The 288,358-nt window shown below is 32.5% G+C and overlaps 2 protein-coding genes and 1 long non-coding RNA gene across 6 annotated transcripts; all 3 read right to left on the bottom strand.

Moving 5' to 3' along the window:
* Positions 1-29,870: 29,870 nt before the first annotated feature.
* On the bottom strand, positions 29,871-31,454 carry LOC126888659 (uncharacterized). The gene has a single exon (XM_050657021.1). It carries the CDS (start codon positions 31,452-31,454, stop codon positions 29,871-29,873), a length of 1,584 nt encoding a protein of 527 aa, XP_050512978.1.
* Positions 31,455-54,167: 22,713 nt separating this feature from the next.
* Positions 54,168-56,277, bottom strand: LOC126888858 (uncharacterized). The gene is made up of 3 exons (XR_007699682.1): positions 56,055-56,277; positions 55,703-55,955; positions 54,168-54,980 (listed from the first exon to the last, which is right to left on the bottom strand). It is a non-coding gene; the product is annotated as an uncharacterized LOC126888858 (long non-coding RNA).
* Positions 56,278-88,348: 32,071 nt separating this feature from the next.
* LOC114334708 (facilitated trehalose transporter Tret1) lies at positions 88,349-262,976 on the bottom strand. Of its 4 annotated transcripts, none has more exons than XM_028284807.2 (5): positions 262,775-262,976; positions 216,297-216,348; positions 110,802-110,937; positions 95,413-95,598; positions 88,349-89,625 (listed from the first exon to the last, which is right to left on the bottom strand). In XM_028284807.2, exons 2-5 carry the CDS (start codon positions 216,342-216,344, stop codon positions 88,511-88,513), a joined length of 1,485 nt encoding a protein of 494 aa, XP_028140608.1. In that variant the 5' UTR covers positions 216,345-216,348; positions 262,775-262,976; the 3' UTR covers positions 88,349-88,510. The 4 variants fall into 4 exon arrangements, with proteins under 4 accessions (XP_028140608.1, XP_050513228.1, XP_028140610.1 ...); XM_050657271.1 differs by lacking the exon at positions 262,775-262,976 and adding an exon at positions 223,825-223,979; XM_028284809.2 differs by lacking the exons at positions 216,297-216,348; positions 262,775-262,976 and adding an exon at positions 159,004-159,155.
* Positions 262,977-288,358: the final 25,382 nt, after the last annotated feature.

Raw genomic sequence — 288,358 nt, 5'->3', positions numbered from 1 at the left:
AATATAAAAAGTACTGTGCCAATTGTTTTGAAAATTGGCATAAGCATGTACTATAAAAAGAAGTAAAACAATTTTCATTAAAAAATATTAAAAATTAAACTATTTATGCGCCAGATACTGGCACCGTGAAAATAAAAAACGTAACTTATTTCCTATACTATGATTTTTGAAAACATCAACTCTATGATTTTGATTCCATCAACTATGATTTTTGAAAAATATTAAAATTTATGAAAATGACGAAGTGCTGAATTTTTTTTTTAAATTAGCTAAAACATTTGCAGTTTCAGAAACCGCCAAATTGACATTTTTTATCCGATCAAATACCCCTAGTTGATGGTATAGAAAATAACTTATATTTCAATAGTACCTTTGAAATGTCAGTAGTGAATAGTCCAAGGATCAAAATCTATATGACGCCGAAAGGCACTTTTACCATGGGGCTGGTTGCCACCCCATCCCGGGGGTGGAAATTTTTTATTATATATTACCGCAAAAGTTGATAAAAACATTAATTTTAATCAAAAAACGTTCTATACATTTTTTTGATAAAATTACTAATGTTCGATTTATTCGCTTTCGAAAGTGTTAGTTTTATATCGAAAAAAACAATGTTTTTAATCAGTTTTCTGCTAATATCTCAAAAAGTTTTCGTTTTATCAAAACAACTTTGCTTAACAAAAATGTACCTTCTAAAAAAATAAACAAAACCCTTTTTTTTAATTTTCTTTGACCAATAGTAGTCGAGCTATTCTTTATTATATGTCAGCTCTTCTTCGTCAAATGCTAAATATTGTAGTTTCAAAGTCAAAAGCCGGGAAACTATGCATTTTTTGAGAATAACTTGTTTAAACTAATTTAAAGTATTTGAAAATATCTATCTTCAGAAATAAAAAAATAGTCTCTAGCTCAAAAATTAAGTGACTTATAATAAAAAGAATGTCAGTCCCTATTTTTTTCAGCGAAAAAGTGATCAGAAACTTCCCCCGACTTACCACCCTAATGAAAATTAGTCATTAACCTTATTTTGTGTTCTTTACTTATGTATTATTAATAGGCTCTAGAGCTTTGACCGGCTTAGAATGATTAATTAAAAAAAAATGGAGTTAAAAGCGAATAACGATTTTTTGTAGTTTGGTAAAAAATGCCCTTTTCTTCAGAATATAAAGATTAGCATCAGAGATACGAAAAAATTATTCAATATAAAATTGTAGCTTAAATCATGCCTAAGAACTTAGTTTGCTAAAATATTTTCTACCGTAAAAAATTAAGTGAGCTATTGACAATTAAATCTTCTAATAACATGCAAAAACCACCTTTACCAACCCTTTCAAAGTCACCTCTTTTTGCAACTGAGGATTTTAAGAGGATTTAATATTAACAGCCTCATATATCTTGTAAAAATCTACAAAATTATTTTTTAATAAACTTTCTAGGATACAAAGTAAAAAAGTTACAGTTAAAAAATTAATATATTTTTTTGGGAAAAAAAGGAGAAAATTAATTGGAAGCATAATAAAGTAAGTTAGCGGTATTTTTAGTCATTGGCCTTATACATTCTTCTCTATTTATGTATTATTAATAGATTTCAGAAGTTTGCGTCGCTTAGAATGATTAGTTTTTCAAAAACTGGAGTTAAAAGCGAATAACCAATTTTTGTAGTTTGGTAAAAATGCCATTTTCTTCAGAATAGAAAGATTAGCATCAGAGATACGAAAAATTGTTTCCAGACGAAATTATAGGTTATTTAATTCCCAAGACGTTGGTTTAAAAAATTTTTTTCTACGGCAAAAATTGAGTGAATGGTAAGTGAGTATAATATCGAAAAACATTGATTATTTCGATATAAAACTAACACTTTCCCTAGCGAATAAATCGAAAACTATTAATTTTATCAAAAAAATGTATAAAACATTTTTTGCTTAAAATGAAAGTTTTTATCAACTTTTGTGATCAAAATATATAATAGAAAGTTTCCACCCCACGAGATGGGGCGGCAACCACCCCCAAGGTAAAAGCGCCTTTCGGCATTATATAGATTTTGATCCTTGGACTATCCACTACTTATTCTTAAATTTTCAAGCAAATCGATATATTCTGTAAAAATTGCGTGGTGAAAAGCTTCGGTTCCTGGACTATAGAGTTAAACCCAATGGAGGCAAAGAAACGAGAGATTGGCTAATATACGACGCAAGTGTTAAAGCTGTTTATTGTTACAGGTAAAAGGGGGAGAAGTGTACTTTTGAAGTGTGTAAAATAAATAATTCTTAGCTGAGCGCTTTCGGCTTATAAAGCCATCTTCCTAGCTATGGTCAAAAAGGTCAAAATACCACTATGAAGAGAGATGGGTACTTCTGTTTCTTATGTAGTTTTTTATTAGTTGGAAAAAACCTTGTCTGTCTGTTTAAAAAATTGCTCAATTTACTGTTGGTTTTTTTTTGTATCTAGAAAAGTTAAACATCAAGAACGAGCACAAAGGACTTTCACACGAAAAATTACATTACATATAAAACGAATATTTGATCATGGTAAGGTCAAAAAAAACCCTACCATTTGAATAGTACCGTGTTAGATAGCTAATGACATTCTGCATCTATTTCCACATTACTCTGTAATACGTAGGTATTACTTTTCACAATCATTTCACCATCCGCAGGTGTCATTTTATTTGTAGTAACTCAATCTTTAAATAAATAAAAAATACCAAGTTTTTTGTAAAAGGTATATATATTAAAATACCCTAAATAAGGGTCACAATACAAAACGTTTTCGGATTAAGGAATCCATCATCAGTATTTAAAAGCCAAAAATTGCATGCCTGAGCCACCAAAATGTATTGGGTAAAAACCCTTTAAATGTGAATGATATGGTTGTTTTACATATTAATATAAGGATCATCTCATGTTAAAGATATGCCTGGATAATACCCAGGGTAACACAGGTCTCTTCCCACGTGGTTGGAATTTTTTTGGAGAAAACCTCACATATTGGATTTCAATGACCAACTCTGAGCAGTTTTTTTGTGATTTATGGTATACAGCCAGCTACAGGAAGTGTATTTTCCTCGTGGATATTCTTTAAATAAATATTCCAATAAACTGTTTTTGTTCTAAATGAAGTAAAAGACAGATGTACTCTCAATCATTTATTGTAACTTCCGACAATTGTGTGTACGCCGACAGTAAAAACCGCTTTACTTCATTCAAAATCACATGCAACCCATTCAACATTTGTTTTTGTTCTATTAAGTTTTATATCTTATTCCTCAAGAGGTTCCACTCTTCAAGTTTTTGTTGTAAGTCGCTTCCACCATTTTCTACTATGGGTCATTCCACGAATATACGATTCTCTTGTATTATCGCGACAACGAATATTTTAGTGTACAACATAGGAAGTACGAAAGTAAATGTCTCTAATAATTATTTCAATAAACAGCAATGTAATTTTCAATTTACTTTCATTCTTCTTATTTTACACAGCAAAATATTCGTTGTCGAGATAATCCAAGAGGGTCGTATATTCGTGGAATAGGGTATAACACTACATAGTCCAGTCGGGTTATACGAATAACTGGCCTAATCTTGCATTAGGAGCTGCCCCAAATGTTATTTTTCTAATCTTTAGGGGGGGGGGGTCAATAGTAGTATAAATTTAAAATCTCGACTGAATTACGCGCCGTTTCGTTAGTCGACATCTTGATTTTAAACGAGAACCGTTTTTGCTCAATATAAATATGCGCCATTTTCAACTTTTCGATAAAAAATATAACAACCAAAATTGTTGAAAATGTGATTTTCTATCATTTCTACTCCAACAATTTTTTCGTGAAATCGATATTTTCCGAGTTATGGTGGAAAATAGTGACAGTTAGAGCATAATTATTAAATTATCTGGTTTACTATTAGTTCTACAACAAAAATGTCCCCATATAAATATAAGAGAATTAAATTTTACACAATTTTAATCTCTTTCATGATTTTTTGCTAAAGTTAATATTTAAGGTAGTACGTATGCGATAATGGCGCGAGCGTAAGACCTGCTTGATTTTGTAGTAATTGTTTTTGTTCAATATCATTGCCATTTTCAACTACTAAAATTGTTCCAAATATGATTTCCTACAATTTCTTTTTAACAATTATTTTCATGCGGTTGATATTTTCCGAGTGAAGTGGGAAAATTGTAAAAAGTGGTGGGGGGAGCATAATTACTGAATTGAATCTTGTTTCCGAGCTGCCCCAAATTTTCATAGAGAGGAGATCAATAGTAGTGCAAATTTTAAATCTCAACTGAATTCCGCGGTTGCATTAGCCGCCATATTGATTTTAAAGGAGAACCGTTGCTGCTTAATATCTCAGCCATTTTCAACTCCTCGACAAAAACGGTAGTAACTAAAATTGTGGCCAATTTCTTACAATTTCTTTTCCATAATTATTTTATGCGATCAACATTCTCCGAGTTAAGAGGGAAAATAGTGGAAGCGGAGGGGAAATATAATTATTGAATTGTCTCATTTATTATTAACTTTAAGACATAATTGTATATAAACAAAAATAAAGAGAATTATATATTATACAATTTGTAAAACTTCCAATGAAACACCAACCAAACTAAGTACATAAAAGACATAAATAATAACTTATGCATTAAGTTCACTTAATTTTATTAACTATCGGGTTTTATTGGTTGAATTTGTCTGTCGATAATTAAGTTGCATGTTAGTTAACATAAGTATTTTAATATTTCACATATTGAACCCTGTTGGGGGGGAATTATCCCATTCACCCCCCCCCCTAGACCCGCCACTGACTCTATCGAAAAATTGTAGTAAATCGTAATTGCAACAATTTCAGTCCTTACACTTTTTGTCGAAAAGTTGAAAATGGCGGAGATATTGAACAAAAACAATTGCTATAAAATCAATCAGTTCTTACGCTCGCGCCTTTACCGCATACGTACTACCTTAAATATTGATTTTATCAAACAAATTAAACAGATCAATATTGTACAAAATTTAATTCTCTTCATTTTTGTATGGGTTCAAATTTGTAGTAAAACTAATAATAAACGAGATAATTCAATACATCAATAATTATGCTCTAACTGTCACTATTTTTTCCCCATAACTCGGAAAATATCGACCGCACGAAAAAAATTATAAGAGACGAAATTATAGAAAATCGCATTTTCAACAATTACAGTTTTCACACTTTTTGTCGAAAAGTTGAAAATGGTTCTAGTTTAAAATCAAAATGGCGGCTAACGCAACGGTCAGATTTAGTCGAGATTGTAAATTTATATTACTATTGACCCCACCCCCTAATGATTAGAAAAATAAAATTTGGGCAGCTCGTAATGCAAGGTCAAATGCTTTCCCGCCTGGGCTAACATCATTAGCTTACATTAAGTACCAGGGTATGTGTACAGTTATTTAACAGGGTATATTAAGTACCATGTAGTTTATAAAATATGTGTATCATGCAAACGTGTAAAATGGTAGGTATATACTATTATTTTTATAGACATGTTAGAAATTAAAATTTTTAATATTTACTCATAAGAACCTTATAGACCAGGGCGGATCTGTAAAAATATTAGTACATTTGGACGTTGAGAGGTGACTCAAATTTTTTTGCAGAAATTGCTTGAAAATAAATCAAATAATAATATTTGAGTTATCCTCCCTCTCAAAAAGGTCCGGAACATTGTTTAAATAAACAAAATGTCAAAAAATTAAGGAAAAATTCGATTTTTTTCTTGGTTTTTTGATTACTTTAAAAGTATTCATTTCCGAGAAAAGTTGTACTGACATAAAAGTTGCGTAATTAAATTTCCTATAATATAGAATTAGTTAAAAATTTAAGAAATACTCACAATTGTTGCAAAATAGCAATAATTTTGAAAAAAACATACAAAAACAAGTATTTGCATTTTACGTTTTTCAACCATTTATGCTACACTTAGGACCTTCGTATTTCACCTTGAAAAATTTTATGATACAGTAAAACAATACTGTAAATTTCATTAAGATCGGTTCGATAGATTTTGCAAAATAAATTTTGCAATCCAGCTTTCGTAAAAAAAATTCATTTTTTCAAAATGTTACAGGACTGAAAATAAAGCAGATAGCAAGTTGAAAATTTTTTTGCACATAGAAGTGTACTGTACCATTCATTTGCAATTTTGCAAAATTAAAATCGCTTAACACCACGGCGTCAGGAATTTTTTTAAATAAGCATTAATTATTGGTGCTACGCGCAGGACAGCGGATAGGTTGCTCTGATTGGGCATTTCAATGACCTTTTATAATGACTGATACATTTTAATTTTTATGACATTTTGATATAAATAAATAAATTTGTTTATTGCAAAATAAAAACACATACTCTATCCTTTGAAATAACACTTTTATTAGCAAAAACTTTCTTTGTTCATATATTTTAACTTAAATAATAAAAGTTTATTATTTTTAAATATATTCAATTGTTTAAACAATATTTCACAAACAATAATAAAATTAGTTTGATTTTTGTGGAATTAAAATATTAAAATACAACAAAATATAGAGTAAGAAAGTAATATATTAGATAAAGATTAGAAGAAATTTTGGTGGAAATCAACCTGTGTGAATCGAACACAGCTGTCCTGCGCGTAGCACCAAAAATGATTGTTTATTTAAAAAATTTTCTGACGCCGTGGTAATTAATCGATTTTAATTTTGAAAATTGCAAATGAAAGGTAGAGTACATTTCTATAAACAAAAAAAAAATTCAACTTGCTATCTGCTTTACTTTCAGTCCTGTAACATTTTGAAAAAATGAATTTTTTTTGCGAAAGCTGTATTGCAAAATTTATTTTGCAAAATCTATTGAACCGATCTTAATGAAATTTACATTATTGTTTTACTGTATAATAAAGTTTTTCAGGGAGAAATATGAAGCCCCTAAGTGTAGCATACATGGTTGAAAAACGTAAAATGCGAATACTTGTTTTTGTATGGTTTTTTCGCAATTATTGCTATTTTGCAACTAGGGTTACTATTTTTTAAATTTTTAACCAATTTTATATTGTAGTAAATTGAATTACGCAACTTTTATGTCAGTACAACTTTTCTCGGAAATGAATACTTTTAAAGTTATAATCAAAAAACAAAGAAAAAAATCGAATTTTTCCTTCAATTTTTGACGTTTTGGTTATTTAAACAATGTTCCGGACGTTTTTGAGAGGGAGGATAACTCAAATATTATTATTTGATTTATTTTCAAGCAATTTATGCAAAAAAATTTGAGTCACCTCTCAACGTCCATCTCAAAACAGATCCGCCCTGGACTATTATAGGAACTTCATAGGCCTTCATACGAACTAACATCGATAAAAAGTTAATGTAAGTAAGGCGCGTCCAATTATGTGAAAAACCATTCACAATGTTTACTTCATTGGGTCCCTAAATATGTAATTTACAACAAACAGGTTGAAAAATCGGTATAAATTTTCATAAACTCACGTAATACTGTATGTTAGACGTAAACAAAGTCCAAAATGAAATCGTTTATAAATATCCAACTGCATAAGACCTTCAACAAATAAAAACAATATTTTCCTAGTCGACTAGTAAACAAAGCCGTCGCTGTCATAGTGTTTGTTTTCATCAATTTATAACAAACACATTGAAATTAGAGCCCCCATAACGGAATACAGATCATTTATCGATCATTATAGCCCAGTAAATGACAGTTTTGGAGTATAATTTTCCTCGAGGAATTTGCTTTAAAAATTTGGATTTAGGTGCCTCTAGCGAATTAAGCAAGTGCTTTATTATTTTATTAATTCATATTGAAATATTCGACTTGGAATTTGACGAAAAAGAGCCTATTTTTCATTAGCTGCATCTGCTTCGGCAAAGTCTAAAAACCTTACACATAATATACCATTTTCTCACGTTTTTGTTATATTTTTTTGCTAATAATTTATTGCTAATAAGTTTTCTTCGATAAAATACTTAATTTTTGAGTTATTTGCGAAAATCCGTCTTAAAACGTGTTTTCTTTTGGTTGAAAAATGAACATATTTATTTACTCGCAAATACCTCGAAAAGTCATCATCATCATCATTGGCTCGACAGCCCTTTCTGGGTCTTGGCCTGTTCCAGGATTCTTCTCCACTCTGATCTGTTTCGTGCTTTTTTTCTCCAGCTTTTTATTTTTAAGGTTTTTATATAATTTTCTATTTGTTCTAAATATCTCAGCTTCGGTCTTCCTCTTGTTCTTTTTCCTACTGGCATCTGTTTGAATATTGTGTTTGGTATTTCGCCTTCTTCCATTCTTTCTACATGTCCCATCCAACGCAGCCGTCCTATTTTAATGAATGTTATGATATCTGGATCCTGGTATATTTCGTATAGTTCAAAGTTGTACCTTCTTCGCCAAATTTAATTTTCTTTTGTGCCCTTATATATGTGTCGCAAGATTTTTCTTTCAAAGGTGGCAAGCAATGTTTCCTCTCTTTTAGTGAGTGTCCAGGTTTCTGAGCCGTATGTGAGTACCGGTCTTATTAGGGTTTTGTATATTTGGCATTTTGTTTTCCTTGCGACGTTGTCTGATCTTAGTTGCCGAATTAAGCCATGATAACTTTTATTGGCAATAAATATTCGCCTCTTCACTTCCTCTGCTACGTTATTATCAGTGACTAGGGATCCCAAGTATGTAAAGTTTTTTACCCCCTCAATGTTGTATTCTCCTATTGTTATATTTTGTGGCTGCCTTATTTCTGTGTTTTTACTTACCTGCATATATTTTGTTTTGTTCTGGTTGATTTTCAGGCCACTATTTTGTGCAGCTCGTTCTATTTGATTGAATGCCTCTATCATTTCTCTTCTTGATCTTGCGATTATTAAAAATAAATTAACATCAAAAACTATAGAAAAAAAAAAGTAAAATCTAATAAAAAATTTTCCTTTTGGTAAAAGGTATATTAGTTTAAAAAGCCCTAAAGGGCTACAAACATATAAATAAAACATTTTCGCTCTGTAACAAGAGCATCATCAGTGTTACAAGAACATGGTGTGCCAACCAAAAAATACAAAGGTCAAAGCCTTTCAAAAAACAGACAAAAGTCTTATATAAATGAACACATCTAAAAATTCAAAGGATGGATAAAATTCCTAAGGATACGGCCGTTAGGAATTTTACCCATCCTTTGGATTTTTCGCTGTCCATTTATATAAGACTTTTGTCTGTTTTTTAAAAGGCTTTGACCTTTTTATTTTTTGGTTGGCTCACCATGTTTTTGTAACACTGATGATGCTCTTGTTACAGAGCGAAAACGTTTTGTTTATATGTTTGTAGCCCTTTAGGGCTTTTTAAACTAATATACCTTTTACCAAGAGGAAAATTTTTTATTAAATTTCACTTGTAATTAATGGTATACAGCCAAGTACAGGAAGTTCTTCCTTGTGGATTTTTATAGAAAAAAAGTTGTTAACAATTATTAGTAAATAGTAAATAGTTATAGTCAGCTCCTCCACTTCCGTGACTTAATTTGAAGTTATATATTTTCACCCACAAAGGGGTGAAACTCACCTCCAGGTCAAAAGCACACATCGGCACAACATCACTTTTTTTTTCTTTTCTAGTAAATAAAATTTTCTATAGTAAATGAAATTAGTATTTTATATTAGTAAATAAAATTTCTAGTAAATAAAATCTTAAAATTTTCATTCTAGTAAATATTAAATAGTTATAGTCAGCTTCTCCACTTCCGTGACTTAATTTGAACTTATATAGTTTCAACCACAAAAAGGGGTGAAACTCACCCCCACGTCAAAAGCACACATCGGCACATCACTTTTTTTCTTTTCTAGTAAATAAAATTTTCTATAGTAAATAAAAGTAGTATTTTCTATTAGTAAATAAAATTTTAAAATGTTCATTCTAGTAAATAGTAAATAGTTATAATCAGCTTCTCCACTTCCGTGACTTAATTTGAACTTATATATTTTCACCCAAAAGATGGGGTGAAATTCACCCCCAGGTCAAAAGCACACATCGGCACAACATCACTTTTTTTCTTTGACTAATTAGCTATGTGTTGTGTATGCTAAATTTTATGTCAATCCAAGCGGTTTTTTTTTAAATGGAGCAAAATCCGTGATAGTGCGGAAGATTCGTGCACATATTATAAGAATTGCGCATTTAATGATAGAAGCATATAAATTCAACCGCATATACTACACATACAAAGGTTTAAAATTAGATATAAGACCATTTCAGATTTTTCCTTTTACAAAAATGGCGTGCATTCAAAATGGCGTGCATTCAAAATGGCGACTATACATATGTGACTAATAGAACGGTAACTTTTGAACGAAAAATCCGATTTCAACCAAATTTAAAATATAGGTTCTTTTTTTAATGTACAAGATTGAGCTCTTGAACTGGAAGAATCGGTTTACCAGAAGTTGTGTTTTTCCTGATTTTTTATGTAAAAATATATTGTTTATTTTTTCAATTGTTTCACCCTGTATTTATTTCTTTTTCAAAAAGGTAATACCGGCGTTGAAAAGAGCGTAAAAATATTTTTCAGGAAATATTTTGAACTTTTTAGTTATATTAATTACCATTTAATAAATGCATAACGTATATTCACATGTAGGTAGCTATGTACGGCAGATTCGTGTAAATTATAATATAAGAATTATTGTGCATTTTATGGTACAAGCATATAATTTGGACCACACAGACTACACATACAAAGATTCAAATTTAAATATGAGGCCATCTCAGATTTTGCCTTTTACAAAAATGGCGGGCATTAAAAATGAATCTGCTGCTCATAGGTACATGTGAACATACGTTAACCATTTATTAGATGGTAGTTAACATAACTAAAAAGTTCAAAGTATTTCCTAAAAATTATTTTTACGCTCTTTTCAATAGAGGTCTTAACTTTTTAAAAAATTAATACATACAGGGTGAAAGAATTAAAAAATAAACAACATATTTTTATATAAAAAAAAAACAGTAAAAACACAACTTCTGGTAAACCGATTCTTCCGGTTCAAGACCTCGATCTTATCTATCAAATAAAGAAACTTGATGCCAAATTTGGAAAAAAACGCAATGCAATATTTCCACCTTTTGAATGCAAAACAGTGACATCTTTGACTACGTATTTACCTTCTTTTCGTATAGGAAAAGAAACGAAAGACAGTTTCAGGTAATCAAATCTGAGTGAAGATGAAAATGATAAAGGCATTTTTTGTTTTTATATGATTCAGAGTCGTACCACCATCTCCATATAGCTATTTCAGCATCTATGCATCCTCAGTGAAGCTATGCAGTCACAACTCTGAAACGAATATCAACAATCCTGCCAATTTAAGGGAAAACCGTTTGAGACGCAAAACAGCGATATCTCTTGTAATACGAGGAAGATGAAAAGCCCTAGATACAAAGTTTGCTACTTTTTTACAATTAAAATAATTGAAATAAAAATAATACACAATATTTTAATCCAAGACTTTTCGTTAAGAAACTGCTTTCTGGCTGCATCCTGTATCTCCGGTTTTTACAATATATAAGCACAAGAGACGATGAATATAGAAGAAACCAAATAAAGGACACTTTGGCCACGTATTTACCTTCTTTTCGTCTAGGAAGAAGACCGAAGGACTGTTTCAGGTACTCAAATCTAAGTAAAGATGAAAAATATAAATTGTCCAGGGCGCATCTGTTTTGAGATGGACGTTGAGAGGTGACTCAAATTTTTTTGCAGAAATTGCTTGAAAATAACTCAAATAATATTATTTGACTTATCCTCCCACTCAAAATGGTCCGGAACATTGTTTAAATATTTAAAATGTCAAATAAGAACGAAACATTCGATTTCTTTATTGGTTTTTTGATTATAACTTTAAAACTATTCATTTCTGAGAAAAGTTGTAATAACATAAGAGTTGCGTAATTAAATTTCCTACAACAGAGAATTAGTTAAAAATTTAAAAAATAGTCACCCTTGTTACAAAATAGCAATAATTGCGAAAAAAACAATACAAAAACAAGTATTCGCATTTTACGTTTTTCTACCATTTATGCTTCATCTAGGACCTTCATATTTTACCCAGAAAAACTGTATGATACACTAAAATAACACTGTAAATTTCATTAAGACCGGTTTAATAGATTTTGCAAAATAAATTTTGCAATCCAGCTTTCGCAAAAAAAAATTCATTTCTTTTAAATGTTGCAGGACTGAAAATAAAGCAGATAGCAAGTTGAATTTTTTTTTGCTTATAGAAGTGTATTGTAGCTTTCACTTGCAATTTTCAAAATTAAAATCGATTAATTATCACGGCGTCAGGAAATATTTTAAATAAACATTAATTTTTGTTGCTACGCACAGGACAGCGGTGTTCGATTCACACAAGTTGATTTCCACCAAAATTTCTTCCAATCTTTACCTACTATATTATTTTCTTACTCTATATTTTGTTGTATTTTAATATTTTAATTCCACAAAAATCAAACTAATTTTATTACTGTTTCTGAAATATTGTTTAAACAATTGCATATGTTTAAAAATATTAAACTTTTATTCTCTAAGTTAAGATATATGAACAAAGAGTTTTTGCTAAAAAAAATGTTATTTCAAAGGATAGAGTATGTGTTTTTATTTTGCAATAAACAAATTTATTTATTTATATCAAAATGTAATAAAAATTAAAATGTATCAATCATTATCAAGGGTCATTGGAATGTCCAATCAGAGCAAAGTATCCGCTGTCCTGCGCGTAGCACCAATAATTATTGTTTATTTAAAAAAACTCCTGACGCCGTGGTAGTTAATCGATTGTAGTTTTGCAAATTGCAAATGAAAGGTACAGTACACTTCTATACAAAGAAAAAATTTCAACTGGCTATCTGCTTTATTTTCAGTCCTGTAACATTTTTAAAAAATGAATTTTTTTTGCGAAAGCTGGTTTGCAAAATCTATTGAACCGATCTTAGTAAAATTTACAGTACTGTTTTACTGTATCATAATGTTTTACTGGGTGAAATATGAAGGTCCTTAGTGTAGCATACATGGTTGAAAAAGGTTAAATGCAAATACATACTTGTTTTTGTATGGTTTTTTCGTAATTATTGCTATTTAATAACTCAAATAAGTCAAATATTATTATTTGAGTTATTTTCAAGCAATGTGTGCAAAAAAATTGAGTCACCTCTCAACGTCCAAATGTACTAATATTTTTACAGATGCGCCCTGGTCTAAAAGGCAGTTTTTGTTTTAATTTAATTCAGAGTTTGACCACCATCTCCATATTGCTATTTCAACATCTATGCATCTTCACTGAAGCTATGCAGTTACAACTCTGAAACGAATATCAACTATCCTGCCTATTTAAGGGAAAACATCGCGATGCAATGTTTCCACCTTTTGAGACGCAAAACAGCGACATCCCTCGTAATACGAGAAAGACGAAAAGCCCTAGATACAAAGTTTGCTACTTTTATACAATTAAAATAATTGAAATTAAAATAATAAACAATACTTTATATCCAAGACATTTCGTTAAGAAACTGCTTTCTGGCTGCATCCTGTATCTCCGGCTTTTACAATATATAAGCACAAGAGACGACGAATATAGAAGAAAACAAATAAAGGACACTTTCGCCACGTATATACCTTCCTTTCGTCTAGGAAAAGGACCGAAAGACATTTTCAGGTACTCAAATCTGAGTAAAGATGAAAAATATAAAAGAAATTTTTTTGCCGGGCGCGTTCTATTTCAAAAATCCCCAATTTTTCCCCGAAAAATATTTTCTTTAGATTCTTTGGAATATTCTAAACAAAATGTTTCTTGACATGTTTCTCCAAAGTTAACGGTTTTAAAGTTATTAGCAATTTAAAATCCAAAAATGCGTTTTTTGACATTTTTTGGATTTTAAATCGCTTATAACTTTAAAGCCATTAACCATTAACTTTTGAGAAAAAATGTCAAGTAACTTATTTTTTCTACGGCCGTGCTAAAAGAGCCACTTTCACGCACGCATTTCGTTTCCGAAAGTTGCACTTTCCCGCACGGCGTGCGTGAAAGTAAATTTTCCCGCACGCGGTAAAAAGTAAAATACTGAAATACTAAAATATTGTAATATGGCATTATAATATACTATAATAAATGCAATAAATAATATTTAGATATTATTTACTAATTTATTTCACATTTAATCTTATTGTGTTCATGTTTTAATGATATTAGCGCGATTATTAATTTCATTCATAGGAGATTCTGCCCAATAGAAAGCTACAGAAATAAAAATTAAACTGATAATTTTTGATGATATCCCGTAGTCAAGTATATTACGCCAGATTCCCTTCGTTGCTAAGAAAAAATACATTCAGTGACATAAATGACAATTAATATTTTGAAAATTATAAAAGTGATGACTTCCAACCGTCAAATATTTATAACTGTTTGTTTAATTGTACTAATTTGTACTTACATAAATAAATTAAAATAAAATTTTGGTTTTGAACAGTTTTATTCATGAAATAATCGCAACAAATTGCACTCGATCTCTAAAATTATTATCGCATTTTTGCCCTCGTGACACTTTGACATAATTTCACTCCCCTTAGTCCTCCAATCCTAAGTATATTACGTCAGATGCCCTTCGTTGCTACGAAAAAATACATTCAGTGACATTAATGACAATTAATGTTTTAAAAATTATAAAGTGATGACTTTCAATCGTAAAATATTTATAAAAACTGTGTGTTTAATGGTACTTACATAAATAAATTACAATAAAATTTTGGTTTTGAACAGTTTTGTTCATGAAATAATCGCAACAAATTGCACTCGACCTCTGAAATTAATATAGAGTTTTTGCTCTCGTCTCTCGTGACACTTTGACATAATTTTACTCGCCTTCGGCTCGTGAAATTAAAACTGTCAAAGTGTCACTCGGGAAAAATTCAATAATTTCAGAGCTCTTGTGCAATTACTACTAGACCAGTCTTTCACGGTTTTTGCTCTAAATTTTAAAGAACCGCTTGGATTGACATGAAATTTGGCATACGTATAGCTTATATGTCAAAGAAAATAAGTGATATTGTGCCGATGTGTGCTTTTGCCTTGGGGGTGACTTGCACCCCCTCTTGGGAGTGAAAAAATATATGTCCAAAGTAAGTCCGGAAGTGGGTAAACTGACTAATTTTAAGTAACTTTTGTTCTATAGAGCTTTTTCGCCAAGTCAACACTTTTCGAGTTATTTGTAAGTGAATATGTTCATTTTTCAACAAAATACCCGCATTTTTAGACGGTTTTTCGCAAATAACTCAAAAAGTAAGTATTTTGCCGAAAAAAACATTCTTAGCAAAAATATAGCTTAAAAAAAAGTAAAAAAAAAGGTGTACGCGTTAGGTCTCTGGATCTCGTAGAAGCAGAGTTATAGCCAATGAAAAATAGATTCATATTCACCAAATTTCAAATAGAATATTTCGACGTGAAGTATCCAAAAAATTAAGCACTTTTTGGGGAAAACCCATTATAACTTTTTGAAAGTGTTTAAAAAAAGCTTTATTTTTGTTTTTACAAAAAGTTTCTAGCATTAAATTTAAGCAAGTTACGCTCAAAATTAATTTGGCCCCTTTTGTTTTTGCAAAAAAAATCGGGAAGACCACCCCCTAATTAGCAACTTAAACGAAATTAAACGCTACCGCTCCACAAATTATTTTACTTATGTTGTCTTTATATGATCTGTAAGTTTTATCTATTCAAAGTGCTTATTTTTGAAAAAAATTGGTTTGAAAATAAAATTTTTAAAAATTTAAATTTTGAAAAATACGCTTTTTTTCAAAATAACTTACAATTGTTAGAGATACCAAAAATCTCGAAAAATAAAAAAAAAAAGTCAGATTTGCTTTTCTGAATATCATGTATTTTTTTTGTTTTTCTGTTAGACAAAAATTGATTAAGATTTGGTGTTTCTAAATTTGCATACATTCGTGATCAATGACTCGTTCAACCCCTTTTAACTACAGCCCTTTCATAATAATGACTTTGAACCGATGAAACTTACAGATTATATAAACAATATATATGTTACAGTTCAAGTTGATTCTCAGTTAGAGTTGACTCAAACTAGTTGGAGTCAACTCCAACTGAAACGAGCAGTAAAAGTTGATTTTAAAAATTTAAATCAACTTTTACTAGTTGGAGTTGACTCTTACTGGATCGATTCAGTAAATGTTGATTATACGAGAATCTCAAATGCATTTTTGATGAGTGTGGGTTTCTTTGTTTTGACCGTTTCAACTACTTATTAGTATAGTCTGTAACGTCGCCCCCGTTAGGTAAATTATTCTGATTCGATTTTTTGCACAAACTTACTCAAAGAAATATGTACATCCGTATAACAATCCTTATAACAAATACACAGGGTGTCACGCGGTACCGCGGTCGAAAAATTGTTTAACCAATTTTTCTTAACCAAATTCACAAAAATAATTTTTATCTACTCTATCTCATATTATGTAAAGCAGCGGTTCTCAATCTGTGATACATGTACCACTGGTGGTACATATAATTATTTACGGTGGTACACAAAACACACAAAAACTTAAAATAATAGTAAATAGTAAATCTTGATTATACAATCTAAAAATATAGAAATACAATAAAATAAACTTTAGATGGTACATGATTCATAAAGATTGCGAACCGCTGATGTAAAGGTTTTATTGTGTGAAAATTGTAAATATAGATGAAGGGTACATGAATGGTTTAAAGTGTGTCTGAAGTAACAATGTATTTTAAATGGGTTTTACTTTTTCGCACTGTTTTTTAGCACACTGTCATATAATTAAACATCCTTAACTTTCGCCTTCGGGAGGAAATCAGACACGCCCTTGCAACGGCAAATGAAATGCTCACAAAACAGCGACCACGGAAGTAAAGATGGATGACAGAGGAAATATTGGATTTAATAGATGAAAGAAGAAAATGAATATTACCATCCTTGGATTATAAGCTTTCATTTGACACATCATTTGTCATATCGAAAAAGAAATGAAAGGCAGAATTTACAAATCAGTCATCAGACCAATAATGACATACGCGGCAGAAACACAACCCGACACAGAGAGGACAAAAAGATTGCTCGAAACAGCCGAGATGAAAACCCTTCGAAAAATCGATAGTAAGACTCTCTGGGACAGAGCTATAAGTATAGATATCCGACGGAGATGCAAGGTGGATAACATTAATAACTGGGTAAGAAATAGAAGAATAGAATAGAATGTAGTCAGGACAGCGAGAGACGGTTCCCCAATAGGAGGACGTTCAGTGGGAAGACCACGAAAACGCTAGAACGACAACTTACTAGAGTCACATTGAAAAAACAGACAAAGTAATGTCTATACAAAAAGAAGAAGAAGAAGATTTGTCATTCTACCTGTTATAATGACGGAGGAGTTATATTCGCAAACGGACGGATAGACACCTAGGTTAAATTTGTCACCTTTAGTACCATCCTTGGATATTAATCTTTCCTTTGACACCTTATTTGTCATTCTACCTGTTATAATTAACGAGGAGTGAGGAGTTATACTCGCTGTCGGACAGATGGTACTAGGCAGTACCGTGGTCGAAAAATTGTTTAATAGTTATTTATGTACCAAATCAGTAAAGTGGCTCTTTATCGAACGAGTCTGATATTACGAGCAGAGGAAGCGAAGCGAGCAACAGACGCGTTCGATAAAGAGTATTGAGGTGGTGCGTACAAAATTGTATCGTCAATCATAAAAAAACATTAACACTTACAACTTTGAGAAATTTTTTTTAATTTTAGACGAAATAAAAAATTCGTATGACAGTAATGACAGTAATGACAGATGACTTTTGCACGATGGCCGGTTTTGATGTTTAATCGATAGTTATCAATATTGCATACCTACCTAATTACTAAATCTGTAAAGTTTTGATTTATTTTTTATGAATATAATTGCGAAACTCTACAGAATTTTACTTTTTTACATAAATTTTATTAATAATAAGATAAATTTTGTACAATATTTTTAATAATTAAAGTAAATAAATTTTAATTTCACTCAAATAAATAATCGATTGCTGCCATTGACCACTTACATTCAATCTCGGTTAATTTGATTAATAATCGCGGCAGGTAAAGTAACATTCTTCTTTCAATACAACAAAGTGATACTTTACTGCCGAAAATGAGGGCAAATGAGTACAATAATGAATGATTTTAGTGACGTTTGGCGATAAACAATGATTTTAAACAAATTCGCAAAAATAATTTTTTCACTTCGTACAATTTTTTTTAGATCCTTTGGGCCTTTTTTTCTCTAAAATTGACTGTTGTCGAGTTATTAGCGACTTAAAATTTGAAAATCGCCAAAATAACCATTTTCAATGTTTAATAACTCGGTTAAAGATAATTATTGTGAAAGTCGAGCGAGCGGCCGTGGAGTAACAGCATAATCGCTGGCCTCATACGCCAGTGCACGTGGGTTCGAGCCCTGCCAAAGACAAACCATTTTCATTTCCAATAATGACACGAGCCGTCTCACCGTGCCTCGGAGAGCACGTTAAGCCGTAGGTCCCCCTGGGCTAGTGTACATCGACACTAGTTACTTGAAATAGGGTTAAAGGTGTAATTGGCGCCGGAACTGTCCGAAAGGCAAAAATGCCATACGATATTATATATTATGAAAGTCAGAAACTAAAAAAAAAATCAAAGATTAAAGCTACCTCTATAAGATCCTGAAGAAATTTTTGTCATTATTTCATTAATAAGATATTATTTTTAATTATCAACAATGAGCGCTAACCGTGTATTGAGGCGGCCGTCAATGTGAGTGCGAGTGAGATGCACCATTGGACGGCTGGAATGGTGCATCTCTTTAGCACTCACCATTGACGGCCGCCTAATACGCACTTAGCGCTCATTGCTAATAAATAAAGATAAAGCTTAGTAATAAAATAGTGACAAAAATTTCTGCTGGATCTTGTAGAGGGGGCTATAAATTTGGCCACTTTCTGACTTTCATAATAATGGATTTTAACCGAGTTATTATACCTTGAAAATGGCTATTTTCGCATTTTTCAAATTTTAAATCGCGTATAACTCGACAACAATCAATTTTAGAGAAAAATCACAAAATACCTTTTTTCTACGAGCGTGCAAAAATGTCTACTTTCGCGAAGGCGTTTTAGTTTAGAAAGTTTTACTTTTCCGCACACGTGTTACTTTTCCGCACGCGTTTTACTTTTCCGCACGCGTTTTACTTTTCCGCACGCGTTTTACTTTTCCGCACGCGTGTTAATTTAGATATGTTAATATGGCCTTAAAGTAATTATAATACATACAATAAACTAATATTTAGATATTATTTACTAATTTATTTCAAATATATCTTATTGTGTTCATGTTTTAATGAAATTAACGCGAGAATTCGATGAAATAAAATAATTTTGACATAATATTCGAAAGTCAAATCAGTAGACAATAACAGTGGTTTTGAATCGTCGTCATGGAAACCAAGATCGTCGTCATGCTAACCAATTATGCTGAAAGTTTGGTTTTGACAACCTTGTCAAAGAATTAATTTGTGTATGTATTTTCATATTAATTAAATTAATTGACTAAGATTTGGTCATTTTTTAAAGACTCGTAGAAAAAATATTGTTCCTAACGCTTGCAGAAAGTCTCTTTTCCGCACTCGACTGCTTGCCGAACTCCGCGTCGTTCGACAAACTGCAGTCGCGTGCGGAAAAGTATGACTTTCTGCACTTGTTAGGAAAATTATTTTGTGAAGTGAAAAAATTATTTGTGTGAATTTGTCTAAAAAAAATTGTTTAAACAATTTATCGATCAAGGTACTGCCTGGCACCCAGTAGATTTGTTATAAGGACCTCTTTTTGAGTAAGTTTGTGCAAAAAATTCGAATCGGGAGTAATTTACCTAACGGGGGCGACGATACAGCCTTGACTAATTTGAACATATTCAGTAACATTTAATTTCTAGAATCGGCTGTTTGTGTGAATCAGAATCAACTTTTACTAAATGGCATTGGGAAGAGTATACTTTTCCTAGTTGGAGTCTACTTTTACTAGTAAATGTTGAATATAAATCTTCATTTTATATTTCTAATCAACTTTTACTGAAACCAGCCGTTAGAGTTGACTCCAACTAGTTGGAGTCAACTCCAACTGGATAATCAACTTGAACTGTAACATATACACGAGTCAAGAAACTTGTGAAGTCGTAACGATTAAGTTCATTTAAGATACTAATTAGGTGGTCATTTTCTCGATTTTTTTACCAAAACCAAAAGGGACTAACTTTATTTTGAGCGTAACTTGTTTAATTTTGATGCTAGAAATTTTTTTTATAAAACAAAAATGAAGCTTTTTTTAAACATTTTAAATAAGTTGTAATTAGTTTTCCCCGAAATGAGCTTCATTTTTGGTTATTTCACGTTAAAGTATTCCATTTGGAATTTGACAAATATGAACCTACTTTTCATTAGCTATAACTCTGCTTCTACTAGGTGTAGAGACGTGATATACACACCATTTTTTTAAATTTTTTACAGGCTATATTTTTGCTAAGAATATTTTTTCGACAAAATACTTATTATTTGAGTTATTTGCGAAAAACCGTCTTAACCCGCGAGTAGTCGCGCGGTGAGATAGAATCTCAATTTTTACCCTTTTTCGCGATAATTTGATGAAACATTTTGCAATTTTGAAAATATTTCGTAAGTGCCTCGAGGAAGGGTGTAGTAATTCGTAGGAATTTTTTTTTATTTTTTTTTCTTCTTCTTCTTCTTCTTTTTGTGGAATTTATGACTTTGGAGAGAGCCAATTAGCTTTAACCCGCGAGTAGTCGCGCCGTTAGATAGACTCTCACATTTCACCCTTTTTCGTAATACAGTAAAACCTGTCAGTAACGGCCACTAAAAATAAAAGAACTATTGGCCGATATAGAAAGGTGGCCGCTATTGCCAGCTTTTGTGGTCTACATATAATTCGTTTGGGAAATTTTTAAACTGGCCGTTAGGAAAGGTGGCCGATGTTGGCAGGTGGCCGTTATCACAGGTTTTACTGTACAGTAAAATTTGTCAGTAACGGCCACTAAAAATGAAAGAACTATTGGCCGATATAGAAACGTGGACGTGGTTTGGGAAATTTTTAAACTGGCTCTTAGGACAGGTGGCTGATGTTGGCAGGTGGCCGTTAACACAGGTTTTTTTAATAAAATTGTTACAAATATATATTTTCAATATAAAAAGTAGATAAAAATAGTACAAAATAAAAATTTGTTTTAAATTCGTATTTTGAGATAGAATCTCACACGCGACTATCGACGTTACAGAAGTGAGCGCGACTACTCCCGGGTTAAAGCGTGGTTATTTTGTTGAACAAATAAACATATTCACTGCCAAATAACTCGAAAAGTATTGACTTAGTGAAAAAACTCTACAGAACAAAAGTTACTTAAAATTAGCCAGTTTATCCATTTCCTGACATTCTTTGGACAAATATTTTTTCACCCCCAAGAGGGGGTGAAAACCACCCCCAGGGCAGAAGCACATATCGGCACAATATCACTTTTTTTCTTTGACTTGTAAGCTATGTGTATGCCAAATGTCATGTCAATCCAAGCGGTTCTTTAAAATTTAGAGATTTTGCAATATTTTACCGTTAAAGAACGGACTATACTGATAATTCGACGAAATAAAATTATTTTGACATAATATATTAAAGTCAGATCAGTAGACAATTACAATGGTTTTGAGTCGTCGTCCTGGTAACCCATTATATTGAAAGTTTGGTTTTGACAACTTTGTCAAAGAATTAATTTGTGTATTTTCACTTCTAAATAAAAATTGATATAACTCTATTTTTTGTGGCTTTTTTTTTCCAAACGTACGGCCCTAGAAAAAATATTGTTCCTAACTCATGCTCAATTTTTATTTAGAAGTGAAAATACACAAATTAATTCTTTGACAAGGTTGTCAAATCCAAACTTTCGATATAATGGGTTACCACGACGACGATATTGGTTTCCATGACGACCATTCAAAACCATTGTAATTGTCTACTCATCTGACTTTTAAATATTATGTCAAAATAATTTTATTTTATCGAATTATCAGCAGGGCCGCGTTAAGATCAATTGACGCCCTAGGCAATTCTCTAGTAGCCGCCCTTCAACCATGTACCATTTTTGCAAAAAAAAATTGCAGAAATTTACAAAAACACTAAAAATGGATTTAAACTACGATGTGTATATACCTATAACAGAAAAAAATTGTCACTCCAGTTCGATCACATCAGAGACTTCTTTTCAAAAAAAAATTTTTTCTTGACAAAATCTACAAATTGCACGTTCTTGCGTCATACTTGATGAGAAATTATTTTTAATTCTTGACATTTTCGAAAATGACCTTTCAGCAGACACGTTGGCACCTGGGATGCACAAGTAAATGTGAAAAGCAATGTCAAAATTAGGGAAAATTTTTTTCAATCCACGTGTAGTCACTGAAGGTTTTCACCTCCGATATCGTTGAACCTCCATCAATTTTCATGAAAATTAGTGAGTAGTTAGAGAATACCTCAAGGAATAAAGGTGACATGATGCCAACTTGCGCTTTTACCGTGGTGGTGAATGCCACCCCTTCTTGAGGATGAAAATTATATTTTTTAATAATTCCATAAATCGATAGAGACAAATTCTAAGCAAAATTGGTTATATAAAGTTATTAATATAAATCAATACTTTTTGAGTTATTAAAAATCAAAAATTTTATTCTTTCATAAAAACAAAACATATTTTAAAGCTGTTTTTCAGTAAAACTCAATAACTATAAGCGTTTACAAAAAAGTTATTATTATCAAAATTGAAGATAATAAAAAGCTGAATACACTCCTTGCTTAAAGAACTAAACTAATGTGAATTCAGAGTGAGTTATGGTTAATTGAATGTATATTTTTTTCGACGAGTACTCAAATCTAAGTATTCAAGCTTAAATAACGCGAAAAAGATGCATTTTATAAAATATACCTACTACACACTTGTCAAAGTACTTCGGAGTACCTATCAAATGAGCTCCAGTAGAAGTCAATATCATCACAATTAAGCAATTTATAATGAAAAAAAGAGAACCCTTTAGAACTTTTTAGGAAAAAGTGAAAAATAAAACATACGTTATTTTCACAAAAATTATTTATAGTAATCCTTAGAAGAATCTCTTTATATTAGCATAACTAATGATTTCAACAATTTTGACTGGTTTAGAATGCATATAAGAAAAAAGGTATGATTTAAAAAAATCGGAATTTTTAAAATTCTCGAAATTTTCATTTTTTTTTGATAATAATTCCAAAAATACTCAATATACGTAAAAAGTGATATATGTATGTATAACCAAAATTTTAGTTTCCTCTGTATCAAATATTTTAACTTTTTATAACTATATAAAATTATAGGGTGTGTAACTATAGGGTAAAAAATAACCGAGATGAAACGTTTAAAGCTTAAATTTTGCTGCGAGAACCATATAACCGGGGCAATTTAACCTTTTATTTTTAAAAAAGTATGGAGTTTAAAAGATTAAATTCAACGTGGTTTAATAGTCTATAAAATTAACTTTTAAATGGTGTTAAGGCAAACTTGATATCGTAAAAATTAACGGAGTTATTTGAAAAAAAAACAATAACTTTTTTGGAAAAATTCTTAACAGATAAATTTTGAAAAATATTTTGTGCATAAATTTTAACGTTATCAACTTGTTCGGGGGCTCATTTGATAGATATTTCTAAGTAATTTGATAAATTAATGTTTAATAAGCTTATGTTATAAAATGCATCATTTTCCCGTTATTTAAGCTTGAATACTAAACTCACTTTTAGTTAACATTAAAGGGTCTTTTAAGTAAGGAGTTTATTTCATTATTTATTAGATTCAATTTTGGTAGTAATAACCTTTTTGTAAAACCTTATAATTTTTAGTTATATATGAAAAATCGGTTGAAAACATGAATTTTTATTTATGTAACTTTATGTAACAAATTTTGCTTAGAATTTGCCCCTCTATCGAATTCTGGGGCTATTTTTAGTAAAATAATTTTCACTCCCGAGAAGGGGTGGCATCCACCCCAGGCTAAAAGCGCAAGTTGACACCATGTCACCTTTGTTCCTTGAGATATTCTCTAACCACTCACCAATTTTTATGCAAATCGATGGAGGTTCAACGAAATCGGAGGTAATAGCTCATATCCACCTTCAGCGACTGCACTAACTCTCTTTAAATATTAAGATATGTCAATTGGTGATTTTATTGTGGTATCAAAATGCATTCTGAATGCATTCATGCATGAATGATGTATCTTGGTCGTCTTTATTTTGTACCGGATTTTCAGCTTCTTTAATAATTTCTTCATTGTTTAATTTTGGCAAATCTGTTAATAACACGAAAACGTTGATAAGTAAGTCGACAAGATTCCAGACGTCTATTCAGGTCTCTTATCAGAGAGTCGATTATAATATAGAATGTGTGGATTTTCATCTCATCATTAGCTGAAAAGTTTAGTTCATCATCGGCCCCCTCGTCGAATTAAGTTTTTTCTCTTTCTCTTTCTTGTTTCTTTATATGTTTTATTTGGGCACAATTTTTTGGCTTCCTCGCGGTAAAGTAATTTGAAAGAGCTTCATACTCTTTAAAGACAGAACCCAGATCCATAATTTTTATATACAAATATTTTTTGTACAGTATTTGTGCCGCCCTCTCGTAATGTGCCGCCCTAGGCAACTGCCTATATTGTCTAATGGATAAAGCAGCCCTGATTATCAGTAGTAATTGCACAAGAGCTCTAAAATTCTATATTAATTTTAGAGTTCGAGTGCAATTTGTTGCGATTATTTCATGAATAAAACTGTTCAAAACCAAAATTTTATTGTAATTTATATATGTAAGTACCAATTAGTGAAATTAAACACACAGTTGTTATAAATATGTATTTGACGGTTGAAAGTCATCACTTTTATAATTTTTAAAACATTTGTCATTAATGTCACTGAATGTATTTTTTCGTAGCAACGAAGGGCATCTGACGTAATATGCTTAACGACGGGAGATTATCACAAATTATCACCTTAATTTGCATGTCTGTAGCTTTCTATTGGTCAGAACCTCCTATGAATGAAATAATCGCGCTAATTTCATTAAAACATGAACACAATAAGATAAATTTGAAATAAATTAGTGAATTATATCTAAATATTAGTTTATTGCATGTATTATAATATATTATAATGCTATATTAAAAGGTATTTTACTTTCCCGCACGCTCTGCCAGAAAATTTACTTTCACTCACGCCGTGCGGGAAAGTGCAACTTTCGGAAACGAAATGCGTGCGTGAAAGTGGCTCTTTTAGCACGGCCGTAGAAAAATAACTATTATTTAGAATATCCCAAAGAATCTAGAAAAAATATTTTTTGGAAGAAAATATGAGGTTTTTGGAACAGGCTCGTCGCACTGGCAAAAAAATAGGATAAACACGCATATTTAACAAGTAAAAAGCAACGGTATAAATTAAGGTTCAACACGATCACTCTTCAGAAGCTTGAAGCTGAATCTCTAATCTTCAATTTAAGTATCTGACAACCTTAAAAATACTAACCTAAATATGAGTTTTTCTATTCTAATACTATAATATATTGGTTGAGAAAGGGCGTAGTTAAGCATAGACTGAAGGACCACCAGCCATGGGCTGGAAAGAAAAGCGGTTTACACGTAACAAACTTTATTGAGTGAAGAATGGTGAATAAAAAGCTAAGATGGTAATGTCCGTATAACTATCGTATGACACTGAAGTACGGATAACACTGACGTTGGACTGTCACTTCACTTCACTGTATAACTACTTACAACGATAAGGTTTGCTGCGTACAAGAATGTTCTAGGCTACGAGTAACACTGGCAACATTGCTTTTGCGGGAGTTTTAGCGGCAAGAAAATTGCGATAGGCGACGGTTCTTTCTGAGGACTAATAGCGAACCTTTCTACTCAAGAGCTAGTTGCGAACTGAACTGTTTGGAACTGGAAAAAGCGCGGTAAACCTTTCGTTTTGGCGGCATTTGAAGGGACCGGTTAGGTTACTACTAAGATATAGCATTGGTTTGTGTAACGAACATTTCATATTTGTATACAGGGTGAAACGTTATTTCACCATTCTGGGGGGCGGCGGCGAACGAATACTAACAACTAGGCTTATCGTCCATAGGTAGAACGATGACCTTGGTGATGGAGCGTGTGTACTCTCCATCGGCCGTTTTTAATCTTAAAACTCTAACTTTACCGTCTTTACCGGGTATAGTGGCAATCACTCGTCCAAAAGGCCATCGCAATGGGATCGAGTCTTCGCTTTTCACTAAGACGAGATCGTTAACTTGAACATTAGGCAAGGGGCGTAGCCACTTAGGGCGATTTTGCAAATTATTTAGATAATCGACTGACCATCGCTTCCAAAAGGATTGTTGAAGTTGCTGGCATTGTTGCCAAGCGGATAGACGATTGGTATTTGTACATGTTAAATCGGAATCAGGGTATGCCGTCAAGGCACTACCTATTAGAAAATGTCCCGGAGTTAGCGGCTGCAGATCATTTGGATCGTTTGACAGCGGATAAAGGGGACGCGAATTCAATACAGCTTCTATCTGAGTTAATATAGTGTACATCTCTTCGAATGTGAATCGCGAGTTACCAACTAAGCGAACTAAATGATATTTCGCACTCTTAACTGCAGATTCCCACAGACCACCCCAGTGGGGAGAGCGGGGAGGAATAAACTTCCAACTTATTTCATTTTGGGTTAAATAGGAGCGAATGTTATCGAAATTTGCTTGAGACTTAAAAAAGTCATACAAGTCACGAAGCTGATTATTAGCGCCAACGAAATTGGTTCCGTTATCACTAAAAATTATTTGCGGATTTCCTCGTCGTGAAAGAAAGCGCTTTAGAGCTGCTAAAAATGAATTTGTGGACAAATCACTGACCAACTCGATATGTATAGCTTTAGTTGCCATACAGACAAATATGGCAATATAACATTTTATATTTGGAGCTTTGCGTAAGCGTGAAGCACGAATATACACGGGTCCAGCGAAGTCTACACCGGTTTTACTAAAAACACGAGCATTCTGTACCCTATCTGGAGGAAGCGGAGCCATAATTTGAGATGCGGTCTGGGCGTTAAACCGGTAGCAAGTTATACATCGCTTTATAATTCGTTTGACTTGTTTTAGGCCACTTAGAGGCCAGTATCGTAGTCTTAAATTTCCGAGAACATTTTGGGGACCTGTATGTCCCAGCCGGCAATGTTCTCTGTTTATTAAGAGAGAAACTACATGATTATTAGCGGGCAACAAAATAGGAAACTTTTGATTATCATCAATCTGTGCATTCTGAAGTCTACCTCCCACTCTTAAGATACCAGTTTGGTCGATAAAGGGGTTAAGCGAAAGCAAATGTTTGTTATCTATAAGTTTACTACTAGACAGAAGTAACATTTCTTTAGAAAAGTGCTCTGACTGAACTTGACGTACTTATAATAAACATGTGAGCATGCGAGAGTTCATCGACAGTTAAAGGACCAAACTTTCTTGTTTGTTTATCCCTTAAATTGGAAATAAATCGAAAAACATATGCTACTGCATTTTGTAGCTTGGAAAATTTCGAAAAGCGTGCGAACATTGTTGTCCACAAGTTCTCCACCTTATCTGAGATTACAAGAGAAATCTTTTTGGTTTCGGGCAAATTCTCAACTGGGGCAAACGTATTAAAGTTATCAAAATCAACATTATGCGTGCGCAGGAAATCAGGGCCGTGTAACCAAAAACCAAGCATCTTCTCTTCGAATTTACCGCGAGTTAGCATATCAGCAGGATCAGAAGATACGCGATTGGCTACAAATGTCATGTAACTGTTTGCGGGATTTTTTATCCAGCTAAGTGCAATCTGTGAGTCGGACCAATAATTTATCTTATCGATTATAAAGCGTTCGTTTAAAATAGATAACATTTGATGAACTAGTTTGGAAACGAGTTCCATTGCACATAATTCCAACTTTGGAATAGTAAGTGTATTTTTGAGCGGAGCAACGCGAGACTTAGCGGTAATTAAATTACTAGACAACGAGTTGTCACTATATTGGGCGACAATATAGATGCAAGCCCCAAAAGCGGTTAGGCTTGCATCACAAAAACCGTGCATATCAATTTTTGTGATTTTTCGATCTACAAAAATAAAACGAGGTATTTCAATATTATTTACTTTAGAGAGGATAGTTAAGAACGTTTTCCATTTTTTAAATATCACTGGATCGGTGATTGGTTCATCCCAACTCACCTTTAGTTTCCAAAGTTCTTGCATTAATAGTTTACCGTTAACAATTAAAGGATTTGCTATCCCGAGCGGATCATAACAGGAACTAACACAACTAAGGACTCGTCGCTTTGTGACTGGTTCCAGATCAATCGAAGTATTCGCGGATATTTTTATCGTGTCTACTGTGGAATTCCATTTCAATCCTAAAATTTTGTATGGAGCTTCCTCTAAACTTAAATCAAACTCTACTGTAGCTGATTGTGAAATTTCTTGCAAAAATGATGGTACGTTCGAGCACCACTTGTGAAGATAAAACCCATGTTTATTTAAAACAGTATTTAATTGTGAATAAAGCTGTTTAAGTTCATTGAATTTGTCGGTACCTCCTAGGATATCATCCATATATGTTTGCTTTAATAAAGCTTGCAATGCGAGTGGTGCATGTGAGTTACTAAGGGCTATGTCTTTAATTACTCTAGTAGCTAGAAATGGAGAGCAATTCTGACCAAAACTAACGCGAGATAGTTCAATACACTTGAAGTCTTCTGAGGGTGAGTCCCTCCACAGAATATTTTGTAAATATCGATGATGCGGAGACATTTCTATCATGCGATACATCTTATTGATGTCAGCGGTCAACACAAATTTATAAGTCCGAAATCGACATAATATATCAAAAAGGTTGTCTTGCACTTGAAACCCTTTGAGAGTTAAATCGTTAAGAGAGAATCCTGAGCTGGACTTTGCGGAGAAATCAAATACTACACGAAATTTGGTGGACGAAGCTCCCTCTTTAATAACAGCTCTATGAGGGATAAAATATTTATGTTGATTTAAATGATTAGTAAGTGTAAGCGGTATAACTTTTGCGTGTTCGAGGGATAAATATTCTTCTATGACCTTTTTGTACTCTGTGAAAAAACTAGGGTTATTGGCAAATTTTTTCTCTAGCGTGAGAAAGCGTCTTTTTGCGATGGTGAATGAATCACCCAATTCTTTTGTCCCTGAACAAATCAGAGGCATCTCAACTTGATACCGACCAGACTCTAAAATTTCCGTGGTAGATGCAAAGAGCGTTTCGGCCATTTCTTCTTCCTTAGAACGAGAACATCTCGAGGGAATTTCCTCCAATTCCCAGAAATTTTCCAAATTTGCACAGATATCTTTTTCTCCACCTTCGGAACCTACAGCTAGATTATTTGCGTCCTGAACCGACAAAAAAGAATGCGTGTTTGGGGCAATAGAACTGATCTTTTTATGACTCAAATTAGGAACCGGTCCTGCAACTACATAGCCAAACGCGGTTTCTAGAAGCGTGGGTTGATTATGGCCCAGTGAAATAAGGTCGCCTTTTAACAGGCTAAAATAGAGATCAGCACCTATTAAAATGTCAATATTGCTGGGTTCCCAGAAACGAGGATCGGCCAGCTCGTGTATTATATGATCGGGTATTTTTAAACCATGAACTTTTTAGAACTTTTTTTAAAACTTTGCTGACTTCCCGAATCTAAAAGTAATTTGACAGAGAAGGGTTTACCAGTTCTGGAATATACTTTTGCTTGGGCAGTAGGTAAAAGGATTTGACAATTATTTTTACTAAGGGCGGATAAGTTAGTAGTACTTGTAGAGGCACAAGCTTGACTGCTAGCGTTATTTGCGTCGGATACCGATAAATTTGCGGGCGAATTTTGCGTAAGAAACGTACTATTTTGCGTCAAAGATGGATTGGAGTCCCTATTAGAAACATTATTTCTGTTCCCATTATGTCTCGAATGTTGATTATTTTGTGCTACATTTTGACCCCTCTGCTGATCCCCGACTCGTTGAGAATTAGTTTCTAAATGAATAAGTGAATGATGGTCCCTACCACAGTGGTGACACCTAGACAAACTCTTACAACTCGACAAGATATGCATACTAGAAAGACAATTGAAGCAAAGCGATTTCGATTTTACAAATCGATGTCTCTCTTGCGGAGATAACTTCAAGAATTTCGTGCACACGTAAGTGGAATGCGACCGTTCATTGCAATAATTGCAATATTTGCCGGTGGAACTGATGTTCCTCGTATTTGGATCAGACACGTTTGCGTGAAGGTTTATCTTAGGGGAAGACTTATCTGAATTTTTTGTAAAGTTATTATCGTGCTTTGAATTACCGTCAAACATATTTAAATTTTCTAATATCGTATAGCGTTTTCTTAAAAATTCGAAAAATAAGTCTACCGAGGGGAGCGTGGTCAAATCTCGTTCACTTTCAAAAGCTCGCCGACTTTGAAAGTCCAATTTTTTCTCTAACAAAAATACAAGAAGCGTGTCAAGGGTATCGTGATCAGATAGTTTAAGATTTTTTACTAAATCCAGCGTTTTTTTACTCGTAACGTAGAAACTCCGTATCTCGCTAGCATTACATTTGTTGATCGGCTTTTGATCCAGTAGCGTCTGATAGAGAGAGTTCACTAACTTATTCTTATCTTCATAATTGTTTCTAAGGGTGGATATAGCGACTTCTAAATTTTGGTTTGTAACTGGTAAAGACTCTATTAAACTAAGCGGTTGACCTTTGAGCAAACTTTTCAAATAGTAGAATTTCTCACTTTGTGATTTTAATTTGGGGTTATTCAAAACAAGGGATAAAAAGAGATCGAAAAAGGGTAAAAATTCTTCCGGTTTCCCTGAAAATGGTTTTATTTGGATATCCGGTAATTTGACATTTGACACACTATCGATTACTTTGTTTGGTTTTGACAACTTTTCGATTAATTCTTGTAACTGAGCCAAGGCAATTTCAAATCTATCAGCCACGACCTCATTTTCCTCACTATCGGACGCCACTGAATCTGGTTCTTTTAACATATCAATATCGCTTTGGATTTGCTTATATTTGTTATAGTTTTCAGCCAAGTTATCAAATTTAACTCTAATTAAATGAAGGTTGTCAGAATCACCCTTTATAAACTTTTCTATACGTGTGAGTTGCGCTTTACAAGTGCTGCGCTGACTTTTTAACATCACTGTATTATTATTATTATTAGCCATTATTCCAAACTACGCAACTAATTTACAATACGACTCAAAACAAAATCCTTTACCAAAATATTAATTTGCGTGATTCAATTATAAAAACTATAATTATTAGCGTTGAAACAAAGCGATGTAAAAAACAAATATTAAATTTAACATGTATAATGAAAAGGTTGCGGAAACTTTATCAAAGATCCCAATATATTTTTGCGTGGTTCAACTATAAAAAATATAGCCATTAGCGTTAAAACAAAGCGATGCAAAGAACAAATATTAAATTTAACATGTATAATGAAACGGTTGCGAAAACTTTATCAAAGATACATATATATCAGCGCGAGCGTGATTCAACTATAAAAATATAATCATTAGCGGTAAAACAAAGCAATGCGAATACAAATATTATTGAATTTAAATCGTACAATGCGAATGATGCGAAAACTCTTGATCAAGGATACAAAATATATTAGCGTTAAAACAAAGTGATTCAAAGAACAAATATTGAATTTAAATCCTATAATGCGAAAACTCTTTATCAATATACAAATAATATTAGCGTTAAAACAAAGCGATTCAAATAACACATTATTGAATTTAAATCGTATAATGCGAAAACCGAAAAATCTTGTCAAAGACAGAAATATATTTTTATCGTTTCTTGAACAAACAACTATAAAAAAGGTTCTTTTGCACTTTGTTAGAATAAATACCGGTCTTAGCTAGGACAGGGCATCAGCTAAATCTCTCCCCTTACTCCTCTGTGTCTGGTTCAGCCACACTTCAGGTTCACAAAAACTTGTTTTTCATGTATCTATGCGGTTGGGTTTTCAACTTTGTTGATAAATTGTTGCATTTTCCGAAGTGAATTTCTGGCCCGGTGGTGCAATGTTGCCGTTGTGTACACTAATGTCCAGGTTTTAAGGAAACTTATTTGCGATTAAAGTTTTTTGAAAAAGTGTTTATGCGAGCTGGGTTACAATCCGTCTCGACATGGACCAAAAAAATGGTTGAGAAAGGGCGTAGTTAAGCATAGACTGAAGGACCACCAGCCATGGGCTGGAAAGAAAAGCGGTTTACACGTAACAAACTTTATTGAGTGAAGAATGGTGAATAAAAAGCTAAGATGGTAATGTCCGTATAACTATCGTATGACACTGAAGTACGGATAACACTGACGTTGGACTGTCACTTCACTTCACTGTATAACTACTTACAACGATAAGGTTTGCTGCGTACAAGAATGTTCTAGGCTACGAGTAACACTGGCAACATTGCTTTTGCGGGAGTTTTAGCGGCAAGAAAATTGCGATAGGCGACGGTTCTTTCTGAGGACTAATAGCGAACCTTTCTACTCAAGAGCTAGTTGCGAACTGAACTGTTTGGAACTGGAAAAAGCGCGGTAAACCTTTCGTTTTGGCGGCATTTGAAGGGACCGGTTAGGTCACTACTAAGATATAGCATTGGTTTGTGTAACGAACATTTCATATTTGTATACAGGGTGAAACGTTATTTCACCATATATCATGTATGATGTTACTACCTGTATCATAATGAACTTCATTATGATACAGATTTTCAATAAGATACAGATTTTTAACCAGTAGAATCGCGATATGGCATTCGCGATAAAGGTGGTGCACGCGCAGCGACAAATGGCGAGTCAAATACATACGCTTTGACAGTTGTCATTATGTTAACAAACTGTCAAACTGACAAACTACTGAATTTATCTGTGTTACAAAAATAATAAATAAGAATATATTTTTTGTTGTAAATGATCATAGAAAAAATAGTGTATACAAAACTTGCATTTAATTATCATTATGAAGCTCGTACTCTATACGAAACTCGCCGCATACGGCTCGTTTCGTAACCCTCATACTCGCTTCATAATGACCATCATTAAATGCTCGTTGCATAATATACTATTTTAGGCCTCGAAAATGCGTATTTTCGCATTTTTCAGATTTGAAATCGCCTATTACTCGAAAACTATCAATCTTTAAGAAAAATTACAAGATAACTTTCTTGTTTAGAATGACCCCAAAAACCTAAAACCATATGTTCCAGAGCAAAAGAACGTGATCTTTTGTATTTGTTTAAAAAAGTTGTTTAAACAACTTCTGCCCAAAAATTCCGCCCGGCACCCTTCAGAATTGTTTAAAGGGGATATTTTTAAATAGGAGTCCACAAAGAAACCGAATCAGAAATTTTTTCAGACGGGAACGGTCTCACCACATGGACTATCTGTTAGTCATTGATTCATAATATTTAACAAATATCAATTATAAATTTAAATCAGGTATATAGGTACATATTCTTTTTTTAGAATTTAGTATGCAGTTATTCATGATTGTGCATTTATGTGCGGACGATAGTGGCACCCATTGTCTCCAACAAACATTATAAAAACTTCTGTCCTCTAATCAACTCAGAGATGACAGATATCAAAGCAATACCAAATTTAAAATAGCTGAGTGACTAGGAAAAGAAAAGTATTTTTGAAGTGTATAAAATTTATTTCTATACTAAATTTACAACCAAGATGCAGTAGAAATAAACAAACCAAGACACATTAAATGATACTAGGAGCACTGCCGAATTATAATTTTCAATGTACATATATTGTATTTCCAAAGTTTATGCATGGTATATTATGAATCGGAAGTGCTCCTACCAGCATTTAACGTATCTTGGTTTGTTTATTTCTACAGCATTTTGAATGTAAATTTAGTACAACTGAGCGATTTTGGCTTACAAAACCATTTTCCGAGTTATGCTACAATAAAATATTACTAATTGGTAATAATTATTAATTAATCTTAGAATTCACGAAGTTTAACTTAAGTCAATAGTTTAAAATACAACTAAAAAAAAGAGACAGCTCATTTTGAATTGAAAAAAAAATTTCTTATGAAGTTTTTGAGAACTTTGTTCGAAGGTTGAATATTTATGTAATATTAATTGTAAAAAAAAATTAATAAAATTAAAAAAACTTCCAGAACAGTACAAGGGACTTTCATAAAAAAATACGTTAATTTTTTTTTTGATAGTACCATCTGAAGTGGACGTTGCCAGAATGCAGAATGGACTGACAGCCGACTGAAATAAACTGCTCGTGAAAAGTAAGGGATATAGAAAATTCTGCTGAATTTTTATAGTAGATTTTTTCGTGAACAGATTAACGGATTCCGCTAATTTTTTTATTATTTTAGACTTTTCTTTAGTATTTACACAGTTATGCGGAGGTTTACTCAAACTTTTTTTTTGTACTTATACCGGGTGGAAGTAAAGAAATGTTTTTCTTATGTTAAGTTTGAGACGCCCTGTAGGGAGGATGTGGTACAAATGGGAGTATATATCGAAAGCGTATTGTAGTCTTATGTTTTGTGAACATTTTGTTTTTTGAATGTCCCTGATATCTTTAGAAATAAAAAAATAGACGGTTTTGTAATTTAACATGTGTTTTAACCGAAACAAAAGTTTGAGACACCTTGTAGGGAGAAAAAGGCACAAAGGTGAGTATACCTCGGTATTTTGTTGTAGTGTAGTCTCATATTTTGTGAATATTTTATTTTTTTAAATTCTCTGATATCTTTAATCACAAAGAAACTAAACGATATTACTCTTTAATATGTGTTTTAACTGACGACATGCGTCACATCACACATGTGAAACATAGAAAAACATATTAACGAGTAATACCGTCTAGTTTCTTTGTTATTTAAGATATCAGAGAAATTAAAAAATGGAATATTCAAATAATATGAGACTACAACATAATATCGGGGTATACTCACCTTTGTGCCTTTTTCTCCCTACAAGGTGTCTCAAACTTTTGTTTAATAATAGCCTTTATAATAATAGCCTTTATTCCCCAACAGTTTCCCATTTACAGACGAATACAAAGAATAAGAAGTTATAACAGCACTGCATGCTTAATACAAATAATAGAACTTAAAATCTAAGGTTGCGCAACTTAAAGTAGAACAATAAAAGAAAAAGAAAAAGAATAAAATATAGGTAAATATTACAGAGATAAAAAAACAGAAAATTTATATGCTTATCTGTGGTAACTGATTAGAAATTACAAATAAGTATTGCATTTGTTTTTCAATTCCGAGACACTACAACAAAAAATGTCACAAACCGATGAAAGTTTGCTTGCATTAGCACACATCATATGAATCGGCGCTTTTAACATTAGATTTGTTTTAGCTCTTTTGCACAGAAACGTCTCATTTTGTCTTGATGCAAGCCTCGGAACAAAAAAATCTAATTGATTTAGTAACACTGCACAGTCTATCCCACCGTTTAATAACTTATGTAGAAAGTAATTTCGGTTAAAACACATGTTAAATTACAAAACCGTCTATTTTTTTTGTTTCTAAAGATATCGGGGACATTCAAACAACAGCATGTTCACAAAACATAAAGGCGGAAATACATATCCGCGCCGCGAACTCCGCGCCGTGTGTGCGCCGCGCGTTCGTGGCGCGGTTATTGTTCGTTAAAATTTTTCATTTTGACGATCCAGAGGAAACTTACGAACGTTTAGTAATTGTAGATAATCATGTCTCTGTCCTGTACTTCTACTACATCTTATTATGGTATTGTTCTGAAACTATTTTCTTGTGTCATCTTATGCAATTTACTATTTTATGTGGAATAAGCCACAGTTTGGGAACATTTCGGGAACTACCTTTTTCGCTTCCTGGCAACACAAATATAATGGTAGGGGAGCCCAAGCGGGGATTTTTGCAGTTACTCGAGCGCGTTAGATTATCATATGGGGAGAAACGTGGTACCCTGCAGATGTACCTCCACCATATATTGGCTCTTAACACAGGGGAGTTCGTTCAGGGGGGCCCGAAAAAAAATCTATCCTTAAAATATTCGAAATTGTCAGATTAAGATAAGGAAAGTTAAGTACATGCAAAAGAGTCTATATTTCAAAAATATGACGATTTGAGCGGGGCGTACGGAAATGGGTGAGTCAAAAAGTTTCACAAAAAAAAGCGAATATTTCGCGAAATGAACGTCAGATTGAAAAACTAAAAACTACGTGTTCAATATTTTTCAAAAATCTATCGAAAAATAACAAACTTGACCCCCCACGGAGAGGGGTGGGGGGTAAATTTAAAATTTTAAATACAAATCCCGCGATCTTTCGTAAAATAAACATCATATCGAAAAACTGCAAAATACAATTTATCAATGTTTTTGAAAAATCTATCGAATGGTTCCAAACACGACCCCCCACGGAGGTGAGGTGGGGGGATACTTTAAAATCTTAAATGGTAGACCCCGTTTCTTATTGCAGATTTGGATTGTTTGTATAAAAATAAACAACTTTTATTCGAAACATTTTTTTGAATTATGGATAGATGGCGCTATAATCGGAAAAAGGATTGTTGGAAATGGAAAATTAAATTAAAAAATGGGAAGTCCCCACTAAAATGGAAAATTTACCTTAACTTTTTTGGTTTTAGGACCTAATAATCACAACCCAATAGGTCGCCAAAGCGCTCGAGTGACTGCACATTTAGCATACTTTGCTCCCCTACCATAATATATCTGCTTGTTCCTACAACCAGAAACAAAATTAGAGAACTATAGGTTCTTCCAAGCCCTGTGTTAACTTTTTCGCTTTCCGGTGACCCAATAATAATATATCTGCTTGTTCCAACTCAGTTGCTTCACCAGAAGCGAAGTTAGGAAACTATAGGCTCTTCCAAGATGTGCGTTACCTTTTTCGCTTTCCGACGACACAATTATAACATATCTACTTGTTCCAACTCCGTTGGTTCACCAGAAGCGAAGTTAGGAAACTATAGGCTCTTCCAAGTTGTGCGTTACCTTTTTCGTTTTCCGGTGACCTAATTATAATATATATGCTTGTTCCAACTACGTTGCTTCACCAGAAGCGAAGTTAGAAAACTATTGGGTCTTCCAAGTTGTGCGTTACTTTTTTGGCTTTCCGGTGACCCAATTATAATATATCTGCTTGTTCCAACTCCGTTGCTTCACCAGAAGCGAAGTTAGAAAACGATTGGGTCTTCCAAGTTGTGCGTTAGCTTTTTGGCTTTCCGGTGACCCAATTATAATATATCTGCTTGTTCCAACTCAGTTGCTTCACCAGAAGCGAAGTTAGGAAACTATAAGCTCTTCCAAGATGTGCGTTACCTTTTTCGCTTTCCGACGACACAATTATGACATATCTACTTGTTCCAACTCCGTTGCTTCACCAGAAGCGAAGTTAGGAAACTATAGGCTCTTCCAGGTTGTGCGTTACCTTTTTCGTTTTCCGGTGACCCAATTATAATATATATGCTTGTTCCAACTACGTTGCTTCACCAGAAGCGAAGTTAGAAAACTATTGGGTCTTCCAAGTTGTGCGTTACCTTTTTGGCTTTCCGGTGACCCAATTATAATATATCTGCTTGTTCCAACTCCGTTGCTTCACCAGAAGCGAAGTTAGAAAACTACTGGGTCTTCCAAGTTGTGCGTTTCCTTTTTGGCTTTCCGGTGACCCAATTATAATATATCTGCTTGTTCCAACTCCGTTGCTTCACCAGAAGCGAAGTTAGAAAACTATTGGGTCTTCCAAGTTGTGCGTTACCTCTTTCGTTTTCCGGTGACCCAATTATAATATATCTGCTTGTTCCAACTCCGTTGCTTCACCAGAAGCGAAGTTAGAAAACTATTGGGTCTTCCAAGCTGTGCGTTACCTTTTTGGCTTTCCGGTGACCCAATTATAATATATCTGCTTGTTCCAACTCTGTTGCTTCACCAGGAGCGAAGTTAGAAAACTATTGGGTCTTCCAAGTTGTGCCTTACCTTTTTCGCTTTCCGGTGACACAATTATAATATATCCGCTTGTTTCAACTGCGTTGCTTCACCAGACACGAAGTTAGGAAACTATAGGTTCTCCAAGTCGTGCGTTACCTATTTCGCTTTCCGGTGACACATACCTAATATATCTGCTTATGAATGTTTTTTTGATATTGATAACTATTTCCGAAGCGAAAGTGGAAAGGTCAAGTAAACTTGATTTCAAACTCGAATTGTTGCTTATGCCCAAATAAAATAATAAATCTTATTTTTAATACATGTTATTTTTAGTACAACAATGAACTAACATTTTTTAAGAAGGTCCGCATGTACATTTTTTATTTCAGCTTCTATTTCCGTTCAGATCGGATTTAAGTTGTTTCTTTAAATTAAATGGTTCTTTATTGAGGATCCCACAATAATGATTTTCCACGGTAAACATCAATTTCCTTCCGACAGTTCCTACCATTCCATTACTAACAAATATTCAACTCGTGCGCGCCAAAACCAACAAACCACTCGCAAACCCGTCCAAATACGTATTGCGAACCATCAAAGCGTTTGTTGAAAAACCGACAGAATTTAGATCGTGGTGCGCCGTGTGCGTGCCGTTTGTGCGTCACTTGAAAACACGTACTAATCTGACGAATACGCTGCGCGCGAGCGGCTCGCACACCGAGCAGAGCGCATATGTATCTCCGCCTTTAGACTACAATATTATTCTGATGTATACTCACATTTGTGCCTCGTTCAAACTTAACACAAGAAAAACATATTTTTTTCTTTCACCCGGTATAAGTACAAAAAATAAGTTTGAGTAAACCTTTGCACAACTGTGTAAATACTAAAGAAAAGGCTGAAATAAAAAAAAAATAGCGGAATCCGTCTGTTCGCGAACAAATCAACTATGAAAATCAGCAGAATTTTCTATATCCCTAACTTTTGACGAGCAGTTTATAATGTGCTATTTAAGATGTGTTTCGTCTGTTTAGACCAGGGCAGATCTGTGAAAAAACGTATATTTTTAGATGTGCGAGGTGGCATTCGGATTTTTGCAGATAAAGTTAGGTGACAAGTTCAATAATTATAATTGACTTATGCTCCTTCTCAAATATGCCCGGAACATTAATAAAAAAATTCAAATATTTAAAAATTTCGAAAACATCGATTTTTTCTAATTTCTTTGCTTATAACTTTAAAACGATTCATTTTGGAACAAAGTCGTTGGGAAATAAAATAAAGATAATTGAATTTTGTGTGATAAACGACTGGTTAAAAATGTCTTAAATTATTACCATTTCTGCAAAATAGCAATAACAAAATAAGTGGGCAAAGTAAGCCTGACTTTATTCAATGTTTTTCAACCACTTTGGTTGCACTTAGAACTTTCGTAATTCGTTTAGAAAAAGTTCTTACAACATACTTAAATCGTTCACCAAATTTCATTAACATCGACCTGATAGATTTGGCAGAATAATTATGCAATCTAATTTTTTTTAAAGTTCAAAGTTTTTAAAAACTTTGTGTAGAAAAAGTAAACCATTTAGAAGTTTGCTAATTTTTGTTACACATAAAGAGGTTATGTACCTATCTAATACATTTTACAGAATTAAAATCGGATTATTTAAGCTCCTCAGCACAGTTCTAAAGTTGTAAACATTTTTTTGGCTTATAAACAAATACAGTGATGACGTTTGAGTTGGCATAAATTCATTTTCTCGAGAATAGGCGTCTCTGGAGATAAATCCCGAAACAGGTTGATTTTTATTTTTAAATTCTAATTTTTTGTTATATATATCCTACTAGTGACGTCATCCATCTGGGTGTGATGACGTACTCGATGATTATTTTAAATGAGGATAGGTGCCGTGTGAGAGCTCCATCGAAAGGCTATTCAATTTTGTTTTCACTAATATAAACCTCAACATAATTATTTATACAGGGTTTGAATTAAAAAAAATTTTTAATGACGACGGATGACGTCACTAGTATGATATTTCTGCCAAAAAATTATAATCTAAAAATAAAAATCAACCTGTTTCGGGATTTATCTTCAGAGACGCCTATCCTCGAGAAAATGGATGTATGCCAACTCAAACGTCATCACTGTATTTGTTTATAAGCCAAAAACATGTTTACAACTTTAGAACAGTGCTGAGGAGCTTAAATAATCCGATTTTAATTCTGTAAAGTTTACTAGATAGGTACAGAACCCCTTTATGTGTAACAAAAATTAGCAAACTTCTAAATGGTCTACTTTTTGTTCAGAAAGTTTTTTAAAAATTTGAACTTTAAAAAAAAAACTAGATTGCAAAATTATTATGCAAAATCTATTAGGTCGATTTTAATGAAATTTGGTGGACGATTTAAGTATGCTGTAAGAATTTTCTAAGCGAATTATGAGGGTTCTAAGGGCAACCAAAGTGTTTGAAAAATATTGAATAACAACAGTCTCTTTGCCGCCTTATTTTCTATTTATTGCTATTTTGCAGAAAAAGTAATAATTTAAGACATTTTAAACCAGTCGTATATTATACAAAAATTCAATTATCTTTATTTTTTTTCCTACGACTTTTTTGCAAAATGAATCGTTTTAAAGTTATAAGCAATGAAAGTAGAAAAGAATAGATATTTTTCGAAATTTTTAAACATTTAAATTTTTTATTAATGTTCCGGGCATATTTAAGAAGGGGCATAAGTCAATTATAATTATTGAAGTTGTCACCTAACTTTATCTGCACAAATCCGAATGCCACCTCTCACATCCAACTCACAACAGATCCGCCATAGTCTATTTCACAATAAGTGATGGTTGACATAATAATATATGCCATTATAGGAAATTAGAATAACGAAATATTGAGAATTTAAGAAAAATTGATATTCCAAGTTGAGAACTTCGTCAAAGTCTGTAAGTTCGAATTCGGTAAATTATGTGGTTTAATTTATTAAAACGGGATATAGTCCAGAAAGCCACTGCGCATCCGCTAGGAAAAATATTCTAATTCGGATTTTTTGCACAATCTTACTCAAAAAGGACTCCTTTTAACAAATTTGCATGTTGCCAGGGCCAAAAGGTGGTCAAAAATTTTTTAAACGTTTTTTTTTGTTTTTTTTTCTAAAATTATTTTTTTTGCATGGAAAAAGTTTTTTTAGGTTTTTTGGATCATGCCAAACAGAAAAGGTCTTTAGTGACTTTTCTCTAAAAATGATAGTTTTTGACATATAAGCGATTAAAAATTGAAAAATTGCGAAATCGGCCATTTTTAACCCTCAAAAACTATGTGAAAAACTGAAAATTTGAATGTTGCCAAGGTAGGTAGATATTCTTTAAACATCGATTGATGAAGTCCCGAAGAGTTTTTTGCAATAAAATATTCAAAACTCCTTTGTTTTTTAATTGCTAATCAAGCGTGCGCGACACTATTTTCCACCAACAGTATGGTGCAAATGAAACGAATAAATTCGTTATTTCGTAAACCGGCGACTTTAAGGAAAAATGCCGAAACAGGTCGATTTTTATTTTTAACTTATGATATTGTGGCATATATGGTATACTAGTGACGTCATCCGTCTGGGCGTGATGACGTAATCGATGATTTTTTTAAATAAGAATAGGGGTCGTGTGGCAGCTCATTTGAGAGGTTCTTTAATTCTCTATTCAGTAATGTAAACATTTACATAATTATTTATACAGGGTGTCTTTCTACCTCTTTTTTTGTCAAATAATTTAATTTAATAAAAATTGTTTGGACATCCTGTCTAAATAATTATGTAAATTTTTATATTACTGAATAGAGAATTGAAGAACCTTTCAAATGAGCTAGCACACGAACCATATTCTCATTAAAAAATTCATCGATTACGTCATCACGTCCAGATGGATGACGTCACTAGTATACCATATATGCCACAATATCATAACTTAAAAATAAAAATCGACCTGTTTCGGGATTTTTCCTTAAAGTCGCCGGTTTACGAAATAACGAATTTATTCCTTTCATTTGCACCATACTGTCGGTGGAAAATAGTGTCGCGCACGCTTGATTAGCAATTAAAAAACAAAAGAGTTTTGAATATTGTATTGCAAAAAACCCTTCGGGATTTCATCAATCGATGTTTAAAGAATATCTACCTACCTTGGCAATATTCAAATTTTTAGTTTTTCATATAGTTTTTGAGGGTTAAAAATGGCCGATTTCGCAATTTTTCAATTTTTAATCGCTTATATGTCAAAAACTATCATGTTTAGGGAAAAGTCACTAAAGACCTTTTCTGTTTGCAATGATCCAAAAAACCTAAAAAAAACTTTTTTCCATGCAAAAAGATTAATTTTAGGAAAAAAACAAAAAAAAAACGTTTAAAAAATGTTTGACCACCTTTTGGTCCTGGCAACATGCAAATTTGTTAGAAGGAGTTCTTTTTGAGTAAGATTGTGCAAAAAATCCTAATTAGAATATTTTTCCTAGCGAATGCGCAGTGGCTTTCTGGACTAATAGTTCCCGAGAATTGGCTATAAAGCCCAGTAAATGACCCTTTTATAGTGTTATTTTCAGGGGCAACTCCGAATTGCATAAAAATTTGGATTTAGGTTCTACTTACCCTCCACTTCAAAGTTGAATTTGTGCCGTTGATTGCTTTTACTTTGGGGGTGGCAGTTACCCCTTGTCGGGGGTGAAAAAGGCGTGTTTAATGGATAAATTGACTGTTTATAAACAACTTTCGTTCAATAGAGTGAGTTTTTTACAGAAGTCAATACTTTTCGAGTTATTTGCGATTGAAAATGTTTATGTTTCGAGAAAAAAACTACGGTTGCAGTCGGTTTTTCGCAAATAACTCAAAAAATAAATACTTATCAAAAAAAATATGCCTAGCAAAAGTGCTTATAGCATCTTAGCTTATAAAAAAAAACGAAAAAATGGTGTATCAGTAAAGTATATAAACCGAGTAAAAGAAAAGTTGTAGCTCATAAAAAATATGTTCTTATTAGTCTAATTCAAAATGAAATACTTCAACGTGAAATCACCGAAAATTAAGCCATTTTCGGGAAAAACTTAATAACATTTTTTAAAGTGCCAAAAAAAATCTTTATAATTATTTTTTACAAAAGACTCTATCAAAAATAAACGAGTAACGCTGAAAAAAAGTTGGCCCCTTTTTGGTAAAAAAAATCGTGAAAATCTCACTCTATTTAGCACCCTAAATAAAATTTTCTTTAAACGTATGTGTATTGTTTATTTAATCTATAAGTTTGACCGGTTTAAAGTGCTTATTTTTGAAAAAATTTGATTTTATAGTAAAAAAATTTTATAGAAATTTTGGAAAAATTTCCTTTTTTCAGAATATCTTAAAAGTATTAGTGATTGGTTAGGATATGGCTGTTCAAAGTTTGCATAAACTCGTGTTTAGTGACCCGTTCAAATCCTTTCAATTATGGCCTTTTTAAAATAAGCATTTTAAACCGGTGAAACTGACAGATCATATAAAAACAGATAACTGAAGTAAATTGTTTGTAAAGCGGCAAAGGTTAATCTCATTTGGGGAGTTAAATACGGGGAGATTTTCATGATTTTTTTTACCAAAAAAAGGGGGCAAATTATTTTGAGCGAAACTTGCTGAGTTTTATCTCTAGAAACTTTTATAAACAATTAAAATAAAGTTTTTTTATACATTCTAAAAAAGTCTAAATGAGGTTTTCCCCAAAAGAGCTTCATTTTTTGGTTATTTCAAGACGAAATATTCGATTTGGAATTAGACGAATAAAAACGTATTTTACATCATGAGCTACAAATTTTCTTTGGATGGATGTATAGACTTCACGAATACATAACTCTTTTCCTTTTTCTAAGCTATATTTTTGCTAAAAACATTTTTTTCAATAAAATATATACTTTTTGAGTTATCTGCGAAAAACCGTACATTTTCAACTGCATATAACTCAAAAAGGATTGACTTACGAAAAAAAACTATAGAACGAAAGTTACTTACAATCAGTCAACTTATCCATCTCCGGGCTCATCTTGAACGTATGTTTTTCACCCCCGAGAAGGGGTGACTGTTAAGTAAAAGCAACCAACGGCATAAATGCAACTTTGAAGTGAAGAATAAGTAGAACCTAAATCCAAATCTTCATGAAATTCGGAGTTGTCCCTAAAGATTACACGGTATCGCAGTATTACCCGTTCATTTACTGGGCTGATATACCATCTATGTATACCTTTTAATATGAAGTAAAAACTCTTTTGTGTTATTATGGGTATAAAATTTAATTTTCTGTTGGCAATAGTGTATTTTCTGTTAGCACAATTGTAATATATTATTTAATTTCTGACTATTTTGTCCTTTATCAGATGGTGACCTCTTTGTATATTTATTGTACCTTTAATAAGTTTGTTTAGTTTAATTTCTCTCCCGAGTCTCCATATAATTATCCCCTTCTTCTTGCCCTACTTGGTAGTTTATATAGGCTACAACAATTGGAGTTTGGAGAAAAATCCTGAAACAAAAAGTTTTATTTTTACATTTACACTTGTCAATGGGAGCAAAAATAGGATATTACCTCCGAATTCTATCCTACTGAATGGATTTTTAATGAAATTTTGGAAATAGCCTCTACTTATCTCCTAATTCAAAGTCTACTCTATGTCGATGTGTGCTTTTATCTTGGGGGTGGTTCCCACCCCTTCTCGGGGGTAGAAAAGGGGAAGAAACCCCTTCTCACGCAAGTGGCTAGAGTACTTAACTGTAAGCAAAAATTGTTCTATAATTTTTTTTTGAAAACTTCATTGAAACTAACACCTTTTCGAACGGTTTTTTGCAAATATCTTAAAAACTGTGCATCTAACTAAAAAACTATATTAAACATTTGTGTAGCTTATAAAAAACTACAGAGACTAGTTCCTTAGTTCCTTCATAAATCTTCTACTTATAATATAAAAAGAGATATGTTAGGTAAAAATAGTTTGTTTTTTTTGTGCATGCTCAAATAAAAAGAACTCAATTTGAAATAACATAAAAACGGTCGATTTTAGGTGTATAATGTTACCAACACCTTTTGTAGTGCTTAAAAAGATCTTTCAAATGAGCAATATTAAAGGTATATTGTATTCAAACTATGTGAGATATGCTGCAAAAAAATTGATAATTAATGTATGTTAAGAAAAAATGAGAAGTATATTTAACCTCTCATCCACCAGAATTTTAATGCATCATTTTACTTCTACATTACCTTTTATTATAATATTATGGACAGGTCTAAAAAGTTGGACGGGTTTATTATGAATGGTTTTAAAAAAAATAAGATCAATTTATAGAGCGCATTTTTAGATTTCCTTTAAAATCTCTTTTTCTACATATAACTTGAAAATGATAAGAGATACAATAATGAAACATAAAACAAATTTTTAACTTAACAAAATCCTACATTTTTGTGTGGTACTTTTTTATCATATCTCTTATCATTTTCGAGTTACATCGAGAAAAAAGAAGATTCTTAAAGAATTTAAAAAAGCGCTCTATAATTTGATCTTATTTTTTCAAAAACTATCCATTTTAAACCCGTCCAACTTTTTGAACATAGAAATAACACTATAATAAAAAGTATTGTAGAAGAAAACGATGCATTTAAATTCTGATGGATGAGGGATTAAATGTACACCTTTTTTATTAAATTCCATTAGTCATCAAATTTTGCAGCATATCTGGCTTACTTTGAATGTAATCGACATTTAATGTGGCTCATTCAAAAATCTTTCAATCACTACAAAAGGTATTGGTAGCATTATACAACTAAAATCGACCGTTTTTCTTTTAATTAAGTTGAATACACCGATTTCAGCATGCACCAAAAAAACAAACTTTTCTCATCTACCATATCTCTTTTTGTAATATAACTAGAAAATACATGAAGGAACGAATCTCTTTGTTTTTTTATAAACTACAAAAATGTTTTGTATACTTTTCTTCGTTTGATGCATAGATTTTAAGGTATTCGCAAAAAACCGCCCGAAAAGGTGTCATTTTTCATTGAAAACGACCAATTTTCAACCCCGAATAACTCAAAAATTATTGAGTTAAAAAAAATGATTAAACAGTTTTTGCTTAGAATTAGATTCTCTAGCCACTTCCGTGGTTATTTTAACAAAAAAATTTTACACTTCCGAGAAGGGGTGGTAACCACCCCTAAGATAAAAGCGCACATCAGCATAGGGTAGACTTTGTTTCTTGAGCTATTCTCTACTTATTGTGAAAATATCAAGTAAATCGCTGTAGTAGGATGTAATTCGGAGCCAAATAACCTCATTGATTGCACTAATTATGATATTTTGGGATATGCTGAGATTAGGGGTTATGTGATAGTTAATTTGAAAGGTTATTTCATTTTATTTTCAGGAATATAAACGTTACCATAAATAGGTGTATATACAGGGTGGCCAAAAAATAATTTTTGAATTAAATTAATTCACAAAAAAAGAAGAATATAGGTATGTAATTTATTTAATTCAAAATACATTTTTCTGCTGCCAGAAAACAGAGAAAAATATTTATATGACAAATGAAAGTTGTTTTTCGCTTATTAGATGTTCAAACTGCCAACAGGCAGGTGGGTGGCTCAACATTGAATTTAAGCGAAAAAAATGTTTATTTGTCAAACAAACATTTTTTTCTATTTTCTGACAGCAGTAAAATGTATTTTGAATTTAATAAGATACATACATTCTTCTTTTTGTGAGAATTAATTTAATTAAAACAGTAGGTATTCTTTGGCCGCCCTGTATAATAAAACATGGTAATCCTTATATTAATGAAAAGAGAATTTAATAAACTAACCATCACACGACCGCTATTCTCATTTAAAAAAATCATCGATTATGTTATCACTCTTAAATGGATGACGTCATTAGTATGGTGTGTATGCCAAAAATGATCATTTAAAAATAAAAATCGACCTATTTCGGGATTTCTCTCCAAAATCTCCCATTCCCGAAAAATTAAATTTATTCCATATTTATGTCCTGCTCTGTATGTCCACATTATCTCATAATTTTGTACCCATATAACTAGAAACGTAAGAAAAAATTAAATGGGAATAATAGGACTGAATCCCGCGTACCAACAAAAAGTTTATTAATACCAAACTGAAAATTTGTTAATATCTTAACGGTGTCTATTTGGACAAACTTTGATGTACGGGAACACTGGAACAGGGAAAGTTTTATTTGTGGAACATGTTACAGGTTTCGAACGTCAGACTACGAAAACATCCCATGTATTTTGTCGGACACAACTTCCAATTAATTTGCAGGGCCGGATTTAAGGGAGGGCAGGCTGGGCAGCTGCCCGGGGCCCCCACATTTCGGGGGCCCCCACAAAGTCCCAAACATAAGAGGTTCATTTAAACAGATATTTGCAGGAGATAGAGGAACAATGTATGACAAGTATAAAATGAAGGAGCGTAGGAGTGATAATATTGCATTGTTCATGGTTATGTTTTTGACCTTCCACCGGGTGAGTGTATTGCTTCGTTTGTAAATTCTTATGAAGTGATGAGAAGATAATTTTGTGATAGGAAACATGCAGATGCAGATAGTAGGCTTATGGATTACGAAATGTCTAAAGCACACGAAAGAATTGGGCGTATTGATACTGAAGTAGCAAAACAGGCCGACGAAATAAAGAACTAATTATTGTAAAATGGTAACTCAAAGACTAATTTTAGTGTTATAAAGTTTATTTGTGAACGAGATTTAGCATTTCGCAGCAAAAAGGAGTTGTCAAGTTCATCACAAAATGAAAATTATTTGAAAATATTCCAGTTATTAGCTGAATATGATCAATTTTTGAAGCACCATATTTTAATAAATATTCAAATCCTAGAAGCGGATATGTCAACTATCTTTCATCAACCATATGTGAGGAAGTTGTACATCTGATGGGTCAAAACGTATTAAATGAAGTAGTTTCAAAGATTAAAAAGTCAAAATATTATTCAGTTCATACAAATCAATTAACTGTGATATTTCGTTACATAGAAGGTTTCACTCCTGTTGAAAGGTTTACCATATTTTTGCCAAATCGCCGCCATAAAGCAGAATATAAGATTTACTTATCTAATGACATTTTTTCAAGAACATGATATCGATCTGAAAAACTGCATGAGACCATCCTACGTTAATGCCTCAGTTATCAGTGGAAAATACAATGGTCTTCAGGCTGAAATTATAGAACAAAAAGGTACATATCCATACGTGGGTGCTCCGTGCTCGGTGTAGCTGCTTAAATGGATACGGCATGCGCTCCCCTACATATAAACAGCAAACCGGTTAAATCACTGGTTGGCGATCACCAACGTATCCACTATGTGGAGCTGCTACACCGAGCACGAAGCACTTACGTATGGATACGTACCTTGATATCTTGGGGTTGTGGATTCCTTGTGTCGCCCACTCTCTAAATTTAGTTTCAAAAGCTGCAACTGAGTGTTGTCATGTATTAGCATGGCACCGCATTCTTTATTAGAAGAACTAGCGATATGTATTTTTCACTTTCTCTACATAATATAGATACAACTTAACAGAATGTTTAAAAGCTGCGTCTTGAAGCGACAGCAATACAGACCGTGCGAAAAATATTATTGTTCCTAAAAGAGCAAATACTACTAGATGGTCATGGAGGTAATGCCGCAAAAGAACTAGTTAAAGGTTATAATCAGATTAAAGGAGCATTATCCAAAATTTCGGAAGACTATGAGCAACAATCTAAAACTCATTGCAAATGGTTTGTTGTACCTATATAATCGAATGTGTTTACTAGAAACACAACCCAAGTCGTATTCTTCAAGATCCAAATATTTACCTTAATTAATTCAGAAGTGACAGCACTTAGATCACTTATACAAATTTTACAGTCAAGACGTGACAATTTCGAAAGATATGAAAACATCGGGGAAGTTTAGAACTCAAAATTTTTTCGCTATTATAGATTACGTCTAAGTCAGAGGCTTTCTGCATATGACACCATCCATTCCAATTTTGGATTTTTACATCATTTTGGAAAATTGGAAAATTTAACTCTGAATGAAATTGAAGCTCTCTCACTAAAGCTTACCAACATTTATAGCAATGATTTAGATGAAAACTTATGTGTCCATCTGGTACAGTTTGTAAGATTCTTCAATTCGTTTAAAGGGGAAATCAGCTCATCAAATATAAGCAAAGAATTTCAAATGTACCAACTGCTAAAAAAAAGAATAATAATGACGCTTTTCCAAATGTTGAGGTGACACTTTGTTAATATTTAGTTCTGATGCTAACTAACTGCAGTGGTTAGAGATCATTCTTAAAATTTAAGTTAATTAAAAATCGACTTCGGTCTATGATGGGCCAAGAGTGTTTGACTCATCTCTCTACAATGAGCATTGGCCACGATGTCTAAATGCAACTTTTGTTCCACATAATCAAGAAATTTTTAATTAAAATATCTCGAAGAAAAGTTCCCGGACTTACATACATACGAACCATACATCTTACCATTATTTTTAATATTTTACTGTAACAAGTTACAGCTTGTACTTTTTATTATTTAAAATTATATTTATAAAAGTAGATCAATATTTTTTTAACGGTAGGAGGTAGGGCCCCCACACCAATTCTGCCCAGGGGCCCCCACAGGCTTAAATCCGGCTCTGTTGATTTGTTACCCTTCCATTAAACTCTCATGCAAAAATCAGACTGCTATTTACCACCAATATATTTCCTGTCATTTGGTAAGTTCTACGTGTCGGACATATTAAAATGCCCAACATATTTGTCGAACAAACATTTTTACACATACTATATAAAGTTTGCTATTGAATAAACTTAAAAATAACCTGCTAGTTTTCACAATCATAAATTTGTCAGGATGACACGTTCCACAATAAAATCACTTTACACAATTAAAACTTCCCCTGTTCCAGTGTTTCCATATATCAAAGTTTGTCCGACTAGACACCGTTAAACTATTAACCAATTTTCAGCTTGCTATTAATAAATTTTTTTGGTACACGGGATCCAGTCCTATAATTAAACCATCTTTATTGGACCACTGAAATAAATATTAATAATATTAAATGTTTCATAGTTTTTTTATTTCTAGTTTATTTTCTTTAAAAAGAAACTGCATTATAACACATTAAACCACATGTTGTTCCGATTATAAATTGTCCATTCACAAGAAAACATATGTTATAATACCGTTGGTCCAAATTTGATCCACGTTCCCCTATTCACCTTGTTGTGACCTTAGCCTCCTGATTTTACCGAAATTTGGGTTTTAAATGTGATTTTATTTTCAGCCAGACGAATTTTTATTTGAATTTTTCGATAGGCATATTCAACATCTCCAACTTCCTTTCAAACGTCTGTATAATGTTTGATAAATTATTCTGAAGACAACCAAATCACTAAATTTTAAAACACATAATGCCTAATCAAGTGGCCTAGATAAATGAATTATATTTAATGTTGCACATAAATTATTTAGTCCAGAGAAATAAGATTTTTCTCGTGGCACGTCCCCTCCAGGCTGAAACCAAATTTTTTGAGTAGTATGAAAATCTATATTAATAACCTATATGTTTCCTGTAGCCGATTTTGATGATATACATAATTATAAACAAATGAAGATTAAAAAACGGTAAATTTTCGCTTTTTTCGTTTATTACTAAAAAGTGAAGCATTTTAAACAAATTTGAGAATAAGAAACTCATATAAAAAGATTCAATATAGCGTTCGCTGAATATATCTATCCTTATTTGTTGCTTAGAAAATTGCAAAATAAGTCATAAATTATGAGATTCTTTAAATGTTTATAACTTATGTAAAAATTAAGTTAGAACCTTATTATTACACGGAATGCTGAGACTTCTTGTGCTTAAATTACATTTTAAATTTCAAAGCAATTGGTCAAATAGTTTAAAATTTATTTAATTTGTTTATCCCAAATACATTTTTTTGCAACACTATAAGTCAGAAAATTATGAGGTAACAGTAGTACTTACGGACAGTTTATGAAAGAACATTTATGCTATTAACATAATTAAAAAAAATTACAAAAAGTAATTTAAAACAGTGTAAAATTATTTTGCAAAAACATGTCGATTTTTTGCTTACTTAAAAATCAATTAGAATAACTTTTTAACCGTTACCCGTAGAAAAATTATTTCTTCATATTTAGAAAGACTGAATTTTTATACACATTTATAAAGAAAAACAATAATTGTCCTAGGACAATTAGGGACGAAGTTAGCCCCCTCCCCTTTTTTTAATTCGCATGTACTTGCTAAATAATTTTGCAATATTTAGAATTATTTTTTGTCATTTTTTAAATTAAATTAATAGTATAAATCTTCTTTTTTCATAAACTATCCAAAGTTTTACTGTAACTTCATCATCTTCTGACTTATAGTATCGCAAAAAAAAATTAATTGGGGATAAACAAATTAAATAACTTTTAAACTATTTGACCAATTGCTTTGAAATTTAGGGTATGATTTAAGCAAAAAAAAATTCAGCATTACCTGTAATAATAAGGTTCTAAGTTTTTTTTTTTTTTATTTTTTTTTTTTTTTTATTTTGGCTTAGACTTACCGTCATACTGCCAGACACATAAGGAATACAAGTTATCAAGTTATACAAAACAGGTTTAAAACAAAGATAACAACTAAAAGGTATTAAGTAACACTAAGCTTAACAGCTAAAACTACTAACTACCAAAGGTATTAATTAAAAATATTTAAGGGAATTATAATGATAATTTGCTGTCTTTTAAAAAGTTAATTAAAGAGTTGTATACATCTACAGAACCAAGTGATAATAAATATAGTATATTCCAAGGAGTTGCTACTTTACATTTTAATAAATCATTTATTAATTTAGATGAGTAAATTGTATTTTTAGAACAACCAAAAAATATATGATCTAAATCACTTTCCTCTTCACAATGCTCACATTTATCATTATCCAAAACCTGTATTTTAAATAAATGCTTTGGATAACATGCGTGCCCGAATCGTACTCTAATAATAGAAGTTATGTACTTTCTAGAAGCTCTACAAGACTTGTACCAAGGAAATTTGGGAATATCGGGCTGAATTAACGAGTATCTATTTTGATTCACAAAAGAGTATTCCTTCCACTGGTAGCTCCATTCCCGATGCAGTGTTGACTTGAAAGAGATTATACTATCAGTCAGTGTTATTTTATGTAGAATACTGGTATCGGATGAAACGCTTTCTTTGGCTAATAAGTCGACATACTCATTATGTTCAAATCCTGCGTGTGCTTTAATCCAGATAAAATGTACATTGATTCCTTTGGTTAAAAGATTTTGTTTAATATGTTTAATTTTATAAATGTATGGGCAGTCTTGGATGTTTGGGGGTCCATATTTACCAAGAGATTTCAATACTGCTAAGGAGTCAGACAAAATTATAATATGGGCGAAATCAAATCCCAGGCAACCAAATAACGTTTATAAAACGTTGAAAAAACGTCATAATTATCACCAAACGACGTCAGTTTATCACGTTTTTTAGACGTCGAACATCACGTGAATATGTCCCACCATAAATCACGTCATTTTTATCACGTTTTAAATACGTGATATGAAAAACGTATTTTTTACGTCGATTTTGCGTCGTTTTTTTGATTTAATTTTCATTTTATGGTTTTAGAAATACACAATAATTGAATGGGTCCACCACATGGTTTGTTTTTGAGAAGTCAAAGAAAAAGTTTTATATTTTGATAATGGTGAGTTTATACATTTTAAAGGTGAGTAATACAGTTTGTATTTTGTATTTAAAAACTGTATTACTAACCCTTAAAATGTATAAACTCACCATCATCACAATATTAAAACTTTTTCTTTGACTTCTCAAAAACAAACCATGTGGCGCTTACAACGTTATTCGGCAGACCCATTCAATTATTCGTATGGGCATTGTTAGAATTGCAATTTTTCCATTTAAGTAAAACCAAATGGAAGGCTTGTTAAAATGCATAGAATTACAATATCCTCAATGCAACATATATAACATACATAGAATTTTCACTTTTTATATTATAAGTATTTACTGTGTCAAAAGTGAAACAACATATAAACTAATAGATCATTTATTAACAAATTAAACATTTAAGTCACAATGTAATAACAAACTTAAGTTTAAACCATTTAAGTTATATACTTACTTACTTTCTTACTTACTTAAGCCGTCCTCTTGTACCTTACGGTGTCGAGGTATGTCTTTAAGTTATATAATATATAGTATTTTTACTACAAAAACGTTATTACGTAGGTCAAAATTTTTGACGTAAGAGAACTGTCAAAACATTAGAATGTGACTTTTCATTATTGCCATATTTATAATAAACATGGCAGTAATGGAAAGTCACATTCTAATGTTTTGACAGTTCTCTTACGTCAAAAATTTTGACCTACGTAATAACGTTTTTGTAGTAAAAATACTATATATAATTATTATAATTATACCACACACTTTAAAGGTACGATTCCGACAACGACTGCAGATGGCAGTTACAGTTGTCACCGTGACAGACGTCATTATTTTGCACTAATAATTTGCATAATTATCTGCCGGACAGCAGTTGCAGTCAGATGTCGGAATCAGTCTCATACAGATAAATAGTGCAAAGTAGTAACGTCCATAACGCCGAGAACTGCAACTGATGTTTGCAGTTGCTGTCTGCAGTCGTTATCGGAATCGTACCTTTTGTCAAAAATGAATACATACAAATAAGACCCAATAGGTATATTGAATTTCAATGAAAACTATCTGCTTTATATTTATAAATTTTAAAGAAGACAATTGAATGATAAAAAATAGGACAAAACTATAATAGTCTGTGTTCTCACATATATTTCCATACTCTTATAATCCTCAAAACGATTTCAAATAATTATTACAAATTTTTGCATACAAAAAGATCCACAGACACCTGAAAAATATATTTTTTGATTAAGGGACTGTAATGACCAAATTATAATGATAAAAACAATTTACATGTATATCTGATAATACACACTTAAAAGACTAATAGGGCTTTTTATCGACTGTCATTTGTTTCGAGCATCTGTCATGTGTCACATAATATTAATATATCTACGCCATATGTCTTTGGTGTGTATGTAAATGTAAATGTGTCAGGTGCCATACGATAAATAAATAAATAAATTGGTATATACCAATAACGTATGACGTAGATATATTAATATTATGTGACACATGACAGAAGCTCGAAACAAATGACTGTGAATGAAAAGCCCTATACATAAATACTCATGATGAAGAAGTACATTATAATTAAAAATGACTAACCATTTTCATATCGCTGCAACATGAAGCCAAAGCCATCTTATCATTTCAGTTCGTTTAGAGAGCGCAACAAGCACTCTGAACGAACAGTTTGAAAACTAATTAGTTTTTCACCAGAGAATGTACATAGCTGTAACATCTGTACATGCATTGGGTTCTTCTTCTTCTGTCTTGCTGTGGGCATACTCAGCTGCAAATAAGATTGCTGCAATATGGCTGCAAACTTCACTATTACCGGCCATCCACATACAATGTGCATTTGCTATGCCATTGGAACTGGCTATCACCCAAGCATCTAGTGGTTTAGCTTTAGATTTTTGGGAATTCTTCACCTAAAAAAAATATTTTATCTTTGTGGGAATGCTTCAACTACAAAAATTTATTTTTATTAGAGTATTTGCGTTCTTTACAATGATTGAGTCATGACTGTTTATTATTCTCTTTTCTATCATAGCAATTACATGTCGTCGACCTAATCTGTAAACAGCGTAACTCCATTTATCCAAATTTTACAGAGGTACAAAAAATTATTTCTCTAAATATGACTAATGCGAATGCTACGTATCTCCCATTTTAAAAGATAGAATGCTAAAATGGAATATTTTATAGATAGGTACTAACGTTTGTACCTATATTGTTTAATGAGTGTATTAATATTATTTACCACCAACTCTTTCTTGAAAATATCACTTTCTAAACAGTGAGGTCAATCGTGTGGTATGACAAACTGGGGAGTTACATATTTTTTGTACTAAATTTGCTGCAAGGGAGATACGGTGTATACGAAGATGTCACTATTTACTCTTCTGGTAAAAATATGCATGTGCATACTTTTTTTAAACGAGTAGGGATTTTTTCAAATAAATGGCAGTAATAACTCATTTTCAGAGAAATATGGAGTTACACAGTTTACAAATTAGGACGACAATATGTCTGGTTTCATACAGATATATAAACGTAAATAAATCTAATATTTAAAACCCATTTATCCGAAAGACACTAATACTGTTATCCATATATTTCTTAATGGTGAATAAATAAAATAAAGACTTACCTTTTCAACAATAATATAGAAATCATCAAAACATCAAATGTTTCAAAACAAATCCAGTTGTGAATTGGTTGTGAAGACTTTTATGTGCCTGAAGGCTTTTGTATGCTTTCATCTGATGTGTGAGACTGTACCAGTCTATCTAGAATAGCATTATAACAGTAGGTAATTGATGGAATGCACTGTAAAATCCAATTCTGATGACTGAATTGTATATGGATCTAAATCTCTAATTATTTTCAGCTTCAATGAATATCTAAAACAATAAAAGAAATAATGTTATTGCTTGCAAAATTCATCATTATTGATAAATATCAGGGAAAAATGAATAGTAAATTAAAATTGTTTCGCCTACCTTTCTAAAACATCTGCGGTTTGCATTGTGGTAAATTTATAAAACTTACAAATGACAAACAAAAGTTTTAAAAAATACACACAAAACAGCCAACAAAATCCAAATGAATCCAAAACAAAATACTAGGACAAACAAACAATGAAATGAAATGAAACGACAACGACGATACAAATATACAAACATAACCTTAGTTTTGTAACTTTTAAGTTCCAAGCTCCTCCCAATTTCGTGACGTCAGACTTAGGCTGGCTGAAATGAAAACGTATTTTAAACGTTACTTTAACGTCATTAATCTTACGTATTTAAAATCACCTACAAAAGACGTCGATATGACGTAATGTTCAACCACGTGTATATATTCCACCAAATACTGACGTTTCCTCGACGTTGTTGACGTCACTTGGTTGTCTGGGATTCAGCTACATATAGTAAAGCTTCATATATTGCAATAGCCTCTGCTGTATAAATCGAAGTCTCCGGTTCCAGTTTGAATTTCTTTTCTATATGTCCCGATGGTATAAAAAAGGCGCATCCAGTTCCATCTGCAGATTTAGACGCATCTGTATATAGAGCTATTGACTCATTGTAACTATTCGTTATGGATAAAAGAATATTTTTATTTAAATGTATGTTTTCACTATAATTTGGTACAATAATATCTGTAGGAGAAAAGAAAGAAGAGTACGCGTAGTTTTTGAATAAGTCGTTTGTTTTATCTATATTTTTTAAGAGTACTATATTTTGATTATAAGCTTCACACAGTAAGGGAGATTTCTTTTTTTGCCAATATTTATTGGTTAGATCATGGCAACTTAAAGTCACTATTTTTTGGTATAGAAGAGGGTTAATTAAGTATACTTTCATTAAATATTTTTTGGACAAAAAACTTCGTCTTAGATTTAAAGGAGGTTCCAAGGCTTCCAAATATAAAGCTTGTACTGGAGTGGATCTCATAGCTCCTAGACATATTCGTAAGGCTGAATTCTGTAAAACGTTGATTTTGTTTAGTAGTGCATTACTTGCTGATCCATACAAAACACTGCCGTAATCGAAAATAGATCGTATGTAAGCTTTATAAAATAATAAACTTACTTCAACATCCGATCCCCACCAAGTTCTATTAATTGATTTAAGAAAGTTTATTCCCTTATTACACCTGTTCAACATGTCGTCAATATGTAACTTCCAGGTCAATTTTTGGTCGAGTATCATTCCAAGATATTTAATTTTATTTTTAAAAGAAAATTTATGCCCACCTAAGGTGATTGTGCTAATATTAGGAAAGTTATGTCTGGTAAATAAACAAACTTGTGATTTACTGCATGATAATTCAAAGCCATTTTCAATAAACCATTTTTTATGGAGACCATAGACACTATTCAAGTTTTCAATGGATTGCTGATATTTCTTGTGTTCTGTGTACAAACAGAAATCGTCAGCATATTGTACAACATTAAATGCAATATTGTTAATAGTGATGTTGTGTAGATCTGCTGTGTAAATGTTAAATAAAATAGGGCTCAAAACGGAGCCCTGAGGTAATCCTTTATTATTAAGTCTAGGGCCTATAAGAGTATGATTATTTTTTAAATAAATTATTCTATTTTTATACAGGTTTACAATGTTAGAAGCAAACTGTGATGGAATATTAAAAAATGTAATCATTTTTTCTTGGAGAATTGAAAGAGAGACAGAGTCATAAGCACCTTCGATGTCTAAAAATAAAGCCGGCACATAACTGTTCCTGGAAAAACTGTTCTGAATGTCTACAACAAGAGTTGTTAAGGAATCTAAAGTTCCATAACCTTTTTTAAAACCATGTTGGTTAGCGGGTAAAGGATTTTGATCCCTTAGCCACCAATCCAACCTAATCTTAACCATCCGTTCGAGAGTCTTCAATATACATGATAATAATGACATCGGTCGGTCTTCTTCTTCAGGTGCCATCTCCGCTACGGAGGTTGGCAATCATCATAGCTATTTTAATTTTTGAGGCAGTAGCTCTAAATAGTTGTTTCGAGCTGCATCCAAACCACTCTCTCAGGTTCTTCAACCATGAAATTCGTCTTCTTCCGATGCTTCTTCTGCCATCTATCTTTCCCTGCATTATGAGTCGTAGGATACCATACTTCTCGCCCCGCATCACATGTCCGAGATACTGTAGCTTCTTTTCTTTAATTGTAAGTTCAACTTCCTTTTCTTTACCTATTCTTCTCAGTACTTCATTGTTTGTAACTCTATCTACCCAGGAAACCCTCATAATTTTTCTATAGGTCCACATTTCAAAGGCGTTAAGTCGTCTCATTGTCTCTACATTTAACGTCCATGATTCCACTCCATAGTATAGAACACTGTAGACGTAACATTTTGTTAGGCGTACTTTAAGAGCTAATGTTAAATCTTTGCTACATAGGACCTTTTTCATTTTTATAAAATTAGAACGTGCTTTTTCGATTCTGACTTTTATTTCTGCAGTGTAGTGATTATTTTCTGTTATAAGTGTTCCTAGGTAAGTGTACTTTTTTACTCTTTCGATCTGCTGGCCCTCTACTATCAAGATTTCGTTAGTATTATGGTTGTTTTTACTAATTTTCATAAACTTCGTCTTTTTGATATTGAGAGAGAGTCCGTACTCCCTACTACACCTTACTATTTTACTCATGAGTCTTTGCAGGTCTTGTAAACTATCGGCTATTATTACTGTATCATCTGCATATCTGATGTTGTTAACTAAGACTCCATTTACTCTTATGCCGACTGTTTCATCTTCCAGAGTTTCTCGCATTACCTCTTCAGAATAAGCGTTAAATAATAGAGGTGATAGTATGCAGCCTTGCCTGACTCCTCTCTTTATTTCCATTTCTTCAGATGTTTCTTTTTCAATTCTTACTATTGCTCGCTGATTGTAATAGAGGTGTGTTATTAGTCTTAAATCTCTTTCATCTAGGTTTTTATTTTTTAGGATTTCCATGAGTCGATCATGTTTTACTTTATCAAACGCCTTATTGTAGTCTATAAAACAGACGTAAAGAGGATGGTTAACATCCAAACATCTCTGTGTCAGCACGTTGAAGGAGAATAATGCCTCTCTAGTACCCATACCATTGCGGAACCCATATTGAGTGTCACTAATATCCAGCTCAAGTTTAGAGTGTATTCTGGCGTGGATAATTTTCAATAGAATTTTCAAGGTATGTGACATTAAGCTTATGGTTCGGTAGTCACTGCATTCTTTTGCATTCACCTTCTTTGGCAAACACACAAAGGCTGATGTCAACATTTCTCTAGGGATGATTCCAGTAGTATAGATAGCGTTGAACAGTTCTACTATTATGTCCAGGTTTTTCTCGTTGACCAACTTTATCAGCTCGCTAGGCAATTCATCTGGACCAGCAGATTTATTGGTTTTCATAGAGTTTATTGCCTGACTAACCTCTGATTTGGTTATCTCTGGGCCTACATCTCCCGTTTGGCTATCTACGGATGTACTAGCTTCTCTCTGGTCATGAAATAGTTCCTCGATATACTCTTTCCATCGTCGTAGTTTTCGTTTTGTCTCCATTATAATATTTCCATTTTTGTCGAGCAATATATTTGAGGTTCTTCTATTTCCTATTCCGGCTAGTTCTTTGACTTTTTTATGTAGGTTGAAGTTGTCATATGTGTTTTGCAGTTCTTCTATTTCTTTACATTTTTCAGAGAAGTAGGTTTCTTTAGCCTCGCTAATTTTTCTTCTTATTTGGTTTTGAAGCTGTTTATAGCGAGTCTTATTAATGGTTTTGTTTTTTCTTCTTTCATTCATCAAGTCTAGAATTTCCTCCGTCATCCATTCTTCTTTCTTACATTTGGTTGTAGTAAGTACTTTCTTACTTGGTTCTAATATAGAGGTTTTGAAGAATTGCCACTGCTGTTCTACGTTGCAATTATTTCCTGGGTTTCTGTCTAGATTTGTGTTGATTTCGTGTTTCAGTTTTTCTTTTGTTTCTTCTGACTTTAGTTTCTGTATGTTAAGTTTATTGTTGTTGCGGCTTTTTTGGGTCTTTTTTAGTTGAAGTTGAAACCTAGCAATAAGAAGACTGTGATCAGAGGATACGTCTGCTCCTGGATATGCCTTTACTGCCTGAATTGAGTTTCGATATCTGTGCTTTATTAGGATGTAGTCAATTTGATTTCTGACAATTTTGTGCTCTTTGTCAGCTGGTGATTTCCATGTATACAGGCGTCGCTTAGGTAATTTAAAGAATGTATTTGCGGCTATAACATTATGCTCCTGGCAAAATTCTATTAGGCGATCTCCTCTGTCGTTTCGTTCGCCAAGCCCATATGATCCTACATTAGGGTAGCATTTTCCTTCGCCAATTTTTGCGTTGAAATCACCCATGATCACTGTTATGTCTCTAGATGCTGTGAGATGTAATGTTTTCTGGAGTTCGCTATAAAAGTTTTCTATTTCTTCTTCATTTTTGTCAGCAGTTGGCGCATAAATCTGGATTAGGTTCATTTTTCCATGGGTTGTCAATAACTGCAACATTATTATTCTTTCGGACATCGGAACGAAGCCTGTTACTGATCTCGTTACTTTTTCGCTGAGGATCATAGCAACTCCATATCTGTGTTGGGTGTCGCTGCTTCCAGAGTAATAGATTCGTCCATTGTCTGTATTGAGTTCGCCAGAGCTGACCCATCTTGTATCGCTTATTCCTAATATATCGATATCTAGTCGCATCATCTCTTGCTGTATATTCTTCAGTTTCCCAGGTTCATACATACTTCTTACATTCCATGTAGCGATTTTGTAGGTGGATTTGTATATATTTAGTGAACAGGGATTTCGCTGACTAACGGCCTGGGAAGCCCTGTCGTTACTGTTGTTTCTTCCCCTGCCGAATCTTGGCATCCGAGAACCATGATTAGTAGGTTGTTGGTTGTCATTTCTGTGAGCCATGACGATTTCTAGGGATACTCCATGAGTCTTTAATGCAGTGGTTTCCCGTTGCCTTCTGCATCCTTATACCGTTGACCATTCTGTAGGGTTCATCCGCCTTCGAGACCGATTTCTCAGTCTCAGGACAAAAGAGTGCCCTGCCACTTACCAACTCATCCGCCCGAAGCCGTTGGTCAGTAAGTGGGGGGATTGCTTATACCGGCAATCATTCGGTGAAGAGTAGGTATGTAGTAGAAAGAAATATAGTGACCCGTCTGCCCTCGGAAACCTAATAGCCATTCGGGGTCGGAAGAACAAGAGGTAGCCAAGAGAGGCCGATAGGAAAGATTAAAGACATTTTACTCAAGACTAGTTGAAAAAGAGTAAAATGTGAAGGCCCTTATGATCCGCCAGGTGCGTTTCATAAGCGTATGAGTATTAGTACACTTTGTATTCCCGCTCATACTTCGGGGTGTTGACTACAGGCTGTATGGCTCGTCCAGCATGCCATAGCATGGAGGATAGGGTGCACGCCATTTTACAATGTAAACACCCCAACTCCATGGCCTGACCGACTTCATGGCCTGATCGGTCGGTAAGCTTCAGCTAATTTAGGGTCTTTCCCCGGTTTGGGAATAGGAACGACTATAATACGCTTAAAATCTATTATGCTGTTGCCTTCAATAATTATCTGGTCAAATATATTTAAAAGTAATTGTTTTGCGTTATCTGGTAAATGTTGTATCATAGGATATTTGATTGCATCGTATCCTGGTGAGGTACTAACGCGATTATCAAGGGCAAATTCTAATTCAGTTCTCGAAAAAGGTGTAAGGAGAAAATGATTCTGATCAGATGGAAGCGTTTTAGAATTAATAACATTTAACTGGTTATTTACGTAAGGTGGAGCTATTTTATCGAAAAAATCGTCTACCCATGAATTACTTAGAGGTAATGAAAAATTAACTTTTTCCTATTCATTTTTCTTGCTTGATTCCAAATAAGACTAGATGGAGTTTGTTTATTTAATTTTGAACACCATGCAACCCAACTTTGTTTGGCCTTTAATTTCAGGAATTTTTTGACACGAGCATTTACTTCTTTGCATTTACAAAAATTTTCAGGAGAAGAATTGTTTTTATAGTTTATTAATGCCTTCTTTCTTTCTGCAACGGATTGATCACATTCCGAATCCCACCACGGAGGGGGAGTCCGTTTGCATTTAAATGGTTTATATTCAGAAATAGATTGTTTAGCAGCTTCATTAATACAGTCAATAAGGAAATTATATTTTTCTTGGGTATTTAAGGATGTGTGAGGTTTTTCGTTTAATAAGGTATCAACAAGCTGAGAGTATAATGACCAATTTGCTTTTTTAATGTTCCACTTAGTACTGGGATAAATGGTATTAGCATTAGTTCCCAAGACATCGATCACAACCTTTATAACGAAATGATTTGATCCCAAGGTATCAAGATCTACAGACCACGAAGTTTTATCAAAAAGGGATGGTGAGCAAAACGTGACATCAATCATGGAATCTGAGTTTCCTGGACTCGTTTGGCAAGTTGGTTGTCCATTATTCATTACTACATAATCTAAATTCTGAATTGTCTCCACAATTTGATGGCCTATATTATCATTTTTATATGAGCCCCACAAAGAATTATGTGCATTCATATCTCCTCCAATGATACAAGGGTGTTTTAGTTGAGAAAATAACTTATCCCAATCTTCGGTTTTGGTTTTAGTTTTTGGGCACCTATATACAGAGAGTAAACTTAAATAACTTTGTTTATAGTTGATTTTAATACCACAAGCAAGCAAGTCTTGAATATAATTTTTTTTAATTGTTATGCGCTCAAAAGGAATACCAGTTTTAATTAAAATAGCAACTCCAGAATAGCCGTCATCGCGATCTTCGCGTATCACATTATAACCTCTATAAATATATACAACATCCCGTTTAAACCAAGTTTCACTTATTAAAGCTATGTCAATATCTTCGGTTATTAAAAAGTTAATAAGGCTGTTTTTGTTAGCAACAGCTGATCGAGCATTCCATTGTATTATTTTGAGTTTAGATTTGTTCGTCATTAGATGAGTTATTTTTTAAAATATTATCTAGAACATTATTAATACCTTTGGCTAACAAATTCATGTCAAGTGATTTTGCCTCTTCTAAACAATTAATATTTTGAATAAAACTTGAGAAAAGAAGTACTAAGGAATCTACTAACTTATTTTTATCATTGTATGTATTAGGAAAACTTTCCTTATTTAAGGGAGGTAAAGGTTGAGACGGTCCAAATCTGAAAGGGGTGAGATATGGTGTAGGATCTTCGGAAGTTGGAGATGATACTTTTCTTTTTTTATTTGCACTATACTCAGTGCTTGATGTACTACAGCTTGGTTGGCTAAAACTTTTGGGTTTCTGTAGGTGAGGCCTCAATGGCTTGAGATAAGGAGATGTACTAACTTCAGAGGAGTTAGTTAATTTTGGAAATTCTTTGTCTGAATTTGACAATATTTCAAATCTGTTATTAGAAATAAGACCAGAAAATGATGAGTCACTCAAATTTTTTGCCTCCAAATATGAGATTTTATGTTCAATCATGATATTTTTTATTTTTTTTTTGATGTTCGAAAAAAGGACAGTTTTTAGAGATCGATATATGCTTATCAGTTTTACAGTGTATGCAATACATTTTTGTTTCATCACAAGTATGTATGTCATTTTTAATTTGTCCACATTGTATACAGTATTCCTGTGTACCTTTACACTGTCTAGAAATATGTCCATATTTGAGGCATTTATAACATTGCGTCACTTTACCCAACAATTTTTCCACTTGGAAAAATACATAATTTATCACAACATAGTTTGGCAAACAATTGCCTTCAAAAGTAATTATAACATTACGTCTAGGGACGTATTCTGTATTTCCATCCTTTTCTACTTTCCTGTGCATTCTTTTAATATCAATAATTGGTGAACTAGAGCTCATATATTTTTTCAAATAGTCAATATTATATTTGGTATCAACATCGCGTATCAGTCCTTTGATTTCCAAGAGGTGATTTGGAATGTACGCTTTTAAATTATCGTCCTTTAAGTGACTATTATTTACTAAATTGTTTGCATCTAAAATAGATTTGAGGATTACTTTAACACGGTTTCTTCCTATACTTTTAATTTGCTTAATATTATTAATCTTTAATTTTTGATGTAAAATATCTGCAACAACCATTGGATGCAAACGGGAAATATTCTGATCATTGGTCTTCTCAACATAAACACAACAATTTTGAAAGTCGTAACTATTACAATTAATATTAAAAAGTTTTACCTCCCTTGTAGCAGAAGAATTTGTGGTGATAGTTCCTGTATCCATGTCTTGATTACTATCACTAATAACTTCAGCAGTATTTAGTTCGCACACTGGCGTCTTTTTTATATTCTCCCCCATCTGGGGAGAATATTTTCACTTTTGTATCACTATTCTACAATATGTAAATGTTTTTACCCACGATGAAATTTAAATGTTTTAATTGTCACAAAAACTGCGAGCTGAATGTCAATATTTAGGTACGTTTAACCATGGCCAAATTTTAAACTGTTCACACAAAAGTTAAACACCGTGAAAAGAAGCCTAGGCTGTTTAACCCATAGGACTGAAACTTCTTATCAATGATAATTAAAACCACTATAAAATTAATTTAAGTTAAACTACTAAAAAATTAATTTTTTCTGGAGCTATTTTAGATGCAACCGTATTTGACGTTTATTAATGTCAAAAAGTGAAGGTTCTAAGTTAATTTTTACATAAGTTATCAATATTTATAAAAACTCAAAATTTATTATTTATTTTGCAATTTTCTAAGCAACCAATAAGGATAGACATATTCAGTGAACGCCATATTAAAGTTTTTATTCGATGTAGTAGTTTCTTACTCTCAAATTTGTTTAAAATGCTTAACTTTTTGGTAAGAGACGAAAAATGCGATAATTTCCCGTTTTTTATCTTATGTTTATAACTATGTAAATCATCAAAATCAGCTACAGGAAACATATAAGTTATTATTATAGATGTCCATACTACTCAAAAAATTTGGTTTAGGCCTGGAGGGGGTTGTGTCACCAACAGGATATTTTTTTCCTTATTTGTCTGAACTAATTGTTGAAAAACCCACAATGAATATGTACCAGAACAATTGAAAGCGTAAACAAAATAACGTTGAAAGACACAAAGAGGAAGGTTACTAAAGTAGTAATCAATGTTTGAAAATAATAATCAAAAAAATTTAGAGAGCTAGAGACAGAAAAGAGTTGCGTAAATTTGTAAAAAAAATTAAGAGAGCTTGTACACCTCGACACTCTCGGGTAAAAGAGGTTTTTGATTATGTTTGTATGTATGTATATTTCGGTGTGTTTTTCCTGTTAGGTTTTGTATGATGGTAGGTATATTTTTGTCGTAGGTCATTTTCTTTCGCTGCTTTCTTTGATATATTTACCATCTCATTTATATAGTTTCTTTTATCCTTCCTGGATTGTTTTCTTACTTCTGTGTTTTTCCTTGTATTTACTTTTAAGTACCCTCTCTTCTTCCGATCCTTTCTTTTGTAGAATCTCTTCTTTGACTTTTTTCTTTCTTCTGTGAATAGTAGAGTATCTTTAGTTGTACATTTTTTATGTTGTCTTCTTTTTAATCCAATTGTTTCTTTTGCTGTATTTATCATTACTTTTTTAAAATGTTCCATGTTACGTCGACTGACTTTCCAGTTTGTTGTAATCTTTTTCTTTAAGTGCCATCTCCGCGGCGGAGGTCGGCAATCATCATAGCTATTCGTGTTTTAGAGACGGCTGCTCTAAAAAGTTCATTTAATGTACATCCGTACCACTCTCTGATGTTGCGCAGCCACGATATTCTGCTTCTCCCTATGCTTCTCTTTCCTTGAATCTTTCCCTGCATAATCAATTGGAGCAAGCTGTATCTCTCTCTACGTGTAATATGTCCGAGATATTCCAATTTTCTTGTTTTGATGGTATTTAGGAATTCCATTTCTTTATTTATCTTTCTCAGAACCTCTTTGTTTGTCACGTGTTCTGTTCACGATATTTTCAGAATTCTTCTGTACACCCACAGCTCGAACGATTCTAGTTTTTTCATTGATGCAGCATTTAAGGTCAAAGCTTCCATTCCATAAAACAAAGTCAAGAAAACGTAGCACCTAGCCAACCTAACTCTTAGCTCCAACTTCAAATCCCTTGTGCAGGGCACTTTTCTCATTTTGTTAAAATTTGCTCTAGCCTTTTCTATTCTGATTTTAATTTCCTGTAAGTAATCTCCTGTGGAGTTGATCATTGTTCCAAGGTATGCATATTGGTCGACTCGTTCGATATTGGATCCGTTTATGAAGAGATTTTCGTAATTTTTTGAGTTTGCGATATTCTCATAAACTTTGTCTTCTTGACATTCATTGTTAGCCCGTATTCTTGTCCAAACTCTGCTATTCTGGTCACCAGCCTCTGAAGATCCCCAATATTTTCAGCTAAGATGACATTGTCATCCGCATACCTAATGTTGTTAATGGGAACTCTATTTACCTTTATTCCAGCTGTTTCACCCTCAAGAGCTTTTTTCAAGATCTCTTCCGAGTAGGCATTATAAAGAATTGGCGACAACACGCAACCCTGTCTCAGTCCACGTCTGATTTCAATTTCCTCTGACAGCTGGTCGTTAACACGTACTTTTGTTCGTTGTTTATAGTATAAATTCGATATAATCCTGAGGTCATTATAGTCCAACTTCTTTGATTCCAGGACATGCATTAATTGTTCATGTCGTACTTTGCCGAATGCTTTATTATAGTCAATACAAGACGCATATATATTTTGATTGACGTCCAGGTACCTTTGTATAAGTATTTTAAGTGAAAAAAGAGCTTAACGAGTTCCCAGATCTTTGAAAAATCCAAATACTGCGTATCATTAATGACTATGTCCAGTTTATGATATATTCGGTTATGGATGACATTCAGTAGCAACTTTAGCACATGGGACATCAAACTAATGGTGCGGTAGTGGCCGCATTCTCTTGCGTTTTTCTTTTTAGGAAGGCAAATAAATAATGTGAAGGAATAAGCATTCTTTGGGTAATGTACCTGAGCTATAAATTTTGTTCAAGAGTACCACTAAAACATCAATATGCTGCTCATCTATTATTTTTAAAAGGTCGATAGGAAGCATGTCAGGCCCTGGGCTTTTCCTGTTCTTCATTTTTTTAACGCATGTATTATTTCTTCTTTTGTAATATCTGGACCTGTTTCTCCTGAAGTAAGTTCTATGTGTTCCAGGTACCCTCTTTCATCATCGAACAGTTCATCGATATATTCTGCCCAACGTTGTACTTTCTCATCGGTCTCTGTTATAGCAACCCCGTGTCTATCCAGAAGTGCACCAGTGAGATTTTGCTTTCTTATTCCAGCCATTTCTTTGACTTTCTTATGTAGGTTAAATAGATCGTATCTTTTTTGGAGGTCCTCGATCTCTTTGCATTTCTTTTCAAAATGTTTTTCTTTTGCCTGCTTTATCATTTTCCTTACCTCGTAATTAATCTCCCTGTATTTATTGTCATCTTTGTTCTTATGTTATCTCCGTTGTTCCATCATATTCAGTATCTCGTCGTTCATCCATTCCTCTTTTCTTCTTGTGGAAGTCTTTAGTATATCTTTACAAGGTTCTAGTATGCAATGTTTTAGTTGCTCCCAGTTCTCGTCAATGTCATTGGTGTCTATGTTCAGGTCTCTACAGTTGGTATGCAGTTCGTGTTGAAGACATTCTTTTACGTTGGGTTCTTTAAGCTTGCTTATGTCTATTTTAGCAGTTCTCTGATGTCTTTTAATATTTTTAATAACCCAATAAATGACCGTTTCGGAGTGTAATTTCCAGGGGCAACTCCGAATTGCATGTAAATTTGGATTTAGGTTCTACTTACCCTCCACTTCAAAGTCGAATTTGTGCCGTTGGTTGCTTGTACTTGGGGGTGACATTTACCCCTTCTCGGGGGGTGAAAAACGCGTGTTTAAAATAAGACCGGAAATGAATAAATTGACTTATTTTAAGCACCTTTTATTCTATAAAGTTTTTTACGTAAGTCAATATTTTTCGAGTTATTCACGATTTAAAATGTTGATTTTTCGACAAAAAAAACTACGTTTTCAGACAGTTTTTCCCAAATAACTCAAAAAGTAAATATTTTATGGAAAAAAAATTTTGGGCAAAAGTGTAGCCTATAAAAAACGAAAAAAATTGTGTACCAGTAAAGTCTACAAATTGAGTAGTAGCAAAGTTGTAGCTCATGAAAAATACGTTCTTATTCGTCTAATTCCAAATCGAATAATTCAATGCGAAGTCACCGAAGAAAGAAGCGTTTTTCGGGAAAACCTTATTAATATTTTTAAAGTATCAAAAAAAGCTTACTATTTGTTTTTTACAAAAGTTTACTGCATCAAAAATAAACGAGTTACACTGAAAAAAAAAGTTGGCCCCTTTTTTTGGTAAAAAAAATCGTGAAAATCTCCCTCTATTTAGCACCCTAAATAAAATTAATCGTTTGGCTTTACCATCTATTTTAACTGTATGTGTATTGTTTATATGATCTATAAGTTTGAGTGGTTTGAAGTGCTTATTTTTAAAAACATTTGGTTTTATATTAAAAAAAAATTTTCTAAAACTTTTTGAAAAATATAATTTTTTCAATATAACTTAAAGAGTATTAGTGATAATAAAAATCTTAAAGAGTAAAAAAATGTAGATTTTGCTATTATAAATACGTTAGTTTATTTTGTTTCTCCGTAAGACAAAAATTGGTTAAGATATGGCTGTTCAAAATTTTCATACACTCGTGATTAGTGGCCCATTCAAGTTTTCTCAGTTATAACCCTTTCAAAAATAAACACTTTAAACCGTTGAGACTGAGAGATCATATAAAAAATAGGTAGGTAAGTAAATTGTTTGTAAAGCGGTAGCGATTAATTTCATTTGAGGAGCTAAACACGGCGAGATTTTCATGATTTTTTACAAAAAAAAAGAGGGCCAACTTTATTTTGAGCGTAACTCGTTTATTTTTAATGCTAAAACTTTTGTTAACAATTAAAACAAAGCTTTTTATAAACACTTTAAAAAAGTTTTAATGGGGATTTCCCGAAAAGTGCTTAATTTTTCGGTGATTTCACCTTGAAATCTTCAATTAGGAATTAGACGAATAAGAACGTATTTTTCATGAGCTACAACTTTGTTTTTATTTGATTGATAGACTTTACTGATATACAATTTTTTTGGGTTTTTTATAAGCTACACTTTTGCTAAGAATATTGTTTTCGATAAAATATTTACTTTTTGCGTTATTTGCGAAAAACTGTCTGAAAACGTAGTTTTTTTGTCGAAAAATCAACATTTTCAATGGCAAATAACTCGAAAAGTATTGACCTAAGTAAAAATCTCTATAGAACAAAAGTTGCTTAAAATCAGGCAATTTATCTATTTTCGGTCTTATCTTGAACGTATGTTTTTTCACCCCCGAGAAGGGGTGACTGTCACCCCCCAAGTAAAAGCAACCAACGCCACAATTTCAACTTTGAAGTGGACGGTAAGTAGAACCTAAATCCAAATTTTCATGCAATTCGGAGTTGCCCCTGAAAATTACACGGTATCGCCGAATTTCCTGTTCATTTACTAGGCGTGTGAGTGTAATTTTGGTGATAAGTGGGTTGTGATCTGAGGCCACGTCTGCTCCAATATAATATGCTTGTTGTAATACTGTTCTGTTAATTGCCAGTTTCTCACTGAACTTATTTCTTGTACATTCTTGTTTTAGGGCATCGACGTTGTATTATTTGTTTCTTCATGCGTCTAGCGGCGTCATGTAATTTGTTTGACTATTTCTGATCAATTATATAATCTCTCCTATACGTGTTGGTTTGTTCCGGAGAATAAGTAACCAGTCATGCTCTTTATTTGGTCCCACCATCATACTGGAGATCTTCCTTTGGATCTTTTACCCTCTCCGTGGCCTTCAGTTCGGTTTTCGAAATGCAGTGGGTACAAGAGAGGCTCGATTTAGTATACAAGTGCTACTTCAACAATTTAGAGACGTAAATTGCGATATTTATGCATGTTTCATTGATTACCATAAAGTATTCGATACAGTAAAGCACGACAAGCTGATGGAGATATTAACCAATATTGGAATTAACACCAGTGATTTAAGGTTCAAACATCCGTACTGGAATCAAACATCCTCTATCTGGACAGAGGCAGGAGAATCCGACGATATCAAAATCAAACGTGGGGTCCCTCAGGGATGTATACTATCCCCCCTGCTGTTTAACATCTACTCTGAGGAAATCTTTCAAGAAGCAGTGGATGATGTTGAAGCCGAAATTCGAATTAACGGAGAATGTATCAATAACATAAGATACGCAGACAACACTGCAGTATTCGCTGACAGTTCTGGAGCCCTACAGGAGTTAATGAACAGAACCGCAGAGGTCAGTCAGAGATACGGACTTTCACGAAACCACTAAACACTAAGAAAACAAAATGTATGATTATCTCTAAAAACAAACAGCAATTTGGACGAATCAGTGTGAATGGTCAACAAATAGAAAGAGTAAAAACATTGGTACGAAAGTCAATGAAAATTGGGACCATTCTATAGAAATCAAATGTAGGATAGAGAAAGCAAGATCTGCATTTCAAAAATGGCAAAGTTGTTCAAATGTCATGATTTGTCGATACCCATAAAAGTCAGATTACTACGATGTTATATCTTCCCTATACTGTTGTACGGAGTTGAGTCATGGACTCTCACAGACGCCACCTGCAAGAAAATTGAGGCTTTTGAGATGTGGCTTTATCGTCGAAACCTGAGGATATCTTATTCCGACCACATTACTAATGAGGGTGTTTTGCTGAGAATGCAAAAAGGAATAGAGCTGTTAATCAAAATAAAAACAGCCAAAATCGAATACCTCGGTCACATCATGAGGAACAGTGGAAGATATGGACTGCTGCAACTGGTCTTACAGGGAAAAGTAGAGGGAAAGCGAGAACCAGGAAGGCGAATTATTTCGTGGCTGAAAAATCTACGTACGTGGTTCAACACAACCACTACAAATCTTTTCAGAGCAGCAGTGTGCAAAGTACAGATTGCCATGAAGATCGCCAACATCCGACACGGATAGGCACTACAAGAAGAAAAAGTTGCCTTCAACTGTCATTCGGATTATGGAGTATGATACATCAAATTCTGATTATTCTGTGTATTTTGTGAATATTTCTGTGTAATATATGATTCTGCATTCGTAATAATTTCGAGATTTTGGGTGAAATTGTAGATTGTGTTATTATGTATTGCGTGTTGCCTACGTATAGTGTATGTTAGAGACATGTGTTTTGCATTTTTTTATCCTCTATTATTGGCATGTTCTTGTTTTTCACCTATTCTTTAAATATTGGCAACCAATGTCCGCTGCACTCTGATGAGTTTGATAGACATTTTTTTTCCAAAAATATAAATGTATACCATTTTTATTCAGTTGCAATGTGAAGGCAAGACAATCTTATTTTTCACTTAGAATATGGAGCGCAATCCGCACTCAGAATCGACGATTTTCGACTCTTATTTGAGTCTCATCGGAGAGAAGTAGGCCTGTTGCTCCATATTCTGAGTGACCAACAACGAGAGTTTATCCCCCACGCCGCAAGTAACATGAATGGATCAGGTGACTAGCGTCATCTGACAATTGAAAGGTAAGGTAAAGTTTTCAATCCTAATAGCGACATTAATAATATTGAAAAATATTAAAAATATTACTAGAAAATTTTAAAATTGAAAATTTATTGGTCCATTTCCCTGGTGACACCTCCAAGGCTTCTACAATATGCAAGCCAAATGGATGCTGCAGTGAAGACAAAAGGGAAGGAATTCTAAACTATGCAATTCACAACCCCCGTCTGCAGCTTGGTAAAGTTCCAACGGAAAATGGACCTAGTTACTCTATAGGAGTAATACTAATATAAAAAAATGTATACCATTTTTATTCGGTTGCAATGCGAAGACAAAACAATCTTATTTTTCACTTAGAATACGGAGCGCAGTCCAGCACTCTGAATCGACGATTTTCGACTTTTATTGGAGTCTCATCGGAGAGACGTAGGCCTGCTGCTCCATACTCTGAGTGACCAACTCAGATAAACTCTCGTTGTTGGTTACTCGGAGTATAATAGAGCAGCAGGCCTACGTCTCTCCGATGAGACTCCAATAAGAGTCGAAAATCGTCGATTTAGAGTGCTGGTATACATTTTTATTTTTGTATTAGTATTACTCCTATAGAGTAACTAGGGCCATTTTCCGTTAGAACTTTACCAAGGTGCAGACGGGGATTGTGAATTGCATAGTGTAGAAGTTCTTCCCGTTTGTCTTCACTGCTGCATCCCTTTGGCATGCATATTGTAGAAGCCTTGGAGGTGTCACCAGGGAAATGGACCAATAAGTTTTCGATTTAAAAATCTTCTAGTAGTATTTTTAATATTTTTCAATATTATTAATGTCGCTATTAGGACTGAAATCTTTACCTTACATTTTTCTTCATTTAGTAGAATAAGGGCTGCTGATTTTTTTTTAATTTCTTATGTCTGTTTTCTTCATGATTATTGATGCACCTTTTCACTATGGTCTGTGTTCATTCTCAGTTGTTCTACCTTCAAGTGGAACGCATTTTTTTACTATTTTTGTGTTACCAATACTGAAGTTTTTTTGTAATTTTTAGTTTATGAGTAAAGGATTTTGTATCAACCTCCACCATTTTTTTAATATTATGGATGCGTTCATAATTTTCTTAAAAAAATAAAATTTATTTTATTTTGGGAGGCATTTTATTCTACAGCGAGATGAATAATCATTCCGTAGTTAATGTAAAAAACAAATACAGTGATATAAGACAAATTCATACTGAAAACAAAGGAAAAAAAGCAACGGTATGACATACGTCATGTCAGAGCCTACATCCTGAAATATTCACGTCAGTAGTTAAGGGTTAAAAACTCACACTAATCCGCTATTAACTAACGATACGCACTAGGTTAACACCACCACGTGAATGGAATACTTTTATTTCTATTGAATATCGTTAAGTATTAATAAATTCTTGAAAGTACATACTCTGAAAAATTTACTGTTTTGTTTTAAAATCTAAAATTTATGAGTTTCGATATTTTTGATAATATGCGGTGAATTATGTATTCCCCATATTTCTAATGCTCTCTTTGTATCTTCTCTTTTTATTTTGTTATTAATTTATGGATCTAAACAAAAGGCTTCTTTGTTAATTACATTTCCTAAACCAGTTCACTTATTTTAAAAAATTTAAATCACCACAGTTTACTCTAATCGGAATCTGTATACAGTCAGTCCAATATACTTACAATTGCACGTAATTATCTACGTCATAGATCTAAGTTGACATTGTTGCCCAATTATAATATATGTTGAATTTAATCCAAATAATAATTTAGTAAGTTTTAACATAAACAGTTTATTTACAAATGTGCCATTAGATAAAACTTTAAACATAATCAAAACGAAATTAGAGAATGATAATACATTGACAACTAGGACAAGACTGGACAACATGTAATGGAGTTATTGACATTATGTACTAATAATACCTATTTTCAACTAAATAATGGATTCTATAAACAGAATTTTGGTTTAGCAATGGGCTCTTGGATTAGTAGCAATGGACTAATGGTCTAACAATGGACTAATATCATTTCTAAATAAAATTTAAAACCCACATTATGGTGGAGATATGTAGATGATGTGTTTTCATATGGCCTCATAGATCCGAATTATTGGATGCATTCCAAAATATTATAAACGATCAAGAAGAGACAATAAAATTTAAAATGGAAAAGGAATATAATAACACCCTACCTTGCCTCGATGTTTTAGTCTCAAAGAAGGACACTGGATATGAGAATCAAGTATATAGACAACCAACACATACCAACAGATATCTCAATTACAAATCAAATCACAACATCAACGTTAAAAATGGAATCATTAAATCATTATATGATAGAGCCAAAATTACTTGTTCTAACGAAAATTCATTCTTAGAAGAAAAACAATTGTTAACATCTGTTTTATTAAAAAATGATTATCCTTTATCGTTCATAAATAAGGAATTATCAAGATTGGATCGAATGAAACAGAACAACTTAGAACGGGATCCTATAGCATTCACAAGAAATAATACGAGCAAAATATCAATACCATATTATATAATAGGACTATCCGAGAAACTTAAAACAATAGGAAATAAATTCAAAATTTCAACAACATTCAAAACAACAAACACGTTGAGATCTATTCTATCTAAAACTAAACCTAACAGTGAACAAGAAAGAACAAAGAATTGTATTTATAAAATACCTTGTGAATGCGAACAATTTTATTTCAGTGAAACATCACCATATTCAGACCATTAAACGTTAGAATAAGTGAACATCAGTCTAATATTAAAAATAGAGAATTGATAGATCTCAAATATGTCAACACGCATGGGATACTGAACATAGAGTTCAGTGGAGATATTCAAGTATAGTCCTGAAAGAAACAGATAGTAAAAAGAGAAAAATCAAAGAAGCGGCTTTAGTTATGCTAAATGAAACCAATTGTTTCGCAAATTCCTCGGTAGAATGCAGTAGGATGTGGTTACCCATACCAAAAGAGGAAGTCAATAGAAAGAAAATACCAGGATTAGTAAGTCAATAACATATCAAGTTAGTACATATTTTATATTTTATTATTGTTAATATATTATATCCCCAGATAGCACATGACATCCCGAGGACGTCCGTTTCAGGTCCCAATTAAGTCCGAATGTACGGGGACCTCAATCGGACGTTCTCAGGAATTACAAATCCAGACGTCCCCAGGACGTCTGTTTCAGGTCCCGCTAAGTCAGAATGTAATGGGACCTTAATCGGACGTCCTCAGGAAGCACGATTACGGACGTCCCTAGGAATTACGAATCCAGGCCAGTTCAGGAATGGATTTAATAACCTTCAGTTATTTGGCATTTGCATTGTTGCCATACTTTATTTGAGTGATTCTTGTATAATTCCAATCAATGGTATAATATACAAGAATAGTAAGATTGTATAAGAACGTTTAAAATATAGAGATAGATTTATAGCCTAAACAAAATTTATACAGTTTAATCAGTTGATCTTCCTTTTTATAACAGTGTTAGTTAACTTTGAATTTAATCTACTAAATAATTTAAATTTCAATTAATGTTTTAATAGTAATTATTAATAAAAAGAATTTAAATTACCTTTTGATTTAAAAACATTTATACAATTGATCTTTATTTATCTTTTTTGTAACAATTTTAATTAACTTTGATTTAAAATGCCTCTTTTAAGTTTTTTCTATCCAGTATTTACACTGATATTGTACTATTTACTTTTCCAAACTTTATTTTTTTGTGCTTCAAAACTATTGAAGCAGCTATTTTTAAATGTAACTTTATGTGATGTGGTTATGTTTGTGAAAAAATTGAGGATACGGCAACGGTGTCATATTATGTCAAGCGTAGAACCCCGCCTGGCCAATCATAGGATAGGGTAACCGTTAGAAGGAAATGTTAGAACAAAAGATTAAACTTTCTATGCAAACAGAGGAAGATACAGCTAGATACAATACTTCAGCAAGAACCCGAGAAGCCATGGCATAAGTTCTTTTATATAAGGTAGGAACTTGGGTTTATTCTTTTATCTACGATTGTAGGTAAAAGAATTATCAAAATTTGGGGGAGCAAGCAAAGAAGAAAACAAAAAGTCTTATTGTTTGTTAAATTTAAAAAAAAAATTTGTTTGATATTATATAGGTAATATGTGTTTTTTCATTTTAAATGTAGATTTCATCTTTAAAAATTATGAGTAAATTTATATAAAATAATTTTAGACTTTTTCAACATTGTTTAATAGTAATTAAACGCCATGTTTAAAATTTCTGAAAACATTTTACAGAATGCCCTAAAAAGGTTTGGTCGGAGGTTCCAAGGAGGTTTTGGACGACCGTACCAACGAGGTTTTAGTCGGACGTCCCCAGGAGAGTTTGGTCGGACGTCCTGGGCACGGATAATTTTGTAACATCGGACGTCCTCGGTACGTCCCGAGGATGTCCCAGGACCTGAAACGTACGTCCTCAGGACGTACGAATGTCCTAGTGGTACATCCCGGGTTACTTCGCAGGGATGTACTTGTGCTGTTTGGGTCTATGTATTACTAATATTAATTATAATTTAAAATAACATATTTACATATTAAGGTCAGAATTTGGTATTAGTTTTGAGAGTAAACTAAAGTAAGGCCTAATACTTACGATGTCAGGATAGTATTACGACGGATATTCTTGAGTTGGGGTTGATTTCATGTAATCGAATAAACTATCTTTCAATAAAGTCGTCCCAGGAACGCAACTCATAAATATTGGCAATATCATTTTAAAGTCTTCTACTTTAAAATGTATAATATATGTCTGAATTTCCGATATAAATGAGTCAGATTAAATAAATTATTAGAAGAATTTTTTTTAATAAGCAACAACATTTTTGTTTAATTCATTAATATTTTTTTGTATTTTGACAACGACACCCGATCTGGGCGTCGAAACGTTAATAAAATCATTTTTTTAGTAAAATTGTGGCTTATTTCTCATCAAAGCTAGTTATATGCAACAATACCACAAGGAAATAGCTTCAGAGCAACATTAGGTACCTATTGGTAATAGGAATCACATATTTGGTTATAAAAGTAAAAAGTAATACCAATATTCGACAGTGCATAATGTCTGTCTGCCATAAATATTCATATTCATGCCATAGATATGCCAAAACATCTACAAAGGTTTGGTAGATATCTGTGTCGTGCTCCCAGTCTATAGATAATATTTGTTTTACGTTAAATAGCTGGTCAATAGTAGACCGTCTTGGTCTAAATCTGGCCTGGTATTAATTCTGCTATGATTTGTTCTGTGAAGTGACTTAATCTCTGGTTTGTGATCCAAGTAAACACCTAATAACCCACACAGAGTAAGGATACGCCTCTATAGTTACTACTATCCCTGACATTATGGGTCTGACTTTCAAGGGAAACATTTCTTGTACCATGAGCCATGGAACGGGAAGCTTGCCAATCATACTGAATGCTACGTTCAACATAACACCATTATTAGTGGCAAGTAGGTATAGTCGGTTCGCTAAACTCAGACTCAACTGGCTTGTGATTTTGGTAAGTAATTTTGTCAATTTAGTAAAATTGGCAAAAAAATAATTACCTACTAAATAGTTAATAATTACTAAATTGTTAGTAATTTTGCCAATTTTGGCAAAATTGGCCAAAAACAAAAAAATTACCAACTAAAATCACTAGCCAGTTGTGTCTGAGTTTAGCCAACAGACTTTTTCTTTGTCTAGTTATATTTCATAATATTTTAGGTATGTTGCAGCTACTGACATGGTAAGCGCCATAACAATATTTAACAGTGCGTAATGCCTGTCTGCCATAGATATTTGTAAGATAAGCTATGATAACAGACATAGAAAATCTTATTCGCTCCGTTGGCGCTATAGCTGAAGTCGGGTTCTGATCTCCCCCAGCATCCGCCTTCAAGTATTTCTGTTTCTGGCTGCTTTCCTCCCTCAATATCTTTCAGCGTCGGTTCTCACTTCGTCTATCCACCTCTTCTTTGCTCTTCCTTCTGACCGACATCCCAGCATAGTTCTGCTAAGCGTTCTACTAGGTGTTCTGTCATTATCCATTCTTATAAGGTGACCTGACTACCGCAACCTTTGAATTTTTGCTATAGATGGTTCTTTGAAATATTCGTATAACTCGTGGTTGAACATTATTCTCTATATACCATTGTCAAAAATGGGACCCAATATCCTCCATATCTTCTTTTAACAATATTAATAACGTTTATTTTCTTTTCTGTCATGATCCATGTTTCTACGCCATACATTGCTCTTGGTTTTTTCATGGTTTTATATATTTTAAATTTTACTTCCCTAAGGATGTCTTTTGATCCAAACAACTGTGACAGAGAGAAGTAACTAACAAAACAAGCTTGCTAACAAAACTAAACAATCATAAACCGGAGATTAAATCACTTCATAGAACAAATCAAAGGATAATACTAGGCCCGATTTAGACCAGGACGGTCTAGACGGTCTACTATTGACCAGCTATTTAACGTAGAGCCAATATTAGCTATAGGCTGGGAGTACGACACAAATATTTACTAAATTTTAGTAGATTTTAGACAAGCGTATGGTAACATAAATAGAGATAAAATTTGTAATTATGCAACAATTCGGTATACCAAGGAAATTAACAAAGTTGGTTCAAGCGAACATGACTCACAAAAATGTAAAAGTTTGCATTTCAAATCAATTGACAGATTCCTTCCAGATAATTAAAGGGTTAAAAGAGGGAGAAGGGCTGGCACCGACTCTGTGTAATATATATATGGAATGTATCATAAGAAAAAGGTCCGTAGACCCAAAAAATTATTGTTCAATAAGTAGGTTATTGATTATGTACTATAGAAAGGAACTACAACGTTAACGGGGTTTTATTATTTCATATGGCCAATGAATCTCTATATATGAAAAAACCGCAGAGTGCATCCATTTAAAGGGGTGCGTTTTTGAGAAATGGGTGAATTAGTCCCTGGGCACAGGTTACATTAGGGTGAGTTCTATGCACTTTTGGTACAAATACGTCTACATAAAAATTGTTCCTGGTTAAATTTCGTATCTAAATATAACTTTTTAAAGTCAAAGATACTTTTTTTTTACAAAAATGTATTCAAAAGAAAAAGCACAAAGAAACCCAAAAGAAAGAAATTTTGTTTTTTGTCCCATAACTTTTGTCCACGGGGATATACAGTCCCTGCTCATTTTATTAGATTCACCTTAGAAAAAGCAGATTTTTTAATTTCAAGCACCTTAAAAGTATCTTCAAAGTGATACGGAACTGCTAATTGGGTTAAATAATAATTACTTAATAATTTTGATACATAATTTAAGTTAAAAATGGCAAACATTTTTTTGAAGTGTGAAAACTTGACAGATGGTAATAGAATGTGCTAAAAATACAAGGACTCGACTTTTTTCAACTTTAGTTTTTTAGTTAAATTAGTGATTGGTGTTCAGTTTTCGTAAAATTTGCAGTGGTGGGTGTTAATATTGTTCTATGTTAATGTTTATTTTAATTTGTTTAATTTATTTTAAGATATTTATACAAATATGTTAATTTTTAAAAGACGAATATCTCGGATTGGAATTTTTTCATATGAGTGATTGTAAAAATCTGTCTGTTAAGCAATTTTTTTCTGTTACTGCTCTATTAGAAAATACCACATGTATCAAAGAGAAATAGCAAAAAAATATGGCATATCTCTATCGTCAGTTCGAAGGTTGGGCTAAAAAATTAAAGAGACACGTCCTGTTCATCGGTTTGGAGGGGTCGGTATGGACGAAATATTTCAGTCAACCCCAGAGGGCAATGAATTTTAAAGAATTTGGCTGTAAAACACAGAAGAGTCACACATAGCGATATAACCAATGAATTGGAAGAATCAGAGTGTTCAGTATCGGAGTCCACTGTACGCCGAAATTTGTACAGTATGGGATTCAAATGTCATAGGCCAGTTAAGTAACAAAAACCATCACCACAAATGTCAAAGAAACGCCTAGTTTCGGCCAAATTGCACATAAATTATATGGCAATAGAGTCTTTATGCAAATTGGCCCAAAACTAAGCGTTTTTTGAGCATTTGTGGTGATAGTTGGTTATTTTCTTGGTTCCTCAACTGGCATTCAACAGATTTGAATCCGATACTGTAAAAATTTCGGCGTACAGTGGACTCCGATACTGAACACTGTGATTCTTCCAATTTATTCCGTATATCGCAATGGGTGGCTCTTCTGTGTTCTACAGCCAAATTCTTTAAAATTCTTTGCCCTCTGGGGGTGACTGAAATGTTTCTGCCGTACCGACCCCTCCAAATCGATCTAATAGGATGTTTCTCTTTAAGTTTTTGACTCGACCTTCGAACTGACGATAAAGATATGCCATATTTTTTTGCTATTTCTCTTTCATACATGTGGTATTTTTTAATAGAGCAGTAACAGAAGAGAGCAGAAAAGATTTGCTCAACAAAAAGATCTTTACAATCACCCATAGGAAAAAGTTCCAAACGAAGACATTCGTCTTTTAGAAATCAACATATTTTTATTAATATGTTAAAATAAATTAAACAAATTAAAAACTAACACTAATAAAGACTAATATTAACACTTACTACTGCATATTTTACGAAAATTTGAATACCAACCACTAATTTAATTAAAAAACTAAAGGTAAAAAAGGCGAGTCATTGCACCCTTTTAGCCCATTCTATTGCCATCTGCCAAGTTTTCACAATTTAATCAAAAAGTCTCACCATTTTTAACTTAATTATGTAGTACGATTATCAGGTAATTGTTATCTAACCCATTCAGCAGTACCGTATGACTTTGAACATACTTTTAAGGGGTTTCAAAGAAAAAAAACTGATATTTTTAGGGTGAGTATAATAAATTGAGAAGGGACTGTAGGTATAGACATTGCTTCACAGAAAAAAAAATTACATATTTTCTCTTTAAAATGATGTTTGGTAGAGGTCATCGGGATTTACAGTTTTTGAAATATGGTTTCTCAAATTTCGCCACTCACAACATGTTTGGGCAATTTTCCTTGTTATTTCGCAAATATTGTTCTGTAACTTTTTTCTACGTAACTTTAGGTACAGTCGAACCCGCTTATTAGAATACCTGTTAAAGGAATATCCCGCTTTAAGGAATAGAAATTTGCAGTCCCGGAACGTTTCTACTTGCCACCAATGATGGGTTATTAGAATATCCCTGTTATAAGAATACTTGTGCTTGGCACGAAGGCTATTCCAATAAGCGGGTTCGACTATGCAATGGTACATGTAAGAGAAACAGAAATCAATAATTATCAGTAGTAATAACCCAAGGACATTGATAATTGTTCGAAAAAATATTCTCATCAGTATTACAACCAAATCGTGACATTTTGAAATATTGAATATTTGAAATGTCAAAATCGAAATGAAAGGAAATGTAGGTATCCATAGCTACATGATTGAGTGAAAACAGCCCATGGGATCTGTTTTCAGTATAATGTTGGTTTTATTGGTTGTATCCAATCAGATGACCACAAATTAATTGATTTCATTGGATTTCTAATTGGGCAAAAAATTTTCAGTAGTAATAACCCAAGGACAATGATAATTGTTCGAAAAAATTTTATAACAGATTTCGAAAGCTTGTTGCTTGGAAACAGACCGACGCCGTAGGCGGAGGTCTGTTGCCTGTAAGCAACAAACTTGAGAAAGTTGTTAAAAAATTTTTGAGCATTTATCAATGTTCGAGGGTTATTCGGATAGAAAATTTTTTGCTGGTTATGAAAAAAAATCCAGAGCAGAAACAATTTATTTAAATGTGCAATTAACAATTCTTCCACCGTCCGATTTCCATCTAATTCATATTTTCTATCATTGCAAAAGTCCATAAACGCTTTCCATACAAATTTTTTAATGTAAACAGTATTCTTTGGTATATTTGATTCGATAATTTCATTAATATTCTCATCAGTATTACAACCAAATCGTGACATTTTGAAATATTGAATATTTGAAATGTCAAAATCGAAATGAAACGAAATGTAGGTAGGTATCCATAGCTACATGATTGAGTGAAAACAGCCCATGGGATCTGTTTTCAGTATAATGTTGTAGTCCAGGGCTCATCTGTTTTGAGATGGACGTTGAGAGGTGACTCAAATTTTTTTGCAGAAATTGCTTGAAAATAACTCAAATAATAATATGTTAGTTATCCTCCCACTCAAAATGGTCCGGAACATTGTTTAAATAATCAAAATGTCAAAATATGAAGGAAAAATTCGATTTTTTTATTGGTTTTTTGATTATAACTTTAAAACTGTTAATTTCTGAGAAAAGTTTCACTAACGTAAAAGTTGCGTAATTAAATTTCCTACAATATAGAATTGGTTAAAAATTTAAAAAATAGTCACCCTTGTTGCAAAATAGCAATACTTGCGAAAAAAACCATACAAAAATAAGTATTCGCATTTTACGTTTTTCAACCACTTATGCTAAACTTAGGACCTTCATATTTTACCCAGAAAAACTCTATGATATAGTAAAACAACACTGTAAATTTCATTAAGATCGGTTTAATAGATTTTGCACAATAAATTTTGCAATCCAGCTTTCGCAAAAAAATTCATTTTTTAAAAATGTTGCACCACTAAAAATACAGCAGATAGTAAGTTGAATTTTTTTTTGCTTATAGAAGTGTACTGTGCCTTTCATTTGCAATTTGCAAAATTAAAATCGAATAATTACCACGGCGTCAGGAAATTTTTTAAATAAACATCAATTTTTGGTGCTACGCGCAGGACAGCGGTGTTCGATTCACACAAGTTGATTTCCACCAAAATTTCTTCTAATCTTTATCTAATATATTATTTTCTTACTCTATATTTTGTTGTATTTTAATATTTTAATTCCACAAAAATCAAACTTATTTTATTATTGTTTGTGAAATATTGTTTAAACAATTGCATATGTTTAAAAATAATAAACTTTTATTCTCTAAGTTAAAATATATGAACAAAGAAAGTTTTTGCTAAAAAAAGTGTTATTTTAAAGGATTAAGTATGCGTTTTTATTTTGCAATAAACAAATTTATTTATTTATATCGAAATGTAATAAAAATTAAAATGTATCAATCATTATTAAAGGTCATTGAAATGCCCAATCAGAGCAAACTATCCGCTGTCCTGCGCGTAGCACCAATAATTAATGTTTATTTAAAAAAATTCCTGACGCCGTGACAGTTAATCGATTTTAATTTTGTAAATTGCAAATAAAAGGTACTGTACACTTCTATACGCAAAAAAAAATTCAACTTGCTATCTGCTTTATTTTCAGTCCTGTAACATTTTGAAAAAACGAATTTTTTTTGCGAAAGCTGGATTGCAAAATATATTTTGCAAAATCTATTGAACCGATCTTAATGAAATTTACAGTATTGTTTTACTGTATCATAAAGATTTTCTGAGTGAAATATGAAGGTCCTAAGTGTAGCATAAATGGTTGAAAAAACGTAAAATGCGAATACTTGTTTTTGTATAGTTTTTTCGCAATTATTGCTATTTTGCAACAAGGGTGACTATTTTTTAAATTCATAACCAATTCTATATTGTAGCAAATTTAATTATGCAACTTTTATGTCAGTACAACTTTTCTCGGAAATGAATAATTTTAAAGTTATAATCAAAAAACGAAGAAAAAAATCGAATTTTTCCTTCATTTTTTGATATTTTGATTATTTAAACAATGTTCCGGACATTTTTGAGAGGGAGGATAACTTAAATATTACTATTTGAGTTATTTTCAAGCAATTTTTGCAAAAAAATTTGAGTCACCTCTCAACGTCCAAATGTACTAATATTTTTACAGATCCGCCCTGGTCTATTGGTTTTATTGGTTGTATTCAATCAAATGACCACAAATTAATTGATTTCATTGGATTTCTAATTGAGCAAAAAATTTTCTTTAAAATGGTCTACTGTAAAATATTGTACGACTTCTTTTAAAGCGGTTATCATTTTCAAGACTTTATACTTTTAACGAATTTTTATATTTTTTACGATTATTTTTTAAATTTCCCATTATAACTTTTTTTCTATATGGTATATATTATATAATAAAAAAGAAAGCTTATTCTGTTTACTTTAAAATGGTGCAAAATAAAAAATTCTAGGGTTATTTTTGATATTTAAGATATGATTTTTAAAATTGTAATAAGTACTTGCAACGATTTTTGATTTTAGGTTTATTTTTTAAATTCCTCAATATAACTTTTTTATTTGATTATTTGTTATGATTGAATCTTATTTTTTATAGGTAATACTTTGGATCCACTTGACTCGGCCGGTTAAACTTCAAAATATGGATTAATTCCAATATTTCCTGTCAAAGCTCCTGCACCACAAGCTTTGTTTGAAAAAGTAGCATATAAATGTACCAAAGGATGTACAAAAAACTGCTGTTGTAGGAAGATACGAATTAGTTGTTCAATATTCTGCAAAGGGTGCATGTGCATGGGTACTAATTGTGGGAACTCTAAGATAACTGAGGTGTCAGAGGAAGATATTGAAGCTAATGCTAACGAAGAGATGGACTTTGATTTGGAAAAATTTTTAAATGTCAACGTTTAAATAATTTTAATTAAAGTGATGTTTTTTAAGACTAATGTTTATGTAATTTTTGTAAAAGAAATAATTTTAAATAATACAGGTAAAGAAATATCAAAGAATCACTCGGTTTCCATTATGTATTTAAATATAGATGATACACCATTTTAAAGAACAGGAAGTAAGCCCTCTTTGTTGCGAAATATATAGATAGTATATTCATGTACAAGAAAAAAAAAGTTATAATGACAAATTTCAAAAATAATCGTAAAAAATGTAAAAAATAATATTTTCTTATATTAGGGATTATATAATATATAATATAATATAATTTTATTTTATTTTTATATTATATTATAAAAAATCGTTAAAATATAAAAACTTGAAAAACCATAATCTCTTTAAAAAAAGTCGTACAACGTTATACAGCAGACCATTATAAAGGTAATTGATTTCTATTCCTATTACGTGTACCATTGCATATACCTAAAGTTACGTAGAAAAAAGTTACAGAACAATATTGGCGAAATAACAAGGAAAATTGCCCGAAATTGCTGTGAGTGGCGAAATTTGAAAGATCATATTTCGAAAACTGTAAATCCTAATAAGCCCTACTATACATCATTTTAAAGACAAAATATGTAAGTTTTTTTCTTTAAAGCAATATCTATACCTATATCCCCGTGGACAAAAGTTATGGGACAAGAAACCCAAATTTTTTTCTTTTGGGTTTCTTTATGCTTTTTCTTTTGAATATATTTTTGTAAAAAAAGTATCTTTGACTTTAAAAACTTATACTTAGATAGGAAATTTAACCAGGAAGAATTTTTATGTAGACGTATTTGTACCAAAAGTGCATAGAACTCACCCTAATGTAACCTGTGCCCAGGGACTAATTCACCCATTTATCAAAAACGCACCCCTTTAAATGGTAGCACTCCGCGGTTTTTTCATATATAGATGTCCGTTGACCATATCAAATAATAAAACCCATTAACGTTGTAGTTCCTTTTAGCTATCTTATTTTGAATATAATCAATAGCCTAAAGTCTAAGCAAATTGTAATATACGCAGATGATGTAAATTGGACGAGTAGAACCGCAAGAGACATCACAGAACTTTATGTCGAACTTGAAGAAAATGTAAAGAACTCAGGCAAGCCGTCAATGTAGATAAAATTAAAGTCCCAATACAAGAACGAAAACACCTAAACTTGCAGAATTAGACTACAGAAGACGCTAACATTGAAATACTAAAACAGCGCACATACCTGGATATACAGATAACTGAGGATGAAAGAGAGGATGAGAAAATACGGAAACGGATGTTTGCTAACAAAACTAAACACCTAATAACGCACACACAGTAAGGATATGCCTCTATAATTTTTGTAGCTGAGTTTGTCTCCCTTCTAGTAGATTGGGCATATAATTGATTTTTTTTCAGTCTCCTGGAATTTCTTTTATGTTCCACACGTATGTTATTACACGTATATGACTTAAACAGCGGCAGAAACCAAAAACCATGGTTCACACAGGAAGTCAAAGATTTAGCAAAAGAGAAGAAAGATGCATACGTAAGATATATTAACAATAGGACCCCAGAAGAGTATCAAAGATATAAATCAGAAAGAAATAGAACAACTAACAGAATCAAAGATCTAAAACAAATATATTGGGAAAAATTCTCAAATGACATGGAACATGATTTACGAGGAGGTCAAAGGAAGGTATGGAACATGTTGAGGAACAGGAAGAAGCCGGTTACCGAAGAATTACAAATTAACGCAATAAAACCAGAAGAATGGGTAACTCATTTCGAGAATATATACAAAGACGATAACGACGATAATAATGAAGTACAAAGAAATGACCTACAAAACATTCACCAAGAAGAAACAGAGAATGACAACATCACCCAAGAAGAAGTAAACGAAGCAATCAAAAGATCAAAAAATAGAAAATCACCAGGTCCGGATAATATACCAAATGAATTAATTAAATACGGAGGTACAAAAATAATAGAAGAGATGACAACATTATTCCAAAAAATTGTAAACAACATGACAGTACCAGAGGAATGGAGAGAGAGTATAACAATACCAATCTACAAGAAAGGCGTAAAGACAGATTCTACCAACTACCGAGGAATTACACTACTCAATTCTACATCAAAACTATCGACAAAAATTCTATCCCAAAAAATATATAAGAAAGCCGGTGTATCGGAAGAACAACAGGGTTTTCGCCCAAACAGATCTACAATAGACGCTATTTTCATAATGCGACAATTAGTTGAGAAATCAATAGAATTCGACAAGCCCATGTTCACCTGCTTTGTAGATCTGAAACAAGCATTCGACAGAGTACGATTAAAGGACGTGCTCACTATCCTTGAAAAGAAAAGCATAGGTCAGAGGTATAGAAACATAATCAAAGAGCTCAATAGATCCAACAAAACACGAATTAAAACCACACACGGGCTCACGGAAGAAATCAAAAGCAATGCAGGCATTAGACAAGGGGACAGCCTCAGTCCATGCCTATTTAATTTAATAATGGATGAAGTTATAGGTAGTGTTAACATAATGAATCAGGGATACAAAATGGGTAACCGAACCATGAGAATACTTGGCTACGCAGATGATGCAATCTTAATAGCCGAAAACGAAGATGACTTACAACGCCTACTACAAAAATTCAAAATAACCGCCGAAAAGTATAACCTGACACTATCCAAAGAGAAAACCCAATCTATGGTAATATCCAGATACCCAATTAGATGTAAATTAGTAGTGGACGACCATATAATCGAACAGGTAATGGATTGCAGATACTTAGGTATGGAAATATCTAGCGACAGGCATCTGTGGCAAGAATCAAAATAGCAGGCAACGAAAGCAGCGAAAATATCTGGTTTCCTGAGGGATATAATCTGGCGAAATAAATATATGAGCACCGAAATCAAAGTCCGCATTTATAAGACATGTGTTAGACCCGTACTGACATACGCAGCTGAGACAAGGGCCGAGACAACAAAGACCTAACAAATAATGAGAACAGAGAACAGAGATGAAAACCCTAAGATCCATAAGAGGTATCACACTCAGAGATAGAATGTGAAACGAAGACACATTGAGAGAGCTAGGCGTTCAAGACATAGTGAGATGGACAAGAGCGCGACGACGCATGTGGAGAGACCACGTAGATCGGATGGACCCTGAACGTATGGCGCATTGGGCGAAAACACAGAAGCCCAACACCAAGCGACCCATAGGAAGACCCAAAAAACGATAGTACGAGAGTTGGAGCCCCGGATCGCAGCAAAGACTGTAACAGAAGAGACAGGACATAGTCCTATTACAAGAAGAAGGAGAAGAAGAAGAAGACGTATGTTATTAGTTTATTAAATATATCTGTCAATGTGTGTCCTCCAATTTTGAAAATTTTAACTGGTATGATGCCAATTCTTGGGGCTTTATTTTCCCTCAATGCTTTAATGGCATCCATTATTTCCTGTCTTTTCGATGGGTATGTTAATTCATAATTCTGGTTCTGATCTTCTCTTAGCTCGATATCAGGTAATGCATGGGCTGTGTTTTTTTGTACTTGATGTCTTAATACACCCTCTTCCGTCCTACTTTTATTGTTGCGTCGTCACTGATAATAATTTGTCTTTCACTATTTCTAAAAAGTTCAATGCGTGGTTTGTATCCCTCTCTTAGCTATCAGGAATTTATATGCTCCTGTAGTGTCACCCTATTCCCCAAATTTCTAATACTCTTTTTGTATCTGCTCTAGTTATATTTCCTAAACCAGTTGACTAATTTTAAAAACTGAAACCACCACAGTTTACTCTAGTCTAAATCCGTATGTATGTATTTTTTTAATTTTTGTGTATAAGCCGATAAAAATAACTGAGAGAAACGAAACACAATTAAAAAAAAAACAATTTATTTAAATATATTTACAATAAAATAAATTAGGTAGTTCTATAAGAACCGGTAAAAAACATTTTGAATCCTTAGTCTAATACTTAATGGTAATAGGAATCACAAATTTGCTTATAAAAGTAAAAAAATATAGTAGCAAATATTAACTATGTTTCTACAGCTACACTGACAGAATCTGATTTATTTACCTCTTCAGACGAATTATCAAAACCTGTGTTATCGACACCCTCGATATCATCAACTGTACATACTTTTTTGTTTCCCCTAAAATGAGCTTCGATTTCTTCCAGCGTCTTGTTTTTAGTTTCTGTTAGTATCGTCTTTGAGTAAACGGCAGCTAAAATTGAAGCTACTACAAATACTATTAAAGTTCCGCTAAAGTTTAAAGCGTCGTTCATATTTATATAAATCTTTGCACAAATAAATATCAATAGTTGCGCCAAGCTTACTACTATCCCAGACATTATGGGTCTGACTTTCAAGGGGAACATTTCTCCTACCATGACCCATGGAACGGGAAGCATGCCAACCATACTGAATGCCACGTTCAACATGACACCAATTAGTGGCAAGTAGCTAACAACTTTTTCTTTGTCTGGGTATATTTCATAATATTTTACGTATATCGCAACTACTGACATGGTAAGGGCCATACCAATACTCGACATAGTACATAATGTCTTTCTGCCATAGATATTTATAAGATAAGCTATGACAACAGACATAGAAAATCTTATTGCTCCCACAATAATAGAAGCTACATAATCATTTAAAGGTACATGAGTTTCTTTAAAGAAATTAACGGCATACATTAACAAAGTGTAAATGCCAGAAAATTCTTGCAGCATAAAGAGACCAACTAAAATTAAAAACGGTTTTACAGTCTGTGGACCGAAGTACATTTCTTTAAAAGTCATATTTTTACTGTTGCTTTCCTTTTGATTTTCGTGGAACCTGTCGATTTCTTGTTGAGCTACAGCATTGTTTCCTCTGAACCAAAGCAAAGTGTTGAATGCATCTGATGTTCGGTCGTGTTTCAACAAATAGGATGGGCTCTCTGGTACGAGTTGGATTACTACAGCAGAGAAAAGACCAAAAGCTATGCTAATGTAGGCTACTGTTGCATAATTCATGATATAACCGAGAGTGTATGTAAGTAGGATTCCAAAGGAGGCGCATATTGGACCCAGAGTTTGCATAAATCCTCTATTTTCGGATGTGGAAATTTCTCCTACGTAGGTATAGCAAGCTGGAGACATTCCTGAAAAAAAAAATAGAACATTTAGAAGCTACCTAATAAGATTTTCTCACTAAACTGTTTTACAAAAAGGGTCTAGCCAGTTAAGATAGTGAAAAATGTCTGCATCCATATTCCAAAAATAAAAATACCGTGCTGTTCTACGTCAAAAAGTATTCGACCAAAAAAAATTTAGACCGCTAGCCCCACCCATAACCCTCCAAAAAATTAAAACGTGTATTATCGTTTTTTGGAGATATCTTCAGTTCTGATCATCGTAGAAACTTCTTTTTGTTTTCATTTTGTAGGATTTTTTATTACCTATGCCTATAGCATAACATTTTTAAATAGTTTTTAAATACCTCATTCAATTTGTGACAGAAATCTCCTTTTTTTTATACGAGCGACGCTCCGTTTTTATGCAAAAAATAAAACACCTTAACGATTACAGTTTTAACTAAAGATTATTAATTCTTCTTCTTTCTCGAAACTCCATTATACCCCTCGGGGGCGTCGGAGGTTTTATTCATCTTCTATCCATATCTTCCATTTCTTGCGGTCCTTTGCTAACTCTTTTATTTGTTGATGTGTTTTTCCTTTTTCCTGTCCAATTTATATAATCTGATCAATCCATTTCTTCCTTGGCCTACCTTTCCTTCTTTTACCATATCTTTTTGATTCCAACACCTGATTTGGTAGTCTTCCTTGGTCCATTCTGTTAATGTGTCCATACCATTTTAATTTTCTTTTTTGAATCTTGGGTATTATCGATTCCTGTTTCAGTCTTTGTCTAATATTTTCATTTCTTGTTCTGTCCAATTTCGTTTTTCCTGCTATTTTTCTCAGCTGCTTCATCTCCGCTGCGTTTATTGTACTGTCTATTTTTGCATTGTTTACCCATGTCTCACTTGCATATATTAAAGTTGGTACAGATATTGCATTATATACCTTCAGTTTTATTTCTTTATCTATTCCTTCTTTTCCAAATATTGTTTTATTTAGTGCATATACCCCATTCCACGAATATACGTCTGTTTTGGATTATCGCGACAACGAATATTTTACTGTGCAAAATATGAAGAACTAAAGTAAATTGCAAATTATGTTGTTGTTTATTGGAGTAATTATTAGAGCAAAATATTTTCGTACTTCTTATGTTGCACACTAAAATATTCGTTGTCGCGATAATCCAAAATAGACGTATATTCGTGGAATACACCATAGTAGATCTTATTTGCTTTTTTCGCCTTGTATGAGATTTCTTGATGTAGCTTTCCATCCTCAGATATTATTACTCCCAGGTATTCAAACTTCGAGACTGTTTCTATTATTTCGTTTTTGCACCTAAATATCGTTTGGTTTATTTCTTCCCTTTCCTTTTGGGCTACTATCATGGTCTTCGTTTTCTTTACATTTACCTCCATTTTCAAATTTTCTACTTCTTCCACCCAGATATCGATTAATTTTGTCATTTTCTCTTTATTGTCTGCTAATATTACTAGGTCATCTGCATATAGTAATCCCTCCATTCTCACTGGTACTAAATTCCTGTACCCTATTTTTGACTGTAATTGCCTTGACCTACTTTTAGCGCTCTTCATTACTCTATCCATTACTAATATAAACAAAACTGGGCTGAGACTGTCCCCTTGTTTTATTCCTCTCCTTAGGTTTATTATTGGCGATCTGCTTCCGTTTATTTTTACTTTAGCAAGTACGTATCGATATGTACTTTTTACCACGCTTACTACCTTTTACGGGATTTGCAGGTCTTCCATTACTGACCATATTACTTCTCTATTTATAGAATCAAAAGCAGCTTTAATATCTATAAACGTAATATATAAGTCTTCTCCTATTTCGTTTTTCCTTTCAATTATATTTCTCAGTATGTATATATTATCTGTTGTTCCTCTTTCCTTCCTAAAAGCAGCTTGTTCTTCTTCTGCTTTTCCTTCCAGTTCTTTCCTGATCTTCGTTTCTATTATCCCGGTGTACACTTTATATGCCACTGATGATAAGCATATAGCCCTATAGTTATCACATTCCGCTTCATCTCCTTTTTTGTGTATTGGTATCAATAATTTTTCTTCCCAAACTTTCGGTATTTTTTCTGTTCTCCATGCTTCCCTCATTATTTCCAGTAGCCAAAGCTTGCCTCGTTCTCCCACGTACTTCATCATCTTCGGATCTATGTCAACTGCACCTCCCGCTTTTCCAATCTTTATTCTTGCCAATCCTTCTTCAATATCTTTGATATGAATTTAATCTACTCGATTTTCCCTATCCTCTTCCCTTTCCTGCTGTCCTCTCTGCTCATTTTGTTGGTTGGTTGTCTCGAATTTTTCTTTAGAGTGCTTATTCCATATGGATAGTATGTGCTGTATGTTTGTTTTCAATTCATTTCGCTCATTTCTAATTCCTCTTATTTGTTTCCTTTTTGTTCCTTTCATGCTTCTTATTTTATTCCAAAACTGTTTATTGTTATTTCCAAAACCTTCGTTTAATTCTTCATCGAATTCCTTCCAGCTCTGCTTCTTCGCATCTTTTACTAGTTCTTTCACTATATTTCTCGGTCTTCTGTATTCGTCTCTGTCTTGCTCTTCATTTGTGTTTATGTATCGCTTCCACCTTTCTTTCTTCTTTTATACTGCTTGCTTTATTTCCTTATTCCACCATCCAGTTCTTTTATTATTCTTCCCATTCTTTCTTATTCCACATAGGTACTTGTTTTGCAGTGTTCCATAACGTGTCTCTCAATTTTTTCCATCTGTCTTCCATATTCCGTATTTCCTCATTGTTTTCATGCTCTCCCAGTATTTTATCTGTCTCTCTTTGGTATAACTTCCTCACTTCCGTATTTTTCATCTTATGTATTGCTATTCTTGTATATTGAGGACTCTCTATTATTTCCATTAGTTTCATGTTTATCTCTGCTGCCACTAGTCTGTGTTGGGTACCGAGTTCGGCTTCGTTCTCTGTTTTTATATTTTGTATCGTTAGGTCTGCGTCTCGATGATATACTATGTAGTCAATTATGCTTATCGCACTTCTTTCTTCTGCTACGTATGTATATTTTTCGTTTCTCGGTTGATTATTTATTACAATTTTTAAATTAAAGATTAAGTATATTCGAAATAAGTTTCTATATGCGTAATGCATAAATAACGAAGTTTCTGGGAAATAATAGCTACTAATTGGGAAAGATATGGTACAAGATTGGACGATAACAAATAGACTAAGAGAGTTGTAGAGTGAAGATTTGGGAGTAAGTACTTTTAAAAATCGTCATTACAGGGCACCTTCCCACAACACGAACGGAAGATTTGCGACACTTAAATTCACAGAAACTGATAAAATTTGCACAAAAATAGCACAAGGAGGAATTCCAGCAGCAGGAGACAATTTTCTGAACGGAATGAGAAGACACTAAAGATCATTCAGGTTATAGTTTGGAAACATCTACAAGTACAAAAAACTCCTTCATCAATATTCTATTTTTTGTACATATTTTTTAGAACCAGAAGGCTTTCTATGGAGAATGAACTGTGTGTAATAAACAGAGCGATTATTATTGTTTCAAAATCGCTATTCTCCTTAAAGTGCCCTATCAAGTCTGTACAGTAAGGGAAAAAACCCTTACTGTATAATATAATATGTATCTAAAAGGATGTAGATAATTTAAGCATAATTAAGTCGTTACAGAGGATGTTGTTTCTACAATCACAAACAAAGCGCAGGTTGATTGACTGACGGAGCTTGTTTGGGTAACTTCGCGTATCGCTTGGATACTTACGTACCGTTTACTTCCAAAGACCAAATTATAGGAAGATATAAAAAAACCCGCAGAGGGGTAAAATATAATCATTAATGTTCATATTAAGATTAAGATCGTTACTATGCTGGTTAGCAGTCGTGCGAGATGGGTGTCTGAAAGACTACCCCGCGAAACAACATCTTCGTAAATTTTTATGTATGGATGTTGTAAAGTTTAAATAAAGTTATAAGTTAGAGTCAGTGTTTTCCTAAGTTCCGATAGTTGGCTACCCTTCCGTTCCATTGAGGATCCAACGCGACAACTCGACATGACAACCCTGCAACGCGACAGGTCCCCTTGACGTTGGGGATTAACATGGCGAATATATCTCTGTCTGCAGCTGTTCTAAATAGTTGCTCTGTTCTTCTAAACATCTATTAATAATTTAAAATATATGTTGTCATCTTAGTCCATTCACTTGCGGTATAATATTGCAAAAGTTTTTATTGTAAATATTATATTTTATGAATTTTAAAGAACCGCTTGGATTGACCTGAAATTTAGCGTACATATAGCTATATATGCCAAAGAAAGAAAGTGATATCGTCCCGATTGTGCTTTTGCCCAGGGAGTGAGTTTCACCCCTTCTTGGGGGTGAAAAGAATTAGGTTCAAAATAATTCCGGAAATGGATGAACTGACTAATTCTAAGCAACTTTCGTTTTATAGAGTTTGTTAGTTTTTTAACCAAAAAAATGGACCGACTTTTTATGATCGTGCTAATTTTTGATGCTAGAACTTGCTCACTTTTGATGCAAGAATTTGCTCACTTCTGATGAGAGAATTTCTTAAAAAAAACGAAAACAAAGTTCTATTAAACACTTTAAAAAAGCTTTTATGAATTTTTCCCAAAACATGCATCAGGTTTTGGTTATTTCGCGTTGAAGTCTGCTTTTACGGTGTATACAGATCTCGTGGATAAACGATTTTTTCAATTTTTTATAAGCACTATATTTGCTATTACGACCACTTACTGGTAATAAAAAACTTGATAGAGAAGTCAACGGAATACAACAAACCATTGGCACTGATATTCGTGGACTACGAAAAAGTGTTCGATACCATAAACCAGCAGAAAATGTTAAAAGCATTGATAGAATGCCGAATAGGCTATCACCACACTAACATGATAAAATATATCTACCACTATGCAACGGCTAGCGTAAGTCTCTCTGATCAATAAACTAATAAATTATGTATGCAGCGAGGAGTACGGCAAGGAGACACCATCTCAGCAAAGCTGTTCACAACCCTTTTAGAACACACTTTTAAGAAGGCAGATCTGAACGAATATGGTATCAATATAAATGGAGAGAAGCTCAGTCATTTGAGATTCGCGGATGACATCGTCCTTATAGCCGATCGTATGGATGATGCAATAATAATGTTGAACAAGTTATATCACGCTTCCTTAGAGGTCGGACTAAACATTAATATCAAAAAGACGCAAATAATGACTAATCTGGTGCTAAATCGTAATATTGTTGTTGATAGAATGTATATTGAGCAGACTGCATGTTATAAGTACTTATGACATGAGATTCGGTTGGGAAGAGATAACCAGACGTGCGAGCTCCCACGTCGCATAGGATTAGCCTGGGCAGCGTTTGGTAAATTGAGCTATGTATTTAAATCAAACTTACCCATATGACTGAAAAGTAAAATCTTTGACCAGTGTTTATTGCCTGTACTCACTTATGGAGCGGAAACATTAACACTCACAAAAAAGGTAGTGAAAAAGATTCGCATAACTCAGAGGGATATGGAGCGCCAGATGTTGGGTGTCTGCCTGCGTGACCGAATCTCAAACGAAGAAATACGTCGTAGAACAAAAACAACGGACGCCGTCGAAAGAATCGCGTCGCTCAAGTGGAATTGGGCAGGACACGTCGCCAGATTGTCAGACAACCGATGGACAAAACGTATTGTCGAGTGGAGGCCACGAGAAGAAGCATGTGTATACCAAATGTGTATAGTTAGTAGTAATTTATTTACCTGCTGCTATTCCTGTAATCAGTCTTCCGGCATACAGCCAGTTCACATTCTGAGCTAATCCAAAGCACATCCATCCCAGAATCAACGGTAGAGCCGTCACCTGAATGGCTCTTCTTCTTCCCATATATTCAGCCAATACTCCAGACAAAATGGAACCAATTGGATTTGTTATTGTACCCAAACTAGCTAAAATAGAAAAAGGGTTTTATTAATTAAAATACTACAAATGCCACTTTTTCCAAAAAAAAAGGGATACTAAAAAGTGCAAAACACAAAACAAAATGTCTATACTAAGTATGAAAATTCTAAGACTTATACAGAATCAAACAATGCAGGAATATTTTGGAAGTAGAAATAAGGGATGAAAGAGATAAAGAACAAAACAGTCCCACATACTAGGAAATTATTAAAACAGTGAAAAAGCTGAAATTAGGAAATTTGCAGCACTGGATGAAACAAATAAAATTAAAAATTGAGAATAAGAACTGATGCACAGGATTCGTAAACTAAAAAAATATATAGAACTCGGAAAATAAAAATATAATGACAATGGATAACTCACAACAACTAAATGTGACAGCTGTCTACTAGTCCTGTCGCCAGGGGGGTACAACGGCCTTCTTAATTCAGATGGACTTACCCAAGTTTTTTTTTATATATTTTGACCCGTAGAACACGAATTTTTTGGGTAACAGTTGATCCGGATGTCGATAAGATTGTTATAAACAAAGAAGTTGAGGAATTACATAACAGCGATTTCTCGCAAAACAAAACATTTTTTTGTATTTTTTGTGATTCCTCAACTTCTTGGTTTATAACAATCTTATCGACATCCGGATCAACTGTTACCCAAAAAATTCGTGTTCTACAGGTCAAAATACATAAAAAAAACTTGGGTAAGTCCATCTGAATACAGAAGGCCGTTGTACCCCCCCTGGCGACAGGACTATACTACATTTTAAACATATTACTTACGGAGCGATTAGAAAACTGAAACCAACAAGATGATCATACAAAGTTTTACACAAATTATAGGATACGCTAACGATATGGTAATAGCCGCAAAAGACAAAAAAACTTGAGTGTTAAAACTCACCAAATTTCATTTGCACATCTCAACTGGTTTTAGAGCAATAAAGAAATCTTCAGTTTGTAAGAAATTTTCAACACTCCGTATCTCGCAAACGAAGCATTTGAAGACATACGTTTATTAAGCAAACTGTCATTTCTTTTCATGCATAATTAACCCTTAAAGTTTGTCGCACAACCTGTATTGATGAAAAACATGGTTAGTTGTTAAAATACCTAACTTTTTATTATCCAACATAAGCGAACGAATCAAAAAAGAGAAGGTTAAGAAAACCTGAGGCTATAAATAGATGGGCTTTAATTTCGGTATTTTATAAAATTCCATAAGATGTGGTGAACTATGAGAAAAAAACACAGTTTGATTGGAACACCCGTTATAGAATAATAGTTTACGTTCCTAGCAACAATATTATTACAGCGATATTGTTAAAGGCTACACATTCATAACATTAAAAAGCCACTTAAATCGGATAACAGGTTTAGGAAATTCGCTATATCAAAAATGACCCATTTTTAAGGTAGTGCGTTAATTTCTTGGAATAGTGTATGTTTTTCTTCTTCTCATGTAATATTAGCACTCAAATCCAAATTTGGCCTGAATAGTAAGATAACGAAAGCATGTTGTGAATAATAATTATTGTTAATTGTATTTGCCAATATGGCAGTATCGTTATTTAGCACGATTAGAAAGAAACATACGGTAGGAGATAATGCTTTCTTAATGTTTTTGAATGGTAATAACTTTGCCCCAAATAACGCAGAAATACCGTTTTAATACAAAAAAATTTGCATTATTTATAATTATAACAATATTCAAATAATTATAGTTCATTGACATACTACCGGAAATACATTTCACAAATGACAAAATATAACACAAAACGATTTTTTAATAACATTATTCGTATGTACAACCTTGACAACATACAGTTATTTGAGACGAGAGCTCTAGATCTAGCAAAAAATCTTAGAAGTAAACTACCTTGCGGTAATCGGTATTACTATTTCCGTTATATTTACGCAGGACCGGATAAGCCAAGAAAGGATTGTGTTCAGATTTTGTATACCTAGCACAATAAGTATTTATAAAATGTAACTAGCCTCTTTTTGACACACTTGACACACTTTTAAACGAATTTTATCCAGAACTGTGTGTCAGACAAGGATGTATTATAAATATCTCTACAATTATTAAATATATATGTATATAGGTAGGGAGCATATGATGAAGAAAGTACTTGAAGGATGGAAAAAGGGAAATCTCAATAAATGGACACAAAATAAACAACCTACGTTTCGAAGATGACACAGCCCTTCTTGCGCAAATAGTCATCTTATACGATTGGTCGAAAACGATAATTAAACATTTATCAAAGACAAAGATCATTATAGTGAATAGACTACATAACAATCATCAACACATAACCACAATTGACCGGTTTGAGGTTGTGAGCTCATACTTATATCTGGGATCACTGATCATAAACACAGGGTCACTACAGGAAGAAATAAATCGTAGATGTGATCTAGCAAAGGTTGCCACAGCAAAAATGACCACAATATGAAAGGACTGTCAAATTTCAAGAGCGTTAAAGATGAGGTTTATCAACTGCTTAATATTTCCAATACTGACTTACGGATGTGACTCTTGGACTCTGTAACAATCGGAAAGCAGAAATATAGACGCTACTGAAATGTTCTGATGGAGACGAATATTACGAATTTCTTACGAATTCCTCTTTCATTATTATCTCAAAGCCAATCTTCAGTGTAGTAAAGCTAGCCCGAATCCTCACTTGAGATTTTGTGTCTCTCTGGACGTTTAAATTTGTTCCTCCGAACTAAGCCACTCTTTATTAATGTCTTCAATAACTTCTCACCCATTTCTGCTTTAATTTACAAGTTATTACTCTTTCTAAATCACAATACCCAAAGTATTGTGTTACAGCATCCGAAGTTTCAATTGATAAATTTAATATCTTGAAACACCAATATCACGTGCTATGGTAATTACAGAGTCCCCTTTCTGAATTAACGTTGAAAAACGAAGTTTCTTTTCATTTGATAGTTTATTTTGCCTCATAGTTTTTACTTCAATGTTTCAAGAAGATCCACATTGGTTACTTGTATAAAGCCAACTCTATGTACAGTATAGTCGCCTCGGAAATCGGTTGGAAGATTTAAACCGAATGTAACAAAATTCACTTTGGCAACATTGTGTGAGTACCAATTTCAATATAACCGTAATTTAGTCCGGACGAATTAATATATTATTTTACCAACAAAAATGAAATATTTTAAACAAATAGCGTTTAAAAAATAATGTGCAGAATAATTTTGAATTCGGTTAAGTTAATGAAATTGCTTTTTTTTGTTCTTAAAAGTAGAAAAAGTGCCGTAGAAGGAGAAGAAGAAGAAGAAGAAGAAGAAGAAGAAGAAGAAACTACAAAAAACACCTGCCGACGCAAGTCATCACCTCTCCCCTCAAACGCCAAACAGGCTCAGACAGAGCGCATTCAATTTTTCTTTGAATTTAGTGATTTATTTGTCAATGTAAAGATTTTTTTGTCGACAATGTAATTTTAAATGATCAAGGTTTTCTGTTGCAACTATTATTTATATATAAATGAAGAGTCCTGCCCTGTATTGAAATTAAAATTTCGGAAGTGCCTATTTACTAAATTTGTTTAATTTACTTCTACATAATATATCGTAACACCTGTTCAGATAAATCTATTAACGCTTAATTGGGTAATAGCTATAAGCTTGTTGTTATTAATAAACAATTAGTAATTTCACACCTCCTTCAGGCTATTTACTATGATAATGATATGAATAGCTCAGAGGCGTGTTTAAAAGAGGATAAAGTTGATATATCGATTAAAAATATTTTGGTTTTTATTTTAATTGCTATAAATAATATTATTATTAAATCCAACAGAACAAAATACTAAATTGTAAATATGAAATAAATAATGTTTTTCTACGGCCGTGCTTAAACAGCCACTTTCTAGCACGCATTTTGTTTCCGAAAGTTGCACTTTCCCGCACGGCGTGCGGGAAAGTAGAATACCTTCTAATATGACATTATAATGTAATATAGTATAATACATGCAATAAACTAATATTTAGATATTATTCACTAATTTATTTCAAATGTATCTTATTGTGTACATGTTTTATTGAAATTAACGCAATAATTCGATAAAATAAAATTATTTTGACATAATATTTAAAAGTCAAATCAGTAGACAATTACAATGGTTTTAAATCGTCGTCATGGAAACCAATATCGTCGTCATGGTAACCCATTATATTGAAAGTTTGGTTTTGACAACCTTGTCAAAAAATTAATATGTTTATTTTCACTCCTAAATAAAAAACGTACGGCCTTAGAAAAAATATTGTTCCTAACTCATGCGGAAAGTGTCTTCCCCGCACTCGACTGCTTGCCCGAACTCCGCTATCGCGTCGTTCGGGTCAACTGCAGTCTCGTGCGTGAAAGTATCACTTTCCGCACTAGTTAGGAAATAACTATTCTACACATTAAATATTCTTCACAAACAAATAAAATGGTATATCTAGAGGGATGCCACTATTAAGTCCATTATTACTCATATTAACAAATTCCATAAAAAAATCACGAAAAATATATTTAGAAATATTACAAAAAGAAAATAAAATATCATGAACTCCTCAGCAACATTGGCGGTATACTATTTTTTTTCTTACTATTTAATTTTTAGAATTTTTTTTCTTTTTGAAAACAATTTCCGAAGTGGAAATCGAAACGTAAAATAATTTTTTAGGTTAAATTGTAATTGGTATTACAAAAAACAATGCTAATCCGATATAAACACAATATTTAAAAATCAAAACCCAATGCAAAAGAAAACGCTAAAACACGATTTTTTGGTCCCATGACTTTTGTTCACGAAGATATAGGTATAGGTAGTGATGTGAGTTGTAAAATTACATAACTTACGTTACATAAATTACACGTAACTTACGGTAATATTACATGATACCCGTAACTTAATGTAATTTATGTAATTTTTGGAATTTACGTAATTTATGAAATTTAACGTAACTTATGATAAATTTACATAAATTACCGTAATTTATGTAATTACTGGTAAAATTACATATATTATGGCAACTTATGCGCGCGCAATTGTCGTAAGTGCGGTGCGCCGGTGCCGGCGCGCGCGAACCAGTGGGTGCTATTACGCTCGTCGCTCGTTAGTCGTTCCTTAGTCTGAGTCAGGCAGGTTATGTTTACATTTCTGTTATTGTATGTGTAATGTGTATGTATAAGTTAGTTTTCGACTGTTCTTTCTCTATTCATTCACGCAGCGTTGGTTACTTTACATTTATTTATAAGGAAGCACAGAAACTATAAGGTAAGAAATATATTATTTCTACAAACAGCAAAACACGTGCCGGTGATGTCCATAGCAACCTTAGATTGGGAAACACAGGGGCGGGCCTATCGCATATCGACTGTACGTTAAATCTAACGCGCGTCATTTTATATGTGGCTACAGTACTTAATTCTGAATTCGGTTTACCAAGTTTTATTCGATTTTTTAGATTAGTTTACTGTACAATAACTATAAGAATGATAGGAGCAACGGGGTACTTGTGCATGTAGCATGTGTAATTGAATTACACTGACATAACTTACTAAATAAAAAATTTTGATAACGTTGAGGGCAAAATAATGTAGTTGTCCGATCCAGTATTCTGCTTATTCGAATTTCATTAAATTGTTACACAGATTCAATTTTAATCTTTCTTCTATTTAAGGATGCCTAACAATTTTTTATGCCCTCGTGCCCATCAAATACTTTGAAAAATAATGTTTTTTCCCTTCTTAATGTTTAAGTCTACCTGAATATTTTTTTTAGGTCATAAAACATGGTGAAACGTAAGACAGATATCTGGCTTTATTTTGAAGTGTTACCTGCGGGTTCTTCTAATCAAAAGACCATAAATGTGAGGTGTAAATTTTGCAAGAGTGTACATGCAAAAAATGCTACAAGAATGAAATCTCATCTTCAACAATGCACTTATGTGCCGCATATGATAAAACTTAAATTCAATATTTTAACTCCAAAGTCAAAGGGGAATCACTCTAAATTTCCATTTGAAACATCCATGAAAAAGATCACATCGGCAAAATTGGATAACGATAACACTGATGCTGCTTGTACATCATCAACGGTTTCCACAGCATCAACATCTGCTTCTGATAACATTCATGTGGAAACACCTGTTTGCACAAAAATCAACAGAATACAATCATTTTGTGATCGAATGACACACGAACAAAATAACGAATTGAATATTTTGCTTGCTAGAGCTATTTACACCAGTTCAGCACCACATTCAATTACCGAGAATGAAGATTGGAAATTGTTTTTTAAAAAAATTAGACCTTCATACACCTTACCATCGAGATATATGTTATCAAATCGTCTCCTGACCGAAGAGTACGAGCGAGTTGAAGTTCAAGTTAATGATAAAATTAAGCAAGCTGACAATTTATCATTGCAATGCGATGGTTGGTCCAACTTGCGAAATGAAAGTGTAATTAATTTCATTGTTACAACACCCGAACCGTTATTTGTCAAATCAGTACTAACAAAAGCAGAGAAGCATACCGCAGAATATATAACAAAATTAATGGTTGAAGTTCTGGAGGAGTATGGACCTAAAAAATTTTTCGCTATTGTGACTGATAACGCAAAGAATATGAGGAAGGCTGTGAGACAATGTGAAGAGATGTATCCCCATCTTGTATCATACGGCTGTTTAGCGCACACATTACATTTATTGTGCAGCGATATTTTGAAATTATCTTCAATAGAGACACATTTGTCACATATTATACATATCGTTAAAACTATTAACCAGTGTCAAGTACTGAGAGCTCAATTCACAGAAATAAGAAATGAGATGAAGTGTGGAGTGTCTCTTAGCCTACCTGTAAAAACAAGATGGGGTTCACATGTAAAATGTCTTCAAGATCTGACTAAATGCAAGTCCGTCCTACAACGTCTAGCAATATCTCCAGATAAAACAATTCAAGATAGAATACGCAGCGCAAAAGCAAATTTACTTGATGAAGGATTCTGGATAAATTCTAGCGCTCTTGTTGAATTGCTTAAGCCAATTACTGAAGCAATAACACGTCTTGAAGGAGATTCTTCGTCAATTCATTTGGTTTGTGAAACTTTCGCGAAAATCGGTAGTAACATATCTACTCATTTAGAATGCGTGAAACTAACGGATTGCGAAAAAACAGAAGCGATGGATAAATTTATATCAAGGAAGGAATACGCCCTTCAACCGATCCATTTTGCCGCAGACTTACTAAACCCTCGGTCTGTTGGTGCAAATTTATCATCAGCCGAAAGGATTGAAGCGATGAAATACATTACTACTATGTCAACCACGACCACGATAGAGATTGGTGATGAAGGAGTGTCAAAGATTACTGAGGATTTAGGAAACTATTTAGCTAAAACAGACTTTTTTGGCGAAACATTTTTATGGAACATACTCGATAATGTCTCTTTGGTTACATGGTGGAAAGGATTTTGTGGACATTCATGCCTCTCCAAAGTTGCAGTCAGGATATTGACAATGCCGTGCACTTCTGCGGCAACAGAGAGAAGCTTTAGCTCCCAGAGCAGCATTCATACGAAGAGAAGAAATCGCCTAACAACTCAAAGGGCAGCAAATTTAAATTATATACAATATAATTCAAAATTGCTGAAACGTTCACGACAACATCACATACAAAGTCAATATCCTATAGAAGAGACTGTACAGAACAACGTTTCGATAGAAGGTAGAAACTTACAGAAGGAGATAGAAGTAATTGAAAACCATATTTCCGAAGAGGAAGAATTAGACGAGGTAATTTTAAATTTAGGCATTTTTTAGATATGTGATATGTGCATGTGATATATGCAGTTTGCTTCTTTTCCGATTTTCCAATGCATTCCACCGTTTTCGAATAAAAAATTATAAATCTTATGTTTTCAGACAATATCATCATGGCATTCAAATACAACAGGAAATGGAAATTCCGACGATGATTTTAATTTTGCTGACTTTGCAATGACCGATGATGAAATTGATCAAAGAATGGAAACTAGGGAACAGAGACCAGCACGCATTTTGAGACAAAGCAAAGTGAACATTTTAGAAAACGTCTTAATGAAATCGGTAAATTAGTGTAAACACATACATATTTATTGTTTATATTCCAAAATTATCAATTTCAGGGTAAAGGCACAGAACAACCCCAAAAAAAAACGGAAGTCGAGAAGGATACTTCAGATGCCGAAAACAAGGTAGTTAGATCTGTATATATTATATTATAAACCCATTATTTTTACTCTCTATGTTTACACTTTCCTATTTAATTTCAGGATGCAGTTCTGGATTTGCCGGAGATAAAAAAAATTACACAAGGCTCATTGGAAGAGCAAACAATTGAAACTTCGACGTTTTATAACAAGAAGGTCTCCAGTTGTCTGCGAAAAAGGAAGTTGTGATTTATAAAAGCCGCTTAAAACAAAACTAAAGAACCTATGTTTTCATTTCTTTATTATTTGTATGTATTTCTTATCCACTTTTCTTTATTTCATAAGTATGTAGTTACTTTGTGTTTATTATATTCAATATGAATGCAAACAATTGATTTTTTAATACAATGAACATAAATTACATAAGTTACATAAATTACATCTGGTTTGTAATTTTTGGGTAATTTTACACGTGTAACTTACAATTTCTGAAATTACACGTAATTTCACATCGCTAGGTATAGGTATTGCTTCACAGACAAAAACTTCTTCCCTTCTATTCGAGGTATGATTTTTCAAATTTCGTCACTCACTACATTTTTGAATAAAATTTTACCTTGTTTACCAAATACGTTGGCTACCGTTAGTCCTAAATTTTTTTACAATAGACAAGTTTAAAATAGAGAAAATAAATTTCTTTCTTATTTAGCAATGTTCTTCTCCTCTTCTTATACTGACTTGATGTAGATCTGTCGATCTGTTAATTCCGACGTTAAAGTATTTCTTGAGAGGTAGAATGCCAGCTATCTCTCCATCTTTTTGGTGATCTCCCCGGTGGACGCTTGCCAGCTGGTTTTCCTTCTAGCGCAATTATTGATAGTCTGAGCTCTTCCAATCTTTTTACATGACTGAACCATTATCTTTGTATTTGCCTCCCCATATTACTACATCTTGCACACCACATTGGTCCCTGATGATGTTGATTCGTATTGTATTCCTTTTGGTCTTCTCTGCAATTGCTCTTAGTGTCTTCATTTCGGCTGTTCGTAGCATGCATTTGGTTTTATTGGTGTCTTCCCTTGATTTAATACCATAGGTCATAACAGGTCTGATGCAAGTTTTGTAACTTCTAACGTAAATTCTAACTTTGCTGTCCATTATCAAATACGGGTTATTCCAGACCACATCTCTCAAACATCCGGACATGACTGCGGCCTTGTTTATTTGTCCTCTTAGATCTCTGGCTGAGTCATGATAACTTGGTAAATCTACACCTAGATATTTAGCAATATATATACCTAAATATCCATAAAAATAGTTAATACCATAGAAAAGTTTGAAGAACCATATCTTGCTTAAAACGTGTCCTAGAATTTTCTACTTTAAAGGTAAATGATTTTCTTTCTACTTAAATGTACCACTGCATATAGGTACAGTGGAACCCCGATAAGTCGGCCCCCGATAACCCGGAAGTCCGGCTCACCCGGACCGATTTTCAACAGATAAACATTTTGATTTTCAATATTTTGTATTTTTCAATTTAATTGTGGCTTATTTCCAATCAAAATAGTTAATTATCAGACAAACCTTTCAACAATAAAAATGTATGTAATATAATATTTGAGTGATAATGTGTACTTATGTGTGTAATTTGAACTATACGATATTAAAAATGACTCATAGCACACGCTGCAGAAACAACAGCCACCTGTCTGTAGTATATATTCCTTTTTATTTCAAACTGTCAACATTGTTTAGGAAAGACTATTTAAAAAATTCTTTTATAAACAATGGTCTTTAGTATTGTGTGTCTTGTATTGTTCGCTTCCATTTGCTTACGTTTGGGTTTGGTGTTTTTTTAGTAATTTTAATGAGTAGGTACTGTGCATATTTATAAATATATTTCATGTTATTTCAATTCTAACGGAGTTTATCTGTAAGTATACCGTATTTTATTAATTTTTACCATATTCTCCGGCTATCTCGGATTTTCGATAACCCGGATCGGTCGCGGTCCCGATTAATCCGAGTTATCGAGGTTCCACTGTACCTAAAACTGCATAGAAAAAAGTTATAGAACGATGTTTGCGGAAAAATAGGGAAAGTATAAGAATATAAAAAAATAAGAGTTTAAAATTATTTTGTATCAAAGTTTGGCGTATATTGTGATAGAATACAAAGTCTACTATATTGAGATAGAATATTGATATTTGTAGCGAAAGTTAAAAACAAAATTTTAGAGAGAAATTAGGTTTGTTCTAGCATCAGTTTCAAACGAAACTGATGGTCTAAACCATCAGCAAATAGTGGACCAGTGCGAGTAGAGGAGATAGCACTGGTGACTGTATTATGTTCTCTCACTGACCAACTGTTTGCTGACGATTTCTGACTAGTTAAACTACTTGTTCTTGACTGTTTGCTAGAACAAACCTATTGAAAACGAAATTGATTTTATGTCCCTACCTCAGAATCTACTGAGCACTGTTTTGGTATACCGTGTTGAACAGATATAGTTTAGTGACATGCGGAAAAATAGAGAAAAACGAATTTTGAAACCTTTAGTTTGAAACGCCTACAGCTTAGACTTAACAAATTAAAAACGCGAGTCAATGAATATACAGTTCGATTATTTATGATTAATTGAGGCGCTCAGATCAACAGTGGCCTAACCGCAAAAACGAAGTTTTGAAATAAATGCAATCTTTGCATTCGTATTTACATTATGCTTATGGGATGGTGCTACAAATAAAATGATGTAGCGCCATTTATCCAAATATAGAGATAGGTTGTAAAGACGCTTGCTAATCCGAAGATTTATTGTTGCTGCTTTAATTGATATATTAATCTAAAAATGTTTAATTTTTGGCTTAGGCCACTGTTGTTGCTCTGAGCGCCTCAATTATCCTTATTTTTTAAATCAACGAAGTCTGCAATAATCACTTTATTTTAACTAGTAATAAGTTGGGGTACGAATTTTGTGTTGTATTTTGCCGATAATGAGTTTGTCAAAGTATGTATTCTGAAACAGAGTGAGTCAACTATACTATTTATTGTTTTATGCAAACCTAAAAATTGAGTATTACTACCGTTAGCTCATTTGAATCTGACGGTATAGAACAATAAGGTATGGATATATAACAGGTGATAATTCTTCACTATATGTGTGTACAATATTTTCACCAGCTATTACATTCCAAATTTTTGTTACGCATATGGAAGTAAAAGGAATCTATTCAACTGGATTACTAAAATCTGATTGATTTTTCAACACCCAATGAAATTTTGCCCGGCCTTGAAACTAAACATTATCCAACAGTATCAAATTCTCGGTTGAATTCTTAACTGTAGTTAATACCTACTTAAACTTAAGGTACTAGTACACTTTAGATGACCAAAAATAAGCATTTTTTCAAGAATTTTTTTGTCACAACCTTTATTAAAAATAAACAAAAAACTCTTTACATATTAATATCTATCTCTTATACAAAAAATATAATATCTTTTTCATTTATGCACGTACACTAATATTGTACAGGCCGCCAAAGTCGAGGCCTCGAAAAAAAGTACTTCCGATGGTGAACAGTTAATCTCAGGATTGGGATTATCGAAAAAAATGTACGGCATTTGAAAAAGGAAGATTTCTTACGTGACAACTCATCAAGTTAGAATTCCTGAAAAAAAATCTGTGGAAATTTGAAAAATTTTTGTTAAAAAATCCACCTTTTTTCTTTAGTTTTACATGGTTGAAACATAGGTATTTATTTTTATGTTTTGCTCAAATTATGGTAAATTGAAAATTATGGTAAGAAAGCTTCCTTTTTCAAATGCTGTACGACTTTTTTGTTTCGGAGATCCCAATCCTGGGATTAAATGTCCGCCATCGGAACTAATTTTATTAAAATTTAACTAAAAAAGATATTTGGACTCTACAAGAGTTAGACATTATTATAATATGTAACAAGTTTTATGTTCATTTTTAATGAAAATTATGAGAAAAAAATTGTTTAAAAAATGCTTATTTTTGGTCTTCTAAAATTCTAAAGTGTACTAGTACGTTAATTAGAAGTTAAACAGGAAAGTGCATTCATTGTCTTAACTGCAAATAGGAAAACACGGATAAATTTTTAAATTAAGGCAATAAATCACTTTAAAAACGACACGAGTGAATATAGGATATAATAAACTTTGTGGGTTTTTTATTATATGCAATAAAATTATGGGTTTTTATAAGAACTCCCCCATCTAGTCATAGTCTTACACTTTGTAAAAAACGATAATAAAAAGTTGAGCATAAACCACAATTTTTAATTAACCTTGTATTTCTTTCAATTTGCAGAAATTGTCAATCTTAAACCATATTTTATGAAAGATACAGTGAAAACTATCTTTGAGGAAAGTAAAACAATATATTTATTGAAAAAACTCGTGTATCAAGGGATGCTTAGCAAAAATCGAAGGTTTAAAAATCTTTGAAGAAAATTCAAGCATAAGACAATTTAAAGCATCATTTTGAAAAGTATAGTGTTATTTTAAAAGATTATGAATATTAATGAGTGTTGCTGCCTCGGGCACTTTATTAGGACTTCTTGGAGCCGGTTGGGGGAAATTGTACCACTTCTCTACCGCAGCCGTTTTGAGCTCTCCGAACTATATAGTCCAGAAAGTCACTGCGCATCCGCTAGGAAAATATTTCGATTCGGACTTTTTGCACAATCTTACTCGAAAAGGACCCCTTTTAACAAATTTGCATGTTGCCAGGACCAAAAGTGGGTCAAAAATTTTTAAACGTTTTTTTTTGTTTTTTTTTTCTAAAATTATTTTTTTTGCATGAAACAAAGTTTTTATAGGTTTCTTAAATCATTCCAAACAGTAAAGGTCTTTAGCGACATTTCTCTAAAGTTGACAGTTTTTGACATATAAGCGATAAAAATTGAAAAATTGCGAAATTGGCCATTTTTAACCATCAAGAACTATGTAAAAAACTGAAAATTTGAATGTTGCCAAGGTAGGTGGATATTTTTTAAACATCGATTGATGAAATCCCGAAGAGTTTTTTGCAATACAATATTCAAAACTCCTTTGTTTTTTAATTGCTAATCAAGCGTGCGCGACACTATTTTCCACCGTTGCATGTGTATACAGTATGGTGCAAATGAAAGGAATAAATTCGTTGTTTCGTAAACCGGCGACTTTAAGGAAAAAACTAGAAACAGGTCGATTTTTATTTTTAAGTTAAGATATTGTGGCATATATGGTATACTAGTGACGTCATCCGTCTGGGCGTGATGACGTAATCGATGATTTTTTTTAAATAAAAATAGAGGTCATGTGGTAGCTCATTTGAAAGGTTCTGCAATTCTCTATTCAATAATGTAAACATTTACATAATTATTTATACAGGTTGTCCAAAAAATTTTTTCTTAAATTAAATTATTTGACATAAAAAGAAGTAGAAGGACACACTGTATAAATAATTATATAAATGTTTATATTACTGAATATAGAATTGAAGAGCCTTTCAAATGAGCTAGCACACGACCCCTATTCTCATTTAGAAAAATCATCGATTACGTCATCACGCCCTGATGGATGACGTTACTGGTATACCATATATGCCAAAATATCATAACTTAAAAATAAAAATCGACTTGTTTCGGGATTTTTCCTTAAAGTCGCTGGTTTAAGAAATAACGAATTTATTCCTATCATTTGCACCATACTGTCATGTCGGTGGAAAATAGTGCCGCGCACGCTTGATTAGCAATTAAAAAACAAAGGAGTTTTGAATATTTTATTGCAAAAAACTCTTCGGGATTTCATCAGCTGATGTTTAAAAAATATCCACCTACCTTGGCAACATCCAAATTTTCAGTTTTTCACATAGTTTTTGAGGATTAAAAATGGCCAATTTCGCAATTTTTCAATTTTTAATCGCTTATATGTCAAAAACTGTCAATTTTAGAGAAATGTCACTAAAGACATTTTCTGTTTGGAATGATCCAAAAAACCTATAAAAACTTTGTTTCATGCAAAAATAATAATTTTAGAAAAAAAAAACGTTTAAAAAATTTTTGACCCACTTTTGGTCCTGGCAACATGCAAATTTGTTAAAAGGAGTCCTTTTTGAGTAAGATTGTGCAAAAAATTCGAATCGGAATATTTTCCTAGCGGATGCGCAGTGGCTTTCTGGACTACTAGAAGTTGGCAGTCTTGCTCGTATCCGTTTTTTAGCTTGCCCAAAGTGTGTCCAATTGGGTTAAGATCGAGACTGCGTGCCGGTGATGATAAAACTTAAATACTGGCCTCATTAAGGCACTCACGGATGAATCTTGCGGTATGGCAACATGAATTGTCATGCATTAATCTTAAATTTTCACCAATGAACGGCGCGAAAGGTACAACATGGTATCGGAGAACTACTTCCACATTCTTTGAGCATTCACACTGCCTCTCTAGAACACAACAAGATCACTACAGGCTTCGTAAGAGATACCTTCCCAAATCATTATTACTCTCCTCGGTAAGCCACTGTTTTGGCTATAGTGCATGGATCAAACCTTTCATTTTGTAAACTGTTCAAGGCCACAGCTGTACATAATTGGGTAATTATTAAAATTTTGATTAATCCATAATACTGAATATTAGAAATTATAGTCTTTTGTTTGTATCACAGATGTTATAGAACGAATCATAAGGCTCAAATGGAACTGGCCAGGACACGCCGCCAGGCTGAAAGATTCAAGATGGACACGAAAGCTGATGGAACTGAGACCAAGAGTAGATAAACGCAGTAGAGGAAAACCGCCTATACGATGGACAGATGATATCAGGTGGATTAGTAAAAACTGGCAAAAATCAGCACAAAACCGTGAAGTGTGGAAGCAATTGGGGGAGACCTATGTCCAGCAGTGGACGTAAATTGGTTGGATGATGATGATGATAATCTTTTGTTTAGAAATTATTCAAAACGATACTCACCAATCCATGATGTTTCGTCTGGACTCAAATCTTTGTACTTTTCAGACTCTTTGAGCTGTGGTAGCAGAATTGCACTATATCCTTGGCAAATCCCTATTGATATTGAGGTTGAATGTGCACAAATTGCAGCCAGAGCCTGAAATTAAACATAAGTTTATGCACTTTCTAAAAATCTAAAGTAATTATTAAAATAGCAGGTTTAGATTTATATGTTTAGATTTATATTACACAGTATGTCAATGTCAACCATATCGATTAGTTCTCCAGTATTATGCTTATTATTAGCAGTACTTTCCTGTAAAGGATAAATAGACCAGTAGGTAGTTACATTTGATTTATTGCGGTCCTTTTTGATACTACGTATTCTGAATATTTCTAATAAAATCAAATACCACGACGACTCATTTCTTGTATTACAAAAAATAAGACTGTCTTGAAAAAGGAGGCATAGAGAAAAAAGGAGGCATAGTTCAAGTAACAGAGACCTAGAGACTGCTGTGTATCAAACAATAAAACAGTGAAATACTTTATTTTTTTTAATACGAATGTCACTTTCATCCAGTACGATCAAAAACAAAATATCATTTCCGGCATGACATAATTATATCGATCCCATAATTTCAGAGTACCTATAGGTAGGTACAGTACCTATATTTTCTGATCGGTGTCGTCAAAGTATTTTTTTTTTTCATAAATGAATGTATCATGAATTCATGCGAGTAGGTACATATTATTATTAGTAATAGGTGTTAAATATTATACAAAATATATACAATATAAAAAAATTGTAATATATTGATATTACCTTTGTTTATCATTTATTGAAGCAATGTATATACTTATGTTTGGCAAATTTTAAATCCAATTTGGGAATGACTAATTGCACAAAAAATATACAAAGAACATAAAACTTATTCGGCGATTGCATTTTTTAAATACAACTTATTATTTTAAATAATTAAATTTTACTTACAGTATTGTAATATTCATTATAATCCTTCCCAAATTTTAGAATCGTCATTGAAAATCAAAATAGAAAGACTGAGTTCAATAATATTTTGGTTCAAGTTGAAAACACACAATCGTTCCAAGTTTTGCGTCATTTTGTTTTATTTTTAATTTGAAATATCTTCAATCGGAATGTGATAAAATAAACTAATTAATTGAATTAGTCGGTCTTATGTTAATTCATGTAATGTATGAAATGTTATTGATTCATTTATAAAACAAAATTGCGGAAAGTAACAAAAATATATATACAGGAAAAAAAATATTTAATACCAAAAAAAGCGAAAAAATTATATCTACGTTTTAACTTTTGTGCTAAAATATTTATAATTTTTTATAAATTTTGTTTACCTGACAATTCCAAACTTTATTTTAATAAAAATTTAAATTAAAATACTAAATTTATCAAGGTGTATCCTCCTTCATCAGACAAACAATATAAGTCAAATATGCAAAATTGAAGAGTGGCAAATGAGTGCGAAGTAAAGGTGACTTATTTTGTCAAAGCTGGGAACTCCCGGGAGGCTTAGTCATCCCCAGAAACTTTCTAGCTTTCCAAAATTCGATCAATTCTCTATGACCGAATTTGTCATAGTGGTGTTACGAAGTAAACCAGCTTTCAAGTTTCTCTTGTCGAGGCAAACAAAATATCAGGAACATTTATATCATACGCCTTACCCAGTACCTATAAACACTGCATCGTAAGACAAAATTCGAAATGTTGAAAGAATGTTACAGAAGTGAATTCTCGTCAGTATTCTACTTTTGTGGTTACATATTTTACAATTAAACGTATGTTTCATATAATATTAAGTATAATATTAAGTATGTTGTTCTGATACAGATATCTGATCATAAGTTATCACAAATTGGTCTTGCCGATGCTTCTCCAGTTTTCGTAATCTTCCATCAAATTTCTAAGTTATGATACTAGATGACAATGGTTGAGACGATGTATTCAGTGTACTTTGTATGGGATCTGACTCTGGCTCTTTTACCTATTACGCCACTCTGTATTACGAGTTTCTCGAATCATTTCTTCGGAAGATGTGTTCAAAATAGGCCATTGTTTGCTCTCTTGTGTATGTCCTTTACAGGTTTTAATGTTTATTTCAACTAGTATTAAAACATTTATTCTGCTTAGGCCTACAGAATTTTCAAGGATTTTTATTTTGTCGATTTCCTTAGGGGTCCAATATTTCAATCATCATCACCTAGCGCTACAACCCTGGGTGGGTCCTGGCTGACCAACTTTCTTCCAATTTGTTCGGTCTTCCATCAACCTAGGGTCAAATGGAATGTTCATTTTTCGGAGATCTGATTGGATGTTATCTCTCCATCGCATTCTGGGACGTCCGAGTGGTCTTTTTCCTGTAGGAATCTCCTCCCGTGCCAGTTTTACAAGTATCTCGTTATGAAATCTGTGCACGTGGCCTGCCCATCTTAGTCGCTGTGATTTAATCTCTTGGATAATATCGGTGTCATTGTAGAGTGCTTTTAATTCGATATTGGTTCTGATCCTATACCTACTGGTTTGTGTTAATATCGTGGTGAGGTTCGAAAATTTTTCTAAGTATTTGTCGTTCAAAACGTCTGAGCTTTTCTTCGTTTGATTTTGGTCATGGTCCACGTTTCGCATCCATATATTAGTACAGGTGTGACGATGGATTTATAAATTTTGATCTTGGAACTTCTTGCAAGATTTTTTGATTTTATAAGCTTATCCAGTGCGAATAGACAGCGATTTGCTGATTGGATTCTGTCTTTTATTTCTTCAGTAACATCTTTGTCACCTGTGATTACGGCCCCCAGATACTTAAAACGTTGTACTCTTTCGAAATTGAAGGTGTTGACTGTCACATTTTGTCCTATCCTGTCTCTTCGTGTCGTTCCAATTATACACATATATTTTGTCTTCTCTTGATTAATCCTCAGCCCTACTTCGCTTGTTGCTCCTCCCACCTTGTTAAAAATGGCTTTTGTGGATAGGACGGAGTCTCCAACGAGATCAATGTCATCTGCGTAAGCTATTATGTAACTTTATATAGAAAAATTAACAATTTACATCCCCAAAAGCCTGGTCATCCTACTGCGTTATTAGATGCAGATGAAAAAGCCCTTGTTAAAGCTATTGGTAAGGTTTCAGAATGGGATTTCTCCTTTGAGCCCTCCGACATACAGAGTTTGGTTGAAAACTATTTAAATAGAAAAGGTGCGCAAGTAAAAACTTTTAAAAATAATCGACCTGGTGCAGATTGGATGGAGAACTTCCTAAATCGGCGCAAAGAATAGCTGTCGAAGATAATGTAGCAGTCGATTAAACAAAGTCGAGCTAAAGTCTACGATAAAACGATTAATACATATTTTGAAAATTTGTCAAGAGTATTACAAGATGTGATTCCCGAAGCTGTCGTCAATTACGCCGATTCCTATAAACAGTGTTTTTATCGATTTTAATGAAACTCAGACACAATAGGTTCTTATTTCATGTTGCTATTTCAAGTAGCCCCTGTAAAGTGGCTATTTGAAATACTGCGTTTTTAAAGGCTTACTTTCAAGTAACCCTATCAAGGGGCTACTTGAAAATTAACAATTAATATTTTTTTTGCAAAAATGAAAAAGCCAAAACGCTTTTCTAATAAGGAAAAATTATCTATAGACCATTTTGACCATCACAATAATTTTTACTTTCAAAAACACCTTAAACTTATTTGGTGACAGAACGAAATTTCAAAAAAGTTTTTCAAGTAGCCCCGTTTTACATCTTTTGAAAACGATTTCTGGAGTGGAAATCGAAACGTCAAATATGTTTTTATGTAAAAATGTAATAATTGTCATTACAACCAAATTGTGGCTAATCCCATATTATAAACATTTACATCATAGAGGTTGTTAATTACAATAAAAGCATAACCTCGCGGATATATTCAATTCAAGATAGTACTTTCTCTTTCATTATCACGGCGGCAACCACAGCGAGAAATAATAACCGCGTCGCCGTCAATCGCGAAGGCTGAATGCAGTGAATAGTTGTGTCTGTTGTCTACGGTGCGTGATGCACGCTGAGTGGGCCTTGATCTTGACCCAGCCAACTCAATGGATACAGTCCCAACGATTTTATCAATAAGGTGTAACGATTACTACTCATTGAATTATCCGTAAATTTATTTTTTTGTTGGGAGAACCGTTTTATGGAAAATTTTTAAATTACGCAATCATACGCATAAATTTATTAGGGGAAGAGGTACTTGAGGAAGTAAATAAGACCAGAGAGGTTCTAGTTTATGTTGTCAACAATATCATAAGCTTAAATACTTTTCTAGCGTTTTTTCTCGAAGTGTAATATATTAAATAACATTTATTTTGATAAAGCTCTATTCAGGCGAAGCAACGAAACACTAAAAAGCCCAATAGCCTAATAAAATAAAAAAAAGTCAAAATGTAAATTCGTACAGGTTAAAACAAATTTTATGTCAAAGTTTAGGTGGGTACAAAAGATATTTTCAAGAAAGTATCCAAATTATACAAGGGGATCATTGTTTAAATAATTAAAAAGTGGTCATTTTTGCAAAAAAAAAATACTTTTTTAACTGCTGAGGTAATTCACTTATTAATAAAGGTCTGTGGGATTTTTTCTGCAAAGTTGAAGGGTAAATCTTTCACATAAGACTTACTAAATTAAATTTGACCCCCTATTTATTTAAATAATTGTATATAAATCTTTAAAAATAAATTTTAAAAAAATTATTTTTAGCGTTTTAAATAATCACTATAAAATATCTTATTTTACATAGTAAGTTGCGCTATGTTACCAGTATTAAGGAAAAACAAATTGGTCCAAAAATATCTAATATTTTTTGAGATATTGAATTTGTTTTTTAAATGTTACTATATTTTCAATTGCAAAAACGCGGTTGTTGCCAAAGAAATATTCACCTGCTTAACATCTCATTATTTTTATTTTTATGTATATTTTCGATAAATGTATTGATAAATTCAAATTTTCATTAAATTCCCCCTAAAATGGCATTTGAAAATTATTCAAATTTGTTTATAATTTGTTTTATTAATACCGTCGCGGGGATTAAGTATTTTGAAATGCCGTTTCGATAATTTGGTTCCTGGGAATTTTTTACTAATTAACAAAATTTTTTTGTCTTTTTTTCTTCTTCTTTTTTTTTTCTTGGAGTTATATTACTACGGGCCCTTTTAGGGTTAAATTTTATTAAGAATGTCGAATCTCTGAGTTGTAGATTCTAGACTTAAAAATATTAGGATTTAACTAAAATCTATTAAATAAAATGTGGCTACTTACTGAGTTACAGGGTGTTTTATTTAAAAATTTAAAAATTATTGTTACCAAGTACTTTAAAACTATCTGACGTATCCTTATAATACTTGGCAGAAAGTGTGGCTTTTATACACCCTACTAAATTGTGATTAATAAACGTTTCTAGCTAGTACCAGAGGCGTACGACAGGGGATATTGAATGATTGAACTTTCCCAAATTCTACGCCACTGAGTGAATTACTATTTTAGCGAAATTTTTCGATTCTCCAATACTTTGTATGTAAATAACTTTAGTGGTATCGATAAAGTCATAAGTTTGAGAGATATTGGAAGTTTAAAATGAATGAATGAATGAATCAAAATAACTATGCCGTTTCATTTTTAACGTCCAATATCTCGAAAACTAATGACTTAATCGTTACCAGTAAACAGTATATCATTTATATATAAAGTATTGGAGAATCTAAAAATTTCGCTACAATAGTAATTCCCTCAGTGGCGTAGAATTTTGGAAGGGTCAACCATTAACCATCCCCTGTTGTACGCCTCTGGTAGTAGCTAGAAATTTTTATTTATCACAATTTAGTAGACTGTATAGTACCCACACTTTTTGACAAGTATGATAAGGATACGTCAAATAGTTTGAAAGTACTTGGTAAAAATAATTTTTAAATTTTTAAATAAAACACCCTGTAACTCAATAAGTAGCCACATTTTATATAAGTGAATTTAGACCAATCTTAATATTTTTAGGTCTAGAATCTGCAACTTCTTAACCCTAAAAGGGCCCGTAGTAATATAACTCCAAGAAAAAAAAAGAAGAGGAGAAAAAGACAAAAAAATTTGTTAATTAGTGAAAAATTTTCAGGAACCCAATTATCGAAACGGCATTTCAAAATAGTTAATCCCCGCGACGTTATTAAAAAAAAAATAATAAACAAATTTGAATAATTTTCAAATGCCATTTTAGGGGGAAGTTTAATTTAAATTTGAATTTATCAATACATTTATCGAAGATATACATAAAAATAAAAATAATAAGATTTAATAAAGGTGAATATTTCTTTGGCAACAACCGCGTTTTTGCAATTGAAAATAGAGTAACATTTAAAAAACAAATTCAATATCCCAAAAAATATTAAATATTTTTGGACCAATTTTTTTTTTGATTAATACTGATAACATAGCGCAACTTCTCCTGTAAAATAAGATATTTTATAGTGCTTACTTAAAACGCTAAAAATAATTTTTTGCAAATTTGTTTTTAAAGTTTTATGTATAATTATTTAAATAAATAGGGGGTCAAATTTAATTTAGTAAGTCTTATGTGAAAGATTTAGCCTTTAACTTTGCAGAAAACAATCCTATATACCTTCATTAGTAATTGAATGACCTCAGCAGTTAAAAAAGGAATTTTTTTTCAAAAATGACCCCTTTTTAATTATTTAAACAATGTTCCCCTTACATGATTTGAATACTTTCTTGAAAATATCTTTTGTACCCACCTAAACTTTGATATAAAATTTGTTTCAACCTGTACGAATTTAGATTTTGATTTACATGTAGTGTAATTTTATTTTACTAGACTACAAAACCTAGGAATTTTGTGCAGTAAGATGAATCGTCATGCAACTTTTTGCATTCGATTAGAGAGAGTGTCAGGCAATTTTGTGAACTAAATTGATCTCCGGCAAAAAATTTTGTGCGTGAGGAAATGCATTTTCAAACTGCATCTCGAAGAGATGAAAAATGAAAAATTTAGAACTCAGGAAATATTGACGGAAATGAGTTCAATTTCTATCCTTGGGGGTTCTGGAGGTCACTGACCAGGAATTTCATGACGGCGATAGTCTCGGAGGTACCTGGTGCCCAGGGTGGAACTCGGCACCTGGGACGATCGAATAATTCGCGAAATGAAGACTGGATCGGAAAACTGTGTTAGATCGGAAACACGTGTTCTATATTTTTCAAAAATCCATCGGATGACACTAAACACGACCCCCACTCCACCACCAGGAGGAAGGGTGGGGGTAACTTTAAAATTTTAAACGGAAACCCCCATTTATTATTGCAGATTTCCATTGCTTACGTAAAAATAATCAACTTTTAAGTTACCCCCACCCTACCTCCAGGGGTGCACTGTAGAGTCGCGTTTGATGTTATTTAAGAGGTTCTTGAAAAATATTTGTAGAATATTGGAAGAACTTTGGTGAATCACTAAACCAAAATTACAGAGACAACAACAGATGCTTCTGAAATAAAGTAAGGAGCCTAAGAGGAAAGAAAAGAAAAGGACTCACAGGAGTAAAAGACAAACAAAACAAACTAAAGACAAATACAACAGAGTTACTAGAGGTATGGAGAGAGTATTATAAAGAGAAATATATGGGCGAAGTGAAGAAATAGAAATAGAGGGAACCATAGAACAGACAGCAGCAGACGAATACCAAATGGAAAAACAAGTACAGAAGAATTAGAAGAAGCGATAAGTAGAATAAAACTAGGAAAAACAAGCGGAGCAGATAAAATTGATCCCGAAATGATAAAATGGATAGGGAAAGAAGGAAAGAAGTGGTTGCTGGAAATAATGAGAGAAGTATGGAGAACAAACAAAATGCCGAGAGAATGGGAAGAAAACTTACTGATCCGAATTCACAAGAAAGAAGAAGAATTCACCTGTGGAAACTACACAGATATATGCCTCTCATCAGTAGTATAGAAAGAAAATTAAGAACAGAGGTAGAAGAAAAACTTGAAAACGAATAAACAGCATTCAGAGCCAAAAGGCAAACAGTTGACAACATAAGCATACTACGAAATATAATAGAAAAAAATAATGATCGGGAAACAAACATATATATGACCTTCATAGACCTTAAAGCAGCGTTCGACTCAGTAGACCGGTAAATATTGAGGAATACTATGGAGGAGCTGGGAATAACGAAGAAACTGTTAGAGATAATTAAAAGTACGTACAGCAGAGTGGCGGGAAAAGTACAAATGGGAGGTAGCAGATCACTAGAATTTAGGATGAACAAGGGGATAAAACAGGGAGATAGCCTAAGCCCACTCCTATTCGTCATAATTATGGATAAATTATTTAAAAATGTTAAAAGAGGAAAAAACCACTTAAAAACAATAATAGGCTACACGCACCTAACACCAGTTATGATAGAAGGTTTACTGTATGCGGACGACGTCGTTCTCTTAGCAGACAGCCCGAGAAAGATGCAGCGACTAACGGATGTATGGACTGAGGAAATAGAGAAAATGAAATTAGAAATAAAGATCAGCAAATGCAAGACGATGAAAATAGGTCAGTAGGAGCAGGAGCTTGAAGGAGAAACAAGAGTGTTCTGTAAAGGACAAGAATTGGAGAGAGTGACGGCCTACGAGTACCTGGGCACGATAATATCGAATGACAGAAAGCTAGACCTAGAAATTTCAAATAAGACAAAGAAAGCTACGAAAATATATTATGAGAATAAATAATACCATACTGGGAAAACGGGAAATCAGTCAGGAAACAAAAATACATGTATATACATAATACAATCACAGTACCAACTAATACAATCACAGTAGTCTTCTATATGCAAGCGAGACATGGGTCACAAATAAAAGACATGAAAGTGCCATAAATACAGTGGAAATGAAGTAGCTGAGAAAAATAGCTAAAAAGACGAAGATGGACAGGGAATGGAACGAAAACATCAGAAACGTGCTAAGTCAGGAACCAATAGAGAAAAAAATTGAAAAAAGAAAACTGAATTGGTTTGGACATATAACTAGGATGAACAAGAACAGACTAGTAAAGAAGGTGACAGATGCCAAAAGACAGGGGAAAAGAAGAAGGGGCAGACCTGGAAAGGGGTGGATGGAGCAGATCGAGGAAATCGGGACAAAGAGAGGGAAAACAGTGCAACAGATGAAAGAAATGGCAGGAGACCGGAAGGCGTGGAAGAAATGAGTAAAAGATAGGTAGGTGATACCAAAGTCCGACGCTCGTATAGGGCATAAGGACAATGAGAAGAAGAAGAAAAATATTAAAGACGTATTTTTTGGTTTTTTATTTGGAAGTGTACTTTTGGAGATATTAGACCGTTTCTATAATTTACCTATGGTATCACGATAAATAGTTTTTTCCGATTATAGCAGCATCTCTCCACAATGCGAAAAAATGACTCGAATAAAAGTTGCTTATTTTTACATAAGCAACCCATATCTGCAATAAAGAATGGGGGTTTCCATTTAAGATTTTAAAGTTACCACCGCCCCATCTCCAGGAGGTGGAGTGGGGTGGGTCGTGTTTTGTGTCATTCGATAGATTTTTGAAAAATATTGAACATGTATTTTTCAGTTTTTCGTTCCAATCTTCATTTCGCGAATTATTTGATCGTCCCGCGAATTATTCGATCGTCCCAGGCGGCGAGTTCCACACTGGGCACCAGGTAACTCGGAGACCATCGCCGTCATGAAATTCATGTTCAGTGACCTCCAAAATTGAACTCATTTCCATCAATATTTCCCGACTTCTGAATTTTTCATTTTCCATCTGTTCGAGATGCATTTTGAAAATGCATTTTCTTATGCACAAAAATTTTTGCTGCAGATCAATTTATTTCACAAAATTACCTGACTCTCTCGAATCGAATGCAAAAAGTTGCATGACGATTCATCTAACTGCACAAAATTCCTAGGTTTAATGCTTCATTGCTTCGCCTAATTTTAAAAGTACATATTTTGTAATGTCTCATCATCATCATCATCATCAACAACAGATTGATATTCCATCCATCGTCGGATGTAAACCTCCCTTACCTGTGTCCATTCATTTCTGTTTACTGTTTTTTGCATCCATTACTAGCCAGCCATTCGCTTCATGTCATCAGTCCATCTTTTTTGAGGTCTGCCTCTACTTCTTTTGCTTGTATTTGGTCGTCATTCCAGAATTCACTTCATCCAACGGTTGTCTTCCATTCTTTCTATGTGTCCTGCCTAGTTTCATTCCAACATGGCAATCTTCTAGATCACATCTGTTACTTTTTACCGACTTCTTATCTCTTCATTGAAGTTGCGATAACCGAGCTTAATAATGAGCATTATCTGTTCCACAGCTCTCCGAGTCAGTTAACATTTTTATACTACGCTGTTGTTAAAAACTCATGTTTCAGTTCCATATGTCAGAACCGGCAATACGTACTGATCGAAGGTTTTTGCCTTTAAAATATTTCTTAAATCTGTAACGTTACAAACGTCACATCTTTGATATTTTATTTTTAAATAATTATTTTACTTAATTTTCTTTAATATTTCATTAGTAATAATTTTCTTCTATTCGTTTTACCAGTTTTCTTCGTTAAAAACTCGTTGATGCCCTCTTTTATTATCTTCTATTTAATATATCTCTTTTCATCTAAAATCTAAATCATCATACTGAACGTACCCCGTATATTCTTACTCTGTGAGTATCTGTTTTAATACGGAACATGCCTAACTTCCTACAGTTCACGCTGCCATTTCAATTCTCAAAATAGTGGTGGTAATGTCATAAGAGGCAAAGAAGCTTTAAAATGAAAACATTTTATTTTCAGATGATTTCTCTCTTGGGGTAAGACTACTAAGAATTCTAATTATTACAATAATTATATTCCTCATTATATTCATCATTATATTCCTCATCATATTCCATGTATACCTAGTTTCTTATAACAGTATTTCTAATATTTTTTATACCTAACCCTCAAATGTTCAACCGTGTGTTTGGTTTCTGTATTCCATTCTGTATGACATTCTTTTAGTAATCAAATTTTAACTAGTGATTTTCAATCTTAATTCCATTTAATTTATTCTTGTCATCTGCCACTCTTTTTGATTATTTCTTAAAAGAATGGCAGACGTGGCAAATTTTGGTTTTACTTGATGATTAATATGTGTCTTTATCTTATAGTTTTTGGGAATAAAACCTCTTTTCTCCCTCCGGGAGCTTCAAGCAACCTCAAATCGCCGGCGATACAACAACGAGGACCATGCCATCTGAACTGCAACCACATCACCAAGACTGCAACGGCCAACATCCGTAGGCCTGGTGGAATACCGTATTTAGAACCACAGCGCCAGTTGCAGAAACAGCAGTACCATTCGACATCAAGAAGTTACCAGCAAACTAACACCACAAGCCATGCATAACTGTAATCCAGAAATTGTTAGGTTTTGGCAAGAATTTCTACAGAGAAGAACATATACTTAAATCAGCCTTTAGATTAAGCTTTGATAGTTCAATTTTATGTCCAAATATGTTATACGACTCAGCCATTGCTATATTATTAGAGCCGGACTCCACTTGCGATTTGTAGTCGCGCGATTGTTTTATCACGAAGATTGAACTAAATAACCGTGGATTGACTTGTATTTGAAACAATCTTCGCGACAAAGCCATCGCGCGACTAAAAAATCGCAAGTGTAGTCCGGCGCTTATTGTCCAGGTCCAGTGTTATAGTCTCAGTTATATCTAGAGATTCGTTGGTTAGTCATGTTGTGTTTACTAGATTTATTTTTAATCCTATTTCTTTCGATTAGGTATTTAGGTCTTACAGCATTTCCTGCAATTCTTCTCTGTCTTCTACTATTAGCGTAACCTTATCGGCAAATCTCAGATGGTTTAGGTTTTCGCTGTCTATCGTCACTCCTTTATTTGCCAATTCCAAATTTCGAAATATTTATCTTCTAGAGCTAGAGCTAAAGTAAATACATAGTTTGGGTGAGAGAGAATTTTGTATAATCTCTCTTTGTAGTTGTATGTTTTCTATTTTCCTTCTGTTTTTATGTGCGATATGAAGAACTATACATAGTACAGAAAGCCACTGCGCATCCGCTAGGAAAAATATTCCTATTCGGATTTTTTGCACAGTCTTACTCAAAAAGGACCCCTTTTAAAAAATTTGCATGTTGCCAGGATCGAAAGTGGGTCAAAATGTTTTAAGTTTTTTTTTTTGTTTTTTTCCTAAAATTATTTTTTTTGCATTAAACAAAGTTTTTTTAGGTTTTCTGGTTCATTCCAAACAGAAAAGGTCTGAGTGACATTTCTCTAAAGTTGATAGTTTTTGACATATTATAAGCGATTAAAAATTGAAAAATTGCGAAATTGGCCATTTTTAATCGTCAAAAACTATGTGAAAAACTGAAAATTTTAATATTGACAAGGTAGGTAGATATTCTTTAAACAACGATTGATGAAATCCCGAAGAGTTTTTAACAAAACAATATTCAAAACTCCTTTGTTTTTAATTGCTAATCAAGCGTGCGCGACACTATTTTCCACCGACAGTATGGTGCAAATGAAAGGAATAAATTCGTTATTTCGTAAACCGGCGACTTCAAGGAAAAATCCCGAAGCAGGTCGATTTTTATTTTTAAGTTATGATATTGTGTCATATATGGTATACTAGTGACGTCATCCATCTGGGCGTGATGAGAAATAAGAGTAGGGGTCGTGTGCTAGCTCATTTGAAAGGTTCTTCAATTCTGTATTCAGTGATATAAACATTCATATAATTATTTATTCAGGGTGTCCTTCTACTTCTTTTTTTGTCAAAGAATTTAATTTAATAAAAAATTTTTGGATACCCTGTATAAATAATTATGTAAATGTTTACATTACTGAATAGAGAATCTAAGAACCTTTCAAATGAGCTACCACACGACCCCTATTCTCATTTAAAAAAATCATTGATTACGTCATCACGCCCAGACGGATAACGTCACTAGTATAGCATATATGCCACAATATCATAACTAAAAAATAAAAGTCGACCTGTTTCGGGTTTTTTCCTTAAAGTCGGCGGTTTACGAAATAACGAATTTATTCCTTTCATTTGCACCATAGTGTTTACACATGCAACGGTGGAAAATAGTATCGCTCACGCGTGATTAGAAATTAAAAAACAAAGGAGTTTTGAATACTGCATTGCAAAAATCTTTTCCGGATTTCATCAATCGATGTTTAAAGAATATCTACCTACCTTGGCAACATTCAAACTTTAAGTTTTTCACATAGTTTTTGAAGGTTAAAAATGGCCGATTTCGCAATTTTTCAATTTTTAATCGCTTTTATGTCAAAAACTATCAACTTTAGAGAAAAGTAAAGACCTTATCTGTTTGGAATGATCCAAAAAATTCAAAGAACTTTGTTCCATGCAAAAAAAAATAATTTTAGGAAAAAACCAAAAAAAAAACGTTTAAAAAATTTTTGACCCACTTTTGGTCCTGGCAACATGCAAATTTGTTAAAAGGGGTCCTTTTTGAGTAAGATTGTGGAAAAAATCCGAATCGGAATATTTTTCCTAGCGGATGCGCAGTGGCTTTCTTGACTAACAGGCCACGAGACACCGTAGGTATATAATGAGAAAAAATGTTTAAAAAATATTAAACACATGTTTTTCAGTTTTCTGATCTGATGTTTATTTCGCGAAATATTCGACCGTGCTCGTGCTTTTCAAACACCCTGAATATTCAACAACAAACATCTTAAAAAAAAACTAAAGTCTTTGCTTGATTTATGTCAAAAATAGCTTAGGGTTTGTTCTAAAATTTTGTTTCCGATGTTTAAAATTCAGGAAGTTCCATATTTACTACATATTATAACTAAATGATTCACCTGCCCGATAATCACGATTATCACTTCTTATGCACAATGCATAACGAATTCAAATTCTAAAAAACAATTAAATATAGTAATAATCGCGTGCTAACTAATTAGAGGTGAGGTTTTAATAATTATGACAATCAGTTAGCCGGATCTACTCCACAACCGCATTTTGTAACGAGCCTTTGCCAAAAACCGCATAATGCTTGGTGTCTTATGACAATCGTATTTATTGTGGTTTCCAAGATGTGAAATTGTGGTTTGTATTTTTGTAATCATAAAGGTGAATGGAAAGAGATGAGTTTACTAGAATTAATTTAAGTAATATCGTAGAATATTGCCTATTCCTTATATAAATATGTTTCTTCTTTAGTTTAAAGATGGGAAGACGTTGTTTTGTTTTTGTATTAAATCGGAATCAGCTATAAACTACATACCATACATAATCGACAAGGCGAAACCGGCGGGTTCGTTGGAGAAAATATTCCCATGAGATTTTTTTGCATAGTCATATTCGTGAGACATCCCAGAATAAGGTTCAAGAAGTCGCCCACGTGAAAAGTGGTCCAATTTTTTTTCAATTTTTTTTTAATCAAATTGCAAAAATCAATATTTTCGGCGCGGATATATTTTTTTAGGTTTTTTGGACCATTCTGGGCAAAAAAGGTCTCTCATAATTTTTCTCTAACTTACTCGTTTTCGAGTTATAAGCAATTGATAATTGAAAAAAACGAAAAATGCCTATTTTTAAGGCTTAATAACTCGGTTAAAAGTTATTATTCTGCAAGTCAAAAAGTGATCAAATAAAAGTTTAAAGCCCACCCTACAAGATTCTGAAGAAATTTTTGTCATTATTTTGTCACTAAGCTGTTATTTTTAAGTAAAATAATAAGCGCCATGCACGTATTAGGCGGCCGGCAATGATGAGTGCGAGAGAGATGCCATTCCTGCACTCAATGGTGCATCTTACTCGCACTCGCCGCGTCAATACGATCTTACGGCTCATTATTTATAATTAAAAATAACAGCTTAGTAATATATTAATGACACAAATTTCTTTAGGATCATGTAGTGGAGGCTATAATCTTTGATTTAGTCACTTTCTAAATTTCATAATAATAATTTATCTACTCTATGTCATATTATGTATAAGTTTTTAGGTTTTGAAAACTGTCATTATAGATAGCAGTGAGTGAAGGATTTAAAGTGAGCGTGAAGTAACAATGTATTTTACATGGGATTTACTTTTTCGCACTGTTTTTAACTTTCGCGTTGTCATGGTGACAATCCTTACTTTTGCGTTGTCATGGTGATGTCAATATGAGCAATGAATTACAACAAAAGTTTTGACAGTTTTGTGGTTTGAAAGTAGTTAGAATTTTTAAATGTCAAAGTTGTAAAAATTGTAGAATAAAAATGAATTCCAGTGACGAAGAGTTACAGCTTTTTTTATTTGTTTATCGTAGATAAAATATTGTATGAAACTGTGCGTGAAACTCGCTCCGTTGTCGCTCGTGCTCTAAAAATCGCGTGCGTTCGCAAAAAGCATACTTCACGAAATGTTTAAAAAATAACTATTTTATTATAACCTTAAAAGTTATTAAGCCTTAAAAATCGCCATTTTTCGTTTTTTTTTTAATTTTAAATTGCTTATAACTTGAAAACGAGCAACTTTAGAGAAAAATTATAGGAGACCTTTTTTGTCCAGAAACGTTCCAAAAATCCTAAAAAGAAGTGTTCGGGCCGAAATTATTGATTTTTGCAATTTGATTAAAAAAAATTGAAAAAAAAAATTTGGACCACTTTTTACGTGGGCGACTTCTTGAACCTTATTCTGGGATGTCTCACGAATATGATTATGCAAAAAAATCTCATGGGAATATTTTTTCCAACGAACACGCCGTTTTCGCCTTGTCTAGCAGTAATAGAGAACTATATCAAATCGAATTATTTAAAAGAAGAACTTTTTGATGTGGATGAATAGGACTAGTGTAAAAATTGGTTAAAATAGAGCATTGAACTTGAGATACAAAAAAATATGTGGTGTATCGTGGGTTGATTTAGTTACAAAACAATTATAGGAAAAAAACTTACAGTAGATAAAAAAGATTTAAGAAAAAATAGTTGAACATTTAGAATTGACAAGAAATTAGAAAAAGTAAACATATTTTAAAATATCACCAAATACGTCGTCATTTTTGGCGATCATATCGGCCTTTGACGGTAATCTATAATATGAAATAATAAAACCCCGTTAACGTTATAGTTCGTTTCTAAAGTAAATAATCAATAGTCTATAAGGGGCAGCGACGAGTACTTACTTTTTACCTTTGAGATACGCATAGAAACAGCTGCAGCCACCGAGATCTGAATAGGGAGGCAGTGGAGCAAACTCATAACGAAATGAGCGAGTAATCATGAACAATGTCTACTTCTACATGGAAATATCAATGACATCCGACTTTTTGACAACACAAACATAAAAAATTAAATAGTTTTGATGGGAAATAAGCCACAATTTTACTATAAAAATGATTTTATTAACGTTTCGACGCCCAAAACGGGTGTCGTTGTCAAAATACAAAAAATATTAATGAATAACACAAAATTGTTATTGCTTAGTAAAAAAATTCTTCATATAATTTATTTAATCTGACTCATTTATGTCGGCAATTCAGACATATATTATACATTTTAAGGTAGAAGACTTTTATTTAGAGATTTATGAGTTGCGTTCCTGGGACGACTTTATTGAAACATAGTTCATTCGATTACACGAAATCAACCCCAACTCAAGAATATCCGTCACAAAACAATCATAACATGTGATCTGTCTTTAAAAAGACAACCACATGCAATGGTGAGAGTAAAATTCTCGCCCTAGAGATTCCATAGTAAATCACAAGGGAAAACCAGGAAAAAAACCTCGTGATACTATCCCGACATCGTAAGTAGGTATTAGGTTACATTATAAATTAAATAATAATATTATAAACATGTATTATACATTTTAAAGTCTTCTATTTTAAAATGTATAATATATGTCTGAATTGCCGATATAAATGAGTCAGATTAAATAAATTATTAGAAGAATTTTTTTACTAATCCACAACAATTTTGCTTAATTCATTAAGTAATATTTTTTGTATTTTGACAACGACACTCGATTTGGGCATCGACACCTTAATAAAATCATTTTTTTAGTAAAATTGTGGCTTAGTTCCCATCAAAACTAGTTAATTGCAAAAATGTCACAAGAAAATAGCTTCAGAAAAACATAAAAATGTGCTTAAGAGGACAAACCCCTTCGAGTTAGTGAAGTGAAAATAGCTTAATAGCTAAAATAGACTAATACCTCAGTAAAGTGTAAATAGTACTTACTGTCTATTAGTACCTACAGAAATGTTCCTGAATAAAACTTTAAATGAAAATTATAACAATTGGATCAGAGCAGATCTGCTTATTAATCTTCTTGATCTCATTGTAGTACAAAGTACAATTATTATTGGTAAATAAAAAAATATAATTTGACTAACCTGATCTATGGGTGGCATTTGTAGTTGATAAAATAGATATAACGGTTATAGATCTAGTATTTGAGCTACTTAAAACAAAGCCAAAAACGTTGATACTGTATCAGTTTTAAGTTTTCAAAAAATTTTGTATAACCAATATAAACATAATGGCCAATCGCAATATGATTACTAGAGACTGGAAAATATGCACTAAAAAATGTCTAAAATATGCATGCAATATGCATTTTAAAACAAGCTGAATATGCACAATTAACATGCAAATATGCATTTATATATGCACTTATTTTTATATGAATAATTTTATGGTTTACGTTAAATACATAAATAAATAAAAAATAATAAAAATAAATAAATAGGTTTGAATTTAAACCAAATTGTATTATTATTTCTTAATATATTTTTTTAACTTCAGGTTTTGTGACAAATAAAACGGCAAAATATTTTATTTTGACCACAAGATAAATAAGAGTACAATAAAATAAATGTACATATTTTTATTGTTACAATATTGATTCATATTTTCTAAACTAATATTATAAAAAGAGTACAATAAAACAAATTTACATATTTTTATTGTTACAATAAATAATCATATATTGATTCATATTTTCTAAACTAATATTATGTCTTCTATCTGTTAATATTTGTTTATAGGCAGAAAAAGATCTCTCAACGTCACAAGATGTAATTGGGGCATATTTAAACTTTGCTATTAGAGACGGATCCATATTAATATTTTCATCGAAGTTTCCAAAATTGATTATATTATTTATTGAACGCAATAAAGTGAAACCCTCATTTTTGTTTAAAACGTCATCAAGTTTATCTTTAATTTTTACTCCAATTTCCCCATTCAGATTTGTTATTTTCTGTTTAACCGAATCAACAATAGACATACTATTGTGAAGACATAAATTTTGAGCCTCTAATTTTGTAATTGAACTTTCAATGATATCGAAATTCGATTTTATATACAACAATTGATTTTTAATAGACTTTTCTTTAAAAATATTTTGACAGTTATCAATAGCGGTACAAGTCGGATCAAAACTTGAAATAACGCTTTTGATGTCGTCGTAGTGTTCAGATAAAAATATAGCACTTTTAAGCCAAGTTCCCCATCTGGTTAATACTGGTTCTGGTGGTAAAGGAATATCGGGAAGCATCTCCCTATATACCTGTACACGTAGTGGTGCTTTCAGAAATACTTTTTTTACATTATTTATTAAGGTGTTTACATTGGGAAATTCAATTCTAACTTTCTCTGCAACTCTGTTTAGGCCGTGCGCCAAACATGTACAGTGAATTAAATTAGGGAATAAGATTTTAAGATTGGATGCAGCTTTCATCATATATGAGGCGGCATCACTAAGCATTAATAATATTTTTTCAAATGGTACTTGATCAGGTAAAAAAAAATTTGTTAGGGATTCGTTAACAAATCTAGCTATTGTAGCATAGTTTGTTTTTTCCAAACATTTTACACTAATTAAGTATGAGTTTTTAAAATCGCCAGAGTCGTTAAGAACTCCAACAATTAGATTCGCAATTTGTCGACCCTTTGTATCCGTTGTTTCGTCGACGGAAATCCAAAGATAATCGGCTTTTAACTGATTTTTAATACTCGTCATCACATCTTTGTAACATGCACTGACATATTTTTTCCGAAGAGTTGAAGAACTTGGTATTTGAGCTGGTTTATCTTTAATCTTGCAATAAGTTTTTAAAAAGTTTTGACACGATTTATGTTCTAACTTGTGCAGAGGGATATTGCAGTTCAAAAAAAAAATGGCATAAATCCTTTGCAAAGGTTTCTTGCCCAACTGACGTATTCTGAATCTGCAAACTGTTCTGTAGAATCTGCTGGCGAGGTTTATTATCATTTTTTGATAGCTTAGTTTGGTGAAGTGAAGTTTTTATGTGTTGAACTACTTGGAATTTCTTTTGACATGGAATCTGGAATATAATGATAATGATGTTTTAGATGTTTTCGTAAATAGATACCTACATTAAAATGATCAAACTTTTTAAACCTCCCCCAATTTTTTTTTATTTCTCAAAGTGAAATTGAAATCGTCAAACAATAAAGTACAGTCAGTGTACCGTAGTATACAGGGTGGGCCACTCTCAACACCTCGCTCTGTATAAGCCAAACCGTTGCGAACTTTAAAAAACAGTTTTTGAAGAAATGGGACGGTTTGTCATTTTAGAATAGACAGACACATAGATGTGCAAAGAAGTTTGATAAGTTTAAAAATCTATTGAAGTGGAGAACTTACCTTTTTATCACAAATGGTGCAAAACATACTTTCACTGTCGATAACTTTTAGATGATTGTTACTTCCAATCCAACTTCTGAGAAGACTTGATTTTTCCCTTGCTACTTTAGGCATTTTCACAATAATAATAAAATGATTTTTTTACACAGTATAGTCAATAACTTGCAATCACAAAAGTTGAATAATCGGCGATTGATTTAAGACTAACCATTCATAAAATAAAATAATCTATCCTACCCTTAAAACAGTGTTGCCAACTCGACCAATATAGTATTTGCCAAACCTCACAAGAATGATGGAATGATCAGTTCAACAGTAGGTATTCCATTATCAACTAATAAAAAATCCCTATAGCAAGCATAACCCAGTACAGATAAATTATTTGTTTTAAAAAATGCTGAAACATGATCCTGTAGTTAATAGTAATCTCATGGTCCACAGACATAAGTACTAATATAAACATTATTGAAGGCGAAGGGATTTGCTGATGTAGGTGTGTATGTGTGAATGGTTAAACATTTTTTGTTAGGAATCAGATTTGACTCACTGATATCAGTTTCAAGTTCCTGTGAGAGAGTTCCTAAGTTGTTTTAGTAATTGTAAGGCCAACATAAAAATTTGTTCTGAATTAGAAGATTTTCGATTTTTACTAAATAATTTTTATATTATTTAATATGCTAGAAAATATGCTATATGCTAAACAAGAAATAAATAAGCTAAACAACACAAAAATATGCCAAATCTAGCATAAAATAAGCTAAATTGGCAACGCTGCCTTAAAATTTCGTTTTGGTTGGTTTTCCCAGAATAATTCATAGTTGGCCGACACCAGCAGAAAGTACAGGTAATATTTGTAATGTTATTCAAAATATAATCGGTATTTACTTAGGTAATTTGTAAATTCTGAGAAGTCTATAAATCTTAAATATCCGGATAATGATACCTGCAGCTATAAATAACGCCCATTATGTTTATGGGTACAACAACAAAGGAGCTTAACAGCAAAATATTTACTTTCACATTTTATTTTAATGGATGTTGATGTTACTAATATATACCTTATTTTTAAATGGGGTAGAGTAAATTCCCATCAAAATATGCATTTATATGCTCTTAAATCTCCAAATATGCAAGGCATATGCATTTATGAAAAACATGAGAAATATGCAGCATATATATGCATATGCATTTTGCATATAATCCAGTCTTTAATGATTACAGAGCAAAATATCATAATGGTAGGGGAGCAAAGTATGCTAAATGTGCAGTCACTCGAGCGCTTTGGGGACCTATTGGGTTGTGAATATTAGGTCCTAAAACCAAAAAAAGTTAAGTAAAATTTTCCGTTTTAGTGGGCGCTTGCCATTTTTTAATTTAATTTTCCATTTCCATTAATCGTTTTTCCCGATTATAGCGCCATCTATCCATAATTAGAAAAAATGTTTCGAAAAAAAGTTGCTTATTTTTATTCAGAGAATCCAAATCTGCAATAAAAAATGGAGCTCCCATTTAAGATTTTAAAGTAACCCCCCACCCCACCTCCGTGGGGGTCGCGTTTGATACCATTCGATATATTTTTCAAAAATATTAAATAAGTGTATTTTGCAGTTTTTCGATCTGATGTTTATTTTGCTAAATATCGCGTGATTTGTATTTAAAATTTTAAATTTACCCCCCACCCCTCTCTGTGAGGGGCCATGTTTGGTATCTTTCGATAGATTTTTGAAAAATATTGAACGTGTAGTTTTTATTTTTTCGATCTGACGTTCCTTTCGCGAAATATTCGCTTTTTTCTTGTGAAACTTTGTGACTGACTAATTTCCTTAGGCCCCGCTCAAATCGTCAGATTTTTTAAATATACACTGTTTTGCATGTACAGTGGAACCCCGATAAGTCGGCCCCCGATAACCCGGAAGTCCGGCTAACCCGGACCGATTTTCATCAGACAAAAATTTAACAAATAAACAATTTAACAATTTTATCAAATAAAAATGTATGTAGGCCAAATAATATTTCAGAGATAATGTGTATTTGTGTAATTTGAACACATAAGTACAATAGTAAAAATGATTCATGCACACGGCGGCAGCCAGAGCGACCGTCTCAGCTTATCGGAAAGAACAGACACCTGTCTGTATTCCTTTTTCTTTATTTATGTCAAACTGTCTTAGCATTGTTTAAAAAAGACGTGACTATTTAAAAATTCTTGTATTGTGTGTAGTACAGCCTATTAATCACTTCCGTTCTGTAATGTAATCGTGCTTCAGATTGTGTTTGCTTTGTCTACGTAATGGTAACAAAACGTAAAAATGTTGCAGTGACAATGGAAAAGAAACTAGAAACATTAGGTAGGATTGATAAAGACGAATCTTTAAAATAAATTTATTGCAGCATCATAATATGATATTATGCTACATAGGTCTGGATCCCGCGTATGAAAAAAAAGTTGATTAATAGCAAGCTAAAAATTTATTAATAGCTTAAGGGTGTCTAGTCGGATAAACTTTGATATATGAGAACACTGGAACAGGGGCAGTTTTAATTGTGGAACAGGTCAAAAATTTGGAACGGTCAGAACACGAAAATGGCACATTTGTTTTGTCCGACAGAACAGACATAAACTCTCCGAACAGAGATTAAACTCTCATGCAAAAATCAGACTGCTATTTATCACCTGTCATAATTCCTGTCATTTGACATATTCTACATGTTCCACTCATTAAAACGCCAATTTGGTGATAAATAGCAGTCTGATTTTTGCATGAGAGTTTAATCTCTGTTCGAAGAGTTTAAGTCTGTTCTGTCGGAAAAAATACATGTGCCGTTTTCGTGGTCTGACCGTTCCAAATTTTTAACCTGTTCCATAGTTAAAACTTCCCCTGTTCCAGTGTTCCCATATATTAATGTTTGTCCGACTAGACACCCTTAAGCTAATAACAAATTTTCAGCTTGCTATTTATCAATTTTTTTTTGTACGCAGGATCCAGACCTTCCATATTATGGTGTCGGTACATCTCTACAGTATGACTGAGTTTTTTACCAAGAAATGAACAAAACTCTACACTCTATACAACTATACGTAATTTAGATGTGTACTGTGCATATGTGTTTCATGTTTTTGTAATTGTAATGGAGGTTATTTATTAATTTTTACTATATTCTCCGGCTAACCCGGATTTTCGATAACCCGGATCGGCCGCGGTCCCGATTAATCCGAGTTATCGAGGTTCCACTGTACTTAACTTACCTTATCTTAATCTGACAATTTCGAGTATTTTTAAGGATAAATTTTTTTTTCGGGCCCCCCTAAACGAACTCCCCTGTGTTAAGGGCCAATATATGGCAGAGGTACATCTGCAGGGTACCACGTTTTTCCCCTTATGATAATCTGACGCGCTCGAGTAACTGCAAAAATCCCCGCTTGGGCTCCCCTACCATAATCGATGACAGTATTTATTAAATAATAGATTAATAATAATTCATTATTGAATATCTACATTCCACTGACAACTATATACATTAAACTAAAATTGTAGAGAACATAATATTAACGTTAAAATTTTCAATATATTATAGACTAAAATTACAAAATAATGATGTGATCACATAACATCAGCGAGATATTGCTGGATCTATTATCATGAACTATTTATTATACAACACTACGATTTTCATTCTTTGAAGTAAATTAATTATATATGTTACCGGCCAAACTAGTTTGTCCTACGCGCGTTAGCATTGCCTAGGCCAAACTAGCCAAACAGAAATCTATATTGGCCACCAGTTTGTAAGCTTAAATTACAATAAGAAATACACAGTTAGAAAGAGTGGAGAAAATATGCTATTTAAACTGCAATGTTAAGGGTACTTGGGATCATAGCTACGAAATTAAACTCGTATTGAAAAGGATAGAAGCTGTTTTAACGGTCTTAGGAAGATTCTCTGTAAATTATCTTCTTTAAGTATCAATATATGCATAAGAATTCTAAGGTGTTGACGTCTTTGTTGTCCTCTTCTTCTTTTAGTGCCTATTCGTTTCAAATATTGGCGATCATGCTGGCTATAATTATTTTATTAACTGATGCTTTAAATAGATTAGTTGTTGTTGTGGAGAACCATTTTCTCAGGCTCTTCTGATATCCTTCTTCTTGCAATTCCTCGCTTTCCGAATACTGTACTTTGAAGGATTACTTTCAGTAATCTGTATTTAGTATCGTTTCTCATTATGTGTCCGATATATTCTAACTTTCTCCTTTTAATGGTATACATCACCTCTCTTTCTTTACCCATTCTTCGTAATACGGTCTCGTTGGTTATCTTGTCCGTCCATGATATCCTTAGGATTTGCCTGCATAGCCACATCTCGAAGGCTTCAAGTTTTTTCTCCATTGATTCAGTGAGTGTCCAGGACTCAACTCCGTAATACAATTCTACGAAGTAAAAAGCTGAAGTCTTACAGAAGACACCATCAATCGATTAGAGGCATATGGAATGTGGTGCTTATCACAATATATTAAGATTTTCATATATACAGTTGAGTCCAGGATTCGTTACCCGTGCGTCATCATTTAAAGCACACGAAATAAGTCGGTAATTTACTAAACGCAACAGCAAGTGACAGTAAGTAACTCCTCCTCCGATCACGGGTTAAAATTTGACGTTATCAAAAAATAAAATGTCAAAGTAAGTTTTACTTTAACAGTTTGGTGCAGAATTACAGCCACATTGATTATTAAATAAATAAACAATTTATAAAAAAATTCAATAACATATTTTTATTTTGTTATTTTATTCACTTTGGCGGAGCATTAAACAAAAACATTCCTTAACTGTGTCAATGAGGTTAGATTTGTACGTTGTCAAAATTATTCGTAAAATAACATAAACTTACCATAAAATTTAAAACTCCAATATAAACTTAGTTGTGAAAACAACTGTTTGTATACTACAAAAAACTTGAAAGTGCAAAAATTCGACAAAATAACAGCAAAAAATTCAAGAAACTTACAGCCACAAAAGTAAACAAACCAAAACATCAGAAATTGTACTTATAGTCCAGGGCGGATCTGTTTTGAGATGGACGTTAAGAGGTGACTCAAATTTTTTTGCAGAAATTGCTTGAAAATAAATCAAATAATAATATTTGAGTTATTCTCCCTCTCAAAAAGGTCCGGAACATTGTTTAAATAATCAAAATGTCAAGAATTGAAGGAAACATTCGATTTTTTTCTTGGTTTTTTGATTATAACTTTAAAAGTGTTCATTTCCGAGAAAAGTTGTACTGACATAAAAGTTGTGTAATTCAATTTACTACAATATGGAGTTGGTCAAAAATTTAAAAAATAGTCACCCTAGTTGCAAAATAGCAATAATTGCGAAAAAACCATACAAAAACAAGTATTTGCATTTTACGTTTTTCAACCATTTCTGCTACACTTAGGACCTTCACGTTTCACCCAGAAAAACTTTATGATACAGTAAAACAATACTGTAAATTTCATTAAGATCGGTTCAATAAATTTTGCAAAATAAATTTTGCAATACAGCTTTCGCAAAAAAAATTCATTTTTTCAAAATGTTACAGGACTGAAAATAAAGCAGATAGCAAGTTGAATTTTTTTTGCTTATAGAAGTGTACTGTACCTTTCATTTGCAGTTTTCAAAATTAAAATCGATTAATTACCACGGCGTCAGAAAATTTTTGAGATAAACAATAATTTTTGGTGCTACGCGCAGGACAGCGGTGTTCGATTCACACAGGTTGATTTCCACCAAAATTTCTTCCAATCTTTATCTAATATATTATTTTCTTACTCTATATTTTGTGGTATTTTAATTTTTTAATTTCACAAAAATCAAACTAATTTTATTATTGTTTGTGAAATATTGTTTAAACAATTGCATAATATGTTAAAAAATAATAAACTTTTATTATTTAAGCTAAAATATATGAACAAAGAAAGTTTTTGCTAATAAAAGTGTTATTTCAAAGGATAGAGTATGTGTTTTTATTTTGCAATAAACAAATTTATTTATTTATATCGAAATGTCATAAAAATTAAAATGTATCAATCATTATCAAAGGTCATTGGAATGCCCAATCAGAGCAACCTATCCGCTATCCTGCGCGTAGCACCAATAATTAATGTTTATTTAAAAAAATTCCTGACGCCGTGGTGTTAAGCGATTTTAATTTTGCAAAATTGCAAATGAAAGGTACAGTAACTTCTATATGCAAAAAAATTTTCAACTTGCTATCTGCTTTATTTTAAGTCCTGTAACATTTTGAAAAAATTAATTTTTTTTACGAAAGCTGGATTGCAAAATTTATTTTGCAAAATCTATTGAACCGATCTTAATAAAATTTACAGTATTGTTTTACTATATCATAAAATTTTTTAGGGTGAAATATGAAGGTCCTAAGTGTAGCAAAAATGGTTGAAAAACGTAAAATGCGAATACTTGTTTTTGTATATTTTTTTCACAATTATTACTATTTTGCAACAAGGGCGACAATTTTTTTAATTTTGAACTAATTCTATATTGTAGGAAATTTAATTACGCAACTTTTATGTCAGTACAACTTTTCCCGAAAATGAACACTTTTAAAGTTATAATCAAAAAACCAAGAAAATAATCGAATTTTTCCTTAATTTTTTGACATTTTGATTATTTAAACAATGTTCCGGACCTTTTTGAGAGGGAGGATAAATCAAATATTATTATTTAATTTAGTTTCAAGCAATTTCTGCAAAAAAATTTGAGTCACCTCTCAACGTCCAAATGTACTAATATTTTTACAGATGCGCCCTGGTCTATTAAAATGTGAAAACATCCCCAATCGTCCTTTTTTTGTACCTATTCCTTTTCAATGTACTGAGGCTAGATCGTTCATAAAAATAACATGTGTTTTTACTTAATAACAGACGGTACCTGGTTTGTCATTAGTTTCATGCGTGGCAGAGAATGATGCTAGATAAAAAGTATGTGTTTTATCTCGTCAGGTATTAATGACGAACGGGCAAAGACTCGTGGACTCAAGTGTACACGACACAACTAACATAACTATTCTCCAGAATCTAAGAAAAGACAAAAAAATTACTAACACCGTAAAGCACAGAAAATTGGCTTATTTCAGCTACATTAACAGCCATAGTAAATACCAACTTCTACAGTTGATTCTACAAGTCAGTATTGAGGGCAAGAGAGGCCTGGACATTAGGGTGGATCGAAAAATCGAAGTTGCGAAAACTGTTTTGGAATAGTGCGAAAAAGTTGCCAATTAGTATTACAAACCTAATTTTTATTTGCGATTTTTCAAAAAAATTTCTTCTTCTCCCTCTACCGGGGGGTGAAAAAATAAAAAAAATAAAAAATACGAACTTATGATTTTAATTGAAAAGTTAAGTAATAAGTACATGTATTATTATAAAAATGATATCCAATTGAAATATTTTTTAAATATGTCATATTTATTCTTCTACCCACTCCCTACCCTCTCCCTTAATTTTAATTATCTATTGTTTGTAGTCTTTTTTCGACTGAAATTTTGGCATATCTTTGCGCGAATCAATTTTTGCCTTGATAAAATTGTCTCTTTTTTCTGATCCAATAACCGATGAAGATGCTTCAGTTACGACCTTCACGATTCTCTCTGCAGATTGGGTGTGACAGGGAAATGTAGTGATCTCAATAATTTTATCAGGAGATCCAGAAATAATATTTTTCAAATCCTCTACTTTCAAACCTTGACGCAATGGATGGCAAGTTATTTTATTGTTTTGTCAATCAATAAGATCAATATAGTCATCTGCTTCAAAATTAATTTGTGGAATAATAAAAGGTCGGATGTTAGATGAATCATTATTGGCCTTAGTTTTTGCATTGAGAATGCGACGAAGTGCAAGCTCTCTTATACGCGGGTGAGTGTCATGCAGCATGCATACCAGAAGATTTTCCGGATATACAAAATAGGCATTTCTTTGAATTACAGGGTCTATAAAACTATTCAAATTTTGTTCAAAGTATCGACTACGCTTAATTGTTTGTAAAACATGCTTTGCACCATTCACACATGATGAATTGCATTTGATCTGAAACCATAAAGGAGCATAAACCGTGACAATAAATTTGGTCAGTTCCTTTAATTCTGATGTTGGATTTTTAGTGCAAACATAAAGACGTATAATTCGATTCGCCAACGTTAGCCATTGAGAATGACTTAACTTTCCAGGGCTTTTGTTTAATAAATCCACAGAAGATTCCCCTGTAGAAATTGCGACATAAATTTGAAACAAATATTTCTGATCGGCACTAAAGTTAATTAAATCTACTTCTGGTAACTCAGTCAATAATGTCACAGTTTACAACCGGCATATTTTCGCAATGCACTATTTGAATTCCTATAGGTAGTTCCTGCAAAAGCTCTTGGACTTTGAGTTTGACCGTCAAGCTTTTGGAAAAGGTGCCGTAAAGAAATTCATTAGCGTAAAGCTGACAGATAAATCTTTGTAAAGGGCGGCCTAACTTTAACTCTCGTTGAGAAATTATACCATTTTTTTCTTCCCGTATTTACCACAGTTCCGTCATATCCTACTACCACTAGTTCTTCTAGATTATACCTATAACTCTCTAAAAAGTTCACAATACTTTGACAAATGATTAAAACCGATCCAGAAAGGGGTACTGCGTGACCTAAAAATATGGAGCCTGGCTCTTGAACTAATGAAACGTGCTCTTTGAGTGCGGTTCTTCTGTGGGACTTGCCTTCCATATTTTCGATAACGAAGGTTTAATCTTCCCTTCCGTCAAAATATATGTCCTTCAAAGTTTCGGGGGGTTTTGCATAAAACCTTTTCTTAATTGATCTAGATGTATAATATAATGATCAGGTGAAATAATTCGGTCATTATAAAAATAACTGTTTATTTTAAACTAATGATAGTAATTGCTGATAGAAACAAAAATATTATTCGGGAATGTAATAATAACTGTTTATTTTAAAATAATGACAATATTTGTTGTCGTTTCCTGTTATAGGTGAATACAAAAAACTCTTGGAGTTCTGCTAAATGTAACTGTTTTGTAAATTAACAGTTTAAAAACGGTTCAATCTGAATTGTCCAAAAATTAATATGTGCTTACTGGATTATGGCAGTAATACAGGGTATACAGGGCGTAAAAATCAGGTCATAAATTAAATCACATATTCTGGGACTCAAAATTTTTCGATTGAACCTAACTTACCTTAGTACAATTGTGCACATAAAAAAAGTTACTGCCCTGTGAAGTTACAAAATGAAAATCGATATTTTTTAATATATCGAAAACTATTAGAGATTTTTTATTGAAAATTGACATGTGACGTTCTTGTGGCAGGATTTTTAAAAAAATTACAATAAAATTTGTGCACGCCATAAAAATTTTATGAAATTATTACTGTGGTAATTGTTCGTTAAACACAGTGGTTTTAAATATTTTTTGCCTCTTAGTACTTTTTCGATAAGCCAGTTTTTATCGAGATATTTGAACATTTGTAAAATCCACCACGGGCTTGAAAGATGTTAAGTAATATTATATAGACCTGGTAATAATATGAAAATTTATTTGTAATTTACATTTGTTAGGTATATTTGTAATATATTAAAAAAGAAGACAAAAAGTTTTAGAAATATTGTGTTTAACTAATTGCACCACAATAATAATTTAATTAGAACGTACACAAACATTTGGAGGGTTTAACCCGTGATCGGTCGTGCCGTTAGAAAAAAACATTTTACCTTTTTCCGTGATAACTTGATGAAAAATTTTGCAACATAACTTTTCACTCGTAAGTGCCTCGAGGAAGAGTGTAGGAATGCGTAGGTATTTTTTTAAGTTTTTTTATTTTAAATCAAAACGGGAACTGGTGTATGTTTTCAAAGACTGGTAATGTGTAAATAAATTTATTAAAATCAGCTAAGTACTTTCAACATTTTTAATGCCATCATCAGAGCTATCGCCTTATAATTGTAGCTACCTCAAATGAAGAGAAAACTTCGAACAAACACATTCTAATATTAAAATTAACCCAGCGATCTAACCACTGGTCAGGGTAAAAAATATTAAGTGCATAAAATAATCACATTTAATGTGTTTATAAAAAATGGCTATTAAAAAATGGTTAGATCCCTGGGTTAATTTTAATATTAGAATGTGTTTGTTCGAAGTTTTCTCTTCATTTGAGGTAGTTACAATTATAAGGCGATAGCTCTGATGATGGCATTAAAAATGCTGAAATTACTTAGCTGATTTTAATAAATTTATTTACACACTATCAGTCTTTGAAAACATACACCAGTTCCCGTTTTGATTTATATAGAAGTGTGTACAAGTCAAACAGTCTGTTTCTATTTTTTTTTATTTCATTTTGTTTCTTTAATATTTTAAGGAATTTATTGCTTTGATGAGAACGAATTTGCTTTATTAATTATTAGAAATAAATATTTTAACGTAACTAAATACTAAAAAGTAACTAAATACGTAAAAGTAAATACAAATACTATAAAATAAATTTTTGTTTTAAGTTCGTGTTTAAATTCGTATTTAAATTCGTATTAAAATTCATATTGTTAGATTTAGTCTAACCGCGTGACAGATTACGTGACAAAAAAAGCGACTGTTCCTCTGTCAAGGGAACAAACCCTCCATAAAATTTTTATGTAAACATATTAAAAAAGAAGCCGCAACTCGACAAAAACTGGCCCTTGGGGAAAATATTAAGAGGCAAAAAAGTTTTAAAAACATTGTGTTTAATGGTACCACAATAATAATTTAATTATTGGGACGTACACAAATGTTTGGGGGGGCTTAAATTAACAAAATCATTATAAATTTTTTATGAGATGCACAAATTTCACTGATATTTTTTGAAGGGGTTTCTGCGATAAGAATTCCATGCATCTTCAAAGGGTTGCAGCTTGTTTATATGCATATTTGTACTAAAGTAAGTTAAGTAACGTTTACACGTATCCAGTAACTGGTGCCAGTCTCACTGGAATGCCAGTGGCATGAAAAATATACAACCCTTCTTTTGGAGACAGCGCTGGCAGACAGCGCTGGACTGGCGCAAAATAGCTATTTGTATAACAAGGGAGGAAAGTGTAACTTTTCCTCCCGAGAATGAAGTTTACTGCCCGACGCGTAGCGGAGGGCAGTAATCATTCAAGGGAGGAAAAGGCACTTTACTCTCATGTTATACATATGGGTTTTCCACCTTCCTCAAATAACAAGTCATTTTTTCATTTTTACTTAATTTATTTATGTAACTAACCAACAAAATTTATTAGAACTAAAACAACAAGTAGGTACAATATAACTGTCAACTGTCAAATATAAGTCAAATTATTAATGTAAACATTGTTAAATCAAAATAACAATTTACTGTTTTTTACCATTCTGCAAAATACAGGATGTTTTATAAATAAACGTTAAAATGTCTAGATACTTCGTAATAGAAAATAGATATTATACAGGGCGTCAATAAGTTATATTTTATGAATGAAATACCATGACGTCACTTTTACTTTTCCTCCCTAGGGAGGAAAAATATTTTCCTCCCTAGGGAGGAAAAGTACAACTTTGCTCCCTACAATCAGGTCCGGAAAAGTATACTTTCGGTAGAGGTAGGTGGAAAAAGTGTTTACATGATGCCACTAACATGCCAGCGCTGTCTTGTCAGTGCGACTGGCGCCAGTTACTGGATACGTATAAACACGCCTTAGATTAAATCGATCTATTTTGGGTCCCAGAATATGTGAATTAATTTATGACCTGCCCTCTTGTTACACCTTGTATATTGAAACCTGCATTATGTTGCCACCGCTATTTAAAGTTAAAACATTCGTCGAATTTAGTAATTACGCTTATTAGTACAAATAATGTGCGGTATTGTCCAACTGTCCATAGCAAATTGTGGTTACATAAAACTGATATAATAGCTACTAAAACAGTTATGGCATTACTTAACACAATTACTTATAAAAATAATTAGTTTCCAAAAATTGATGTAATAAGTTGATAAAACAATATTTTGTTGTTTTATAGTCTTCCACTTTCTCAGTAGAGCAATAAATATTTGTTGATTACCATGTCTTGTTGCTCAAGTTAATAGTTAATATAGGCGTTACCATTATATTTTTAGTGAAGGTCTTGTTTAATTTCAAAACATGTTAAAATTTATGGACAGATCGTAAAGAAATAAAGACTTTAACATAAGTGGTAAACTATCATTTCTTTTTGGTAAACCACAGAAAAGGTGATGAGAAAGCCGGGACTTATTGACTAACTTAACAATATATATGTCGGATTCCAGGAAAATTAAGCATCAAAAATATTGAAGCGGTAAGCTTAATATTGATTTTCAAACTAACATGAACCACTAGGGTCAAATAAAGAAGTTTGTAAAAAAAGTAAAATTTGGTCGATAAAATATATTTTAAATTCAAGAAATTACTTCCCACTGTTATTCTGATATTGTTTATCAATCACCAAAAGTGAAAAAATTTCAATGTCTACGCTGTCACTATGGATATATTATATTTGCTAAAATGCCGTATGCAATTGGAAAAATTCAAAAAGATTGCAATTTCATTTATATCTGGAACATTGCTTCAGAAGATCATTTGCAACACATTTTACATTATTTAGAGTAGATATAGTAGATCTCAAATGACTTGGCGGGGAAAAATCGGGTATAGTAGAAGAGGAATACGTGGAACAATTATTAATTTCTGGCAAACTCAATAAAACAAAAATATTATCTTAAAGAAAATCGCAATGTGTAGGGTTTTAGTACATTTAAAACGTCAATTCAATTAATTAATTAATTCTTAATGTGATAAGATATATGCAGACGATACAGTAATTGTGTCAGATAATATTGAAGGTCTCCAAGTTCTGCTTGATCGTATTCACAAGGTAGAAGAGGAAATGGGCATTAAAATAAACTTAAACAAAACCAAATTTTTAGTGTTTAGTCCTGACCCACATCCTGATGCAAAGCTTCAATTAAACGGAGTCCAAGTTGAGAAAGTTCACAAAATGACATATTTGGGAACTATGATAACGGACCAACTAGATCCAGACATAGAAATAAAACGTAGAATAGCAATGAATAAAACTAATTTTATGAAAATGAAGTCATTTCTTTGCAACAATCATCTCAGTTTAGAACTAAGACAAAGAATGGTCAAGTGCTATGTTTGGTCCGTACTTTTGTATAGTGCAGAAGTGTGCACGCTAAAAATATCGATCATGAACAGAATTGAAGCATTGGAAATGTGGATTCATAGACCGATGCTGAAAATACCCCGGACATCAAGAAAAACTAATAAGAATTACTAAGGAAGGCTAACAAAAATAGAGAACTGCTAAAGACTGTTAAACATCGAAAAATGTCTTATCTGGGACATATAGTGAGGGAAGTCGATATAAAATATTCCAACTGATCCTTAAAAGCAAAATAGAAGGTCGTAGAGGTGTAGGAAGAAAACAAGTTTCTTGGTTAAAAAACATTCGTGAATGGACAATTAAATACAGGACAATTATTCCATATTCCAGAAGATCGAGAAGACTTCGCAATGGTGATAGCACGTGAAGAAGAAGAAAAACGTCACAAATCAAAAATTAAATTAAAAATAATACAATATGTTATTACAAAATAATACGACGACCACCTTGTATGTGAAACGGAAGTTATTATAATCACCAACCTTCTTTTAGTCTTCGTTTCGAAAAGCTACACCTTACAAATTAATTCACTATTAAAGGTTACTATATTTTTTCTACACTTGCTTGTTGTTAACGAACTGTTCACTTCCGAACAATACAATCGAGCGTTATAAATCTTGGCTTTGTTAGGTAATTGTTCCGCTGCAGGTTTTACGGATATGCAATAAGTGTTAATTGACAATAATAGAGGTTTTTAAAACACACTGTATTTATCGAAATTTTACACATTTAATTTCTGCGTAAATTCACAAAATCAAGAATTATTTAAAAAAAAGACTAAATTTTGAATCTACTAGCACATAAAACAACACCAAAAAATGTTGTTCCACATCCTACCACACTGAAAACAATGGGAATCTTCTCTGGTAACACCTCCGAGGCTTCTACAATTTGCAAGCCATAACGGATGCTGAGACTAAAGAAGATGAGGGACTTTTACAATTTTTAATTCACGTCACATCTGCTCAGCACGGTAAAGTCCCAACGAGAATGGTTTCCTTCTTGCTTCAATCAGGGTAAATATGTAAATCAAAATTTACATGTTTACTCAAATCAAAAATCAAAATCGAAGTACGAAGGACTTACCATTGGTGATAAATAGCAGTCTGATTTTTGCATGAGAATTTAATGAAAGGGTAACAAATCAATTGTAAGTTCTGTCGGACAAAATACATGTGACGTTTTCGTGGTCTGACCGTTCCAAATTTTTAACCTGTTCCACAATTAAAATTTCCCCTGTTCCAGTGTTCCTATATATCAAAGTTTGTCCGACTAGACACCCTTAAGCTATTAACCAATTTTCAGCTTGCTATTAATCAACTTTTTTTTCATACGCGGGATCCAGAACTATTTTTTTCTATCATTTGTGACGCACTGAAAAATGCTCATGAAAAGGACTCTATGCGCAGTTATATCCAGCGATTCATTTGTTAGATATTTGGTTTTTACTAGATTTATTTTTAATCTTATTTTTGTTTATCTCGTATTTAGGTTTAAATGCGCAGTTATATCCAGATATTCATTTGTTAGATATTTGGTTTTTACTATATTTATTTTTAATCTTATTTTTGTTTATCTCGTATTTAGGTCTGATAGCTTTCCTGATTTAGGTCTAATACCATCTCGCCCAAGCTATTCAACCAAGCGCTAGAAGATGTGTTCAAACAACTAGACTGGGATGGCTTGGGTATAAACATAAACGGGCAATATCTGAATCACTTACGATATGCTGATGATATTGATTAATAACAGAAAGAAGTGAAGAACTACAAATACTGGAAGAACTAGATAGAGAATCGACAAAGATAAGACTGAAGATGAATTACAGTAAAACAAAAACCATGACCAATCAACAAGAAGAAATAATAATTACAGTGGCACAAACAAGAATAGAACAAGTAAAAGAGTATAAATATATATCTAGGACAAATCACTAAATTAAATAAAGAAAATCAGACCCAAGAAATAAAGAGAAGAATAAAATTGGCCTGGGCATCATTCGGAAAACTGTCTTATATTCCAAAGAACAGAAAATACCCGCAATATCTAAAAACAAGAGTCTTCAATCAATGTATACTCCCTGTTCTAATATACGGCTCTCAGGCGTGGACGTTTACAAAAGAAAATATGGAAAAAATAGCAAAGACAGAAGGATCCATGGAAAGACAAATGCTGAACATTAAACTATCAGACAGGAAAAGAAACGAATGGATACGTAACAAAACAAAAGTGAAAAATGTCTCAACCCAAGTAGCAAAGCCTTAATGGAAGTTGGACTAAGATGATTATACATTGGAGACCGTTGAACCACAAACGAAAAAGGGGAAGGTCACAAATGCGATGCTCAGATGACCTTAAGAAACACACTGGGTCAAAATGGATGCAAATTGCCCAAGATAGAGCGGCATGGAAGAAGGAAGAGGAGGTCTATATCCAAGGACGTATGTTTAAGGCTGATTAGATAGATATATAGAGCTTTCCTGAAGTTCTTATCTGCTTTTTGCCATTAATTCAACACCATCAGAGAATCTCGGTGGGCAGGGATTACGGTGGGCAGGGCACGTGGTCAACATGCATGAGAATAGAGTCCCCGCAAAGTTGTTGAATACAAGAATGCAAGGAAAAAGATCTATTGGGAGATAAAAAAGATGGGCAGAAAAAGTAGATGAGGGTCTCAAAAACCTTCTAAGAACGCGAACATGGAAAAAAAACAGCAGTAAATCTAAATTATTTACTGAATACAGGAGATGCTTGCTGAATGAGGCCAAAACTCGGTTTGGGCTGTAGTGCCATTGGTTGAATGGATTGGCGAATCTCAGATGGTTCAGGTTTTCACCGTCTATAGTCACTCTTTTATTTGTCAATTCTAAATATCGAAACACATCTTCTAAAGCTAAAGTAAATAGCTTGAGTGAGATAGAATCTCCTTCTCTAACGCCTCTCTCTAGTTTTATCTATTTAGTTTTTACTTGCAATGGTGCCATATCATATTTATGTGTATATGTATTTTTGTTGCTAACATCTGCAGTTTAATATTTGATAGGATCTGTATACAATTTGTAATTGTTTTGTATATTAAAAATATCATTTCAAAGTACAGCTCATGCATAATAATTATCGTTATTTTAATTATTTTAATTAGACTAATTTGATTCAACAGTTGTTCATACATAATGTTTAAGTACTAAGTACTCAAGCATACTATTATTGGAACTTTCCAAATTATAAGGAAGATGCAAAAATAATATTGTCATTAGGCAAGCGAAGTGAGAAAATTACAACCAAATACGTTTTATTATTTACACGAGAGAATAAATTAATATTACAAATCTTTAATTGCAGATACCGGGATCCATTCTGGGATTTAATGCCAAAATAACCTTGAATAAATATGTTCTCCACACTTGAATACAGTGATGAGTGCGCTAAAAACCGGCTAAATAACGCAAAAGATAGAAAACAAAATAAGTTGTGAAATAAAACGAGATGAAACTAGTAGAGTTAGAAAATTATCGTTAGAATCCTATAAACATTACATTACGTAATAGTTTGCCACCTTTAGACGTGTCACATAGCTTAAGAGCTAGTTGGCTTGACAGTCATACTGTTACAGTCATACTGTACAGTCATACAGTTGTTGAAGTTATATTTTTTAGGTTGTGTGTGTGTGTGTGTGCAGGGCCGGACTGGCTCATGAAAAAGGCGCCAACCCAAATTCTAAAAAAGGCGCCAACCTAATCTCTAAAGAAAGGCGCCAGACCCCCTCCTAAGATTTTAAATCACAACTTTTACAACTTTTTATGCAAAGTAAATCAATATTACTCGTGATTTTTTTTTAAGTTTAATTTTAATTTAACTCCATGAAGTAATTTACTATTTTTATTGGAAATAGTAAATTATATTAAGATGCCACAAAAATATAGCTTCAGTTTCCCAGTATCCCTTTTAGTCCGGAGACATTGGAGTGAGTCATCAGTGGTGGTGCAGCTGGAAAACTATGAATGAATGAGATGGTATGGAACATCATCAACTACACCTACATCAGTAGTGAAGGGAACAAAGGGCAAGTACTTAGCAAAGAGGAAAAGAAGAAGGAGGAAACTATAATCTTCGGAAGAAGAGGGTCTTCAGTTAGAAGATATTCGGTCAGGGGTAGGGACCTGACCAAGACGGATCTTCCAGGGGAGGCAGCAAAGGAGCTCCTCACTTGCGGAAAAAAGACCTAGAGAGAAGGAGGAGAACTCCGACATAAGACTATAGTAAGAGCAATGGAGTAACCAGAGTTACAAATAATTTAGTGAGACTAATGTCTGACCATACAAACATGAAGATCGAGATCAAGAATGATGTATAAACCTTAAGAGTGTCACCGAAGACATGGACAGCACTTATAGACAAGTTACCCACGGCAGCATTGAGAAACGAGATAGAAAGTGGAGAAAACCAGCGAGGAAGGAAGGACTAATGAGACGGCAAGCGTGTCCACACCGATGGACTTCAAAAGTTCTTCCCCGAAAAACTAGGACTTTCCGGTGAGGGGAAAAGGTACCACGACCTGATAAGGGAAAAATCGGTAGTATGTGCAGGAGGTACATACAGCCCAGGAGAGGTGAAGTACCTTTAACTTAATACTATAACCACAATTACAAGTAAGGGTCAGGAGGAAGAGAACAGGGGAAATCGTCAGACTATTTTCATGGTTCCTGTAAAGAAATGGGTGACGGGGATAAGAGACTACTGGCAATTCTTTTGAAATTGAAGGAAGACATGCAGACACTGGAGATCAGAGTAATTATATATCATAGCTCCCCATTACTCTAAATAATGGGAGGCTATAGAGGTAGAAACATCAGGCAGATCCTGAAAGTAATCTTCATGGGTATGGACATCCACCTCTGACTGAGGAGTACGAACGCGGGGACGCAGAAGTTTATTGTGAAGGGAGGTGGAAAATCCTACGCCGAGTTGCTAATCCAAAGGTATCGCAAACAGGAGGAAGGAGGGGATTGGCGTCAAAAGCGCTAAGAAGACTAGGGGCGGAGACCTCAACCTCGAAGTGGCAGAAAAATAACAAGCCGAGCACCTGAAGAAGACTATCGTGCCCCACACGGAGGGAAACACAGTAGAAGATGACCGGAGCTATCAGGACCAGGTGAAAATATTTTATATAGACATATATGTCACAAAGGAAGAAATCCTGAAGATGGTTCGGAGGTATACTGGCAGCAAGAAGCCTAACGACGTTAAACTCGTCTCTATGGGAAAATAGAGAAGGCAATACAACCGTTACAGTCGGAATCGCAGCCAAGAAGGTACTGGAAAGAGAACATATACCCATTGGCCGGAAGTCGTGCAAGATACGAGAGAATCTGCATGTGTCTCAGCGGTGCCTCAAATGCCTGAAATTCGGGCATAGCAAAACCGACTGCAAGGGAAAAAACAAATCGGACTCCTGCTACCGATAAGGCAAGGGGCACTAGGCACGAGATTAAAGTAGTGAGGCGACTTTCTGCCTTCCGTGTAAAGTCCGGTCACAGAGCCGACAGCTTAAGGCCACGTCCCACCATCAAATAATTTGATCAAACAGTTTGAGCAAACTCCGGAAGTACGTCAAAGTGACGTCACAATTGAATTTTTTTTTTAAATTCTAAAAATCTGTGCTCTCACTATCAGTCTAGTTTGATCAAATTTTTTGTATTGAGTTGTCTAACTTGTTTGTACTTTATTTAAAATTAAAATTTTTCATTATTATCCACAATGAACACTCAGGATGTGACGTCACTAACTGTCACTTTCAGTTTGCTCAAACCAGTTTGATCAAATTATTTGATGGTGGGACGCGGCCTTTACAGTTCCAGGAGTATAAAAAACTGATCCTGGAAAAGCGGGGCCTCAAGAGGGACCTTGCCACAAGAGACGAAGAAAGCGTGGATCAAAGCACCTAGGACCAGGAATCAGACAAAAACCATCTAATACGAAGTTCCTTCAAATAAATGTGGGATCGGCGAGGACCGCTCACGACGTTGCAGAAACACTTGTACAAAGTGAAAGTTGTGACGTGATCCTCTTTCAGGAGTCCAATGTGTAGTTGGTCTCTCGACGAAGAATCATTAAACATAGGAGATCCGATGGGACAGGGAAAAGCCTATCAGAATGGATCCACGCCACGGGGCTTACTTTGCTAAAAGACGTGAGGCACCTACGATTATGAGAGATAATAGTGAATTCTTTCTGAACAAATCACTGGTTTCAACGTCACTTCTAAACAGGGTCATAAGCTAGACTGTTTTGGAAGAAGAATCGCTCAGTTTACATAAGTATGTGAGTGTTGAAATAACGAGCAAAAGGAAGAAACAGGAAGATAGAGAAATCGATCTAAAGAGACTTTTAAATGAGGAGGTTTTTATGGATGCTTTTGGCTTGATTGGTCCGAGATGCGAGGATGTAAGTAAGTTGATCGAGGGTCTAAGTGCGACATCGCAGTTGGCTTATGTGAAGTCAAATGGGAGGTAAGAAAGGAAAGAACCATACTGGTGGAATAAGCTGCATGAATATCTGAGCACAAATTGTATTAGAGTAAGAAGGGTACAACAAAATTCAACTCGGATCAGTTATCAGATTAGCTTTAAAGGTAGCAGATTAGATAAAAAATGCCTGATATGAGTTGAACGAGTTGAATTTTGTTGTACCCACTGGCCTTATTATGTAGCACTCTAGGGCGCAACAATCTTATATGTATAATGTCGAAGTAAAAATTGTCTTCGAGGGCGCCGTTCGTTGCATCTAAGCTATTTATTAAAATAGAATCAGCGGGGATTGATACCTATGAAAGGCGCCTGAATCGCAAAAATGGTCTTCGAGGGCGGCGCGCATCGCATCTAAGCTATTTGATTATCTGATACCTGATACATGTTGACAAGTTGTATTTTGTTCGTTGTCTGGCTTCATTATTTAGGATTCTGGGGCACAACAATCCAGTATGTATACCGTCGTTATGGAGCGCAGAAAAATACACCTGTATAATAAAGGCCAATTGTGGGATGTAACACTCTTTATATCAAATATCAGATAATCAAATAGCTTAGATGCGAGGCGCAGGGCCCTCGAAGACCATTGTAGGTATAAATATCCGCTATTTCTATTATATTAGAAACAGCGGAAATTGATACCTATTCGAGGTCGTCGATAAAAATTTTCTTCGAGGGCGCCGCTCGTTGCATCTAAGCTATTTATTAAAATATAATCAGCGGAGATTGATACCTACCAAAGGCGCCTGAATCGAAAAAATTGTCTTCGAGGGCGACGCTCGTTGCATCCAAGCTATTTATTATAAAAAAACAGCGGAAATTGATACCTACGAAAGGTGCCCGAATCGTAAAAATCGTCTTCGAAGGCGCCGCGTCTAAGTTATTTATTATAATACACACAGCGGAAATTACCTACGAAAGGCGCCCGAATCTTAAAAATTGTCTTCGAGGGCGCAGCTAGTTGCATCCAAGCTATTTATTATAAAAGAAACGGCGGGTATTGATACATACGAAAGGCGCCCGAATCGTAAAAATGGTCTTTGAGGGCGCCGTCTGTCGTAGCTAAGCTGTTTGATTATCTGATGCCTGATAAAAGTTGTCTTTTGTTGTACCGACTGGCTTCATTATGTAGCATTTTGATTACTGAGGCATGTAAAAACATTTTTTAGGGGAATCTACATCATCTTTGTGTAAAGGTTCAAAAAAAAATTTCCAGTTAAATTTTTTTATGGATAGATACTAACGAAGGCAAAAGGCGCACCGGCCCGAGGGCCGGTGGGCCGGCGGGCCAGTCCGGGCCTGTGTGTGTGGAAAGATAATGGCATGGAATCAAGTCCATTTGCCACAGAAAGTTGTAAAAGGAATTTTCTTATAGATTTTTTAGGTTATACGTTTAATTGTATTTTTTTTAATACTAAACTAATTTTAATACTAAACTAATTTTAATATTTAAAATAATGCCAAAAATTAAAAAAAAAAACAGGCGTAGCAAACTGGCAACAGTTGGCACTGGATAGAACTGATTGGCGTAATAGTCTTGAGAATGTCGAGGAACTGTTTTCGTTAGTCTCAGCATCCGTTATGGCTTGCAAATTGTAGAAGCCTCGGAGGAGTTACCAGAGAAGGTTCCCATTGTTTTCCGTCTGGTAGGATGTAGAATACCATTTTTGGATGTTGTTTTATGTGCTATTAGTTTGAAAACTTAGTCTTTTGATAGCAGTTGCCGCTAGGGCATCCCTGCCATTTCGTTCGTTGCAATCCGTGACTGCACGCCGGGATTTGTCCTAGCTGGGTCAGAGAGACCAGAATATGTGCCTCCTGATGAGAGACTAATAAGTTTCGAAACCGGTAGAGGTGCTTGCTGCACTCTCCGCTTGAATTGGAATAATGATGCGGCTGTAGTTTCGTGTTGCAACGAAATTAAAAATGGTTATTCATTTTTGATTTACATCATGTTTAATCCCATTGGAGTATGAAGGGAACCATTCTCGTTGGAACTTTACGGCACTGAGTAGATGGGACGGTGAATTATAAATTGTAAAATTCCCACATCTTCCTTAGAGTCAGCATATGTTATGGCTTGCAAATTGTAGAAGCCTCGGGGGTGTTACCAGAGAAGGTTCCCATTGTTTTCAGTCTGGTAGGATGTAGAATAACAATTTTGGATGTTGTTTTATATGCTTCTAGATTGAAAACCTAGTTTTTTGATAGCAGTTGCCGCTAGGGCATCCCTGCCATTTCTGCCCTCCCTGCTGCCAGAGAGAGCAGCATATGTGCCTCCTGATGAGAGACTAATAAGTTTCGAAACCGGTAGAGGTGCTTGCTGCACTCTCTGCTTGAACTGGAATAATGATACGGCTGTAGTTTCGTGTTGCAACGAAATTAAAAATGGTTATTCATTTTTGAATAACCATTGACTACACAGCAGAAACAATGACGATGACTAAAAAAGATGCAGAAAATTTAAGAATAGTGGAGAGAAAGCTCATGAGAACCATACTGGGACCAATCAGAACAGAGAAAAATGAATATAGAAGTCGAACCAATGCAGAGATTAGGAAAGTACTGAAAGAAGATATCGTGACCAAAATAAAGCAATGCAGAGTTAGATGGTTAGATCACATCTGGCGCGCAGGAGATGAAGCAGTGACATATGCTATGGTAGAATGGAATCCAGGAGGAAGAAAGAAAAGAGGAAGACCAAGATCAAAATGTTTGCAAGAAGTTGAAGAAGACTTAAAAAACGCAGAAGTCAGAGAATGGCGGAGAAAAACTAGAGACAGGAGAGACAGGAGACAAATCGTTAAGAAGATAACATAAGCAAAAGGGACTGATCCTCCCAAGAAATAGGATCTAGAAAGCTTTCGCGACTTAGCCCCATATCGGGGTGTACAGTCACTAAATATATATTCATTTTTGATTTACATGTTTAATCCCATTGGAGTACGAAGGGAACCATTCTTGTTGGAACTTTACCGCGCTGAGCAAATGAGATTGCCGCTAGGGCATCCCTGCCATTTCGTTCGTTGCAATCCGTGACTAAACGGCGGGATTTGTCCTAGTTGGGTCAGAGAGAGCGGCATATGTGCCTCCTGATGAGAGACTAATAAGTTTCGACTGCACTCTCTGATTGAACTGGAATAATATGGTCTACCCCAAAATCCCGACAGCCAAAATCCCGACAGCCAAAATTCCGACGGCCAAAATACCGACACGCCAGAATCCCGACAGACCAAAATCCCGACACGCCAGAATCCCGACAGGTTTGATAAGTTCCTTTTTAACATATAATTACATTTATTTCTTGTTTTTTGTTAATGACCATCTGTTTTTTATTTTTGTTACTAAACAAAAGTATGTATTTGTATTAAAAGTATTAAACAAAAGTCGGAATTTTTACTTATGCGAGGATTGTTGCATGTCGGGATTTTGGCCTGTCGATATTCTGGCGTGTCGGTATTTTGGCCGTCGGAATTTTGGCTGTCAAGATTTTGGCTGTCGGGATTTTGGGCGGCACCGGGAATAATGATGTAGCTGTAGTTTCGTGTTGCAACGAAATTTAAAATGGTTATTCATTTTTGAGTTTTCGTGATATTGGAAAAAATGGATTTTTATTTTGTACTCCAAAGGGCTGTAACTTTTTGTGTGTACACATTTGTACTAAGATAAGTTAGGTTCAACGAACTGCTTTTGATCCCAGAATATGCGATTTAATTTATAGCCTGCCAGTTTGTTACACCCTGTATCTATTATTTGAGTAATTGACACGAGCAAATAAACGATACATTTTTTGGCGGCTATGGGTATATAAGAATGGAAAGGAAACCCTCAATTGAGACGTAGGAAAGAAAACGTAAGAAAAGAAACCCTCGAATATTAAGTAACATGATGGAATTAAGATGGGAAAATTACTGGAACCACTGAAACCAGCAAAAAATATAGGAATGTGAAAAATATAAATGTCCAAAACGGGATAGAATGTAACACGATAAACTGTTGTGTTAAAATACTTTTGTCCTGAAGTCTATAAAGTAATCAGTAAAAAATATGGAACGAAATTTTTGGTTATCCTAGATTTAAAGTAAAAACCAATATATGGTGTAGGAACATGGATCATGACAAAAAGACAATAAGTCTTTCAACAATTTTGACAAAAAGATATTAAGGAGGATACTGGACCCATCTGTCACAATGATAATATAATGTAGAATAAGGTTAAAGAACGAGTTATAACAATATTACATACAAAGAACCCTCTATAGCAATTTATCCAAAATTACAAAAAATGCACTGAGCAGGTCACCTTATCTTCTCCTTTTTAAAGTTTCATCTTCTGTCGGAGGTTGGATATCATAATGGCTATGGTCACTTTATTGGCTGCTGCTCTGAATAGTTGTACTGAACTACAGTTAAACCATTCTCTAAGGTTCCTCAGTCAGGAAATGCATCTTCTTATGGTATTATGCGTATTCTTAGAAGGTCACCTTATAATAATAGATAATCACAGAACACCTAGTGGAACTCTTAGCAGAACTATAGTGGGACATCGGTCAGTAGGAAGACTAAAAAAGAGTTGGATAGACGAAATAAGAACCAATGACAAATGGATATTGAGGGTGGACAACTAGAGGACAGCAGCTAGGAACAGAGATACTTGGAGGTTTCTGGGGAAGGCCCCGTTTGAACTGTACCGCCATAAAAGAGAGACAACAGAGAGGCTAAAATGAAAAATATGTGAACAATACATAATTTTAAGAAAAACTAAAGTTTTAAGTCTAAACTACAAGAATAACAAACCACTAAACGCCGTAAAAATGAGTGGCGCATACAATATTCCAGCTACAAAAGATCTGATACGAAAATTACGTTGCGCGAAAGTGTATTTTCTTTTTGATGCAAAACAAAATTCTAGTTTTATTTTAAATTATTTTTCCATAATGTTTGCTAAATTTGAAGTAAACGCGCCACAAAAGAGTTTCAAAATTCAAACTGTATCAAAGTTATTCTTTTGTGGCGCGCGCGTTTTACTTCAAATTTACCAAATATTATGGAAAAATCTTTTAAATAAAACTAGAATTTTGTTTTGCATCAAAATGAAAATACATTTTCGCGCGACGTAATATTCATATCAGATCTTTTGTAGCTGGAATATTGTATGCGCCACTCATTTTTACGGCGTTTAGCGGTTTTTTAGTCTTGTATCGGGAGTTTTTCAAAGTTATTTATAAATTAAATGTATGAAGTTAAATGTAATATTTCTCGATTACACGTTAAGCATTATAAATAGTCGCCTTTGTCGCATTATCTCCCAAATGATCTAGTGTCCATAGAATGTACACTCGATTTTTGAAGTTATACTTCTTTGCCGGCGATAGAGGGTGAATTTTTATATGGTAAAACCTAGCGACCGTGCGCATGCGCATTATAACTTTGTTTTGATTGGATGTTCAAATGACATGTCAAAAATTATTCAATATGGCGGCTGTGGCACAGCTGTAGCTAGATTATTTATGGTTGTTGCGTTTTAAAATTTGTGTGAAAAGAAACAACAAACAAAAGTTAGTTAATAGTTATACTGCCTTTTTAAATAGTTTTCATATACCTATATTTTTGGACTTTTGGACTATTTTGGACAAGGAAAACTCATTCTAATTTGGTAAGTAGTTTTTATTATAATCATATTGTAATTATACATTTGGATTAGGTTGAAATGCATACATTTATTTTCTCAAGAATGCGGATTTTAGAGAGAAATCCCAAATTAGGTTCGATTTTTATTTTTAAATTATGATTTTTTGGCGAAGATTTATTTATCTAGTAGGTATGTAATGCTTTGATTTACATACTTAATTTGATTACCAACAAAAGTTCTACCAATCTTCATCTAATATATTGTTTTCTTACTGTTTTGTTATATTTTTATATTCTCTTCCACAAAATTTAAACTACATAATTTAATTTTCAAAACAACTGTCAAACAGTAAAACGTTTAGTTACCGTATTTTTCCACATGATAAATAATGTGGGATTGGATGAGTTAGTCTACGCTTCGATTACGAATTAAAGCGCCACGAAATTCACGGGTTCAATTCCCGATGCAAGTTTTATTTTTTTATTTTTTTATGCATGTTATGATTGGAAGTATATTTGTTATATAATTTTTTTTTTCAGAAAATGCGTATTTAAAATTTCTGCCAACAATTATTATCGTTCAGAAATCATTTTTTCTTTGTGGCATTTTTCAATGTGTTTGTGTGCGTTTTATTCTTTTATTTTTTTAAATTGTTGGTATTGTCTTAAAAATCACATAATATGTAGTAGAAGTTTAACTTCTTACGTGCGTACAAAGTACACACACATTCTTTTTTTTTTCTATTCGAAATAGATGGAAAAAATTTTGTAATGGCCGGTAAATGAACTCGAATTGCCCGTTGCCAGATCAAATTTAGCGTCGCAACCACTACAACTACATAAACCATTAGGGAATAATCGTTAATTGGATTATACTTTTGTAGCTTAATAACTTCTAAACAACTTAACCGATTATGATCACTAAACATGAGTTTAAAACGTATTGACAAGTAGTATCTGATGAGTCTAAGGTCAAGTATGATAACTGAAGCTATTTGAGGAATTATTGAGCTTGAAAAACTGTTTTTCCCATAAGAAATAGATTTGATCATATTTATGAAGCCTATAACTTATAAATTCGAATTTTCCCGGATATGAGGTATACACCGTTAGATTCACCTAGAGTCCTTCTACAAACGCTTAGTTATTGGCGCAATTCTTAGGTTGAAATTTTGAGTATGTAATTGTCGAAAAACCAAAATTTTCAAAGTTTAGTTTTTCAGTTTTTCGGCTATACTGAGCCGCGTGTATGTCTGATCCTGGTGACTTAGACACCATTTGAAAGCTTAACTCAATACTATTGACTTGGTGTATATGAAGTTCTCCTGTCTCTTCTTGAACCGAAGATATGTACCCCCAAAAATATGCCGTTTTGTACCTACCAAGTCCTATAGCTGGCTTATGGGTGGTCAAAAGTCACAAACTACAGCGGTTCTGAATCGACCGTAGCCCCCTCTTCAAACACAGAAAAAAAATTCAGATCGCTTTAACTTTTCCACATACATACGTACATACATACATACATACCTACATACAATACATATCGACAAACATTTTCCTTTTTGTTGTTCTGAAGCTATTTCCTTGTGGCATTTTTATGATTAATTATTTATATGGGAATTAAGCCACAATTAAAATGAAAAAAATTATTTTATTAACGTTTCGACGCCCAAATCGGGTGCCGTTGTCAAAATACAAAATATTACTAAAATAAACAAAAGAGTTGTTGCTAAGCAAAAAAATTCTTCTAATAATTTATTTAATCTCACTCATTTATATTGGCAATTCAGACATATATTATACATTTTAAAGTAGAAGACTTTAAAATGATATTGCCAATATTTATGAGTTGCGTTCCTGGGACGACTTACTGAAAGATAGTTCATTCGATTACATGAAATCAACCCCAACTCAAGAATATCCGTCATAAAAAATTATAGCATGTGATCTGTCTTTAAAAAGACAACCAAATGCAACGACAGTAAAATTCTCGCGTTAGAGACTTCATAGTAAATCACAAGGGAAAACCAGGAAAAACCCTGCGATACTATCCCGACATCGTAAGTATTTAGTCTTACATTAATTTACTCTCAAAAAATAATACCAAATAACGCGAGAATTTTACTGTCGTTGCATTTGGTTGTCTTTTTAAAGACAGATCACATGCTATAATTTTTTATGACGGATATTCTTGAGTTGGGGTTGATTTCATGTAATCGAATGAACTATCTTTCAGTAAGTCGTCCCAGGAACGCAACTCATAAATATTGGCAATATCATTTTAAAGTCTTCTACTTTAAAATGTATAATATATGTCTGAATTGCCAATATAAATGAGTGAGATTAAATAAATTATTAGAAGAATTTTTTTGCTTAGCAACAACTCTTTTGTTTATTTTAGTAATATTTTGTATTTTGACAACGGCACCCGATTTGGGCGTCGAAACGTTAATAAAATAATTTTTTTCATTTTAATTGTGGCTTAATTCCCATATAAATAATTAATCATTTTCCTTTTTTTCCTCAATAAAAATTGAGTCATATTTCTGAGCTCGGTAACATTTGAATGGTATAACCGATTTTCAAAATTAGACATGCGTTAGAAAGGTAATGATCAGTACTATCAGAATCTTCAAAGGTCGGAGTTAAATTTTCGAAGTTTTTGGGAGTTTTGGGGACGAGAACGAAAAACAGACCCTAAATAGGAAGGGCCGTAAAATCCACACCCTTGGACAAAAATTGATAGTTGGCATAATATGAATGGGTGAGTCTTTTCCTGAACATTAAGATGGGTGTTGGTCCAATTTTCAATTCAGTCAGATTTAGAAAATCGAAAATTTCGTGTATAATATATAGTGTCGCGTGTAAAGTAGGGGAGTGTGGATGTGCGCCACTGGCGAGAAGTGCCGTTCTCTGGTAATATGGATTAAAATAATTTTCACAAATGAAAACGTAGGTCCATATGTCGCACAAGTATTTATTATCATAAAGATAGGTAATTAATAGTTAAAACTTACATTATAAGCACAACTTTTCAGTTTCATTTTCTCCTTGTCACTTAACAAAAACGCGAACTACAAACACATGTTATAAATCACCAAAAGCTAATCCCACTTGCATTTTATAAACACAATGAATATAGCTATTAGCTATGTACCTAAAAATGTATTCGCAAAATTCGATGGTGACACATGATTTTCCAGAACACTATGACCGTTAAACTACTTATGTGATTGTTAAAATTTAACAATTAACGTAATGTCAACAAGTTTTTTACTCATTTCAAGTATTGGATAAGAAAAATGGTCATTAAACATGTACAAATCAAAATAGATTTACCTTTAGTGCATATATTTTAACCTGACAGTCATTTTGTGAGTAGTTAAGGTTATTAGGAGAATATATTTTTTTATTTAGGAGAGTTAAAAATTTTAAAACTAATAAATAAAAATTAATGGTAGATTATACTGTTCCTAATTGAGTCACCGACAGTTTATCAGATTACGCCCTCTGTAGCTCAGAGGTAAGAGAACCTACCTTTGGATCCAAGAGTTGCAAGTTCGAATCTTCGAAAAATTAGTAAATGAAAATAGTTTATTTCCTTGTGGTATCGGTACTCTCCGGAGGGACCTCAGGCGTTCGGATATAATGAGCGTCTCTTTGTAACGACAATGAAGTCGACTTTACTTAGTTACAAGAAATTTACTCAACATATAGTACACATTACACCATCTGATTGCGAATTTACCGAACCATGTCAAATAGCTATTACAGTCAAACCGCCGTTAACCGAAATAATTGGGGGGTGAGGCCGTTTCGGATAACAAGAATCTCGGTTAAAAATAACAGTGTTTTTTGTATTCTTGTTGTATAAATTACATAGTATTCTTGGTTAAAGTTTTTATTAAAAAATACTACTATAATAAAAAACATGTGTGGTATGTATATTTAATTGCGTTCTTTGGTTAGGTATATGGAAGCAATGTTGACGATGTTGACAAAATAACATCGAATTGTTTCTGTTTTTCGATAAAAAATTGCTTTTAATTGACGAAATTATTGAAACTGTCAGCCGTTTGGGTTACACGATGTTTCGGTTAAAAAGGTTTCGGTTAACGGAGGTTTTACTGTAGTTGTCGAGGCATTAAGCTAAATAAAAAAAATATCAGTTGGAAACTCTCAGACAAATTTTAGAAAAAACACTGGAATACGACATTAATAATCATCACATATTTGTAGACTACAAGGCAGCCTACGACTCTGTAAATAGACGAGATATGTTCAGAGGTGGAAAAGAATTAGGAGTGCTAAATCGGTTGGTAAATTTAACAAAACTGTAGTCTCTCTTGTATACTGTTCAATCTGGCTATGAGAAAGGTAATACTTGTCATAAATCACAATCACCCGTTCAATACATACATTATAAATTATACTTAGATATTTCAGTGAAGAAATTAGAGCGAAACATCAAACGATCAAACACATAGTATGGTGGAGATATGTAGGTGAGGTGTTTTCCATTTTGCCTCATAGATCAGAAAAACTGAGTTGGACATCAACTATAAAAATAAGAATTAACCGCATTCAGTATGGAGAAAGAAAACAACAACTCATTATCTTTTGTGGGTGTGTTAATAACACCACATAGGATGATACACAATATGTAACCGTACGTACCTAAGTCTACAGAAAATTAGCCACACCAACAGATATCTCAATTATCACATGAACCACAAAATAAATAGGTATTAAACAGGGAATCATCAACTGCTAACAGGGTTATAAACAAATAATGATTAACCATTGATATTTATAAACAAGGAATTTCACAAGATCGAAAAAAAAACAAAGTCAAAAGAAGACCAGAACTTGTGACAAAAAAAATATAGACGACAACAAATGTAAAGGGAATATAATATCACAACAATCAGGACAACCAAGACATTGGAATTTATTCTTTTTAAAACCAAACCAAACAACACACAGTAGAGATCAGTGAACTGCATCTATAAAATACCTAGTGAATGCAACAATTTTTGTGTGTGTGAAATTAAGAAATAAATGTTAGGATAAATGAGCATAATTAATACAAAAAAAAAGAGATTTTGATACATCACAAATATGCACACATGCCCGAAACAGTAAGAATGGAGTGCAATGGAAATATTCAATGGCGACAAAAGAAATAGAGAGCAAAAAGGAAAAAATCAAAGAAGCAGCACTCACCTTACTTGACAAATTTGAAGCTCGCTCATCAACAAAATCTAGCAGGCTTTGGTTGTCAATATAAAAAGAGTCGAGATATTAAGCTATAAATAGAGACCGAGAGAAAATGCTTACCACAGTAAAGGTGGTCAACCAACATAATGGATTTGTGATCTAAAACGATGCCAGAAAATCTTGATACAAGAGGCACAAAATCGAGACAAATGGAAGATTATCTTCTCCTATGGCACTCCAGCCCAAATTGAGCCTTGGCCTCCTTTATTTTTTGCCTCCACCCTTGCTTGTCTGTGGCTGCTCTTCTCCATACAAGGACTCCTAAAAGGGCTTGTGCGTCGCTGTTTGCTATGTCTTCCCAGCGCTTTCTTGGATTTCCAACCGGTCTTTTTCCATGCATTCTAGCATTCAGTGTTTTTTTTTTGAAGCCTATCCTCTCCCATTCTTGTCACATGTCCGGCCCATTGCAATCTTTTTATTCTAATAAAGTCTGTTCCTAAGTTCCTTAAAGTTCTTAAAGTTCCTTATAAAGTTGATAAAGCTCGTTGTTGTATCGACTTCTGAAGATTCCGTCTTCCCTCACAGGTCCTAGTATCCTCCTTAGTAGTTTCCTTTCGAATGTGTCGAGTTTGTTTTTGGACGTTTCTTGCAGGACCCAGGCTTCACTGTTATAGCATGTTATTGGTCGAATTAATGTTTTATAGGTTCTCATCTTTGTATTTCGGCGGACACTTTTAGACCGAGATATATGGGAGAGAGCAAAATAAGCTCTGTTTACCTGCGTTATTCTCTTCCGTATTTCTCCATCGTCTAATCCGTTGGCACAATATACTTCTACTCCCAGGTATGTAAACTTTTCAACCGTTTCAATATCATCTTCATGTTTTGTGGGACTATATTTCTTCTTGTCTGAGTCATTATTTTTGTTTTTTTCTGTGTTAATTTGCAGACCTAACATTTTTGTTTGTTTTTTTAACTCTGCGTATGTTTTCTGTGCTCCTGTTAATGTTCTACTCATAATATTAATATCATCGGCAGAAACGGCCAGTTGAACGGTTCGGTTGGTCAGTAGGTTCCCTCGTCCAGTTTGCATTTGCCTAACCGCATACTCCAGTGCCAGGTTAAACAATGTTGTGGCCAGCCCATCTCCCTGCTTTAGTCCATGCGAAATTTTGAAAAAGTCTGTCCGATGGTTTATATTCGTCCACATGCCTGAGTTTCATCAATTGCGGCTTTAATGAGTCTTATTAGCTTGTGTGGTATTGCCAATTCAGTTGGCATGAAATCAGTTGGCCATTGAAATGCAATATGTGAGGATTTCTCCAATAAAAGAACTGCAGCCACGTGGGAAGAGTCCTGTGTTGCCTTAGGTAACATCCAGGCATATATATAACATCATTTGAAGTTTATATAAATATGTAACATAATATAATCATTTACATTTTTAAAGGATTTTTACCCAACATATTTTGGTGGCTCAGGCATGCAATTTTTGGCATTTAGAACACTGATGATGGATTTCTTAATCCGAAAACGTTTTGTCTCATTGTGGCCCTTATTTAGGGAATTTTAAAATATACCTTTAACAAAAAACCTAGTATTTTTTTACTTACTTAGCACTTACTTAGTTACATTATTATAATGAAAAAGGAGGTTGTGTACTTGGTACGCACATAAGAAGTTATATTTTATTATTATGATTTTAACGAAATAAATATATTTTAAACAGTTTAAGTGTATTTTTATTATTATATTAAACTAATTTTAATACTTAAAATAATAATTTCAAAAATTAAAAATAACGTTAATAGTTACGTCATTGTTTATGATCTATAGTCTCGAGCAGTTGCTTTTCGCTTGACGAATCGTAGAAAATCTAAATAAATATATTTACTAAAAAATTATATAAGCAAATATCTATGACCGTCCTATATGGCCCACTATACTTCTCTGTCTAAACGTACTTACGCCAAAAATTCCCATCAAATACTTGATATTTATTAAAATTTTGTAGTTTATTGTTAACATTGTTTTTTTCAGTAATTTATTTATTTATTAAATTAATTATTGCGAATGTGCTAATTAAATACGCCCATGATAACAATATAATAAACGTATTGTTATATTTTTATGTGATCGATAAAAAATTCTTATCTCTTGAATATATGTATAATGTATATATTTATTTTTACCATTTATAAATAAAATATATAATTACACTTGACATTTATTAAAATTTGGTAATTTATTATTAAGATTTTTTTAATAACTAAAATATCACTTATTTTTATCGATCACATTTAAAAAGGGGAAATACGTATATTATATTGTGATGAATGGCGTATGTAATTAGGACATCGGCAATGATTCAATAAATAAATTACTAAAAAAAATGTTAATTATAAATTATAAAATTTTAAAAAATTTCATGTACTTGATAGGAATTTTTCGTCTGTATTACAATATGTATAGTGCAACAGAGGCGCACCATATAATGCGGCGCTCCGCGTCGCGTCGGCTTCAAATTCAAGCGGACGCCCATTTAAAAACAGCGGTCTAAATTAAATAAGCCCCAATTACTCCCTACGGTCTTGAAACTGAATCGGTAAGCTTTAGAGAACAACGAGAAAAAATCTTCTTTGTTTAAAATATCTGAAAAAACCTAAAAAAAATGTATTCAGGAGAAGAAAAATGTTTTTGTTTTGAAAGGAGTTTGTTTAAAAAATTGTTTTAAGCAATTTCTGTCCAAAAATTTCGCCCTGCACCCTCCTACAGATTTGTCTAGAGGGGACATTTTTGCACAAGAATCTGCAAAAAATCCGAATCAGAAGCATTTTTCTTATGGGAGTGGCCTCACAGCCTGTACGATTAAAAGTGTATTCTGTATTTGGATTCCAACTTTGATTAGTGTTAAAGATTACACAAAAAAGTATGTATGTTTTCAGTTCAAAACCGTGTTTACGTTTGCTAAGTTAAAAATTTTATTTTCACATATTTTTTATTTTTATAATGGGATATCTCATTATAAGACATATAACCATTATTTTTGGTAGTCATTAAATTTTTATTAATGATTTCCATTATGACAAATCCATCAAAAGAAGTTATTTATAGTTTTCTAAATACTAATACTTTATATGAGTATAAACACAAACAAGTTTTTTCACCCAGATATTGTTTACAGTCTCGTGAACAAAATGTTATGCTGTTACCTTGCTATATATATATATATATATATATATATATATATATATATATATATATATATATATATATATATATATATATATATATATATATATATATATATATATATATATATATATATATATATATATATATATATATATATAATCACTCATTTAGATTGAGCGACCATTTCCCAAAGTTATTAAAAATGGTAAAGTTAAGATTTATATAAAAAAGTGGTAAAAATGAAGACTCAACTTGTGGTTACCTTGAATCACCAAAGGTTGCCTTTAACAAAGTTCTAGGTTAGGGGAACATTTCTTCTTTATTAAACAATATGTAGGTATATTTGTGGTATCAAAAGTATGGATCTTTAGTACGAAGCAAAAATGTTTAAGACCAAGATTCTACTAATTATTGAGCTTTGATGCATTCTTTTAATTACATTTAATTTAAAACCTCTTTGTATGTAAAACCGATATAAAAAACCACAGCTGATTTTTCTTTTAATTTCTTTTACAAAATATTTTTACGTAGTATAGTATATAAGAATTTATACAGTGAGGACGTTTGAGTTGGAATAAATTCACTATCTCGAGAAAGGGCGAATTTGGAGAGAAATCCTGTGACTGGTCGATTTTTATTTTTAAATTATGAGTTTTTGGCATATATATCATACTAGTGACGTCATCCATCTGGACGTAATGACGTAATCGATGATTTTTTTAAATGAGAGTAGAGGTCGTGTGATAGCTCATTTGAAAGCATATTTAATTCTTTATTCACTAATATAAACTTTAACATAATTATTTATGCAGGGTGTCCAAAAAATTTTATTTTTAGTTGAATTAATTGAGACAAAATGAAGAATGTATGTAATTCATTTATTAAAAATATCTTTGAGCGCTGTCAGAAAACAGAAAGAAATGTTTAGTTGACAAATAAACATTGTTTTTCATTCAATGTTAAGACTGCCACCCACCTGTCTCTTAGCAGTTTGAGCATTGAATTTAAGCGAAAAGCAATGTTTATTGGTGAAATAAATATTATTATCTGTTTTTCTGACAGCAGTAAAATGTATTTTGAATTAAATAAAATTCCTTATATTCTTCTTTTTGTGTAATTTTAATAAAAATGTGTATAAAAAAATTGTTATTCACCCTGTGTAAATAATTATGTTAATGTTTATATTGCTGAATAGAGAATTAAATAACCTTTCAAATGAGCTATCACACAACCCCTACTACCCCCACTACTATCCCCACTACTACCCCCACTACCCCTACAATGACGTCACTAGTATGATATATATGCCAGAAAGTCATAATTTAAAAATAAAAATCGACCTATCTCAGGATTTCTCTACAAATTCGCACATTCTCGAGATAATGAATTTATTTCAACTCAAACGTCCTCACTGTATAATAAATTATCAAAGTACTCGACTCTAAGGGTACGATTAGTTAAAATGACGTTAACCAACACAGTCAATAAAGTCATGATAGAAGGCAGTTTTTCAAATCAGTTTAACAGGGCCACCACAAGGCTGAGCGGCGCCCGCGTGCGGCATATATTTTAGCACCCTTAAATCTACTATTAAAATAATAATTTTTAATTTTTTATTTTTAACAGAAATTGCAAGAACTCAAATTTTATTTTTCTTGTAACTGATTTGCCGATGATGGCAAGAAAAACAAATAAAACATTAATTTATTAGTTAAGAGCATAGGCGCAAAATTCCGGGCCAATGCTTTTTAAATTCATTTTTTCGAATCCTGAGAAAACTAATATGTACTTAAGTATTTTTTCAAAAATTTAAACGCAGAATGAAAGATTATTACATTATTACCGAGGGCCGGACGTCCCTGAAAACTTCTATAATATTTATTTTAATAAGTTACAGGGGTGAAAAAAAGAGAAAATTTAGTATGATTTTTAATTTTAAATATCTCATTAAAAAACTTTTTGTTTATTCTAATGGACTTTCGGCCATTTGTAATAATGTAATCTTTAATTGTGCGTTTAAATTTTTCAAAAATATTTATTAGATTCCTCAGCGTTCGAAAAAAATGAGTACATTTAAAAAACATTGGTCCGAAATTTTGCTCCTACGCTCTTAAATCTAGAAGCGTTAGCAATCTAAATTGAATTAAATGGGTGTTTTTCTAGATTTGACTGCAGCAAATTCTTTTATATAATCTTCAAAATCAATTTTATTGACGAGCTCTTGCTATATAGCTAATATTGCCAAACCAGATCATCTTTCCTCTACCACAGTAGTAGAACTCAAATAATTTTTAATAACTTTAATTTTGAAGATGATCTCTCACCACCAGAAGCAACAGACACAGTTAAACTGAGGAAGATTCTTAATGAAAAAATTATATTTGGCAGATGTGTTGGATATTTTCAAATATTATATTTACTATTAATAGTTTTTAGTAGTAAATACAGTTTTTACTGGATCAGTTAGCTTTTGTTGAAGAGCATGACAGATTTTTTTAAATAACATCGTCACTTAATGTAATAATATCACTAAAAAACCAAAAAAATGATCATATCCAAACATCATACCAAATATTTAACGAACTTAGGACTTGATTAATTATTCTAAGGCAAGCCGCACACCAACGAAACATGAAACGTAAACCATGAAACACGAAACGTAAAACACGTTTCATGAAAATAAAACACGGCTAAACAAATCTTGAAGTGCGCCTACCAATGAAACGAGTGTGATTCACGCTCATAAATCATTTTTATTTTCGGAAAGTTTCACAAATGGCCGGACGTCTATTTGTTTAGCAGTGTTTTATTTCAATGAAACGTGATTTACGTTTCATGTTTCTTTGATGTGCGGCCTGCCTAATACTGTCTAGTTTCTATGTTAAAGGTACCATTATCTGCTATATTTGTAAGATTCTCACAAATTTTAATTATATGACATTTTTATGGCGTTATAGGTTCTATCCTACTCGACCATCTTGTATCACCTAGATTTTTTAGTTTTAACTCAGGGACATGTAGTTTTATAATATCCCATGTTTTTGTGGAGGAAGACAAAATTACATAAAGTTCTTGTACTACATTAAACAAGTTTACTATTTTATTTGGCATATTTGCATCATCATTCATTACGAAATTTAAGCTATGTGCAGAGCGTCGAACAAAAAAGCTCGAGGATTATCCTACTCTTATCATACACGGATATACGCATATTGGCACCGTTATCATACCCTTGACCTCTGGTGTCTTTTATATTTAAAATTTGTAATAATCAGTTACAAAATTAAATAACCCTTCCCCTGTAGTGTCAAAAATTATTCGAGAAGCTAAAAAACTCTCTTGTATTTGAACTATTTTTTAGAATTATCTTTCAATACAACATCATTCTCTCAAGTTATCCCTATGCGGGGTCGGCTTCACTAATTGCATTTCTCCCCACAATTCTATCTTGGGTCATATCAATGTTAATCCCATTTACCAACATGTCCTGTCTTATCGTCCCCCCCCAGGTCTTCTTTGGTCTTCCTCTCCTACTCCGTCCAGGAATCTGCACTTCAGCTATTCTTCATATTGGGTGATTAACGTCTCGACGTTGAACATGACCAAACCATCTTAACTTATGCTCTCTCATTTTGGCATCAATTGGTGCCACACCTAGATTCCCCTAACATACTCATTTCTAAATTTATCCTTCTTTGTCACTCCACTCATCCATCTAAGCATTCTCATTTCCGCCACATGCATTCGTTGTTCCTCTTTCTTTTTCACTGCCCAACATTCAGTTAAGTACATCATAGCCGGTCTTATGGCTATTTTATAGAATTTTCCCTTCAGCTTCATAGGAATTTTTCTGTCACACAACACACCACTCGCTTCTTTCCACTTCATCCATCCAGCCCTAACTCTACTGCATGCATCTCCATCTATGTCTCCATTACTCTGTAATACCGATCCTAGATACTTAAAACTATTGCTTTTCACAATCATTTCACCATCAAAAGATAACATTTTATTTGTAGTAGCTCCTTCTTTAAATTATGAACATTCCAAATACTCTGTTTTTGTCCTACTAAGTTTTAAACCTTTTTCCTCCAGAGCTTGTCTCCACTGTTACAGTTTTTGTTCTAAGCCTCTTTCACTATTTTCTACTAACACGACATCATCAGCATACATTAAGCACCATGGAATGTTACCCTGTAGTTTCGCTGTTATCTGGTCCAAAATTAATGAGAATAAATACGGACTAAGCACAGAGCCTTGGTGCAATCCTACTTTCACATGAAATTTATCAGTCTCTCCCACACCTGTCCTAACACTAGTCGTTACCCCCTCATACATATCCCTCACAATCTTTATATGTTCACCAGGGACTCCTTTTTTATTGAGTGCCCACCACAGAATATCTCGAGGAACTCTATCATATGCTTTCTCAAGATCAATGAATACCATATGAGCGTTTGTTTCTTTACTCCTGTATTTTTCCATCAACAGCCTTATAATGAAAATTGCATCTGTTGTTGATCTACCCTGCTTAAAGCCAAATTGATTCTCGGATATTTCGGGCTCTTCACGTATCCGTCTATCAATTACTCTTTCCCATATTTTCATGTTGTGGCTAAGCAGTTTTATAGCCCTGTAGTTTGTACATTGTTGTATATCTCCCTTGTTTTTGTAAACAGGTACCAGTATACTGCTTCTCCATTCGTCTGGCATTTGTCCTACTTCCATAATTCTATTAAATAGACCTGCTATCCACCTTGTTCCTGTCTCCCCCAATGCTCTCCATACTTCCTCAGGAATATCATCTGGTCCTACCGCTTTTAGCGTCGTTGATTATTTTGGTGACCACTGCTGCTACTTTCTCCGTTGACTCTACAGGCTGTCTGTCAAATTCTTCATTTAATAAGCCGTAAAAGTACTTTCTCAATTTCTTTTTGACATCCCTTTCGTGAACTAGTATTTTATTATTTTCATCTCGGATACATCTAGTCTGATTAAAATCTTTTGCTTTCTTTGCTCTCTGTTTGGCTATTTTATATATGTTCGTTTCGCCTTCCCTGGTATCAAGTTGATCGTATAGGTTTGAATACGCTTCTGCTTTGGCTTTTGCTACTGCTACTTTCGCTTCCTTTTTCGACACCATATAGTTTTGAAGATCTGTGTCGGATCTGGTTTCTTGCCACTTTTTATATAATTTTCTCGTCTCTTTTATTTTTCCTTGTGTTTCGTTTTACCACCACCAAGTCTCTTTATCCTCAAACTGTATTCCTGATGTTTTCCCAAGTATTTCAATAGCAGTCTCTCTAATACTACTGGCCATTTTTGTCCAAATTGTATTAGGGCTTCCTTTCATGTTCCAACATATTTTTTCTACTATTCTTCTCCTGAATAGACATTCTTTCTCATCTTTCAGCAGCCATCACTTGATTTTTTGTGGTCCTCTCCGATATTTTTGTTTAGTTTCGCTTTTTACTTCGATGTCCAGAACAAGCAGCTTATGTTATTGGATTACTGTCTCACTAACTATTACCTTGCAGTCCTTGCATTCACGTATGTCTTCTTTCCTTATCATGAAGTAGTCTATTTGGGATTGATGTTGTCCAATTTTGTAGGTAATAAGTTGAATTTCTCTCTTTTTAAAGAATGTGTTAACAATCGCCATATCCAATGCTGTTGCTAATTCAAGCATGTCATCTCCAGCTTCATTTCTAGTTCCAAAGCCTAATCCCCCATGTATTGTTTCATATCCTGTCTTGGTTTGGCCCACATGTGCATTGAAATCACCTCCTATTATAACTTTCTCCTCTGCTGGAATATCACTCAGTACGTCTTTTAATTGATCATAGAAAGCTCTTCTTTCATTCTCACCCAGACCTGTTTGGGGAGCATACACACACATACACACAACATTCAATACCTCTTCATCAATTACAAATTTCACTGACATCATTCTGTTACTCTTTCTTACAACTTCTACTACGTTATCTTTCATTTCACTATCAGCAATTATACCAACTCCATTTCTAGTGTTACTACTCCCTACATACCACAATTTGTATCCTTCTAATAATTCTTTCGCCCTTTGTCCTTTCCTTGTATCGTTCAATACAACAGAACGCAAAATTAGGCTTATTTGCTTTGTACAACGTAAATCTGGGATATAGCCCATAATTATTGAATAATATTTTGAACTATGCACCATACCCTAAATATTATTTTTACTTTAGAAAACATTTATACTGAAAAACAAATATTCGGATATTATATTGTTTTTAAAAATACAATAATAGTAGTAATTATTGTTTATAAACACCAAATATAAAATAAGATTTTAATTATTTTTTCAGTAATAACACAATATTTCATTTATGGAACTTTTCTAGGAGTCCATGAGATAATTAAAATTATGATTGTATAAAAAAATGATCTTATTTAAAATAAATTTCTTATTTACTAAACCTTCGGTTTGGCGCCCTTTCGGGGATGGGCCCGCGTGCGTCGCAAGCGTTCACGCCCGGTTACGGGGCAGTTACTTAAAAGTATGTTTGTTGTTCCAAGCAATTATGAGCCTTTAGGTCATAACCTTCAAAGACTTCAGTTTGATTTCAACAGCTCTTGTAACTTGTACGATTTAGTGTTGTCATCAGTTGCAAGTTGGTCATCATAAGAAAGAAAAATATAATAGATACAAAATCATAATATAATAGATACAAACAAACTAATGTTGACAATGTTACCAGAAATTAGTGTACTCATCTTAATTTGACATACCCAAATTTCATCGTATGTACCTAAACAACTTCCCTGCTTATGCTTATCTCTTCCTCTTTTTCAACGTGCCTCCAGTAAGTTGTCAGTCTATCGTTTTCGTGGTCTTCCCACTTATCGTCTTCCTATTGGAAACCGTCTCTCGCTGTCCTTACTACTATATTTGTTGTCAGTCGACTTATGTGGTCATTTCATCCCACCCTTTGTTTCTTACCCAGTTATTAATGCTCTCCACCTTACATATCCGCCGTATACCTGTACTTCTAGCTCTGTACCATACTGTCTTATCATCAATGTTTCAAAGGGTTTACACATCTCTGCTGTTCTTAGCATTCTTTTTGTTCTCTACATGTCCGTCTTCTGCAGCCTATGTCATTATTGGTCTGATCACCTGTCTTGTAAATTCTGCCTTTCAGTGATTTCCGATATTTTTATTTTTCCATATTGTTTCATTCAGGCAACCTGCGGCTCAGTTTGCTCTATTCGCTTGATCTTCTACTTCTGTTTCTAGATTTCCGTAGCTAGATAGTGTGATGCCTAGATATTTAAACTGCACCATTTGTTCTTTTATTTGACCTTCTAGCTCTAATTTACATATTAGTAAAGTCGCTGTTATATCCTTGCATTTTAACTTTTTTTAGAAAATTAACATTCATCATTTTAAGATATTATTGTATTGCATCGATTGCATTGTAACGTTACACACGTCATATCTTTGATGTTTTATTTTTAAATGATTATTTTATTCTATTTTCTTTAATATTTCATTAATAATTATCTTCTATTCGTTTTAACTTGCTTTTTCGTTAAAAACTTGTTTGGCGCCCTCTTTTATTATCCTCTTTTATTATCTTCTATTTAATATATCTCTTTTCATCTAACATTTAAGTCATCCTACTGAGCGAACCCCGTTCTTACTCTGTAAATATCTGTCTTAATACGGAACATGCCTACCTCTCTACAGTTCAGTTCACGTTGTCAGTTCAATTCTCAAAATGGTGGTGGTGGTAATATTATAAAAGGCAATTACAAGCTGATAATAGCTATCTATTTCCAGATCATATTCTCTTGGGGTAAGAATACATATTATCATATTTTAATTACATTTCAACCATGTGTTTGGTTTCTGTATTTCATTTTATCTATTGATATGCTTTTAGTAATAAAATTTTAACTAGTAATATTCAATCTTAATTTCATTTAATTTATTCTTGTCATCTGCTACTCTTTCTAACGATTATTTCTTAAAAGAATGGCAGACTGGCACATTTTGGTTTTTCTACTTGATGTTTGATATGTGTTTTTATCCCATAGTTTTTGGGAATAAATCACTTTTCTCCCTATGGGAGACACCAGCGTCCTCACCGGTGAAGGAAATAAGTTGACAAGAATGAAAGAATGCAGACCATGCCATCTTGACTGCAACGACGAACATCATCAGCTGCAGGGACTTAGGGCCACAACATCTGACCAGGTCTATAAGAAGTCTACAGCAATACCATTCGACATCAAGAAGTTACCAGCAAACCAATACCAAAAGCCATAAGTATAATCTACAAATTGTTAGTTTTTGGCAAGAATTTAAATATATTTGTTACTGCACATAATAAGTCATATTTTTATTTTATCTCTATTGAACAATAAACATGATTAGTTAAAAATATTGTTTTGCTTGCTTTCATTCCAAACTTTCATAGTTCATTTCTAAGATTAGGATAAGACGAACACACAGCTGAGAAACTGTGCTAAGCTAAGGGTGTAGCGATGGCTATCTTGGATGATTGAGGGAATATTTTCGAATATTATTTCAGTTAGATGGGGTAGTCCATCGCCTTTCTTTTTCGTTTCAGCATAGCAGATTATTTTAAGTTGTTTTTCTCCCATTTGGTGACCATCTCTAGTTCTTATTTTTGTTATTATTTCATCCATGATCAGGTTGAACAACAGAGGACTCAGGCACCCCCCTGTCTTATCCCACTGCCAGCTTCAAGTAGTTCAGTTAGTTCTTCTTCTACTTTTGTGTTGTTCTGGAATAAATTTTCGATCGTTTGAATTATTCCTAGAGGTAACTCTTTTGCGCACAATAAATAAAAAACGTCCTTTAATGTGGCCCTTTAAAATGTCTTCTTAGGGTCCAGGAAACATAAATATGACGGTTTGTTGTATTCTACTGATTTCTCTTGAACTTGTCTCAATATAAATATAGCTTCGGTGCATGATCTTTCTGGCCTAAAAAATTGTTGTATTGTCCTTCTGCTTATATTATAATCTCTATGTCATTTGTTGATAAGTACTGTACCTATTGTAATAACGTAAATAAAACAGATTTGTGAACTATATGGTAATTAGATTAATAATATATAATTACTAGAACATTCTTTTAATACTACTCTATTAATCTTTGTCTACGGTAGACAATTGCTGCTAACTTATGCCTATAAATATTTATATTAAAATAAAATAGTTACATTATTCCCAATGCTGATATTACTTTTTACTCATTTAATTTGTTTTACATATTTAAATTCACTTGTGCCTCTAGGGTGTGTCTCAGAAAGAGACATTTTCTTTACAATTGTATTAATTAATTGGGATAATATTTTCATAGAACTTGTTTAGTATATATCAAACCACAAATTAGGTAGTTAAGTACATTTTTGTTTTAACGTTAACTATTTATATGCGGAATATATATTGGAAATTACCTTGATATTTTTGCAATTTTTTTGTTGGCTTTAAAAGAACGGTAAATATTGAAAAGTATTACTATTTAGTAAGAATATTTGATGAAACAAGTATATAATCCCATATGTAAGGGAGGAAATCAGTTAAGGAAAAAGTGCAGAAATAAAAATTAACAAATTCTGGTTTGATTACATTCTGGGTTATTGTTTGAGATGACACAAAACGTCAATTTTAAGTTTTCGAGTGGTGAAAAAACCCACAGTTTGTGGTAGGTTTAATGATTCCATTTTAGTTCATTTAAATATGATAAAAAAGGAAAATAATTCTTCCTTTGCACCCGTTTCAATCCCTGTCCCTTCATGGTTATTTCGTATCGTTTCGCGTTCCCGTCCTCCTGCTGGTAATACAGGGTGAGTCATGAGGACCTGTACATTCGCCTACCTCCTATAGGGGCCCTTATGGGGAATAGCAAATGACCATTAAAAAGTGTCTGCTCCCATTGTTTAATAATATACAGGGCGAGTTTCGCATCTTGACAGAAATTTGTATTCGTCATAATTTTTGAACGGTCAGATCGATGTGTCTCTTATTTTGGTCAATGGTTACACTATTACCACCGAATCAACTGATTTATTCAAACCAGAAAAAAATCAGGTCCGGCTTTAAAAAATTAGTTCGTTTGTGTCTTAAAAAAAATTTCACCCTGTATACGCTTTTTGAAAACTCTAATATGAGTTTTACAAATTAGACAAGTAGACAATTAAAATGGCATATATATTTTTCCCCACACCATTACTTAATTTTTTATTATAAAATCAAATTTGTCAAAATCTCAATTTTACAATAAAAATAAAAAAAATTAAACAATGTTATTCTTAAAATTAAAAGTTTCACAATTTTTTTTTCTATAACAGGTCTAGATCTAAAACTCCCATAACACTTCTCTTTGGATTCTAAAGTTTAAAATAGACGTGATCAAATAGATAAATTTTAAATTTTTTCACTTAATCTTTGCGATTTAACTTTGCAATTCACGAATCTGCATCTTTTATTTTTAAAAATTCATAACTTTTACGAGAAAAATACTGAAAGCCTACAACAATTTTTATAGTCTTCACAATGGTAAGAGATATGTGCTGTAAAAATTTCAGAAAAAAAATATTAAAATGGGACAGAGTTGTAGCGAGCTAAACCGTGATTTCATTTTTTTTTAATTTTTAGGTTAAAATTCCGATTTTGACAAATTTGATTTTTTAATAAAAAATTATATAATCGTGTGGGGAAAAATCAATATGCCATTTTAATTGCCTATTTGTCTAATTTGTAAAATTCATATTAGAGTTTTCAAAAAGCGTAGGTATACAGGGTGAAATTTTTTTTAAGACCAAAAAGAACTAATTTTTTAAATCCGGGGCTGATTTTTCTCTAGTTTTAATAAATCAGTTGATTGGGTGGTTACATAAATTAAATATTTGTTCAAAAAAAATATTTTTGTAATAAAAGTTAATTTTTTTAAATCTATGGTTCACTTTATCAAACTTTTAATTATTCATAGTCAAATTTGATTTTTTTATAAAAAATTAAGTAATCGTGTGGGGAAAAAATAAATAGGCCATTTTAATTGCCTATTTGTCTAATTTGTAAAATTCATATTAGAGTTTTCAAAACGGGTATACAGGGTGAAATTTTTTCTAAGGCCCAAACGAACTAATTTTTTAAAGCCGGACCTGAGTTTTTTCTAGTTTTGAATAAATCAGTTGATTGGGTGGTAACATAAATTAAATATTTGTTTAAAAAAATTAATTTTTGCAATAAAAGTTATTTTTTTAAATATATGGTTCACTTTACCAAACTTTTAATTCATAGTCAAATTTAATTTTTTTATAAAAAATTAAGTAATTGTGTGGGGAAAAAAGTAAATATGTCATTTTAATTGCCTATTTGTCTAATTTGTAAAATTCATATTAGAGTTTTCAAAAAGCGTATACAGCGTGAAATTTTTTCTAAGACCCAAACGAACTAATTTTTTTAAAGCCGGACCTGATTTTTTTCTAGTTTGAATAAATCAGTTGATTAGGTGGTAATAGTGTAACGATTGACCAAAATAAGAGACAAGTCGACCTGACCATTCAAAAATTAGGACGAATACAAATTTCTGTCAAAATGCGAAACTCGCTCTGTATATTATTAAACAATGGGAGCAGACACTTTTTAATGGTCATTTGTTATTCCCCATAGGAGCCTATATACGAGGTAGGAGTACGTACAGTTCCTCATGACTCACCCTGTATACATACCTGCGGGTTAAAATACCCTTACTTTGCGTTACTTCCAAATTGTTTACATGCTCATTCGTAAAATATGATATTCAGGGTGCAACGACTTTACAGTGATGATTTTTGTTTTTTTATGGTCAATTAAGGACACACTGTTTATCAAGAAATTATGTTTTTTGTATTTGAAATAAAGAATATGATGCATTTAGTATGTGGTGAGAAGTTAAACATGTTTATTTATTACGCCAATGGTATTTGTCATTCTTTTTAGTAATTAATAATTAATTATTATAAGAGGAACCTAAAAAGGTTTTCTTGGTTTAACATATTGAAGTATTCATCTATTAATATTGAAGATCTGAGCCACAATTTTTGATTAATTAGCGTTTCTGATAACCATTTATTTTGTTTTAATCAAAAATTGCAACCTAATTAATAATGTATAATTATTAGACTTAGGCAAATATGCGAATTGCATATTTTGCATATTATGCATAAAAAATGCAAAAATGTCCAATTTTGCATATTTTTATATAAGTGTGCATAAAGTGCATATAGTTTGAAATTTTTATTGTAACTATAAACATCTTTTTATATCCATGTAACAAATAGCTTGGAAATCTCAATATTTCATTTTGTTTTATAATCTCTTGGTATTCAAATTTTTGGTATCGGAATGTAGTAACTAATAAAAGCTTTATAGGCTTATACATAGTTTTGTCACGTTTTGTCCTTGACACAAGGGTCCAAAATCTGCCAGTTTATATCTCTAGGTAAAAATTTTAATTTTGACAGTACATTTCACTTTTGTTGTAAACTAAGCCGTGAACCCGTGTCTTTATAATTGAAGGGTCAGAGGCAAAAACGATGAATGTCAATTTTTGGCCATTTTGCGATTTTCGTGCAATCTGTTAGCTTAGAAAGAGTACTATCAACCTGTGAATGGCCAAGGGAAAATAAAGATGACAATCGTCTTAAAATCACGTCACGAGATTGGACGCAAGGGGGAAAAACAATGAACATGTAACTTTGTTTCTCATTTTACCGAAAATGCTTGCAGATTGATATTCACCGTTCTTCCCCCTGGCCCTTCAATTGTGACTGATTATTGTGCTTTGAAAATGCCGAAAATAAACAGTTCAGTGTCATTCATAAAATCAAACTACACTGTGCGTCAAAAAGAAACGGGGCGGCCCACAAAATTGGTAATTTTTGATTTCTCGAATTTCCTAAATCTGTTGTCCGATTCAAGTGATTTTCTTAAAAATCTATAGACTTGATATTTAGCAATACCGTTGTAATAATGTTGTTGCTAAACAGATAAATTTTCATTGTATACTGGGTGGACCAATCAAACTGTTTTTTTTTTCTCAAAGTTCGTAACACCCTGTGGAATATTCTAGCATTTATAAAATACTGAAATTAAAACCCAACTATAGCCTCAGGTTTTCTTAACATTATTTTATTTCTTCGTTCGCTTATGTTGGATAATAAAAAATTTAGGTTACTATAACCACTAACTTCAGAAAACTATTACCCAATTAGAATCCTCCAAATTATCATTGTTAGACAATACATTGTTAATAAAAGAATTTGAATCATTTTGTGAAAACCTTAAAAGTAATACATATTGGAAAGAAAATGTTCCAAAAATTTAAAGCAACCATGTAAAAAAACAGTGATTACCAGGTTCTTTTTGAAGTGGTTCAAGTATTAGCTGAGACATTTTCCGAACCACTTAATTTAGAACCAACTGTTATCGAAAATTTGAAAAATGCACCAGTTACATCAGTTTGTTGATATCGAAAGAAGTTGTTCTTTGTACTCAGATGGAAGCCAAACATTTTTATGAGAAAATTTTGAACAGCATTTTATAATTTATTGTTACCACAATTCAAAATGATATAATTTATTTGTTAAAATACTTAAATATTTAATTACATCAGCTTTGTTTGTAAAATACATAGGTACACTTTAATTAAGAAAACATGTGAAGATACTGTAAATATTTTTTATTACATGCATATTTTCTAGATGAACATGCATATTGTTGGGTAAAATACTGCATATTTATGCGCATATTTCATACCTTTTTATTTGCATATTTGCCTAAGTCTAATAATTATATTTTTCAATTGTAAGGTAAATATATTTTTTCAAGTTTCAAAAAACCCAAATTCGCTTATTAATATACTTAAAAAGGAAATTCAAATAAATAAATCAAATCAAGTAAATTATGAGTTTATATAGTTAAACTCATATATTATAAGTAATTGAGGATCTCAAAACAGTTGGCATTGTCCCTCCACGTTCTTCAACACGTTTTTGAACATAGAAACACAAGTTTATGAAAAAAGATGAGGCAAATAAAATAATTTCGGCAGCTGTACTGAATATCGAAGGCAGACGATGAAACAATAGCTATTTGTATAACAAGGGAGGAAAGGGCTACTTTTCCTCCCGAGAATGAAGTTTACTGCCCGACGCGTAGCGGAGGGCAGTAATCATTCAAGGGAGGAAAAGGCACTTTACTCCCATGTTATACATATGGTTTTTCCACCTTCCTCAAATAACAAGTCATGTTTTCATTTTTACTTAATTTATTTATGTAACTAACCAACAAAATTTATTAGAACTAAAACTAACAAGTACGTACAATATAACTGTCAACTGTCAAATATAAGTCAAATTAATAATGTAAACATTGTTATCAAAATAACAATTTACTGTTTTTTACCATTCTGCAAAATACAGAGTGTTTTATAAATAAACGTTAAAATGTATAGAAACTTACGTAATAGAAAATAGATATTGTACAGGGCGTCAATAAGTTACATTTCATGAATGAAATATCATGACGTCACTTTTACTTTTCCTCCCTAGGGAGGAAAAATATTTTCCTCCCTAGGGAGGAAAAGTACAACTTTGCTCCCTACAATCAGGTCCGGAAAAGTATACTTTCGGTAGAGGTAGGTGGAAAAAATATATTGTATTGTTATAATTTCTTTGATTACCACTATCTGTCTTATGGTAGGGGAGCCCAAGCGGGGATTTTTGCAGTTACTCGAGCGCGTCAGATTAGCATATGGGGAGAAACCTGGTACCCTGCAGATGTACCTCTACCATATATTGGCTCTTAACACAGGGGAGTTCGTTAAGGGGGGCCCGAAAAAAAAAATTTATCCTTAAAAAACTCGAAATTGTCAGATTAAGATAAGGTAAGTTAAGAACCTGCAAAAGAGTGTATATTTCAAAAATCTGACGATTTGAGCCGGGCATAAGGAAATGGGTGAGTCCCAAAGTTTCACAAGATAAAAGGGAATATTTCGCGAAATGAATGACAGATCGAAAAACTAAAAAATACTTGCCCAATATTTTTTTAAAATCTATCGAATGATATCAAACACAACTTCCCACGGAGAGGGGTGGGGGGTAAATTTAATATTTTAAATACTAATCCCACGACATTTTTCAAAATGAACATCAGATCGAAAAAGTGTGAAATATACTTATTCAATATTTTTGAAAAATCTATCGAACGGCACCAAACACGTCCCCCCGTGGATGTGGGGTGGGGGGTTACTTTAAAATCTTAAATAGGAGCCCTTATTTTTTATTGCAGATTTCGATTACTTACGTAAAAATAAGTAACTTTTATTCGAAACATTTTTTCGAATTATGGATAGATGGCGTTATAATCGGAAAAAAAAGATTATTGAAAATGGAAAATTAAATTAAAAAATGACAAGCGCCCACTAAAATGGAAAATTTTACTTAACTTTTTTTGGTTTTAGGACCTACTCTTCACAACCCAATAGGTCCCCAAAGCGCTCGAGTGACTGCACATTTAGCATACTTTGCTCCCCTACCATTATACAGGGTGGTGAATTGGAAAACGGGTCATAGGAAACTCAATGTAAAATTCGAAACTGTTGAATTCCTGCTTCCCTAATTACTCTACATCAAAAGACATGAGAAACTATTTCTAGAGGATTGAAATCTTTATTGAAAACAATTGTTAAAATTGTTCTACGAATTAAACACATTCCAAAATTTTGTAAAATATATGTAAATGTTATCAAAGTATTTGCCAAATTTAGGCCACACACAGTGCAAGAATGTGTATAAGGTTGCCTTCGGTCAAAATGAAATTATTATATTAACAATATTTTGAACCGTCAGTATTTTTATTTTATCGTTTTTATTGTTTAACACGTTCGCTGCCGACTATATTTTCTAAATCAATGCCTCCTTGAGCAATCCATTCCTTTTTTTAAGTGCGCCTATGAGCCACCATATAACAAATGTGTTCAACGTTTTTGACTTATGTGGGACCACATTTGTCATATTCCATAAATAGCACAAATTCTGTATACAGCACATAGCACATAGCTTGTAGGCCTCGTTGGTTCATTCCCATGACTAAATAAACACCAACGGCTCGGTACATATCTGAATAAATGTTGGTTCCATAGGGCCAACATGGCCTGTTAATGCAAAACTTGCGTTGGTCCCATTGGACCAACGTGGCCTATTGAAGCAACATCAGCGATGGTCCCATCGGACTAACATGGCAGCGAACGTGTTAAAAAACAATAAAGTCGAAAAGATGTCCTCAGTTGAGGAGAAAGTAGTAATAATAAAGATGTTTTATTCAGTCAATAGTTTGCGTACTGTCAGAAATAGTAACGTGTGGCCTTACTTTTACGCACTTACTTAGGTATGGCAAATGTATTCTACTTTTCAAAATTTTTAGGTCTGGATCCCGCGTATGAAAAAAAAGTTGATTAATAGCAAGCTGAAAATTTGTTAATAGCTTAAGGGTGTCTAGTCGGACAAACTTTGATATATGGGAACACTGGAACAGGGGAAGTTTTAATTGGGGAACAGGTTAAAAATTTGGAACGGTCAGACCACGAAAACGGCACATGTATTTTGTCCGACAGAACAGACTTAAACTCTCCGAACAGAGATTAAACTCTCATGCAAAAATCAGACTGCTATTTATCACCAAATGGGCATTTTAATGAGTGGAACATGTAGAATATGTGAAATGACAGGAATTATGACAGGTGATAAAGAGCAGTCTGATTTTTGCATAAGAGTTTAATCTCTGTTCGGAGAGTTTAAGTCTGTTCTGTCGGACAAAATAAATGTGCCGTTTTCGTGGTCTGACCGTTCGAAATTTTTAACCTGTTCCACAATTAAAACTGCCCCTGTTACAGTGTTCCCATATATCAAAGTTTATCCGACTGGACACCCTTAAGCTATTAACAAATTTTCAGCTTGCTATTAATCAACTTTTTTTTCATACGCGGGATCCAGACCTATTTGGACTCTGTTTAAATCGTAGAACAATTTTAACTTTTGTTTTTAATACAGATTTTAATCCTCTACAAATAGTTTCTCATGACTTTTGATGTAAAATAATTAGGGAAGCAGGAATTCGACAATTTAGAATTTTACATTGAGTTTCCTATGGCCCGTTTTACAATTCACCACCCGGTATACCTTTCTTTGGCATAATTTGTTCTGAAGCTATTTCCTTGTGGCATTTTATAATCAACTATTTTGACATCAACATTCGTATTTTGACAACGACACCCGACTTGGGCGTCGGAACGTTAATAAAATCATTTTTTTTTTTTTGTAAAACTGTGGCTTATTTCCCATTGAAAACAGTTAATTGGTATAATTTCTTAAGATATATTAAGACACTACATATAATTATTTCCAATGTATGTTTTACTTGAGGGTCACCGCTTTATTTATTGTTTAACGGTTTCCTTAAGATTTAGCGGACTTAATTAGAATTTATTGTTGCAAAGAAAAAAACTGAAGATATAAAAATAAAGTGGGTGCTATAGTCTAAGTCTAAAAAATGTACGAGTTTCCTCAAAAGTAGGAAGTTGGTTTAATAGTTTTGATTTCTTAATTAAAAATGATTAGTTGGTTATAGTAGTCATTGATGAGTATTTAATTGATTGTTAACTGTTGTTTTTAATTGGATTTATAGTATTGTTTACATAATTTTTATTTTGTATTATGTATCGGAATCACTAATTAATGTATAAACATGGTATTGTGTTTACTACTACAAAAGACAATTCTGAACTACAAGTGATCACAATGAAACAAAAAAAAAAATACAAAAAAAATAAGGAAGAATAATGTACTATTTTTAAATGCACATAAATAAAAGACACGCTTTTTTACTGAAAATGCGCCAATCAATGAATATTTGCATATAATGTGGAAATATCGTTCATTGAGATTTCATAGAACTATGAAAGCTGTTTCTAGCAAGAGTTTTAGAATTCTAGAATAGGTACCTACATATCATGACTAAATGAAACGTGCAATAAGGGAATTAGCTGTAGTATGACCATTTCATAACATCCAGTATCAATTAAACATAGTAACTAGAGCCAATTAGAAAGAATAGCTTAGTGATTTTAAAGCCTTACGCTGTACTACAAATAACGTAGTATAGCATAATCTTTCTAGACCTAACAGAAGCTAACGCCCAAAGGGTTCAACCCTTGAGGCATTCTTGGAAGAGGTTGCTAAGTTACCACAAAATTGATAAGACAGTTATATGGAATGCACACCTAGCAAATATAGTTTCTGCAACCCTCCCTGAATGTATCGTAAGATTTTGTGGTATCAAATGATATCTTCTGACCAGATATAAAGAGTCCATACTTCCACGCCGTACAACCAGGTACTAAACACATAATTTGTTCTTAACGTTTTTATTCGTAGAGAGATTGATGACGATTATTAAACAGTTTCTTCATTTTTATGAAAACGGACTTAGCAATTTAACTACATCTTTCGATCTAGATATTTTGATTATTCTATCGTGTATTATTAGCTCCCACGTATTTGTAGTTACTCGCCATTTTAATGAGTGTATTATTTATATCTAGTAATATATGTGTGATTAACTGTAATTACAGATAAATAGGGAGAAGTGTACTTTTGAAGTGTGTAAATTAAATAATTCCTAGCTGAGCGTTTTCGGCTTATAAAGCCATCTTCAGGGCTATGCTACAATAAAAAGGTCTCCAATGAATAATTCATTTTAGAATTCAATAGCTTAACTTACGTCAAAAGGTTCAAAATACCACTATGAAGAGAGATGGATCCCACGTACGATATAAAAATACAGTACAACCTGCCATATCCGGACCTGTCATATCCGGACCTCACCATATCCGGACGGTTCTGCGCCGTCCGGATCTACCGAAATCTACCGAGAAGGGCACTCCTGCTGTTGGACAGCGCACTAAAAGAAGAACTAAAAGATGGCGAAATAATGTATTACAGAATCTATAAAACGTGTCTATCGACGAAACTTATTGACGGCGTTGATTACTGGAATGTATGAAGGAGAAAACGTTTCAGAGACTGTAAAAGAGGTAGTGGTCTTGATATCCGGATTTTTTCATATCCGGATCGGTCTGTCGCCACATTGATCCTGATATGGCAGGTTTCACTGTACTTCTATTTCTTATGCAGCTTTTTAAATCGATGGAAAAAACCTTTTCTGACTGTTGAAAAATGCTCAACTTTGCTGTTGTTTTTGAGGTCGGAAAAGTTAGAAACATCTATTACAAGCACAAAGGACTTTCACACGAAAAACTACATTACATAACGAACATTTGATCGTGGTAAGGTCAAGAAACCTTACCATCTGAAGTCTACGATGTCGGCATGCAGAATGGCGGCACGTGGCATGGAGGCGAGGCTTTTATTGACAGCCGACACAGACAAGGGTGTGCTCGTTAAGGTGCTTTCACTTTTTTTCATATTAATTGACAGTTGACATATGACATTTTAGCAATCGAATTGAACAACTTTTCAACAAAATCTGTAGTTACATAAATCTAGTTTTTAAAAAATATAATGAAATACATATTGAGAAAAGACTTAAGGTCCAAGTTAAACCTTAAGGACAAGTTATCCTTCAAAAACTGAACTCAAATCTGTTTTAAAATAGTACAGGATATAAAGAAGCTTGATGGTGAAGTTTTCCTATTATTGGATAAGTCGCAAATTTCATTAGGTGCGCTATGGGTGTCTCGAAGATGGAAAATAAATTAAGAATGAATTTTTGAGAATATGATTTTTAAATAATAAGCTGCCAGAGGATTATTGATTTTTAATGATAATTTAGTAAAGATTTAAAAAGTTTTTTAAGAAAGTGTTTGATTTTTTGATCGCATGAGGTCAAACTTCTTCCTCCAGAGTCTCCCACATGAGTCTGAAGAAAGGTAACTGTAATTAACCTAAAGATCATATACTTGATTTTCTTGGTATTAATCTGCTTACTGTAGTTATTGCATAATCTATTCATATTCTCTAGTAAAAGTCGATTTGCCGATGTTCTTTCCAACAGTGCAGTATGGTCTGTAAATCTTATGTTATTTATTACTTACTCATTGTCGATTATTCCTTCATTTGCGTTAGATAAACCTTCCTGTCAAAGGTATTCACTATATACGTTAAACAGTAGTGGTGATAATAGTGATCTTTCAGTTGGACTCTGCCAAACGCTTTCGTGAAATCCACAAAGAACAGAAAAAGGGGAGTTTATTGAACTCTATTGGTTGTCGTTATATGACGATCGCGTCAGTTTTATATCTATTGGTTCCAAATCCTTTTTGTTTTTCTGTTATGTTCATCTGAATGTTTTAAACAGGATTCTCTTATTTCTTGTTATTTCCCGAATTTTAATTTGTCACTTTTAGGCTTCAGCCCTATTTTTGCAGTTGCTTCATTGAATTTTCACTTTTAGAATGAAAAAATTATATAAATAACAAAACTAAAAAAAAAACAACAAAAATAAATAATACAAAAATAAATGACTGATATGAATTAAAAATAAACATTTAGATGACCCAAATAAATAAAAAGAAACAGATCTTAAAAAGGACTCAAGAAATATCAATCAAAAAACATTAAACAACAAGTCATTAGTATGGTACAATAATTGTTGTAATTCTCTGTTTCAACAATATGACTACAGAAATTATGTATGTAAATCTATTTTAATGAGCTTATAATTTCGATTCATGATCATCTACCATAAAATAAGTGAAGTTCATTATCAAGGCCGGTCGATAAATAAACGGGTATGCAACGTGGAGTATAGTTAAATATAATTAATAAACGGTTAAATGTTTTTATAAATTTACTACGTTTCCGTACAGAAATTCACATATCGGTGATATACTTAGGACTTTCCATAAAATATTCAAAATCTTTTTCTTGAATTTTTAATAAGGAACAAGAACTAATAAAACTACTTCCAAAAAATATGTCCAACATACTAAACAAGAGTAGTCAAACAACAATTGTTGTATAAAGGTGAATGCAGAAAGCTCAACAACATGAGGGAACAGGATGTTGACATTAAAAAGGTGTGTAAATCCCGGAAACCAACGGTTGCCTCTCTATAGAGACTATATATATATATATATATATATATATATATATATATATATATATATATATATATATATATATATATATATATATAGCCTATAAAGGGACCAGGAGATTTTATTTCGAAATCGTGCATTTGACAGGACAGAGGCAATAGGTACTAAGATACAGGCTTTTCCAAAACCGATGGAAGGAAGCCCATGCATTCATGATATTCAAGCCAGGAAAGAACCCTATATTATTTCCGTAAAATTACAAGCCGATTAGCTTACTTCTAGCAGTCAATAAGAGAGTAGACATCCAAACCAGACTCCAATCAAAGACAGGCAAGCTAGGATTACTCCTATAAGCACAATTCGGATTCAGATCTTAACATTTTAGCGAACTACAAATACTCAAACTTACAGAATACATAACAGCTCGATTCAACGACAAGCAATATATAGGAGCAGTCTTTCTTGATGTAAACAAAGCCTTCGGCAGAGTCTGACATAAAGAACTGACACACAAAATGAGAGATGGATACAGATCCTGGTACTAATATACTGCTTCCCCATTCGCCTGAAATTTGTCCAAATTCCATAATTCTTTTAAATAGACCTGCTAGCTAACTTATTCCTGTCTCTCCCAATTAACTCATGGTGAAACTCACCTCCTCGTACTTAAGCGACCAGAGGTTCAAAGCCAAATAGGATCAGTTTCACCTAAATCTCGGAAGCTGCAATACCACAAGGGGTAGTGTTATCACCCCTCTTATATAGCATATAAATACAGCAGAAATTCCAAGAACATCCGGAATACTATTCAGCCTTTATGAAGACGATACTGATACGATACGGTAAAAGAATGGAGTATCCAAGGGTTTAGCAATAGATCCAGAAAAAAATCCAAGCGGCTATCTTCAAAAAGAGAAGAGATAACCCTGAACCCCCAACATGCAAGATAAACTCATGGTAAGGCAACACGAATTTAAATATCTACATAGGAGTAACAATGGATTAATATCTTACTTTCATACTACATATTAAACCGACAGTCCAGAAAACATCAGCAACGGCCAGAGCCACACTAAGAGAATTCGCAGAAAGTATAAGCAAATTAGCTAGGAAAACAAAATTAAGACTGATAAATAACATCATACAACCAATTTACACACACCCAAACTTGTATGGAATCACCATGTATTTCAAAGAAATATTTATTTCTCTTGAAAAAACTTGTTTTTGTTGCGAAGAATATAGGTTTTTATTGAAAATAAACAAATCGATAAGACAATCAGATAGTACAGCTCGGTGCGGTATAGGTTATTTGATTGAGTTGCAAATTGAACGAAAATAAATTAACTGACTTTTGCGCCAAAAAACGAAAATATGCCTCATGTGGGGTCATAGAACTTACAACGCGTAAAGATTATTGGTCTTGTGAAGAAGTAATATTCTCAGAGGGACATAGCTGCAGAGCTAGGCGTAACTTAGGGCGTTCTGTCTAAAACCTATGCTAGGGAACAGGAACTAGAAAAGTTCAATAATAAAGCAATGGAAAGTCGCCAAAAAGTAGGAAAGGCTCTGCCCGATCGTTTAATTGTCAAATCAGCTAAAAGACACACAACTATTTCTCACCTGCAGCTCCAAAGGCAGCTTTTGAAGATAAAGGTGTAACTGTTTCAGTTGAAACGAGAAGAAGAAGAGTTCGTGCCAAGAAGTATACAGCAGGATACAGTTATGGGTTCCCGAGTTATCCAAGCAACATAAGATTGATTGCCTAAATTGGTGTCTTCATCACCAAAAATGGAACATTGGGTGGGAATTGATAAATTATGTGCTATTTTCAGAAAATGTCAGAATTTGTTTAAAATCAGATGACCCACGAAATCGTGTACTTAGAGGTCGAGGAAGACAAGCAAGAACGAAAACTTTCAGATCTGTTCACAAATATACAAGTGGAAGTGTAATGTTCTGAAGAGGAATTGTGACCCGTAAAAAAACTCTTTTAATTTTCATCCAATCAACTTTACCTCCTCACAGGTATGTTGATAACCTGTAGTTAGGCTCTGGACAGGTGCAACAGGAGAAAATTAAATTTTCATGCATGATAATAGACCTTCACATACCATTAGAGTGACTAGAGACATCATTGAAGCAGAAGGTATCCCTTGTTTGGAGTGGCCTGCTTGCTCACCCGAGCTTAACCTTATAGAGTACTTGTGGGATATGCTTAAAAGAAAAATTTGAGCTCGCCTGGATAATCCACAAAACTCTGCCCGGCTAGTCCAAGCTGCTCTTGAAGAATGGAGCAACCTACCACAACACAAGATTGATAATTTGATTAGGAGCTTGCCCAAGCAAACTAAAGCTTGCATAAGGACTAGAGGTGATAACACTGACTACCAAAAAAAAAACAAAAAAGTAAATAAATAAATAAAAAATTTAAACATTATTCATTAATATTTTTTATGCTATTGACTTTAAAACAACTAGTTCCTATTTGTTTTTTTTTAATAATTTTTGTTTTATTTAATTGTTACGTATTTGTTATTAAATTTCTTTAGAATAAATATTGTTTCACTTCATGTGTTCGTTTTTTTAAATTTGCACGAAATAATAAGAAATATCAGATGATTCCCTAAAAGTTTGAGTGTGTGTATAATATATGCATTTCTTCTATCGTCACCTGTAAGTTATAGCAACGAAAAGAAGATTCAAGCAGCACACAACTGTCTTAGAGAACGTGTGTCTGCAAAAGTGCCCAGATACGTCGCTGAACGGTTTTTATTTAGAGACCTAAAACAAATAAGCGTATTGGATATGATGGGGGAAAAAGCCAGAACAAAATTCGATGAGCTAAAAGACCATCCAAATCGGATCCTGTGAGAGATATTAAGGTATCATGTGTACTTTAAAAGAAAGCACAGAAGAATCAAATATCAGGTATTAGCAAACATATAATAAAGTCTAGATAATCCTAGCTCTATTAAAAGGACACAACGAGCTCGCCTTTGGCATCGCAGTGTTGCTACTAATTAATTTTGATTTTATATGTTTTTGACAGCCCTTAAAAAACATCTAAAAAAACACAAAAAATCAAAAAATTAATAAAACAGGTACAGTAGGCAAAAGCCACAAAAACATACTAAAAACATACTGAAACATACTAAAAACCCAAAAAAAAAACGGACAAGAGGCGCCCACATCCTCGGACATCGAGCCACCGAACTGGAGCAGCCCAGAGCGAAGACTTGAGAGTCGAGACCCTAACAAGCAATAAAGATCGACGGTAAATCACTGGAGATAGCGCGAATAGTCTAGCCTCAGGCTAGCCTGCGGTGATTGGGGTAGGATTTCGTATAGGATTCCTTGTAGCAGGACTCACACATGACAAGTACTTAGCTGATAAAGAGTTCCTATAACGCATCACAACCACAGCGCTATTGGGTGGGATGCGGATAGTCTGAAACATTGGAGCAAGGTGTAGTGATTCCTGCTTACATATGTTAATCCTCCTCGCCCTAATGAACTATATCGCCCGAATGATAATGTATGCTGCACTAATTCAACATAATCGCCAGAAAATTTAACATCTTAATTTCCTACCAAAATACAAAATGCATGATTATAACAGCAGACCCAATAAGATGTAAATTGGAGCTGGAAGGTCAGATAACAGACCAAGTGATAGAGTTTACATACCTAGGCTATACTATTACTATTACTATGCTATTACTATATAGCTACGGAAGGCTCGAAACAGAAGTGGAAGATCAAGTGAATAGAGCAAACAAAGCCGCAGGTTGCCTGAATGACACAATATGGAGAAATAAAAATATCGGAAAAGAAATGAAAGACAGAATTTACAAAACAGTCATCAGACCAATAATGACATACGCGGCAGAAACACGACCCGACACAGAGAGGACAAAAAATTGCTCGAAACAGCGGAGATGAAAACCCTTCTAAAATTCGATGGTAAGACTCTATGGGACAGAGCTAGAAGTACAGATACACGACGTAGATGCAAGATGTATAACATTAATAAATGGGTAAGAAACAGAAGAATAGAATGGAGTGACCACATAAGCCTAATGACAACAAACAGGATAGTCAGGACAGCGAGAGACGGTTCCCCAATAGGAAGACGATCAGTGCGAAGACCACGAAAACGATGGAACGACAACTTACTAGAGGCACAGTAAAAAAACAGACAGAGTCATGTCTATACAAAAAGAAGAAAAAAGAAGAAGAAGAATATAATGTCAAAAGATGTGCAAGTCTCTTGGGCTGGGTTAAACACTATTGCTTCTTTGCTTGCTACTAAATAAAAAGTCACTAAAAAGCACAGAGCAGTAGAAGGCACTAGTAAGGATTAGTAAAGCAGTTATAACCAACCAATAACTGCCAATACTAGCCTTAAAATTGTGAAGATTTAAGAAGTTATAAATCAACCAAATGTGCGCTAGATGACCTGCCTGAAATCGAAGGTTTGAATCTGAACGGAGCATTATCCCATCGTAATAGAGCAAAACGCTCATAGGAACTGCTATGTTAGTGCTTTCTGTAACTCCGCCGTTTTAGGTTCATCCACTTGAATGAAAATATAGAATAGAATAGAATAGAAATATGCTTTATTGCCATGAAAAATTTTACAATTTTATCGACAAAGCTTATAAATAATCAAAAAAACAAAACAATAACAATCCAATTTACTAAAATTACATAAATCGTCAATATATTTAAATAATAATAATAATAATGAAGTTAAAACAGAAATAATCAATTGCAAAAATTTAAATAAATTGCAAATCCATAGGCTACCTAATAATTAATAAAAAAAGGTGTAAAAGTTAAAAAGTTAAGCTGCTGCATGTGACACCCAAATATAGATAAAAAAATAATAAAAATACTACTTGTGCAAAGGGTACTGTAATTCCTTAGATATTGACTAAAAAAATCTTCTACTGAATAATATGGTCTTTCAGATAGGTAGGCTTTTGTCAGTTTACGGAATTTGGGGAAAGATGGTGCAGATTTTAGTTGTAGGGGGAGATGGTTGTACATTTTTTTTGCGGAATATAATATCGATTTCTTTACTAACTCCGAGGACGGGGTCGGCAAAGAGACGTCAAACGTAGAATTTTTCGTGAAGTAGTCATGATTAGGTCTTGGTGGAAAGACATGTAGATGTTTACGAATTAAGCAAACAGTTTCTAAAATATACAAAGATGGAAGGGTTAAAATTCCGTGATCTTTGAAGTAACTTCTGCAATATGTTGTTCTTCTGAGGTCAAACAGATATCTTATTGCTCTTTTTTGTAATTTGAAAATTACATCGAATTGGGCAGCTGTACCAGAACCCCAAAAAGGAAGACCATAACGAAGATATGACTCGAACAAAGAAAAATATGTTATTTTGGAAGATGCTAAATTGAGTTTAAAAATAATAAAAAAATACCAAGAAATTTTAGAGAATCAACGGTACTGATCTGGCTGTTATTAAGAGGTAAGGGTTGAAGATCACCTTTATAAGAGAATGCTACTGTTTTATCTACGTTAAACGAGAGTAAATTTGAGTCAGACCAGGTTTTTATTGTAAGTAGATCAGAAGTTATAGTAGCATGAAGAGTTGCAATATTTGATTTGCTCCATGTGATAATGGTATCATCAGCAAAAAGAAAGGTTTTTCCATCGATTTTTAAATTAGTGATGTCCTTAATAAAGATAAGGAAAAGTAGAGGACCCAATACTGAACCTTGAGGTACCCCACATACAATGTTTTTGAGACTAGAGTCTGTACCATTTGCTCTAACCAGTTGTTTCCTATCATCCAAGTAAGATTGGAACCAATCTAAAGAAATGCCTAGAATTCCGTAGAAATTTAGTTTTTTATCAAAATGTTGTGATATACACAATCAAAAGCTTTGGCGTAGTCACAAAAAACGGTGGCAGTGTGAAGATTATTGTTCAGTGCTTGATAAACCTCATGTAGTACAGAAAACATGGCATCAGTGGTGCATTTATTATTAGAAAGCCGAACTGATTTTGTGATAAAATGTTGTTTTCAACTAGAAATGACATAAGTCGGGCTTTTATGAGTCTCGCAATAATTTTGGAGAGTACCGGTAGTAGTGCAATAGGTCTATAATTGCAGGTATTAGATATTTCACCACCCTTATGAAGTGGAATAATGATGTCTTTCTTCAGGCACTCAGGAAATTTACCTTTCTCAAAAGAATCATTAATTAGTGAGATGACGACTTCTAACACATTTTCTTACTGATGAAACAAAGCTAGCGACAATTACTTCCAGACAGGAGACCTAAACAAAACTCATATACACGAAAGCTTAGGGGTCCGTGCTACTTCAAAATATATGAACCCAAATAATCTAGTGAACAATTTTAAAACAACATTACTACAACAACATTTCTACAACAACATCTAATATCTAACAATCTTTTTGTACAAAAAGAGTCTACTGGAATATTAACATTTAACAAGAACCACAAACATACAATTTTTCTAGCATATATTAAAAATGTGACAGATATAATATCCATAAAAAACATTTTCTACATTATTCTACGTTATTTCCATATAAATATAAACTATATTTTGTAGAAATACTATCAAATAAATTGCGTCAAAAATTTGTGGTAAGCTTGTAAAAATGTACAATCCTGGAGAATTAAATACTCTATCCAGCCAGGTACCATCACTGACGTAGTTTATTCCCATTTATGATCGCGTGCATCTAAACGCCAGTACCTACCTACTTAAAAAAGTCCAAACCAATTTTCTGAACAAACCATGTGGAAATCGATAAGTACCAGCTACGGAAAATTTTATGATATTATTGGGTTATTAACAACGAGAAAAGCGGAAAAATGCGATGTTTTTTAAATAATTTTCAAATCACTGCATTTAATAGCAGGTCAACACAAACAAAGTCAAATAAAGGAAACGAGCAGTTTTAATACAATATATTTATATTTTTTACATAACATACTCAATATTAGAATTAGACACTGCCATTAGGAAGAAAAGTATATCCTCCAATGATACTCATAGTAGTTGGTATAATTCCATTCTCTGCATATACAGGGTGTCCCAGACTAATTTACCCACGCTATATCTCTTAAACGAATAGAGATTTCCGAATGAGACAACAGGTGACATATTCTACTTGTAATACACTTTAATATGGCGTACAAAAAAATCATCCCCTAAATAATCATCTCTTAGTTACAACCCGTAACTTTAATTTTTTTAATAGCACCCTGTATATTTTTTTTAGTTTTGGATTTGGTCTTCTATCGTCTATTCAACACATTTTTTGAGAATAAAATCGGTTCGTAAATAACCAAGAAAATAGCAGTTTAGTTTTGTTAATTATGTGTCCCAGACTAATTTATCAAGGCTATATTTCATAAACGAATAGAGATTTTCGAATGGGACAAAAACTGATCTATTACATTTGTAATACACTTTAATATAGTGTAGAAAAAAAATATCCCCTAAATATTCATCCCTTAGTTACAACCCCTAACTTTATTTTTTTTTAAATAGCACCCTGTAAGTTAGGGATGAATATTTAGGGGATGAATTTTTTCTACGCCATATGAAAGTGTATTACAAATGGAATAGATCAGTTTTTGTGCCATTCGAAAATCTCTATTCGTTTAAGAAATATAGCCTGGATAAATTAGTCTGGGACACACAATTTAACAAAAATAAACTGATAGTTTCTAGGTTATTTACGAACCGATTTTATTTTCAAAAAATGTGTTGAATATACGATAAAATACCACATCCAAAACTATAAAAAAATATACTGGGTGCTATTAAAAAAATTAAAGTCAGGGGTTGCAACTAGGGGATGATTATTTAGGGGATGATTTTTTTGTACGCCATATTAAAGTGTATTACAAGTAGAATATATCACCTTTTGTCCTATTCGAAAATCTCTATTCGTTTAAGAGATATAGCGTGGGTAAATTAGTCTGGGATACCCTGTATACAGGGTATCCAGAAACTCTTCTGACAAACGAAGACTGGAAATTCCTTGGATAATTTAGATAATTTAATCCAATTCACTTATAGACAAGACGAAAACGGCGGGTTCGTTGGGAAAAATATTGCTATGAGGTTTTTTTGCATAATTACATTCGTGAGACATCCCAGAATAAGGTTCAAGACGTCGCCCTCGTGAAAAGTGGGCCAAATTTTTTTTAACAATTTTTTTTAATCAAATTGCAAAAACCAATATTTTTGGCCAGGACATTTTTTTTAGATTTTTTGGACCATTCTGGAAAAAAAAGGTCTCTTATAATTTTTCTCTAAAGTTGATCGTTTTCGAGTTATAAGAAATTAAATTTGAAAAAAACGAAAAATGGCGATTTTCAAGCCTTAGTAACTCGGTTAAAAAATATTATTATTAAAGTCAGAAAGTGACTAAATCAAAGTTTAATGCCCCCTACAAGATTCCGAAGAAATTTTAGTCATTATTTTATTACTAAGCTGTTCTTTTTAAGTAATAATATTGAGCGCCATGCGCGTGGTAGGCGGCCGTAAATGTGAGTGCAAGTAAGATGCACAATTGTACTGCCGGAGTGGTATCTCTCTCGCACTCAGCATTTACGGCTGGCTACCACGTGTATGGCGCTCAATATTATTACTTAAAAATAACAGCTTAGTAATAAAATAGTGACAAAAATTTCTTCGGGATCTTGTAGGGGGCATTATACTTTTATTTATTCAGTTTCTGACTTTCATAATAACTTTTAACCGAGTTATTAAGCCTTGAAAATCGCCATTTTTCGTTTTTTTTTTTCAATTTTAAATTGCTTATAACTCGAATACGGTCAACTTTACAGAAAAATTATAAGAAACCTTTTTTATCCAGAATGGCCCAAAAAATTAAAAAAAAAATATCCGGGCCAAAAATATTGATTTTTGTAATTTGATTAAAAAAAATTGTCAAAAAAGATTTGGCCCACTTTGACGTGGGCGACTTCTTGAACCTTATTCTGGGATGTCTCACGAATGTAATTATGCAAACATATCTCATGCGAATATTTTTCCCAACGAACCCGCCATTTTTTCCTTTTCTATTAGTCCGAAAATGTTTCCTAAGGGAGCTAGAGCTATTTGAAGATGACGTCTTGTAATTAGTTTAATACCTCGAGAACGCTTCTATTTAGAAAAACCAAAATTGGTACACCTATTTATTTTTCAGAGATAAATCGATTCCATCAATTGCGAATTTCTAGTACCGGTCATAGGCGGCCGTTTTGGGTAGGGCAACTGTTATTTTATAGCATAACTTTTTTGTCTTCCTCTTCTTAATGTTGACACTGGGTTACTAAATTATGAGGTATATATTATAGTACAAAAAGGTACCTACAGTTGATTTAACTCATTTTACACCGTCTTCTAGAAAAAGCTATTTGAAAATTTTTCAATTTGAAAACAATATTCAACAAGCAGTATTTAGAACAACGAAAATTGGTACGATTATTCCAGAGATGAATCGATTTCGTCAATTATGGTTATATGCGTCCGTTTTAGGTTTGTCACCGGTAATTTTATCGCGTAATTTTTTTGTCTTTAATTTTTAAGCATTTTTGATACTAGATTATGAAATTATGAGGAATTCTAGCACTAAAAGTTACTCTTGTTTTAAGTCGGTAAAATAAATAAACGGAGGAATCTCCGGTCTTCGTTGGTCTGGAGAGTTTCTGGACACCCTGTATATCTCATAGTAAAGTTTATAGCAACTTTGATAAAACATTCCATCAACATGTACATTTATTCTACGCGTTTTTCTAAGAATATACAATTTTGATGGAGTTAGTTTCACCGTTTACCTTGGCAAAAGTTTTTGAGGTCGTACTACATTGACATGCTTTCACAACATATTCTATGAACATAAGAATAAGGTGACAATAGGAAGTTTTTTCAACCAGTCGTGCAATTAATAAAAAAGCCATTGTACTGAATTAACTATGAGGAAAAATTTTTACTACATATTGAGGAAAATCGAGAACTACAACATTAAGAAATAAATATCTTCTGCCTAAGAAGTGAAAAACTATTCGAGTTATCAAGCTTTCAACGTGACAAGAGCATTTTCAAACAAATCAATGTATACGAAAGGCCAAAATCTGTCAACGATAAAGGCCTGACTTCACGGGGACGTCATAGCGACATAGCCAAGGACGTCGCCACGGCTATTCCTGGCCACCGATGGTCGCCAAATTACGTCGCCAAGAACAACGCTCGCGACGACCACCACAGAAACACAGTTGCTCTCGTTACATAGATAGAAATGGACGTAGAAAAACAGCACTGTTTTATTATTTTTATGTACGTCACAAAAATATTAAGCAGAAGAAGAAGAAAAACATATGGGTAAAGTTTGTTTAGCAGTAAATGGTTGACTTCAAAAAATAGTACCGACTATAAACATCCTGGGTTAACCGATAATAGTATAAAAGGCCCGGTTTCATGTAAAATTTAAATATGTTTGAATGTTTGTTTTTCTATAATCTTAGCAAATAAAAGAGATTTTAATTATTTTTTCTACAAACGTGTTAAAAGTGCAACTTTTAGCACTCCATAGGAGCGTTAAAAATGTTACTTTAAAGCACTGGGTTCTTTAAAAATTTTAAGGCACTGCAGTTAAAATTGAAATGTCAAATTTTTAAAACAAACGTCAAAATATTTGTTATATTTCATTTATTAACATTAATAGTACAACAGTACAACTTGCGCAATTATTTGAAAAGGGTTTTTTAGAAGGTTTTTTAGAATTTAATTTAAACTGTATTATTGTAGTTTTAACACGTTTGTAGAAAAAAACTATTAAAATTTGTTAGAATATACAATACAACAATAAAAGTAGATGTTATTCTATAGTTGTTATGATTTACGTATTGACAGTACAGGCAGTTTTGATGTAATGTCAAGAAAAATATAAAAATGGAATGTCAGTCAAGTTCAAGTAAAAGTTTTTGTAGGTATTGTCCTGTAATTGAGAATGAATAAATTATAATTGTTGATATAATATAAGACGTTTGTAGAAAAAATATTGTATGATATACAATATACGTGTTGAAATTACATTTTTAAGGCACTCATGTGAATTGCAGAATGAGCGAAGCGAACGAAACCTTCATATGCGTGCCTTAAAATTGTATAGCAGTACTAGCAACTTATATCATAAATAACTATTAAAACTCATTTGAAAACATTAATTTCGGGTATATAAGGCAAAGCAATATATTTTACCTCAGCTTTTTTGTTTTTGTCGTCGTAAATTTTGCGAATCCTTTGTTTTATTATACGAGTACCGTCTAGTCAGTGTTAATTTGCAAAAGACCAACTCTGTCTACCTCGTTTGCTTATCGCTCTGGACCGGTCTTAACAATGGGCCAAGTCAGACAAATTTAATAATATTTACGACCGCACTAATTGAAGTCAACCATTTACTGCTAAACAAACTTTACATCCTTTATATCAAATCGAAGGGAAACTGATGTTTTGCCAAATCATATGAAGATTTTTTGAAATATTCGAGTAATCCTTTGAGGCACTGTTCCACAAACATAGCCGATTTTCGATCTCTACAATAAAGCTGATCGTATAAAATTTATTTTGCTTTCTATCTTTCCAAGTAGCCACTGGTTGGCGACTGAATAAGTGACGGTAATACGTACATACACTCTCATTTATTATATTGCTGATATCGTCGCCCAGTGGCCAAGGTAGCCAATAGCCAGTCGCCACAAGAAGAACCGTAGACAGTGTCGACGTCTCCAATTCGGGCCAGTCGCCAAGTGGTCGCAAGTGAGGTACCTGCGATTCATTTTAAAAAACGTAAATGGAGCTACTTCACCATGGCGTCCTGGTGAGGTATAGGCCTAAAAACTCTTATCTTCCGTCTCACTCATTTGTCACAAAATGTGCTGTTATTCTTTAGAACTCTTCATCACACAGAAGAACTATTACATTTGATTGTCATCGATATAGCCATTTAGTATAGTATGATACTGCTATTAAGATGTACTGGATGATTAGACATACCACAGAAATCCAAAAATATCCATATATTAACCAGCTGTGAGATAAAGTATTGCCAGGGTTTAGACGTAGCAATTTGTATTTTAAAGAATTTTTTCTCTGAGCCACTTCCACTTGGTGTTCAATCATAGGATCATAGAAAGAAAACTTTTTAAGTAACTAGAGAGTAAACTACTATAAAAACAATTACTGTGCAATACGCGACACACTGCGTCGAATTATCGGAATGTACCTTCTTCTTTGAATACCTTTCCTATTAAAGATCCGCAAAAATTTTGCAAATTCTTTTCTTCGCAAAGTCGTTAGAGACCAAGCCTATCTAATCTCGTATATCTTAATCCAGAAAATAATGTCTAGCGGTCTTCGCAACTACCTTCTATACCTATTTCTAAGATACTAGGAGTAGCAACTAAATATCCTGTGTGAGGACTTGATAGTGCCCTCATTAGAGAGGTTTTATAGCCCTTTGTCTCAATTGTCGTCTATATGCCGCAATTGACGTTTTTGCATCTCTAGAGTAAGAATCGTATTCAGAACGAAGCCTCTCTTCGTACCAACAGCATTTATAAACCCGAACTGGTTGAGGGAAATTTGTTTTTCAAATACACAATACAGCATTATGTGGAAAATGATATCGTTGATCCACTGCCACAATTTTCGGATAATACCTATATGAAAGTTTTTCGAGCAGATTTGCATGTACGTCAAGGACATAGTTGCATGGGGAATTACTTAGCAGGCTCCAAAATTTCATATTAACATAGAAAAGGAATTTCATTTACACAAACAAACATATCATTATTTTATTGTACTTTACTTAATAACAAATCTGTGTGTTTTTAATTTGTTTGCAAAACTGGAATTGTAACTCTCTACAATCATTAAAATAACAATTGACGTATTTCGATATATTATTATTTGACGAAATATTATTTGTGTCATAATTTCCGACAAATATAATTGATTTTTTTTCATGAACTTGAACTAAAGTTGCTTGTTAATAAATTGCGTATGCTAAGGTCGACTTTAATTTGTGTGTACACTGTGATATTTCTAGTATTGCAATATGATCTCGCTAGAGGTATAGTTCAGAGAAATAAGGAAAAAAAATATCCTGCTGGTGACACAACCCCCTCCAGGCCGAAACCAAAATTTTTGAGTAGTATGGCCATCTATAATAATAACCTATATTTATGATTCCTGCAGCTGATTTTGATGATATACATAGTTATAAACAAATGAAGATCAAAAAACTGTAAATTTTCGCTTTTTTCGTCTATTACCAAAAAGTTAAGCATTTTAAACAAATTTTTCTACAACCGTGTTAAAAATCCAATTTTTAGCACTCCATACGAGCGTTAAAAATGCTACTTTAAGGCACTAGTGCTTTAAAAAAATTTTAAGGCGCTGCAGTTCGTATTGACCGTATAGGAAATTTTGATGTAATGTCAAAAAAATATAAAAATGGAATGTCAGTCAAGTTTAAGTAAAAATTTTTGTAGATATTGTCCTGTTTGATATTAGATATTACGTTTGTAGAAAAAATATTGTATGATAGGCGTGTTAAAAAGTACATTTTAAGGCACTCATGTGAATTGCAGAACTCTTTCACATGCGTGCCTTAAACGTGTACTTTTAACACTTATATCATAAATAACTATTAAGAGTCAGAAACTCATAAATCGTGTAAACTTTAATATGGCCTTCGCTGAATATGTCTATCCTTATTGGTTGCTTAGAAAATTGCAAAATAAATCATAAATTTTGAGTTTTTATAAATATTCATAACTTATGTAAAAATTAACTTAGAACCTTCTCATTACATGAAATACTGAGACTTCTGTTGCTTAAATCATACGCTAAATTTCATAGCAATTGGTTAGATATGTAGTCTATATGTATAAAAAAATTAACAGGCAAATAAAAGCAAAGATAAGAATAGCAAAAAATGAATGGCTTAAGCAACAATGTATTGATCTAGAACATTTATAACGACAGCACGACGATCGGAATTTACATAAAAAGCTTAAGGAGACTGCTGGAATATACAGAAAACGAAGACCAACTATTATAGTTAATCAGGATAACCAGGTAGTGCTAGGTGAAAAAGAGAAAATTCATATATGGAAAAACTATATTTAGGAGCTCTTTCATGACGAAAGACCCATGAGTGAAGTTTATACAGACGACCAGCTGACTGGCCCTTCAATTAATAAATAGGAAATAGAAAAGGCAATATTACATTCAAAAACCAATAAGGCACCTGGACCTGATGAAATCCCTTCAGAAATACTCAAACTACTAGATGAAAGGGGAATTTCAGCACTACATAAAATATTTAATTTTATTTATGAAATTGGTTGCTATCCTCAGCAGTGGTTGCTCTCTACATTTATTCCCCTACCCAAAAAAGTCAATGCAAAAAGATGTGAGGATCACAGACTCATTAGCCTGATGAGTCACACTTTAAAAATATTCTTAAAAATACTACATCAAAGATTATACAAAAAATGTGAATGGGACATCAGTGATTCTCAGTTTGGGTTTAGGCAAGGTTTGGGAACAAGAGAAGCAATAGTAGCAACACAGGTGTTGGTCCAAAATTGTTACGATCAGAGGAAGGACGTATTCCTGTGCTTTCTAGACTACGAGAAAGCGTTTGATCGTGTCCAACATCACAAGTTAATGCAGATCCTCAAGAAGCTTGATATAGACCAAAAAGACATAAGATGCATTGAAAACTTGTACTGGTATCAGGCAGCACAATTAAAAATAGACAATTCTATATCCAAATCCATACATATAAGAAGGGGTGTTCGGCAGGGATGTGTGCTTTCCCCTCTTTTATTTAACATTTATTCGGAAGCCATATTTCAAGAGTCTTTGGAAGATGCAGGGAATCAAAGTGAATGGAGTATTAATCAACAACATACGATATGCTGATGATGCTGTCTTAATTTGCGACAACATAGCAGATCTTCAACAACTTGTCACTATAATCGGAGAATACAGTAAGCGAATGGGATTAGAGATTAATACCAAAAAGACCAAATTCATGATCATCTCCAGAAACTTGGATGCATTTGAAGACTCCACCATAACACTGAATACTAAGTCCATTGAGAGAGTGAGCAAATTCAAATACCTAGGAACGTGGCTTTTTGAAGACTGGGCATCGGACAGGGAAGTAAAATGTCGCATTGAGCAAGCTCGACTAGCTTTCGTAAAATTCAGGAAGGTACTGAGCTGCTCAGAGTTCGACCTTACACTGAGACTAAGGTTTACTAAATGCTACGTGTGGTCGGTGCTGCTATATGGCATAGAGGGCTGGACACTCAAAACGAGGGATATAAACAGATTAGAAGCCTTCGAAATGTGGCTTTATCGCCGTATCCTAAAGATACCATGGACGGCGAAAGTCACAAATGTGGATGTCCTTAAAAGAATCAACCAAGAACGTCAGCTGTTCGAAAACATCAAGAAAAGAAAAACGGCGTATTTGGGTCACATCATGCGAAACGAAAAATACCAGTTCCTTCAACTTATAATCCAGGGTAAAATTGAAGGCAAGAGAGGAATAGGACGCAAGAAAATGTCCTGGCTCCGAAACATAAGGCAATGGACAGGGATTACCGACATACAATCACTGATCCACATTGCAAGAAACAGAGAGTTAATGGAAAATGTGATCGCCAACATCCATTAGTGGATTTGCATTTGAAGAAGAAGAAGTAGTCTAAAAGTTATTTAATTTGTTTATCCCCAATTAATTTTTTTGCAACACTATAAGTCAGAAAATTGTGAAGTTATAGTAATACTTTGGATAGTTTATGGAAGAAGAAGATTTACACTATTAATTTAATTAAAAAAATTACAAGAAAATAATTCTAAATATTGCAAAATTATTTTGCAAGGACATCGGAATTAAAAAAACGGGGAGGTTAACTTCGTCCCTAATTGTCCTAGGACACATGTTTTTCTTTCTAAATGTGTATAAAAATTCAGTCTTCCTAAATATGAAAAAATAATTTTTCTACGGGTAACGGTTAAAAAGATATTCTAATTGTTTTTAAGTAAGCAAAAATCGACATGTTTTTGCAGAATAATTTAACACTGTTTAAAATTACTTTTTTTTTTTAATTAAGTTAATAGTATGAATGGTCTTCTTTCATAAACTGTTCGAAGTATTTGTACTGTAACGTCATAATTTTCTGATTTATTGTGTTGCAAAAAAATGAATTTGCGATAAACAAATTAAATAACTTTTAAACTATTTGACCAATTGCTTTAAAATTTAAAATATAATTTAAGCACAAGCAGTCTCAGCATTTCGTGTAATAAGAAGGTTCTAACTTAATTTTTACATAAGTTGTGAACATTTATATAATCTCCAAATTTATGAATTATTTTGCAATTTTCTAAGCAACAAATAAGGATAGACATATACAGCGAACACCATATTCAAGTTTTTTTTTTATATAATTTATGAGTTTATTATTCTCAAATTTGTTTAGAATGTTTCACTTTTTAGTAATAGACGGAAAAAGCGAAAATTTACCGTTTTTTGATCTTCATTTGTTTATAACTAAGTATAATATATATCATCAAAATCGGCTGCAAGAAACATATAGGTTATTAATATAGGTCCATACTATTCAAAAAAATTAATTTCGGTCTGGAGGGGGATGTGTCACGAGAAAAATCTTATTTCTCTGGACTACTATGACAACATTAAAAAACCGCATGCATTATCCGATGCGAAACGCTTTATGTTTGGATAAATCATAGGTTCAATATTTTATACAATTTTTATTTAAGATTTCTTAACACAACTACATTAAGTGCATGTTTATGATTTAAAAAAAATTCTGATTTGTTTTCTTTGCGGAGTCCTGTTCAAAAATTGTCCCCTTTAAACAAATTAGACGGGTGTCAGTTTAAACCATATCAAAATATCACATTTTATACTCACAAAATATTTTTTAGGTTGTTGTTGGGTCATTTTAAACAAATTAGGTATGTGTTAGTTTTCTTAAAAAATTGATGGTTTTCGAGTTATAGAAAAATGCGAAAATTTACATTTTTCAATATGAAACCGCATGTTTATGTTAATTGTTATTTTTCAGGTTGCCAAGTCGACAAAAAAGACAGTCCGTTGGGAAAAATATTCTCATGAGATTTTTTTGCATAATCACATTCGTGAGACAGCACAGAATAAGGTTCAAGAAGTCGCCCATGTGAAAAGTGGTTCAATTTTTTTTAACAATTTTTTTTAATCAAATTGAAAAAATTAATATTTTTGGCTCGGACAATTTTTTTTGAGTTTTTTGTACCATTCTGGACAAAAAAGTATCTTATAATTTTTCTCTAAAGTTGATCTTTTTCGAGTTATAAGCAATTTAAAATTTGAAAAACGCGAAAATGACCCTTTTTAAGACTTAATAACTGGTTAAAAATTATTATTATGAAAGTTAAAAAGTTACTAAATCAAAATTTAAAGCCTCCGCTACATTATCCTGAAGAAATCTGTGTTATAAATTTATTACTAAGCTGTTATTTTAATTAATAACAATGGGTGGTTAGATCGTATTGACGCGGCTGTAAATGTGAGTGCAAGTAAGATGCACAATTGGACTGCCGGAATGGCATCTGTCTCGCACTCAGCATTTACGGCCGCCTAACACGTGCATGGCGCTCATTATTATTACTTAAAAATGACAGCTTAATAATAAAATAATGACAAAATTTCTTCAATATCTGGTAGGGGGGCATTTAACTTTGATTTAGTCACATTCTAACTTTCATAATAATAACTTTTAACCGAGTTATTAAGCCTTGAAAATCGCCATTTTTCGTTTTTTTTTTTTAATTTTAAATTGCTTATAACTCGAAAACGATCAACTTTAAAGAAAAATTACCAGAGACCTTTTTTGTCCAGAATGGTCTAAGAAACCTAAAAAAAATTGTCCAGACAAAAAAACAATTTTTGCAATTTGATTAAAAAAAATTGTTAAAAAAATTTGTACCACTTTTCACGTGGGCGACTTCCTGAACCTTATTCTGGGATGTCTCACGAATGTGATTATGCAAAAAAATCTCATGGGAATATTTTTCCCAACGAACCCGCCGTTTTCGCCTTGTATAAAGTGCTTAAATTGAAGTTTAAACAATCACTTTCTAGAGTAATCTGGCTTATTTCAATTTAGACCGTTGTTTTTTAATTGTTAATTGTGCGCGTCCACTCGATTTAAAAAAGAAGTATTTGTGACGTATGCATCAGAAAAAAGACCCACAATACAAAGCCGATACAGCCACAATACAAAGACTACTGGAAATGGTAACGATAAGAGTGCTGAGAAAAATTACAGGAAATAACCTGAGGGATCTAAAGAGGAATGAAGACATTAGAAGAAAATGTAACGTACCTACAGTGTATAAACGAATGGATACTAAATAGATAAAAAGAATGGAATAACCACAAAATGGGGTAGACAAGTGTGGTGAAAATTACAAGAGATAAATCATCAAATCGGTAGAAGAAGTACATATCGGCCGACCGCTTAAAATATGGAGCGACAACCTTCCATAGAGCTATCAATACGCCAATGAACAAGCAGAACTGTTTATAAAGAGGAAGAAAAAGAAGAAAGGATATTTGTTGGAATTTTTTACATAGGTACGTATAATATGTAGAAGTATGACAGAGACGCACCATATATAGCGCCGCCGTTTGTCAGAATCTTGAAACTGAATGATTAAACTTCAATTTAGACACTTGGTTACCTCAAAAATAATAACACATATGAGTTTGCAAGCCTCGAAAATGCGTATTTTCGCATTTTTCAGATTTTAAATCACTTATAACTGAAAAACTATCAACTCTTGAGAAAAATGACAAGAGGCTTTTTTTGTTAAAGTGACTTGGAGATTTTGGAGAAAAAAAGCTGATCTTTCGAATTAAAAAAAATGTCTAGACAATTTCTGCCAAATATTTCGCCCAGTATCCTTCTGATTTGTTTAAAGGGAATATTTTTTAGCAAAAAACCGTAAAGAAACCGGAGCATATTTTTTTTTAGATGGGAGCATTTTTTTCCCATGGGTGGCATAATATAGAGTTTAAAACAGCTTTGTCTCTGAGTGTTGAAGTTAAGCTTATTTTTGTTCATAAGAGGTAGGCGCAAAATCTTGATTCGATGCTATTTAAATGCATTCGTTTTTAATTTATTCCTGAGAAAACTAATAACCATTTTTGAAAAATTTAAACGCAGAAGAAAGATTACAATATTACCCAGGACCAAAAGTTCCTGGGAACTTACATGTTTATTTTAATAAGTTACAGTGTAAAAAGGAAAGAGGAAATTTTTTGTGATTATTAATTTCAAATATTTCAATCAAACGAAACTTTTTTGTTTATTCTAAGGGACCTTCAGCCCCCGGCAATAATGTAATCTTTCATTCTGCGTTTAAATTTTTCAATTATTTATTGGTTTCCTCAGGATTTGAAAGAAAAAAAGTATGCATTTAAATAGCATTGTACCAAGACTTGGCCTTCGCTCTTTGGATCTATATAGACTGATTTTGATTATTCTAATAGTTATGTTATATAAATCAATAAAAATGTTTATGCAATTATCTTATTGGTACTAATAATTCATATTTTCTTGGAATATAACTACGATAGTAACTAAACATTCCTTCTTTATCATGATTTAATTAAGTGCATCAGCAAATCTACGAAAGATTAGAGAATGTCTTATCTTAGACGTATTTGATTGTTGAATTATATCGAATCCTAGATAAAAATTAAAAAAAAAATTATTTTGCGAACGGCGATATTTGACGAGTAGAAATGAGAAGACGACTGACTCTTGGGCTAATTAGGATAACCTTATTCGGCATAGCTCGCAATAAAAGAGATGTACATAAGAATGAACAAGGCAACCGCACATACGTATTTATGAATATTGGTCTTCAGCAGTATGGTGTAGCCCAGTTCGAAAAAGTAAAATAGACTTGGAAAATGATTAATAAAAAGAAATGCAATAGGAAGCAACTCATCCAATTTGCAGCAATTGTGCTAGAAGGCCCTGAAATCCAGAGCAACAGTTAATAGTATTCCACGGTGAAAGCTAAAGCCTGGGTAACAACATTCAGAATTCAGGCCCTTCTAGCATTGTTGCTGCAAATTAGTTGCGTTGCTTCTTTTTGTTCATTATTTTCCAAGTTTATTTGACTTTTTCAGACTTGGCTACACCGTACTGATAAAGACCGATAGTAAAAAATACGTAGATATCTACGGTTGCCTTTTTCATTCTTATAGAGTGAGCACGTAAAGGTTGGAATTAATTCATTTTCTCGAGAATGGACGATTTTGATCCCGAAACAGGTCAATTTTTATTTTTAAGTTACGACTTTTTGGCATATATGTCATACTAGTGACGTCACCCATCTAGGCGTGATGACGTCATTGATGATTTTTTTAAATAAGTATAGGAGTCGTGTGATAGCGCATTTGAAAGGTAACTCAATTCTCTATTCAGTAGTATAAATAATTATGTTAATGTTTAATTGCATTTGAAAGGTAATTCAATTCTCTATTTAGTAGTATAAACATTACCATAATTATTTATACAGAATGTCCAAAAAAAAAATTTAAATTAAATTTATTGACATAAAAAGAAGAATGTATAATGTCAAAATACATTTTACTGCTCTCAGAAAACAGAAAAAAATGTTTATTTGAAAAATATTCATTGCTTTTCGCTTGAATTAAATGTACAAACTGTCAAGAGGCAGGTGGGCGGCTGCATGAATATTTAATTTAACCAAAAAACAATATTTATTTGTTAAATAAACATTTTTTCTGCTTTTTGAGAGCAGTAAAATGTATTATGAATTATATAAATGACATACATTCTTCTTTTATGTCAATAAATTTAATTCAAAAATTTTTTCTGGACACCCTCTATAAATAATTATGTTAATGTTTATATTACTGGATAGAGCATTGAATTACCTTTCAAATGAGCTATCACACGAACCCTGTTCTCATTTAAAAAAAATCATTGATGACGTAATCACGCCCAGATGGGTGACGTCACTAGTATGATATATGCCAAAAAGCCTTAATTTAAAAATAAAAATTGACCTCTTTTTGGATTTTTTTTTCACAATCGTCCATTCTCGAGAAAATGAATTTATTCCAACCTTTACGTGCTCACTGTATAATCTATATAATATTGTATTGCGAGCTATATTGTTATTATTCTACAATAATTTACTATTTAAAACGCGAAAATTTCTCCTTGGTTATATAGAGTACGTCCATAAAGTAAGCATAAATTCATTCTTTGCTAATAGACCAGGGCGGATCTGTAAAAATATTAGTACATTTGGACGTTGAGAGGTGACTCAAATTTTTTTGCAGAAATTGCTTGAAAATAATTTAAATAATAATATTTGAGTTATCTTCCCTCTCAAAAAGGTCCGGAACATTGTTTAAATAATAAAAATGTCAAAAAATGAAGGAAAAATTCGATTTTTTTTCTTGGTTTTTTGATTATAACTTTAAAAGTATTCATGTTCAAGAAAAGTTGTACTGACATAAAAGTTGCGTAAATAAATTTCCTACAATATAGAATTGCCTAAAAATTTAAAAAATAGTCACCGTTGTTGCAAAATAGCACTAATTGCGAAAAAACCATACAAAAACAAGTATTTGCATTTTAGGTTTTTCAACCATTAATGCTACACTTAGGACCTTCATATTTCACCAAAAAAAACATTATGATACAATAAAACGGTACCCCGTCAAAATAGCCTCGTCAAAATAGCTCCGACAAAATAGCCCCGACATAATATCCCGCACACAAAATAGCTCCGACAAAATAGCCTGCAGACAAAATAGCCGCGGAATAATAGCCCGCCGACAAAATAGCCCCGACAAAATAGCCCCGACAAAAAAGCTCCCTTCAGAATTCATCATGAAATAATTCCTTAAAAATCCATTTTTTCGGAAATGGTAATTATCCTCTATTCCGATGTTTATCTTAACCACATTAAATAAAAATGGTCTTTTCAGAGAACTCGAGTCCTGTCTTCCCTGCCTCTTGGAAGTTTGAACATTTAAATTAAGCGAAAATCAATGTTTATTTATGATATAAACATTTTTTTCTCTTTTCGGGCAACAGTAAAATGCATTTTAAATTAAACAAATTAAATACATTCTTCCTTTTTGTCAAATAATTTAAATTAAAAAAAAGTTTTTGGACACCTTGTATAAATAATTATGTAATTGTATATAAGAGGCTGTTTTAGCCGGGGCTATTTTAGCCGGGGCTGTTTTGACCGGGGCTATTTTGTGTGCGATCTATTTTGTCGGGGCTATTTTGTTTGCGGGCTATTTTGTCGAGGCTATTTTGTGTTTGGGCAATTTTGACGGGGCTTTTTTGACGGGGCTGTTTTGACCGGGCTCTTTTGACGGGTTACGCAATAAAACAGTACTGTAAATTTCATTCGGATCGGTTCAATAGATTTTGCAAAATAAATTTTGCAATCCAGCTTTCGCAAAAAAATTCATTTTTTCAAAATGTTACAGGACTGAAAATAAAGCAGATCGCAAGTTGAAATTTTTTTTGCATATAGAAGTGTACTGTACCTTTTATTTGCAATTTGCAAAATTAAAATCGATTAACTACCACGGCGTCAGGAATTTAAAAAAAAACATTAATTATTGGTGCTACGCGCAGGACAGCGGATAGTTTGCTCTGATTGAGCATTCCAATGACCTTTGATAATGATTGATACATTTTAATTTTTATTACATTTCTATATAAATAAATAAATTTGTTTATTGCAAAATAAAAACACATACTCTATCTTTTGAAATAACACTTTTTTAGCAAAAACTTTCTTTGTTCATATATTTTACCTTAGAGAATAAAAGTTTATTATTTTTAAACATATGCAATTGTTTAAACAATATTTCACAAACAATAATAAAATTAGTTTGATGTTTGTGAAATTAAAATACAACAAAATATAGTGTAAGAAAATAATATATTAGATAAAGATTGGAAGAAATTTTGGTGGAAATCAACTTGTGTGAATCGAACGCTGTCCTGCGCAGAGCACCAAAAATTAATGTATATTTAAAAAATTTCCTGACGCCGTGGTAATTAATCGATTTTAATTTTGCAAATTGCAAATGAAAGGTACAGTACACTTCGATAAGCAAAAAAAATTAAACTTGCTCTCTGCTTTATTTTCAGTCCTGCAACATTTAAAAAAAATGAATTTTTTTTGCGAAAGCTGGATTGCAAATTTTTTTTTGCAAAATCTATTAAACAGGTCTTAATGAGATTTACAGTGTTGTTTTACTATATCATAAAGTTCTTCTTGGTAAAATATGAAAGTCCTAAATGTAGCGTAAATGGTTGAAAAACGTAAAATGCCAATACTTGTTTTTGTATGGTTTTTTTCGAAATTATTGCTATTTTGCAACAAGGGTGACAATTTTTTAAATTTTTAACCAATTCTGTATTGTAGGAAATTTAATTACGCAACTTTTGTGTTAGTACAACTTTTCTCAGAAATGAACAGTTTTAAAGTTATAATTAAAAAACCAATAAAAAAATCGAATTTTTCCTTCATATTTTGATATTTTGATTATTTAAACAATGTTCCGGACCATTTTGAGTGGGAAGGTAACTCAAATATTATTATTTGAGTTATTTTCAAGCAATCTCTGCAAAAAAATTTGAGTCATCTCTCAACGGCAATCTCAAAACAGATGCGCCCTGGACTATAAATAAACACCACTATTATAAATTCCTGAAACAGGTCGATTTTTATTTTTTTAATTAACGTATTTTGGTATACAGGGTGAGTCATGAGGAACTGTACATACTCCTACCTCGTATAGAGGCTCCTATGGGGAATAACAAATGACCATTAAAAAGTGTCTGCTCCCCTTGTTTAATAATATACAGAGCGAGTTTCGCATTTTGACAGAAATTTATATTCGTCATAATTTTTGAACGGTCAGATCGCTGTGTCTCTTATTGTGGTCAATCGTTACACTATTACCACCCAATCAACTAATTTATTCAAACTAGAAAAAATCAGTTCCGGCTTTAAAAAATTAGTTCGTTTGGGCCTTAAAAAAATTTCACCCTGTATACGCTTCTTGAAAACTCTAATATGAATTTTACAAATTAGACAAATAGGCAATTAAAATGGCATATTTATTTTTTCCCCACACGATTACTTAATTTAAAAAAAAATTAAATTTGACTATGAATTAAAAGTTTGGTTAAGTAAACCAAAGATTTAAAAAAATTAACTTTTATTACAAAAATTAATATTTTTTTAACAAATATTTGATTTATGTTACCACCCAATCAACTGATTTATTCAAACTAGAAAAAAATCAGGTCCGGCTTTAAAAAATTAGTTCGTTTGGGTCTTAGAAAAAATTTCACCCTGTATACGCTTTTTGAAAACTCTAATATGAATTTTACAAATTAGACAAATAGGAAATTAAAATGGCATATTTATTTTTTTCCCCACATGATTACTTAATTTTTTATAAAAAAAATAAAATTTGACTATTAATAATAATTAAAAGTTTGGTAAAGTGAACCATAGATTTAAGAAAAATTATTTTATTACAAAAATTAATCTTTTTTGAACAAATATTTAATTTATGTTACCACCCAATCAACTGATTTATTAAAACTAGAAAAAAATCAGGCCCGGGTTTAAAAAATTATTTCGTTTTGTTCTTAGAAAAAATTTCACCCTGTATACGCTTTTTGAAAACTCTAATATGAATTTTACAAATTAGATAAATAGTCAATTAAAATGGCATATTTATTTTTTTCCCACACGATTACTTAATTTTTTATTAAAAAATCAAATTTGTCAAAATCGGAATTTTAACCTAAAAATGAAAAAAAAAATAAGATGAAATTCCGGTTTAACTCGCTACAACGTTCCATTTCAAATTTTTTTTTCTGAAATTTTTACAGCACATATCTCTTACCATTTTGCAGACTATGACAATTGTTGTAGACTTTCAGTTTTATTCTCGTAAAAGTTATGAATTTTTAAAAATAAAAGGTGCAGCTTCGTGAATTGCAAAGTTAAATCGCAAAAATTAAGTGAAAAAATTTAAAATTTATCTATTTGATCACGTCTATGTTAAATTATAGCGTCCAAAGAGGAGTGTTATGGGGAGTTTTAGATCTAGACGTGTTATAGAAAAAAATAATGGTGAAACTTTTAATTAAAAAAAAAACATTGTTTAATTTTTTTTGACAAATTTGATTTTTTAATAAAAAATTAAGTACTCGCGTGGGGAAAAAATAAATATGCCATTTTAATTGCCTGTTTGTCTAATTGGTAAAATTCATATTAGAGTTTTCAAAATGCGTATACAGGGTGAAATTTTTTCTAAGACCCCAACGAACTAATTTTTTAAAGCCGGACCTGATTGTTTTCTTGTTTGAATAAACCAGTTGATTGGGTGGTAACCTAAATCAAATATTTGTTTAAAAAAATTAACTTTTGTAATAAAAGTTAATTTTTTTTTAAATCTATGGTTCACTTTACCAAGTTTTAATTTGTAGTCAAATTTGATTTTTTTATAAAAAATTAAGTAATCGTGTGGGGAAAAAATAAATATGTCATTTTAATTGCCTGTTTGTCTAATTTGTAAAATTAATATTAGAGTTTTCAAAAAGCATATACAGGGTGAAATTTTTTCTAAGACCCAAACGAACTAATTTTTTAAAGCCGGACCTGATTTTTTCTAGTTTGAATAAATCAGGTGGTAATAGTGTAACGATTGACCAAAATAAGAGACACATCGATCCGACCGTTCAAAAATTATGATGAATATAAATTTCTGTCAAAATGCGAAACTCGCCCTGTACATTATTAAACAATGTGGGCAGACACTTTTTAATGGTCATTTGTTATTCCCCATAGGGGCCTCTATACGAGGTAGGAGTATGTACAGTTCCTGATGACTCACCCTGTATATACCATACTACATAACGTCATCCATCTGGACGTAATGACGTAATCGATGATTATTTTAAATGAGAACAGGGGTCATGTGATAGTTAATTTGGAAGGGTATTCATTTCTCCATCCAGTAATATAAAGATTAACATGATTATTTATACAGGATGTCCAATTTTTTTTTAATTAAATTAATGGCACAAAAGGAAGAAGCTGTATGTAATTTATTTAATTCTGAATACATTTTACTATTTAACTGTCGAAAGGAATTTTTTTATTTGTAAAATAGACATTGATTTTCGCTTAAAATGTTAAAAGTGATAAGACGCAGGTGGGTGGCAGATTTAAAACCCTTAAATGCCTAACCTTATGTAGGTTCCATGAATGCCTATGCCCAAAGATGGGTAAAAAATGTCCACCTCGAAAATGGCTAATATATTTATTGAGAGTTGTTACAAATGTTAGAAATGGATTAAACTTAAGAATATTATGCTTAGTAAACACAGTATCTTCTAAATTTCTAATATAAACGATGTACAACCCTTACAACGCAATTACGATGTACGATTACGATCAAAATTAAAATACCAATAAAAGCCAGGAATTCAGATTTGTCGATTTTCTCCACATTCTCCTTTTCAACCTCCTTAGTGTGGCGAATAATTATGTCGATTATGTAATTGTAATTATACCTCGATAATTATGTGGACTATGTTCCTGCCTTTGAGAATCTATATAGAAACTTTTAGTAACAAGTTTTACCAAGCCCACCCATAATATAATTTAAAGATATTACTTTTATTTTCAATAATATCGGTAGAACCAAATTAACATTCGATAAAAAGCTGTCTTTTTAACAATAAATAATTTTTGAAAAATTTCGGAACGCTTAATAAATATGTTACAAGGGAATACGCATTAGGTGAACATTTTTTACCCACCCTTAGGCGTTTAAGGGTTAAATTAAAATTGAAGATAAGCGAAAATCAATATTTGTTTGTGAAATAATATTTTTTTTCCTGTTTTCTCACAACAGTAAAATGTAATTTGAGTTAAATGAACTACAAACATTCTTCTTTTTGTCTCAAATAATTTAATTAAAAAATAATTTTTTGGACAACCTACAATTAGGTTAATGTGTATACTACTGAATAGACAATTGAATACCCTTTCAAATGAGCTATAACATGACCAATATTCTTATTTAAAAAAATCACCGATTACGTCATCACGTCCAGATGGATGACGTCAATAGTTAGTATGATATATATGCCAAAAAATGGCAATTTAAAAATAAAAATCGACCTGTTTCGGGTATTTCTAATAATGTTGTTTAATTAGCTAATCATTAATTAATGCATTACTTTATGGACGCACTGCATATAGGTCTCCCTCAGCTCTTTTTATCTGTCCCTGTTTTGTGCGGTTTGCATCCAGTTACTGATAACACGCTTCAGATCGTCGTTTATATCGCAAAATATTAGTGCTAATAGACGGAGAGGCAGCGCTGAAAAATCTCTTTGAATTTACTAAGGCTAGATTTTTTACAGTTGATTACTGCGTAGAGAAACATACTGCGGCCGGTCAAGAGAAACGTAGAACAGGGGTTACTGAGAAGGTATCAACGTTGCTTTCCTACGAAGGTAATTATTTCCAATTACTAAAGCTGAAAATCAGTACACACATTCTAAATTAAATATAAATAAAAGTTATTATAATCGGTAAGCTGTATGACGGGACAGAGCCGGTCGGTCGGCCCCAATAGTCGATTGAGGAGATGAAGCATTTTGGCTCGCAATTTTTTCATCCAGAATGGATTTACTTGAAATTTTCACAGAAGGTAGGGAATAGTCCAAGGATCATTTTCTATATCATGCCGCTATCATATGCTAAAACCTTGGGCGTGTTTGCCACCCCATCTCGGGGGTGAGAATTTTTTATTACATTTTAACCATGTAATTCGATGGAGAAAGTGATTCTAAGGAAAGAAATGTTTTTTAAATTTTCTTGGTAAAACTAATATTTTTAATCTCTTTGAATTTACTAAGGCTAGATTTTTTACAGTTGATTACTGCGTAGAGAAACATACTGCGGCCGGTCAAGAGAAACGTAGAACAGGGGTTACTGAGAAGGTATCAACGTTGCTTTCCTACGAAGGTAATTATTTCCAATTACTAAAGCTGAAAATCAGTACACACATTCTAAATTAAATATAAATAAAAGTTATTATAATCGGTAAGCTGTATGACGGGACAGAGCCGGTCGGTCGGCCCCAATAGTCGATTGAGGAGATGAAGCATTTTGGCTCGCAATTTTTTCATCCAGAATGGATTTACTTGAAATTTTCACAGAAGGTAGGGAATAGTCCAAGGATCATTTTCTATATCATGCCGCTATCATATGCTAAAACCTTGGGCGTGTTTGCCACCCCATCTCGGGGGTGAGAATTTTTTATTACATTTTAACCATGTAATTCGATGGAGAAAGTGATTCTAAGGAAAGAAATGTTTTTTAAATTTTCTTGGTAAAACTAATATTTTTAGAGTTATTCGCGCTTCAAAATAACAGTTTCTCGACGAAAAAATCGACTTTTTAGAGGGTTTTTTGAGAATACCTCGAAAAATATGCATTTAATCAAAACAACTGTAGATATCAAAATTGTATCTTTTAGTAACACAAACCAAATTATTTTTCTGTGATATCGCTAAGACCAACACAAACCGAGATACGGCATGTTAAAAGTTAGCTTTTTTCGTCAAATGCATAATTTGAAATATTCAAAGCCAAATAATGGGAAAAATTTGCATTTTTCGAGGAAAACTTAAATAATCTTTTTTCAAGTATAGAATTAGACCTTTTAACAAAAAAAAATAAAAAAAAGTTTCTGGCATGAAATTTAAGCGACTTATAATCCAAAAAATGTCGGTACCTGCTTTTCTCTACGAAAAAATCGGAGAAATCAACCCCCTAACTACCTTCCTAATTCAAAATTAGTCTTCACCTTTCTGTAGTTACTTTTATATTTATATTATCAATACTCTCAAGGAGTTTGACTTATTCAATATGCCTAATTTTTAAAAAATATTATATATCACTGTGTACTGATTTTCAGCCTTAGTAAATGGATTTAATTACCTTCGTAGGAAAGCAACTTTGATACCCTCTCAGTAATGAGACCCCTCAAAAATTATTTTGTAGGATTTTTAAAGTGCTATAAGTTTGTGGAAATCAAATTCCGTAAGATGCCTTAGTTTTTAATTGGGGCGGGTTTAAAAGGCTCGAATAATGGGGTGTTTGCTGGTAAATAGAGGATTTAAACAGCTATATCTGGCTAACTATTCACTGTAATGAAAATCTATTCACAGAGTAATTTTAGTAATTAAAGATGCTACAATTTAGTATTTTAAATTTTTTTTCAAATCTTCAGTATTTTCGGAGATATTTTGAAGTAAAAGGTGAAAAATACCAAGTTGCAAAAAATCAATTTTTATTTAAACTCCAATTTTTCCAAAATTTGGCATTTTAAATAGGTCAAACTGCTTGAGTGTATTGAAAATATAAATATAAAAGGAACTACAGAAACGTGAAGACCAATTTTGGATTAGGAAGGTAGTTAGGGGGCTGTTTTCACTGATTTTTTCGTAGAGAAAAGCAGGTACCGACATTTTTTTAAGTCGCTTAATTTTCATGCTAGAAACTTTTTATTATTTTTTTTAAAGGTCTAGTTGTATACTTGAAAAAATATTATTTAAGTGTTCTTTGAAAAATGCAAATTTTTCCCATTATTTGGCTTTGAATATTTCAAATTGAACATTTGACGAAAAAAGCTAACCTTTTACATGCCGTATCTCGGTTTGTATTGGTCTTAAAGATATTGTTAGAAAAAACTTTGGTTTTTGTTACTAAAAGATACAATTTTGATATCTACAGTTTTTTTGATTAAATGCATATTTTTCGAGGTATTCTCAAAAAACCCTCTAAAAAGTCGATTTTTTCGTCGAAAAACTGTTATTTTCAAGCGCGAATAACTCGAAAAATATTAGCTTTACGAAGAAAATGTAAAAAACATTTTTATTTTTTTCTTACAATCACTTTTTCCATCGAATTACATGGTTAAAATGTAGTAAAAATGTCCAACCCCGAGATGGGGTGGCAACCACCCCCAAGGTTTTAGCGTATGATAGCGGCATGATATAGAAAATGATCCTTGGACTATTTTCTACCTTCTGTGAAAATTTCAAGTAAACCCATGCTGGACGAAAAAATTGCGAGCCAAAATGCTTCATTTCCTCAATCGACTATTGGGGCCGACCGACCGGCTCTGTCCCGTCATACAGCTGACCGACTATAATAACTTTTTTTATATTTAATTTAGAATGTGTGTACTGATTTTCAGCTTTAGTAAATGAAAATAATTACCTTCGTAGGAAAGCAACTTTGATACCCTCTCAGTAACCCCTGTTCTACGTTTCGCTTGACCGACCGCAGTATGTTTCTCTACACACTCACAGCAATCAACTGTGAAAAATCTAGCTTTTGTAAATTCAAATAGATTTTTCAGCGCTGCCCCTTGGTCTATAATAAATATTAAATAAATTTATAAATACTTACAATTTTTCCACCGCCATATTCCCAAAATTTAGCTAATGGTTTCAGCATATTTCTGAAAGGAAAATCGAAAATCATTGAAATTATTAAACGATTCACCGTAACTAAACGTTTTAACATATGCAACTTTAATGTATTTAGAATCAATAAAAGGGCAGACATATTTTGGATAGATTTCTGAAGAAATGTATCCAACCGTTGTTTGCACTGGTAGCAAATAATTTCTACTTTCATAAAACCTGCCAATTAACTTTCCCTAGCATGTTTCCGAAAAATCCAGGATATAAAGCATTTAAAAGATGTTTTTAACCATTGAAAACTTGTACTTAGAAAATCCCCGGTTAGCAAACATTCAAAAGCTGGTCATAGCTACCTAATATAAATTTCGAAAAAAGTACCCCGCACAAACCTTATGGAAATTAGGTCCCAGTGAATTGCGTTCATACTTTTGGAAAATACTCTTTGAAGTATCCTGATAAAAAGTTCTGATGGGCACAACTCAATCGTGTGAAGGATTTTCAAGATATAGAGGCACAAACTCGGAAAATTATATGATTTACTGGGTATTCCAGTTCCCTGAGTTACTGGTTATCTGGCAACATGTAGAAGTTTGAATCAAGGAAAGGCACTAGTACTCTAGGATTTTTTCCTGGCTATCCAATGACGACCTTTACTTTGACCTTGACCTTCAACGGACGTCATCTTCTAGAGTTTCGAGGGTTTTCGGCATTAAATTGAAATAAACAGATTACTCATGGGTTTTTGGGATCGCTAAACACGAACATGCCATCAGAATTGACCTACGGAGGACGTGCTGGCCAGGACCACTGCAAGGGACGTCATCTTCTAGAGTTTCGGTGGTTTTCGGCATTTAATTGATGCAAATGAATTACTAGAGGGTTTTTTAAGGTCGCTAAACACGAATATGCCACCAGAACCGACTCTTGGAGCACCTGGTTTCCAAAGTCAATGAAAGGCGCTCCTGGAGTTTCGAGGGTCTTTGGTACTACATTAATGCAAACGGATTAGTTATAGGTTTTTGGGGTTGCTGAACACTAATGCGTGACCAGCACAGACACAGGAGCACCTGGTGCCTAAGACAGGTTATCTTCTGGAGTTTCGGAGGAATCAAATGGATTACTCTTAGATTTTTAACTGCAGAAGTTAACCTGTCTTAGGCACCAGGTGCTCCTGTGTTTGTGCTGATCACGTATTCGTGTTCAGCAAATTGGAATACTCAGTAAATCTTATAATTTTCCGAGTTTGTGCCTCTATATTTTGAAAATCCTTCATGCGATTGAGTTGTGCCCATAAGAACTTTTTATCAGGATGATTCAAAAGGTATTTTCCCAAAGTACGAAAATCCACTGGGACCTAATTTCCATAAGGTTTGTGCGGGGTACTTTCCCCTGAGACCTGATAAGTGAGGCACTGATAATTTGAAAGTAGTCACGAAGTCAGTATCCACTTGTAATCCAGCGTAGCTGGACGCTTCTGGTTTAGAGTTTTCAGCTGTCGCGTATTAGTTTTACAGTATCGAATTGAAAACCAGCATAGCTAGACACCGCTTTGGTTAGTTTATAATTTTGGATGCAAAACCCTCGCGTATTTGTATTGAAAAAGTATCTTGTTTGTATTCAATCAGTCTCTTGTCGACGCATTTCTTGTTTATAGTTTTCAACTCTCGCGTATTTTGTATAGTTATTGTGTATCTAGCGTATATGTAGTTTAAAAGCTACACGTTTCGTAAACGATTATTAGTATTCACGTATATTAATACTAAAGAATACATAATTGGTTAATGTGAAAATTAGTTACATTTTAAACTGTAACAGTGCTCTTGTGTGATGTGTCGCGGACTTGTGTGTATGTATTTTACAGTGTTATTCACTATATTTTGACCCCCCTGTAAACTGCTTTATTTACAGAATTAAAAAAAATATTAAATACAAAACTTATTCGATTTTTAAATTATGATTTTTGACATATATATCATACTAGTGACGTCATCCATCTGGGCGTGATGACGTAATCGACTATTTTTTTAAATGAGAATAGGGGTCGTCTGATAGCTCGTTTGAAAGGGTATTCAATTCTCTATTCAGTAATATAAACATTAAGATAATTATTTATACAGGGTGTCAAAAATTTTTTTTTATTAAATTAATTGACACAAAAAGAAGAATGTATGTAATTTATTTATTTCAAAAAATATTCTACTGCTGTTAGAAAACAGAAATAAAGGTTTATTGCACAAATAAACATTGCTTTTTGCTTAAATTCAATGTTTAAACTGCCAAGAACCAAGCACCCAGCGATGAGTGGCAGTTTGAACAAGGAATTTAAGTGAAAAGTAATGTTTATTTGTTCAATTAACATTTATTTCTGTTTTCTGACAGCAGTAGAATGTATTTTGAATTAAATAAATTACATACACTCTTCTTTTTGTGTTAACTAATTTAATAAAAAAAAATTTTTTGGACACCCTGTATAAATAATTATCTTAATGTTTATATTAGTGAATAGAGAATTGAATAAGCTTTCACATGAGCTAGCACACGACCCCTATTCTCATTTAAAAAAATAGGCTATTACGTCATCACGCTCAGATGGATGACGTCACTAGTATGATATATATGTCAAAAAATCATAATTTAAAAATCGAATAACTTTTGTATTAAACATTTTTTTCTAATTCTGTAAATGAAGCAGTTTACAGGGGGGTCAAAATATAGTGAATAACCCTGTACATTGGACATAAATTCGGCGGTTTAAATATGAGAACTTTACTCTAAAATTTTGACCAGATCTCAATTTAGTTATAGTAACAAAGTTGGTCATTATTACATTTTTGTTAATGCTTGTGTTCGTTATTTCCCATTTTGGTATAATATACTATAGAAACGTTTTTAGAAATAGTATCATATATTATAATACCAGAACAACAGGGATGAGATCACAAATATTGATTGAGATAAGAGCAACAAAGATGGAATTTCTAAGGATTCCAAAGTAACAAGAAGAGGCAGAAAAAATAATATAGAGACTAAGAAAATAATGGAAATGACCTAAGATATAATAGACTAAATAGAACGGAAGTGTTTAACTTGGTACGGAGTCAGAAGAACAGACAACAGTTATTGGATAAACAGAATAAAAGAGTGGAGCCAGATAGGAAAAAAGAATAGAGGCAGATCCCGAAGGAATTTCAGAGGTGAAGTGGACAAAGCAATGGAAAGAAGAAATCTGTAGGAAGGAGACTGGGAAAAACAGAAAGAACTGGAGAGACCGGTTGAATGAAGGAATGAAAACTGTGAAAACAGTAAAAATTCTTAATATTCTTATACCTCTATGGTATATTAAACTAATAAAAATAAAAGCAGTTGTCAAAAAATCATTTGTTTTAAACCAATTCAATAGTCGAACTCTATGTGCGAAAAAAATCGTATTTTCTACATTTTGTATTTACCCCTTTTGTGTTATTTCTGAATAAGAAACAGAAAATTTAATTTAAAAGGTGCATTAAATAGTAGGTTTATATCTATATCGTTTTATCACTGCATAGTTAATTTATTTATAGGTTCCAATCGCCGCATATTTCACCGATTAAGTCAATAATATTATACTCTGGGCAAATTAGCAAAATACAAGGAAAAGTTATTTACCAGCAATTTTATTGCTGGAAACTACTAATTGTACATACACTGGATTTGTATACTAATAATAATTATATATAACTCATAAAATTTTACCTTTACACCAAAAACACTCAAATAAAAATTCACCGTAGTTAAATTCTGCATAGAGACATGTTTTTCTCTATTTGCTTCGACGAAAATTTTTCGCGAAAAATGTGGGTTTTCCCAACAAAATCTTTAATTTTCAATAGAAATTTTAGGTAAGCAATTATTTATCAATAATTAAATAACTTGAATACATAAAAGCTTTTTTGGTATAGATTATAGTTCCGGAAGCCGGTAGAAATTAATTCATTAACACAATTATTTTATTATTATATAACATAATATAAATTTAAAGCATTCCTGAGGCCGCTCAAATAGTCCAATTTCAATTCTGTAAAGTACGTTAGATGCGTATAATGCTCTTTTATTATAAGAAATTCGTAGTTGTTCCGGTGTATCATAATTGTTATGTTAATTATTGCGACCGTAAATTGTTAATTAACAATTTCATTGTTGCTCAACTATTCGTTCAATTTCCACCGGCTTCTAGAAACATAATGTATAACAAAAAAGTTTTATATTTTCTCAAGTTATTTAATTATTAATAAATAATTCATCACCAGCAATGGTGATTCCCAAGTCTATTACGCCAGTCAGTCCTATCCATTGCCAACTGTTGCCAGTTTGCTGCGCCTATTTTTCTCCCACCCTCAACTACATCATCCTTCCATCTAAGTTTTTGCCTACCCCTAATTCTACTTCCAACAGGTTGTGATATAAGGATTTTTCTAAGAGGGTTGTTATGCTGTGATCTTGCTAGATATCCTGCCCATCTTAGTCTTCCTATTCTTATAAGAGATACTACGTCTTCACCATCAAATATATGTTTATATCTGTGTTATACCTCGTAGTTGTACCTCCTCCTCCAAATACCATTTGCACAGATTTCATCGAATATTCGTCTCAGGATCCTTGGTTCAAATATAAGCAGAAGGTTTTCATATGCCTTGGAGATGATCCATGTCTCCGATCCATATGTCAACACTGGTTGTCTAAGTGTTTCGTATATGGTTATTTTTGTTTTTTGGTTTAAGTTTCTGCTTCTGATATGTCTACTCAGTCCAAAATAGCATTTGTTCGATAGGATTATCCTTCGCTTGATTTTTTCCATCATGACGTTCTCCTTGGTGATCAGGGAGCCTAAGTATGTGAATTTGTCCACCACTTTATTTATTGATAAATAATTACTTACCTAAAATTTTAGTTGACAATAAAATATCTTGTTTGGTAAACCTCGATTTTCCTAGAAAACTTTTTCTCGAAGCAAATCAGGAAAAAAATATTTCTATGTAGGAAAATTGTGATGAATTTTATTTGGATGTTTTTGATGTTAAGTTAAAATCTTCGGAGTTACAGAGCACTAATATAAAAAAACTCAATTTCAGCTAATTTGTTTATAAAAAAATAGCACACTGTCTGCGGACTTTGCATACCTGTATTATTAATATGTATACACAATCATAAGATTTGAGTCCAGCAATAAAATTGCTGGTAAATAACTTTTCCAAATAATGGCATATTCTCCGGTAATCTGCCCAGACTATTAGAATTATAGTATCCAATTAAAACCCACAGCTACAAGGAAACAATGCGTGTTTCCCGATAACAATAATATAGTATAATAATATAATAATTTTAAATTTTTGCTTACAAGAACAACATTGTTAATCGTAGATTATATTTATTTATTCTTTAAAAATGTGCGTATCGACAATGATAGAGTTGTGACGGTTATGGTTACGTCATTGATACAATTTTTACAATTCACTATTGTGAAGATTCCAAATATTTCCGGTATTTTGAAATTAATACATGGAATAGTCACCACCCTTTTTGTGAGAATATTGTTTTCACCTATTTTGAACTAATGTGAAGATCTTGAATTATCCAAGTATCTCTGTCCAAGAGACTTTATAAACACAACTGGTCAATCACTTGATCAGATAGAATGACAAATGAGGTATCGAATGAAAGTTTATAATACAAGGATGGTATTATAGGTGACAAATTTAACCTCGGATTTCCGGTTCCAAAGTTGGAACTGGAAGTACGCTTTTAAAGTCGCCGTAATAGTATAAGCGATACATTATTCGGCGCGCCTTAGCAAGACGAGAATAATTACATATTTCCGCATTTTATAGCACTTTCGTTTAAAAAGGTGTAATCGAAAGTGCCACATCATAGTCGCAGAAATATTACAAATAATATGTCAATCATCGTGAAAAGTCCACCTCGAATATTTAGTTCCGGTTTTGATGTCATTTCCGGTTAAAAATTGATAGCTAGAAGATTGAAAAATTACTCAAAATTAGTGAAATCGTATATAAATTGACGCAAAATTACACGAACATTCAAATATCGACATTCGGTTTTACTTCCGATCACGCTGGGTGAAAACCTTGGACTTACGAAGTCCAATTACTTGTTAAATATTGTGTAAAATTTTTTTTAAATACTGAGAATTCCATGATGGAAAACGTAATTCATATATGTTGGTACGGCGGTTTTTGATTGCAACAACGTAGTAAAAATCGTAGGACAACCAGAAGGCAAAATCAAGAACCTGTGAGACAGGAGGTAGATAGATTCAATGGAGTGACTGTTGGCCGAATCCACTGTGACATTTTCAGATCTATTGTTATCGTCTAGTCTAGATGGCCATTCTATGAAGTCCCTGTTGCCAATCTATGGCTTGGGTAACTCAGAATTTATGTCCGTCAATGTTAAAGTCGAAAAACTTATTTTGCTTTAATTTACCATACTTGGTGGCCAGAATTAAGTCTAATCTGATTTTTAGTCTCTGATATGATTTTCGTTTTGCTTTCTCACAGTAAGTAAGAGGCATTATGTTCTTGTTGTTTAAGATTTGAATAAATATTCTGGAATATTATTAATTAGTGAATTAATAGTTATTTATGATATAAGTTTTAAAAATACAATTTTAAGGCACGCATGTAAAGGCACATGAGTGCCTTAAAAATGTAATTTTTACACGTATATCATACAATACTTTTTCTACAAACGTCTTATATATCAACAATTATAATTTATTCATTCTCAAGTACAGGGCAATACCTACAAAAATTTTAATTGAACTTGACTGACATTCCATTTTTATATTTTTCTTGACATTACACGAAAACTGCCTATACGCTCTGAGCTTCGCTGGTGTCGCTCCTAGCGGATTACTAATTCAACTTTTACCGGTAATTTTTAAATTTATTATTTAATTGTTATCGCTTAATATTTACAACGCTAAAAAGTAATTAAATTGTAATAGATTTTTTTAAGATTTTGCTAATCATTTTGACGTTCTATTGATGAAATATTAATTTCTTACTTCGGATACTTTCACAATTATCGTGTAGATGGCGCAAAGATTAATAGATTAATTTATAATTACATATTACGGAACACTAAAAAAACGTAAATTCAGGATTTAAAAGGTAAGTATATTTAAGGTAAAAATATATAGCACAGCTTTGACCAACTAATATTTTTAATAATTAATGTTTTTAATTTTAATTTTAAATTAATCACTTTGACATTTATGTCAAATTTCCGGTAAACATTTACAGACTTGTCACTACTGGCGCTCGCGAATTTATAAATATCCCCTCTACGTACGAGCTCACAGCGTATACTGTCAATAAGTAAATCATAACAACAATAGAATAATATCCACTTTTATTATTGTATATTCTAACAAGTTTTAATAGTTTTTTTCTACAAACGTGTTAAAAATGCAATAATAGGTACAGTTTAAATTAAATTTTAAAAAACCTTACCTTTTTCAAATTGCGCAAGTTGTACTGTTAATATTAATGTTAATAAATGAATTATAAAAATATTTTGGCGTTCATTTTCACAATTTCACATTTTAATTTTAACTGCAGTGCCTTAAAAATTTGAAAGCACTAGTGCTTTAAGTAACATTTTTAAAGCTCCTATGGAGTGCTAAAAGTTGCATTTTAAACACGTTTGTAGAAAAATTAATTTATATAAACTTATATTACTCCACATATTTAAATAATCAGTTTAGATCTATAAATAAATTTACAAATGAAACTTACACACAATATTATCTAATCAATTTTTTAATCTTGCACACATGCAAAAAACGGTATTTTAATCAATTACGAGATATGTATTTTAAAACACTCATAAGCGACGAATGCATTTTTTTAAGTATCGATTAAGATCGTAATCGTATCGGCGATAACCGCAGAAGTTTTTTTTTCTACATGATTATTAACAATACATGATTATGAACTTTTTATATGTCTGAATGGAAATATCTCTCAATTTTAGGTCTGCTATTTTTTACTTAAACTATTATATTTCCACTTCTTGACATATTCTCCCTATACGTTTACTTATCATATAATCATCAATCTGATCCTTGATTTGATTTTAGAACTTGCTTGTTTTATGATTATACCTAAGTATTTTCGAATAGCCAGAACAATTTGGACCGTGGAACTACAGGTCTTCTTGTAGTGCCTATCCGTTTCGGATGTTGGCGACCATCATGGCAATCTGTACTTTGCACACTGCTGTTCTGAAAAGATTTGTAGTGGTCGTGTTGAACCAAGTAAGTAGATTTTTCAGCCAGGAAATCTTTCGCCTTCCTGGTCCTCGCTTTCCTTTTACTTTTCCCTGCAAGATTAGTTGCAGCAGTCCACATTATATTTTACTGTTCCTCATGATGTGACCGAAGTATTCGATTTTGGCTGTATTTATTTTGATCAACAGCTCTTTTCCTTTTTTAATTCTCAGCAAAACACCCTCATTAATAATGTGGTCGGTATAAGATATCTTCAGGATTCGACGATAAAGCCCCATTTCAAAAGCCTCAATTTTCTCGCAGGTGGCGTCGGTGAGAGTCCACGACTGAACTCCGTACAACAGTAAAGGAAAGATATAACATCGTAGTAATCTGACTTTTATGGGTATCGACAAATCATGACATTTGAATAATTTTGCCATTTTTTAAAATGCAGATCTTGCTTTCTCTATCCTACATTTGATTTCTATGGAATGGTTCCAATTTTCATTAAAGTTTGTACCAAGGAAGGTCTATGTTTTTAGTCTTTCTATTTGTTGAACATTCACACTGATTCGTCCAAATTGCTGTTCATTCTTAGAGATCATCATACATTTTGTTTCCTTAGTGTTTGGTGAAAGTCCGTATCTTTGACTGACTTCTGCGATTCTGTTCATTAACTACTGGAGGGCGTCTGAACTGTTAGCGAATACCACCGTGTCGTCTGCGTATCTTATGTTATTGATACAATCTCCGTGAATTTTAATTCCGGCTTCAACATCATCCACTGCTTCTTGAAAGATTTTCTCAGAGTAGATGTAAAACAGCAGTGGGGATAGTATACATCCCTGACGGACCCCACATTTGTATTTGATACCGTCGGATTCTCCTGCCTCTGTCCGGATAGACGATGTTTGATTCCAGTACAGATTGCTGATAATCCTTAAATCACATGTGTTTATTCCAATATGGGTTAATATTTCCATCAGCTTGCCGTGCTATACTGTATCGAACGCTTTATGGTAATCAATGAAACATGCATAAATATCGCAATTTACGTCTCTACATCATTGAAATGTACTTGTATAATAAATAAAACCTCTCTTTTACCCACTGCATTTTGAAAACCAAAATGTGTTTGGCTGATTTTTTCTTCGCACAGTCTATATTATATCCTTTGATGTATTATTTTTAGAAATAATTTTAAAATATGGCTCATTAAGTTGATGATTCGGAAATTACTGCAGGATACGGATTTTGTTTTCTTTGGTAAAGCAATAAACGTCGACTTCAACCATGTTCTTGGTATTAATCCGCTTAAATATATCTCGTTAAATATTTTGGTTAGGCGTTAAGTACCGTCGGTGTTAAATAGTTTTATGAGTTCAGCATATGCATTGTTAAGTCCAGGAGCTTTGCCATCTTTTAGTTGTGATATTGCCCTTTCCACTTCATCTGATGTGATTGGTAAGTGGTCATTACATATGTAGGATGGAGGTTGTTCGGAACTACAGGTAATAGAAAGAAATGTAGAAGACCGAAGATCAAGAGAAAGATCTAGCTCATATTACGTTGGGCAAATCAAATGAAGGCTCAGGTGAAGGATAACTACATGAAGCCATCGATCTAGCAAATGATCGTACCCAATTGAGACAGCAAGCTAACAATATTTGGAATGTAACCAGACCCTGACAGAGGCTCAAGAAATGAGGAAGAGGAAGTATTTTCGAGACACGCTCCTTCTTCCTCTAGTCCTAGTCACATCGACTTGCAGAACGTTGGAGTCAATCGTTTATGTTCCTTTTTATTTTACTCTGGGCTAATTAGCAAAATGCAAGGAAAAGTTATTTACCAGCAATTTTATTGTTGGAGTCGAATCTTATTATTGTATGTATTAATAATATAGGTATGCAAAGTCCGCAGATAGTGTGCTACTTTTTTTATAAACAAAATGGCGCCCGAAAATCGTGTTTTTTTCAATTTTTTCTCTATAACTTCAAAGATTTTAACTTTACACCAAAAATACCCAAATAAAAATTCACCGCAATTAAATTTTGCATAGAGACGTGTTTTTCTTGATTCACGTAGACGAAAACTTTCCCCGGAAAAAGCGGCTTTTTCCAACAAAATCTTTAATTTACAACTAAAATTTTAGATAAGTAATTGTTAAGGTGATACAGTAGCGATCAACAGGTAGCCAAAACGCGTTCCAAGATTACGGCTGTAATTTTGAATATTTTTTCGAGATATTTGGCACACGTATTCGTAATATAATAAAGAATGGCGGTACAGAGCCCAATTTGAAAAATATATTAATATGTGGAAATTACTCTGTAATTAAATACAATATTAAAAAAACGAGCCTGTACCGCCATTAAGGAGAACAAAAAAATACACTTTCTTCAAATAAACTTTTTTATCCGATGCCTAGATTTTGTGTCATTTTGGAACTACTAATGAAATAAAAAATTTTAGTAGTTCCAAAATGACACAAAATCTAGGCATCGGATAAAAAAGATTATTTGAAGAAAATGTATTTTTTGTTCTTCTTAATGGCGGTACAGGCTCGTTTTTTTAATATTGCATTTAATTACAGAGTAATTTCCACATATTAATATATTTTTCAAATTGGGCTCTGTACCGCCATTCTTTATTATATTACGAATACGTGTGCCAAATATCTCGAAAAAATATTCAAAATTACAGCCGTAATCTTGGAACGCGTTTTGGCTACCTGTTGATCGCTACTGTTTCCTCTTAATCAATAATTAAATAACATTAGTAATGTAAAAGCCCTTTTCATATAGATTATAATTCCAGAAGCCAATGGAAATTGAATGAACAGTTTAGCAACAATTGAATTGTGAATTAAAAATTTACGGTCGCTATAACAACGACAATAATTATGATACATAAGAATAACTATGATTTTTTCATAAAAAGACACTATACCTATCTAATGTACTTTACAGAATTGAAATTGGACTATTTAAGCGGCCTCAGGAATATTTTAAAACTATAAACAATTTTTTGGCTTATAAACAAATAGAATGTCTCGGGAAATATTAAAGTAAATTAAATTGTAAAAACGGTACTCGAAAAAAAGTGGCAGGATAGTTCTTATAAAAGAAAAAACGTTTAATTATGACTAGTGGTTCCTGAGATACAACCGGTCAAAGTTGACCGGAATTTACGGCAAATATATAAGCAACAGGATCATAATTTTCAAACCCTCACCTTTTTATTTTTGTCCTCTTTCTCCACACCAACTTTCATATCTTTAAATGCTCATAACATATATTTTTATAATAAAAACTATCGATAATACGTGTGAAAATTGCCAAAAATAGCAAAATTCCAATCAAAAATTAAGTTGGAGAAAATGTAACCCTCAAAGTTCAAAATTGGTATACGTTAAAAAAATGCATTGTCTCGGCTTCCCATGGAGCAATTTCCTTTATTCTTTTTTTTGTTCCCTAATAACTCGAGTAAAGCCATTGAACTAACCTATTATTAAATGTCAAACTTGCTTTTGTTTTGTTATAATAGATTAATTTATATATAAGAACAGAAAACTACATATTTTTTTCCAGTTGTAGGCTTTTTTTTAGATAAACCTACTACAAGTGTACCTTTTGAAGTTAAAAACATAAATATTCTCATTTGAAAGCTGTATAATTATTTAAACAATTTTTATTTGAACAAATTAAAATTTTGTGTTATAATAAATAAATTTATTTATTATAACAAAACAAAAGCAAGTTTGACATTTAATAATGCGTTAGTTCGATGGCTCTACTCGAGTTACTTGGGAACAAAAAAAGAATGAAGGAAATTGCTCCATGGGAAGCCGAGGAAATGCATTTTTTTAACGTATACGGATTTTGAACTTTGAGGGATACATTTTCTCCAACCTAATTTTTGATTGGAATTTTGCTATTTTTGTCAATTTTCACACGTATTATCGATAGTTTTTATTATAAAAATATATGTTATGAGTACTTTAAGGATATGAAAATTAGTGTGGAGAAAGAGGACAAAAATAAAAAGGTGATGGTTTGAAAATTATGATCCTATTGTTTATATCTTTGCCGTAAATTTCGGTGAATTTTGACCAGTTGTATCTCAGGAACTACTCGTCTTAATTAAACATCATTAAATTATTTTTTTTTATATTTTTGGTATCGTTTTAATAAAAAAATTTTTAAAGTGGTAGGTAAAGAAAGTTAGTTTAATATTTAAATAAAATACAAATATCCTGTTAAGTATATTAATTTCGTTGAAATCATAATAATAGGAGTATAGCTTCTTACGTGAGTACAAAGTACACCAGCGTGTCTACTTAAGTTGGAAACATATGGGAAACTTTTTTATTATTAATTTTACGAAAAAAAATATTCTTCATAAAAAGTTCTGCATGATCTAAAACTTAAGATTCAATCATTAGATATCAAATTTTATCAATATTATACGAAGTATGTCAAAAAATATGAATGTCGTTCAAGGGTAAAGTACCTTTATTTCTCTGAATATCGAAAATTCTTATTATGGAAAGTTGTTTGGAATTAAAAACTAAGATCAAATATGCAGTTACATGCTTCTAATAAAAAAAAATATATTTTACAAATTTTTCTCAAATTAATGAATAGCCAACATTGTTTTTACTTATTAAAAATATGGTACTTGACTTTTATTATTCACTTTACGAAAAAAAGTTATTCTTCATAAAAAGCTCTGCATGGTATAAAAACTAAGATACAACCATGGTATATCAACATTTATTAATTTTATACGAGATTTGTAAAAAAATATGAATTTCGCTCATGAGTATAGTATGTACCTTTATATTTCACAATATTTCAAGTAGAAGAATTTCATATTGAAACATTGTTTTTAATTTTAAACAACTTTTTAGAATAACAATTTTCAATATTGTGACAAATAAAGGTTCTTTACTCCTGAGTGAAATTCATATTTTTTGACATACCTCGTATAAAATTAATAAAATGTGATATCTGATGATTGCATCTTAGGGCTTAAGACATACAGAGATTTTTATAAAGAATACCTTTTTTTCATAAAAGTAATAAGAAAAGAGTTATCTTATGTGCAATAAATAAAAACGATGTTAAGTATCCATAAATTTGAGAAAAGTTTGGAAAATATTTTTTTTTTCAATTAGATGCATATAAATGCATATTTGATCTTAGTGTTTAATTCCAAACAACTTTTCATAATAAGAATTTTCGATATTCAGAGAAATAAATGTATTTTACCCTTGAACGGAAATCATATTTTTTGACATACCTCGTATAATATTGATAAAATTTGATATTTAATGATTTAATCTTAGATTTTAGGGCATGCAGAACTTTTTATGAAGAATAACTTTTTTTCGTAAAATTAATAATAAAGAAGTTTCCCATATGTCTCCAACTTAAGTAGACACGCTGTATATGTACATATTTATTTATACTTACTTACTGTTTCAAATAAATTCTATAATTTTATTGGGAATTTTATTATAGTTGCATAATAAATATTTTTTATGAAACTAAATTAACCAATTCGTTTTTTAAGTATTTGCACATCACCTTTTCACTACAATAATAAATTATTGAGATTTAAATGTATTTTTCGTGCGGTCGACCAATCTTGTTAAGTGTGCAAAAATTATAAAAATTTTCAATTGAGTAATAGCCTAAGCTTAAATAATTGCCAGCACCGTGAATTGTTATGGAACAAATACAAAAAACACTTTTTAACTAGAAATTTCATAACATCGCGCTGGTACACTATTTTCATTTCTTTTAGCAATACAGTGTAACGATCTTTTGCCTAATATTTCAATATAACGGTTGTCCTGTGCCCGCCAGTGCATTTGTGAATAATTTCGATTTAACTGTATTCACGCCTTATGCAAGCTATACCTTTAACTCTTTTCTACTCTTTTAATACTAGTAATTATTTCAATTCCTGACAGAATAGGACTATTATTATTCCTTCCTCCTATGTCCAAGTGGTGTGACCAGTAAATCTTCTGCATAGCTTTATATTAGATTCATATGAAACAAGCTAAAATGCGAGCATCACCTCCGAACTCCTAAAGTACGGAGGACAAAATCTAACTAAACAACTTCTTCTTCTTCTTCTTCTTTTGCCCTTTAATTCGTCCAATTCTGAACATAGGCTTCCCCCAGTTTCCTCCATTCGCTTCTGTTTAGTGCTTTCTGTTTCCAGTGCGTTCCTCCTATCTTTTTAATGTCATCTCCCCATCTCATCTGGGGTCGTCCTCTTGCTCTCTTTCCTGTCCATGGTCTCCATTGTTGTATCGTGCTATTCCATCTATTGTCCGTTTGTCTAGCGTTATGACCTGCGAAGCTCCATTTTAGCCTGGTTATATGTTGACCTGCGTCTTTGACTTTTGTTCTATTTCTGACCCAGTTGTTTTGCTTTTTGTCTGTCAATTTTACTCCTAACATTGCTCTCTCCATGGCTCTTTGTATCTTTATTATTTTATCCATGTTTGCCTTGGTCAAGGTCCATGTTTGGCATGCGTATGTGAGAATTGGGAGTATGCACTGGTCAAACATTCTTGTTTTTAAGTATTGTTGTATTTTTTTATTCTTTAGGACCCATTTTAATTTTCCAAATCCTGCACAGGCTAATCTGACCCTTCTTCTTACCTCCGCTGTTTGGTTTTCCTTGTTTATTTTTATAATCTGTCCCAAATATATATAATCATTAACCGCTTCTATTGTGGTGTCGTTTAGTATTACGTTTCTATTGTCTTGTGTGTTTGTCATTGTTTTTGTTTTGGCAAAATTCATTTTTAGACCTATTTGTTCGGATTCATTTGCTAGTTCGGTTAGCATGGTTTGTAGTTCTTCAAAACTCGATGCTATGACTACTACATCGTCTGCTATCTTAGGTGGTTTAGTTTCTTTTCATTTATGTTTATTCCCATGTTTGTCCATTCCATTGTTTTGAAAACATCTTCCAGTGCTAATGTAAACAGTTTAGGAGAAATAACATCTCCCTGTCGCACTCCTCTGTTAATTGGTATGGGTTTTGTGGTTTCTTCCAATTGTACTGTCATTGTTGCTTTCTTATATATATTATGTATTAGCATTCTGTATCTGGAATCTATTCGACAGTTGTTTATAGCTTTTTCTATTGCCCACATTTCCACGCTGTCAAATGCTTTTTCGTAGTCAACGAACGCTAAGTGCAGATCTATATGGTATTCGTTAACTTTTCTTATTAGTGTCCTAATTGTTAGAAGATGGTCAGTGGTGCTATATCCCTTTCGGAATCCTGCCTGCTCTACTGGTTGATACGAGTCCAATTTGTGTGTTAGTCTGTTGTTGATAATCCTCATGAATAGTTTATAGGTTTGCGACAGCAGTGAGATGGGTCTGTAATTTTTTATGTCCTTTCTGTCGCCTAAAACAACTATTAAAACTAATAAAAAACTAATAGAACAAAACAGAATACCACAAGAATGGAGATCAAGCATCCTAATACCTCTATTCAAAAAAGGAGACAAATCGGACCCGGAGAATTACAGAGGAATTAACTTATTAAACACAATAATACAATTAACAACCAAAGTGTTAATAAATAAATTGAATGAAATTATAACATTAGCAGAAGAACAACAAGGTTTTAGGTCCGGAAGGTCATGCACTGATGCTATATTTATAATGAGGCAAGTTCAAGAGAAATCGTTGGAATAAAACAAACCGGCATATTAATGTTTTGTGGACCTTAAGAAAGCACTTGACAGGGTCACATTAAAGCACGTTATCCATTTGTTATACTCGAGAGAGGCACCTCTAGGAATAATTAAAACGATCGAAAACATCTACCAGAACAACACAATAAAAGTAAAAGTGGACGATGAATTAACTGACCCAATTGAAGCCGGCCAGGGGATAAGACAGGGGGATTCCTTGAGTTCTTTATTGTTCAACCTTATCATGGACGAAATAATAAAAAAAGTAAAAACTAAAAAAGGATAGCGAATGGGAGAAAAATAACTTAAAATAATCTGCTATGCGGACAATGCAATACTAATCTCTTAAGTGAAGATGATTTACAACGTATGCTGCACCAATTCAACATAATCGCCAGAAAATTTAACATGTTAATTTCCTCACAAAAGACAAAATGCATGGTTATAACAGCAGATCCAATAAGATGTAAATTGGAGCTGGAAGGTCAGATAATAGAACAAGCTATGGAGTTTAAATACCTAGGCATCACGCTATCTAGCTACGGAAGGCTCGAAACAGAAGTGGAAGATCAAGTGAATAGAGCAAACAGAGCCGCAGGTTTCCTGCGGCAACCTGTTCAAATAAAAATATTGAGAATATTTGGAGAATACACATTATGGAGACACAATATGGAGTATTAAAAATATCGGAAAAGAAATGAAAGGCAGAATTTACAAAAAAAGTCATCAGGCCAAAATAATGACATACGCGGGAGAAACACGACCCGACACAGAAAAGACAAAAAGATTGCCGGAAACAGCGGAGATGAAAACCCTTCGAAAAATCGATAGTAAGACTCTATGTTACAGAGCTAGAAGTACAAATATACGACGAAGGTGCAAGGTGTATAACATTAATAACTGGGTAAGAAAGACAATAATAGAATGGAATGACCACATAAGCCGAATGACAACAAATAGGACAGCGAGAGACGGTTCTCCAATAGGAAGACGATCAGTGGTAAGACCACGAAAACGATGGAACGACAACTTACTAGAGGCACATTGAAAAAACAGACAGAGTCATGTCTATACAAAAAGAAGAAGAACAAGAAGGTATCCTTCTAAGTTAAATACATATTGTGAACTATAAATGTATTTTACACTTAAGCGAAATTCATATTTTTTGATATACCTCGAATAAAGTTATTGATAAAATTTGATATTTATGATGATGGTTGCATCATAGACCATGCAGGTCTTTTTATGAAGAATAATTTTTCTTCGTAAAATTGATAATAAAAGAGTCATAAATAAAAATTATGTTGGGTATCCGTAATTTGAGAAAAATTTTCATTAGATTAAAATAGATTAGAATATTCTAATATAGAACAGAATTGAATATAGATTAGAACATAGCTTTTAATTCCAAGAAACTTTTCATAATAAAAATTTTGAATATTGTGAAAAATAAAGGTACTTTACTCTTGAGCGAAATTCATGTTTTTTATACCTCGTATAATATAGATAAAATGTGATATCTGTAGGTTGAATTTTAGGTTTTAGACCATGCTTAACTATTTATGAAGAATAACTTATTTTCGTAAAATGAAAAATAAAAAAGTTTTCCATAATATAATATGTGTGTCCAACTAGTAGACACGCTGAAGTATGAAAATAATTCTGCGTATATTCGGAGGAAAGTCCCGGAGCTAAACAATAAATCTAAAACTTCTCGTAGAACAACCTTCTGGTAACATCCTTAATCTCTGCCCTTTTACAATTTATAAGACAAGGCGACGACGAATATAGAAGAAAGTGACGAAAGGGGCGAAAGGAGGCGAAAGAAACGATTCTACAATATTCAGTCACATTCTGGCTATTCCTCTAGAAATAATTCCAACGAAAATTGATTCCGTGTACTAAAAATATCACCATCCTCATACGTCAGTTTTGGTCTCTAGACCTCTTCAGCAGTGGCGGCTTGTGATCTCAGTATGCGGGTAGGCGACACATACATATATATATTGTTAAGATATGTAAAATTTGAATTAATATAATTTCGATCTTAATATTTTAGAAAAGTTAAAACATATAATAAAAATATACCAAAATTCATTTCGAAGAAATGAAAGTCAATTATCTTTGGATGGCCGTAGGTAAACAAAATTTAAATAGGGATTAAGTATTTTCTTTGTACAGTTAGTATGATAAGAAAGTGGTTATGTGTTTGGACAATGAGACCGGGTTTTCCCAAATGGACTTTTGCGGCGAGGGAACAATTGTATTTAGAAATTTAAATGAATGTAATCTTTGTTTAGATATTAAGAAAGGAAAAAAAAAACCGATTGGCATGTAATTAGTTTTAGGAAATTTCTAATGGTAGGGAAAATTGGTGTTTGTTATCTGAAAGGTAGATGGGGATAAAATTGAGGAACTCGGATTGGTGAAGAAGGAAAAAGGAGGGGCTAGGTATGAAGAATGGGAGTTTAGCGAAATGTTAGAGGGTGGAAGAAGAGTCAGTTGTTAAATGATCGTTAAGTCGACTAGTGGTGATCTCTAAGAGTCTCCTGAAGTAGTAAGGCAGATAAGTGAATAGTTGTGAGTTTGTTGAAATAAGTGTCCTGACGGAAGCTCATCACGTAAAGCATTGTAAGTTATATTGTTCTACTTATATTCCAAGAGTCACCGTTGCATGCCGGAACGAGAAATAGATTCAGTTTATCGAGAGGAGAAAAGGCTAGCATTGTTTTTTGAAAGATACGTGCATCTGTAAGGGGTCATTAATGACAATAGGCTTGCAATAATTTGTTGCGAGATTGCTGACTACATAGGGGGCTGCTAAGAGTAAATTGTTGGCGACCAGAGACAAGAATTTGGACAACTCATCATCCGAGAGACAGTTTTATTTTTTTTGTAGAATTATTCATAACGCAAATTTCAATAAGTACTTTAGATAGTGGTAGGGTTATTTCAATAATCAGAATAGGAGATATTATTTTTAGAGGATATTTTGAGGGTGAATTTATTTCAATAGATGCTTTTGTACCATATATGTGTTTTATTCCGTTAATTTTTGACCTTATTTATCATATGTAAAGCAAAGGAGATATTGAAGCACGAGAATATAAAACCCTGAGATTAGATCATTAAATAGTGTGATTAAATCATAAGTGAATCATTAAAATTAAATTTAATTAATTAGTTAATTATCTAATCAAGTGCTTTGAGCACACCGATCTTTGAATATCACATTAACTGGAGCCCAGAACGTGGTGGCTTAAAAATATCGCAGCTTTGCATTTGATGGTAGGGAAAGAGATAAGGAATAACTACAGGTGATCCAGAGATAATTTGACAATTTTTCCAGGTGTAAAAATAATTTTGATTTATGGATTGATCGTAGGTATTTGATATTTACTGCCATTGAATTATTTGATTTTTTTTTACCAATCGTACATTTGATATTTATTTTGAAATTTACTGATTGCATATTTGATATTTGTGGAGAAAATTTATTAAATTTGGGGAGAAATATTTGTCGTGTTCTGCAACTTATAGAGTGTTGTAAAATTTCACATTTGGCGGGGACAAAGAAAACAGTAACGAAAAGAAACAACATGTCGACCACAAGGAGGCAAAGCAAAATGCAAGAAAACAGAGAAGAGGAAAAAATTGTTGAAGAAGGATTGGATAATGAAGGAGATACAACGATTATGGAGAGAAAAGAACAGGAATTAACAGGAATAGAGAAACTATTGCAACTGATGCAACTCCAATCACAACAAATGGATAGAAATCAACAGGAAACAAAAAGGACAATGCAAGAAAATCAACAGGAATCAAAACGAGCCATGGAAGAAACACAACAAAAAATAGAGAAAAATCAACAGGAAGGAAAACGAGCCATGGAAATAACACAACAAAAAATGGAAGAAACACAAAGAGAAATATCACAGAGAATAGAACAGAAATTTGAAGAGAATGATGGCAAATTGGAAAAGCGTTTGGAAAAATATGAAAATGAAGTGAAAGCCTGTTTAGAAAAAGTTAGAGAAGAAACAGAAAGGAAACTGAAGATGCAACGAGAAGAAACAGAAACTAAAATGAAGAATATTAAGACTGTGCAGGAGTTCGAGTTTGGCAAGCGAGGCGAGAGGTCGTGTGGCAGGTGTATTGGCGATAAGGTAATTTCGAATTCGAAACCTATCACAATAAAAACACCGGTTTTTTTAAAAGACCTATCGTTATCGATAATCGTTAAACTTAAAAAGCGTTCTTGTGCGAAATAAAAATAAACTTCTAAGTGTATAATAATAATATTTATATTAGTGCTGAGGTTAACATTTAATTTAAAATGGCCAGTGGCGGAACAGGAACAATCCGAAAGGAAACCTATAGAAAGAATGAAGAACTATCTGATAGTGGCGACGAAGAATCTAAGAAGAAAAAATATAAAGAAGATAAATTATATTTTGAAAAGAGTAACCTGACGAGACGAACACCGAATAAAAGCAACGACACAAATGAAGAGATGATAAAAATGATGCGGGAAGTTATGTGGAAAAATGATGAAATGATGGCAGAAATAAGAACCATACGGAAAGACCAAAAAGAAACGATGGAATATATTAAGGAGCTGAAAGAAAAAAACGAAAAATTGGAAGAAGGTTTAAAAATGGCAAACAATAGAATAGAACAATTGGAAAAAGATAGACGGAGAAATAATATAGTATTAAAAGGCCTAACACTAGATGCTACCGACGGAAAGCCTCTAAAGGAGTCAGTAGAACACTTCATAGGAAGAAATCTGAAATTAGAGGTCAGACTGAGAGGAGCGGTGAAGATCGGCGACCAAATCTTTGTAGCAGAAATGGAAAACCTAACGGATAAGATGAGTGTACTAAAAAACAAAGGAAAACTGAAAAATCTACAGGGACAAAAGGTGTATATAGAATCAGATTTAACAAGAAAGGAAAGGGAAATACAAGCAAAAATTAGGAAAATGGCAAAAGAAGAAAAGGACAAAGGTAATACTACGAAGATAGGATATATGAAACTGGAGATTAATGGAAAGGAGTGGAAATGGGACCATAATAAAGAGAAACTTATACTAACTCACAGAAATATCGGGGAAGGGACTTCAAAAAACTAAAAGAAAATAATGAGACCGGACCCACAACAATGACAACCAAGGCAATGAATGGGAAAAGCGATAGGGAAAAAGATGATGCAAAGGTAAACAAGGATGAAAATAGGAAAAAGGGGAAAGCTAGATTGCAGAAAAAAGGAGAGATAAAAATGGGAACATGGAATGTGAGAAGCATCAATGGAAAAGAGGAAGAACTGGTAGAAGATATGATAAGACAAAAAATAGAAATACTAGGAATAACAGAAACGAAGATGAAAGGAAAAGGTCTTAAGAAAATACACAAAGGATATTGGTTACTTTGGGTAGGAGCGGATACAAAAGAGAGAGCAAAAGAAGGAGTCGGGATAATAATTGCACCGAATAGACTACAACACGTTATAGAAGAAACATATGTTAACCAGAGAATATTATCGGTGAAAATTAAACTGATGGACGAAGAAATATGGACAATAATAACAGCCTACGGAGTAAATGAAGATGCAAGAAAGGAAGAGAAAGATAAATTTTTCGAGGAGCTCCAAATGCAAATTGATAATGGGGAAGAAAACATAATTGTAATGGGAGATCTAAACGGTAGAGTCGGAAACAACAACAGCGGAATAGAGGAGTGCATGGGAAAAGAAGGAGAAGAAATGCTAAACAGAAATGGTGAAAGAATAATAGAAATATGTATGGAGAATAAACTAGTTATAACAAATACAAAATTTAAACATAAAGAAGTACACAAATACACGAGAGTACAAGACAGCAGAAACGAAAAATCAATCATAGATTACTTTTTGGTAAGCAGCAACAAATGGAAAAGAGTACAGGATACGAAAGTGAAAAGAGGCTCGGAGATTGGCAGTGACCACCATCTAGTAATAATGAGAATGAGAACAACAGAGGAAAAAGAAGAAAAGAGAAGAAAGGTAGTAAATGAAAAAATAAAAAGTTACAAATTAAAAGAGGAAATATATAAGAAGAAATTCCAAGAAAAATTAGATAATACTTTGAAAGGTAGGGCAAAAAATACAAATATAGAAAAAAAATGGGAATATCTAAAAACCAGCATAATCAAAGCAGCTGAGGAAACTTGCGGGAAAGCAAAAATAGCAAACACTAACATGAGGAGAACAGAATGGTGGACGGAAGAAATACGAGAGAAAATAAAGAACAAAAAAGACAAATGGAAAAGATACCTAAGCACAAAACACCCGGAAGATTACGAAGCATATAAAGAAAAAAGGAAAGAGGTTAAAATAGCGGTGAAAGCAGGAAAGGAAAGGTCATGGGAGATATTTGGACAAAAAATGACAAAAAATTATAGGGAAAACCAAAAACTCTTCTACGGCGCATTAAAACAACTCAGACAAAAGAAAGAGCACACGATGCCGAATATAAAAGACAAGAATGGAAACGTACTAACAGAAGAAAAACAAATAATGGAAAGATGGAGAGAACATTTCAAAGAGCTAACTCATGTAGACAAGGACAACATAGGGGAGATACAAGAAAGGAATGAAGAACAACAAGTGGAATCCATAACAAGAGAGGAATTAGAGAAAGCAATAGAAAGAGTAAAACTGGGCAAAGCACCAGGCAAGGATCATATCACCCCGGAAATGATAAAATTCATGGGGACAGAGGGAATGGATAGCATGAAAGAACTAATGAATGATATCATAAATAGAGCAGAATTACCAAAGGACTGGAAGAAAGACATTATATTACCAATACACAAAAAGGGAGACAAGAGAAACTGTAATAATTACCGAGGTATCACCATATCAAGTATCCCTGGGAAGGTATTAGCAAGAATACTAGAGACAAGAATAAAAACACAAATAGAAACAACTATGGAAGACACACAGTGTGGATTCAGGAAGGACAGAAGCACGCAAGACCTAATATTCACATTAAGACAAGTAAGTGAGAAGGTAATCAAGAAAAATAGAGAGATACATATGTGCTTCATTGACCTGGAAAAGGCGTTTGACAGAATCCGAAGAAAGGACGTTTGGAAGACACTGACAGAAAGGGGAGTCGACAGACACATAATAGAAGTAATAAAGGATATGTACAAAAATAATACAAATACAGTAAGAACCAATAACGAGGAATCCAGAGAATTTTCTACAAGTCAAGGCGTCAAACAGGGATGCGTGCTGAGTCCACTGCTATTCTCAGTGGTACTGGATGAAGCGATAAAGAAAGCCAAGAGAAGAATGAGAAAACTAACATTAGGATACTGGCAAATGAAACAGACTCAACTATCGGAGCTACTATTTGCAGACGACATGGTATTGATAGCAGAAAACAGAGAAGACTTACAGAACAATCTTGAAATCCTAGAAGAAGAACTATCAAACATAAATATGAAAATTAATACAGAGAAAAAAAAACAATGATAATTTCAAATACGAGGAAGACACACGCAATAGAATTAGATGGGAAACAACTAGAGCAAGTGGAATATTTTAAATACCTAGGAGTAATAATCGAATCAAATGGTAAACAAGACATGGAAATAAACGAGAGAATGGGACGAACAGGAAGCTTATTTAACACTATGAAAACAACATTTTTTGGGAAAAAAGGGATACCGGAAAAAGTAAAAACGGCAGTCGTTAAATCAGTAGTTAGACCAACAATCATGTATAGCAGCGAGACATGGACATTGACGGGGAGACAAAAATCCAGAGTCAATGCTATGGAAATGAGGTTCCTGAGGAAAATAGCAAACAGAAAAAGGACAGACAAAATACGAAACGAAACAATTAGACAAAACCTAAAACTAGAACCAATCAATGAAAAAATAGTAGAAGGACAACTTAGATGGTTCGGGCACGTGTGTAGAATGTCGAACGAGAGGCTAACAAAACGAGTGTTCGAAACGAGAGTGCAGGGGAAAAACAAAAGAGGGAGACCAAGAGTTATGTGGGTAGATGAAATCAGGAAAGAAGTCGAGAAGAAGGGATTGACATTGGAAAGTGCAAGAAACCTAGCGCAAGATCGGAAAGCATGGAGACTACAATGCCAAACTCAACTCCACCAGCCTTACACCTAAAGGTAGAAAGGCTTAGGACTAAGTAAGTAAGTAAGACTGTGCAGAAGATGGAATTAGAACAGTTAGAAAGCAAATTTGAAAATGCAATACAAGAAGACAGGCGAGAAATAGAAGAAAAATTTAAGCAAAACGAAAAACAAATTGCGGAACTCAAGAATCAACAGAATTGTGGAGAAAGAAGGGAAATGATTATCCTTGGTACAAGCGACGCGAAAATACAATTTGGAGGGGATATTAGAAAAACACACCCAGTACCATTTGTTAAAAATTTGAAAACCAAATTGCAACATATTAGATATTTTGACGACTGCAAAGAAACAATTAGAAACCATCTGAAAGAAGGAGCAGCGTTATGGTATGAAAGTAAAGAAGATGAGTTTGAAAATTGGACAGATTTCGAAAATAAATTTCTCAACTATTTCTGGGGGAAAGTTAAACAGAGGGAAATCAACCAAGAGCTACAGAATGGAAGATATCACGAGAAAATGGGAATATCGGAAGAAAGATATGCTTTGCAGATATATAACAATTCCAAATATCTAGACTACAAATACTCTACCGAACAACTGGTAGAAATGATAAGCAGACATTTCGAAGAAACGCTGGAGGACCACGTGATTTTGAGAAACTATCAAGATATTGATAGTTTGTGCCAATTCCTTCAAGTAAGGGAAGCAAAAAGAAGAGAAATGCGAAACAGAAGACAACATGAACAATATAATGGACCGGCAAGAAGGTATCAATCAAATTATGACCAGAGAAACCGACATGCCCAATCAACAAACGAAGATAGGCCGAGAGAATACCAAAATTACAATAGACAACAAAATTATGATAACAGGAATCACGCAAAAAATAGAACATATGAAAATCACAACAGAAACAGAGATGCACAAAATCCTCCGACTAGGAATACGAACGAACAAAGGGACGGTAGAAACAATCAGAATTTCCAACGACAAAATAGAAGGGAGATGAATCATGTAACAATAGAAAACGAGGAAGAAGATGTATGCAATGAATCCAGACAGGATTTTCAATAAAGCATCCACTGAACAAACATAAACAACTCTCCGGTATATTTTGTCATCCGAGAGAGTTTATACAGTTGGCGGGAAATGAAAGACAAAGTTCTAATTCAAATTTAATATTCTTAGATGCATTTATAAAACATAAAGCGATTAAAATTTTGATTGATTCTGGATCGGAGATATCGTTAATCAATAAGAAACTAGTAAAAGAATTAAATTTGGACAGATTTGTGTATAAAATTCCTAGGGTTGTTTTAGTGGGTGCAAACAAAAAAAAATTGACGACAGTAAATGAAGGTTTGGGAGTGCGGATCAGAGTGGGAGACAAATACTATATTATGCAATGTGTGGTGATCGAAGATTTAAACCATGATATGATAGCGGGAATTGATGAATTGAGTGAAAAACATATCACCATAAATTTTTCGGAGAATCAACTGGAAATCAAAGCAGAACCAGACAACATAGAAGAAGAAACGGAAATAGAGAGGAAAATAATTGTTGAAAAGATAAATGAACAGGAAAAACATAAAGAAATCAATATGACTGTAGAGGAAAAACCGAAAGTACAAGAAAAAAATCAACCAGAAAAAAAAAGAAGGAAGAAAAAGAAGAAGAGTTCAAAAAGAAAGAAGGAAAACACGGTGGATACAAGAGAAAGACAGGAAATCGAAGATACGGAAGAATTGTCGGCAATCGACGATAAAACAGAAAGGAAGCAGGAAGAAAAGGAAGTTCTCATAAGAGAAATGAAAGAAGTAGAAACATGGTGCTCGGGATACCAAATGGAAATTGAAGATAAAAAAAAACAGAAGAAGAAATAAAGGATGAGGACAGAGAAGAAATGGCAATAATGGACGAGAATCCAGAATTTTATGAAGAAATATTATGGACAGTGAACACATGCGAACAAAATGAGGATGAAAGAAAATTAAAATGTGGAGAAAACATGGAAAAGGAAGTAGAGAAGATTCTAGAAAATTATGGAGATTTGATTAATGAAGAAAGCCGAGTGGCTAAAAATTATGAACATTCTTTTAAAGTTAAAAACTTAGAAAATTTTAAATCAAAGACATATCCAATCCCGTATAAATACAGGCAAAGCGTCGGACAGGAAATTGAAAAAATGATCGAAGACAAGGTGATAGAAAGATGTGACTCTCCATATATCAACCCGATAGTATGCGTTAAAAAATCGAGTGGTGATTTGCGATTATGTTTAGATGCAAGAAACATTAATTCACACACAATCGCGCAATACGAAGCGCCTTTGAACATCGAAGCCATATTTGGACGAATCACAGGGTCACACATTTTTTCCAAAATCGATTTGAAACATAGTTTTTGGTTAATACCTTTGGCAGAGAAATGTCGAAATTATACCGCTTTTTCGATCGACGGAGTGGTATACCGATTTAGGGTGGTACCATTTGGCCTACAGAGTGCATGCGCTGCTTTGGTTCGCGCATTGAACACAATCTTAAATAGGCATGAAGAATTTGTTGTACATTACATAGATGATTTATTAATTTTCTCACCAGATATAACAAGCCATCTACGACATATTCACACTGTGCTAGAAGAACTGGATCAAGCGGGATTGAAATTAAATATTCAAAAGTGTCAGTTTTTCCAAAAGGAAATACTGTATTTAGGATTCAAATTAGACACAAAAGGGATTAGTCTTGCAGAAGATAGAATCGAAATTATAAATAACTACGCTAGGCCAACCAATTTAAAAACATTGCGGGGATTTTTGGGAATGGTAAACTATTTCAAAAAACTAATACCAGACATCAGCACAAAAGAAATACCGTTGATAGCATTACTTAAGAAAAATGTTAGGTGGAAATGGGGAACGGAACAAGAAATGGCTTTCAAAAATTTAAAAGGAGCTTTCTCCACAGCTGTAAGAGTACACCACCCAAGATATGATCAACCTTTCATTCTCCGGACCGATGCTTCCATAACAAAATTCGCAGGGGTGTTATCACAGATCCAAGACGATGTAGAGGTGCCAATCTGTTTTGTCTCCCGTGTAACCAAAACATATGAGAGAAAGTACAGCGTTACTGAATTAGAGTTCGCCAGTGTGTTATTTTGTGTAAACAAATTACGGTTTTACCTACTAGGGGCAAAATTCACCGTTGAAACAGACCATGCAGCTTTGGTACATATAATGAAAAATAGGCTGGTAAATAATAGAATTCATAGGGGCATTCTTTTACTTCAAGAGTATGATTTTGAATTTAAATATATCAAAGGAACTGACAATATCTTGGCTGATGCGTTGACGAGAGATGAACAATTCCGCAAAGAGGACCACAAAACTCTCCACGTTGGCATGAACATAATGAGAGAAGAAGCAGGCTTATTTTCTTTGGCTCAGATCAGGGAAAATCAGGAACAACTGGATGAAAGAGAAAAGCAAAGGGCCGAACAAGAAGATAACTTATATTTTAAGAGGGTCGATGGTAAAGAACTATATGGAATCACGGAACAGATGGCAAAAGAAGTTTTAGCAAAATTACACTGTGACAACGGACACATTGGAAGCAGGAAGGTGTGGCTTATGTTCAGGGAGAAGTACATTTGTCGACAGGACTATACAATAGCCAAAGAGATGACTCGAAATTGCGAGACATGCCAAAAGTGTAAAAGTAAGAATTTCAAAAACGAAAACATCACAAAAAACGTCATAGCTCGGAAGAAACTGGATATTGTCGCCATTGATATGTTGAGCGATTTAATAACAACAACACAGAGGAATAAACACATATTAGTTATGGTGGATGTTTTCTCAAAGTATTTAAAACTGTACCCATGTAGAACCACGAAAGGAGCTGAAATACTTCGGAAGATAGACGATTTTATCGAAACAGTGGGAAGACCAGACAATATTTTGTTGGACAATGCGACATACTTTAGGAATGACCGTTTTAAAGGGGAATTAAGAGAGAGAGGCATAAATACAAAATTTGTAAGCATCCGACATCCACAGAGCAACCCATCAGAGCGTTTTATACAAGAAGTCACAAAATTTCTAAGAATTGCTGCGGAAGAACATCATCGACATTGGGACAGAAAAGTGTTTGAAATAGAGACGTATTTGAACTGTGCACCAAATACGGTTACCAAGGAGACGCCTTTATATGTAATGAAAGGAACAATGCCTACGAGACCGTGGGAAGACACCGCCCCCAGACAATACGAAGAAGTGATCGAGGTGGTTCAACGAAGATTGAGACGAAGTGGAGAGAAATATTTCCAAAGGCAAGAGAGGACCCGAAGAAGAAGGCCGGTTACATTCCAGAAAGGGGATAAAGTTTTAGTGAGGGCACTGAGGGTGTCCAATTTACAAAATGGTATTTGTGCTAAATTGATGCCGGTATTTGAAGGTCCATATAGGGTCAATACGGAAAATGGGGTAAATAGTTATGAATTAGCGCATATAAAGACAGGCAAGATACGGGGTATTTTTAACATTCACGACATTTATAAGTATCATGAGTAGAGTTTGGTAACATAATGGAATAATTTGATCCTAAAAAAAACTTGTGTCATTTAAATAAATAACAGAATTTTTTTGGCAAATCAAATGGCGGGGAGTTGTTAAGATATGTAAAATTTGAATTAATATAATTTCGATCTTAATATTTTAGAAAAGTTAAAACATATAATAAAAATATACCAAAATTCATTTCGAAGAAATGAAAGTCAATTATCTTTGGATGGCCGTAGGTAAACAAAATTTAAATAGGGATTAAGTATTTTCTTTGTACAGTTAGTATGATAAGAAAGTGGTTATGTGTTTGGACAATGAGACCGGGTTTTCCCAAATGGACTTTTGCGGCGAGGGAACAATTGTATTTAGAAATTTAAATGAATGTAATCTTTGTTTAGATATTAAGAAAGGAAAAAAAAAACCGATTGGCATGTAATTAGTTTTAGGAAATTTCTAATGGTAGGGAAAATTGGTGTTTGTTATCTGAAAGGTAGATGGGGATAAAATTGAGGAACTCGGATTGGTGAAGAAGGAAAAAGGAGGGGCTAGGTATGAAGAATGGGAGTTTAGCGAAATGTTAGAGGGTGGAAGAAGAGTCAGTTGTTAAATGATCGTTAAGTCGACTAGTGGTGATCTCTAAGAGTCTCCTGAAGTAGTAAGGCAGATAAGTGAATAGTTGTGAGTTTGTTGAAATAAGTGTCCTGACGGAAGCTCATCACGTAAAGCATTGTAAGTTATATTGTTCTACTTATATTCCAAGAGTCACCGTTGCATGCCGGAACGAGAAATAGATTCAGTTTATCGAGAGGAGAAAAGGCTAGCATTGTTTTTTGAAAGATACGTGCATCTGTAAGGGGTCATTAATGACAATAGGCTTGCAATAATTTGTTGCGAGATTGCTGACTACATAGGGGGCTGCTAAGAGTAAATTGTTGGCGACCAGAGACAAGAATTTGGACAACTCATCATCCGAGAGACAGTTTTATTTTTTTTGTAGAATTATTCATAACGCAAATTTCAATAAGTACTTTAGATAGTGGTAGGGTTATTTCAATAATCAGAATAGGAGATATTATTTTTAGAGGATATTTTGAGGGTGAATTTATTTCAATAGATGCTTTTGTACCATATATGTGTTTTATTCCGTTAATTTTTGACCTTATTTATCATATGTAAAGCAAAGGAGATATTGAAGCACGAGAATATAAAACCCTGAGATTAGAGCATTAAATAGTGTGATTAAATCATAAGTGCATCATTAAAATTAAATTTAATTAATTAGTTAATTATCTAATCAAGTGCTTTGAGCACACCGATCTTTGAATATCACATTAATATATATATATATATATATATATATATATATATATATATATATATATATATATATATATATATATATATATATATATATATATATATATATATATATATATATATATATATATATATATATATATATAACTTTATATTATATACTCTATACACTCTACTATACTCTACATATTATTATATACTCGTATACTTTTATACACAGTGTGTCGCATTTAAGATGAAGACAACCCTATATTGCGGCTATAAAAATAAATACAGATTTAAAATTTTGCAGTCAAGCAAGTGTAATGGTTCACATTTTTTAAGATAGTCATAGTCAACTCAAATTTAAATTTTAAACGGTATCTACTGCGAATCTACAAACAGAGCGATATTTTGCTTCGCGTTAGAGATATTTGGAAAAGTGATTTCAAATTTTATTCTAACGCCATATACCAAATTTCATGACAAAATTCGCACTTTAAGTTTTTTCAGTATGTGTAGTCAGGATCCTAAAACATACAATTGGCTATCCCGAGATGCAGCTCGGGGCAACCATTGTCGAAGGCGCAAAAAAATGTAGCCTAACCTAGCCCCAAAAAGTTCTCGAAAATTCTCGTCCACTACGACTAGACAAGCCACAGTTACAGCGCTGTGCTTAACGTAAAGAATGAGAGACGCATATCATTATGTTCTGTTCTTTAGGCGGATTTGAAAATTGCCTGACTTTATAGGGTGAGGCAGATAACTGGCCCATTAGAAATATCTCGAGAACTAAAGGCAACTGAATCATGAAAATTGGACTGAAGGGGTTTTGAAGGATGATCTATTAAATCAAAATATTTTCATCTCTTTGCAACTTCCGGTTATACCGGAAGTTGCTTATAGCTTCGTTTTTTTTAATGGGACACCCTCTATATTTTTACATTTTTGGATTCTTCTCAATACCTTCTTTCTTAAAATATGAGGTTTTGTAATATTATGCAGGGTATTTTAAAAGATATTTACGTTTTTTTATTAATTTCGTAGCAACATTCACACCCTGTAGAATTGTAATAGTTTGACATTAAAAACTCTGCTTACGTTCAAGTGATTTATAATATAGTCTACTATTGTTAAGAATCATTAGTATAGCTAATTTTGAAATTTTAGTATACAGGGTTAGTCGAAATTCGGAATGAATATTTTCTGAGTTTTTTAAATGGAACACCCTTGTGAACACATTTGAAAGTATTCTCTATACTAATTGCTTTAATTTGTGAGTTATTGGTGATTCAAGCTAAACATTAATTATTGCAACAAAAAATACGTAAAATTTTATTAGGTTGGCCGTGAAAAAATTCAATCACAAATAATTTTTCAGAAATAAATACATATTAATCCAGACTGATCCTTAAAATTATCAATAATGGTTTAGCTATCAAAATACCTACGTAGTTAAGATTGTTGGTGCGATTAACAATTAAGCACAAATTAAAGAAGTTAGGTATAGGGAATGCTTAAAAAATAAAAAAGTATCATATAATATCATTTCATTACAATACTAAAATACAGGGTGTGCCATTTAAGAAAACTCAGAAAATACTCATTCCAAGTTTTGACCAACAATTTTTTTTTACTATGAGATCTCTAACGCGAGAATTTTAATGTCACCGTTGCATGTGGTTGTCTTTTTAAAGGCAGATCACATGCTATGATTTTTTTGTGACGGATATTCTTGAGTTGGGGTTGATTTCATGTAATCGAATGAACTATCTTTCAGTAAAGTCGTCCCAGGAACGCAACTCATAAATATTGGCAATATCATTTTAAAGTCTTCTACTTTAAAATTTATCATATGTATCTGAATTGCCGATATAAATGAGTCAAATTAAATAAATTATTAGAAGAATTTTTTTACTAAGCAACAACATTTTTGTTTATATTAATAGTATTTTGTATTTTGACAACGGCACCCGATTTGGGCGTCGAAACGTTAATAAAAATCATTTTTTAATAATATTGTGGCTTATTTCCCATTCTAAATAGTTAAAACCCTGTATACTAAAATTAAAAATTTAGCTGTACTATTATCCTTTACAATAGTAGACTATATTAAAAGTCATTTGAACGTAAGTAGAGTTTTAGAGGTCAAATTACTACAATTCTGCAAGGTGTGAATATTGCTACGAAATTAATAAAAAAACGTAATTAGGTATCTTTTAAAATACCCTATATAACATTAAAAAACCTCATATTTTAAGAAAGAAAACATCGAAGAGAATCCAAAAATGTAAAAATATGCAGGGTGTCCCATTTAAAAAAACGAATTTATAAGCAACTTCCGGTATAACCGGAAGTAGCAAATAGATGAAAATATTTTCATTAAATAGATGACTCTTCAAAACCCCTTTATTCAAATTTTCATGATTCTGTTGCCTTTAGTTCTCGAGATATTTCTAATAGGCCCTTTATTTGCCTCACCCTGTATAGGGTAGTGCCATAATAATTAATAGAAGTCAGTAGCACTACTACGAGGAGCGTACAATAATTACAACTTCGAAGAGAAATTAAAAAGTAGCTTTTTATTTTAGATACTTACGTATTGTGTCAAAATTTATAAATTACAATTTTGAAATAAGTAATTTATATTAATAAATAATTTATTATTGTATTGTATTGTACATTTGAAGAGGTTAGGCGGCGCCTACCTTGCCTACCGCGACGGGTCGCCCCTGCTCTTCAGTGAAGCTACATGAATACCTCTAAATCCAGACGAAACCAACGAAACCAAGCTGTCTATTTAAGGAGAAATATGAAATAATTCTCAGTAGCAATATTTTTATTAAAGAGAAATGAGAAGATCAGATCTAAACAACAAATCTGAAACTTCTCCTTGACCACTTTCTGGTAACATCCTTAATATCTGCCCTTTACAATTTAAAATACAAGGAGATGACGAGTAAAGAAGACGAAAGTGAGTCTACGATTCTACAATATTCAGTCACATTTCGAGACCGAAACGGACATATGGGGATGGTGGATTATCTCCGAACCAAAATGAAACATAAGCTGTTTTTATTTTTCATTTTACTCGTATTTTAACTATAAGTACAAAATCAACTTTGGTTGGAATTTTTCTAGACGAATAGACGAAATGTGACTGCAAATTTTAGAGACCCTTTCGTCTCCTTTATTTGTCATCTGCGTGCCTTATAAATTGCATATACAGTGAGCACGTAAAGGTTGAAATAAATTCATTTTCTCGAGAATGGACGATTTAGAAAAAAATCCCGAAACAGGTCAATTTATATTTTTAAATTACGACTTTTTGGCATAATATATATCCTACTAGTGACTTCACCCATCTGGGCGTGACGACGTCATCGATGATTTTTTTAAATGAGAATAGGGGTCGTGTGATAGCTCATTTGAGAGGTAATTCAATTATGTCATTAGTATAAACATTAACATATTTATTTATACAGGGGGTCCAAAAAAAATTTTTGAACTAAATTTATTGACATAAAAAGAAGAATATATGTAATTTATTTAATTCAAAATACATTTTACTGCTCTCAGAAAAACAGAAAAAATTTTTATTAATAAATAAATATTGTATTTTTGCTTAAATTCAATAATAATGGAGCCACCCACCTGCCTCTTGATAGTTTGAACATTTAATTTAAGCGAAAAGCGATAATTATTTTTTAAATAAACATTTTTCTCTGTTTTAAATAAATTACATACATTCTCCTTTTTATGTCAATACATTTAATTCAAAAAAAATTTTGTTGACACCCTGTATAAATAATTATGTTAATCAAAAATGAATAACCACTTTCAATTTCGTTGCAAAAAGAAAACACAGCCGAACCATATTCTAGTCCAATCAGAGAGTGCTGCAAGCACCCCTACCGGTTTCGAAACTTATTAGTCTCTCATCAGGAGGCACATATGCTGCTCTCCCCGATCCAACCAAAACAAACCCCAGCGTGCAGTCCCGGATTGCAACGAACGAAATGGCATAGATGCCCTAGCGGCAACTGCTAGCAAAAAGACTAAGTTTTCACTCTAATGGCATATAAAACAACATAATGCTATTCTACATACCACCAGAATGAAAACAATATGAAATTGAAAGTGATTATTCATTTTTGATTTTCATTTACTCTGTGTGGAGTATGAAGGGAACCATTCTCGTTGGAACTTTACCGCGCTGAGCAGATGGGACGTGAATTGTAAATTGTAGAATTCCCTCATCTTCCTTAGTCTCAGCATCCGTATGGCTTGCAAATTGTAGAAGCCTCCGAGGTGTAACCAGAGAAGGTTCCCATTGTTTTCATTCTGGTGGTATGTTGTTTTATATGCCATTAGAGTGAAAACTTAGTCTTTTTGCTAGCAATTGTCGCTAGGGCATCTATGCCATTTCGTTCGTTGCAATCCGGGACTGCACGCTGGGGTTTGTTTTGGTTGGATCGGGGAGAGCAGCATATGTGCCTCCTGATGAGAGACTAATAAGTTTCGAAACCGGTAGGGGTGCTGGCAGCACTCTCTGATTGGACTAGAATATGGTTCGGCTGTGTTTTCTTTTTGCAACGAAATTGAAAGTGGTTATTCATTTTTGATTTTCATTTACTCTGTGTGGAGTATGAAGGGAACCATTCTCGTTGGAACTTTACCGCGCTGAGCAGATGGGACGTGAATTGTAAATTGTAGAATTCCCTCATCCTCCTTAGTCTCAGCATTCGTATGGCTTGCAAATTGTAGAAGCCTCGGAGGTGTAACCAGAGAAGGTTCCCATTGTTTTCATTCTGGTGGTATGTAGAATAGCATTATGTTGTTTTATATGCCATTAGAGTGAAAACTTAGTCTTTTTTCAATTATGTTAATGTTTATACTACTGAATAGCGAATTGAATTACCTTTCAAATGAGCTATCACACGACCCCTATTCTCATATAAAAAAAACATCGATAGCGTCATAACGCCCAGATAAGTGACGTCACTAGTATGATATATATGCCAAAAAGTCGTAATTTGAAAATAAAAATTGACGTGTTTCGGGATTTTTTCCAAAATCATCCATCCTCGAGAAAATGAATTAATTCCAACCTTTACGTGCTCACTGTATAAATAAAATGAGAAACTTAAAATAAAATATCAATTTAACACATTCTCAGATTAACAACTTCTTACCTTGATATTGACCTTTCAATGCAGACAATAAGTATACCTATATTGATCAAGGCGTAAGTATTTGTTTCAATTAAAGTAGGCAGGAAATCTCTATGGATTTACGATTGGCATAGGAAAGGTGCTTATTTATAATTGCAAATCACTTAACATTATATATCATTCCTGTTACAATATGTACTATAGGAAATGCAAATGAATATTAATTACATATGTAAAACAATTTAAAAATTACCATACCAGAATTAAGTAATGTAAAATTAATTCAGAACAATAATCCGAGGACAATATTATATAAAAATTAATAAAAAATACAAATATACATGTAAAATACATAATGTTCTTAAACAATGAAATAAAAAGAGGTTAATGATATTGTTATTCAAGCAAAAAGTGGGGGGCCAAATGTCAACTCGGCATAAAGAATAAATATTTCAGATTTAGAACAGAAAAGTAGCCAAATCATAAAAAAAGGAATTTCACAGAAACGGGTCCAGAATGTTTTGCGTAGAATATAATAAAAGAAAAAAAAAACAATAAAACATGTTTAGAAATATCGAAAATGACAATTACAGTTACAATTACAAAATTAAAACAAAATAAAAGTGTAATAATGTTAAAACAATCTGAGATCAAAATAAAAACTATAATCAACTATGTAAGACAATAAATTAGGTAATTCAATAAATAATGTTAGCCAATAAAGCATGTGAATTATAATTAAAATTAATTACAAAATTAAAATGAAGTAAAAGTGATATAATATTCTGAGGGTGCTTAAAAGAACTTGATAACAATAAAAACTATAATTAGTAATGCAAGTCAATAAATTATGTTAGTTAATAAAAAATAAACATCAGTAAAAAATGTAAAAAAGAGTCACATGGATCAAAGTGTTATTTAAAAGTACATATACCACATAATTATAAGAACCAGGATAATTTAGAAAAAAATTTTAATTAATATTTAATAAATAGGGTCGTTAGTAAATTAAGAAGTTGGACCCGAAATTAATGACATTTCATCTGATAAACATAAAAAATAAGTACCTAAATGTTAAAAATTATTTTCGATACATTCTGTTTTGACAAATTTTCAAAAATTATATTTTAATATTATTGCTAATTTCTCTAATTTGCAAGAAACCTTTAAATATTTTCTTCTATATTTTCCCTTAGTCTTTGCAAAATTAAGAAACCAAATAGAATTGAATATCATTATACGGTTGGTATTCTATTTCTCCTTTATTTTATATATATTTTTTCTTTTCTCTTTTTAAATCTTTTTCATCTTACCAATAGTCAATTTCCCTCATTATTATGTTAAGTATCAATTTAATAGTATTGATATTCGAAATTATTGGTTGTTATCTAATATTTGTCATACTAATTGGTTTTTGATTATATCCTGTAATGAATATGTACAATCTATAATATATATATATATATATATATATATATATATATATATATATATATATATATATATATATATATATATATATATATATATATACTATATCTAGTTTCCTTGTTTATTTTTAATTCGAGGAATGTTCTAATTTATGGATCTTAGTTTTAAATTCTTTTAGAGTTCTTCATATGCCTTAAAAATTTAGAGGAGTTGGTATTAGTTAAGTTATTCATACTTCTTATTCTTATTATTTTATATAGCCATGAGAAATTATATTAAGAAAATTAAATATTTCACTTTAATTCTAGCTGTTTTTAATTAAAAAGAAATATATATTGATTAATAGGCCAGCCCTTTCTTATCTTTATTTTTTTGTCCATTGGTTTTAATCTTTTTTTTATTAAAAAATGAATAACCATTTTCAATGCTTTTGCTTTGCTATTGCTTTTTTTCATTTTTATTATATTCAATTTATTCAATTATTTAATATCATTCAATTATAAATTGTAAAATTCCCTCATCTTCCTTAGTCTCGGCATCCGTTATGGCTTGCAAATTGTAGAAGCCTAGGAGGTGTCACCAGAGAAGGTTCCCATTGTTTTCAATCTGGTGGGATGTAGAATAACATTATGTTGTTTTATATGCCATTGGATTGAAAACTTAGTCTTTTTTTATTGCTATGACTATGTTCTCCTTTCTCTATCACATGTTTATTTCATGATCATCGTCCAAAGATTTACCACATTTTTATTTATTATTGGTGCAAGATTTTTTTTTTATTATTTTTGAAGTCATATTTCTTTGGGCGCAATTGAAAGTGAATGTGAATGTGCGCGAATTCATCAAAAATTGTTGGTGCTACGAGCAGATATTACGTCTGTTCTGATTGGGTATTTCAATGACATGTCAAAAATTATCCAATATAGTGGCTGTGGTGAAAGAATGTGTTGTCATTTTTGTTATAATGGTTATGGTATTATTATAAGTTGTGTTTTAAAAGTTGACTTTTGCTCATTAAGAACAGAGACAAAAGACTTGTACGCACGTTAGAAGTTATAAATATGTACTTCTATTAAAATTATGTAGAAAATCTGACGTTTTTTTTAGATTTTCTACGATTCCTTAAGGGAAAGACAATTGCTGAGATGCTCCAGTTCGTCAAAAAATGACGGATTAATATTATATTTCGAGAATTTACCATTTTTAATGATTTTAATTTGACGAAAATACAGCAGAAACTCGAAATTCTGTAGCCCATGAAAAAATTATAATTTTTTTGTCGAAAAACGACATTTTTTAGAGTTTATACGATTCCTTACGTGGAAAGCAATTTGGGGGACGCCCCAGTTCATAAAAAATTATGTATTAACGTTATTTTGAATTTTTGGTATTATTGTAGGCATTAAAATTAGTTTAATATCTAAATAGAAATACAATTATAATGTTTCAAATATATTTGTTTCGTTGAAATCATAAAAATAGAAGTATAACTTCTTACGTGCGTACAAAGTACACACACTCTTTTTTTTACAAAAAGGTATTGTTCTTTGCAATAAATGTGTCTTCTGAATACCAGTCGACAAAATCGTATAGTCCAGCGTTTCCCAAATGGTGGGTCGCGACCCGGTAGCGGGCCACGAAAGCAAAATGCCGGGTCGCCTCGTCGTTTCACAACTTGCTTTTTAAGGCCGCTCTCTGACTGACGCCAGGCTTTTCAGAGTATCAAAGCCGTAGCACCAGAATGTGTTTGGGTGCGATGTAGCATCCACAGAGAGGCATTAGCTGTCAAAAAATGCCACTGTTTTTAACCGAATCTATGCAATACTGTGTAAAATTTATAAACTTCATAAAATCTGGCCGACTGAACTCGAAAGTATTCTTTGTATTGTGCAAAGAAATGGGGAGTGAACATGAACATCTTATGTTACACTGCGAAGTGCGTTGGCTATCAAAAGGAAATGTTTTAAAAATACTTATTGAATTCAAGAAAGAGATTTCAATGTTCTTACAACAATATCCACCAACGGCTAGGGATGCAATATTTCAATTTAAAAACAGTTTTCACAATTTCAATTGGTTAATCAAGGTGGCCTATCTTTGTGATATTTTTGACTTATTGAACAATTTAAATATGATATTACAAGGTAGCAATGTAACTGTATTTAAAGTACAAGAGAAGCTGGAAGGTACAACAAAAAAAAATTATTTGTGGATTTGCCGCTCGGAAAGCAGGAAATTACAAATATTTTACAAAGCTAACAGAACTACAAAAAGAGTATAACGCGAATTCATTCCCGGATGAGATTCCAGCGGCTTTCAAGGAAACCTGCTAGGACTGGAGGCAAATCTGGAGTAATATTCCCCCCCCCCCCCATCCACAGCAACAAAGCATGGATAAGGAATCAATTTACAATGGACGTATAATCCCAGTAATGGACTATCTTGTGATAGGGCACTCACAGACAAATTTGACAAAATACCACTGTTGGCTGTCTTTATAAAATATATATATTTTTAAAAACGATAAAGGTTTAAATTCCTTTTGTTACGACCTATAAGTGTGAGGCAGGGTTTTCAACACTGATTTTCCTCGAAAACCATTGTCCTCGAAAACCAAATAAAACTAACATATTTTCTTCCAAATGTGAAGTTTTTAGTTAACCAGAAAAATCTGCATGTTTCTCATTAATAAAGTATTTGATTTTTATTTTGTTTTATCACATTTTTGTTTGAGCTAATGATTCTTTATTAAAATATATAAAACTATAATAAATATTTAAATATGTTTTCATGTAGGTACACGTACACACACCAGGATATGCAAAAAAATTAGTGGGTCACGAAGGATAAGCACAAAAATAACCGGGCCACGGAAAAATAAGTTTGGGAAACGCTGGTATAGTCGTTGTGTTTTGAATTCTCCTCTCCAGATATATTCCATTATTACTTTGATGTACATATAATGTAAAAGCACTGTTAATCTTTTAAACTTTTAAACGATTCAAAATTTTATGAGTTTTATTCTTTATTTATATTTCAGCTTATTGGTAATGAAAATAACATTTCATATAGTACTAAATATTATGGTTAATTAATATTTTTCCTTCTTTCAGCCTGAAGAAGTAAATAAACACACAAAAATGTTAGGTCGTACATTTGTTACACATTGAGGTTTTTATTGAAGATTTCCCCAATATTTAAAACTTTGGTGCATATTCTATATATAAGATGGCTCGCTGTACATAATATTTAATTCAGTAACAAACAGGTAATCAGCTAACATCAAGGCGAGGATTAAATTTATACGATTCAAAATTAAAAATGTCGACAAATTAGAACGTATTATTGTGAAAATCAATGAAATTGAATTGATTTGCTTTGATAATAAGAATATATAATATATAGCCACAGTGTTTAAATTTGCTACAAATGCAACCGCCAAAGAATATACATCACAGATTCAACAAAAATAAATTGTAAGCATAAAGTAAGATTTGATCAGGGCCGGCGATAACGGGACTGCAAGGGATGCACTGCAGGCAAGGGGGTCCTCTTCGGGGGCGCCAAAATGAGCTTTTTTTTCTGCTGTTGTCATACAAAATAAAGTAATTTAAAAAAAACTGAAGGGCGTTTATGCTAGTTTTGCAGGCGGACTGAGATTGGTATTTTAATTTTTTGTAAAAGGAAAACGTATTGTTATGTATAGACTAGTTTTTCTTATTTGCTTGAAAAGTTTTTAGTTGTTTTCCAGTCGTAATAGAAATACTTTAATTATATTACTATTTATATTTTATTTATTAGTAAAAAAATCATATTTTCTAAACTTAAGAACTTTGTAAACTTATAAAGTTGTGTTAAACAATTAAACATTTTCTTATTTAAAAAATTTTTTTTATTTGATTATTTATTATTATATTTATTACCACTTAACACATCTTTGCAGTGTTGTACTTTCCAAATGGTAATTACCACTTGCTTCGTAATTTTCAATCATACCACCATAAGTTTTACATAATAAAGTAGAAAATCCATCAAAAGTTTAAAATGTTCAAAATAGTTATTTATGAAACAGTTCGTGAAGTATGCTTTTTTCGAACGCACGCGATTTTTAGAGCACGAACGACAACGGAGCGAGTGCTATACATCGCGTAAGTTCGCAAAAAGTGCTTCACGCACAGTTTCAAACAATATCTTATCTAAGATAAACAAATAAAAAAGTTGTAATTCTTCGTCACTGGAATCATTTCTATTCTACAATTTTTAGAACTTTGACATTTAAAAATGACACGATAAGGAAGGCCATGGAACACCGAGATTTGGAAGAGGAAGATGCCCAGGATAGAAATAGATGGCGGTTAGGTGTGGGGATGCGGCGTCAGCCGATATGACACCCCGGATATATATACATTTAAAAATTCTAACTACTGTCAAACCACAAAACTGTCAAAACTTTTGTTGTAATTCATTGCTCATATTGTCATCACCATGAGAACGCGAAAGTTAAGGATTGTCACCATGACAACGAAAAAGTTAAAAAGAGTGCGAAAAAGTAAATCCCATTTAAAATACACTGTTACTTCACGCACACATTAAATCCTTCACGCACTGCTATCTATAATGACAGTTTTCACAAACTAAAAACTTATACATAATATGACATAATATATGTCATATTATGTATAAGTTTTTAGTTTGTGAAAACTGTCATTATAGATATCAGTGCGTGAAGGATTTAAGTGTGATTGAAGTAACAATGTATTTTAAATGGGATTTACTTTTTCGCACTGTTTTTGACACACTTCCATATAATCAAATATCCTTAACTTTCGCGGTGTCATGGCGATGACATTGTCAGCAATAAATTACGACGAAAGTTTTGACAGTTTTGTGGTTAGAAAGAAATTATAATTTTTAAATGTCAAAGTTCTAAAAATTGTAGAATAGAAATGAATTCCAGTGACGAAGAGTTACAGTTTTTTTATTTGTTTATCGTAGATAAAATATTGTATGAAACTGAGCGTGAAGTACTTTTTGCGAACTTACGCGATATATAGAACTCGCTACGCTGTCGCTCGTGCTCTAAACATCGCGTGCATTCGCAAAAAGCATACTTCAAGAACTATGTATTTCATAAATAACTATTGTTATATCTATTAATTTATAGTTAATATTTTTTTAATACAATATAAGTTAGTAGAGAAATGAACAATACAACTGAAAATAATGTTTGACTATTAAAGTATTGTTTCTAGGTCACAATTGAGATGCAGATGAGCGGGAAAGGCAACAAAGACTGGATTTAAACACAATAAAAATGTCGATCTAAATACAATTATTATATGAGAGAATCAACAAGAATTAACTAAACTAAATAACAAAATTCAGACTGTTATGCAGGAAAAATAAAAAATAAATTATAATGACTTAGAAAGGAAGTAGAAACACGTAGGTATTCAGGAGAAAAAATAATGGATGGGATTTTGAGAAAATTAAGTAAAAACAGTAAAAAGTTAAATGAAATAAAGCTGTCCAGTTTTCAAAATGTTTTGTAAATAAATAAATGCAGCAAAGATTAAGATTTACACAAAAATATGTCTATTTCTTACATACAGATTTAGTCTGTGATTTGGAATAAATTCAACAGTTCAAATACGAATTGTTCTTTTGAAAAATGCTTAGACCTGTCGATTAATATTTCAAATATTTCGATATTTCAAATCGAATTTTTTTACATAAAATAATAATGTATACCTACAGAGTGCCCAATTTAGAGATATGACATCACCGTTCATTTTCTTAAATGACAACACTGTCATTTTGACAGCTATTTTGATAGGGTGTGTAAAGTTATACATAACTGCAACATATCAAATTTTTATTCCCTACCATTTACAAGATAATTAAAAATAATTAAGTTATGAAAAACAAGTAATCAAATAACTGAATTTAATTATTTAATTTAAGCAAATGCTCATAATTTTGACCATTGGCTATTAGACAATATCTTAAAATTTCCTTAAATTCAATAAAATATCCTTAAATTCAATTAAAAATATAATTACATTCAATTATTTGATTACCTGTTTTTCATAACTTTGTTATTTTTTATTATCTTATAAATGGTAGGGAATACAAATTTGATATTTTGCAGTTATATATAGCTTTACACACCCTATCAAAGTAGCTATCAAAATGATAGTGTTGCCATTTAAGAAAATGAACGATGACGTCATATCTCTAAATTGGAACACTCTGTATACATTATTATTGTATATAAAAAATTTCGATTTAAAATACTAATTGACAGCATTTTTCAAATGAAAAACAATTGGTATTTGAACTATTGAATTTATTCCAAATTACAGACATAATTTGTTATTTTTTAATATCTTGTAAATGGCAGGGAACAAAAATTTGATATTTTGCAGTTACGTATATCTTTGCACACCCTTTCAAAAAAATCTATTAAAATGACAGTGTTGCCATTTACGAAAATCAACGATGACGTCATATATATCTAAATTGGGACACCCTGTATACATTATTATTGTATGTAAAAAATTTCAATTTAAAATACTATTAAAACATATGTCGTATTTGAGCATTTTAAAAAAAATAATTAGTATTTGAACTATTGAATTTATTCCAAGTTAGAGATTCACCCTGTATAATCAAAATTGGCTTGCTCAGTTTACATAAAAACAATATTTATCAAATAATATTCTCGCTCAAAGATAAACTTCGTTTTTATATTGATAATAAATATAACTAAATAAAAGGGCATTGACACTAATTCACATTAACAGAATTAACAAATAAAATATAAAATACTGGTATCACAACTTTAGTAAGAGTCACGAAAAGTTCCTCAAAAATTTGAGAAAAAATCAAATGGCTATAAGTTGCACTTCAAAGAACACATGAGCAGAAACAAACCAGATACTGTATTTAATAGACACAATAAATATTATTTATTGTGGATTTAGATATAATTGTATTAAAATATGACCAAAATAATCAAGAGAACAAACAAAATAACACAAGTTAGACTACTATACACTAGGTATAAATAAAAAATAAACATAATGGCTTAAGAAAAAAGAAAAAATTGTTAATGCAGTGTCATTCATAAGGGTAAAAAGTGGGTATTTAGGAGAATAAATATCAATGGATTTTTGAGAAAACTAAATAAAACAGTAAAAAGTGAATTAAAAAAACGAATAAAACAGCCCAGTTTTCAAAATATATATTTTGTAACAAAAAATTAGAGAAACGTTAGGATGTAAACAACGAACCATCTCCTGAATCCGTTATTTACAAAATATTTTTAGTCTAAATAAAAGGGTTTTGAAGATTCTAATATACATTAAAAAAATTAGAAAACTCACTTTCTATAGATAACATATAAATAAAATATAAAATGTTGATATCAAAATTTTGGTAAGAGTCACGCGAAATTTAAAAAAATTTGAAAAAAAAATCCAATTTCTGAGTTACACTTACACATGAGCAGAAAAGCACCAGAGACTGGATTTAGACACAAGAAATAAGAATTTAGATGACCTGAATCATCAATAAAAATTAACCAAATAGAAAATTTAGACTACTATGCGGTATCAATAAAAAAAATTATAATGGCTTAATAAATAAATAAAAGCACTTAAGAGGAAACAGTAGCGATCAACAGGTAGCAACAAACGCCTTCCAAGATTGCGGCTCTAATTTTGAATATTTTGTCGATATATTTGGCACACATATTCGTAATATAATAAAGAATGGCGGTACAGAGCCCAATTTCAGAAATATGTTAGTATGCGGAAATTACTCTACAATTAAATAAAATATTGAAAAAGGAGCCTGTACCGCCATTAAGAAAGACAAAAAAATACACTTTCTTCAAATAAATTTTTTTAATCCATGCCTAGATTTTGTGTAATCTTGGAACTACTAAAAATCGATTTTTTTATAACAAGAAATCGAACGTCACTGACTTGGCAACATTTCGCGCCTATGTGTATAAAAATTATTGTTTTTAATAGTATAAAACGTCACTGTCAGTGTCGAATTACCGATGCACTGTTGTCTCACCTTTGAAAGTTCGCAGAACTTTCGCAATATTGGACCGCGTTTGTTGCCACCTGTTGATCGCTACTGTATCACCTTAATGTAGAGTAAATGTAAGAGGGGGTATTTAGGAAAAACCTTATCGATAGGTATTTGAAAAAATTAAGTAAAAACAGTAAAAAGTGAAGTTGAACAAAAACGAAGTAAAACTGAACCGTCTCTAAAATATTTTTGTAAAAAAATAAAGCAAAGGTTAGTATTTTGACAATAAATAATCACCTCATGAATCCGTTATTTACAAAATATTTTTTAAGTTTAAAAATAAAAGGATACTAATTCACATTAAAAAAAACATTCAAAAACTCGCCTTGTACAGATAAAAAATAAACAAATATAAAATACTGGTATCAGAACTTTGTACGAATCACGAAAAATTTCCCAAAAATTTGAAAAAAAATTCAAATTTCTAAGTTGCACTTCACATAACATATGAGCGTAAAAGCACCATAGAGTGGATGTAGACAAAATAAATATGGATTTAGACATAACTATATTCAAATATGACCAAAATTATCAAGAAAATCAAACCAAATAAAAATATTTTTTTTTAAATATGTGTGAAAAATGAAAGAAGATACCTAAAAATTGTAAGAAAACAAGCAAAATTAAGAAGATACTAATCAAATAAGTAGCTAATCATTCAAATAAATCTAAGAATTAGGCTTGTAAATTTTTTTTGAAATCTCAAACTAAAGTAACATAAATTATAAATAACTTAAAAATTTTAAATGTAGATAATAAATTCAGGATTTTTCTCAAGATATAATGGAAGTATTTGAATATGAAGAGAAAATCTCTTACAGTAATTGTTAGTTAGTATTAGAAAAAAAAAGACACGTAATAAAAATTTTCTTAACTTTATATGATAAGAGATATTTATTAATATTTATTCTGGCAGAGACATTAATTTTTATTATTAGGTATTGTATTATAAGATGAGAAAGGGGCGAATAGTAATTAATCGAAAGACTGAAATAGGAATTAATAAAGTAGCTTTAAATTTTTACTAAGAAGTTTAGGTAATGTTAAGTTTAGTTAAATTTGGAAATATTATTAGGTAGATTCAAAATATTATATAATTATTCACTGCTTATATGACGTAAATTAGTATAGTACACTAAAAAGACTATGTTAAAAATTAGGATAAGCTTTACTAATTGTTTTTACGAAAGAAAGTGAATAAGTAAACGGGGACCAAACCAAGGGTAAGAGGTGGATATTTAAGATAAAACATATCGATAGTTTTCACGAATCATGAAAAATGTCCCAAAAATGTGGAAAAATAAAATAAAGTTTCTGAGTACCACTTACAGATGAGCAGAAAGCACCAGATACTAAATTTAGACACAATAAATATGACACACAGAGAAAATTCAAACTACTATGTAGTATCAATAAAAAATAAACTATAATGGCTTAATAAATAAATAAAAGCAATTAATGCAGAATAAGGGTAAGGGGTAATGGGTATTTAGGAGCAACCATATCGATAGGTATTTGAAAAAATTAATTAAAAACAGTAAATAGTGAAGTTGAACAAAAACGAAGTAAAACCGCCCCGTTTGCAAAATATTTTTCTAAAAAAAGATAAAGCGAAGGTGGGGATTTAAACAAAAAATAATTACGTTATTTACCGTGATTCATTATTTACAAAATATTTTAAGTCTAAAAAAAGGCACTAATTCACATTATAAAAACTATTTAAAAACTCACCTTATATAGATAACAAATAAACAAAATATAAAATACTGGTATCAAAACTTTGGTACGAATCACGAAAAATTTCCCAAAAATTTGAAAAAAAATTCAAATTTCTAAGTTGCACTTCACATAACACAAACGCCGGTATAAACAATCGAGTGTGACAAATCTCCCAGCCATGCTTGATAAATATATAAACTTAAGATTTTCGCTGCACGGCTTCCCCTACTACAACTCAAATTAAAATGATAATGAAATTAATCAAATAGGCGGTCGCGATCAATTGGTTAGTGGAGTGGTAGTTTACTTGAGTACTTCGGATGGGCTTATATCTTAATATTATGCATGCGTACCTGCGAAAACATTCGCAAATCATGACTTTACAAATTCTACTTTATAACTAGTTTTTTATTTAGTAGGGTATTTAAACTTCAATTATTATGTACAGCAAACATAAAATCTATAGTTTTTTGATAAATTTGGCTTTCTTAAAAATGTGTCCTTATGTTCTTATTCTGTATTTTTTGAAGCACCTCCGGTTTTAACCTTTTTACACTGGTTTTAATATTGTTATAATATATATATACTATCGGATTCCAATACAAGTTCAGCCACTATTTTATTCCGTACGCCAGGGCAGCTTTATCCATTAGGCAATATAGGCACTTGCCTCACATTATGAGAGGGCGGTATAAAAAATATTAGTATATAAAAATTATGGATCTGGGTTCTGTCATTAAAGAATAATATGTCTCTTTCAGATTACTTTACCGCAAGGAAGCCAAAAAATTGTGCCCAAATAAAACATATAAATAAATGTAAGAAAGAAATTCATTTTGACGAAGAGGCCGATGATGAATTAACCTTTTCAACTAGTGATGAGATGAAAATCGACACTCTGATAATAGACCAGGGCGCATCTGTAAAAATATTAGTACATTTGGACGTTGAGAGGTGACTCAAATTTTTTTGCAGAAATTGCTGGAAAATAAATCAAATAATAATATTTGAGTTATCCTCCCTCTCAAAAAGGTCCGGAACATTGTTTAAATAATCAAAATGTCAAAAAATTAAGGAAAAATTCGAATTTTTTCTTGGTTTTTTGATTATAACTTTAAAAGTATTCATTTCCGAGAAAAGTTGTGCTGACATAAAAGTTGCGAAATTAAATTTACTATAATATAGAATTGACTAAAAATTTCAAAAATAGTCACCCTTGTTGCAGAATAGCAATAATGGTGAAAAAAACATACAAAAACAAGTATTCGCATTTTACGTTTTTGAGCCATTTGTGTTACACGTAGGACCTTCATATTTGACCCTAAAAAACTTTATGATATAGTAAAACAACACTGTAAATTTCGTTAAGATAGGTTTAATAGATTTTGCAAAATAAATTTTGCAATCCAGCTTTCGTAAAAAAAATTCATTTTTTCAAAATGTTACAGGACTGAAAATAAAGCAGATAGCAAGTTGAAAATTTTTTTGCGTATAGAAGTGTACTGTACCTTTCATCTGCAATTTTGCAAAATTAAAATCGATTAACATCACGGCGTCAGGAATTTTTTTAAATAAACATTAATTATTAGTGCTACGCGCAGGGCAGCGGATAGTTTGCTCTGATTAGGCATTCCAATGACAATTGATAATGATTGATACATTTTAATTTTTATTACATTTCGATATATATAAATAAATTTGTTTATTGCAAAAAAAACACATACTCTATCCTTTGAAATAACACTTTTTTAGCAAAAACTTTCTTTGTTCATATATTCTAACTTAAATAGTAAAAGTATATTATTTTTAAACATATGCAATTGTTTAAACAATATTTTACAAACAATTATAAAATTAGTTTGATTTTTGTGGAATTAAAATTTAAAATACAACAAAATATAGAGTAAGAAAATAATATATTAGATAAAGATTGGAAGAAATTTTTGTTGGAAATCAACTTGTGTGAATCGAACACCGCTGTCCTGCGCCTAGCACCAAAAACTATTGTTTATTTCAAAAATTTTCTGACGCCGTGGTAATTAATCGATTTTAATTTTGAAAATTGAAAATGAAAGGTACAGTACACTTCTATAAGCAAAAAAAATTAACTTGCTATCTACTTTATTTTCAGTCCTGTAACATTTTGAAAACATGAATTTTTTTTGCGAAAGCTGGATTTCAAAATTTATTTTGCAAAATCTATTAAACCGATCTTAATGAAATTTACAATATTGTTCTAATGTATCATAAAGTTTTTCTGAATGAAATATGAAGGTCCTAAGTGTAGCATAAATGGTTGAAAAACGTAAAATGCGAATACTTGTTTTTGTATGGTTTTTTCGCAATTATTGCTATTTTGCAACTAAAGTAACTATTTTTTAAATTTTTAACTAATTCTATATTGTAGGAAATTTAATTACGCAACTTTTATGTCAGTACAACGTTTCTCGGAAATGAATACTTTTAAAGTTATAATAAAAAAAAACCAAGAAAAAAATCGAATTTTTCCTTCAATTTTTGACATTTTGATTATTTAAACAATGTTCCCGACCTTTTTGAGAGGGAGGATAACTCAAATATTATTATTTGATATATTTTCAAGCAATTTCTGCAAAAAAAATTGAGTCACCTCTCAACGTCCATCTCAAAACAGATGCGCCCTGGACTATAAGAGACCTGAATAGACGTCTGGAGTCTTATCGACTTATTTATCAACGGTTTCGTGTTATTAACAGATTTTCCAAAATTATGCAATAAAGAAATTATTAAAGAAGCTGAAAATCTGATATAAAACAAAGACGACCAAGATACATCATTCATATATGAATGCATTCACTTAGAGGGTAATTTGAATACCACAATAAAATCAACAATTGACATATCTTAATATTTAAAGACGATTTAGTGCAGTCACTGAAGGTGGATATGAGCTATTACCTCCGATTTCGTTGAACCTCAACGGTTCGAGCATATCTCAAGGAAAAAAGGTGACATGTTGTCAATTTGCGCTGTTACTCTGGGGGTGGATGCCACACCTTATCGTGGCTGAAAATTATTTTATTGAAAATATCCCCAGAATTAGATAGAGCGACAAATTCTAAGCAAAATTTGTTACATGCAGTTATTAAAATAAATCAATACTTTTTGAATTATTAAAGATCAAAAATTTTAATTATTCGTGAGATAAATTTTTTACCGAATTTTTACATGTAACTCAAAAACTACAATATTTTAGAAAAAAGTTAATATTACCAAAATTGGAGGTAACAGAAAACGAAATAAACTTCTTACTAACGGGAAACTAAGTATTCAAGCTTAAATAACGGGAAAATAATGCATTTTATAACATAACCTTATTAAAAATTTGTCAAATTACTTAGAAATATAACCGAACAAGTTGATAGCATTAAAATTTATGCACAAAATATTTTTCAAAATTTATCTTTTAAAATTTTTTCCAAAAAAGTTATTGTTTTTTGTTGTTTATTTTTACGATATCAGGTTTACCTAAAAACCATTTGAAAGTTAATTTTAATGGCTATTAAGCCACGTTGAATTTAATCTTTTAAACTCCTCTTATTTTCATTATAACTTGCTTAATTGTGATGCTATTAACTTCTACTGAAGCTTATTTGATAGTTACTCCGAAGTACTTTGACAAGTCTTTAGCAGGTATATTTTATAAAATGCATCGTTTTCCCGTTATTTATAGTCCGTTCTTTAACGGTAAAATATTGCAAAATCTCTAAATTTTAAAGAACCGCTTGGATTGACATGAAATTTGGCGTAGACATAGCTAACAAGTCAAAGAAAAAAAGTGATATTGTGCCGATATGTGCTTTTGCCCTGGGGGTGGTTTTCACCCCCTCTTGGGGGTGAAAAAATATCCGTCCAAAGAAAGTCAGGAAATGGATAAACTGGCTAATTTTAAGTAACTTTTGTTCTATAGAGTTTTTTCACCAAGTCAATACTTTTCGAGTTATTTGGCAGTGAATATGTTCATTTTTTCAACAAAATAACCACGCTTTTAGACGGTTTTTTGCAAATAACTCAAATATTAAGTATTTTGTCGAAAAAACGTTCTTAGCAAAAATATAGCCTGTAAAATTCAAAAAAAATGGTGTATATATCACGTCTCTACACCTAGTAAAAGCAGAGTTATAGGTAATAAAAAATAGGTTCATATTCGTCAAATTCCAAATTGAATACTTTAACGTGAAATAACCAAAAATGAAGCACATTTCGGGGAAAACTCATTACAACTTATTCAAAGTGTTTAGAAAAGCTTAATTTTTGTTTTATAAAAAAAATTTCTACCATCAAAATTAAACAAGTAACGCTCAAAATAAAGTTAGTCCCTTTTGATTTTGGTAAAAAAATCGAGAAAATCACCCCCTAATTAGTATCTTAAATGAACTTAATCGTTACGACTTCACAAGTGTCTTGACTCGTGTATATATTGTTCATATGATCTGTAAGTTTCATCGGTTCAAAGTCCTTAATATTGAAAGGGCTGCAGTGAAAATGGGTTGAACGAGTCACTGATCACGAATGTATGCAAATTTTGAAACACCAAATCTTAATAAATTTTTGTCTAACAGAAAAACAAAAAATACATGATATTCAGAAAAGCAAATCTGACTTTTTTTTTGTTTTTCGAGATTTTTGGTATATCTAACAATTTTTAAGTTATTTTGAAAAAAAGCATATTTTTCAAAATTTAAATTTTTAAAAATTTTACTTTGAAACAAAATTTTTTCAAAAATAAGCACTTTGAATCGATGAAACTTACAGATCATATAAACACAACATAAGTAAAATAATTTGTGAAGCGGTAACGATTAATTTCATTTAAGTTTTTAACTAGAGGGTGGTCTTCCCGATTTTTTTTTTTGAAAAAACAAAAGGGACCAACTTTATTTTGAGCGTAACTTGCTTAACTTTAATGCTAGAAACTTCTTGTAAAAACAAAAATAAAGCTTTTTTAAACACTATAAAAAAGTTATAATGGGTTTCCCCAAAAAGTGCTTAATTTTTTGGATATTTCACGTCGAAATATTCTATTTGAAATTTGGTGAATATGTATCTATTTTTCATTGGCTATAACTCCAGTTCTATGAGATCCAGAGACCTAACGCGTATACCATTTTTTTTTACTTTTTATAAGCTATATTTTTACTAAGAACGTTTTTTTCGACAAAATACTTACTTTTTCAGTTATTTGCGAAAAAGCGTCTAAAAATGTGGTTATTTTGTTGAAAAATGAACATATTCACTCGCAAATAACTCGAAAAGTGTTGACTTGGCGAAAAAGCTCTATAGAACAAAAGTTACTTAAAATTAGTCAGTTTACCTATTTCCGGACTTATTTTGGACATATATTTTTTCACCCCCAACAGGGGGTAAAAGTCACCCCCAGGGCAAAAGCACACATCGGCACAATATCACTTTTTTCTTTGACATGTAAGCTATACGTATGCCAAACTTCATGTCAATCCAAGCGGTTCTTTAAAATTTAGAGCAAAAACCGTGAAAGAATGGACTATTAAGCTTGAATACTTAGATTTGCGTACTCTTCGAAAACAACATTCCATTACCCATAACTTACTTTGAATTAACAGCAAATTAGTAATTGAGGAATGTATTCAGCTTTTTATTATCTTCAATTTTGGTAATAGTATCTTTTTTGTAAAAGCTTACAGTTTTTGAGTTATTCGTGAAAAACAGCTTTAAAACATGCATTTTTTTACTAAAAATAAAACCTTTGATCTTTAATAACGACTCAAAAAGTATTGATTTATATTAATAGCTTTATATAACAACTTTTGCTTAGAATTTGCCGCGCTATCGATTTATGATATTTTTTTTTCACCCCCAGGTAAAGTGGTAGTTTTCACCACCACGGTAAAAGCGCAACTTGTGACACGGTAAAAGCAAAGGTGACATCATATCACCTTTGTTCCTTTAGGTATCCTCTAACTATTCACCAATTTTCATGAAAATCGATGGAGGTTCAACGAAATCGGAGGTGAAAACCTTCAGTGACTGCACTAATTGGATTGAAAGATATTTTCCCTAATTTTGACATTGCTTTGCACATTTATTTGTGCTTCCCAGTTGCCAAATGTCCGCTAAAAGGTCATTTTCGAAAATGTCAAGAATTAAAATAATTTCCCATCAAGTATGACGGAAGACCGTGTTAAAAATTTGTCGATTTTGTCAAGGTTAAATTTTTTTTGAAAAGTCTTTTTTTGAAAAGAAGTCTCTGATGTGATCGACCTGGAATGACAATTTTTTCTATTATAGGTATACAGTGAGGACGTTTGGGTTGGAATAAATTCATTGTCTCGAGAATGGGTGAATTTAAAAAAAAAATGCTGAGACAGGTCGATTTGTATTTTTAAATTATGACTTTTTGGCATATATATCATACTAGTGACGTCATCCATACGGGCGTGATGACGTAATCGATGATTTTCTTAATGAGAGTAAGGGTCGTGTGATAGCTCATTTGAAAGGTTATTAAACTCTCTATTCAGTAATATAAACAATAACGTAATTATTTATAGAGGGTGGCCAAAAAATATTTTTTTTAATAAATTAATTGGCACAAAAAGAAGCAATTTATTTATTTCAAAATACATTTTACTGCTATCAGAAAACAGATAAAAACGTTTATTTCACAGGTAAACGTTGCTTTTCGCTTAAATTCAATGTCCAAACTGCTAAGAGACAAGTGGGTTGCAGCTTTAACATTGAATTTAAGCGAAAACAATATTTTTTTGGCAAATAAACATTTCTTTCTGTTTTCTGAGAGCACTAAAATGTACTTTGAATTAAATAAATTACATACATTCTACTGAATAGAGAATTAAATAACTTTTCAAATGAGCTATCACATATCACCCACTTTCATTTAAAAAAATCATCGATTACGTCATCACGCTCAGATAGATGACGTAACTAGTATGATATATATGCGAAAAAGTCATAATTTATAAATAAAAATCCACCTGTCTCAGGATTTCCCTCCAAATTCGATCATTCTTGAGATAATGAATTTATTCCAACTCAAACGTCCTCACTGTATAACCATCGTAGTTTAAATCCAAATTTTAGTGTATTCTTAGTTAAATAAAATTTTCTGCAATTTTTTTTTGCAAAAATGGTACATGTTTGAAGGGCGGCTACTAGAGAATTGATAGGGCGTCAATTGACCTAAACGCGGCCCTACCTTACGCATTTGAAATTACTAAAAGATGAAATCAAGGGCAGTAGAATATGTGAAAACTGTAGGGTTTCCTAGGGATTTGTTAGTTTTCACAATTAGGTACCTGCACAAAATACATAACCGCTTATTTGTGAAAACGAAAAATTTTACCTTGGAAAAGTCCAGGAAAAAATTCGGAAATCATTCAGGCAATTTTCTTCCATATAAATCGAAGGGCAACAAATTAAAGATGATTAAGTAGAAGTTTTTATAGAGAAAATTATTGGAAGAGTTGTTGGAAAATTTTAATGTTGTTCCACGGTTTTCTCTCTTATTCTACTTGGACGCCGACAATTATGGGCACTGGATGAGGGCCCATACGTGTTCAGATGGTATGAGGACGATGAGAATCCTGAACACGTGAGTCTAAGTAAAATATTGTGTTTATATGAGATTAAGCCACAATTGGTTAAAATGAAAATTAATTGCATTTTCAACCAAATCAAATGTTTTCATTTTCACTCCGGAAATCATTGTTCAAAAAAAACATTTTTTTTCCGGAAAAAAAAAGGTTTTGGAAATGAATCTTCTTTTCCGGGGTGAAAACCTAGACGTCAAATTTTTGACGTAAAAATGTGATTTTTAATATAACTAATTATGGCTTAATCCATATAATTGATGTGGTCCACATTTGTCTTAGACATCCTATCAATTTATTTGAGTAGTAATTGCCTTTTGCTAATTCTATCAATCTTTGTCAGATATTCTTCCATTTTGTTTCATTCTGTTTTCTTGTTTTGCGTCCCCTGGTTTACATGTTATATCCCACATCTTTTTCTAATTTTTCTTATTTTTTATTGTGCCTTTCATAGTTTTGTTTGCTACTTTTCGTAGGATTTTCAGTTGTAGTGTTTCTGATATTTTTTGTGTGTTTAATTATATCTGCAGTTGTTATCGTTGTGTGTATCACTATTGTCTATTTTTACCAAAAACAAACCACAATTTTAGTTTAGAATATATTTATTTTAACGTTTCAAAATTTGTAAGCTGAGAATGATTTTCAAAGTGGCAAATAAAAAAATATATTTTAAGATAAAATTAATTCAAGTAAAAATAATAAATTATAATATGAAGATGCCCCAATAAAATTTCCTCAAATAATATTCTGTTATACATACTTAATTGGATGTTAGCTAATGGGTGACAGAAGATATTAAAATATTAGGATTTAACAAAAATCACTTAAATAAAATATGGCTTCTTACTGAGTTACATGATGTTTTATTTAAAAATTTAAAAAATTATTGTTGCTCAGTACTTTAAAACTATTCGACGTATCCTCTATATACTTAGCAGAAAGTGTAGCTATTTTACATTCTAATAAACTATGATAAATAAACGTTTCTGGCTATTACCAGTGACGTACGGCAGGGGACAGCGAAGGGATGATCCTTCCCAAATTCTACGCCACTGGCGGGATTGCCATTTTAACGCAATTTTTCGATTGTCCAGCACTCTTTATGTAAATAACGTACTTTTTACTCGTAACGATAAAGTCATTAGTTTTCGAGATATTTGAAGTTAAACATGCAACGGTACAGATATTTTGATAAATGTTTTGTGCCGCTAAGACTGAAGAGTATATTACTCATTCTTAACGATAAATTTATTAGTTTTAGAAATATTTCAAATTTCAAATTAAGCGGCTCAATACAATAATTAAAATAACTGTGCCGTTACATGTTTAACTTCAAATATCTCGAAAACTATTGAATTTATCGTTACGAGTAAAGAGTATGGTATTTACATAGAATGAATAGGAGAATCGAAAAATTGCGGTAAAATAGCAATTCCGCTAGTAGCGTAGAATTTGGGAAGGGTTAACCATTCGCTGTCCCCTGTTATAAGCCACTGGTAGTAGCCAGAAACGTTTCAGAATAAAAATTTCATAGGGTGTATAATATAGACCTTCTGCCAAGGATGAAATGGATACGTCGAATAGTTTTAAAATAGTGAGCAAAAATAATTTTTAAGTTTTGAAATAATACACCCTGTAACTCAGTAAGGAGCCATATTTTATTTAAGCGAGTTTGGTTAAATCTTAATATTTTGATGTCTTCTATCACCCACTAACTAATGTACAATTAGTTATGGGATACCCTGTATATCATATAGTTTTGTATTTATTGGCCTTTTAGTCTGGGCTGATTATCGGAGAATAGGCCATTTTTGGAAAAAGTTATTTACCAGCAATTTTATTGCTGAAATCGAATTATAAGATCCTATATATTAATAATATAGGTATGCAAAGTCCTCAGATAGTGTGCTACTTTTTTTTATAAACAAAATGGCGCACGAAAATCGTGTTTTTTCAATTATTGCTCTATAACTACGAAGATTTTAACTTTACAACAAAAACACTCAAATAAAAATTCACCGTGATTAAATTTTGCATAGAGACGTGTTTTTCCCGATCTGCTCCGACGAAACTTTTTTTTTGGAAAATGCGGGTTTTCCCAACAAAATTTTTAATTTTCAAATAAAGTTTTAGATAAGTAATTATCTACCAATAATTAAATAATTTGGTGACTTAAAGCCTTCTTGGTTTAGATTACAGTTCCAGAAGCTGGTGAAAATTGAACGAATATTTTAGCAACGAAAGAACGAATGTTAATTAATAATTAACGGTCGCAATAATAACCAAAATAATTATGATACACTGATCAAACTGTGAAATCTTATAAAGATGAGATGCCTATTTTCTCGACAAAATATAAATTTTAAATTTTTTTACATAATCTTTAAATGTTTAAAAAAAATACTTATAAACAAATTAACGTTTCTCAGAAAGTTTTTATTATATTATAATTTTTAAAAAAAGCTAAAATGTGCATTTCAAATATCTTGAAAATGAATGCTTTAAAACTTTTTTGCAACCATTTTCAAAAAAGTTATGAAACAGCAAAATTAACATACGATACTACGGTGTTTATAATTTTTTTTAATTCTTTCAAAGCGTAGAAGTGAGTTTAAAGTACAACCTAGTTATTTACAAAAAAAATATCGATTATAAGTTTAATGGTTATATTTTAATTAAAGATTATAAATATATTTTTTTGTAATTTACACGCGCGAAAGTAGAATAATACAGTACTGTAGCTAAAATTTTCACTCGGAGCGACGACCGGCGGCCGCGCGACGTACACTTTTAATAAATAATGTATGCTGCGTGTCAGTCGCTTCGAGTGAACATTTTAGCTCCGACTCTGTATCAGGCCTACTTTTGCGCTAAAAATTACAAAAAAAGTATTGTTAATCTTTGATTAAAATATAACCATTGCACTAATTTTTGACATTCTTTGTGAGTAATTAGATTGTACCATAGACTCACTTTTAAGCATTGAAACAATTAAAACAAATTACTAACAACGGAGATATTGTATATTTATTTTGCTGTTTCATAACTTTTTTGCAAATGGTTGGAAAAATTTTTTAAAGCATTCATTTTCAAGACCTATGAAATACGCATTTTAAGAATTTATTTAAATTAGAATATAATAAACAATTTCTGCGAAATGTTAATTTGTTTATAACAATTTTTTTAAACATTTAAAGATTATGCAAAAAAATGAAAAATTTATATTTTTTCGACAAAATATTAAATAGGCATCACATCTTTATAATCTTTCTAAGTTTGATCAATGTCTCATGATTATTTTGGTCGTTATTGCGACTGTAAATTGTTAATTAACAATTGAATTGTTGCTAAAATATTCGTTTCATTTTCACCGGCTTCTGAATTTATAATCTATACCAAGAAAGCTTTTATTTCACTAAGCTATATAATTATTAATAAATAATTAATGGCCCAAAAAAATTATTTGAAAATTCGAGATTTTTTTGGGAAAACCCACATTTTTCGAGGAAAATTTTCGTCGGAGCAAATCGGGAAAAACATGCTTCTATGTAGAATTAAATTGGGGTGAATTTTTATTTGAGTATTTTTGGTGTAAAGTTAAAATTTTCGGAGTTATAGAGCAATAATTTAAAAAAATACGATTTGTCGGCGCAATTTTGTTTATAAAAAAAGTAGCACACTATCTGCGGACTTTGCATACCTATATTAATAATATATAGGATCTTAAAATTCGATTCCAGCAATAAAATTGTTGGTAAATAACCTTTCTATGTACTTTACTAATTAGACCAGCGTATTATAACTATTTTTTTTTTCAAAATTTAAAGATTATTTCCAAAAAAAGAAAAATTTATATTTTGTCGATAAAATATTAAATAAGCATCTCATCTTTATAATCTTTAAAAGTTTGATCAATGTATCATGATTATTTTGGTTTTTATTGCGATCATAAATTGTTAATTAACAATTGAATTGTTACTAAAATATTCGTTTAATTTTCACCGGCTTCTGGAATTACAATCTATACCAAGAAAGCTTTGATGTCACTAAGTTATTTAATTTTTGATTAATAATTACTTACCTACAACTTTATTTGAAAATTAGAGCTTTTGTTAGGAAAACCCGCATTTTCCGAGGAAAATTTTCGTCGGAGCAAATCGTGAAAAACATATCTCTATGTAGAATTTAATTGCGGTGAATTTTTATTTGGGTGTTTTTGTTGTAAAGGTAAAATCTTCGGAGTTATAGAGCAATAATTGAAAAAAATACGATTTGTCGGCGCCATTTTGTTTATAAAAAAAGTAGCACACTATCTGCGGACTTTGCATACCTATATTATTAATATGGAGGATCTTATAATTCGATTCCAGCAATAAAATTGCTGGTAAATAACTTTTCCATGAATTTTGCTAATTAGCCCAGAGTATTTGTAAACATTTATTTCATAGAATTAAACACAAATTGTACATCTAGTTTTTCATTAAATATTTCCTTTATTCAATCATTTACCACGGAGTTTAAATGTTAACTTGTAAATACAATTTTTGCTGCTCTATTTTTCTTTTCTAATCAATTGGCTTTTAACCTTTAGCCACTGACATGCGGTATGTCATACGTTACCGAAAATATAATATTTTATTGTAAAACGTGTTTTATAAAATATTTCTAGAACACCATTATAAATATGTGTACTTTCAAGTGGTGTGTCCCTGCTCCCAACGGATGCAGTTTTAGTATGGTTTAGTCTTTTGGTAGGGTAGCAAAGTATGTTAAATGTGCAGTCACTCGAGCGCTGTGGGGACTTATTGGGTTGTGATTATTAGGTCCTAAAACCAAAAAAAGTTAAGTAAAATTTTCCACCTTGGTGGGGACTTTCAATTTTTTAATTTAATTTTTCATATCCAGCAATCATTTTTTCCGATTATAGCACTATCTGTCCTCCTCCTCCTCTATCTGTTCTCCTTCGTAAGGATGTAGTGGCGTCATGTAAGTCGTTTGACTATTTCTTTCCAATCCTCTCTCTCCTGTGCGTGTTGTTTTGCTTCGGAGAACGAGTAACCAGTCATGTCCCTAATTTGGTCCGACCATCGTAATGGAGATCTTACTCTGGATCTTCTGCCCTCTACGTTGCCTTCAACTATCATTCGTTCCATGCCTTCCCTTCTTCTAGTTATATGTCCAAAATATCTCAGTATATTTTGGTTGATAGTTGTGCTGAGTCTAGTTTATGTTAAGTTCGGCTAATATTGAATTATTTGTGCGATGTGCGGTCCATGGTATGCGCAACATTCTCCGGTAGACCCACATTTCAAATGCCATTATACGTTTTGAATCTGCTTTTTTGATGGTACAAGTCTCTGAAGCGTAGGTGGCGATAGGAAATATTAACGCTCGAACAAGGCGTAATTTTGTGTTTTTTGTAATGTCAGTATTCTTCAATATTTTTGTGAGTTGGGCTGTTGCCGATCTGGCTATTATGATGCGCCTACGGATCTCGTCTTCGCATCCTCCACTGTTAGTAATAACGGAGCCTAAGTAATTAAATTGTCTGACCACTTCGTAACCTGCCAGACTTATCCCCGGTTGGTTGTTTCTGATTCTATCGATGATCATTACTTTGGTTTTCTGTATATTTATTTTCAAACCATATTCTGTACTCACCGTTCCTAGCCTATTCATAATTTCTTCCAGTTCTTCTGGTGAAGACGCCAATATAACAGTGTCATCAGCATAACGTAGGTTTTTTATTTTCCTTCCTCCTATCGTTGCTCCACCTTGCCATTCCTCAAAAACTTGACGCATAATGTGTTCACTATATGTATATATATCGAATAGAATGGGGGATATTATACATCCCTGCCGCACTCCAGATTTTAATTTGAAGTTTTTCGAAACCACATTATTAACTCTTACATTAGCGGTGTTATTTACATAAAGTGCTTGTAATAGATAGATTAGATGTTCTGGCGTACCCATTTCTCTACGCGTACCATCTATCCATAACTCGAAAAAATCTTTCGAATAAAAGTTGCTTATTTTACGTAAAGAATCCAAATCTGCAATAAAAATTTGGGGTTCCTATTTAAGATTTTAAAGTAAACCGCCACCTTACCTCCGTAGGGTGTCCATACGGAAAATATATTCCCACCCCAAAATATTGAATAAGTGTATTTAGCAGTTTTTCGATCTGATGTTTATTTTGCGAATTATCGCGGGATTTTTATTTAAAATTTAAAGTTACCCCCCACCCCTCTCCGTCGGGGTCATGTTTGGTGTCATTCGATAGATTTTTGAAAAATATTGACCACGTATTTTTTAGTTTTTCGATCTGACGTTAATTTCGCGAAATATTCGCTTTTTTTGTAAAACTTTTTGACTCGCCCATTTCCTTACGCCCAGGTCAAATCGTCAGATTTTTTAAATGTACACTGTTTTGTATATACTTAACTTCTTCTTCTTGTAGTGCCTATCCGTTTCGGATGTTGGCGACCATCATGGCAATATGTACTTTGCACACTGCTGCTCTGAAAAGATTTGTAGTGGTTGTGTTGAACCACGTACCTACGTAGATTTTTCAGCCACGAAATCCTTCGCCTTCCTGGTCCTCGCTTTCCCTCTACTTTTCCCTGTAAGACCAGTTGCAGCAGTCCATATCTTTCACTGTTCCTCATGATGTGACCGAGGTATTCGATTTTGGCTGTTTTTATTTTGATTAACAGCTCCTTTTCTTTTTGCATTCTCAGCAAAACACCCTCATTAGTAATGTGGTCGGTATAAGATATCTTCAGGATTCGACGATAAAGCCACATCTCAAAAGCCTCAATTTTCTTGCAGGTGGCGTCTGTGACTCCGTACAACAGTAGAGGAAAGACATAACATCGTAGTAATCTGACTTTTATGGGTATCGACAAATCATGACATTTGAACAACTTTGACATTTTTTTAAATGCAGATCTTGCTTTCTCTATCCTACATTTGATTTCTATAGAATGGTCCCAATTTTCGTTGACGTTCGTACCAAGGTAGGTATATGTTTTTACTCTTTCTATTTGTTGACCATTCACACTGATTCGTCCAAATTGCTGTTTGTTCTTAGAGATAATCATACATTTTGTTTTCTTAGTGTTTAGTGAAAGTCCGTATCTCTGACTGACCTCCGCGCTTCTGTTCATTAACTCCTGCAGGGCTTCAGAACTGTCAGCGAATACCACAGTGTCATCTGCGTATCTTATGTTATTGATACATTCTCCGTTAATTCGAATTCCGGCCTCAACATCATCCACTGCTTCTTGAAAGATTTCCTCAGAGTAGATGTTAAACAGCAGTGGGGATAGTATACATCCCTGACGGACCCCACGTTTGATTTTGATATCGTCGGATTCTCCTGCCTCTGTCCGGATAGAGGATGTTTGATTCCAGTACAGATTGCTGATAATCCTTAAATCACAGGTGTTAATTCCAATATTGGTTAATATCTCCATCAGCTTGTCGTGCTTTACTGTATCGAACGCTTTATGGTAATCAATGAAACATGCATAAATATCGCAATTTACGTCTCTACATCGTTGAAATAGCACTTGTATAATAAATAGAGCCTCTCTTGTACGTACCCACTGCATTTCTAAAACCAAACTATGTTCGGCTGATTTTTTCTTCGCACAGTCTATATATCCATTGATGTATAATTTTTAGAAATAGTTTTAAAATATGGCTCATTAAGCTGATGGTTCGGAAATCACTGCAGGATACGGACTTTGTTTTCTTTGCTAAAGCAACAAACGTCGACTTCAACCATGTTTTTGGTATTACTCCGCTTAAATATATGTCGTTAAATATTTTGGTTAGGCGTTGAGTACCGTCGGTGTTAAATAGTTTTATGAGTTCAGCATATGCATTGTCAGGTCCAGGAGCTTTGCCATCTTTTAGTTGTGATATTGCTCTTTCCACTTCATCTGATGTGATTGGTAAGTGGTCATCACATATGTAGGATGGAGGTTGTTCGGATCTAGTATCATCAAAGAGTTCCTGTACTTAACTTAACATACTTAACATACTTAACTTACCTTATCTTAATCTGACAATTGCGAGTATTTTTAAGGATAGATTTTTTTTTCGGGCCCCCCTTAACGAATTCACCTGTGTTAAGAGAAAGTATAAATGGTAGAGGTACATCTGCAGGGTACCAGGTTTCTCCCCATATGATATTCTGACGTGCTCGAGTAACTGCAAAAATCACCGCTTGGGCTCTCCTACCATTTTAACTACATTGACATAAAGTAATCTTGAGCAAGTTTTTTCGTAAATCAGTTCATAAAGAATTTTGAAAGAACCTCCACCATTTTTTAGTATTATGCATATGTTCAAATGTTCATGGTTCATGATTTTCTTGAAAAAATTAAGATTATTTTATTTGGAGCAGTATTTTATTCTACATTAGTGTGAAGAATAATTCCGTAGTTGATGTAAAAAGCAAATACAGTGATATGTATAAGACAAATTCATAGTGAAAACAAAGGATAATAGGCAACGGTATAATATAGGGGAAATGCGGGAACACTGTTACAACTTTTCTCAATTCGTCACAAACTTGACTGACATGAATATTTTACGTTTATTTTTTTCATTATGTTATAGTTTATAGTTTACTTTGTTTTTTGATAAAGTATTATAACAAGACAAGAATAAGGTATGAAAGTATAGCATCATTTTGAAAATTTGTCATTTGTAACACTGTACCCTGCGGTAGTGTACAGTGTTACATTGTGCATGGAACAGTGTTACAAGGCATTAAAACATGAGAAAGGAGAAATTAAATACCCAAATAATTAAGAAAAGATTTATTGTTAAATAAAACTATAAACATAAAACCTAAACGTTAAAATTATCAAGATATTCAACATATAGAAACAGTTTTGAGAAAACTTATTCGAGTGAGTTTTTAAATTTGCATTTCCATTTCTTCGTCTTCCATATTGTTACTAGCTTCAGTTTTAGAATATGGAACTTCGCTTTCTGATTACTCAGAACTCTCGGCATCTTTTTTCTCCTTAATGTTTTTTTCTTTACAGCCTTCGCTTTCTTTCTACTTCGTTGAAATTCTTTTACCAATTCGTCCTTGAGAGGAGTGTCTGTTAGCACCATGGTTTTTCCTTCCTGTGTATTTGTTTTCATTGATGGCGTTTTTTTAAAAGGTCTAATGTCTAATGAGTTCAGGTGAAATTAAAGATGTTTGTTTGACCAATACACTTGACATAGATGGTCTCTCTCCTTGTTTGGTGCTGTATATTCCTAGGGGGGTAGATGGAGGTATTACAATGTGAGGTGAAGGCGAAAGAGTTGAAGTGGTAGGACTAGTTAGAGACTTTGCAACTTTAGTCTTATGATTCGAATCTGTTACATGTAATGTATGAACATATGATATCTCACAAGGAACTTGCGCCGAGTTTGAAGGCTGAGATTGATCTCTGTTTGAAATCTGCAATGAAGTTGCTGTAGCCAGAGGGCGATCGGTCCGACCTCAGGTTTTGTGAATTGTTGTATTTATTTATGTAACGTTTTAACGTCATGTGACATAATTTGTATTTTTTCGCTGCTCATTTAATTTTCAAGCATCTCAAGAACAGCTTTTTTGAGAATCTTACCATCGGTTGTTAAAAGGGTTCTTACACCTGTTTTTACGTGACATTTTCTCACTTAAATAAATTTTTAATCAATAAATTTATAATTAATTAACTCTAACAAGAAGTAAAACCACTTCTATGTAAATTGGTATATTTATTAAAACTTAAAAATCCCAATGGATTGAATAAAATATGTCCAATTCAGAACGTTTTCAGACCTATCGGTCCATCATCAGTGAATGTGCATACTTGCTAAATAGCCCCAGAACCAAACAATGGTTGAATTTAAAATTCAATTTACATTATTTAAAAATAATATTCAACAGGCTAAACGCCGATGTTACAGGATATTGCCTATGGGAACATGGTGAAACCCTACCAAAACCTCAATCAACCATCTTAGGCCAACTTTGACTATAAAGTGACTTTGACTTTATAGTCAAAGTTGGCCTAAGATGGTTGATTGAGGTTTTGGTAGGGTTTCACCATGTTCCCATAGGCAATATCCTGTAACATCGGCGTTTAGCCTGTTGAATAGTATTTTTAAATAATGTAAATTGAATTTTAAATTCAACCATTGTTTGGTTCTGGGGCTATTTAGCAAGTATGCACATTCACTGATGATAGACCGATAGGTCTGAAAACGTTCTGAATTGGACATATTTTATTCAGTCCATTGGGATTTTTAAGTTTTAATAAATATACCAATTTACATAGAAGTGGTTTTACTTCTTTTTAGAGTTTTTTAACTATATGGTATACAGCCAACCTAGGGAACTTCCCTTTTAGTTTATAATTAATTGTTTTACTGGGGGTACAGTGTTATAAGAATTTTTGTAACACTGTACCCTGTAACATTGTTCGCTTTTGAACGCCAATGCACATAGAACTAAATTTTTAGCGCGATAAGTAAATGTAGGTTACGGTTTTAAGCGTAAATCCAGTAGAAATATATTTACTTTCAATCCATAATTATAAAATTAATGAAATACCAACGTACTCACCCATACGCTAATTCACTTGATCTTGAAAATTTTACTTTTCACAGGTATAAAAACTGTTATGAAAATACGTAACTACAAAACACTTGTATTCAACTACGATAACTGATTTATGAAAGGCATCTTACCTTTAATGAGATTACGATTCATGTAGTCCGCCTATCTACCCAGAGATGGAACAGAGAACAAATGAAACACTGTTCCCTTTGTAACACTGTTCCCGCACTTCCCCTACCGCATGTCAGAGACTACGTCCTGAAACATCCACTTCATTAAGGGTTAAGACGGATGTCCATTAAACAACTTTAATTTTACCAACCTTCACTGAATTTTGCTTGGACCATTTTTTCAATTTCAGCAATAATTTTATTCTAGGTGCGGTTTTCATTATTTAAGAAGTCCTTTTGAATGCTCCTGTCAGCCCATATTCTTAATTTTCTTGGTGTTTGATTTTAATTATTGTCCTAAATCATCAATGAAATTATTTTGGACACAGCTAGTTAAATTAAGATGACTTAACCCTAGAACCACCGCGGCGTCGCCGGTGATCCCACCGCACATTTTTTTGGCATCTGCGTATCTTCCGTATTTTCTGATAAATCTGTATGTTGTCCGCATATCTACTTTCAGTATTTCATAATGATTCGTAACTGGTGATTTTATTGTTAAAAAAAATATTTGTGCACAACATCAATTTAGTGTTTATGCAATGCATAAATATAAATGTACTGCTCAAGTTTGAAAATAGATAATAAAATATCTAACAATAGCACGGGCAAAATACGTAAGCGTGAGCCACATTCGTTATTCAGTAGTAATGTCAACCCGGCTTAATAGATTTGATAGCGATTATATTGTACAGTAACATTGTTAAATAGGTTTCCTGATTATGTTAATAATTGGAAATACAGTTTGAATATATTTGTATATATTTAACAAAAACTTATTTCTTTATCTAACCTAATAAGTTAATCAAATAATGAATACTATTAGTCGTAATGTATCATTCTTAATACATGTATATATACAGGGTGTTCAGAAACTCTCCTGACAAACTAGAACCGGAGGTTCCTCAGATAATTTTGAGACACTTAAATCCAATTCACCTAGTCCGAAAATGCTGTTAAATGAGCTGGAGCACTTTTATGATGACTTCTTGTAATTAGTTTTTTCTAAATACCTCCAGAATGCTTCTATTTAGAAAAACGAAAACTGTTACGCCTATTTATCTTCCAGAGATAAATCAATATCCATCGTTTTGGATAGGGCAACGGTTATTTTATCGCATAACTTTTTTGTCTGTTTAAGTTTTAAGACTTTTTGACACTAGTTTATTAAATTGTGAGGTATTCTAGTACTAAAAGGTACTCTTGCTTAAAGTCGATAAGATGTACCGTTTTCTAGAAAAATCGATATGAATTTTTTTTTACAGAAAATCGTTTTTGGAATTGAAAAAAATTATCCAAAAAAAGATGTATTTTACCGACTTAAAGCAAGCGTAACTTTTAGTACTAGAATACCTAGGGTCAAAAATGCTTAAAAATTAAAGACAAAAAGGTATACGATAAAATGATAAAGTCACAGGACCGGATGAAATACCTACAAAAAGATTACAAAAAAGTAACTACATGGGCATACTATACTAGTAGAATAAGTCCACGAAATTGACTATACCAGGGAAATTCAGAAAGAATGGCCAATATCTGAGTTCATCCCAATACCCGGAAAACCCAACGCAGTGAAATGTGAGGAATTAGTCCTTCAGATGGACTTACCCAAGCTTTTTTTTATGTATTTTGACCCGCAGAACACGATTTTTTTGGGTAACAATTGATCCGAATATCGATAAGATTGTTATTAACAAAGAACTTGATGAATTACATAACAGCGATTTTTCGCAAAACAAAACATTTTTGGGTCATTCTACGCAAAAAATGTTCTTACAAGTTTTTTCGTAGGATGCACAATTTTCGAGATAAACGCATTTGAACTTTCAAAAAATCGAAAAATTGCAAATTTTTAAGCCGAATAACTTCTGATTTAAAGATAAAATAGCAATTCTGCTTACATCATTGAAAGTTCAAGTCAAATTATAACGGTTTTGATTATTTGCATTGCTAAAAATAAATTTTTTTATTGTTAAACAAAGCTATAAATACATAGTGCTTAAGTGAGGTTTTCAATGCATCTCTTATTTAAAATCGAACAGTATCGAAGTAGGCGCGCCTACAAACAAGCAATTTCTACGTGGCATTTATTAAAACGCATTAAAACACTATTTGTTTATAGCTTTGTTTGACTTTGGCTTGAACTATACCGATAGCTTTAATTTGGCTTGAACCCTCAAATGCGGTATGCAGAATTGCTACTTTCTTTTTTAATCAAAAGTTATTAGGGTTAAAAAATTGCAATTTTTCGGTTTTTTCAAAGTTCAACCGCGTTTATCTCGAAACCTATGCATCCTACAAAAAAAACTTGTAAGAACATTTTTTGCTTAGAATGACAAAAAAAAAGTTTGTTTTGTGAAAAATCGCTGTTATGTAATTCCTTAAGTTCTTTGTTTATAACAATCTTATCGACATTCTGATCGACTATTACACAAAAAATTCGTATTCTACGGATCAAAATACACAAAGAACTTGGGTAAGTCCATCTGAACAAAGGAGGCCGTTGTACCCCCCTGGCGACATCAATAAATATAGAACGATCAGTTTGATGAACCATGTTTTAAATCTTGCGACTGATCCATGAAAGTGTCTACAAAAATGCAACTGGGACTTGGACAAAGATTTGGCACTATACTCAATTTACAATCAAGATGCAGTAGAAATAAACAAACCAAGACACGTTAAATTCTACTAGGAGCACTCCCGAATCATAATTTACAATGTAATATACATTGTAAATCCCAAATCATGATTTCCAAAGTTTATACATTGTAAATTATGATTCGGTAGTGCTCCTAGTAGCATTTACCGTGTCTTGGTTTGTTTATTTCTACTGCATCTTGAATTTAAATTTAGTATAGAGAGGCATCATTATTTACTACACAAACACTCATAGAAAATTGTCCCGATATCAACTGTGACGTATTCATATGTCTGGTTGTCTAAAATTTCCACTTCACTACCTGTCTATCCATCAGGGTAAAAATTCTAGATAATTTTTGGTCCCTATTACCCCAGGCTGAGGGTGAAAAAACGTGATATAATTCAGGAATTTTTGAAACCTATCAGGTGTTGTAAAGGACGATGCCAGAAATAACTTATACTAAAATGTAACCAAAAATTTTGTGCGGTTTTTTATTTATGACGATTTTTATTTGTTAAATTTACAATTTTTAAAGATTTTTAATTTTGCAACCTAGGATATTCATTTTAGAGAAAAACTTTTAAATAGAAAATTGTGGTAAATTAAAAAACCTACAATTTGAGCTATGGCAAGTTTAATTTCGTTAAGACGTTATTGCAAAAGAGCCTGCCAAAAGTCCAAAATGGCCGTTTTTTGCAATGGCCTTATTTATTGTAAAAATAACTTTTATGTATTTTTTAAGGCTTTAAAATGAATATCTTTCACTACTTAACATAAAAAAAATTAGTAATGCCCGATTGGCGAACATGTTGCTTAGATATTATAATTTGTTTATCCCAAGAGGTCAAATGTCCAAGGCTATAACTTTTTGAAAAAAAATCGTACAGAGTTAGTCCAAGATCCACTCTCCTTCTAAAGACGATTTTCATATTATGATGTTAATATATGCGTATAACATTTTTCAACCTATTATTTCGGGTTTGAAAATAAGAGGGCAAATTTCGTTATAAACATTTAGAACTGAAGCCGCCCCTGTACATCCTATGAGTTTTTAACTTGCAGGTTATTGATTCTAAAGACCAAATAAAGACTCAAAACTAAATAAAAATTTTCTACGACCAACTGAAGTCGAGATAATTGTTTTTGTTTTCTTAAATCGCAGTGACTTTATTTATAACAATTAAGAAATTATTTCACAGTTATTGACTAAAGAAAGACTTATATTATCTTAAAATAAAAATTATTTTAACCGAAAATTACATTTAATTATTAAAAATGATTTTTAAAATGTAATGAAGATTTATTTTTCGTTACGACTATGATTTATTGTGTCGGTTGCCCTTAGCAACGGCTACCAACTTATAATACATTGTATCACGGTTTTTGCTTTAAATTTTAAAGCACCGCTTGGATTGACATGAAATTTGGCAAACACATAGATAACATGTTAAAGAATAAAAATGATATTGGACCTCTGTGTGCTTTTGTCCTGGGGGTGAGCTTCACCCCTTATGAGGGGTGAAAAAATATATGTTCAAAATAAGTTCGGAAATGGATAAAACGTCTAATTCTAAGCACTTTTTGTTCTATGGCATTTTCTCACCAAGTTAATACCTTTCGAGTTATTTTCGAATAAATACCTTAACTGTTCAACAACAAAAAAAAAAACACGTTGTTAGGCGGTTTTTGACACATAACTCAGAAAATAAGTGTTTTATTGAAAAATTGGGTCTTAACAAAAATATAGAAAATTAAAAATTGAAAAAATGATGTATGCATGAAATCTCTAGACCCAGTATAAACAAAGTTCTAGCTAATGAAAAATAGGTTCATATCCGTCAAATTTCAAAGTGAATTATTTCAACGTGGAATAATCATAAAATCATGCACTTTTTGGAGAAAAATCACTTTTTAAAGTATTTATGAAAATATGTATATCTGTTTTTAAAAAATGTTTATAGCATCAAAAGTAAGCAAGTTACTCTGAAAATAAAGTTGGGCTCTTTTTTTTTGGTCAAAAAACTCGAAAGTCAACCCCCAATTAGCATCTTGAATCAAATTAATCATTACCGCTTCACAAGATACTTTGCTCATATATTATTTATATTATGATCTGTAAGTATCATCGGTTCAAAGGGCTTATTTAAAAAAATTGGATTTAAAGTAAATCTGTTTTAATTTTTAATTAAAAAAAATGTTTTTTTCTAAATAACTTAAAATTTATTAATGTGACCAAAAATCACAAAGAGTAAAAAAAATAGTTTTTGCTGTTACGAATATTTTGGATTTTTTGCTTTTTTTTTGGAAGGCAAAAACTTGTTAAGATATGGCTGTTCTAAATCTGCATACACTCGTGATTATTGATTAGTTCAAGTCCTTTTAACTACTGCCCCTTTAGAAATAAGCACTTTGAACCGATGAAACTTACAGACATAAACGACACATACAGGAGTAACACAGCATTGAAGTAAAATTGATTAATTTCATTTTTGATGCTAATTAGGGGGTGACTTTCCCGAGTTTTTTGACAAAAAAAAAAGAGATCAACTTTATTTTCAGCGTAACTTGCTTACTTTTGATGCTGTAAACTTTTTTTTTAAACAGATATACATATTTTTTTAAACACTTTAAAAAAGTTGTAATGATTTTTCTCCAAAAAGTGCATCATTTTTCAGTTATTTCACGTTGACATGATTCACTTTGAAATTTGACGGATATGAACCTGTTTTTCATTAGCTAGAACTTTGTTTTTACTGCGTCTAGAGATTTCACGCGTACACCGTTTTTTCAATTTCTAATTTGCTATATTTTTGTTACAACTCTTTTTTTCAATAAAATATTTACTTTTTGCGTTATTTGTCAAAAACCGCCTAAAAACGTGTCTTTTTGTTGTTGGAAAATGAAGGTATTTACTCGAAAATAACTCTAAAGGTATTAACTTGGTGAAAAAATGCTATAGAACAAAAGGTGCTTAGAATTAGACGTTTTATCCATTTCCGAACTTATTTTGAACATTATATTTTTTTCACCCCTTATAAGGGCTGAAACTCACCCCTAGGACAAAAGCACACAGAGGCCCAATATTATTTTTATTCTTTAACATATTATCTATGTGTTTGCCAAATTTCATGTCAATCCAAGAGGTGCTTTAAACTTTAAAGCGAAAACCGTGATTCAATGTATTATAAGTTGCTAGCCGTTGCTAAGGGCAACCGACACAATAAATCACAGTCGAGACGAAACATAAATCTCCACTACATTTTAAAAATCATTTTTAATAATTAAACGTAACTCTCGGTCAAAATAATTATTATTTTAGGATAATATCATTCTTTTTTTAGTCAATGAATGTGAAATAATTTCTTAATTGTTATAAATAAAGTCACTACGATTTAAGAAAACAAAAACAATTATCTCGGCTTCAGTTGGCCGTAGAATATTTTTATTTGGTTTTTAATCTTTATTTTGGCTTCAGCAATAATAATCTGTAAGTTAGAAACTCATAGGATGTACAGGGACGGCTTCAGGTCTAAATGTTTGTAACGAAATTTGCCCCCTTATTTTCAAACCCGAAATAAGAGCTTTTATTTACATCAGAATATGAAAATATATGTCTTTAGAAGGAGAGTGAATCTTGGATGAACTCTGTACCATTTTTTGTGAGAACTGAAAGTCCGTGGTGTACAGACGTGTTTACAATTGCTCTCTAAAATATATAGTTTCGTGCCATTGATTGTTTTTAATTAATCAAACAGTAAGTCTTTTTTGGATCTACTACATACATTAGTTTAATTAACAACTTCAAAAAAACATAAACCTGCACCTCATTAGAAGAATGTCTTCAAAATCTCTGTGCTTATATTGCAATAATTTGTTAATGGAGATCGATAGCCAGGTCTCTTGTCTAAGTTGCAACAAATTATGCCATAAAAGATGTGCTCGATCAGAATTAAATGGTTGCAATGAAACATCCGTATCATTTGAGAACTGGCATTGTAATACCTGTAGACCCTCTCCGAATAACATTACTCTTCAGAATGAACCATCTATGTCTTCAGCCTCGCTACTCAGCAACCATCAGTTTGATTTACTTATGGACAAATTATCCATTCTCACAAATTCTGTGACAGAATTAAATAACAAGTTTTCTACACAATCACAAATGCTTGAAAACTGCATGAAGGATGTATCCGCTCTTCGTGATGAAAATAATCTTCTTCGTGAAAAAGTTAGTTCCTTGGAAAAACTAGTGAACTCTCCAACTCCGTCACAAGATGATATATATTACGAAACTACTCAGCGTTTGAAGCGGGAAAAGAACGTCCTACTCCTAGGAGTTCCTGAAAGATCACCCGAAGATGACGCTCGCATAATTAAAGAAGTAATTACGCACTTATCTCCGAATTCTGCGAATTGTATCCAGTCCGGCTATCGTCTTGGAAAAAATACTAATAATAACAAACCTCGTCTTTATCGTGTTATTTTTGGGACTCCTAAGGCTGCATTGGACGTTTTGAGAAACAAGAAGAATATTTC

The sequence above is a fragment of the Diabrotica virgifera genome, chromosome 7 (assembly GCF_917563875.1).
Source record: "Diabrotica virgifera virgifera chromosome 7, PGI_DIABVI_V3a".
NCBI classification, from domain to species: domain Eukaryota; kingdom Metazoa; phylum Arthropoda; class Insecta; order Coleoptera; family Chrysomelidae; genus Diabrotica; species Diabrotica virgifera.
This window is presented reverse-complemented; position numbering and strand designations above follow the sequence as displayed.

What these genes read in the sequence shown, in the direction of transcription:
- LOC126888659 (XM_050657021.1), bottom strand. Translation starts at nt 31,454, where the DNA reads ATGGCTAATAATAATAATAATACAGTGATGTTAAAAAGTCAGCGCAGC.
- LOC114334708 (XM_028284807.2), bottom strand. Translation starts at nt 216,344, where the DNA reads ATGCTGAAACCATTAGCTAAATTTTGGGAATATGGCGGTGGAAAAATT. An exon ending in AATATGGCGGTGGAAAAATT is followed by an intron (nt 110,938 to 216,296) that starts GTAAGTATTTAT and finishes GTTTAATTTCAG; the next exon opens with GCTCTGGCTGCAATTTGTGC. An exon ending in GATTACAGGAATAGCAGCAG is followed by an intron (nt 89,626 to 95,412) that starts GTAAATAAATTA and finishes TTTTTTTTTCAG; the next exon opens with GAATGTCTCCAGCTTGCTAT.